The sequence below is a fragment of the Chelonia mydas genome, chromosome 10 (assembly GCF_015237465.2).
Source record: "Chelonia mydas isolate rCheMyd1 chromosome 10, rCheMyd1.pri.v2, whole genome shotgun sequence".
Classification (NCBI taxonomy): Eukaryota; Metazoa; Chordata; order Testudines; family Cheloniidae; genus Chelonia; species Chelonia mydas.
The window spans coordinates 11150562-11438919 of record NC_051250.2 but is presented as its reverse complement, the minus strand read 5'-3'; the positions used below and the strand labels follow the sequence as shown (position 1 = coordinate 11438919).

The 288358-nt window shown below is 45.8% G+C and overlaps 4 protein-coding genes and 1 long non-coding RNA gene across 16 annotated transcripts; 2 read left to right on the top strand and 3 right to left on the bottom strand.

Annotated features, from left to right (window-relative positions):
• The first annotated feature begins 79872 nt into the window (after window positions 1–79872).
• Window positions 79873–100376, top strand: LFNG (LFNG O-fucosylpeptide 3-beta-N-acetylglucosaminyltransferase). Its single transcript, XM_037910922.2, has 8 exons — window positions 79873–80465; window positions 93157–93205; window positions 95089–95188; window positions 95605–95758; window positions 96122–96207; window positions 96666–96831; window positions 97491–97576; window positions 98034–100376. The coding sequence occupies exons 1-8, from the start codon at window positions 80037–80039 to the stop codon at window positions 98098–98100; spliced, it is 1137 nt and encodes a 378-aa protein (XP_037766850.1). The 5' UTR covers window positions 79873–80036; the 3' UTR covers window positions 98101–100376.
• Window positions 100377–113867: 13491 nt separating this feature from the next.
• TTYH3 (tweety family member 3) lies at window positions 113868–213444 on the bottom strand. Of its 4 annotated transcripts, XM_037910070.2 has the most exons (15): window positions 213037–213444; window positions 165700–165869; window positions 156478–156589; window positions 155409–155629; window positions 154376–154471; window positions 150705–150777; window positions 150264–150339; window positions 140993–141048; window positions 139918–140010; window positions 139697–139789; window positions 138767–138903; window positions 134629–134805; window positions 133422–133497; window positions 131167–131268; window positions 125493–125583 (listed from the first exon to the last, which is right to left on the bottom strand). In XM_037910070.2, exons 1-14 carry the CDS (start codon window positions 213157–213159, stop codon window positions 131188–131190), a joined length of 1584 nt encoding a protein of 527 aa, XP_037765998.1. In that variant the 5' UTR covers window positions 213160–213444; the 3' UTR covers window positions 125493–125583; window positions 131167–131187. The 4 variants fall into 4 exon arrangements, with proteins under 4 accessions (XP_043379620.1, XP_037765999.1, XP_037765998.1 ...); XM_043523685.1 differs by lacking the exons at window positions 125493–125583; window positions 131167–131268 and adding an exon at window positions 113868–114068; XM_037910071.2 differs by lacking the exon at window positions 131167–131268 and having other exon boundaries at window positions 119225–125583; window positions 213037–213442.
• An 11419-nt stretch (window positions 213445–224863) lies between these two features.
• Window positions 224864–268181, bottom strand: IQCE (IQ motif containing E). Of its 5 annotated transcripts, none has more exons than XM_043523684.1 (23): window positions 267928–268180; window positions 264641–264688; window positions 263816–263858; window positions 262349–262489; window positions 261729–261863; window positions 260845–260915; window positions 259979–260092; window positions 259149–259196; window positions 257673–257743; window positions 257377–257458; window positions 256853–256902; window positions 252866–253029; window positions 251460–251515; window positions 250876–251084; window positions 249685–249789; window positions 247220–247322; window positions 244701–244796; window positions 242943–242966; window positions 238688–238798; window positions 237497–237627; window positions 232276–232343; window positions 231555–231665; window positions 224864–228755 (listed from the first exon to the last, which is right to left on the bottom strand). In XM_043523684.1, the coding sequence occupies exons 1-23, from the start codon at window positions 267967–267969 to the stop codon at window positions 228628–228630; spliced, it is 2151 nt and encodes a 716-aa protein (XP_043379619.1). In that variant the 5' UTR covers window positions 267970–268180; the 3' UTR covers window positions 224864–228627. The 5 variants fall into 5 exon arrangements, 3 of the variants coding, with proteins under 3 accessions (XP_043379619.1, XP_037766775.1, XP_037766776.1); XM_037910847.2 differs by having other exon boundaries at window positions 232276–232397; window positions 267928–268178; XM_037910848.2 differs by having other exon boundaries at window positions 232276–232397; window positions 257386–257458; window positions 267928–268177.
• Window positions 268182–270582: 2401 nt separating this feature from the next.
• Window positions 270583–288134, top strand: BRAT1 (BRCA1 associated ATM activator 1). 5 transcript variants are annotated; one of them, XM_007065344.4, is made up of 14 exons: window positions 270583–270719; window positions 271431–271575; window positions 272043–272197; window positions 276261–276408; window positions 277443–277815; window positions 277931–278050; window positions 278986–279077; window positions 279422–279540; window positions 280206–280392; window positions 280838–280911; window positions 281572–281674; window positions 282897–282995; window positions 284045–284223; window positions 284396–288134. In XM_007065344.4, the coding sequence occupies exons 2-14, from the start codon at window positions 271449–271451 to the stop codon at window positions 285119–285121; spliced, it is 2502 nt and encodes an 833-aa protein (XP_007065406.2). In that variant the 5' UTR covers window positions 270583–270719; window positions 271431–271448; the 3' UTR covers window positions 285122–288134. The 5 variants fall into 5 exon arrangements, with proteins under 5 accessions (XP_007065406.2, XP_043379577.1, XP_037766492.1 ...); XM_043523642.1 differs by having other exon boundaries at window positions 270586–270711; window positions 271428–271575; XM_037910564.2 differs by having other exon boundaries at window positions 270588–270719; window positions 276264–276408.
• Window positions 276594–286924, bottom strand: LOC122461932. The gene is made up of 2 exons (XR_006284196.1): window positions 286791–286924; window positions 276594–279564 (listed from the first exon to the last, which is right to left on the bottom strand). It is a non-coding gene; the product is annotated as an uncharacterized LOC122461932 (long non-coding RNA).
• Window positions 288135–288358: the final 224 nt, after the last annotated feature.

The window sequence follows — 288358 nt, the reverse complement described above, 5'->3', positions numbered from 1 at the left end:
TCATCCAGCTGTGGTCTGGTGATGTCTGTCTCTTGGGCTGCAGTATCCGGGCTTCAGGCATGACTGTCTCTCACCCAGCATGATGCAAAGGAATCGTGGCAATCTGTGACCCAGGACATTCTGTAAGATGAGCTCTCGATTGGAAAGGCGAGGTTAATAAGAGATCGGCATTTCAGGAAAACAAAACAACCAAAAGTTAATGTTCTCCATAAGAAGGGGCCAGCTTCTCCCAAACATTTCTGGCCAATGGCTGTGTCAAGGTTCCTCCCCCACTCTGAACTCTAGGGTACAGATGTGGGGACCTGCATGAAAAACCTCCTAAGCTTATCTTTACCAGCTTAGGTCAAAACTTCCCCAAGGTACAAAATATTCCACCCTTTGTCCTTGGATTGGCCGCTACCACCACCAAACAAATACTGGTTACTGGGGAAGAGCTGTTTGGACACGTCTTTCCCCCCAAAATACTTCCCAAAACCTTGCACCCCACTTTCTGGACCAGGTTTGGTAAAAAGCCTCACCAATTTGCCTAGGTGACTACAGACCCAGACCCTTGGATCCTAAGAACAATGAACAATCCTCCCAACACTTGCACCCCCCCTTTCCTGGGAAATGTTGGATAAAAAGCCTCACCAATTTGCATAGGTGACCACAGACCCAAACCCTTGGATCTGAGAACAATGAAAAAGCATTCAGTTTTCTTACAAGAAGACTTTTAATAAAAATAGAAGTAATTAGAAATAAGAAATCCCCCCTGTAAAATCAGGATGGTAGATACCTTACAGGGTAATTAGATTCAAAACATAGAAAACCCCTCTAGGCAAAACCTTAAGTTACAAAAAAGATACACAGACAGAAATAGTTATTCTATTCAGCTCAATTCTTTTCTCAGCCATTTAAAGAAATCATAATCTAACACGTACCTAGCTAGATTACTTACTAAAAGTTCTAAGACTCCATTCCTGGTCTATCCCCGGCAAAGACAGAATATAGACAGACCCACAGACCCTTTGTTTCTCTCCCTTCTCCCAGCTTTTGAAAGTATCTTGTCTCCTCATTGGTCATTTTGGTCAGGTGCCAGCGAGGTTACCTTTAGCTTCTTAACCCTTTACAGGTGAGAGGAGATTTCCTCTGGCCAGGAGGGATTTTAAAGGGATTTACCCTTCCCTTTATATTTATGACAGGCTGCAAAGAAAGCGGGCTGGTGACAATCTGCGAGGGATTCAGTCTACATATCACATACAGCTATGTCCAGGGATCCAGTGACCGCACAGCTGCAGTCTGTAGTGTAGATGGGTTGCTATCAGGGCATGTCCAAGGCTTTAGCCTGGTTACCCAACCCAGTTACGTCACAGTTAGCTCCTGTCTACATAATACCATGTTGTAATAAGGTCGGGAGACAACTAAGTTACCTCTCTGGTGTAGATGGCTTTTGGAAGGGCAGATTCATAAGGGGAGCTTAAGTAACAAAGCAGATACTGCAGAGGGTTCTAGATGGTGGAAAATAAAGGCAGGATGTTAAACTCCTCAGCTCCCCTCCCCACCAACGTGAGTCTCCCTCCATCCCATGCAGCCCTGTCCAGCTCTGTTTCCAGAGGAATAGTCAGATTCTGGAGCAGTGCATTGGTGTCAGGGAGCAGGGAGTATTTATCTGGGTTTGTTCTCATTGAATAACTTAAAAGTAAAACCTCCAAGGGCTTCCACAAATGCACACACCGAACTGACAACAGCATCCATTTGCACATGGAAAAACCTGCATTTACACACACACAAATGTTGTCAGTCCTTTTTTTATTGGAAGCCTTTGACGTACACTCCAAAGCTGGTTTCCATTTCTGCCATGTGGACTCTTCTTTTGCTGATTCCAGGTCTTTCTCTCCCTCTTTCTCTCCAGGTTGCAGACATTCATGTCGATTTGATAAGGGCAGTGGTCAAGTTAGCAACTTTTGGCCAGATTAGAATTAATTTAGATTCACACGGGGAAAAAAATCACCCTCCCAAGAAAACCACCACGTTGGAAGGATTCCAAACTTCTGCTCAGAAGAGGCCTAAGACTGAAATAGCCAGGGTGGGTCGCGACAGGATTATTTAGCCTGGAAGGGCCAGATTTTCAAAAGAACTCAGCGCCCTGCATCTTCCAGGGAAAGCAATACGAGCGTCTGGGTAATGAGCACTTTTGAAAATGGAGCCCTAGATTCCTTGCGGCAGGGACAATGTCTCATCATCAAGCATCACATTGACAGCCATGGCACTCTTGCTGTGTGAGGGCCCAAGGTTTGGGGGGAGAGGGATGTGTCTCAATTTGGGCACCCAAAAATGGAAGCACCCAACATATTAAGCGACTTTTGCAAATTTGGCCCGAGGCAGCAAAGCATCCAGTATACATTCATTACTGGGTGGGATTTCCAGTCCCAGCTTGCATGACTTTTGGTGCAGACATCTGGCAAAGGCAATGAGCAGAGTGTGGAATGTAATGAGTTCTGCAGAGGAGAGGTGCTGCTCCCTGCCTGCAGCCCCCAGGGCAGGGAGGCAGTATTTTGTTTATAAACAGAGGCAGGGTGATTAAGGTAAGAAAGGCCTGGTAATTAAATTAAATTAAGGATCTGGAAGTCGTTAGATGAGCCTGAAAGCATTGCCAGGCACTCTAGTTCCTAGATCTGTAAAACAGGCATCACTCTGCACAGGGGTGTTGAAGAGAGACCTCAGGGGATTAGTAGTATTAGCATAGAAGAAATACAGCCAAGGTTACATTCAGAAGGGAGGGAGCTGTGAGGGGGATAGGAGAAAAGAGGGGGCCAAAAAGACCTAGAGAAGGGAGAGCAGTGGTATAGAGAAGTTTCCACTCTACCTGTGGTACTTATGTGGCCCTGCCACCCTTGTATCTGAGTGCCTCACAATGTCTAACCTATTTCTCCTCACAGCTCCTCTGTGAGGTAGAGCCGTGCTGTTATCCCCATTGTACAGATGGGGCACTGAGGCACTTAGTAGGATTTTCAAAAGTGCCTAGAAGATCAGGTGCTTTGTAAACCCCACTAGCTGCCTGAAAACCTTTGAAACTCTGTCGCTAAGACATTGGCCTATGGTCATACAGGAAGTCCCTGGGGGAATTAAGGAAATGAACCCAGGTCTCTCAGGGCTAGCACCCTATCCACCAGACCAGGCGATCTCTCTGCTGCATGCTGAAAAAAAAGAGGACTCTGATAGATGGAAGCAAAACCAAGAAGGCCAAGTCTCGGCAACTCCAGCAATTGGTCCCAGGCGATTGGGAAACGTGTCATGGTTGACAGCACAGGAGCTGACTTTCCAAAGTGCTGGGGGGTGCTTGACCCCCGGCTCTGCCCCAGGCCTTGCCCCCACTCCACCCCTTCCCCGAAGGCCCCATCCCACCCTACATCTTCCCACCCAGTTCCGCCCCCTCCCCTGAGCGCGCCGCATCCTGGCTCCTCCCGCCTTCCCCCAGAGCCTCCTGCCTGCATGCCACGAAACAGCTGATCGCAGCGGGTGGGAGATGTTGGGAGGGAGTGGGAGATGCTATTCGGCAGGGCCCGACAGCAGGTGGGAGGCACTAGGGGGATGGGGGAGCTGATGGGGGGCTGCTGATGGGTGCTCAGCATCCACCATTTTTTCCCCGTGGGTGCTCCAGCCTCGGAGCACCCACAGAGTTGGCGCCTATGGTTGACAGCATGAAAAGCAGCACAGAGGTCAGGAAGGATGAAGGAATAGAGGACATCAATCGGGTGAGAGGAGATCACTTAACTCCCATGGGCTGGCAGGTTCTGCCCCATGCTGGGTGTAGGGCAATGGCTGCTGTGCAATTTTACGTTTTAACTGAAAACTGTTTTGTTTTTTCGGGTTTTTTTCTGAGTTTGAGAAAAGGAAGGAATGAGAAGTATGTATATGCATATGTATAAGCTCTGATACATATGCGTATCAGATGTGTTTATGCCTCAAATTCTTGGGGTTTCAGCTGTATCCAGGCCAATTCCAGAACAAAGCACAGAAATTGCAGCCACAGAGTCCATAAAGTCGACGATTATTGTCCTGATCTGTATTATTCACTGGGCACCATCTGTGTGCTGAGCACTGTTCAGCATATGCCAGAAAATGTCGTCCCTGAGCCAATGCACATAGGATGTGCAGCCCTGGCTAAGAGGGCTCAGCTATTTTACGTATGAAGCGGATAGTTATTGAGCACATGTTTATACCTAGGAGTGGAGGTGCTGACGACAACAGAAGTTTTACCTGACTGAGGACTGGAAGATTTGACTCTCTGATTTTCTTTCATGAGGAAGAGCTGCCCTGAGCTCCCGTGCCTGTTTATTTTCCTTTCCTGCCCACAGTGGCCCTGATGTAGCTCAGAAGGCTTAAGCGCTTCTCCTGCTGTAAAGGGCAGGAGTAAATTGACCTTTAGTCCCTCTTCGGGAGCAGCACATGGCTTCAGCAGCTCTAGCTCTGGGGATGTTTGTGGCTGCAGGCGGTGGAAAAACAGATACAGCTAAAGAGTGGGCAAAAGATAATCCTTTAACACCTTTCAAGCTTTGCCTATGGGAGTGTCCCCCTGGCCTCTGCATACTTCAGCCGCAGAGGTTATGGGGCTGATTCAGCGCTTGAGGTGGTAGAAATCCATGCCTTGAGCTCTGATGGGGCCCAGTTCAATCCCTTGGTGCCAGGCCAGCCAAGATGGCAACTCTTCCAGGGCAAACTCAGGACTAGGAAGGAGGGAATTCCTGGCCCCTGCAAATGATGCTCCTCCTTCTTTGGAGTGCGGGCAGCGGGGAACTGAGTGGTGTCAGCATCCTGAAAGAGGTGCCGAATCCTCAGCAGACTCAGTCCCACGGTGCTTTTTGTCTTCTGCTGTGCTGCGTCAGCAACGTGCCAATGGACATCGGGAGCTGAGCAAAGCACCGCGTGGGCAGGGAGGCCGTACAAACATGCTGACTCGGGCCAGTGGTGCCCGAGGAATGAGAACCCTGCAAAGTGAGTCCTGCTTGTCACGCTTGCCGAGGCCAAGTGTGTCTTATCCCGTGGGTGGAGGGGAGACAGTCGGGTCCGAGGTAAGCTGGCTGGTGGCCAACATACCTCCAGTCACTGTGCAAACAGGCAGAGTTTGTCCAGGCAGCACTTGGTTCTGAGGCATGGGTGTACCAGGGCTTCAGGAGCGTGGTCAAGCTCTGATTTTAGCCACTGGTGTTAGTGTGCTGGAATGTCGAATGGCGTATTGGGTATGCAGGCGGCGCTGCAGGGATCAGTGGGCTCAGGCCTGCACTCTCTGATGGAGCCGGCCATGCAAGTGGCCATTTGGGCCTTGCCAGTGCAGTGGGTGTGTATAAAGATCTGCTCTGGGGATTATTCTGGAGAAGTTCCATGACCTGTGCTATACAGGAAGTCAGACTAGAGGAACACAATGGTCCTTCCTCCTGGCCTTAGAATCTATGAAAGAGCCAACCTCTGCCTTGAATTCCTGTCCTCCAGTTCATCCCAGCTTCCATCCTATTCACACTCCTGAAGGGAGGTCTTTACTGGTCAGATGTCAGGGTCTGCACTCCATCCTCCTCCTCCTTTGCCTTTGTTGTGTTTGACACTCTTGATCAATCCCTCCTACTCAACAGCTTGTCCTCTGCTGGCTGGTGCCACACAGTCCTTCCCTGGTGGGCCTACTTCTCCGGCCATTCCTTTTCTTTCTCTCCACCCGACCGCTGGGTGATCTCATCCACTCGCACTATTTTAACGACCACCTCTACGTCGGCACCTCTCAAACCTACCTCTCCGCTCGGGCGCTCTCGTTCTCCGTCCTGACCCATATCCCAGCCTGTCTCTCCACCATCTCCTTCTGGATGCTTAAAAACAAAGTGGCCAAAGCAGAACTCACAGATGCTCCCCAGCCTCTCATTCTCAAATCCCACCATTCTCTCCATCTCCCAGGCCTATAACCTGCGAGCTGGCTTGAACTCGTCCCTCTCTCCTGCTCCTCACATTCAGGCTGTGCCCTGATCTTACCACTGCTTCCTGCACAATGTGTCTCAGATCCAACCTTTTCTCTGGGTCAACTCAAGCTAAAACTCTCACCCAGGCCCTTATCTCACTGTATTAAGGCATCCTGCACTCTGGGGTATCTGGATTCTTCTCGGTCAGGGACACTGTAGCCCTCTGATCTAGCACGTACCCTTCCAGAGATTTGAGTCTGTAATATCCTCCTAACGGAGGAATGTTTTGGCCCTTTGTACTGGGTCTGACACAGCTGGAGATTTGGTGGCCCAGCCAGCAAGCTGAGAGGGATTCCCAGCACCCCAGAAATGAGTCTGTTTTCTCTTGAGAACACGTTTAGGTGAGTGAGTAGCATAGCAGCGAAGTGTTCAGAAATCCACTGCTGTTGATGTACGAGACGCACACTTAGCGTTGGGGTGACTGGAGATCCAGCATCAGGGACCAGGGACACAGAGGGAAAGAAGTAATTCCCTGGAGGCCTGACTGAAGGGGATGGGGATTAGGTTCAGGCTTTCCCCTGCATCACTTCCCAATTAGTCTCCCCTCTCCTTTTTCTCTTCTTCAAAGCAGTAAGTGTCATTAAACTGTAAGCGGTATTAAAGCTGGGCTGAGCGCTGCAGGATCGTTTCTCATCTGATCCTCCCACTCAGTCACACACACTGCAATAGTTTTTTGCTGCTTTGTCATGGCTGTTAAATGTACAAAGGCCCCTGAGTAACGTGATCTTCTTAGGCTGATGCCCACTGAGGCCCCTGCACCCAGGGGCCTTTTGAAAGCAGGAATGTTGCCGGGCATGACCAAGTTTGTCTCATTGATGGTCCTGCACTCTCATCCTCAGACCCCGTATCTGGAGGAGTTACAATGCATGAAGAATTGGATCCGCCTGTGGGGCTGCCAGCTTCCCAGTGCCACTGTGCCCTGCAAGAAGCCTGCCACTAGCAATCCCAGTGGCTCCAAAGGAGGGAAATAGACACAGTTATTAAGTTGTGAATGATAGTTGCTATTACTAGAAATCAGCCTAAATCAAATCCCTGGCTATAAACACCCTCAAACTTCAGTGAGGTTCAGCATATGGATCTGAATTTGGTTGGTAGCTGCTATAACCAAGGCGAAACCAAAAGTCTGATCACACTTTGGGGTATTTGAAACCCAGTTTAGAGAAACAGATTTGGCAGTGCCATTGCAGCTGAATTAATACAGCCCCCTAACAGCACTGGTCTGCCTGTCATAGCAAGGCAACTGACTCAGCGTGCAACCTCTGATGTTGGAAACTGAAATATCATCTCAGCTAATGAAACAGGCTCAGTGCTACTGAATGACGAGAGGGGAAGTGGGTAAGATGCTGACTCTGTTGGTGACACCGATGGCTATACCTATGGATTAGCCCAAACCAGGGGGGTTGGCTCCTTGTTCCAAATCCCCATCCCCAACACACAACACTGTCCCCTGCAGGGAAGGATTCCAGCTGTTGTTTTAAAAGCTGCCTGCTGGAGACACCCCTGTCTAGATTAAAAGCAGCCCAGCGGCGCTGCCCTCTGATCGGAGGTGGCTCCATGGGATTCTGGCGGCTTTGTAATTCGAAACAGTGGGATTAGCATTGACTGTGTGGCCGATGGCTCCAGCCGTTCAAGGGAGTGGGCTCATGCTGCAGGCACAGGCTGACATTCCACGTCTGTCCGTGAGCCTGGGTCCAGTGAGAAAGGACATTTGGTGAAGAGACTGATACAGTGAGTCCAGGTGCAAAAGGCTTAGGCCTGAGGACCCCACAGCCCCATGGCACCTGCTAGTAGCTTGGCTGCTACCCTTACACCTTCTGGACTGAAGCAAAGAATGGGGAGTTCTGCTTCCTAAACCCACACATCTCCTGTGTGTGAGATGGAAATGTACCAGAATACAGTGGAGCTCTGTTCAGTGACCTGGGAACAGACGATACCCTAGCATTTCACCGAATACCCTGTGCCCATTGTCCAACTCCCCCTACAGCAATCCCAGGTTGGGTTTCTCTCACACTTACTTCTACAATAGGCTGAAACTCTATTCCTAGAGGGTAGAAGCTTGATGGAATTTGCAGTGGCAGATGGCAGGGAGAGAAAGCCAGAGAGTGAGTTGCCTGAAGGCATTGGGAACATAATACCCAGGGAGGGAGCAGAGAACAAAGAGCCAAAGGTGATTGGCTTGCAACACTTTTGGAGACAACAATGCACATTCCCCTTCCTTTGTTCTCCATAGACTCAAAGGCACAGAGCAACCTTGTACCTTATCAAAATGGCTTTCTTTCTTTCTTTCTTTCTTTCTTTCTTTCTTTCTTTCTTTCTTTCTTTCTTTCTTTCTTTCTTTCTTTCTTTCTTTCTTTCTTTTTCTCCCCTCTTAGACCATCCATAGCCTCTCCCTCAATGCACCTGGTCCCAAGCCCAAGGGAGAATCTCTCTCTTCTTTTTAAAAAGAAAAGGAGTATTTGTGGCACCTTAGAGACTAACCAATTTATTTGAGCATAAGCTTTCGTGAGCTACAGCTCACTTCATTGGAGCTGTAGCTCACAAAAGCTTATGCTCAAATAAATTGGTTAGTCGCTAAGGTGCCACAAGTACTCCTTTTCTTTTTGTGAATACAGACTAACACGGCTGTTACTCTGAAACCTCTCTTCTTTTTGAATCATTATTCCCTGTCCTTCCACCTACATTCATAGTGTTTGAAATGGTGGTGGTAGCTTTTCTTTGGAGCTGGGGTCTAGGCACCTAATTACCATTATTACCAGCAGGAGAGTGGGGTAGGGGGAGAGAAAACCTTTTGAAGTGATAAACACCCATTTTTTCATGGTCTGTGTGTATAAAACATCCTCACTGCATTTTCCACTTTATGCATCCGATGAAGTGAGCTGTAGCTCACGAAAGCTTATGCTCAAATAAATTGGTTAGTCTCTAAGGTGCCACAAGTCCTCCTTTTCTTTTTGCAAATACAGCGCTGCAGCTGCGCTACTGTAGTGCTTAGTGAAGAGTGCTTCTCCCGTCGGCATAGATACTCCACCTCCCCGAGAGGCAGTAGCTATATCCCTGGGAGAAGTTTTCCCATCGACATAGCTCTCTCCACACTGGGAGTTCGGTTTTCCACACCCCCGAGCGACTTAGTTATGCCGACATAAGTTCATAGTGTGGACTAGGGCTTAGATTGTGCCATTGCTTAAAGTGATGCTTAAACCGAGTTTGGACAACGTCCACATAAAGGAACTGCAAGGACCAATTGGGCTTTTGGCAGGGAAAAGCTCTATGATAGGGAAACTGCTGTTTCAACACGAGTCTGGTTTGCGAAAACATCGGAGAAATTTTTGCTTTTGTTCCAGTGATGAACGTAAACAAAGGTCAAAACCTCAAGAGTTGTCGCGACATGGAATTATCCTCCAGCCAGTTCTATTGAAGATTCCATCCCATGGGTCTCAATTTGTTACTCTCAGTCTCTCCCCTTTGTTTTGACTTTCAGGAGCACAATGGACCCTTCTTCTTATGGAATTTTATTTTCACCAAACATCGTCACCAGCAATGGAGCTTCTCCATAGCCACATTGATTTTTGTCACCTAGCTTTCCTTGGATCGATTTGTACAGTCTTGTAACGATTCAGCAAGGACTTTTCTATTAGTCATTGCAGAACAGCTGCATATTCACTGGATAAGCATCAAATGCACAAAATTGGAGGCTCCCGAGCTTGCACTAGATTCGGTCCCCATGAGTGCCACTGTGTGCTTGGGTATCCAGAGTGGCTGCACGTGTATCAAGACCGCTCTTCCTAGGTCACTGTGACTGTTTCCCCACTTTAGGACATAACAGAAGATTCTTTCAACAACATTTCCTTTGAAAAATAATCCATCTAGCTCTGTTTTTGGAAACTGCTCCATATTCTGCACAGGAAGAAGTTAATTACTGTCCAGGGGGTGAGGGCGTGTGTTCTCAAATTTTTTAAATGTTTAATTTTCTTGAAAGAAAAACCATCTCTGATCTCTGTCGGATCCTCTCCCTGTTTACACAGAGGGTTTCTATTAGCAGGGCCAGCAACACATCCCCTGTGGCCTCATCCGTTCCTTTCCTCCTTCCCTCAAAACAGGAACCTCTCCCAAGGGCTGTGTGTCCTACCCCATTATGAGTCCCTCTGCTGGGAGGCTGATCTGCAACTCACTCTAGTGTGTGGTGGCCCAGTCTGGAGATAGCCCCAGTTTCATCACACCTGGGTGGCTGGGACTGGAGAGGGTTCTCCTCCTGGACCCTAATTTGAGTCCTGGATTCATGCCTGCTGTATATAACCTTTCCTTCCCGCTGCACACACAGAGAATGGGAAGAGAAAGGGGAGAGATGGAGCTGAAACAGAGCAAATGAAGGCAGAGGAGGGGAGAGAGATGTGAATATGTCTTGCTAACATCTGCTGAGTTCAGCCATGTAGGTTCTGACATTGACAAATTAAATATCTTTGTTTACCCCCTTCCTTTTCCTCTTCCCCTAATATCTTTCCTTCCTCTCACATGATGCTCATTATGTGGGCTCTGAAAGACTATAACGTGCGGGTAGCGCTGAGCAATGTTAGCAGTACTGAGGGGTAGCCCAGGAAAAATTCACTCCAGTCACAGCCTCTTCCAGCAGGGGGCACTGGAGAAAATGTTGTCAAGGCCACGGCTGTGGGGAGAATTGCAGTGAGCTCAGTCCCCGCCAGCACCAGTGGGAGGCGCTGTTGGGAATAGTGCAGGGTCACTGACTGTGAGCTATTTTAGTCTCCTTTCCTCCCAGCAGGAGATGTTCTAGGGAGGGCTGGTATGGGTAAACTGGGTATAGGGCAGCGCATAGATGTTCCACTCCCATTTTGCCCAGCAGGAGGCACTTTGGGGCATGGTCCAACAATGCCAGGTGTGGGGGAGCTCAGGGTACTCCAGTCCCAATGGCTCCCAACAGGGGGTCACTGTAGGGAGTGCTGGCTGTTGGGTGTCTACAGCTTTTTCAGTTCTAGCTTCCCCTAACAGGAGTCACCACCGGGAATGGCCTAAGAGTGCTGGTTATTGGGGAGCTCTTCTATTCCCAGCAGGAAACTGTACAGGACTGCTGGCTGGCGGGGTGGAGGTCAGATTAGTGGGAGTCCCAGCTGCTCCAGTCCCAGTTCCTCACATCATGGGGGGATGTAGGAGAGCTCAGCCCACTGCGGGACAGTACCAAATGTTCGTGGCTGGGGTCTTTGAGCAAGCTGGAAAGGTACGTGAGAAGATGTTTCTCTTTGGCATAATAGCCAGGAATATCTGCATGTATTAGGCTATGAGCGCATGCTGACCCATATCCCTTTAAAGGTTAGTGTGGAGAGGTTGATTTCCTTTTGTTATTGCTGCTTATCTCTCCCCTACTGGAGCTGCTATCAGGGGACTATTGGGTGGCTTAATTTCAGGGATGAAAGGAGGTTAATGAGGCTGATCATCATCACCATAATCCCCTCTTGATTTTGAAAATTATTATTATAAGGAAGTAGGGCCTGAAAGGAAGTGCCCCAGAGCAGTTCGGCTGGTCCAGCTCCAAGCCATCTGACGCCTTGGCTTTCCTTAGCCCTGCATGATATATGTGCATACGTGTGTGTGACAGAGAGGGCACCGTCTCTGCTCCCACCACATCAACGGCAGTTTGTCTTTGCCTGTCTATATGCAAAAGGCAACTCTTCCCACACTTTCTTCTCCACACCACCTTGCTCTCTTTCTTCACTAATTATTATTCAGCTAGTGATTGATTTCTTCTTCTTTTTCTCTCCGTCTTGCCCCTACTCCCCCTCACCTCTCTGCTCTGTTACCCCCCCCCCCCCAGTTATTTTTAAGCAGCTCTTTTAGGACTCGGGCTCACAGTCACACTGCCAAGCTGCACCCCGTCCCTTGAGCGAGAGAACATTCAGCATCGCGTTTCCCAGTGAAAGAAGAAATTGCTGGGTTTTGTGGTGTTTCTCGTGGGGCTTACCGATCCCTCCTCCCTTTCTGGTTTGTGCTAGACTGAGCCACAGGAACAGCATTCCAGGACATTTACCTGCGCTGAGAAAAGCCCAGAGAGGGGAGGTGTCAACTTAGGGGGCCCAGTGTTTGAAGCTCCTGGAGTTTGCAGGATGTTCTGGGGATTCTAATAATCTGTTAGCCCTAGTCTTTGTGGGGCCCATGTAACGTGTGTAGGTAGAGGTTGGCGCTAAGTGGTGGCTGGGGGGAGCTCACCCTTGGGGAGGGGGAATCAAGATACTTGTCACTGTGGGTGGAGATGGAGGGGATCAGTAGGTGGCATGGAAGACTGAATCCTAGTTCAGTCACTAAGGACGGATGGAGGGTTTCAGCTCCTACCTGGATCGTGGGTTGGGCCCAGAAGTGACCTTTCAAGGCGGCGGGGTCATAACGAAAGAGGTCATGATAGATGCATGCTGGGAGGAGAGGATGAGAGGTCAGGTTCCTTCCAGTGCTGCCTCACACCTCTCGTCACCCTGACTCCTAGCTAGCAAGCTCTCCCAGAGCGCTCTGCGCCGCCTGGCTGGCATGGCCATAGCTCACGTGTGAGGAACATCCTGGTGCAAAGATGACTAGCAGGCCTCTGCCCCTGCATGGCAGACCAGGCTGCGGAGGGAGAAATGGGCACGTTCAGTGAGAGTGAACAAAAGGGGCCGTGCTGGAGGGGAGATGAGCAAGAAGGGGCAACTGCTGGACCATTAGGGAAGTGAACGGGAGCCGTAGGGCTCCCAGGCTGCTCTGTGCCAGAGTACACGCACTCCTGTCCACCCTGAGAGCTGTCACAGACCCCAAGGCGGAGGGGGTGTTCGAGGAGCTACAAGCGCATCTCAGCCGGGTCAGGACTCCTCACAGCTTTACTTCGGCAGCGGGGGCAGCAGGAATGTCAAGTCTGATGGATCGTGCTGCTGGAGTTGCACCAGAATGACTCTATTTTTGAAAAATGTCCCTGTGGAGTGTTCCTCTCCCCCGCTGCCCCTCCAGGCCCAAAGACAACTTCTGATCAGCTGAGAAGATCTGTACTTGTGATATTTCTCTTGCTGTCTCGTTTTATCTCTCCGCTGGGAAAATCGCTGGCAAGAAAGTTAGCCAAATATGTGTGTGTTTTCTCTCCCCTGTCTCTTCAGCAAGCTTGAGCCAAAATATGCATCTTTCTTTCCCCTCCCCGCCAGGCTGAGTGCGTGGTACAGAGGTTGATAATGTGAACTGAAAAAGCCAGACCATGATATCCTCATTCAGGCAAGACTCCCACACTAGTGGTAGGTTTACCTGGGTAAGGAGAGCAAGAAAACACACACACACACACACCCCTTGCATCCTGCAGCAGTGGGAGGTTTAGGGATAGAATTGGGCAGATCAGTAGCAATTAGTGATTTATAAAATCCAGAGTTTCTTAAACGTCCTTTAATCTGAATGTCCTAGGGACGATGCTGGCCGGAGGGTAGGATCCTGTGGTAGGCGGGAGGAAGAGGGCAGGAATAATGTGCTGGCTTTAGACAGGCATCCTCTCTGTCCCCAACAAGCGGGATGCCAAGCAGGAAAGGGCGGGCCCAGCCCTGAGCCTGATGCTGGAACAGAGCGGAAAGGAAAGGGCCAGGAACAGGAAGGGCAGTGCAGAGCGCACTTCGAGGGCTCACACAAGGCAGACGCCCTCAGAAGGTCGACCCCGGCATGGGGAGGAGACGCCTGACACTGAGCACTCCTTGGAGAGGTTTTGCCTCTCCTTCTCCCTTCTGATCCAGGGCAGGATGAAGCAAGGGGCAGAGGAGTCAGGGGTGATGAGACTGCATTGAATCAGGCCCAAGATAAACAATGCTCTGCCGCCATCCCTCCTGCCCTTTGGAGAAAACATCGGGCCTGTTTTCCAAGCAAACAGGGACACTATGGAAGCTCTTTTCCCCTGGCCCTGTTCCAGCAGAGAGATTGCACCCTGGCTGGAACAGACATTAACCCCAGAGAGTCCAGATTCAGAAGACAGAGTGAAACAAACTCCAGAGGCTGGTGTTCGCTCCCTGCTGGGTCAAGCAGGTTTCTCCCAGAAGCGCTGGGAATTGCTTGCACTTTGTAGAGCAGCATGATAAGGATTTGTCTGGCAAGCAGCTTTGGAGTCCTCACATCGACACTCCCTGCATGAAAAGCAACTATTCACGTGCCACTCCCAGGCTGCGTGTCATGTAAAGAGGTCTGTGAGACTGTGATGAGGATCCCTATGTCTGCACCCCAGCCTTCAGCTTTTGGTATATTCCTACATGCTGCACTGAGCCCAGCAAATCAGGAGAATGATGCCACGTGGAGTGTTTGCCATGCCGCATGCCCTGCCACTCTCCAACTGGCATAATCTGCATTGCAAAACCCAGATGTCTGCAGCATCCTGCTACCTGAGGATCCAGACTGCAGGCAATCCAGAGTGTAGCCAAACAGAGAAGCTCCTGTGGGTCACACCAAACATCTGCACCGAGCCCCATGGTCTCAGTAAGGAGCCATGCACTGATTATCTAGAACAGGGGTTCTCAGACTTCATTGCACTATGACCCCCTTCTGACAACAAAGTCACTACATTACCCGTGGGGGGGCAGACTGCAGCCCGAGCCCCGCCATTCCAGGTGGGAGGAAAGGGGGCCGCAGCCGGAGCCCCGCCACCCTGGGTGATGATGGAGCTTGGGCTTCAGCCTGGGCTCCCAGCAAATCTAATGCTGGCCCTGGGGTCCCAACCCACTTTGGGGTCCCGATCCACAGTTTGAGAACCGCTGATCTAGAAAGCGTACAGAGGGATTTCCTGTGGGGAAAAGCTGTGTTGCTGTGTAGCCTAATCTTTGCATGAGGATGCAGCTTGCTGGACAGATTAGGAAACAAAGACAAAGGTGCAGCTGGCATCTGTTGCAAATGGAAATGGGCAAAGATTCTCAAGACAGGAATGTGTTTCTGTCTTTCACAGACACAGGACAGAACACAGCATGTCCCCTAAGCAGACACGCTGTCTTCCTCTGCCTTCCCACACATGCACCCACCCACCTAAGCAGGTCAGTCCTGTTCGATGGAGCGCATGCCTTCCCTATGACTCAGGTGCATATGGATCTCTTAGACAGACCGGATACAGCACTCCGATACATGAACCCAGGCATGCAGTTCTTTCTGTGAAACGCAGTGTATGTGGGGCCTGGAATGAAAGACTCGCTCCTCAGCAGCTGTAAGCCTGGTAGCCTTTGGTTCTTTCTTTCTTTTGGCAATTGTCCTGTGAGATTCCCTTTCCTCCCCCGACTCTTATTCCCCAAGCCCTTTTCATGCTCTGTGACCTTACGAAGTATAAACCCTTGGCAGATTCTCCCCTCACTGAATGGGAGACACCCACAGCTTCCTCCTACCCCAAAATAATTAGTTGGCCTTCTGGTCATTTCAGGGCTTTACTGTGCTGAAGTTTGTGATTCCTCCCTTTCCCTTCTTCCACCCCAGGAACCTCCCACCCTTCATCCCATTGCTATGGAGCACTCTCCAGAGGCAGTCTAATGAAATTCATCCATTTTTGCACTTGGGAGCCATACCAGCTGGGGCACGTGCAGACATCTGACTGATATGGTGGCAGACCCAAGGAAGCCCACAACGGGATGGCTTCTCGCTTGAGGGGCAGCTCAGTATAAATATTTAACAGTTATTGTAAATATTTAACTTCTCAAACATGAGTCAGTATGGAAAAAATAGACCCTGTCAGGGAATCTAACCCCAGCTTGTCTCTGAGGTGCTTTGGAGAGCTAACCACCCCGCAAATTCCCAAGCTTTGGGTCTGCAAGGTGGAGAGGAGGCAAATTAGCTCTTCTTTAGATAGGTTTCAGAGTAACAGCCGTGTTAGTCTGTATTCGCAAAAAGAAAAGGAGTACTTGTGGCACCTTAGAGACTAATCAATTTATTTGAGCATGAGCTTTCGTGAGCTACAGCTCACTTCATCGGATGCGAACTGTGGAAACTGTTTCCACAGTTCGCATCCGATGAAGTGAGCTGTAGCTCACGAAAGCTCATGCTCAAATAAATTGGTTAGTCTCTAAGGTGCCACAAGTACTCCTTTTCTTCTTTAGATAGTAAGTGCTTCCAGGCAAGACCTATCTTTTACTCTATTTGTATAGCGACCACCATAACAGGACCCTGATTGTAGCTGGGACTTCCAGGCACTAGCCTAAAATAGATAATAATAATCTGAACTTCACATGAGTAAAAAACATCAGCTCCCCAGCTAAAAGGGAAACTTGTCTCGCTGAAGTTTATAGAGGCCCTGTGGTTAGCCTACTGCATGGTTTTAGCCTTGTGCATTCCTAGGTTGAGAGAACTCTGCTGTGAAGATATGCGTTGGTGAGTCCTTAAGGATGTGCACAAACACTACAAACGGGGGAGAATGCTGCTTTCCCTTGCTGTTGAAGCTGATTTACGCTGGTGTATGTGAGAGCAGAATTTGGCCTAATGAGTGCCTCTGAGCAAACCGAGGGCAGATTCACCCCTGGCGTAAACGGAGTTTAACAGAGCTGCTCCTGTTTGCTCCAACAATGAATTTGGGCCACAGTCTATACATGAGACATTTCAATCATTTAAAAACATTTCCACTCCCCCTGGGCCTCTGAAGAATGTAGACCTGCCTCATGCTGCTTACTCCCCTGCATGCAGGTCTAACCTGTAGATTCACCTGCCCATATAATTTCCTACACTTCTGTATACAACTACACACTTACTGGAGGAAGATACTGTATGTGCAAATATGCTGAAAAGCCCTTTGTCGGATACTTACTGTACCATCTGCCCAGCTGTATGAGCACTCCATAGTTCCCTAACTTTTTTTGCTGAGCCCCGTTTCTCTGTGGGAGTCACATAACACCCCCGCCCCCAGCTCCTGCTTATCCAGGGCAGAAAGTGACACCCAAGGGGATGGGTGGGCCAGGACCCAGCTGGCTCAATCTCTGGAGAAACCCATGGCAGCACAGTGCAGAGTGGACCAGGGTTTTTCTCTCCCTTCCCTCCTGCCCAGACCCTCTCGCTCCTGTAGGCTCTGGAGGGTTTAAAATATGCAGGACTTTGGCTAGCTGGGTGTCTGGGCCTGGGCAGGGCAGCATCCCTGAGAGTGCTCAGGAGACCCCAGTGATCAGGGAGGGGATGAGGGAGGAAAACAGCAGGCTGTTGTCAGGACAGGGGTGTGCTCCCTGACCCCCAAACACTGAGGACCCCCTGCACAGGCTCCCTGCTGCTGCCCTGCCCTGGCCATCCACAGCCCCATCCCCCACCTCGCCACCCCTAATAACCTCATCATGCCCTGCCGGGGGGTGGGGGGTGCACACCACAGTTGGAAAACCAAAGCCATAGAGTTATGCTGCAGAACGATGGCAGGAATCCACCACTGGTTCGGTTCCAAAGGTGTGTTTTTCAGCGGAGTCAACCATGTAAAGTAAGATGTAGAAATGTTGCTGTCTGGGTGGACACTCCTGTTCTAATAATAGTTGAGACAAATGTTTACATGTGGACCTATTTTAGCACTTGGGCTGCACAGGGGAACGTGGGACACATCACTGGGGGTTTTCAATATAAACGTGAAAGTGAATAATGCCATCTTAGACTAAATGCAACAGTGATTCCTAGTGATGGAGGTTGAGTAGTTACAAGTCCTTCATGAAGGCAGAAATGAAAGATACTACCTAGGCTCCATAAGTGATCTGCTTTGGTAGGGCTGTGATGATGCCTTTGACATAAGACATTCTTCCCCATTCAGAAGGCAATTTCCCCCTTTGGCCTAATTAGGCAAAAGGATCTCGATTCATGGGTAGTTCAAGACACAGCAGCTGTTGCAGGTGCTCTAAAAGGTGGTTTCCTGCTCCATGTGTTCTCTAAATATTTACCTTTGGTGTGTTATGAAGTAGTTAGGGCATCTTCCGAAGTGGGTTTACTCGAGCATCACCACAGAAATGAGAGAATCTGGCTAACGAACATCTCTTTACTTGAGTTTCTCCCGAGGGCCAGGCCTCCAACTCCTGTGGGAACCAGATGTTTCTCAAAGCACTTTGGAAATGTCCAGTGAGTGACAAAGATTGCACTTTGAAAGCCAGGACCTGCATCTGTCCTCATTCACACCAGTTTTACGGCAGCATAAGCCCTAATGGCACTACTCCTAATGGAGTTACTCTTAATTTGCCCCAACGTAAGGGGGAGCAGAATGGCTCATTTGCTGTATCCCCATCTGTACATTTCATCTCGTGTGCCTTTACACTGTAAACTCTTCAGCGCAGGGATAGTCTCTCTTCTGTGTTCGTATAGCGCCCTACACGGCCGAGCTTCTGTCCCATTTGAGGCCTTCCATAATGTGAATATGTAATAATTATAATCAGGCTCCTGGGGCATTGTCTTAACAATGAAATAAAGGTGTGTTCTGAACTCGAGTTACCTAACTCGAGGGAATGTCCCAGGGCCCACAAGGCAGTTTGTAGCTTTCACACGAGTTAGCGAGCGAAGTTAAAGGCTATGGAGGAGACTGTTACAGACTGCCTTCTTTTCATTGGGGTTTTACCTCACGCTAGTGAACCTGAATTAAAAATACATCTTTTTTTCCCCAGGGAAGACAAGACCACTGAGATAAATATAAATCCACTGCCGTGGCTGAGAATCTGCCCCCTGCTCTCTCACATTAATCTCCTGTCTATCGCAGGTACGTGTATGGCCACTGTTGCCATAGCATCTGAGCGCCTCATAAGCTTTAACACAGTTATCTTCACAACCCCACAGTGAGGCAGGGAAGTATTATTATCCTCACTTTGTAGATGGGGAAGTGAGGCACAGAGAGGTGCTGGGACTTAACTAAGGTCACACAAGGAATCAGTAGCAGAGCAGGGATGTGAACCCAGGTTTCCTAAGTCTGAAGTTACGGCTCTATTGACTGGACCATCATTCCCCTTCCTTTTTCAATCAGCGAGCCCAGCAGATTTCTGTGTATTTAATTTAACCCTCCCTTTGGAAACTTCTGTCAGTTCCTCAGGCTGCCGAACACTGCATTCAGCCAGAGACATCTGAAGAAAATGCATGGGTCCAATTCACCCATTATTCCAGGGCTCCTCCACCATTGTGTTACTCCCTGGTTGCTCCATCACTGAGTTACACCACCAAGTTACTGAAATCAACAGTTACCTTGGCGTAAAGCTGGAGCACCGCAATGCTGCGTCTCGCCCATTCTTGTAAAATGACCCAGATCATGCCTCCCTGCAACAGTTTCCTGCCCACAGAGTGAGCCACCTGCACCTGGAATAGCTTTGGAGGCTCTGGGGTGACTCAGGGGCTTGCAGCGCCTTCCCTAGTGGCTTGATGGTGATTTTTACAGGAAAAGGGGCTCGTCTACAGGCTCGTAGCACAAACCGAGCGAATCCCCCACATGTTGCAGCCGGGAGATTAATTGGAGCCTGTTCCCAGGATGGTAATGATTGAAAAGAAGAGGTTTCTTTGTTGGATTTGGGAAGAAGCTGCCCCTGAACTCCCTTTTTATTGGGCTCTGGCCTTTTTCATCTTTCTTTCTTGCTTGCTTGCTTGCTTTCTTGCTTCAGCTGTCTGCTCAACAGAAGCCTCCTCTGAACAGTAATGTCCCCAACCCCACAGCACCATCTGCTCACCAAAGCTAGGTATTTCCTCTCTCCCCCTATGTTAAAGCTCTGGACCCTGGGTTCTATTGTGACATTTCACCCCCTCTCATTCCTTTGCCTTAACATGCCTACTACCTCCCTCCTCCCCCAACAAAATGAATGAGGAGAGAGGTTTTCCCTGGTTCTGTAAAGAAATGTTAAAGTGTGTCCAGAGACAAAAGCTGTCCCCTTTGCAACCTACCAGCTGCCTCTGGCACAAAGAGGAGAAGGGGGAGGTGGGGCCTGCATGGTCATGGGGGGCACTTTGTGACCTGAAAGGAAAAACCTGGAGAAAGAAACAGAATAAATATCCCCTCCTTCTTAACAAGAGGGGACAGAATCAAACGCTTTTGTTAAGCGAGGGGCTGTCCCCACACCAGTTAACACGGCTTCTTCACCCCATCCTGACGTCAGACTTTAACTCACTCCACACCGTGTCTTTCTATCCATGGGCAGAAAATTCAATTAGTCTCAAGCAAGTGCCTTCCTAAAGGGCACAGAAAATGAAAATAATGGGAAGAAATCCGCTTTCATCCTGTACAGAAAGGGACTTTAGGGGGGAAATACAGATTAAGGAGATAAAGAGACAGGTTTAGGGCTTTCCAAAAAGGTCTTTCTTTCTTTCTTCTCTTCTCTGATCTGTGGCTTGCTGAGGGCCCAACTCTGTTCTTACTTACACTGGCATAACCTGATCAAAATCACTGAGTAAGGAGAATAGGGGATCAGCAAGTGTGTTTTGCTGTGAATAGCAGTCAAAATTGGCCCTGTGTTCTTAACTGTGCATATGGATCCCCTGCCCATCTGTGTGATCTGTACCAGGTGTGCACACTAGGCTCGCTTCAGTGTTTTTCCAGCGCTCAGGCTTCTATAATCACAGCACAATTAGTGTTAATTGGCTGTGACATAAGAACCAAGGTTTTCCTAGGTGGTGCCTTTCTGGGGACTCACTAAAAGCAAGAGCTTGATGCTGCAAACTCTTACACACATGACCAGCCCTTGCTCATGCAAATAGGGCCTTTGACTTCACTCCCAAGTGCAAAGGCTACTGGCATGAGTAATCCAACTGTTGTGTGATTATGGTAGAGAATCACAGAGTTGCTTTCTTCTAGCACTGGACAAGGAGCTTTATTTGCATAGAATCTCTCTCTGCTTCTCTGACTAGAACCTCCCTCCTGCCTGGATTTAAACAAACAGTACACCTATCCTCACAATGCTCCAAATGAGTGAATGTGCTTTCCTGTATCATCACTCTCTTTTCTTCAGGGACTAGAAAACAGAGCAAAGTCCTACTGATGCCCTGATAAAGAGAGTGGGACTCCAAAAAAGCTTGCCCATGTTACTGTTATGTAGACTAATCAAGGGATAGCCCACTACAACCTCTTCTGGTTCTTTATTCGCTGTCCACAGCCCTAACAGAGTTACCGCAACTCCATCTTGCAACATTGTGAAATACAAACGTGAATAGAGATGCAGAGACAGATGATGAGAGCCATAGAACATTGGAAGTGGCCATCTTGCCCCCTAGTTCTCAATTTTCTTCACCCAGAACCCCCAAATCACCCCAGTCTCATAATTCTTTTGCAGCCACAAAGGATGATGGGGTTAAGTTTGCAGCAAGAAACCATGGTCCTTAGGCTCCTGGTGCTGGTGCTGGAGGCAGGGTAGTGAGTCAGGGGCTTGGTGAAGGGCTGGTGGGCAAGCTTGAGGTGTTAGGTTTGGTGAATGGCATTTGATGGAAGAAATGGCTGGGATTTCTAGTCTCTCCCAGGTCAATGTAGGATTGCTCTTTGGTGTGCATCTTCTAGTGCTTTAGCTATTCTAGTTTTTAAATGTCCCAAGCAATGGTTCTTCCTGCACTCTCCCTGTATTATACAGAAACAGTTAGAGATGTGTGTGTGTATATATATTTGCCTGTCCTATTGACTGGTAGAGATCATTATAATGGATGAACTCTGGATGATATAGCTGTGTTCTATGGGGACAGAGCAGAGCTGTGTCACATGCCTCTTTCTAGGAAACTAGAAATTCTCCTTTTGGAGGACCTCACATGGGTGGTTCATGCATTTTGCACATAAGAGCAGGTGCAGAACATTGCATATACATTCAGCAGCTGGATCCAGACCAGCTCAGTGTTGCATGTGTGTCCCATGGGATGTATAAACATCGAATGTATGTCTCGTGGTGCGCTACAGAGTTGTGTTGCATTGAGGAGCTCACAAATGGTTACAGAGCAATGTCTCCCTAAAGGATAGATGCCTGCTCACACCATAAGGACCATCTTTTTGTTCTGTGTTTGTATAGCACCTAGCACGATGGGGTCCTGGTCTATGTCTGGGGCTCCTGGACACTACTGCAATACAAATAAAATAATACAGAGCCGTGTTGCATGTATCGTACATGACAGGGTGGACACTGAGCAGCACTTCATGTGCAGAGACTAGATGGGTACAGAGCAGTCCTGTGTGCCTATATGAGGGGTATAGGCAGGGCAGCACAGCTTGGTGTGGGCCCAGCCAGGACGGTGTGGAGTGGTGAGACCACAGGAAGGGACTGCTACCTCCTCTGTGGATGATCTGTCAGCTGATTATCAAGAATGGTAAAACAGTCAAATATTTTCCTCTGATCACACTTCCTGCCTCCTGATTGCATAGGCTTTTTAATCTCTGCTTCATCTCCAGCTCTTTCCAGGGCTCTGGAGGTTGCTTTTCAGCAGAGGACTTTCTGGTTTGATCATTGTTTCAGGATTCCTCTCCCAGGACACTCTGTCCCCAGGTCGTTTGTCTTCCAGTCTTCAAATTAATTTTCTTCCCCCAGCAAGAGCACCCTGGGCCACGCCTCAGCCCCCCCTCTACCACCGAGCTTGTGCCTACAATGCTGCGTGTCAGAGATAAGAACTAATCTGTGTTTATGGGCTCTTGCAGGCTGGAGTCTGTGTGTGGAAATCAGCTCTGTTCAAACAGTTGTGGGGGGAGAAAGCGCAGCACACGGTTTCAGCTGTTGTTGGATGTGTTTCACGGGCCTGATCCTGCGAGTTGCTGAGTATTCTCAGCACCGGCGGAATTCCTTGAGACTTGAGCACTTGGCAGCAGCCTCAGGACAGGAAAAGAATCCACAAACAAAATTAAAGTTAATTGAAAATATAAAAGGGAGGGAAAAATCTGACTGCCCCTGATTCCAGCAACTGTCTATTTTCTCTCTCCTTAGGTGGATGCTGGAGACTGGTGTCTTGTGTCTTACCTAAACAACTAGTGGGATATTTATTTTTTCCTCTTCCTTCCCGTTTTTCTCATATTTATCTCTCTTGTAACCTTCCTGTCACTTTCCTTCTGCCTGGTCAGATAACTAATGTGTTTGCTGCATGTTTCACTGAGTGTACTGCATAGAGGACAGCGAGTTATAAAACAGGGCTGTTTGCAACACACTTAGCTATGGTGTCTTATTAGTGCATCTGTGTGTTTGCAGCGCATTGACTTGTCCCCTCTGGCATGTCTTTCAGCTAAACCTTACCGTGATGCCAAGGCTTAAGATCATGTAGGATAGGATGGGGAGTAGACAGAGCCATGAAGCAACAGGGAGGAAGGGAAAAGAAAGACAGGAAAAGAGAGAATGAGGAAATTGGGGAGTGGGGACACGGAAGAAGGCGAGGGAGATTGTTTTTGTCTCTTGAGGTTTTTCCCCACCAAGTCCCGCAGTCTTGGTCCAGTGTGGCTGAAACATCTGCTGCTGAGAGGGGAATAGTAAACCAGTTGTTGTGCAAATACAATAAAACGGGATGTCTCTCTGTCCCTGGAAGTCTTGCCAAGCTGCACATAGCCATCTCCCATCAGCGCTGGTTAATCAGTGACTATTTGGTTGGTAGCCCTGAGTGCCTGCTAGCTGCTTTCATCTCAGGGCCATGGGGAGAGGACCGAGGACAACATTTTCTTCAGCAACTTCCCAGCTGACATCTGTGCTTTACCCAGGCAATGTGCTGGGGGCATCTTTGTGGCTTTCAGGATAATACAGCTGCCCGCCCCCATTCCACATGCAGACGCTCTTGGTGATGGGGGTCGTCACTGAGTCTCCCATCTTACGACAGCGCCATGAGCAGACAGGAAAGCGCATCACCTTGTCAGCGGCGCAAGTGGCTTCTGTAATGGGGAACAAAGAGGCTGTTTGCTTGGGAAGTTTATCTTGCAAAGGAGGTGAGCGCCAGCCTCCTACTTCCCCTTCCTGCCCCTGATCATTTCCACAAGGATGGGATTCTGCATCTCTCCTTCTTCCACATGGAAAACCAGGCGCACCCTCCCAAGACACCCTGATGGGTAGTCCAAACACACACACACACACACACTCCTGGATCTGTCTCTCCCTCTCCCCCTCCCATTTCGTAGATTTTATGCAGAGCTGGGTTTCGGCTTGAATCGCTGTCATGCACCCAAGGATATGGAACAAAAGGATCCCCCATTAACTAGGAGGCTGCTGAGGCCTAGGAGGGGAGCACTTATCTAAGCGCCTCCTTTGCTAACAGAGGATCACATTTAGCATTTTTCTCCCTCCAGCCCCCCCAAACTGTGCCCACATCTCACTCCGTTGTTACCCAACCTGACCTTGAGAGGGAGGGAGTAGGTGTAGCAAGGGTTTTGGTCTAACTCCTACTCAGACTGAAGGACAGTGCTGAGTGCTTGGCCTCCCTGGGACCCACACACAGTCTCCTCTAGGCACTGCAGCCTTGCAGGCCCAGCCCTGCGCTGCCAAGCCTAGGAAGAGAAGCCTGTGGGGCAACAGGCTAATGGTTAAAGACATTGTTAGAGGATTTGGTGGAGCTAGTGCGCTAGCCTTTCTCCTCTGGAGATGTGGGTTCAGATACTACTTGGGCCACCCGGTAGAGGAGTTGCTGATCGCAGCTGAGCTCCCAGGAGACATTTTTCCACATTACAAACCCAACGACAGTGGCAGCCTCCCCTCAAGAGGGGCCCCGGGCTGGAACAGCTGGGCTGGGTCAGGTCAGAATAGCCTTGCTTTGGCAAAGCCATGTTGGAGTCCAGGCCTGGAAGAACAGGGGGAGGGGGTCTTGTGTCAGTTTATCGAAACCTCACCCCTCTGCACAGTCCAAAATGTGCTAGCTACTGTTTTGCTCTAGGTCATTTTGACCCTGGGTCCTCGTAAGAGTCTTTCTAGTCCCAAGACGGGAATCCCTCACTATAATTTACTCAGTTATAGGAGTACTTGTGGCACCTTAGAGACTAACAAATTTATTAGTCTCTAAGGTGCCACAAGTCCTCCTGTTCTTTTTGTGGATACAGACTAACATGGCTGCTACTCTGAAATCAGTTATAGGGCATTTTATTTCTCTACGCTAGGTGCTTATGTGGCTCACATAACTAACACTGGAGTCCGTCCCAAGTCTTGGTGGATTTATCTTTAAAACACCTCCACAGTGCACAAAAGTATTATTATTATTCCCACTTTACAGATGGGGAACCTATGCACAGAGCAATTAAATGACTGGCCCATTGTCACAGTGCAGCACCGGCCCTTCAAGAGGGCAGCAGGTCGGTGACCACCTCATGCCCCATAAGACTGAAGAGGCATAAGACTTGGGCCCTAGAGGGAAGGAAAGCGGGAGAGTCAGGTGCAGCTGAAGGCTGCCTGAGAGTCCAAGAGCTAGGAAGCAGCAAGGAAGTGCTGGCAGGAGTTGCTTAGGACTGGAGAGAGCTCCAGGAAACCCAGTAGAAAGAGCTGAGTTTGGATGGGAGCTTAATGAAGGTGTTAGTGAGAACTGAGCAAAGCAGGGGATTCCACATGTGCAGAAGGCTCAGGTAGTGGCCCCTTGGAAAAGGGAAAATCCAGCTGTATTGGGAGTAGCTGAGCCTTGAAGCAAAAGGGCTACTGAAGGAGAGTGGATCCCCTGAGCAGGGGTAGGACTCACAGGCAGGGAGGTCCAGAATACTGCATGAGGAGGAGCCATACAGACCTGAGTGAAGGGCTCCAAGGAGACTGGTCACTCTCTGTCTGGCAGGGGGGCCTGGAGAGTGGGGTCCTGGATCAGGGACAAAAGGAACAGGGAACAAAATGCTGCTATTGACTCCGGGTGGGTGACTTGGAGGTGATGTCCCGGGAAAAGGGAATGGAAAATGCTGCTGTATTTGCATATGCTTGTTGTGGGAGCTAGAGAATGGTTTTACTGCAAGGCTTTGGGGGAGTGACTGCACTGATGTATATCAGTAAAGAATGCCCAGAGGTGGGCTTTGTATTGGACACTGAGAATCTATGTTCCTTTCATGGGTGGAAGAAAGGGGAAACTGAGGCAGGCACATCTGTTGTGTCATGGTCTGAGGTAGGAGCGTGCCCTATGACACCATGGTTGCACCATCAAAGCTAGGAATTGAAGGCAGATCTCCTGAGTCCCAGGCCAGCATCTTAACGACAAGACCATCTGTCCTCCTCTCTCTTCACCTGGCACTTTATTTTTTTTGGCTGGAAAGGCCCATACACCTTTGGGAAAAATTGAATTTGTGCATCTGTATTGATAGCTTCACCCAATCTCTGTCCATCGAATTCACTGCGTGACCCTCCTTGTGGAACTCTACTGGTGGACAGTACATTTGCCTAACTCCTTTGTACTCCATTTTATCAATCCAAGTAGGTACCAATATGCACAATCTAGGGTGTTGAGGTATGTGGGTGGGACAAAGAGTTAAGCATATTACGTCCTTTATGTTTTTTATTATTATTGTTATATCGTAGCATCTAGCAGCCCTAGTCATGGCTCAAGCCCCATTGTGCTAGGTGCTGTACAAACACAGAACAAAAAGACGGTCTCTGCCTCAAAGAGCTTAAAATCTAAGTCTAAGACAAGAGACTTAGAGATGGGGGACTATCAAGAAACAATGAGACAATATTGGCCAGCAAGGATATTGGCCAGGCAAAGATGAACTTGCTCTGGAAGGAGAAAGGAAATCAATGGACGGATTCCTCTTCTCCTGAAGGGTGTGAAACAGTATAGGGAGAACAGCAAGATGGGGAGCTGGAGAATTTTATGTTCTCTGCATACTCACAGAAAAGTTAAATACAAATATAAAATACTCTTTTGGCACTGCAACATAATGCTACTTTTATTCTTAGCCTCCAATATGATAACACACAGTAACTAAAATCAGAGAGAGACAAAGCAGGCTGCTCCATAAAGCAGAGAAGTACAATTCACCCCACCTTGCTCTCTGCTGGCTCTCTGCAGACAAACTGATCACACACTTCCCTACAGAGTCTCCTAGCCTGCAAGCAGCACCAGGACCTCCCCACCCCATACACACATTACACACACACACTGTTAAAGTGACAGCTTGCAATTCCCACACAGTCCTCAATATACCACAGAGAGGAAAAGAAATCGCTCCACTGTGCAGTCCATTTTCACACTGCCTCTGAAAGCCTCAGGACAGCGCTGGCTTTCCAGACACATCGAATGGCTTCTCTTCTCTTCTCCTTCCCCCTTTCCCCTTCTCTCTCTCTCTCTCTCTCTCTCCTTTTACCATTCCTCTCTTCCTTCTCTCTTCATCTTTTCCTTCTGCCTTGTCCCATTTCCCTCCCATCACAGACTCTGTGCCCTCCCCCTGCCACTAGGGGCTAGCACTCTCCTTGCCCTCTTGTCCGCGCTGCAAGGGTTTCCCTGAGAGGCTCCCGCGCTGCGCCTGTACGTTGACTTGCTGAGGCCACAAGGGCAAGCTCCTCTCCCCTCAAGCGGATGGATCAGATACGCATCATTCCGGCTCGCATTCCTCTGCTGCTCTCTCCGGGGACCCCCAGGTTGCAGTAGCAGATGGTAGCTGCAGGGGCCCGGTGACCTGGTAAACTGCCATCGGTCACTGCCTTCGAAACCCAGTGAACGCAGAGATCTGTGTTTATTTGTCTAACACAGTAGAATCGGCTCATTTTCTCTAGGCCTGCTCCATTGGCAGGACTCAGTACAGAGGCGTTCATACTTCTATGTCTAGATCATGCAGCTTATTCCCAGGGCAGGGAGCCTCTGTTCCACAGCCAGACTTTCCCTGGCCTGGGAACATTCTGTGAAGTTCAGCAAGGAAATGGGCTTCACAGGTTCATGGTAGCTACGGACACCCCATCTGTGACCTCCTTCTCCTCCAACCTCTGCCACACACACACAGCAGGGATTAAAGGAGGCTGCACATGGCTGTGTATGGGAATGGACTGGAAATGCCCTCTTTCTCCTGAGCGTGCTGTTGATATGTTCCAATGGACACCAGTATATAGGGGACTGCTGTCACAAAACTGCGATATGGCATTTACCTTCTCCCCCCATCTCTCTTTCCCTCTCCCACCCACCAAACTGCATCTCAACCATAAAGGAGGACGTAGCGTCTATAGGCAGATAATCAAAAGGCATTTGTCAAATATTCCAGTAAAATGGACGTGTGGGAAACAAGAATGAACCCGTGGTCCTGCTGTGAAACCCTCCAGTGCTAGGTAAAGCACTTGTAGGAACGTAGAGTTGCTCTGTGATATGTAACAATAAGGAGGAGGTCACAGAACTAAACATTGCATTGTGTCTTAAAAGGGAATGGATAATATAGCTAATAAGAATTTTTCATTATTCATGCTAAATAAGGGCTATCAAATCTCATGGTTCAGGGTTTCATCTGAATTTTCCAGCCCCTTCAATGTTCAGAATGGCACAGAGGCATTATGGGGTTATTTTCCTTCCTCTGAAAGATGCTAAGGCAGGAATGTACTAGACCTGATGGACTCACTGTTTGGTCTACTATGACAGCTCCTATGTCCTAATTAGAGCTGGGTGAAGTTTTTCAAATGGAAGCTTTTTTCGCTGAAGAATACAAATTAGAGTCAACCGAAACTCTTTGAGACTTTGTGTTGAATTCACCAGATGGTTTCAGTCGGAGGGGAAAATAGTCCCAAAAAACCGAAACATTTGTGTCAGCGTTTTGAAACGAAACACTTCGATTTTTCGAGTCGAAATGACTCTGCCTTTTGAAATTTGCTTCCGTTTCATTAAAGTTGTTTAACAGGATTAAAAAAAGGTAAAAAGAAAATGAAACATTTTGTTTTGGGGCGAACAAAATAGTTTGTTGGCCCCAAAACTACATTTTTTTTTCAACGTTTTTCAGTTTGCAAAAAAAAGGTCAACTATTTTGTTTCGGATCCACCCCAGGTGAATTGTGTATGGTTGTTCTGTTCAGCTGGGGAAATGAAAAAGCAATTATCTGCACAGCTCTAGTCCTAATATAAATGCCCTAATTCCGGCAAGATGTGGTAACTGGCGATTCCTTCCACAGGCTCCCCTGGCTTGTTACATCCCTCAGTTGACTCGTATCATTAGATTTAGTGTTAGTGCGATAGCAGGGCTTAGAGTCCCATTGTGATCTGCATGCACAGGCCCTATCCCAAAGAGCTCACAATTTAAATAGACAAGACAGACAAAGTGTGGGAGACACTTGGGTATATGCTGTACGGGCAGCTAGATCCTCTGCTAGCACAACTCAAGACAACACCACTGAAGGCAATAGAGCGACATCCATTTGTGCAAGCTGGGGATCTGGCCCAGGGACTTTGCTCTAGGAGTAGATTTCACATAGATCCTGGGCACTGGCTGAAGAAACTGCAGTTTTGAGGAAGAAGGAAAATGGGACACATTCTGGAGCAGGGGAGGCATTGGCATGGGTTCATGGGTCAGTCATATCATTGCCCAGAGATATCATTGAACCCAGGGAGCCAAACCTGAGTGGGGCTGCAACTCCATGTGCCAGGTTGCAATGGCACTCTCTCAAATTTGGCCCAGCTGTCCCTCCATCATGACGGAGGGGTGCCTGGCCAAACCTGAGTGGTGCTCTGACCCTGTGCGCCAGGTCACAACCTCCAGAGCGGGACAGGAGCCACCGCTACAGAGTGAGTGCAGGGAAGGTTTGCTCTCCAGTCCCTTCCCCCACCCCTGTGGGGCCTCCCTTCCACAGTGGGCCAGGATTAGGGATGAGGGTGGAGGGAGCTGCTGGGAGTGATGGGTGCTCCCTGGACTACAACACAACCTCGTGTGGAAGAAGAGCGTAGCTTAGTGCCCCCTTTGAACAGGGAGGCTACATCCATCCCTGTTCTGGAGGGTGTTTTGCAATCCTTGCCTGCTGCATGGAGAGACCTAGGCTGAATTTGGAACATGGCACCAGCATGACGAAGATTGTGCGAAGGGGAGTGATTTTTCCATTGGAGCTGAAATGCTCTCATAGTTGCAAGACAGAGGAGCTCAGTGTCTCAGTTTGTTGCTTAATTAATGATAAGGTTTATAGGGTTTTCTTTAAAATAAATAAACAAATAAATTCCCCCTCCCTCAGCCTCCCCTGGGCTAGTGTGGTTCTGCAGGCCTGCTGCTTTCCTTCCTCCATCCCCCTCCCCCACAGGACACTCTAGCTGGCCGCCCTCCTCTGCAGGCAGATGTGGGCTTCCCCAGGGCCCTAGCCCACATATCAGCATTGTCTGCTGTGGGAAAGGCCAAACCTGCTGCAGCTAGGGCCTGACAATGTTTACAGCTTACAGGAGGAAATATATCCAGTGTCACAGTCAGTTCTGTTAGCTTCAGAACAATGGCCCTGCCAGTGCACCACAGCTCCTCGGGAGCTGCACCTTCAACGGATATGAGAAGCACGTCGTCCCCTTGCTCTGTCTTTCATAGGTAGGAAGCAGCCGAGTAAATAAACAGCAGCTGCTTGTGGATTGGATATAATTGGATCTCGATGGTCATTTCGCATTCTCAGGGTGGCTCATTATGGCATCCAGGTGGGTAGAACTGTGGCCAAGTGCTCACTGAATATAGAGACTTGGGGACAAACCCAGTGTGAGTCTGAAGTATCTATGGTGGCTGCAATGGAGTTACTCTGGAGTGACCCCAATGTTACTCAGATCAGGACCTGGCCCTCAGGTTTCTTCTAACAGAGCCATCCCACCAGGTTAGTAGTGGCGTAGAACAAAATCTATTATTTTTTTGACAGAGATGGGCCAGACCTACAAAACTGAGACCTGGGTCTTGAATACCCCAAAGTTCAAGAGTGTTTGAGTCCTGGGCTTGAGTTCAGCCCATTGTAGGCAAAGGGCTTGCTAGGAATTTCAGCTCTGGATCTGGAGTCAGAGACTGCCCTGCTCCCCCAAACTGTGTTGGTTTTCCCATCTGGGTGCTTTGGTTCAGGCCTATCTCTAGTTTGCTAGGACTCAAGGTTTCCCATTGCACCTGGTTTCAGGTAGTTAGCCACTGGGAGTGCCGTGACTGCATATTGCAATGCAGTAGCCTTTGTGTGGTTAGCAATGGCCCATGCTGTACATAGCATTGGACGTTAGGATCTATTTTGTAGAGACAATTTATTATCTGATAAAGCCCTCCTTTATTGGGGGAATGGACTCTAAGATACGCTAGGTATTTTAGACCCTACACAGTGCTTTAGCAGTTCAAGCCCAGAGTTTAGCATCATCAGCTCCTGAGTTCTAATTCTACCACTGTCTATGGCATTGCCCAAGTCATTTATTTCATAGGGTCTCCAACGCTTTTCAAAAAGTGCTGTGTGATCTTCAACTTCTTCATGCCCAGCCACCAGCACAGGGTGAGCGTATCACCAAAGGTCAAGTGCAGCACCTCCCTGACTGCTGTGCCAGCACTGGGTACCAGCCTAATCCCACTATGGAGCTTGGACACATAAGGCAATCACGTCGTCCTAAGCGAACTGCAGCAACATGGATTAAAATGGGTTTTAGGGTGGGGATTAGAACCAGTTAATTTGGTGATGGGATTGCACAGTAGCATTTGCTAATGTCCAGTAATCCTAGGTCTCACTCTAATGTGGCTCCAGGAGGTGCAGTGGGTGAACATACAATGCTGCCTCTTGAGGCCTGGGCTCCGGTCCCAGGTGAAAGGAGTTTGGTGGTCTCTATCAAGCCCTGCTCAGTAGATGTTTATCCCCATCACCATACAGGTTGGTGCCTCCCTTTCAAATGTAGAAGAATTCCCCAGTCTCACTTTCCAAATTACTTAGACACCTACAGAAAGGGGATTCCCCTAAATATGAACAAAGAAAGGCGATTTTCCATCCCACATGCCAGCACTCTCCCTGGGCCTGTACAGAGCCAGCTGTCTCCCAATTCCTCTGCATCTGATCATTCTCCTGTTCCTTCCCCATACCAAGGGGCACCTGGCCCCCACCATGGAGCTGCATACAGGGCTCTACTGCTGCTGACAGAGCCCTTCCTGGCAAGAGCATGAAGCTGTTCCCCTGACAAGGGCAATGAATCACCCTCTCATTCCAACAGGCTCCCTCTCCATAACACACCTGCCACGCTTTAGTCTGGCCTTCCCCTTGACAAGTTTTTCTCCCTCCCTTTGATAGTGGCTCTTTTCAGCCTCTGTGAAAGGAGCCTATTGGTAGCATGATGGATTGCACCTTATTTCAATATCAATGCGGGGGGACAGACTCTGTGTGGAAGGCCTGAGGCAGCCTGTTTAGCCAAGGTTTGTTAACAGGATCGCCCCCCCACCCTCAGCCCCCCTTCACCACCACCTCTTCCTTTGCACAGAGAAGATGGGAACACAGGGCTGTGACTGATTCCATCTTCTGGAAACCACTTTTCTAACGGCAGGTCAGGGAACAGAAGGGGTGTGTGGGTGTGTGGAGCTGGGGGGGGGGGGCGGGAACTGGGCCTCTTAACAAGATTTACTGAGGATTGTCCAAACTGAGTGCAGGCAGAATGTTAACATCAAGGCCTTGTCTGTGGAGTGTTAAGTCCAAAGGACCCCCACTGTTGCTATGGTTTCTCCTTTTCCTCCGCTGCTTTAAAAAAAAAGAGAAAGATAATCCTTTCTTTTCTCTTAGCCTTTCATCCTTCCCCTTCCAAGTCAGTTGCTTTTAGTTCTCTGTCAAATGCAGCAATCTCTAAAGGAGCCAGAGAGTGCCATAAATTCAGCCCTCTCTGCGTTATCCCACTTAGCCCGCCACCCCATTTACCTGGGGCCTTAGTTACTGCACATTGTCCATGGTTTATGGTCCTCAAACTAGGACAGTTCTCAAGAGTGTCCTCCCCCCCTCCCCCCCCCCCCCCCCACCGTGTCCCTGAGCTGGTGAATGAGGCCAGGAAGAGGGGAATCTTACCATGCAAGCTTCCTCCTGCTATACTGTATATGCGGTCTTCATGCTGTCTCCATGCCAACCTCACTGGAAGGAGATGCATGCTTTCAACGAGACAGAATGGCGGCACATCAAACACGACATTAACATACAGGCATGAGAGTGTAACACCGGTCAGTGTGAATTGCGTGTCCTATTCTGTGCTGATCCGCAGACAATTTGAGTCTGTTTCAGCCCCCAGCTACAGAGTTGGGCTGTCTAGCTCTAGCTGCTCTGAATGCTGGAGCCCCTGACTTCACTCCCAGCTGTGTCAGCCAAGATGATGGTCACCACAAGAGCAAGGTGAGAGAAGCTAACCAGTGCTAGGATAAGCAGCACCAGCAAGGCATTGAATTCTCTGACCTGTAAGTCTGAGGCCTGCAGCCACATTAGGACAGCAGCAGCCATGAGCCAAGAGGCAGAAAATCACATCCTCACATTCCATCTAAATTATATCAAAACAATGTAATATGGAGCAGTTAAGAAGGCACCCCTCCTAATAGTACCCACCATCACCAGATAAGCAAGGAATCTCTTAAAATGTTTAAAGAAAACTTCCTTTGATAGCATTCTGTCTGGCAAGGAATCACTTATCAACAGTTTCAGAGTAACAGCCGTGTTAGTCTGTATTCGCAAAAAGAAAAGGAGTACTTGTGGCACCTTAGAGACTAACCAATTTATTTGCGCATAAGCTTTTCCGATAAGCATCCGATGAAGTGAGCTGTAGCTCACGAAAGCTTATGCTCAAATAAATTGGTTAGTCTCTAAGGTGCCACAAGTACTCCTTTTCTTTTTATCAACAGTTATGGGTGTGAAAGATCTATTTCTTTGGTTTTTTACCTTTATGGTCCCTACTTCTCTATTGTTTATCTGTCTGGTTTCTGTCTGGTTTTTTATTGTTTCTGTCTGTTACATAGCTAATTTTGCAAGGTGTAAATCAACTAAGGTGGTGGGGTATGACTGGGTAAAGAATTGTTAGGATTGATCAAAGAATTATTTTGTAAGACTTTAGTAAAATGATTGGTTAAGGTACAGCTAAGCAGGACTCAAGTTTCACTATATAAACTGGGGTCCAAAAGGAAGTTCTTTGGAACCAACTTCAGGGGACAGCCCCAGGATCAGAGCTGCTTGACCTCAACACCCTATCAGCCACACTGTGCAGAAGTTGGAGTCTCCAGATGACCTGATCCTAACTGGCCATCAGGAAACGTTTCTCTGCCTTATTGGGAGTGGTGAGCATTATATGCTTAGCGTGTGCTTTCTTTTTTGGTAACTGTTAATAAATAGAGGTTAAGGATATTACTGTGTAAGACTCTTTCACTGGTAAAAGGCCCCGCAAACCTGCAGAAGAATATGCCTGGAGCCTAAGAACTGAGTATGGGTGGGTACTTAAATTAACCAGATTATACCCTGAGCCCTAGGGAGCTGGGTACAGGTAGGTGCCTTTCATCCGGAGCCCCAGGAACTAGGAAAGGGTGGGGGTGCCTAAATCAACCGGAAAAAGAAAAGGAGTACTTGTGGCACCTTAGAGACTAACCAATTTTTTTGAGCATAAGCTTTCGTGAGCTACAGCTCACTTCAGTTACGCCTTGAGCCCTAGGAACTGTGTAAAGGTGAATGCCCTATAGTGTGCAGGTAACAGACCATTGCACAAATGTACAAGTCCATCACAGAGCTGGCTCAGCCTGGGACAGCTGCAGAATCCATCTCAGTGGTGCCAATGTCATAGACTCACCATCTTCTTGGTTCACCTGGCAGTAGCACTAGACCTGCTGACCTATCGTCTCACCAGCTTGCCCTAGGCTACAGACAACACAAACACTACAATTTCAGCACCTCTCTCCTGTACCTGGAGGGTACTGGCAGCATGATCTCCGAAAAATCAATGCTACCAACTCCAGCATCTCACTCCCTCAGCAGGGGCTGTCGGCAGAATCGGATCAGAGCCTGAACCAAAAGAACTGAGAACCCCACTGAGTGAAATAATGAAGAGTGTTACTAATTCTGCAGCTACCCATTCCTGGCCTGTAGGACAAACCCCCTTGAGCCACTCAGTCTGACAGTACCTCAAGGGGCATTTTGAATCATGTCTATATCTCTGGAAAACTTAATGAAACCACAAAGCCCAGGAGACTCTTTGTCTCCTCCCTCTCCCCCAACAAGATTTAATTCAGTTTCATGTCACTGGTGAGAGGAAAAGGCAAACAGAGGGAGAGAGAAAGCAGCACAAACTGTAAAAACAGTGAAGGAATCCTCAGGCTCTCAAGAGAGCACAAGAATGGAAATGAGGTTCTAAATTAGGGAAGCACCAAGGGAAAAGTCCCTGTCCCGCCCCCGTCCCGTCTCCCCCCTCCCAAGGCTGAGAAGTGAGTCCCTCCAGACAAGGTCAAGATGATCTGAAAATGCTGAGCTGCCAGCTGGCCCTTCTTCATCTGCAATACCTCAAGTTTCTCCCACTAGGGATCCTGTTTTATACTGTATCTCCCATCTCATCTGCCAGCTAGCCTAGTTTTCTCCTTAGGATTCTGGGCCAAAGGCTGCTCTCAGGTACACTGGGGTAAATCTCCAATAAACCCACTTATGTCTATTCACTCTATTGCCTTAAGCAGATTTCAGTGGAGTTGCTCCAAATTTACACCAGAGTAACTGAGATCAGGATCTGGCTGATAAAACCTTGCCTGTAGAATCTCACTGTACGAGGGATTTTTTTTTTGTGGCACCAGCACTGGGTTTTGATGCCCGTGAGCATGGTATGGCTGATTTAATCCTATTGAGCTCCTTGGTGTTCCATCCCACGGCACTGAAAGGTCAAACCCACACAACATGGGCTCTCCTCATTCCTGCTTACCAAGGGAGGTAATCCTAACTCACCACCATGGCTGAATCTTCAGGTTTAAGCCCAGTTAGAAGTGAGCCAGCTTGGCTTTCTGGGCCCATTGCTCTTTTCTTTCACACCGGTGGCTTCAGTGGAGTTACTCCTAACCAATGTCAGAGAAGAACTGGCCTCATTGCTCCCTATGGTGGAGGCAGAGCACAGCCAACCAGGCAGGTTACATTTTGCCGTTGTGCCCGGGAGCTCACAGTGACTGCACACAGCCCTTTATATTGGTACCTGTTTTAGGTGTGCCTCGTCAGCACCGGTTGTGCCAGCTCCTGGTATGACCTGCCCGGTAGCTCTCTGTGGCTGTATGTTCCCGAGCGCTCCAGGTTCGAGCCATCAGAATTATGCAGCACTGCAGTGTTCCATCACTGTTAAAAAGCACAATGGCCTGAGTGGCGTAGGAAGTCCCCACAGTCTGAGAGCAAGACTTGACTTCTGTTCTGCTTAGTAGCAATGCTCCCATGCTCACAAGTGTGCGTACAGGTTAGAAGAGGGGATGGGAGCCAGGAAAACTGGGTTCTATTCCTGGCTATAATACTGACTTTCCATGTGACCCTGAGCAAGCAACTTAACAGCCTTGAGTCTTGATCACCCACGGGGATAATCATCGTTGAGCTGTTTGTCATCTCCAAGCCAGTGGCTTTTGATTCTGTGGCAAACACAGAGCTCTCTCGCCGGAGGGTGCCATAAATTCAGCCCCTTGCTGCGTTATCCCACGACCCTCTCTATCCCATCCGACTGGGCGCCTTTGCTACAGCACATCTTACCTGGCTTATGGCTCTCAGACTAGGACAGGTCCCAAGAGTCCAGGGCCTGAGCAGCAGAGGGCCAGGGCTGTAACCGCAAGCCTTCAGAAAGGCTAGATCTTTTGGTACCTTCCTAAATCAGATCCTCAGTTGAAAGTCCCCCTGTAATGGCAGGATGCAATAATGATTAGGGTCAAGCGGAGTTTTCCTTTAAAAGCTTCATCTGTCGTAGGTATCTATATGGCCACCATCACCATAGTGTCTGAGCACCTCACAATCTTTAATGTAGCTATCTTCATGTAGCAGGGCAGTGCTACAGCCCATATAAGGAGCTCAGGTACAGCGACATTGTTACTGGCCCAAGATCACACAGGGAGTCTGCAGCTGCCAGCAGAATGGGGAACAACTGAGCCCAGGAGCCCCAAACCCCAGGCTAGCGTCCTAACCGCTGACCAGCCTGCTAGCCCTCCTGCCGGGCTGTGACCAGACATGGTGTGAGGGGCTGCAGCGCAGAGTGGAACGTGGCTCCTCACCCTGGTGTGTTTCCTTGGGGCTGATGAGGTGAAGGCTTTGCTTAGATTGTGTTTGGATTCAGCTTCAAGGTTGGGATTGAGCAAATGTTTGACGATCTGCCAAACTCTTATTTATTATGAAGGAGAGCACTCCGACACCCATTATAAAGCAGAGCCTTGGGGCCGCTGGTGTGAAGGAGAGCAGCTGGGTTAGCAAGGCATTGCACCACTGGGGGAGGAGAGGTTTCTGTGGGTGGGGTCCCTGTGGCGGGCTGTTCATGCCCTGGGGTTACTCTTTATTGCAGTGTCTGACAGACACTGGCAGGTAGAGGCTGGATCAGCACTGTCTGAAACACAAACAGCACTTCTCCTCTTCAGAAAGGGGAGCTGCAGGGCAGGGATGGGTGAACATGCTGGAGTTTTTCTGACAGCTGTATTTCCTGTGCTTGTGCCAGGTCCCCCACCTCAGTGTTGTTGGCAGCCCCAGACCCCTCCATGCAATCGCTAGGCTAGAGTATCTCTGCCGCTGTGCTCAGGATGAAGAGCTGGTGTTTGAATAAAATCTTGGGCACTGCCAGAGATGTACATCCTACCTTGATGTGCAGGCCACGCAAGGCCAAGGGAGTTTGCTTCAAGGAGCTGGGATCCCCAGCACTCTGTCCTGTTTAAGCCACAGTCCATAAGATTAGTTGAATGGATTCCACTGGGCACAGGTAATTTAACTGAGGCCAAACAAATTTATGCCACATGCATACTTTCAAATAAAGAGATTACAAGTCCAATTCTGCATTGTCCTGGTGCAACATAAAGGGGGCTTAGAGGGACAGGTTCTCTCCCTCTTGGAATGCCCCATCTGTAGACACCCTACCAGGGAAACTGGTCTTATGTATTTAGTCTAAATGTAATCCTTTTTCTGTTTAACCCAGGCCCCTAAACCATGTTTCATCCCAGCTCAGTTTGCATGTACAGCAAAACTGTGTTGCACTATATTGTACTAAGCACTTGAAGGACTTCTAGCAAATTCTGGCACTACGCAAAAACCAAGAAAATAATGACAGAACTGAAGCATCTCGTAGAGAATTCTGTAATATTTTCCTGGACACTTTTGTGGCATGAAGGTTGTGGTTAATTAAACAGCTCTCTCCATGGCAACAAGGCTGGAATATGAGTGCTTATTTTCATTTACAGTGGAAGCCGTAGTTTTAAGATTAACTGTGAATCAACCCCCTTGCCCCCCGGCCCCACACACAAAATTTCTGTGGTATTTTCTACAGCAGGAGAGTGAAGAAAAAGTCTCTTGTCATTCCAGCTGCCTATTAGTATTCAAACTCCTTCTCTGTTTTTATTCAGCTGCGTTTCAAACCAGGCATCAAACAAGCCTCAGACTATTATGTGATGAAAGCTTTTCCTGTGAAGAAAGATCCTGCTTGGATCTGCCTTGTGTTTTCCAGTACATCTCCCTAATGAGGCGTACAGACAAGTTAAAACAGGCGAATTTCAACAGGGCCCAGGAGGAGGATGCTGGAGGATTCACCATCCGGCCAACCTGCTGTCTTCCCCTGCCCCTAACAGCACTGACTGAATCCTGAGATGATCATTTCATTTCCACTGATCAAATTAGTGGCACCATCACCTATTTGTACCTGCCTGGCTCACGCCCACCGGGCTCTGTTGTAAAGGTGGGCAGAAGGGATTTCACACAGCTGGGGCTGAGGCTGGGGGTCGGGTGGGGAAGGTGCCAGGAGTAGAGAAAAGGGGGTATTGCTAAGCCTGAGGCTGAGGGAGTGGTATCAACAGTGCTCTCGCTGAGGGTGGCGGGCAGCTCGCATTGCTGCTAATGCTGGTTAAAAGGAGCTTAGAGGAGAGAGCTGGGTTCCATTCCTGACTGTGCCGTCTACACGCTATGGGCCTGCTCCCTTCCCCAATCTATGTACAGAGGTCACCCAGGGATCTGCACACGGGGCAGGGGCTCAGACACCTATACTGCACGGTGCCTCTTCCTGGGATGAGCATGGGGTGGGAATTTTGCCCGTGTAAGGACTGCAGGATTTGTCTCTATAGGCACAGGAGGGTACAGTATGGTTAGTATTGGGATGTAGTGCAAAGCCCAGCCCTGTACACAGAGCAGTGTTCTGAGGTCCATGCTTTCATTTAAAAGCAAACCACATTGTCTCTAGTCCTTATGGTTGTAAAGAGAACCTTGCAAACATGCCATGAATGCAAACCAATGCAGTGATGTCTGCCTGAGTCTGCAGACAGCCTGAAACAATAGCTCTCAGATAAGTGCAAACTGCCCCATTAGTCTCAAATGGGTGTTAATCCTGAAACCTAAAGATGTTACTCAACATGGCAACATTGTTAACTACTTCACTGCTGATCATTTTCGCAGAAACACCCAGCTAGTCTGTTTATGCCACAATTCCAGATTGCCTCCTATTACTCCAGAAACTCCAGCTGCCCCTACCCAGCTGCCAAACCTTCCAGCTTCCCCCAGAACAACTTCTCCAGTGTAGCGGTGTGCTGCCAATACAAACATCTATGGCACTGAAAACTGAAACCATGGGGCCAGCACAAAACAAATTGCATGTAACCTCACAATAAATAAGCCAGGGGGCGCTGTGCTGAGTGTGTGATTCATTTTCACCTCTAATTAATTAAACACATCCATTTTCAAAATTCAGATGAAGGTATTGTGGCAATTCCAGTCAGCCCAGAAGCTGGGGCCCCACCAAAGCAGTCAGCTACAACTTGGCAGGGAGTAGACAGGGCCTTGACAACAAGATGTAGTCACTAAAACCCAGCAGAACAGGTGAGTTTGCAGCAGAAAGGAGAGGGTGGGACCTGACAGCCCTTAGATGGGAGGTTGTTCCAGGCATGAAGACTGGCAATGGAAGCAAAAGGAGCTCTAGGGAGAGGGCTGGGGCAGAGCTGGAGGTGGCAGATGGAAAACAGAGCCCGGGGCAGGGTTATGAGATGCCTTGGAGAGCAGAACGGACTCCCAGCAGGTCACTTAGCACGCAGTTTCTGGAAGCACTTGCTTACACTGGGTGTCCAGCCTGAGACTCCCTGGGGCCTGATTCTGAGCACTCACAGCTCCCATTAACTTTGACTGAGTTTGGGGGACTCAGCACCTTTGACACTCAGACCCCCAGTGTGTCAACCTGGGCACCCAGAAACTGTGGCACTCCAGCTCAGTGGCCACTCGTTGAACACGTTGGCCTTGCCCCCTCTGGGCCACAGTGTCCATGCCCTTGAGTAAGGCTCTCGTGAGGCACCGTGATATCAGTAATGGAAGGTGTGCGTGGGCAGAGGAAGCTCCCTGGAGCTTCAGGATAAGAGACTCCTGACCTTTGAATGTTACGCCCAGCAGCCCCAGATCCCAGGGCCCCATTTCTCAGTGATTGCTCCTCTTCCTTCTTCCATGGAGATCTCGGCTCTGTGTTTCCACTTGAGAGGTTAAAGTCTGAATCGGCCAGGCAAGAGCTGGGGAGGGGGACAGCCCACAGAGAATACATCCCATTGTTTTATCTTGAATGCAGGCCATGTGTTCCACTAATACCCTATTCACTGCCAACAAGCCCACCACAAGCTGCATATTCAGTTTTAGATTAGTGCAGCTATCAGGACACATTTAGATATGGACGATTTCCTCTGCAGTCACCGCAGTAGGGGAACAGACTGTGGGAAAACACTTCCCTGGAACTAGCCCTTTTCTTGCCCAGCTTTGCCCAATCCCGGAGCCAGTGCCGTTTGCTAATCGGATTCCCACAACACCAAGCTAGATAGAAGGGAGATCATGTGACTCTCCAGGAGGCACATGTCTGCTGGAGAACTGTGTGGGAACCAGCAGCATGGAAGGAGCCAGCAGAAAGGGTGAGATTTTTCAGGGTTCAGTAGTCAAGGCCTTTTCAAACAGGACACTGAGCCTGACAGGCTCACATCCCACCTGTAAGATCTCCTGGAGTGAGACTTGGGACTGCAAAGGCCTTGGAGGGCCTGTATTATCTGGTGAAAAGGAATTTAGAGGGGAAAGAAGTGAAAGGGACAGAGTAATAGAGCTACTAAAGAGGGCTGCCTGGTTGACTACGGGGCTGCATAATGGGATTAAAAGCTTTTCACCTGTAGGTTGCTGGTTTGAATTCAAACCAGCTCAGGAGCAGTCAGAAGTTTCATGAGTTGTGACATGAGTTGGGGGTCCCAGCTGTACGTGTCCCCTGCCCCTAAATGAAACACACTGGCCCTTCTGGCACAAAAGAAAAAAACCGAAACCTTCTTGCCTACCACAGTCAATAATGACAGCACATATAATTAACTAGTCCTCATTATACCCTCATCAGACAGGCACTTTAGTGGTATTACACTCACTTTGCTGAAGGGGGGGGGCGGGACTGAGACACAGCAAGGTTAAGTGTCTTGCTCAAATCTATTCAGCTCATCGGTGGCACAGCGAACATTCAATCTCAGGAGTTATGGTTCCAAGTCACATAATCAGTCCACAAGACCCTGCTGTCTTTTGCTGCATCTACAAGGGCTAATGGATATGTATGCTTAGTACGCACCAGATACATCTTTGGTAATATATGCTTGGGATGGTAATATATGCGTGTTGAACAGTAAGCTAGCCCCAACCTTAACTATTGTGAACCAGTAATATCAGTTTGATAGGACACAGCTACTTGCTATGTACTGAAGATCTGCTTTGCAGGAGAATAGTTGTTTGCTACTTCAGGCTGTATAAAGTAACACTGCCATGCTGTTAGTCTCTAAGGTGCCACAAGTACTCCTTTTCTCTTTCTGCTGTTCAGTGTTCATCTCAGGTAAGGGAGCTTCTAGGGCTGCAGGTAAAGAGACGATCCTGGTGAATGTAGATTTACAAGTGAAACTAACCAATCCTGCAAACCCTTGCTCCCAGGAGTAGCTTCTACTCATGCAAGTAGCACCGATGAAGTCAATGGGCTTGATTTCCCCATGCCTTACTTTGTATTATCATTTCCACCTGTGCAACGTAGCGGTAACATGCGATGGCATCAGAACAGTAGTATTTTATGCAGGTGTAAATGGCTCCATAAGGGACAAGGCCATGGAGAATCAAACCCAGTGGGATGGCAGGATCTGGCCCTGTAAGAGGAGAGGGAGTCCCTTGCAGTGGTTTGTACGGGTCACTCATCGTGTGCGGTGACAGAAGCACAGGGACACAAGGAGAGAGAGGCAGCTCCTTTGTATCACAGGGAGACATTCCATCAAGCTGGGATTTTCACATAGCCCTTCAAATTCTTTGCTGGCCCAGATAGAGTCCCCTCTGTCCCCCAGGCAGCAGGCAGGCAGCTGATATGTTCAGTGTGTGTTTGTGTCTGGCAGGTGCTTGTCGGAGAGACTGCGGATGTGAAAGGTCACAGAGACAAACTCCGATCCAGAGTGTGGGTCCTTGGGGAAATCAGATGAGGCCAAATCAGCGCCCAGCGCCCCCACGCCAGACTTCATTGTTTCCAACTCTCACTAATTGGAGCAGAGCTGCTGGCTGTACTCTCTAGCATAGGGGGGTGACCCTGAACAATAGGCAGAGATGGTAACAAGCAGACAGATTGGGCTGGACACCACAGCAGCAGAGAAATTACCACAACACTCAGGCTCATCTCCTCCCCCAGCAGATCTGAAACTCCTGGTGTCATAATCCTAGTTGCATTTCCAGGTTCTACGATGCAGCTATGCATGGGAGGGGAAATAGCTCCCTTTCCAATTCATCAGGACTTGGCGGGTCTCAAGGTGCCCAGAATGCTAACTGATTTGCCATGTATGGTTGCAGCAGGGCCTCCCACCTCTCACTCACCCCAGCTGTGTCCAAATTCAGACGTTAAAGGGCGCTGTGCCATGTACTGGCTCTCTTTGAGCGAGTGCCTCCCGACGGGCTTCACAGCTGCTTATGAATTGCACACAGACGCTATGGGCACTATTAATGGGACGTTCTAAATGACTTTTCCTGCCGTTCAAGTGAAGGGGCCTGTTTCTGGAGCTGGAGGCGGAAGGTTCTGGTCCTGCCTCCCTCACACCATTTGCTGATTTTGCTGCAGAATTTCTGAATAAAGGCCTGGACAGAAGGAGCTGCACCAGCTCTCAGAAATCACGCTATGAGGGGGAGTAGGAGTGAGTCAGCTTTATTTTTTAGTGGGCCACCACCAAAGTGAAATCCCACGTTACAATGCCCCTTTCCCACTTTCCTCCATCTCCTGCTGTACTGTATTAGCTGTAGATCCTTTTCCCCTCTTGAACAATTGGGCTCCTGTATCATGGCCCAGTGGTTCCGTCAGACGAATGGATAATAATGAGAGTCACTAATAATGATGCCTTGCAGGGCCATAGCACCTTCAATCTGAAGAGCCCACAATGGGCTTAGCCTCACGCTGAGTTAGGGGATTAGCATTCCCCACATTTTATAAGTGGGGAAACCGAGGCACAGAGCGGTTAAGTGACTGGCCCACGGTTATGCTGGAAGTCTGTGGCACAACCATGAATATAAGGCAGGTCTCTTTCCTCCCAGGCCTTAACAAGGCCCTCCTTCCTCTCTGGGCATGATATTAAGGATGGCTGTGAAGCCACATGCAGAGAGCAGTGGCAGTGAAGAGGTTAATGTGCACGTGGTGGGGAAGGGAGCGTTCCCATGAACTGGGTCCCGGGTTTCTTCAGCCCCCTTAGCAAATCAGAGCATCTGGTCTTAGGACTCATTGCTGTTTAAGCAGCCCTTCCCCCAACCCGCTGGTACTGTACACAGGAGCCTGGGAACCCTGTGCATCTGCCCCGAGCAGATGGGCTCATCCTCCTTCCATGTGGCATGATGCGGGGAGGCTCTGGTGGTGCGTTTTAACTGACGCTGAACTAAGGCCTTTGTTAAGAGATTCCACAGGAGACGCTGCTGGGCCTGACCTGGGAGAGGTGGGGAGGCCTCAAACCCCCATTTTAAAAGGACCTTTCAAAGGATATTTTTAAAAGCCCTTTGGGCACCGCGCTGCCCCAGTGGGGTGAGCTCCCTTCTCAGCCCTGCTGCCAGCTGCTCCAGCCACTGCATATTCATGCATCTGACTTATCATGCTTGTGCTTGTCACAGTCCCTTTTCCGTGTGGTTAACAGTCTTGTAAATCACAGCTATGGTGTCTGGAAATGCTCAGATCCTGTGACTCTGGCTACAAAGAGCTGAGATCCTGGCTCTGAAGTGCTGGACATGCCCAGCAGGTTCTAGATAAAACCCTGTCATCGGAGGGGGCAGGGCACCCCTCAGACTCCTCTGGAGATGCTGGCCCCTCCCCCTCAGGTTCCTCTGGAGAGCCCAATCCTGTCATCTGATTCCTCTGAGAAAAGCCTGTTCCCCGTGAGCTCACTCCCTTGGGCATGTCTTAGACACACGGAACTGCCTGCTCCCTTGGCCGTGTGAGTATGGTCCGTGCATGTGGACAAAGGTCTCCGATGTGATGCTGCAGAAAGATTTATGGCATGCTGGTTCATTGCTGGAAGTGGAACTGGAGCTGAACTCATCGGATCTCAGCCAGGGTGACTCCTGGATGTTAAGGAAGGAGTCTCTTTGCTGTAAAGGGAGGCTCCTTGGCTGGTAGCCTCTAGAAAGGCAGTATGTCACAGCAAGGCATCACCATGATGTTCCTATTCACTGCAGCATTAATCAAGCATGTGTTTACTATACATTGCATGGTGTTCTTAAGTGTCTTTACCCCGGACCGGACCAGACCAGACAACATTACCCTGCAAAACCTCTGAGTTCATCTCTGTCTTTTGTGCGGAGCCTTGCTATGAGACACTAAAGAGCCGATAAAGCCTTGTGCCTCTGGGAACAGGCGACAGGGGATGGATCACTTGACGATTACCTGTTCTGTTCATTCCCTCTGAAGCACCTGGCATTGGCCACTGTCAGAAGACAGGCTACTGGGCTAGATGGACCTTTGGTCTGACCCAATATGGCCGTTCTTATGTTATGTTCAATCACGTGCCGTTTCATGCCCCATTACTCAAGACTCCCCCAGCATTCTAATGAAGATGACACACTGGCTGGCTCCCTAGGTAGCAGGTAGTTCAGCCCCTCATGGAAAACAAGATGTAAAAATTACCTTTCATGGGCTGCAGCCTCCCACCCCCACGTAGCTCTTAGATACAGCTGACTCTTGCTCATTTGTAAGAAGCATTTCCAGCATGCAAAGGAAACAAACAAGGTCCCATTTGCACGTCGCCTTTCATCAGCATGCTCCCTCATGCCCCTTCATTGGCTTTTTTCCCCGGGATTGCTCACAGTTCCCAGCATACATTCCTCTTGCCCAATACCTCCCAGGGGATTGGAACACACCAGTGCTCTGGGCCAGCTCCCTTCTGCATCCAGTCTAATTAAGAACTGACCGGTCCCATTGTCCCAGCATTCCAGAGCCTTGTACAGCAGCTCTCCCAAAGGCGACTTGACAAAGGAGCCGGTGTAATTTGCAAGAGGCCCTCTGGCTGATTAACAATAACATGGCAGCACTTTCAGCTTTGATGGGGTTGGGGTACAAGGGAGAATTCCAGGCCAACACAAAGAATTTGCGACAAAAGGTGCAAATTCATTCCCAGCATCCTCCCCAGAGTTGAACCTCAGTCAAGCAGGAAGGGCTAGCTGTCTCTTGAAGCTGGAGAATAAGCTATTTTCTTATCTTCCTCTAGAGAGAGATTCAAGCTTCCTTATTTATCCAGATCTGGGCTTTCAATTGCTAACAAAATAGCTGTGAGCCTCCTCCCCGGCAGCTGCAACGTAATTATTATTACCAGAGATTTAAGCAAATCCCCACTGTCTCTGTGCAGAGTAAACCACTCTCTCACCAATTCTCCTTGTGAGAACGGGCAGCTCTGTGACAAGCTAAGTTTTGCTTTTTCCATGTCCCCGTTGCATTGTCTTACTTACAGTTGGTGCATTATAGTGGCGGGCACCAGGCCATGATGCTAACCTTCTTTCTTTTTCTCCACCTATTGTGAATATGCTTTTAAAAAAAATCCTAAACATCATTGAGTCTGAATTTAGTGGTCATAAAGGGTGTCAGATTGGCAGACCTGGAGACCTGCTGCCCTCTCTCTACACAAGGGGGACATCAGCCAGACAAGTCTCCCCTATATATGAGCACACCAATGTGCTTCACACCTGATCTGGGGGGGGCCTGGAGGGCTGAGACAGAAGCTCCTCTTCCATGTGCTGAGCAAATGTCATGGTTTGCCAATGTGGACACTTGTCCGCTAGAAACAAAGGCGAAGAGGAAACTCACTTCATGTACCCCACTGCACAGCCACCAAATGCTTCTTTGGGTCCATTTGTCATTTCAGTTCAGTTCGACAATCCAAAATGTTTCCACCTGGGTCAATGGCACCCAGAATGGAATGTTTCATTTTTATTTTTCCCAATGGAAAATTGAAACATTTTGGTGAAATCCAAATTTCCACCCCCCCCCAGAAAACTTCAATTTTTTAGAAACTATTTTCCATCAAAAAACCATTTTGGTGGAAATTCCTGACCAGCTCTCCTCGTTAGCAATCTTTAGCCACCCAGTTCCACCCTCTGCCTCTTCCTTTTTCCTGGCATTTCCCTCTGCTTGTGGTTAAACACATTCCGTGCCATTGCTCATTCTGGAGCTGTGATACAGGGAAATACTCAGCCCTTTTCCTTTGTGTCTGCAGTGTGTTTCCTTTGTGTTTCCTTTGTGTTCCCACTGGGAACCTGATCTTCCTCCCGCTGGCCTCCCCGGTGCCAGTCCCTGCATCTCTCCCTCATATCCAGCCCGCCTCCCTTTCATGTCAAGCACTTTTGTCCAAACTCCTTTCTTGCTTTGAGTTTCTCTCTGTTTAGGAAACAGCTTCTTCGTTGGGTCCCTTTCCCAAGTGTGAAGAAAGTTCACTGGAATCAGTGGTTCTGCCAATAACCCTTCCTCATCAGCTCTCCTTGCTTCCAGTGTGAATAGCTTTAGCAGGCATTACAGTAGGAACAGCTATCATCCTCCACTTGCAGTGTGTTTTTTCCTCCTTGGCTCTATTATATCCCACAGGGAGGACATTGCTAGCCCAGTCCCTCCTCTGAAAGTCTGTTTGCCGGAAGATGGGATCCGTTTTCCAGATGTGTTGGAGGGAAGTGGCTTTATCCAGGGACCTGCCCATTGGGCGCGTATACATATCTCTGCCAAGGAGCCTTTTTCTTGCACTGAGGATGTGTCAGGACAGCCGCTGGCCCAGTTTGCATGAGTCAGGACCAGCTCCCAAACCCCTGTGTCAGGTCTACATCTGCCCTGTGACCACGCACTCACACGCTTCCCAAGGCAAGTTGGCAGCTGTGAGCAGGAGGCACTTCTGAGCCTAAAAGAGCAGCTTCGTATGGAGCAGAACCACAAGCTTCTTCCAGTCTCTTCCCCTGCAATGTTCCAGAATAGGGTAGAAGTGCAGATTGATCTATCCCCTTCTACTAGCATAGGAATGACGGCCCCAGAGATGGGATTGCAGACCCTCTAAGCCATGATAACTCATTCGGAGCTATCACTCCGGGAAGACAATAGTGCCAGGAGAGAAGTCCCATCGGGAACCTGCTCCCTCCCCAAAGTGTGTGTGCTCCCAGTTTCCCCACTAAGCCTGCATGTGGCTCAAAATGCTTAATTCACCAAATTCCCACCCTGGGTCCTGTACTGACAGAAGAGTGTTCCTGGGTGTGAGGTGCATGTGCGCGGGGAGACTATCCGATCACTCTTGAAGATACAGCAACACTCCAGCTTGGCCTGAATAAATGAGAGGAGAGTAGTGTGAACCGTAACAAGGGTAAGTGCAATTGGAAAGGAGAACCATGGTGGTAAGAACAGCATGGGGAACTCATTGGCTAACAGCTGTGATGCAGAAACAGCTCTGGGAGAAAGGCTGATGGGAAAAGAAAGCTGGGTGTTCAGTGTGATTCTGTGGCTAAAAAGGCAAATGCAGTCTGGGGACATATAAACAGGTTCCTCATATGCAAGGAAGTAACTTTCCCCTCTTACACAGAACCAGTTAGGCCACAGACAGAGAACTGCATATACTCTGGGGCGCTGGGTTGCAGAGGGGAGAAGCTGGGGAAGATGCCAAGAACAGCCAGGATGGCAAAAGGTTTGGTGAGTGTAGGCTATGCAGAACGATTAAGGCTCTGATCATCCAGATACTTGAACACATGTTTAACTGTAAACACATGGATAGTCCCGCGAAAGTCAAGCTAAGCATGTGCTTAAATGCTGGGCTGGATCAGGGCCAATGGGAAATAAATATGTGACTGACACCCTGGGAGGCAGGACCCTGAGAGAGCCATATCCTTCCCTTTATGGGGTTAGTAGTGCCACTGTCAGCAGTAGAGTTCCTGGCCTCCCAGGCCCGTGGTAGCCCAAAGGGTGAAATGTTGTCCCCCAGGCGTTCTCTTCCCCCTTACGAAACTCTGCTGGGCTAAGCATCCTCAAACCCAACATTGGCTTGTGGAGTATCATTACTTCCCTTTTTATAAGCAAACCTAGACAGAATGTGTCTACGGCAGACTCACTCTTGGTGCGTGCATGCGCTGGATGTGCGTGTATATGTTTGCATGTGGCATTGTGTACGTGCATGCATAGGTGCTGAGGGTGCTGCCGCACCCCCTGGCTGGAAGTGGTTCTCATTTTATACAAGATTTACAATTTGGTTCAATGGCTCTCAACACCCCCACTATACAAATTGTTCCATGCATGTGTACATAACTGTTTGAATCTGTGTGTCTACTTATACGGAAAAGCAAGCAGGAAGAAGCAGATGTTGGTACATCTCTATGTTTATAGTGTGTGGGGGGAGAGCGACAGTCCATCTGGGTTAAAGGAAGAGAGTTATCTCTGGCAAAGTAAAGATGCTGATGCCATTCTCCATTGTCCTAACCATCCAATCAAAACCTGTACCTACATTCCCACAGCTGCCGTACAATGGAGACACAGCAAGTTTCTCTGGGGATAAAACCTAATCTGAGAGATACTGAGACTGGGAAAGCTCTTCCTAAAAAAGCCACAGTGAAAAGTCACCGGGTGCCCTGCGCCAGCCGATACCCGATATACTTGCCTGAGGTATTATTCCTGTCAGGCAGGCATTGTCTGCGCTGGCTCCCCTGAATGTTACACTTGTTTCCAAATGCCAGGGGAGGACAATGGGGCGGGGAAAGGTTGGGAGGACGCAAGGCCCTGGTAAGCTCTGTCTCTCCAGACCTGAAAGTCAGCATCAAAGGAGAAAAGTAAAATGCCGGTGAGGGGGGAGGAAGGGGTGAGGCGAGGAAGTGCGGAGAGGAAAAAACTTGTGGTTGTGACATGCCACAGTGAAACTGGGTCACAGCTCTAGCGACACTCAGAAGGGACACGGTGTTCTTTGGGGTGGCCGTGGTGTACGTCTTCCCCACCAGCTGTTTGACCCCAGCTGTAGGCTAGGTGGGCTACCCTGTCTGCATGTAAGGGAAGGGGAAATACATGAGTGCGGTTATCAGCGGCTGCCAAAAGAGGAAGAACAAGTCTGCATTCACTTCTCTTTGCTGCTACCGCCTTTCAGAGCTGCCTTATGCCTGCTTGCTATTGCCCTGTTTAAAGGCACCCGGTTCTGGCTTTGAACCCCCCCTTATTCAGGTCTGGTTTGGGACCTGAGGCTGCTGATGTGTCTTTGTGACTCCTGGGATGTTCCTGGAGGAGCTCAATGCAGGCCAACCCCCCCAGAGGTCCTTGTGCAGACAGCCTGCCGTTGCCCCCTTCCTTTTGTAAGTCACAGAATACAGCCGATTTGCACACTGGGCATGGCAGTGAAAGGGTTAATCCACCTACAGTCCCATTTCTCCAGCACTGCTGTACTTCTGTTTCTGTTTTGTTTGGTAGGCGGGCCCTGCAAATACATGCATTTAGGGAGTGACAACAAGAATTTTTGCTATAAACTGAGGACTTATCAGTTGAAGGTGACAGAGGAGAAGAAAGGCCTGGGTGACTTAATGACTTATCAGTATTAGCTGATCATAGGATAACTATGAGCTGCCCATGTGATGCAACTGCGAAAAAGGCTAAAGCAATCCTCGGATGCATCAGGCAAGGTATTTCCAGTAGCAATAGGGAAGTGTTAGTCCCATTGTACAAAGCACTGGTGAGACCTCATCTGGAATACTGTGTGCAATTCTGGTCTCCCATGTTTAAGAAAATGAATCCAAACTGGAACAGGTGCAGAGAAGGGCTACTAGGAGGATCCAATGAATGGAAGATCTACCTTATGAGAGGAGACTCAAGAAGCTTGGCTTGTCTAGCCTAACCAAAAGAAGGCTAAGGGGAGATTGCTCTCTATGAATACATCAGAGAGATAAATACTAGGGAGGGAGAGGAGTTATTTAAGTTAAGTGCCAATGTGGGCACAAGAACAAATGGCTAAAAACTGGCCATCAACAAGTTTAGGTTTGAAATTAGACAAAGGTTTGTATCAGAGGAGTGAAGGTCTGGAACAGCCTTCCAAGGGGAGCAGTGGGGACAAAAAAAAACCTAGCTGCCTTCAAGACTGAGCGGGATAAGTTTATGGAGGGAATGGTATGATGGGACTGCCTGCAATGACATGTAGCCAGTCTGCAACTGCGAGCAGCAAACATCTCCAACGACCGCTGATGGGATGCTAAAAGGGAAGGGCTCTGAGTTACTACAGAGAATTATTTCCCAGGTATTTGCCTGGTGGGTTTTGCTCACATGCTCAGGGTTTAACTGATCACCATATCTGGGGTCGGGAAGGAATTTTCCCATGGGTCAGATTGGCAGAGACCGGGGGAGCGGGGGAGGCTCCGTCTTCTGCAGCATGAGACACGGGTCATTTGCAGGTTTAAACTAGTGTAAATGGTGGAGTCTCTGTAATTTGAAGTCTTTAAACCATGATTTGAGAACTTCAGTAACTCAGCCAAAGGCTGGGGGTCTATTACAGGAGTGGGTGGGTGAGGTTCTGTGGCTTGCGATGTACAGGAGGTCAGACTAGATGATCACATTCTGACCTTAAAGTCTCCTCGCTCTTCTTAGTGAGGAGTGACTCCCCCTGAAGGTACAATGCAGTGTATACAAAATCATGTATAGTGGTGCCTCTCTTTGGGATGGTCGTGGATGATCACCCACAGCTAATGGGCTGAAATGTGTAACTCTGGGTGCATAACAGGTTGGAACTGAGAAGGCAGGGATTTGTAATGGTGTGCTCGGTCAGGAATGATCCCCTGGACTAGCTAACAGCCTAGGAGTGCAGAGAGGGCTCTCTGTGGGTGTAGGCATGACAGGCCGAATCTGCAAGAAGAGGAGCATTTCTAAATGGAATAAGAAGGCAGATGATAGCAATACACAGGAGACATCTTAGATAAGGCATCCTCACAGGGCTCAGCAATGGGCTACAAGATTAGACCAGTGGCTTGAGAGTAATGAGTCACAGCAGGTTTCTTTGGATCTGCTACTGAGCAAACATTCTTCACCCAGCAGCCAGAGAGGAAATAAAGGGCAGCTCGCCACAGGGACTCAGAAAGGGTTTACAGGATTCTCCACAGGCACAGGTTTACCTTCTATCTCCCTCTCCTGACTTCCTGCCAACCTCAGTTTACCAACCCTACCCAGGCATAGTGCATGTGGAGCTGTCAGTTCTGCTTCCCTCATAATGCCTGGACATAAGCAGGGGAAAATCTGCTTTTCCTTCTCAGTCCTCCTATTCCAGTCTAGTCCTTGCTCAGGGGATTGCTTTAACCCTTACACCTCTCGTACATCTTGGTTTCTCTTCTGTTCACTCCTTCCTTAGTCCCTAGGGAGGGATCTGTGATTAGCTAAATGAGTCATGTGGACTGGTGACTCATTTGGCTGGTCAGTCTCTCTCTTGAGTCCTCTCATGGACGGACAGATGGTTCTTCCTGTTCCCATGATCCCTGGAGCTTGTATAGTTCCAGCAGGAGCCTGCCATGTGGAACTTTATCAGAGGCTTTCTGGAAATCCAAACAAACACTTTAACGTGTGCAGCTACTATCAGCTGTGCATCTGCTTCAAACAGCCTTGGAGAATCCAGTCCTCCTCACCTTCCTCTCCTCCGTCCAAGTGGAGAAAAGCAAGTCAGCTCCATGTGTCCATTCACACATGGTCCTTTTTACCCTTGCTCTTCTCCCAGTGCTTCCTGGGAAGCAGTGCTGAGCCCGTGACCAGTTCAGCTCAGCCCTTTGCAACAGCATTCAGAAGAAGCAAGAACTAAGGATTTTCTACTAGCTACAGGGCCTGATTCAAAGCTCACTGGAGTCAATGCTGGTCTTTCCACTGATTTCAAGGGCTTTTAAATAACCACTGGGAAAAGTAGCATTCAGTGGAGGGCTCTAGCGATCCATCTAGCACAAGAGGAGGACGAGCAGCAAAGGGTTAATGAAATAGAGGAACAAATCTGATCACGCGGCAATCCGCACAAACAATCATGATGCACACAGTCGCCTCCTGCATCGGATTCCTCTTTCTGCAGCTCACTGAAAAAACACATCTCACAGGAAAATGAATGAGTCTTGGGAAGCTCAATCTGGTTTTCAGGCATGTGATCCAAGAGGGATGATGAGTCTAATATAACTGCAAGGAAAAGAGATGGCTGTTCTCTTTTGGCTTCATAAGGGGAACTTCTGAAAGGATGCCAAATGCAGAGTAGCAAACCCCAGGACAAACGCGCTCGGGATGTACTTACCCCATGGAATTCTCTATGGTAGGGAGACTGCCAGTCAGGTAATGGTGGTGGCATTCCAGGATGCTTCCTTAGAAGGGGACCATGATGAATCACTCTTGTGGCTAGAGTGGACTGTGATAGAAAACCCGTGGACTGTGCTGCGACTACTCAACCAGGCAATTGTAGAGCTAAGTGCTGAAACAGCATTGCTGAGCCAAGCATTGGCCGTTACGTTGCTGCTGTTGATGGAAGACTTCCGGCAAAGAAGTGACAACCCCAAAAAGCTTGTCTGTTGCCAAATGCTTCAGTAACAATCACACAGAAAACTTTGACCCTTCTTGCAAGATCGTTAACATTTATTTTGGCCATCTTATTGGATTTTGTACTTGGGACTTCCGTGTTTACTAATGGCAGTGGAGGTTCAAATGGCCAAAGCGGTAACTCAGAGGACTATGGGACAATAGTGTATTTAGCCTTGAATTTGTGCTTCACACAGAGATTTATGGATGCTTCTTGACTTAGCAGAGCAAGAGCAGTCTGAACATACAACTGCTGCTGATCAGACAACAAGGGCAGAATGCATCCTAACTGCCAACCTTAGATGAATCCAAAATAAATAGAAAACCTGATTCTCTAGAATATCAGGAACCCAAACAAACCATCTGACCCAAACTCATTTGGCTTTAGAATGGATTGGAGACCATCCCACTAGTGAGCCTTGCAGTCCTCAATGACATTTAGCATAGCAGAAAATGTGATCTCACCATATGTTGTGGGTCATACTTAAATCCACAGCCAACATGGCAGCTTGTCTTTCTCAAATTCATTCTGACTATGGTCCATGTTCAGTACTGATATTCATTCAAGAGAAATGGCTGTTTTGAATGGCTTCAAATGCACATTCCCAAGGGTTGAGACCCTCGGTGGCTGTCAATCAGCATCGCTGTACTAAAGTCAGCAGAGCTACAGTTTGACATCAGCTAAGGCTCTGGCTTGTGCTTTCTAAAAGTATAATGTATAAGGGCCTCTATTAATACCGTGTAGCCAAAGCCTGTTTCCATTAAATGGGTTGCTCAACACGGTGTAAGGTCCGTATGCAAACTATAAGAATTTACAAGTCAGGGCCACTCACATTTTGGAACCCAAGAAACAGCCTGCACCACCCAATACTTAAAAAAAAAAAGATCAAATCAGCCATAAAGCAAAAAGGTTAACACTGATTTCAGTGTAATTACATCAGGGATGAATCTGGCGCCCTCTGTTCATATCAAATATAAATATTGGGCTAATAAGACCTTCACTGCCTGCACATTGCTGAAAAAACAGGACACAGCTTCTGAAGTAGCTGGGTGTAAGTGTAACTTGGTCTTCTAGCTATGTTTGGAAAGTCTTCCTACAATATTTCTGCTGTGATGACCTCACTGCTCTTATCAGCCTGCCCTTTTAGAGCTTCCTCTGTCACTGCTATCTGCCCTTATTTCTTCATGTGTTGGGTAATCACCATAAGCCTCTCTACATTTCTAGAATTCTTGTTTATCTCCTGAACATGTCTCTGGATCTGGAGAGGGCTCATGGCTTCCTATACCCAGTGTTTTGTTCCTCCCTTCACCTGTAACACAGAGTACTAAACTCTTTATAGAGGCTCAACAACCCAATAGCAAAAGCAATTTTTGTTTTAATGCTTTTCTTCCCCGGGTCCCTATTGCCCTGTCATCTGTGAAATAGCAGCCTGGTCTAAATAGCTTTGATATTCCTGTGTTACTTCTCCCCAACGTCCATCCCCTTTGGGAAGCCTTTTTTTTCCCCCAGACCTGGTCTCCCAAGATGGTATGGTCTAGTGTTTCTGCTTCACACAGGGTATTCTCTGCTCAGGAGGCTCTGTGAAAGCTGGAATATTTTGAATGTCTCTGACTTTGTTCCCATACCAGCTGCTATTGTTTCTAGGCAAGAATAAACATGGATCCCAAAGGGACACCGAGGGGAAATGAAAATCTCTCCCCCCTCCCCCTATCAGCCCCCCGATTGACCTCCTTTCCAAAAATAATCCCACATGGTTCCCTCACAAAGCAAATTCTTCCTGGATTATATTTTAATATCTGCAAAGCCTCAAGTTTAAAACAAAAACAAATGTGAAACCAGCTTATGAGTGTCCTTGAAGTGAAAAGAGGAGAAACACCCTCTGTTGCCCTTGAGAGATTGTGCAGGAACCACATGAATGGATTGGATGGCCAGAGTTAACAGGCGTGCGTTCCGCAGACACCAGAAGGGACTGAGACATCAGCAGTTTAAACTGCGAGGACTGGAATGAGGGGCAGCACACGGACAGAGTATGATGACAGCCATCTTGGGAAGGTTTATCGTCGCTGTTCCTCTATGTTTCTTATTTCTACCTGCTGCTAGCTTGTGCCATTGTGACGGGTCTGCCTGGGGAAGGGTAGACAACACTTGCGAGTGTCTGAAAGTATCCAGAGCTGCTTGTCCTGTCAACCCTTGCGAGTTGTAAATTGACCGTCATCATCCATTGCAGGAGGTGGTGTGGACCGGAACCAGTGGTTTCCCATCTTTTCTATAGCGGGGACCCTCCTCCCATCTAGCTGGGATCTAGACAGGATCCCCCTCCTAGTTAGCAGTAGGGGAAGGGAATGTGACTCTGACCTCCTGTCACCTGTCTGGGACTGCTCTTGGGTTTGCAACCCCCAGGCTGAAAATCCTTCATCTAAACTATTCCAATTCTTTCTTCACACACAGCTCTCCTGCCCAGTCTCCTGACATGAATCTGCCAAGCAGGTATGACTGTGTGTTTTAAGCACAAATCCCTCATGTAAATGCCAAGTATTATTTGGGTGAAATCAAGAAGGAAGTAGACGGGCCGGGTTTCTCTGCTGCCCTGTTCTCCTGAGTTCTTTGCTGTGAATTCCACACTGATGTTCTTTCTTTCTCTTGTCCAAGGACAATAAGGGGCTTTAACCCAAAGGGAGCTCAGAATACAGGGAGAATGGGAAAGGCGATGGCTGCCGGCCCTGCTTTTACCTGCAGTTTGTCTTTTTGCCTTTGCTACAGTTTGTGTTTTACGGGACTCTATTCCATACATCCACCTACTGTGGTAAATAGCCACCCGCCCAGGCATGTGCTCACAACTGATGGGCTCAGGCAGCATGTTGTGATGTCTTGCTGTGTTTTTCTCGTTTGCAAGCGGACAAGTGCTGTTACAGAAGGGAAGCCGTGGGAGGATAATGGTATGCTATGATTTCCTCCTGCCTCTTGGCTGCCAGTTTGAATCCAGCCCAGGACAGTAGTGAACAAAGGCTGTTCCTCTCTAATGGCTCTATAGGTCCCTGTGTGAAAGAAGTTGGCTGCCGCTGTCCTGATTCTAGTGGGCAGGTGTCCACATCACCTTCATGGTTCACGGGTTGGCAGTTTCAGAAAAGAGGCCAGTGACTGAGGGTGTGTCTCCGTGGGGAAATTGACCGGAGTAGCTATTGTGGGATAGCTCCCTGCGTGGACACTCTACTCCAGAACAATTAGTGCACTTCCAAAGTGAGCTGTAGCTCACAAAAGCTTATGCTGAAATAAATGTGTTAGTCTCCAAGGTGCCACAAGTACTCCTTTTCTATTCTGGGATAATAATAGCTCTGATACGACACTTTTCAGCTGCAGATCTCAAAGCACTTTACAAAGGAGATCAGTATCAGAAGGTGACTTTTATTCAGGAGCAGAGTACCCACCCTTTTATTCTGGAATAGCTATTCCCCCCGTGTAGACAAAGCCTCAAAGGAAATAGGAAAAAATTATCCTCTCATCCCTAGCAGCTTTCCCTCTGGCTAAGGATTCAAGCACACAGTGTGGGGAGACTGGCATTGCAGCTGATGGGCCTGGGTAAAGAGGATACTGTATACTCTGTGGATAAAGAGAGAAGAACTTTATTATCAGGAGCTCTCAGTCCAGCCCCTTTCACAAGCACTAAATCCTTTTCCTTCTTACCTTTTTTGGCATATGTAGCCCTGATCAATGGGATTTGAAAGGCAGAATGTTTCTCCCCGTTCCCATTTTATGACCACATTTTTTTAACAGTAGCCACTGATTTGGGGTTTGTCCGAGTCTGGGACATCTTGTAGTTAAGGCGATGGACTGGGTAACAGAAGAGCTAGGTTGAATTCCCAGCTCTGCCACAGACACCCTATGTGACCCTGAGAAAGACACTTAATCTCTCTATGCCTCAGGTCCCCATCTATGCGATGAAGACAATGATACTTCCTTTCTCCCTCTCTTTGTCTGTCTGGTTATAACAGAGTGCTCAGCCTTGAGGCTCAGGCCTGAATCCCAGGGCATCGGTTACAGCCCTTAGGCCTGCTAAAACTGGGAGCTGTCATCGCAGGGCATATGACTAGGAGCTCCAGCTGGCCTACAGGAAGCCAGGTATAAGGCTTCCTGCCTCTTAGGCTTGGACAGGAGGCAAGAGAGACCCAGGATTAAGAGATCCTTGGTGCTGGTCTCTCCATATTAGCCAGGAAGGGTGTGGGTCCTCTCCTCACCCAGCTGGGAAAGCCTTGGGTGATTAGACCCCAGTATTTCGAGTTTGTTTGCCCTTGTTTGCAAACAGTGGTGCAAGTAGAAATCATTTCTTGCCAGTACTGCACTCATGGGAGGGACACAAGGGAGGGCACGTGACCTCCCCACGTGACCCTCCATGTAATTCCTCTCTGCCCCGCCCCCAGCCCGGGGCCCCCACGCTCTCCCCGTCCCCTCCGACACCCCCCTTACCTCTCTAAAATTTTACAACTGCATCTGTTAAACAGAGAGCTGCAGTTGTAAAATGATGCTTTGGGCCCCTGGTGCCACCTGTACTCCAGGTGTCATTGAGGGTCCAGCAGCACCCCAAATTGAAAACTTTGTAAATGAAAGAAGGAAAGGAAGGACAATCACCCCACTTTCCCTTAACACACTAAGTTTCTGCCAGTTTGCCTTTATCTAAGTATTGCTCTCCACCAGGCACTAGGAAAGCAAAGATGCTGCACCATCTGGGTTTGATGGAAAAGAGGCATAGAACTGTGTGTGCCATGGACATCTTGATAGAACTACAGCCCACATTGTTTTATTATTTTCCTCAGCATGACATGGAGGAGGGGCAATCAAAATCAGCCTGTCAGAACATGCATGAGAACTGTCTCTGGACAGATAAGCAATTGATCAAAATCACATTCTCTGATCTCTTGGGGCCAGATCCTGTCCCCATTGAGATCAAAAGGAGTTTTGCTATTGAATTCAATCGGAACAGGCTTTGACATTTGGAGAGGAAAGAACAAAACACTCAAGCAAGGGCTATGTTGCTTATACCACAGGTATCAAAGGTTGCTGACTCATGTGAGAAAGTCAGCAGACATCTGATCTTTGTCCATTGCAAGGGAGAAATCAGCAATCAATGAGGCTAGAACAGTCTCTGTACCATATCCAACTCATAAGTCCATCTGCAAAGGATCAAGGAAATATGAAGGCTCCAGATTACCTTAAAGTCCTCAGTCCCTTAGTTAGAATGCTCCCATTAGTATATGTTCATAGACCAGAGGCTGGAGCAGGAAAGAGTCCAGAGCAGGAAAGAGGCAAAATGGAGATGTTTCCAGGCCAGGGCCTTTTAGCTGCTGCCAAGTGCCAAGTAAAGGGAAATCTCTTCTTACTGTGAAAGAGATGTTTGGAGTCACAAGGGCAAATTACATGTCCCTCACCCCCACCCATATTCTAGTTAGAACATTCACAAAAAGTCAATTAAGTGTAGACAGGCATTTTCCAGGGGCCATTGTGAGCTAAGTGTTCCTTAATGGGCCATTCAACTTGACTTGTCCCTTTATGAGCTGGCTAAATACCTTGTGGGCATTACCACAGGAGCAAACATGTAGTAAACACAGCTAATATTCATAACTTCAGATACCAAGATGAATATATGCATGCATAGAAATAGCATAATCACGAGTACCAGCTATTTCACCTACATGCCTATTCCCAAAAGAGATTCTGAAAAATTACACCACGTACCTGAGACCCTGTGTGCCAGCACCATACCCCCTGGAGTTTTGTTATCTGTTATGTAACAACAGAGATGGAGCCAGTGACATGACTCTGTTTAGCTTAAAAGGGCAAGGTTAATTTTTAGCTGTTCGGGTGTGACTGCGCCTTTAATCAGTGAGAGCAGACTGGCTGGCACACATTCAGGTTAATGGGCTTCAGTGTTCCTTTGCAGTTAACTTTTGAATGTTCATAGACCTGGTATGTGCTGAGGTGGTTTAAAGCAAAACACAGGTTTTTAGGTTTGCAAATCTGTGAACATCTGTCTCTTTGAGATTTTATTGTTATTATTATTATTATTTTTTGCTGGTCATAATATGAGAGGGTATCCTCTCTGCCCTCTGCTCATGAGGTTATGTATGTGTCTTGTAGCACTCTTCTGAACACCGGTTGGAAGGAATTTTTTTTCAGTAAGTGTGGACTAATTAGAAGGCATGTAATTTTTTCAGGTTCATACTGATTAACACAAAAAACAATTAGGGCTGTTAAACTTTCTTCAAATTCCATAGAAAATTAAGTTCAGCTATATTTCCGAGTACAGTGATGAAATGGGTGTTTGTACATACAAACATCAACCTGCTTAACTATTCACTTTCCCCCAAAATATGTAGCATTTCAGTCTGTTTATATGGAATATGGGAGTTGGGTGAGGAGCCATTTCAGCATATGTATGACTTATTAAAAGACAAATTTTAAGTAGAACTGTATCCTAAACTGCATTATGATATTGTACCCAAACATTGCATTTCAGTGGGAGATTCAACTTCCTTTATAGGATCAGAACAGACTCCTGAAACTCTTACCACAAAAGTGGTCCATAGTCATGCGAATAGTGCCATTGTCTTCAATGGGACTGATCAAATGATTCAGGGTTTACAGGATTAGGTTCCAAGTTTGTAAATTGTTCTAGATGAAATTGACAATGCCTGAGCTGTCAGATCAGAAGGAGTGTCATTCGAATAAAGGGAGGCAGATGTGTGATAAGTCTTAGCTCCATTGCTAAGATGAGGGACATATTTTCAGCAAAGTCCTTGACAGATTCCTGAGGCAGCTGGTTTAAGGCCGTCAGTGTCCGGCATTATAATCTTCACTTATATTTCTCTCACCCACAAAGCTGGAAAATGAGGCTTTTTTTTTCTTTGTTTTGTTGCTCCAGTTCCAGTTAGCAAAATGCATGTTAGACTAATTTGGCTGCAAAGAAGAATTCTATGTACACTAGGGGCAACACCTGATTCCTGTCAGGCTGCAGAACTGGGCTGACATCAGAATCCAAACATCCTCTGGTCAGTACAAGCAGAGGCATTCCTAGAAATGATTTGGACTTGATGTGATGCAGTATGAATGTCACGGATAATTCAGACCAGTGGGGAGAAACAGACTCAAAAACACTGTTTAAACACCTTCTGCTCTGCCCGCCCCACCCCTCCCCGCCCCACACTTGAGGATTCCTGACCAATTTAACAGCACAATACATATGCTAACAAACTTAAACAAAGCCTTTGTTTAAGTTTGTTAGCATATGCATTGTGCTGTTAAAACCATATAAAGAATGAATTCCCTCCCTAGCCATGTTCTGCACCTTTAAGGAGCAGAGGGCAGCCGCAGCCCCACCCCACCCCTGGAAGGGGGGGCACTATCCCCAAGTCTTTCTGGTACCCCGTGCCCCCTAAAAATCTCTTGCCGGTACTGCATACTGTAGAGTACCACCCTACTGTCACTACTGTTTGCAAATAAAGCCAGCCCTGGGGAAAGAGTCTTGGCCTGAATGGGTGTTGGGAGCTTTAGTCTATCTTCCCGGGCCAACAGGCTGGCCCACTGGCTTCCGCTTATCTGATTAGATTAGAATCTGTTTGGGTCGAGACTGTATCTTTCCATGTGTATGTACAGAACCTGGCACAATGGGGTCCCGATCTCAGTTGGACCCGCTAAGTGCTGAAGTGATTTCAACAATACTAGTCCCCAGGGAGCATGCAGAAACATAGCCACCTCAAATCAGTGACCATGGTTTGACATTTTGGCCTAGGAATCTGCAGGTACAAGAGACAATATTCAAGCCCATTTCTTCCAGAGTGTTCCTTCAGCTACTCTTCAAAAAGCATCCATTTTCTGAAGGAATTTTCTGAAAGTTCATCTTGTTGCTGTGTGGATTTGTTCTGAGTTGTGTGTGTTTGGGGCTCAAACTATCCCCTTCCCCAAGGGGCTCTTCCATGCTGAGTTAGCTACCATGAGGACATAGGCGCCGACTTCCCCTCTGCCCGGTGGATGCTTGACACCCTCTGCCCCTGGCCTCGCCTCTTCCTGCCCCGGCACCACCCTCACCCCTCTCCCATTCTACCCCTTCCCCAAAGTCCCCGCCCCACCTCGCCTTTTCCCACCCAGCCCCGCCCCCTTCCTGTCCCCATTCCACCCCCTTTCCCCAAGTCCCCGCCCCTGCCCTGCCACTTCGCCTCCTCCCCTGAGCGCGTCACTCCCCCTCTCTTCCAGAAAGTCCTAAGCGCCGCCAAACAGCTGTTAGGCGGCAGGGGGGCGGGAAACACTGCGAGGGAGGGGGAGGATCAGGGATGCGGCACACTCAGGGGGGAGAAGGAGGCGAGGAGGGGGGAGATTGGCTGCCAGTGGGTGTGGAGCAGCCGCTAATTTTTCCCTGTGGGTGCTCCAGCGCCAGAGCACCCACAGAGTCAGCGCCTATGTGTGAGGACATTCCGTAGCTCTGGTGGATTTGAATGGAGAGAAGGACTTGTCATAAAAGACACCGACTGCCCAAGGGCTTTAAACAAATACAGTTTTAATGGTTTCAGAGTGGTAGCTGTGTTAGTCTGAATCAGCAAAAAGAACAAGGAGTCCTTGTAGCACCTTAGAGATTAACAACTTTATTTGGGCATAAGCTTTCGTGGGCTAAACCCACTTCATCAGATGCATGCAGTGGAAAATACAGTAGGAAGATATATATATATACAGAGAACATGAAAAAATGGGGGTTGCTGTACCAACTCTAATGAGAGTAATCAATTAAGGTGGGCTATTATCAGCAGGAGAAAAAAAACTTTTGTAGTGATAATCAGGATGGCCCATTTCAAACAGTGGACAAGAAAGTGTGAGTAACAGTAAGAGAAAAAATAGCATGGGGAAATAGTTTCTAGTTTGTGTAATGACCCATCCACTCCCAGACTTTATTCAAGCCTAAATTAATGGTGTCCAGTTTGCAAATTAATTCCAGTTCTGCAGTTTCTCATTGGAGTCTGTTTTTGAAGTTTTTTTGTTAAAGAATTGTGACTTTTAGGTCTGAAATTGAGTGACCAGGGAGGTTGAAGTGTTCTCCAATTGGTTTTTGAATGTTATAATTCTTGACGTCTGATTTGTGTCCATTTATTCTTTTACGTAGAGACTGTCCAGTTTGGCCAATGTACACGGCAGAGGGGCATTGCTGGCACATGATGGCATATATCACATTGGTAGATGGGCAGGTGAACGAGCCTCTGATATTGTGGCTGATGTGATTAGGTCCTATGATGGTGTCCCCTGAATAGCTATGTGGACAGAGTTGGCAACGGGCTTTGTTACAAGGATAGGTTCCTGGGTTAGTGTTTTTGCTGTGGGGTATGTGGTTGCTGGTGAGTATTTGCTTCAGGTTGGGGGGTTGTCTGTCCACTTATCAAGAATTATAACATTCAAAAACCAGTTGGAGAACACTTCAACCTCCCTGGACATTGCATAAACTAAAAACTATTTCCCCATGCTAATTTTTCCACTACTGTTACTCACACTTTCTTGTCAACTGAAATGGGCCATCCTGATTATCACTACAAACTTTTTTTTTTCTCCTGCTGATAATAGCCCACCTTACTTGATTACTCTTGTTAGAGTTGGTATGGCAACTCCCATTTTTTCATGTTCTCTTTATATATATATATATATATATATATATATATATATATACATATATATATATATATATATATCTTCCTACTGTATTTTCCACTGCACGCATCTGATGAAGTGGGTTTAGCCCACGAAAGCTTATGCCCAAATAAATTTGTTAGTCTCTAATGTGCCACAAGTACTCCTCATTCTTTTTACAGTTTTAATGGAGTTTCACAATTGGAACTGAGTACATCTCAACTAGCCAGATCCATGAGCAGCTGTGTTATAATATGTTTCTGTTGAGAAACTATTTCAGTGCATGCCAATATCACAAGAGCAGATAGTGACTTACAACCATTCAATTTGCATTTCTAACGAATTTTTTTTAAAAAAGAGACAGGCAGCAGTACTTTTTCACCCTGGAGCCTTTCTTTGGAATAAATCCCTTTATAATGCAAACAGCATATTTGTGAGTAGACTTGCCTTAAGGAATGGGTGTGCTCATTTTAATGACTGTAAGGACTTGCTCACCCTTGCTACAGTACAAATGTGGCAGGGAATTTGCCATCACCTGCACTCACACATAGCCAGAAATGAATGTTTTTTCTTACGATTTCCCCAAGGTCATATCCACTGTATTCACTAATGATCATATACACTCAAACATGATCTGTGTTTTGCCTTCCTCTCTCTCTGATAAATGCAAGTTCAGCTTCCAGCAAAGTGATACTTAACACACTTCCTACCAGTTCAGTTTCCAGGAAGACTTCCACCTGGTGTAGCAGCTCTCAGTGACCCATCGGAGTCTTGGTTTGAATCTTCTTGGCTGTGTTGGCTGTAGGGTTGCCAACCATCCAGGATTGCTCTGGAGTCTCCAGGGATTATAGATTAATCTTTAATTAGAGAATATGCCTTGTGATGAAACCTCCAGGAATACCTCCAACCAAAATTGGCAACCCTACTTGGCTGGTAGGCTGCACACACAGCTGGAACTGTAATTGGCTAAAATGGAGTGTCTGACCACAGGGTAAGTTCCTTTAATGGCCTCAATTATCCAGTCAAGAGACAATAATAAGCAACATGGATATGCCCACTGACATGCACTCACCCATCTGATCTTGCTTTTATCACCCTTCTTCCAAAGTATACAAACATTCACTGCTGCAGCCAAGTGCTGCAAAATAGGAACATATGCCCTTCCCCCCACCTGTAGGCTCCCTTAGGCCCAGCCTGCGACTTTATCCTCTGATCTGTTCTGCGTTGCTAGTTTCAAATGGATAACCTGTTCTTCACCTCCTGTCCTAAACTGCCTCATGATTAGGGTGAGCAGATGTCCCGATTTTATGGGGACAGTCCTGATATTTGGGGCTTTTTCTTATATAGGCTCCAATTACCTCACATCCCCTGTCCTGATTTTTCACACTTTCTATCTAGTCACCCTACTCATAACATTGCTGTGTGGTGCGAAGCCGTTGCTGGGTTTCACTCCAGAGGTGGCTGCTCTTTAGTGATGGGCAAAGTGAGTCCTATATACCATATTCCAGAATGTCAGTGGCCCTTGTGGGAGGTTAGGTGGGAAGGAAGGAGCCATCCCCCCCTTCAAAACTTGTGCAAGGGCCACACATGTCACCCCAAAGGAGAAGGAGGAGCCAGCCACAGGTGATACCTCACTAGGTTGCTGAGGGAAGAATTATGCCGCCTATATAGCATGTGCAATCAGTCTGTAAAGTGCATCCAGGTGAAAGGTGCCAGCCAAGCACATATATTATGGAGGTGTCAGTAGCGCCACTGTAGTTAAGGTTGCACTGAGGTTTGCATTTAGAGCAGCACCACAATCCTGCTGTGTCGCACTTTACTGATTGAGCTTAGTCCCTAGACTTGGCACAATAACGCTGCCTAGGAGAAGAGCTGGCTCTGCACCAGGGGAGATTGCCACAAGGGAGAACCACACAGCAGTTAGTTTTGTTAGGGCAAGGCTAATCTAAAGATTGCCTGTGTGCACCATTGGGAACACTGGCACATGGAAAAGTAGCGGGTTACATGCATGCAAGAGGCACCGAACTGGGAGTGGTAAATCAAGTTTCTCTGGCATAGGCAAGGCAGGCAACTTCTTGCCAACCACAGTAATCCTGGGGGATCATGTAGGGTGAGCTATAAACCCCATGGAAGGAATTCTTTGCTACTGTTGCCACCCTATTTGCCTTTATAAAGAGATACCTTGTAGTGTTGCTGGGTTTCACTCCAAAGATGGCTGCACTTCGATGATGGGCAAATTGATTCCTCTATACTAGCTGGTTTTTCTGTGCTAGATAACCACACAGACTGGATGCAGGCTTACTGGGGGCCATGGATATTTGGGGGAAGAAGACAGATCTGTCCTTAGGAAGGATAGGGAGGAAAGACAGAGAGTCAAGACAGTTGGGGAGGGATAGTTCAGTGGTTTGAGCATTAGCCTGCTAAACCTAGAGTTGTGAGTTCAATCCTTCAGGGGGCTGTCCAGGTTCCTTCCCCACTCTGCACTCTAGGGTACAGATGTGGGGGACCTGCATGAAAGACCCCCTAAGCTTATTCTTACCAGCTTAGGTTAAAAACTTCCCCGAGGTACAAACTTTGCCTTGTCCTTGAACCCTATGCTGCCACCACCAAGCACGTTAAACAAAGAACAGGGAAAGACCCCACTTGGAGACATCTTCCCCCAAAATATCCCCCCAAGCCCTACACCCCCTTTCCTGGGGAAGGCTTGATAAAAATCCTCACCAATCTGTACAGACCCAAACCCTTGGATCTTAAGAACAATGAAAAAGCAATCAGGTTCTTAAAAGAAGAATTTTATTGAAGAAAAGGTAAAAGAATCACCTCTGTAAAATCAGGATGGTAAATACCTTACAGGGTAATCAGATTCAAAACATAGAGAATCCCTCTAGGCAAAACCTTTAGTTACACAAAGACACAGAAACAGGAACATACATTCCATCCAGCACAGTTTATTTTGCCAGCCATTAAACAAAAGGAAATCTAACGCATTTCTAGCTAGATTACTTACTAACTAACAAGTTTCAGAGTAGCAGCCGTGTTAGTCTGTATCCGCAAAAAGAAAAGGAGTACTTGTGGCCCCTTAGAGACTAACAAATTTATTTGAGCATAAGCTTTCGTGAGCTACAGCTCACTTCATCGGATGCAAACTGTATTTTCCACTGAATGCATCCGATGAAGTGAGCTGTAGCTCACAAAAGCTTATGCTCAAATAAATTTGTTAGTCTCTAGGGTGCCACAAGTCTTCCTTTTCTTTTTACTAACTAACAGAAGTTCTGAGACTGCATTCCTGATCTGTTCCTGGCAAAAGCATCACACAGACAGACAGACCCTTTGTTCCTCCCCCTCCAGATTTGAAAGTATCTTGTCTCCTCATTGGTCATTTTGGTCAGGTGCCAGCGAGGTTATCTTAGCTTCTTAACCCTTTACAGGTGAAAGGGTTTTTCCTCTGGCCGGGAGCGATTTTATAGCACTGTGGACAGACAGGTGGTTACCCTTCCCTTTATTTTTATGACAGGGGCCATTTAGGGATCTGGGGCAAAAATTGGGGATTAGTCCTGCTTTAAGCAGGGAGTTGGACTAGATGACTTCGTGAGGTCCCTTCCAACCCTGATATTCTATGAATAGGAAACCCTGCTTTTGACACCACTCTGCGTGGAGGAGACAAGTGGCTTCTGTAAACTTCCCAAGAAGATCCTGTGCTTCCACCACAAAAGCAGGAGTGTACACATAGTCAGCGGCATTGCACTGAGTTTGGGAGGACACAGTTCCCCAGTGGTACTGATAAGAAAACCATGTTCTCCTGCAGGGGAGAGGTTGTTAACGCCATCCCTTGCCTTGTACTTTTCCTTGTCAGCCGCAGTCTCTTTTCACCCTCTGTAGATTGGGGCTTTGGCCATAGAGGGTGAAATCTGGCTAAAACTCCCACTGATTCCAACGGAGATAGGATTTCACCCACAGGGCCAAATTTCCTCTGGGTGTAAATTGGCACGGAGGTCGATGGAGCTCCACATATACATCCCATAGGGTACAGAAGCAATTGTGCTTACAGACTACTCCCAGAGCGCCTGGGGACTGTGCTGAGGAAACGCTGGTGCCTGCAGGCTCCAGCTCATCCATCTTCTTACCCTGAGCTCTTTAAAAAAGAAGCACACGCACACTCCAAACACGATGGAGTCCAATGCAGCGAAGGTCGAAGTGTCCATGTGCATTAATCTAATGAAGCTGTTTTACAGGAATACCTGCAAGAGGAAGAATATAGTTAAACTTCCAGTTTCCCTAGAAGGTAAGACAAAAATGATGAGCAATTAGAGGAACAGATCCCTTAAACTAAGCCACTTCCTGCACTTCCCTCCTTACCCCATTTCCATGGGGTGATGGAGCCATTGTACCTGCTATCTGCTACAGATCAGCATCTGCTAATCATGGACTAAGGTGAAGAATTAAACAGGTTTCAACTGTGTGTTTCCCCCACCATGGTCATCGGGACAGCTGGAAGAAGATGTCTGATTTCTTTCAACTGTTTCTGGTTAGAGGGAGCATGTCTCCTTTTAGCCTCTCCCATTCATAGGCGCTGACTCCATGGGTGCTCCAGGGCTGGAGCACACATGGAGGAAAATTAGTGGGTGCTCTGCACCCACCGGCAGCCAAGCTCCCCTCGCCCCACCTCCTCCTCCTCCCCCCTGAGCGCACCGCGTCCCCGCTCCTCCACCTACTTCCCAGCCACCGCCAAACAGCTGTTTGGCAGCATAGCAAGCTCTGGGAAGGGTGGGGAGGAGCAGGAACGCAGCGCTCTCAGTGGAGGAGGCAGGGAAGAGGCAGGGCTGGGGCGGGGATTTGGGGAAGGAGTTGGAATAGGGGCAGAGTTGGGGCAGGAATTTTGGGGAAGGTGTTGGAATGGGGGCGGGGCAGGGGTGGGAAAGGGCAGGGCAGGGGCAGGGCCTCATGGAAGGGGTGGAGTGGGAGCGAAGCTGGGGTCTAATGGCAGGTCAAGCACCCAGGGAAAAGCGAGGAAGTCAGCACCTATGCTCCCATTCCTTCTGTTCCTTCTGCAAGGGTTAAGAACTGTCTTGGCACCTCTAACCTCTGCTCTCTCCCACTGTGGCTAAACAGCTTCCATACCACGAAAGTCTAGCATGCTGAAAGGTGCTGTCCCTATCTAGCCAGCTACCTGCCTCAGAGAGTGCCTTGCAGACCAGGTTGGGAGGCTGATGCAGTGTCCCTCTCTCTCTGGTGAGGTGACAAGATTCTGTTCTCAAAAAAAGAAGATGAAGTGAGCTGTAGCTCACGAAAGCTTATGCTCAAATAAACTGGTTAGTCTCTAAGGTGCCACAAGTACTCCTTTTCTTTTTGCGAATACAGACTAACACGGCTGTTACTCTGAAAGATTCTGTTCTCGACTCCTCGTTCTACGAGCTCATTCTATTTTCTGGTGTCACTGTCAGCTTTGAATTTCCAGTTACATTTGAAAATCATGGCTCCAGCCCAGTGCACTGAATGATTTCAGCCAAGCAATTAACAGCAGTGAACGGGGAGCAATTAGCATTCCACGTTGGAATTCATGCATTGTGCCTCTCATTGTATATTGTTGCCTTAAAAGGGGGCCAGCTTGTTGCTAGCGGAGGGAGAGCCCCTACTCACAGAGCAGGGCTGACATTTGTACTGTGTTAGTCATGCTACATGTCAACATTTTTGTGAGCTTTCCAAAAACAGAAATTCTAATGGGCTGTTTTAATCTTGTCTTCCACCCCCCAACTCCCACCCCCTTCACAAAGCAATATCAGCCTCTCTTCTACTCCAGTAAAGAGCTGCCTGAAATCATGCAAAGTCTGAGCAGGTAGATGCCTGTTTAAACTAACACCCGATGAAAAACGAAGTTACTATATGCCCCTTTGGAAGGGGAATGGGGAAGGGGCAGGAAAATTCTGTGGTTTGCAGTCGAGAAGGCTCTTGCTGGGACCACAAGGGAACGGCAGGGGAAAGCTCTGAGCAAATGTCACCTCACCAATTCACCGAGTGAATTCACCTATTTTCAGTCCTTTGACAAATCACAAACTGCCCAGCTGGGAACTTGGAAGCCTGGAAGAAGCCGAGAACCATGGGAGCCAGAGAAAAGCCAGTTATCCCAGGGGCCTGGGAGAAGCCAACATTTAGACGTAGCTTGTCAAGAGCATAATGAAGCCTCAGTGACATACACGTTGATCCCACTTTGAATGAGAAGTTCCTGCTCGAGCGGCACTCGCAACTGTAGAGGCTAGGACTGCCATGGACGTACCCAGCATCCCTACCTGATCGCAGCGCAAAGAGCGGGGACTTTAGAGTGACAACTCAGGAACTCTTGGGCAATCTGGAGTAGAGACCTAGGATTTTCTCAGCTCCCTGCAGCTGTACTGAGCATAAGGAGCAGGCTGGAGGTGCATGTCCCTGTGGGACAGCACTAAGGGGAGAGACACTGAGGCTTATTTCAAAGAGGGAAGAGCTGGGAGTGAGATTCCCATTTTTCTTTCAGCCAAGTTCATTCCTGTGCCAGCACTAGGCCTGGCACGAGGACTGCAGGGTGACAGTGTGCGCCTCCTCTATTCAGGAGCTGCCAGGGCAGAGGCTTAGGTGTCCCTAACTTCTATCTCCCACTACCATAGCCCTTATGGGGCTTGTGGTGCAGAACTACCCCAGCCATGCCTCAGCTCACTCCTCCCTCTGGCAGTATGCCCCTGTCTTGCCCAGAGTGTTCCCTGCATCAGGGACTTCTGTAGGGGTGGTGTGTCAGTCCCCTGGGCCAGTGCTGTTCACCAGAGGGAGGGTGGGACTGAATCTGCATGACTTCTATATTGTGTGTCCATGGACTTCTAACCTCCATTCCACACATGCAACCCCAGTGAAATCAAGGCTGAGGTCAGAACATGACCTGTCTGTCTTCTTGGCCTCCTCTTTCTCCTGGAAAGGTTTGAAGGGGCAAAAGTATTTAAAGCATTTAAAGGTTTCAGAGTAGCAGCCGTGTTAGTCTGTATCCGCAAAAAGAAAAGGAGAACTTGTGGCACCTTAGAGACTAACAAATTTATTTGAGTATAAGCTTTCGTGGGTATTTTCCACTGAATGCATCTGATGAAGTGAGCTGTAGTTCACGAAAGCTTATGCTCAGATAAATTTGTTAGACTCTAAGGTGCCACAGGTCCTCCTTTTCTTTTTAAAGCATTTAAGGAGACTCTGGCTTCAGCTCCAGGTCGCTGCAGGGCAGGAGGCTGGAGGTCAGTAGGAGGCGGACACCGGCCTCTCTCTGCCAAGAGCTGCAGGCAAGTGGCAGAGAAGAGGGCAGGGCAGGTGCCCAGGGGAGTGGGTGAATGAGGCCAAAGAGAGAGAGCAGCACTGGTTCATGGAGAGCTCTGGAAAGCAGAAGGGTAATTCTGAATTAGCTCTGGAGATGGAGAGGAAGCCACTGAAAGTGACGAAGGCTGGAGATGCTGCGAGCTGCATTTGGAAACCACATGCAGAAGCTGTGCCCATTCATTACACAGAGATACTGGAAGTGACTGTACCGGGAAAGCATCTCCAGTGACCAGAGCCATTAAATAACCACAGCACACAGCCTGACTCAGTGACTGCACGTGGTGGCTGTAGCAAGGAACAAAGTGAATACCCACAACAGGAACTGCACGGAGTGCAGAACCAACTCTGCCTTCAGTCGCATGCCCAGAAATGAGGGCAGAAGCTGGCCTAGCAACTGCATCATAGGTGAATCTACAGGAACATCTGGGTCTTAAAGGAACAGGTGCTGGGGCCCTACAACGTCCTTGCCTGTGGTTGTTAAGGGAATTATTATGGCAGGATCCTTGGGACCCAGGCCCAGGGATGGAATGGAGTCCTCCACGTGGCAGTGAGCAGCAGGCAGCATGAGCACAGATGAGCCCGTCTGGCTGGCCACCTGCTCTCTGGGCAGGACCCAGGAAGGACCTTGGGGGCCATAGTGCCCCCCTCCCGCCTTGAGTTCATGTCACATCCTGACAGAAGGGGGAGGGAGAGGGCAGGCAGCCATGGGGCATCTGTGACTCCCACTCAGCCAGCACATGTGGGTGAAGTACGGGGGGGTGAAGTGTGGAGCGTCCAGGGCCAATAGTCTGCTTCCACCTGTGGTGTCACAGCAACTCCACCTGCTTCCACTTCACCCCTCCCTTATGTCCTGGTCCTGCCCTTCCTGGGCCCATTTGTCCAGGACTCAGGGCTAAGCACTGGCATCAGAAACCTACCCGACGCCATTTCTTCCTAATGCCACCTCTGCCTTGTCTGCAATGGGCGGGGGAACTCATTCCCTGCAGGTTCCCAACCTTAACACTTGCATCCAAAAGTGTGGCATCACCACAACAGGTTGGTATCCATGCTCCAGCACATGCCACCAAATCCTTTAACCCTCTGCGGACTGGTGAAGGTCACCTGGGAACCAGCTGCTTCCTTAGATGTTTATTGTGGAGATGAGCAAGGGTGCAATGAGAGGGAGGAGAAAGGAGTTTGGTCATAGACAGGTGCAGCAGGCTGAGAGGAACAAGAGCCAACATGCCCAAGCTCCCTGCTGGGACCCCTGCCCCCAGCCTGCCTGACCCAGCCTCCCTGTTCCCTTCTCCTGACTCAGCTCTGGAAAAGTAGTAGGGAGGGGAAGAGGTCCGGAGGAAGACCAGGAAGAACTGGAATCCAGGCCTCCCCATTTAGGGAAGTCAGCACTGAATGGAATATCAGGCCATCAAAAGTGAAAGTCTCCCGACTCCCATCACTGGTTAGAAGGCCGATTACTCTCATGACAATAAGGCCATCCTCCACTCTCAGTGCCATAAACTGTGATGTCATCATGCAGCACTTTTGCCCTGCCTTGTACGCCAGCAAATCCATGGCCTAAATGCAGTGCACAAGCAGAGTTTGTGCCCCTACAGCTCTCTGGGGATCTCTAGTTGGCCTCATTAGTAAATAATTTCAGCAGTTAGTAATAGCAGCGTTTCAATCTGAAATATTCAAAACCTTGGGCAAGCATTAATTAGGCTGTTCCGCTGGACATTTGTAATTACACTTGATTTACAGATCAGTAAACTGAGGCACAGACTGGCTGGGCGAGTTGGGCATGGTCAGTGGAAGATCTGGGCATCCCTCATTCACAGTGCTGTGCTTTAACCCTAGACCTTTGAAATAGCAGGACAATGTCAGCACTGTGCTGTATGGGATCCTAGGAATTGCTCTAACAGTTCAGATCAACAGTCCACCCAGCCCAGGAGCCTGACTCTGGATGGGCCAGTTCCGGGGGCTGTAGAGGGAAGCGTAAACCCCTATAATGGACAAGTAGGCACTAGTAAAAGCCCATTGGGGAAGTTCTTTTCTTAACATTCTGCAGTTACTTATCAGTGTATGTCCTAAAGCATGGACATTTTAATCCCTTCTCGACATTTACCCTCTTCGGGTAACTGCAGATAGTCATGTTATTCAGAAAGGTGGGATTTTCAAAGGAGCTTAAGGGAGTTAGGTGTCCAAGTCCCTCTGAAATCCAATGAGATTTGGGTGCCTAACTCTCAGAAGCTCCTTTGAAAATCCCAGCCTCAATCTCTAATCCCATTCTGAAACGTACTAAGATCTTGGTCTCGGTAATGTCTTGTGGCAGTGAGTCCCACAAGTCCATTAAGCTTTGTGAAATTAACAATTTTCTTTTAATGGCTTAAAATGTGTGTTGCCTTTTAATTTCACTCTGTCATGGCAATGCTGTGGCCCAGAAGACTCCACCCCCAAAACATGCCCAGCCTCACTTATCTGCTGTCATCTGGGATAAAAAACTATTGCCAGTGACATGCAATCTGCATGCAGTCTGATGTCTCTCAGTCCTCCAGTCCCATCCTCTCCCAATAGGTATCGCTGCAGGGAATGGTATAGGAAAGCTGGCTCTGTCTAACCCCAGCCTTTTTCGGTGTAGAGAATGCTGAATGCTGAATGAGTGCTGTGTGGAGGGCCATGGATACTCCAGTTCCAGCCTCTCCCAGCAAGAGTCACTGTTGGGAACGGTATAAATGCACAATCCGTGAAAGCTGGATTCGTGATGCCCGTATTGTTCTTGCAGGTGGCTTCCCCTTCCCCCTTCTTTTTTAGCTTGAATTATATTTTTAAAATTAAAAATGAGTTTCACCAAGAAAGGAAAGCAGACGCACACACACACACACATACACACACACACACACTTCTTGTGCTGGCAAAGACCTTGAGCAGCAATCTTGGCCTTGTCTCAGAGAGAGCTGGAGAGCAGCCTTTAATCAGTTGGAGATGTTCTAACACCTTCTTTTCTTCCCCTTTCACCCTATTTAACTTCCCTCCCGCGCCAAAATCAGGCTGAATAGTGAGCATGAGAAACCAGGCCGAGCAGGGATGGCCCTGTGCCCCTCGCTTTCTTTTGGGATCAGCGTTTTGGCGGGACCATTTGTGTTCCCTGAGCCAATCTCCCTCTGCAACAATGAGGGCTCTAATCTCAGGGCAAGGGGGTTGTAAACGTCTCCACACAGAGAAGAATGCGGAGGGGAGTGGGAGGCGGAGAGAAATCATCCCCTCCCACCCCTGCCACCACCAAAGAAAAAAAATTCTTAGACCTGAAGGAGTCACCACGAAATTCCATTCAACTGACAGAAAAGAAATCAAATCCTTTTAAAGAGAGCCCACTTTCACCACAAGAATGCTCCCTGGGCCTTTTGTCCTGCTGCTTTGCTTTCTTACAGTGCTGAGGAAACTGCTCCAATACATTAACCAGTTTAACTTGCTTGTGACCCCCTCGGCCCAACACACAATGAGACTCTTCTGCTTTTTTCCCAACTCCTTTTCAGTAGCTAAATCTCCTGCTGTTCCTCCTCTCGCTGTGTCTTTTGCTCAACCTTTCTCAGGCTTCGTCTTCAGCCTGATGAAATAATAACGCTTTGCATTTCTACAGCGCCTTCCTCCTGGGATCTCAAAGCACTTTATGACAGGTTTCAGAGTAGCAGCCGTGTTAGTCTGTATTCGCAAAAAGAAAAGGAGGAGTAGTGGCAGCTTAGAGACGAACAAATTTATTTGAGCATAAGCTTTCGTGAGCTACAGCTCCCTTCATCGGATGCATCTGACGAAGTGAGCTGTAGCTCACGAAAGCTTATGCTCAAATAAATTTGTTCGTCTCTAAGGTGCCACAAGTCCTCCTTTTCTTAAAGCACTTTATGTTGATCTCGCCGCATAAAACCCCTGTGGGGTAAGCGTTACCAGCCCCATTAGACGGATGTGTAAAGCTGAGGCCAGCAGGGCCTGAACCCAATTGAGGCCAATGCGACTTGCCCGAGGTCACACATCACATCACGGACAAAGCTGGAAACAGAACCCAGGAGTCCTGACTGTGCTACAGCAAGAAAGCGGCGATGAGAAGTCAACTAAAATCAAGAGTGGAGAGCACAGAAGGGTAAATATGGTGCCACCATTTTTCTAACAGTAATTAATGCAAAGTCTCTTGTGCTATGAGAAGAAGAAAAAGATCAGTACCCAAGGAGGAAGAAGGATACACCTGAAACTGCATCTCAGTGCTACCTTGTACTCCCCTCCTCTGGTTGATGTATCCACCTGTTGTTTCTTGTCTTATACTTAGATTGTAACCGCTCCAGGGCAGCGGACAACTTTTTATGTGTTAGTGTCTAGGCCAGTGAGGCCAGGGCCTCCAAGTGTTGTTGCAGACAAAAATAATAATTAATAATAGAGCGACTAATGTATTCAAGAGGGAGCTTTGAAGCTATGATCAGCGAAGCATGCAAGTTGTTCAGCGTATACACGCCAAGCCCAGCATTTCTCTCTGATGATCTGTTCCAGGGGTTCTCAACCTGCGGGTCAGGATCCCTCAGGGAGTCACATGGTTCTTACATGGGGGGTCACGAGCTGTCAGCCTCCACCCCAAACCCCTCTTTGCCTCCAGCATTTATAATGGTGTTAAATATATAAAAAGTGTTTTTAATTTATAAGGAAGGGTCGCACTCTGAGGCTTGCTATGTGAAAGGCGTCACCAGTACAAAAGTTTGAGAACCACCGATTCTATTCACTTTTTACTCTTATGAGTTTATTTGCAATTTTTTTAAATAGTACTGGGAGACTGCAACTCATCCCTCAGGAGCACAACTAATTGCAAAAGCCACCTGCTCAGCAGTCCTGTAGGACAGAGGTCCACAAACTTTGTGAGACAGAGCAGCACTGTCAAGATGTATTTGTCTTGAGAGGCCTATAGAAAGGGATCGTTGTTTGGATTCAACAGCAGTTAAAAGCCAGACATGGGCCTGCGCAATCAAATATTGGAGCTGGAGTTTAATGTCCCCAAAGCGGGAGGGAATTCAGCCCCAGCTGCTCTGATCCATCTAACTCACTCTAGGGGTCAGTCACAAATGGGGATCCAAACGGAACAAGAGTTGGGTGGGTTTGAGACAGGGATTTGGTTCAGCCATCTCAAATATAAACCTGGTTTCAGAGTAGCAGCCGTGTTAGTCTGTATTCGCAAAAAGAAAAGGAGTACTTGTGACACCTTAGAGACTAACCAATTTATTTGAGCATAAGTATGATGAAGTGAGCTGTAGCTCACGAAAGCTTATGCTCAAATAAATTGGTTAGTCTCTAAGGTGCCACAAGTACTCCTTTTCTTTTTGCAAATATAAACCTGCAGCTCATCAGTTCTGTTCTTGCCCTGCAGTTTTAGGGCAAGAGTGGGCATGCGTTCTGGGGGCTGCATTCTGGCAGCCCAACTTTAGGAGGCAGCCGAGAATTTCCAGCTCAGAGTGCCTCTCTTTGTTAGAGTTGCCAAGCCTGACAGTGCAGGAGACCCAGGATGTAAATGGCATCATGCTTGCAAGAACCCAGAAGAAGAAATGCTGACATCATACAGCCCAAATTCCCCTCTCATCCCCAAGAGGTGGTTCCCCTAGATCAGGGCTGGGACACATATGTGGGGCAGTGAGGGGGGGTGTGAAACTTGCAGTCCTGCTCCCTGTGCTGGACCTGTTTTGAGTATATAGAGGAGAGTCCAGTCTCCAGGGCTGTCTATCTAGCACGTTTTCCCGGTCAGGACAAGGCAAAAGAAAGGGGCACTATAGCTGTCGGTGCAAGACAAATAAGCAATACTCCTTTCTTCTCCCTTAAGGCATGTATTTAGCTGGCATCTTAGCAATGCTAGCCTCTCCCTGGTTACCCAGGGATCACCAAAGAATACGTGGAGACAGGTTAATGCCATTGAATGCCAAACTCCATGGTGGCTGCACAGACATGAACAGGGCAGGAAAGAATTAACTTAGAGCTTATCACCAACACCAGTCTCCTGATTCCAAGGTCTGGATGGTACCATGTTGATCTTGAGATGGGACCAAGCAGGTGCAGAAGGTGGTGGGAGGAGAAGAATCTCCCAGAGGCTGTTCCATCGGCTAGACGTTCCTGAGCCGAGCTGGGGAAACAGGTCCCCTGCCGCAGGCTTGTCTACTGTGTGTGAGGACGGAATCAGAAGAGAGATGCCTGAAAAGGAAGTCTGTGGACATGCAGCTGGAGTTCAACATATTCCCCAGGGAGGGAGGGAACAAGGAAAAAGAAAGCCAGGCATCTCCTCTGCCAGGCAGTTGGCATCAGCTGGCTGACCACTAACCTTCAGTGGAAAGGTTCTATTCTGAATACAGCTGAAACCCCCAGCTATTCCCCTGCAGCAAACAGGGATGGGGACTCCAGTAATCAGTTTACATGGTGCCCTGAAGACTGGGAGCCTTGTCTGGATTTTGCAGTGTTGAAACTCCACAGACTCCTGACACATCGTTCTGAGCCCAGCAGCAGACAGACTCGTTATTGTTGCTGTCATTGTGCAGCGACTGCTGGCATGGACGGCAGGCTGGCAGCCGTGCAGCAGCTGGCCTGCCAGGAACATGAACATCTGTCTGCAGCGCTGATCCCCAGCCACTTCCGAGACCTCGAGAATGGATGAGCAGCTGGCTGAGGAGAAAGTACATTTCCTCCCGTTTGGCTCCTTTAGAAAGGGGCTCTGTCTTTATTCAGGATCTCGCCTATGGTGCTTTTCAGCAGCCTCTTGACGGGAGGTTTCTGTGCAATCAGCTCAGAGACCCAAAAAATTCATCAAAACCCCAAGCTGCAGAAATAATGTTTAGTCATGAGTTTGGGATTCGGTAACTCTATTTGTTTGGTTTGATGTCTATTAAAATAAGGCTTCTTTGAGGGTTTCTTTGATGGCTCCCTCCTCAGACTCTCTCAGTGCCATACAAAACAAACCCATGTCTAAAGGCTTCCTGTGCATCCCCTACACCAGGAACATGATTAAAGGGTTGACCAGAGCAATGTATCTCATAAATATGGGAAAATGCAAACAGTCCTGCTTGCCTTGGAAAATATTCTCCCTGCCTTCGTCTCTGTTGGTATCAGTAGCATTGTTTATACAGCATCAGAGCTGAACATGGCATCTGACAGTAGTAAAACAGTGAACGGGACAAGGAGCCATTCCCCAAAGAGCTGTAGTCCATTATTATTTGTATTATGGTAGTGCCTACAGACCCCAGGCAAACTTAGTCCCCTTGTGCTAGGCTCAGTGGAAATACACTGAGAAATAATCCCATGTACCCAGCCAACATCCTAGTCACTGGACCGCCCTGCCTATCTACCCAGGAACAGATTCCAGTAATAGTTCCAGGGAGGATTATGATAGCTAAACACCAGTAGCACTACTTTGCACTTACATGGCACTTTTCATCCATAGATCTCAAAGAGCTTCACAAAGAAGGATCAGCACCGTTGTCCAGATGGGGAACTGAAAGCACATAGCTGCATTGGGGAATATGTTTGCTAAAATGTCCCACCATCTCAGCTTCACTGTGTATGCAGAGTCCCAGGTGGCAGCTGGTGTTCTAAGCACCAGGTTATCTATCCTTGCTTAGAGCAGGAGAACATCACATGGTTAAAATGCCAGTGGGCACCATCTATGCTAGCTCTCCTACAGTAAAGTGGAGCTGAGGCAGTGGGGAATCACAGCAAATATCCTAGTACAGGCAGGACCCATAGAGGTTAACTTGTGATTTTTCCCAGGCTCCCAGAGACAAGAATGGGAACAAATCCCAAATCTCCTGATTCTCAGTTTGATCAATATGAGATAAGTGATGTTTGGGGGATAGGGGGGGTTAGTACTACCAGCCTTAGAAGAGGCTGGTGAGAAACTTTACAGTATGAATTGAGTATGTGATCTGGGTGGTCCACTTCATGGTAACCTCTTGAATACAGTTGTGAGAAAATCCCACTGTGCCCAATCCTACTTTGGTCTCTGCTAATCAGTGTCCCTGTGCATTGACTGTTCTGCCTGCCATAATAAATCAGGCAGAAATTGAAAAGTGGGGGAAATAGAAACCAAAGAGGTAATTCAATTTATAACAAGGTTGTTCCCTGTTTGGTTTGGTCACACTACACAGCCATGTAGAAGTCCCAGATCAACACACAGCTTCAGAATCCCAGGGTCTGGGGCCAGCAATAGCTGGACAGAAGCCAGGGCAGGCAACACTGACAACTCCTGCACAAGAAAGCAGAGAACAGTTTCACAAAGATACGGGAGAGCTTCCATTCCGTTAAAGATATTGCCGTGAGTGAGTGCAGGAGGATGGTGCGTCTGGGATATGGAGGGACTGAATAGGGCTGTACAGACACTATTCAACATCACCACAGAGATCATGAGGATGAAGGCAACTTTGTGAAATAACAGCAAGTATTAGAGGCAAGGGGGAAAGAATCACTGGAGGCTAGGGACAGCTGAAAGTGGGGTGGCAAGGGGATTGCTCAGACAGAGACAGTTTGGTAAAGACTGCATTGGTGTAGAGAAGTAGAGAAGGCAATTTCTTCACTGCCTACCCTGAGATGCCTCAACAGAATAATGAAAAGGAGGACTTGTGGCACCTTAGAGACTAACCAATTTATCTGAGCATAAGCTTTCGTGAGCTACAGCTCACTTCATCGGATGCACCGATGAAGCTCACGAAAGCTTATGCTCAAATAAATTGGTTAGTCTCTAAGGTGCCACAAGTCCTCCTTTTCTTTTTCCGAATACAGACTAACACGGCTGTTACTCTGAAACCTGTCAACAGAATAATGTGTCTAGAAACTTTCAGAAATGCCCCCTATGATAATATTACACAATTCTTGAGCTGAGCTCAGAAAGCGAAGTCGATTGGGCAATACAGCTGACTCCGTGACCATTAGAGATGAGTTCCAGCAGCAACATTTGAATCTGGACTTCAAAAGCGCTACATTTCAAAGGTATTCAGATCAGGAGTTTGGTTTAGTCCATTTAAAGAGAGAATCCATTTGCAAAATAGAGACTAACCAATTTATTTGAGCATGAGCTCACAAAAAGCTCACGTAGCTCACGAAAGCTCATGCTCAAATAAATTGGTTAGTCTCTAAGGTGCCACAAGTACTCCTTTTCTTTTTGCGAATACAGACTAACACGGCTGTTACTCTGAAACATTTGCAAACTGTAGATCTGGCTCCAAGTTTACATTTATAAAACCTCCAACATTGGGGGGGTGCTCAAATTTGGGGATTTGGCACATGCTCACTGCTACGTTACTATTATTTCCACACCAAGAAGTGTGCTAGCACCATTACAGAACACATAGAAAGACATGGCCTACACCCCACCCTAAGGCCCTGATCCTGCCATCGGATCTGCTGTGGTACGGATGTGACACGCAGGGAGGGGATGGGGTGGGGAAGAACAAGGTTTACAGTAAGAGGATCACAGGGTGACTTAGGTTAGATGTTTGCATACCTTGAGGCTACAATTTAAAGTCGTTTATTGATACTACTATTATTATTATGCTTATTATTTGGCTCACTTCTTGGGGGCGTATCACACTCTTTGCATCAGGTGACACGCGTGTGCAAGCACTGTGCATCGGACTGGAGGTTTTGGGCCATGCCCACGAAATACTCTGCCTTCAAACGGCATGGCCAGGAGGGAAACAGCTCTTCCAACAACCTTCCCCTCCAGCTCAGCACCTCGGCGCTGCTCTGTAAGCGCCTGCTAAGCGCAGCTCCCGCTTTGTCTCCAGGGAGACTGTCAGGGCCCAGCCTCTCAGCCCGCCCGATGCACACGGGAGAACTCGGCCAGGGCTGGGCGAGCACCGCGGCGTCCGCTCCCAGCCCCCTGCGGCGCGCCCACGTGGGAGACAGGCCGCCGCGGAGGAACGAGCGGAGCCCGCCCCTTTAGGGGCGCGGCCTGGGAGAGCCCCGCCCCAGGGAGCCCGGCACCGGGGCTCGGCCTGGGGGCGTGGGGAGAGGAGTTTTTAAATCGCGGCTGCCGCCGAGCTGCGGGCGGACTGGAGCGGTCGCTGCTGCGGGCCGGGGCTGGCGGGACGCGGCACCTGCCAGGCGTTAGCGCGGCGCCGGCTGATCTTGGAAGTCTCCAGCCGCGGCCTCTGGCCGAGTCGCGTCGGTCCCGCTGCGAGCGGGCTGGGCAAGATGCTGAAGAGCTGCGGAAGGAAACTGCTCTGGTTCCTGGTCGGGTGCACGTTCACCTGCCTCTTGGTCCTGATGGCGGATCAGCAGAAGCGGCAGGTGGGGGGCCTGGGAGGAGCAGGGGGCCGGCGGGCTTTGCGGAGCTCGGCGAGCCCGGCCCCGGCCCGCCAGCCGCAGCGGCAGGGGGGCGAGCCCGGCTCGGCCCCCCGAGAAGTGAAGAGCTTCACCGATTACTTCAGCAAGCTGAGCCGGGGCCGGCGGGAGGCGCAGGAAGCCGGCAGCCTGGCCCCGCGCCGGGAGGGGACCCCCGGGCCGGCCCTGGAGGACATCACGGCCCAAGACGTCTTCATCGCGGTGAAGACCACCAAGAAGTTCCACCAGGCCAGGCTGGAGCTGCTGCTGGACACCTGGATCTCCCGGAACAGAGACTTGGTGAGCGGGGGGACGGGGCCAGTGGGGCGCGGGGACTTGCAGCCTGCCTGCGGCCGGGGCTTGCTCGGCAGCCTTCGGCAGGTGAGCTGCCCGGCCTGGGAGCAGCAGGGAGCCGAGCCAGGCCGCCCTGGGAAGCACGAATGAGCTGGCTAGTGTCTGCACGCCCAAGCGCCTCCAGCCAGAGCCTCCCGCCCTTGGCCCGGGGAAGGGAAATTGAGGCACATTCCAGCAATGATTTTCTCTCCCCCCGCCCCCCCCCCCCGCTCTTGATCTCTATTGACAAACCTGGGGGGGAGGGGGGGCTTTGGGAGGATGTCACACCCACACACACACACCCTCCGCAGCCCGGGCTGCCAGGGAGTTAACGTGAAGCAGAAGTTTCACCTCTTTTCAGCAGGGGTCCTCTGCTTCCCCCAGCTGGAGGATTCAGGTGCATCCGTGTCCCTGCACAGCTGAGGGGCACAGTCCGCTCTGAAACGCGTTCCTGCCTTGGGCCTGGGCCGCACGCACTCCGGAGCCTTTTGGTTAAAGTGCCTCTGAAGCGTAGCCGCTCTGGTCTCTCAGCAGCAGGGATCTTTAACGAGACCCCTGTGTTCAGGGCTCAGGTGCCTCTCTATTCCTCCCGCTCTCGCGGCCTCCACCCCCAGGAGACTGGGGATGAGGAGCATGAAATGCAATTTGTGTCGCTGGCCTGGACTTGTCAGATGTAAAACAGGGGCTGAAGTCCAGAGCTCCTTAGCATAAAGAAAAGGGGAGAGGACTGAGAGTTCTCAGGGTTGTTTAGAGACTGCTGGGGAGGGGGACCCTGCAAACATCAAGCCCCTTTTCTTTGCCGGGAGCAGCCATGGCTACGCTGTCAGCTCACTATTTAAAGAAGGAATTAAGCTGCATTTTCAGAGAAGTGTCACCTACACTAAAAGCCTGTGCCCAAGGATATCTCAGCAACTGCTTTAGCAGTATGCCTGGAGGGGAAGTAGCATTTCTGTTTCAGAGGGCACATCTGGTCCATACCTCAATATAGAGCCTAAGCAGTAATAATAAAGCCTTACGGCACCTTTTCACCTGTAGATCTCAAAGCCCTTTACCATTGTGACTCACATTGTCCCGGTTTTGCAGTTAAGGAAAGTAACACACAAAGTTGCAATAGCAGAGCCAGCATCTATAGACTGTAGCACCTTGGCTCTGATGCCTAAGGAGATGTCTTTCCCCTTGTGGTATCCTCTCAGAAGCCAGGCATGTACTTAGCTACTTCAGCGCAAGGCCAACTCTGAATTACAACATCGTTTGCAGGGTACTGGGTAGATTTCTGGTACCCAGATACTACAGTGGTGGGTGTACACAAAATGCACAGACAGAGGGAGAGACCAGCAGACCCCAGGTTCTGGGGCTGAGAAAGCCATGGAATAGCAGTCAGTTTGGGTGGGAATTTTGGTAACCAGAAATAGTGTGGGATTTCATAGAGTTTAAGATTAGATGACTAATAATGGTCTCTTCTAGTCTCGCCACCAGTATGTACTGGCTGAGAGAATTCACCACCAGCCTGATCTGTTCTCCGTCTCCCCCAAAGCCCCCTGTATTCGTGTGAGCGATTGTCTCTCACTCTCCACCAGTGTCTTATCCATTATTCTAGGACTTAAGAGAAAAAAAAAAAAGTAAATCTACTTGTTTCCTTAGGAAACTTGCTTTTGCCATTTGCTCTCCTTACTCGGGAATTATTTTGATCATCAAACAGCTTCCCAAGCAGATTATGCCTGTTCTTAACAGAATGAGACTTTCCCATTTTCTCTCCCCAATTCATCCCCTTCCATCTTCACCAATTTCCTTATGGGCTCTCTCTGGGCCTGCCGTGCGGTGAGGTGGACTCATGTTTCTCACTCAGGAATAATATGTAAAAGATCTCTGCAGCAGACTTAGGACATCGCTTCCATTGACCTGCTCCTTTACTTACGAGATCTCAGAGGCCTGGCAGTGGCTCTGCCGTTTCTCCCTGCCATGGTTGGTTAGTGGAAACTCTTAGCTGATCTTTTATTTCTACAGCCTCTGAGCAGGGGGAGGGGTTGGGGGGCTGGAGGTGGATAAATGCCCTGAGCACCTACAGATGATCCTGGGAATGGCTGTTCTCTTTTTCTCATAGACTCTGGCTTTCTTCTGGGTTTTTGTTTTGTTTCGTTTGTCCGTTTGGATTCCCAGAGTCCTGAGTCTCAGCTCTCACGCTGTCCCCCTGGGCAAGCTAACAAAGCCTCTTTTCTCCCAAGCGCAGAGAAAAGGCTTCACAGGCTCTTGTGTGGTGCTTTCCATGGGAACCGGGGAGCTGAAGCTTGCAGTGTCCAGGTCAGGTTGCCTAGAGATGAGGGCCAGGAAGCCAGGGGGGTGCAGCTCAGAGAGGTGCCCAGCTGACAAGCTGCTGAGTGATGCTCTTGTATAGCACTTGAGGGACAAGCCTTGGAGAGAGTTGAAGTTACTGAAAACTCCTGCAGGAGGAAGGACAGCAAGCTGGCGGGAATGTGTCCCAGTCTTTCCACGCTGGCCTGGCTGCTGTAACCAGGAAACTGACCCTCCATTTCAACAGGCCTGACAGTTTTTGTTGCCCTTTCCAGAGAGACTGCGGGGAAGTGAATCTGTCTCTTGCCCGCACAGTTTCCTCTCTGAGACAGTCTCCTACCAAGAAGCCTCGTAACAGCAACTTTGGGGCACCGTGGCTTCCCCAACCGTTAGACTGTAAGCGAAAGGAAAAGAGAAACTATCTGTGCACCTTAGAGTGTAGCGTCTGGGGGGGCCCTGCTCTCATGTGCCCCCCTAGAGGTGTGGGTGATATAGTGGTGAGCTCCTGCCCTCTGGTAACTGCTGAGCTTTTGCTGGAAGCTTCTCCCTGTGAGAGAGCTGGCTGAAGCTCAGTGCTTCATACGAACAATGCTCTGGGTTAGTAAAGGGGGTTTTCGGCTGAGGAGTTGCCTGTGCTAAAAGTGTGGCTCTCAGTCTGAGTCAGGCCTCTCTTCTCTGGGTCCCAGACCAGCTCTCTTTTGTTTTGCCAACAGCCTCTCAGCATTCATGCTACTCTGCACCCTGGCTGCAGGGCAGGAGTGGAAATTCTTAGCCCAGAATCCCCTTTGGCTAATAAACACATCTAGTTCTTCCGAAGCAGAGAACAACCCTCCCTGTCTGTCCCCACCCTTTCCCCTTCTGAGTCAAAATCTGAACCGTCCGCTTCATAGTTACACTCAGGGCCATGTTTGTTTTTAAATGAACGGCTAAAGGGTTAAGTAAAATAGTGCATTGAGGAGAAGGGGTTAAATCTGCCAGGTGGTTCCAGTTTGGAGAGATGATAGGAAGGGGGAATTGCTATTGTGTTGTCTTCTTGGATACTTTTTGTTCAACATACAATAGCCTCAGTTTCCTGTGTTCGGTCTAATCCCAGATATTGCAATGATATCATGTGGTAGGACTCCCCCCTCCCCTCCCTTCCTCCTTTTATCTGAGCAGAGTGGATAAGCCTTGGCTTCACCCCTGCCCCCAAATCCTGCACCTACTCCTGTGCTTCAAATGAGCTAGCCCAGACAGGCTGTTTTTTGGAGAGAGGTTGTTCCTCCCTGCCAGCACCTTTTGAAGAGAGTTTGCAGCTGTGGCTGACTCAGCACTTGAATACCTCACATGCTGCAGAGTGGTCTGGGGAATGTTTGCACTTTAAAAAAAAAAAAAAAAAAAAAAAAAAGCCCCAATGTTGTGAAAAAATCATAAATGCAAGTTCATCCAGCCCCCCCAATTCCTGCTGAGGCTGAGGAGTTGCAGTGACAGGACCGCACAAGAACCGCGCTCCTTGTCCCAGGGTACAGGGCCCCGAGCGAACATTCTCCAAGCAGCTTGGTGGGCTTGCTCCCAGGAGATGCATGGAAGGAGCTACATGATTAACTCTGTTGCAAGGATATTCTCATTTCCAGAAGACTGGCAGAAAATTGCAGGTGCTGATACCTATTCTAGCTAGTTTACTCAAGAGGAATGTGTTTACCTTCCAGAGAGCACAGGCAGTTCCCAAATTTTCCTAGCACCTTGGCCAGAATCCCTGTCCTCGGGGGTAACGGCCTGCTGGGGTGTGCTGACATGCTCCCAGTGGGCCTTACGCATTCATGTGTACACAGCAAGTATAGTGTTTACACTCCAAACACAGGTGTGGGCTCTGTCCAACCCAGCAGGTGGAACTGGGCTGTCAGAGCTCTGCCAAGCCAGTTCTGGCCTCTCCACTGCAGCTCCCATCCAGAGGGGAGTGACAGCTCCTCTCTCTTCAAACCTGGGCAGGTTAAAGACAAACACACATGGGGCCTGAATCTGGGAGGTGCTAAGCCCCCTGCAATGCCAGCTGAAGTCTGCAGGAGCTGAAGATGCTCATTCTTTCTCAGGCTGAGGCCCATATGAAAGCAGATCTCCCAGGCAGGGGGATATTATATGGGAGATGGTGTTTGTTTTAAATGGAGGGCAGGGTTATCCTTGGACACCGATGAACTGGGGGCATGTATTGCTGTTAATTGCATGTCCCAAGCAATGAGGTATTTCTTCTCAGGCTTCAATAAAAGCACTTGAAATATAAGTCTGTGAAAGACACGTGCAGAGCGTGAGGCGGGGGGGGGGGGAGTGGGGAAGAGGGGTGGGTCCCTAATTGCACAAGGAGCTCATTGTTCAAAGGGGGATTATTAAAAATAATAGCATTTGAAATTACAGAGAAGAGGACTCTTCCTGTTACTGAAAAGCGAAGGAGCGAGAGTGAGCTCCGCTCCTGTTTGTGAATGCCTTGTAACCTCAGGCTTCTGTCGGTTAAAAGGATCAGGTTCTGAAATTAGGGGTCTCTGTGCCAGCCACAGCCCCCGCAGCAGGGGAAAGCCACAGCTCAGACAGCTAGGCAAGAAAGGGGCCAGGACCATCAAACTAATCCTTGAAATGAGCTGGTGACTTTCTCCCCAACTGCCTTTTTTGGGTTTAGTTTTGTACTTGCTGTTTGGCCCATCAGAGCTTGAGCTGTGTGTGTTTGCAGTAAACGTGCTGCAGGGGACAAAAGCCAGGCAGGAGCCTGTTCCAGCTGCTAATTCTCTCCTCTTCCTCCCCTGAGTAGTGACTTTTCCAGCTGGAGGATACAGCAATGAACTGGAACCATCCAGGGTTGCAACCTGACAGATTGGCACAGGTGCCTCCCCCTAAAACATCCTGCGGCCAGCGAGGGCAATCTACTTTTAGACACTGCCCTCCAGGTTAAAGTCATTGCGTCCTTTCTTGTAGGAGAGCATGGTGCTTTAGACACAACACTGGCTGGCAAGCCTCCAAGGACTGTATAATCTCAGCCTGGGCCCCAGAAGCTGTAAGCCCCTGAGCTCTCCTTGGGTTCAGTGGAAGCTGAAGGTGCTCAGCACCTTGCAAGGTCAGGCCAAACATCACGCATGATGGTGGGGAAATGACACCAGTACCAAGAAAGGGCAGGATGCAATTTATGCAATGGATGGTCATGAGATCCTTTGTGCAACATGCCTCACGTTGGTTCCTGTTTTGATGCAATTGGTGCAGGAGTGGGTGAGGAGAGGGTCAGCAGTAAGACACAGCCGTTTGTCTCCTGAGAGCGTATCATCCCTGAAGGTATTTCTGTTCCATTTTAATATGAAACAAAATTGAGACTCGCTCTTGGAAAAAGGACAAGAGAAGAGAGGGTCAGGACCAATTTTCTAGGTTGCTAGGTGGGTGGAATAGGAGCCTTATGGCTGGATCCTGCCACCCACACTATTCGTCACCAAATAAGATCAGCCAGGGAGCTGTGAGCAACTGCGGGCTGAGCTAGGGTTTCAGTGCAAATAAGTGGAAGTGAGTCACTAAGAAAAGAGAAATGAAGGAAAACCCTTTTTTCCCCATGTGACAGTCTGGACTGGCAGTGTCTCTCCTTCCCCCATGCAGGGAGCTGGGCCAGGCTGGGCAGGACATGCTGTGAAGCCACAGAAGGATAGGAGAGCACCCTGTGCTGGGAGCGGAGTTCCTCTAGCAAATCCCTGTGGTACAGAACGGGGCGGGGGCGGCGCATGCCAGTGGCCTGGTGTCTGTCTCCGAGCCCCGTTATGCAGCAGTTTAAGGAACCTGGCAGGGTAAAGTGCATTGTCCCAGCCTTATTCTTTGGTGGCTGCTATTGTTGGAGAAGGATTTGGCATCCTGTGTTTCTTTAAATTGCAGCTTTTAGAACAATGGGGCTTCCTGTGTGTCCCGAGTCAGGGTCCCTGGCCAGACAATGCAGCCACTGAGCAAGCAGAGACAAAGCCCTTTCTTTCATCAATTTAAGGGGAGTAAGCGTGGGACGTAACTCCTTGCACTCCTAAAGCAGAAGCAGCCCAGAGAGAGCCCCTGAATAAGAGGGGAAGGGAAAGCATTCACAGAGCCCAGAGTATCTCTGCCTGCTAGTAGCAGGCTGGCCTGTGCTTTGGTCCTCCATACATGTATGTAACTGAATCCCAGATCTAGGGAGGTGCAACTCACGATTGAGCTGAGGCCTACAGGGCCTGATTGACCTCCCATTTATACCACTGTCAATGTGGAGTACCTTTGCTCAGGTCCAGCATGCACTGAAGTCAGGGGAGTTACACTGGGGGGAGAGGGGAATCCGGCTCAGAGCTGATAGATGCACTGTGTACACGTGCACAGGCTAAACAGTGCATCTGCTAATCCTCGCATCTTATGGCTTACACAGAAAATCAGCAGTCTCCCCACCTATCACCAAAGATTTCTTTGCAGACCTAGTGAGCTCCCTCTGGCTAGGAAACTGTGGCTTTCACACAATACACTGCTGCTGTGTATTTTCTGGGATCTCCATGAAGGCTCTTCGAGTGTTAAATGAGACTGCCCAATGAACGAAGACCACGTTGGGAGGCACTGTCCTGGCTTTTCATTGCATCCATCTCCTGGCAGCTTCGAAATACATGTTGGGTCTCAAATTGTCAGTGGGAATGTGCAAGGTTCTGAGGCTGTGGTTTAGCAAGAGAGCTTCAGCTGTGCGTATGCTGACTCTGTTCCTGTGAGGGTGACCAGAGCATCACAGCTGGAGGCTTGGGTATCTGGGACATGCAGAGAAAGAATAGAAAAGCTTTCAATCTAAGCGAGCAGTTGAGTGTAGTGGGCATGGTTCTACCTGTGCCCAGCCTCCAACCTCCCTGCCCCAGGCTCCTCTATTCCAATGAAGAGCCCAGCAGCCACAAGGAGCAGAGGATCTAAATCGAAGGGGAGAGTGTTAAGGATGGGGCGCTGCATACATTGAATATCTAACTACATAGCAGATCTGAGACTAAACTGCCTTAAAGAGAAGACAGGTTTCAGAGTAGCAGCCGTGTTAGTCTGTATCCGCAAAAAGAAAAGGAGTAAGTGTGGCACCTTAGAGACTAACAAATGTATTTGAGCATAGGCTTTCGTGAGCTACAGCTCACTTCATCGGATGCATTCGGTGGGGAGATTTATATACGTAGAGAACATGAAACAATGGGTGTTACCATACACACTGTAACCAGAGTGATCACTTAAGGTGAGCTATTACCGGGGGGGGGGGGGGGGGGGGGCACCTTTTGTAGTGATAATCAAGGTGGGCCATTTCCAGCAGTCTCTCGTTGGAGTCTGTTTTTGAAGTTTTTTTGTTGAAGTATTGCGACTTTTAGGTCTGTAATCGAGTGACCAGAGAGATTGAAGTGTTCTCTGACTGGTTTTTGAATGTTATAATTCTTGACATCTGATTTGTGTCCATTTATTCTTTTACGTAGAGACTCTCCAGTTTGACCAATGTACACGGCAGAGGGGCATTGCTGGCACATGATGGCATATATCACATTGGTAGATGTGCAGGTGAAAGAGCCTCTGATAGTGTGGCTGATGTGATTAGGCCCTATGATGGTGTCCCCTGAATAGACTCCAAAGAGAGACTGCTGAATTGGAATTAATTTGCAAACTGGATACAATTAACTTAGGCTTGAATAGAAACTGGGAGTGGATGGGTCATTACACAAAGTAGAACTATTTCCCCATGTTTACCATCCCACCCCCACCCCCACTGTTCCACAGATGTTCTTGTCAACTGCTGGAAATGGCCCACCTTGATTACTACAAAAGGTTGTGTCCCCGCCCCCCGCCGCTGGTAATAGCTCACCTTAAGTGATCACTCTGGTTACAGTGCGTATGGTAACACCCATTGTTTCATGTTCTCTATGTATATAAATCTCCCCACTGTATTTTCCACTGCATGCATCCGATGAAGTGAGCTGTAGCTCACAAAAGCTTATGCTCAAATAAATTGGTTAGTCTCTAAGGTGCCACACGTACTCCTTTTCCTTTTTTTTTGTTTTTTTTTTTTTTTTTTTAAAAAGAGAAGAGACTCTCCAGGCCCAAGGAGGATGGCTTTTTTGTAATCCTGGCAGTGAACACCCTCCTTTCCCCCCCCTTTCTCCCCCCCCCCCTTCTTTTCCCCTTTTCCTCTCTCCTGTTCTGTTTCCTCCCTTCCATTCTCCCCAGACATCTTTCCTCCCAGCTGACCTGCATATAGAGTCCTATGCCCTATAGTGGATCCTGGAAACCTGCCCAGGGGGAGGGAGGTCACAGGAATGGGAGATCTCATCTACAAGAAACATAGACAAGCTAATTAAAAAAGAGAGCGAGGCTGTCACTGTTTTGGTTTTAATTGAACCTTCTGGCTGGGTTCCCGCTTTGCGGAGAGCGGAGATGCAGGCAGGGGCTGGGAGGTAGTGAACCTGCAAAGACGAGAGAGTCCCTCCGAGGTATCACGTAGGGCAGGGTGCAGGCTCTACCCGTCCTGCCCAGGCAGCAGGGAGACAGGTGGTCAGGCTGGAGTTTCCTTCCAAGGGCTCCTCCAGTTCCCTGCCTGCCAGGAGGAGTGGCAGAGTGCTTCTCTGAGAGCCCGGGAGGTAGTTGCATTGTCTCCTGTGTGTGGGAGGGGCAGCATCATCAGAATAAAAACTTTCGATGCTGGCTAATAATAAACAAACATCCACTCTGGTCTATTTATAGCGGCCGAGCTGGAGGATTAGTTTAGGGGTTATTTTTGGAGCAGCCGAAGACACAGTTGCTGGAGACAGCGTTCCTGATCTAATCACGCAAACATTTTCCTCTATATTAAATCCCCCGTGGGCATCCTGAAAGCGTTCTGGTCTCCCGCCCCAGCCTGCGGGGCCCCCTTTGACACATTCCAAAGAGATTGATTAAATGAATACCGGGCGGAGGGGAAGGCAAGTGCTGGGGGAAGGTGGACACCATGACTGAGACCAAACAAATTCATCTCAGAATGCAGTCCTCGGGGTTGGGGGCTTTATAAACTCCCTCAATCAGGAGAAGGCCCCAGTCCCAGTCGGGGGGTGTGTGTGTCTCTTGCATGCCCTCTCCCCCCAAGGCCAGGTAACTGGCTGGTGCCGCCACATCCAGCACGGGGAGTATAAAGCAGGGGAAAAGCGCTGACCAGGCCAGTGGACGCCCCTCTGCCCCAAGGGCCGGGCAGGTGCTGGGGGACATCAGACCCTGCACTGGCTAAAAGACCATGTAAAAAGCCCAGAGCAAAATGGAGCCTTGGGGCCAGGGAGAGGAGGAACATCCCTGTGGACCCTTGATACCTCAGAAGGGAGCAGTCTCCTTTGTGGCAGGGGAAGATCAAGTCATACTGTCCCATTCCCCAGCCCCGAACCTAGCATGGTCCTGACACTGACAGCTAGGTGATGCCTATACCCTGCCCTCCATGATGCTCCCTTCAACTTACTGCCCCATGCCTGTTAGCCTATGTTATGGGCGGGACATTTCTCCATGGCCCCTGTAACTGAGCAGCTAACACCTTGAACCTGAGAGTCAAGCCTCCTTATTTTGCTTTGCGTAACAAACTCTTCTTAGGTGTTGTAATGCCATCCAGCCCTTTGTTTGAGGTTCCCCCGCAGCAATTGACTTGATGCCCCCCATGCGGGTTTCCCCTTTCTCAGTGAAGGAGCAGAGCCCATGTGTACTCTTGGGGCCCCCCACCCTGTCTCAGATGCTGTCTGTCCAAGACGTCTTGTGCCTTTCCTGGAATCACTGGCACATATGCAATTGCGCAATGGCTACACGCTCTCATGGGTAGTTTGGCTTTCACGCCTCAGATCAGCTCTATTCTCTTATACCAAAAAGGCCACTTGTAACCTCCCCCCCAATGGACCCAGGGCCCAGCCACCCCTTCCATTCAGGAGCTCTGCACTGTCTGCTCTTCCCAGCCACTTCCCTACCCCGGGGGACCTGAACAAACAAACTTGGCTTCCCTCCCTCTCCCCCGAGTTAACCAGCCCAGCTGTATGTTAATGGGGGAGCAAACACATTGCTGCTTAACTCTCCTGGACTGAGTAAAGTCAGGCAGACTCATTCAAGCTATTGTCACCCACTCGAGAACAAAAAAAGCCAGCGGGGCTGGACTGCCTGATGGGTGGCAACGAATTTCCAGTTCACTCGTAATTCATCATTCCCAGGCCTCTGCCTTCCCCCCCTTCAATTTCTCTTTGTCTTTTTTCCTTTGCGCTTTTGTGCGTGTCTGGTTTTTATAGCGCTTGGCAGCTGGTTGTGGTTTCTTCTCTCTCTCTGGCTTTGTTTGCTACACGCTGATTGATTGAGATTGCTTTCTCACCCTTCCCTTCCCTCCCCCTCCATTGTCCCTCCCCACATTTCTCCCCCAAAAGTCCAGGGTAAACCACTAGGATGTTCCCCTGGAGCCAGCCAACATATGCTGAGAATTAGCTGTGTAAATAAGGGAGTGCGGCCAGGCAGGTGGCTCAGGTAATTGGGGGAGGGTGTGTGTGTGTGTGGAGTCGGCAGTTGAAGGCGATTCAGTTACCTAGGAAGCTGGCTGAGTGCAGGGGGAGGAGGTGCGCCCCACTGTGCACACACGAGCACACAGACAGGTGCAGGGAGCTGCATTGATCAAGGCTGACACCCCGGCCCCAGCAAGCTGGGCGAAGCCAGGCTCGTGCCAGAGCTAAGCAGCTGCTGCCACCTGACCTCCTGCTCAATAAACAAAAGCTATGAGACGGGGCGTGGAGGCCACAGAAGGGGGGTGTGCTAGCTCAGGGTGCCAGGACAGAGCCAACTGGATGCATGCTGTTGACACAGGTGTGGGATGAAGCCGGGAGGCCGCCTCCGCACACCACGGGCAAGCAGTGCAAACACACCTGCTTATAGCCAGGCAAAGGCCGGTCACACAGTGTTTAGCAGAGCCAGGTGGGCTGAGCAGGGCAAGCCTTTGGAAAGACAAAGTTCCACGCCTGAACCTCAGGGCCTGAGCCAGCACTGAAGGCAGTGACAGCACCCCACTGGCTTCAGTGGGAGCACAAGCGGCTCCTTAGCATGCTGTCTCTCTAAGCGAAACCGCAGCTCAGCTGCATCTCATTACACATGGCTGTAGGTCGCTCCATTCCGCCCCACATTCCTCTCCGCCCCACATTCGTCTCCACCCCACATAAAGCTGGTGCAATCCCACTGCCCAGCGCTGGTGGTCATTCACAGCACATGCTGCAGCTTAACAGCAAGATCGTGGAAAACGCAATACAGTTAAAGAAACGAAGGCCACCGCATTGCAAGCGGCTGCCTCCGCTGTGTTCTTAGGTTGTGCCCCTTGCCTTGTGGCTTTGTGTTAAAGGCCCATATTGTTACACACTTGGGCCCTGGCAGTGAAATGACGTTCCAGAGATCTGGGCAGACACACACAGTGAAACCCAAGTAACTGTGACTGCAGCTCAAACTGGGGGGGGGCAACTCCACCACAGAGGAGGCTGGGAAACATGCGGTACAGACACTGTTTCCATTTTCTCTCCACTCTGGGAAGGGAAGCTTTAACCCTTTGCTTCCCTGTCAGGCCTTCTGTACTGTTTATTTTTTTATGGGGGGTGGGCAGAGATGGGGATTAAAATGAAGACACTTGGTTCCCTGCAGAGGATTGCGCAATGCAGGGGCGCATCTCACCCAGCTACTTTAAGGGGAAACACCTGCTTTCAGGATGAAACCTTAGGCACCTTTCCCTCTTGTCAGGGAGGAGTTTGCGGTGTGTGTTCCAGTGAGATCCTTCAGATCCTACCGTTTTCCAAAATGTCTTTCAGTCCAGCGATCCCAGCTCGGAGCCCTGGTGCCCTCCCTCTTCCAATGAGTGTGTTGAATGTTATCCTAGCTCTGTGATGGCCTGTAATCAATATGTTCATTAGGCTCAGATTTGTAACCCAATCACTTCCTTAAAGAGAAGCAGAGTCGGGCTGGAGCCACAGAGCTCAGAGCTGGCCTCCCAATTGCCTCCAAGTTCAGGGGTGCTTGGATCTAGGGTTAAGGTTTGGGCCTTAAGAAGAAATGAGTGACAAGCACCCAATCCCTCTAACCCCCTGATTGATATTGAATGGTTTAGCCTCTAGTGCAGCTGAGACAGAACCATTACAAAAAGTTTGACCAACACCCCCTTCCAGCAGGCCTTGATAGTGCTGAAGTCACTTTCTGCCCTTTCCTACCCCAGAATTAGGACTGTCGGGCAATAGCCATGGTCAATAGCAGGCCCTTTTCCTTCAGCAGCACCTGCTGCCTGGAAATCTTTGGAAACTGGAATGTAGCAGAAGTAGGTTCCCCCAGGGGAAAGGCACAAAGCAGCATGCCCTTGGTCATGTCAATTCTAATGACGTGTTATCATCTCTTTCAGACCTTCATCTTCACCGATGGGGAGGATGAGGAACTGAAGAAACGTACAGGTGAGTCAACCAATCCCATTCTGGTCTCCTTTCTGGCTGGCGCGAACCTGGTAGAAGTTTAGGCAGCTCAGTGGGCTCTTTGAATCCAGCAGTAAGTGCAAGATGCACACGTCATTTCTCTCTGAGCCTGGAGTAGTTTGGCCTCCCAGGTTCCTTCCCTCCCTCCTGCTCCATGATTTCAGGAACGAGGGGACTAAACCATCTGGGGGGAGCTTTAGACGGTAGAGAACTTTTCTTAAATCGTTAAAAAGGGCCAACTTTTGCGCTTGGGCTGGAATTTTCAGAGGCGCCCACAGCTGGCACCAGTTTTTTGAAACAGCATTTAGGCAAAAAACAGGCAGCCAGATTTTCAAGCCCGCTGAGCAGTTTGGGCGCTGACCTGTTCTGAAAAAGCTGGCCCCGTGCGTCACAAAAGGAGCTGGTGGGTGCTGGGCACTTGTGGCTGTCTGGCCCTCTGTTACGTCAGTGCGACACCACTGAAATCATTGGCCGCCCCCTTTACTAACTCACACCACCTTGACTGTGCCCTTTGGCCTGGTCTTACTCCAAGCAAGGACTCAGGAGGTGGCTTTCAAGGCCGGGGCAGAAATTGAATGTGGCGGTGGCGCCCCCTTGAGGATCTCAGGGTGCGGAAAACACTGCTCTGAGAACGAGGCAGCTTGTTACAGTGGTTGCCTTTGGGGAAAATGCCCAGCTGAGATTCCCCTGTCAGCGATAATGGAGGTCACAGCGCCACAGTCCCTTCCCCCACCTGCCCTTGGTAAAGCAGTCAGTGCAGCCATCTGCCCTGCAGCGGTTTGATCCCGTGTCTCCCTTCTGAGGCAGGGGAGAGTAAAAGGTGCCTTTCTAGGGATTTTTCCCATCCCAGCGCTGTGATTAACGAACCCAAGTAGCTTTCAACAGAGAGCGGGAAAGGGACTTACTTAGTGAGTGTTTATTCAGCAGCCCCTCCCCTCGAGTCTGGGGCAGGCCTTCCCTATTCTTCTGATGTAAATGATTCCCTTTCAGGCCCTGAATCAATTCCCTTTGAGATGGCCCAGCACATAACAGGTGGCCGGTGCTGGGAAAATGCAGCATGAATAGGCCAGGATTCTGGCTAACAGACCCCAGCAGAGGGGCTAGAGGATCCAGTTCACAGGCTCCACCCGCCCCCCTTCCGGAGACTGAGCGCGCAGCCCTGCAATGCAGGGATAGGGTGGCCAAATGTGTGCTTAGCACGGGTAGTGCTGAGATGGGGCCGATCCCTTCTTCTTCTTCTCATGACTCGGCAACATCCCTTCGTAGGAACTCTTAAGCCCACTTTATCTCACGCACCCTTGGCAACAATTCCCTGGGAGCTCCAGGCTTTGTCCCCTAGGATGCTCTCTGCTGTATACTTTAGATACAGGTCATGCCAAGCCTTTTATAAGGATATTCAGTCCCAGTACGGAACACTGCAGTGTCTTGGCCTAGGCCTGTGAAATATGGTTGTATTCTTTTCATTAGGATCCGAGCTTCCTGGCCTTAGGTTAGGAGGGTCTTGGCCTTCGTGGGCCAGCAGCAGAGAGGATAACAGGATTGTCGGCATCTTTCTGGCCTGTCTTCATTCTACCCGACCCTCCCCTTTTATGTGCGAGGAAAGTAGCTGCCCCTGCTGCTGTCTGTGAACCTTGCACTCAGTGAGGGGGCAGCCCTGGGCTACAAGCAGCCGCTGTTGGGTGCAAAAGAGCAAGGGTTCTTCAAATCACCAAACCGGTGGCAATGTCCCCCGCTGCTTCCTGGGCAGCTTTGGGTGGTGGACAAGCAGTTTCATTCGTTCAAGCAGATTGACTGTGTTGCTGGAGAGAGAGAGGCTCACCGGACTGATTGTCCCTCTTCTCTCCCCGACCCTCTTCTCACCACAGCCAATGTCATCAACACCAACTGTTCCGCCGCTCACAGCCGCCAGGCTTTGTCTTGCAAGATGGCCGTGGAGTACGACAAGTTCATCGAGTCTGGGAGAAAGTAAGAAGGAAATTAATGTCCAGAGAAAGAGAGTGAGCGAGCAATTGCGTGTGGGGTGTGTCTATATGCATGACAGTTTGTACACACGTGAGACCGCATGTGTGGCCAGGTGAAAGTGCTGGGAATGCAGGGAAGGACTCAAACTGCAGAGCCTTCTGGTGACCAGCTACAATGTGGCTGCCTGATTCTTTCAGTTTCCACGGACAGGTCTTGCCCCAGTATGGGCTAGGGACTGGTGCAGGGGGTTAGGAGTGGCTTCCGCTTGCGAGGCCTTGATTAAATCACTCAAACTCGCTGCACCTCGTTTTCCCTGTGCCGAATGGGAATAATAGCTGCCTGGCATTGTAAAGCGCTCTGCTGGAAGGAGCTCTGGGAGTGCTATTACCGGACTAACTGGGTTGCTTCTGTTGCTCCAGGTGGTTTTGCCATGTGGATGATGATAACTATGTGAATGTGCGGACCCTGGTGAAGTTGCTGTCTGGCTACCCCCACACACAGGACATCTACATTGGCAAACCTAGTCTGGACCGACCCATTCAAGCCACAGAGAGGATCAGTGAGAACAAGATGGTAAGAGAGCAGGACAGTGGGTTTACTAGGGCTAACACGAGGCAAAAGTCCAGCGGCCAACTGAGCCCAAAGAGGGGGGTTTCCAGCTTTCACTGAGCTGGTGATATGTTGAAAAATGTCATCGTTTCAGAATGGAGATGGACTTTAACAGGGACACAACTCTCCCAACTTCTCAGCACCAGGCTTAGCTGTGCATCCTGTGTGCGGATGGAGGTTTGGGTCAGCTTAACCAACCCGGGGAGCAGTTGAGACAATTGGGAGAATTCTCTTTGTATTGCCTAAATTAGTAAGAAGTTCATGAGGAGACAGGGAAAAGAAGTGGTCTTAAACCTCACTGTTTTGCTTTCCTTTTTTTTTTTGCAGCATCCTGTTCATTTCTGGTTTGCCACTGGGGGAGCAGGTTTCTGTATTAGCCGCGGGCTGGCGCTGAAGATGAGCCCATGGGCGAGGTAAGGGTATTAACACTTGGCACTGATGTTTCATAAGACTTCTAGAAAGTCCTGGATTACTCTGTGAAGGTCAGGATGGGGGAGGACACAGGAGATCAAAGATCACTGGTGACTCGAAATTCAACTGCATCCTGAAGTCCAACTCTTTGTGGACTTTGATTCCATCCCAATATCTAGAGGACTGAGGCTCCACCAACACTGGCCTCGTAGCCGTGTTTGAAGAGACCCCCAAAGAAACTAGGAGGGAGATTAAATTGCTCTAGTCCTAAAGACATTTGTCTCTGTAAGCCAGGGTTGAGGTCATTTGATAGGGCAGAGGCTGAATTCCTCCCACCCTCACCCTATCAGGAGGTAGGGCAGGTCTCCAACTCAGGGTTGGGACCCATTGGCGCAGCGTGGAGGAAAGTTAACTCGGTGCCTGGCAAACTCACGCACGTGCTCCCTTCTGTCTCCTACAGTGGGGGTCATTTCATGAGCACTGCAGAGAAGATCCGCCTGCCAGATGACTGCACCATCGGGTACATCATAGAGTCCGTGCTAGGAGTGAAGCTTATCCGGAGTAATCTCTTCCACTCCCACCTGGAGAACCTCCATCAGGTGCCCAAGACAGAGATTCACAAACAGGTAAACCTGGCCACATCCAAGAAGCACTTGGAGTTAGTGCAGAGGCCAGGGAAGGGCCACATATTTCTTGTGTGCAGATCCTAGAGCCCTGGCAATGATCACAGATAGAACAGGGAAGCAGGGTTATTTCTGTTCTCACCTGTTCCTCCATGAGCACAGAACCAGGATAGCTGTGTGCAATGAGCAGCAGGCCTCTTACCCCAGTGCACGATGGGCCAGGAAGGCCAGGAACGTAGGAAATTATCTTGAGAACCTGGGATTGAACCCAAAATGACACCACCTCAGCAGGAAGGAAGCTCCAAACCCCTTGGCGTTATCTCTGATAGAGGTCTCCTTTGGGGGTTTAATCTAGTGCTGTAGATGAGCAAGCAACCGAGCTACTGTATCTCATCCCAGTGTCTGAGTGCCTTGCAATCTTTCATGTATTTGCCCTCCTACCATGCCTGTGAGGCAGGGCAAGGCTGTTATCCCTATTGTACAGATAGGGCACAGAGAGATTCAGTGACTTGCCCGAGGTCACACAGAAAGTCTGTGGCAGAGCATGATCTGGAACCCAGGTCTCCAAGGTCCCAGCTAGTGCCCTAATCACTGGACCATACTGCCCCTCTGTCAAGAGCAGCATCTTGCCCGAGCAACACCTTCACCTTTGTGCTCTCCAGGTGACATTGAGCTATGGCATGTTTGAAAACAAGAGGAATTCCATCCACATGAAGGGAGCTTTCTCCGCTGATGAGGATCCATCCAGGTGAGCTGCGGCTCCCCCCCCCCCCCCCCCCCCGCCCCCACATTCATGTGCAACCAGACGTGTTCCTCCTTTTACCCCCGTACAACGAGGAAGCCTGGGCTTTAAAGCCAGGCAAAGAGCAGTTGAAATGACCCTCAGGCAATCAGGAGGTGGAATTACAGCACTTATAGACGTACCTGAGCTAGCTGTAACCTGCCTGCGTAGGATCCTGGGTCCATACTCACATGGCCACCACCCATGCTGCTGAAGCTTCACTGCAGTTGTCACTCAAGCTAGCTTTGCTCTAGTTCGGGTTTGTCTACACCTGCTGCAGTCCCACTTCTGAGCTGCAGTGTAGACAGACCCTCAAAGACCGAGCCTTTGCACGGCTGCTGCGTGCAGCAACTGGAAAGAGGTGTCAGTGTTGTGAGCAGGTCTTGGCTCGGGTGCTGATCGCTGGTGTTTCCCTCTCTTGCAGGTTCCGCTCCATTCACTGCCTGCTGTACCCCGACACGCCATGGTGCCCCCTGAATGTGGTGTACTAGGAGACGCATGTCCCCGTCAACCTTGTCCCAAGTTTCCCTGGTATCCGAAGGGCTTGTGGGACCCGTATGTGTGCATGTGATTTCCCTGCTGCGAGGCGAATGGTTATTATTGCTGTGATGATGCACAGTGTGTGCGGTTTATAGGCTGCTGTGCGGCCCCTCATCTCCCCTGCAACTGGAGAGAGCAGATTTTTGTGGTGCTGTCTGCCTCCTCCTCTGACAGGTCGGGGGTAGGTGGGAAAGGCTAGGCCCTGAGCACTTACACATGTGGCCCAGGGGCCAGGCTGGCTTGTGAAGGGTAAGTGTCCTGAACACCAGCCTGCGTGGCTCTACGTGTTGCTTTGCAGTGTTTGCAATTCTCATAGAATGTATGGGGAGTAAGTGTGTGCCCTGGGCCAGCTCTTTACTGCCATGGCTTTCTTTTTCTGCTGGAATTTTACTTTTAAATGTTCTCTCTATCCCATTCTGCCCAACCCTCACTCCCGTCTCTTCCTGCTTCCCATAAACCCAACCTGCTTTATTCTACTACCTCCCCACCCCATTCACTTGCCTCCCCCAACCCTTCATCCTTCGGCTCCGGATACTGTTTCAGATGAAGGTTCATTGATAATAGTTGTGGCAGGAGGTGGGGTTAATTCCACCCCTCTGCCCCCCTTTCTTGCCTCCCTCCAATGCTGGCTGTATTTTGGGGGGAGCAGGGGAAGTTTGCTGGCTCCAGGGGCAGTTCTCTGGACACATTGGAGCTGAGTCCAGGAAGTGCCCTGGAGAAATTTTGTACTTTGTCGTGTTTAGAGCTGGACTCTCAGAATCCCAGCTCATGGTAGCACTGAAGGGAGACAGGCTGGGGGGAGAGGAGCAAGGAGAGGGGTTGGTGGTGGAAGCCGAGAATCATTGTTAACTCTGTTCACTGGAGTTCCCTATGCCTCGCTGAAATATTTTCAGTACTATAAAGCTATGCAGTATTTATATAGGATAATTTAAAACATTTATAAAGGGGGGGGGGTTGCAAAGAGATGCATACATGCTGTGTCCATGTTTATGCTTTATTTATATGGAGACATAACGTCTCCCTTCAGTGCAAAGTCTCTGCCCACTTACCCTTGCCTTTGGAGCATCTTCGTGGAGGGGAAAAAGTGCTACACGTGTTTTGTCCCTAACACTCGTGTCTACCAGGGCCAATTATTCACACATGTAGAATGCACTGTCTGTACCAATAAATAATCTAGGTTCAGTGGAGCGAAAACATTTAGGCCGGGTCTGTCCGGGGGTATTAGATGCTGATGCAGAGGGTGAATAAAGAGCATTGGGAGGATTGCAACTAAGGGTCCAATGCAGGTCTCCCACTGGTGCAATTCCACTGGCTACAATGGAGTTAGTCCCGTCGCTATTGTGAGATCAGCATTAGCCCCTGAGCTTGTCTTTGCTATTGGTCCCATTCACCACTGAGCTCAAGAAACACCCCTTTTTCCCAAGCACCATTTCTGGGCTGGCCCAGCAGCTAGGGGCCTGTTGGAACTCAAGATAGATGCTGGATCATGGTTGCTGGCCCGCTGGACGCAGTGGGAGTCAGAAGCCTGAATCCCTGTGAGGATCTGGGCTTAAGTGCTGTGGAAGCTTTATACTCAGCATCTGGGAAAAGGAGCGCATTGCTCTGCTCAGCAGTGCCCCCTCTGGTCGATGGAGGATCAGCAGCTGAAGGGAGACAACTGTAGTTCACTGCATAACCTGCTCCAACAGACAGTTGCTCATGGCTGTGCAAATCCTCTGCTCCTGCACGAACATTGACCTAAGCCTTCCTCACCCAGGGGGTGAGAGCTAGTTGTTCTCTGCATGGATAAGTGGGCAGAGGCAGAACTGTATGTTTCCAATGAGAGGCTGCGTGAAAATGGCCCATAATGGGTGTGTCTGTAAATATCTTATTGCGACAGTAATTTTTTTTTACTGTGCTGTTTTTTTTTTTAATGGAGAATGATGTAGGGTTGAAATTTTTTTATACATTTTCTGTGGATCGGAAAAAACAAAACAAAAACCTTCTGAGAATCTGTTTGAAAATGAAATTGAAATGTCTTGTAACGATCACTTACCTTAATTTATGTGTTCCAGTATCTGGAACGTCACTCTCTGCTTTTCATAACTAGTATGTGTTTAAAAGAAATAGATTGGAAAAGAAATGACACATGTTCTCAGGGAATTAAACCTGATAGTTACCATGGAAATCCTGTGGTAGCCATCATTCTTTGCTTTCAATAAAGCAGCTTATTTGCTGATCACTGGCACATGGTTATTGTCTCTAGTTTGAACTGCATCCTGGGTATTTGGCATCACTCCCTTTCAAAGACATACTGCAAACCATTTCCTGCTTAAATGTCCTTGAGGGCAGCTAGGGCTGAAGGTTTTGCAGCCCATACCCCTCCGACACGATAGACCAACAACAAACTCCCAACAAGGCTCTTCCGTGAACATGCCCCACTGGCTGCAGTAGCTAACCTGAGCCAGCGTCGCATTCTCTCCACCCTGGACCCACATCCAACGCTCAAGAAGATGCTTGTCTAATAAAGCCCTCTTCGAAAAGTCTGCACCTGCAGTGACTGCAAAAAATACAGGGAGATTCCTACGCAGCCAAACTCCCATTATCGCTCAGGGGGCAGGTTTGCTTGTCCCTTTTCCCCACGAGTGACAGGTTGTCCAGCCAGTCCTGTTTCAGCATTCAGCCCTCTGGTCTCTCATGCCTATGGAGAACCTGGTTGGGCTGTGAAGGAGTAGGACCACACTCACTGAACCGTAGCTCCTCCAAACTGCAAGGGATAGGATACTGCAGCATGAGCACAGCTGAGGCTCGATCACAGTGCCTCAGAAAGGGGAAGGAAGACTGTTCTCAAAAAGTGTCTGTGGGGAGCTGGCAAGGGGAAGAGGGGAGGCGGGTTGGTTGACACGTAAGGAAGCAGTGGCATGGGATCCTGCATGCCATACTTTGCAAAGTCTAGCGCTAGTCTTACATCTAAGAGCCACAAAACTAGGCCAGGCCGCAGGGGTATGCTCAGGAATTTAAATTTGACTGCTTTTGCGGAGGCATATTCTGGGCCCTTGCTGTGGCCCCAGGGCCGGGAAGCTCTCTCTGCTCAGTGCCTGCCATGGCCCTGGGGTCAGAGGAGTTCTGTGCCCCCACCAATTATTGGGAAGGCCCTGTTTCCCCTCCTCCCCCACCTCCATGCACGTTCCTGCCAGTCTGTGTACCACGGGCAGGCAGGCACAGCCCTACAACCTTTTTTGGTAGGGGCCTTGCTGCAGAGCTGCTAACCCCTGGTACTTCACCCTAATGAACAAGGACAGGCGGCAAGCTCCTGCTCTCTGGGAACACTCACTTGGATTCACCAATAACCCCGGAGCCCACATCACGTTGGCTAACAACCCCCTGTTTAAAAAGCTCTCTAGAGCTTCTGAGCTGTACTGTCCCCCCCCCATCCCCCAGCTTGGTTCCAGCTGTGACGTCTCACACACACACACATCCCAGTAGTAAGAAACAATCATTTGTTAACCCTGGGCACAGAGTGAAACTTCACCACACCCGCCCTGCCCCCAAACCTCAGACCGGCTTGTGAGGCAAGCGTCAAACTTTTCATCTGACACAGTCAATTCCCCCTCGTTAAGCCGCACACTTCAGTTTCACTTGAATTTCTCGCTTATTCTGGGGTGTATTTTTAACCTGCAAACCGAACAGGAAGTTAGCATGTGTCAAAGCAAAAACAAACAAACAAAAAGCACTCAGGCGGCTGGTGCTGGGTGTGCTTTGGCACTTGCAATTCTGTGCCCGCTGCTCCGTTAGCACACGTCCCACCATCCTGCCTTCCGAGCAATGAGTCACCCAGCACCAACTCAAGCGGGCACAGCACTACCCACCCACAGGGAGGAAAAAGGTCAGTGAAACAGACTTCAGAAGCTCTATCGGAACATGAATCACATTTGAGCGCTTCAAAATGATTCCCCCCAGGGCTGGTGCAGCAAGGCCTTCCTCAGCAGTTCACCAGTTCCAGGCTCCGGAAAGGCACATGTCAGCCTTAGGAAACTATACCAGGCTACATTTGCATGCGTATTTTCCTATGGCTCGCTCTGTTGTGGTTTCATCAGGGCCTTCGCTTTCCAGCCTCGACACATAAGAACATTGGCCCAGACGCCGCTGGGAACCTAAAGTGCAGTAGCTCACACAAAAGGCTTGTAACGTCTCAGTGACCCAAACCAGTACTGAGGTGGTTGGCGGCACCTTCAGCAGTGCGGTTTGGGCATTTGTCATCTGAAAAAAATTTTTCATTGGCTGCGGGGGGAAATACAGCCTTTGGAATCAATCTAGCAAGCCAGATTCAACAGCCCAGCATACCAGCGGCTCAGCTCAGGGCTACATACTGCAGACGCTACAGTGCACTCCTACCCAAACCTGCTTAGGTGTAAATTTCAATCAGCTAGAAATAGCAATCAAAAGAGCAAGAACGAGCAATTTAATATGCTTAAAAAAAAACCTCTGGCGGAGCCTGCCAGTGCCATTTATACATGCCACACTCACTGTGCCAGTCATTAACTTAACTCTGAATGGGCTGTCCTCAACTTCTGGCACACCACTCTTGGCCGCTTTCTTTTCTCCACGCTGCTGCTATTACAAAGCATGTCTCCATCGGTGTACACGGGGCAGAGGTGTCACCTCTCCAGGGCTGTGTTTAAGGCTTCAGGGACTGTGTGCAGTGAGACTAGACTTAACGTTGCATCTTGCGGGGGGGGAGGGGCACCTAAATGGCTGGCTTAGACAGGCCTCAGCTCTGCAGTCTCCCCAGTCATGTCCCTGTGTAACTGCTGTGTAAAGGCTCCCAAACTGAGCCCGCAAAAGCCCCCCCCCCATTAGGGAGCTAACAGCTGTACGAATGGTGTCTTGAGAACTATCTGCAGAGCACAGTCAAGGACCAGAGACTCCTACACAGCGCAGTGCCAGCCTCCTGCCCAGACACCAAAGCCCAGTGAAGTTGGAGGAAAGGAGAAAGCGGCATTTAGCAACAAGTAATACGATTTGGCAATGTGTGTGTGGCGGGGGAGGCTATGTCAGGCCAAGCGGCAGACATGCTGGTTTGCAGGGATTAGTGTGTACCGTGCAGTATGCGCCTTCATCGCTAAATGCCCCGGGGGCAAAGACGTGCTGTAGGCTTTGCTTTGCATAACCCCTGTGTTGAAGGTTTACTTGGCGAGCAGTCAGAAAATAAGGCAAAGCAACTCCCACTGGTACCTGGGATGGTGCATCACGCTGATTACAAAGCTCAGAGTCCTTTCATATCAGTCCCCTGGCAGGATAAAGCGTTGCAAGGCATAGTGCAGTGTGAAAAGATTGGCAAAAGCAGGATGGGCGCACGCACGGGGGGGTTGGGGGGGGGGAGCAGAGCTTTAAAAATGCAGGAAAATCCCTTAGCAATCCACCCGTCTCCTAACCCACACGTCTTCACCCTATACCTGCACATTCATAGCTGCACAATGCACAGACATACACATGTTCATATGTCCACACAGACATGCCATTCATGCACAGCCACGAAAATCTGTTCAGTTCCCAAGCTCCTGCCCCAGGCTGTCTGCATGCATACAGACAAAAGCCTGCAGTTTCAAAATACTTCACTTGTGTGCCTGCCCCAACCACTTTCATCTGGTCCCCTGTTCTCTTCTGCAGGACATCCTGTTTATGCTAACTGGCTCAACAGAGACAGAAAGATTTTGTTCCTGATAATGTGTACCTTTTGGACACATGTGTTTGGGGGTGGGTGGCTGGGAACATGGCTAAAAAAAGCTCCATTCTGTCGGCATGCCTGCTATTAGGCCACTGCTGTGTCCGATCAACTGTATGGCGCCATAACTGCACCAGGACTTCCTCATTCACTCAGTGGCTGAGCTCAGACTGAGAGCACTGTGGTTATAGTGAGGCATTTAGAATGGGCTTTATGGGCAGCCGATGACTCGGGAGTTCCTCCCCTTGGGCCTGAGGTCCCATCCCTCCCCCTCCCTTTCTCCCCCCAGGAGCCTAGAGCACCCCCATCATGGCCCCCAGCACCGGGTGGCACGGGCGCAGTGCCTCCAGCCCTGGTGTGCCGGGCAGCATGGCACCAGTGCCAGCCAGTGAGTCCCTGCAGGAGGCAGGCCACCCAGCCCCAGCCAGCCTGGGCCAGGGCAAAGTGCCGGGAAATGCAGGAGAGGCCCTGGGAGGGAAGGGGGGGAGTGTGTGTGTGGATGGGGGCATACCAGGCTGTTTGTGGAGGCACAACTTCCCCCAGCCGACGATACCCGCTGCCCATGCTGAGGGTGGAAATAACAACGTTAGCACAGGAAAGCTTAGTAACGAAGGAAACTGGGCAAATAAATTATCAGATTAATTTTGTCTCTTTTTATTTGCAGTTAGAGGTTTAATAGTCTTCACCCCCTACTTTTGGTAAATAATTCCTTTCTGGTACATTGCTCACATGTTTATTGTGCATATTTGATATCTGAGCTGTGCTCATTATCTTTGACTGGGGACTTGCTGTCCTTCCCTGATGGGATGAGTGTAACTCTTGGTTACATTGACTTTCTGGTGCAAATATTTGCAAGTACAAGAAAAAAAATCATTTAGTACAACTATTCTCACACGTTTACTTAGAAATTCCTGTTTCCACAGCCATTCTGGCCCATAAACTTGGGCCCTAGAATCTTCTTGGGAAACTAATACAAAACGGCCCACGCAGTGAAAGCAAATTCATTTTCAAAGGCACACCTGTTTGTGTGGCGCTGCTGGGGGTATTCTCTCATCTCCAGTGAAGAGGGAGCCCTTTACAGTGAGCTACTTCATTTAGCTGCTTCCAAGGCAATCCCTGGTGCTATGGAAACCAGAACACAGGCAACCCAGTCCATCAAAGTACCTATTCAAATCCAATGAAGTAGGACGGTCATGAGCACCTGAACAGACACTCATTATTCTCCACCTTTGTGCTTCATGGGAAGGGAGACAAGAGCATACGTATATGCACTGTGCAAAGCTTCCACACCACCCTCCACCACACCTCCACATCCATACAGGTGCCACTAAACTCATTTCAGTTGCAACCTAAGGGAGATTTGACTTCAGACCTGGGGTTGTTAACGATACTTCAGTGATTGAGGAGTGGAGCAGAGAGGAAATCCGTCCAATAACACTGCTGCCTTTCTCAAGGTAAGTAGGCAGTTACTCAGACCTTTTGAGCCCTCTCTGTGTTGGGCACGGAGACGGGGACGGGGAGGTTGGACCGTGAACTCATTGCTGAGTCTTCAAGCAGGAATGAGAGGGCTGCTAGGAACAGTAAACTGAGAACAGTCTGCATTATGTTTTGCACTGAACAGCAATCAGATTACTTGCAACATTACTGGACCAGCCCTGTATCCAAAGATGAAAGCCCAGCCACAGCCCCACTGAGCCCCTCACTTGGTACTCTCTCTCCCCTGAAGGCACTCCCCAAAGCCCTGCAGACAGGGTCTCATGGATCCCACAGTTCCCCTTCCCTCCCACCTCACACACACATTTTAGCCTAGTGCCTTTGAAGGGCTCCTTTTGTTCAGTTCAAGGGGGACTGGAAGGAAGGCTTGTCAATGCTGCCTTTTAAACAAGTCGGGGGGATGACTAGCCATGCAAGGCTTTCCTCTCCCTCTCAGCCACTGCTGGCACACAGAGCAAGGGGGCTTGGCTAATGAATCAAACCCAGGCTTTCCCATGGCTGCACAGAGCACACATTCCCACCAGCCTCTCCAACTTCCTCTTTCATGTTCCCCCCTCCCTCATTCCTTTTAGGTGGGAACAACTTCCCCCCTTGAATTTTAAGAGTACCCTGACATTCACTGGAACAACAGAATTCCTTCCTGCATCCGGTGGGTTCCCAGCACCCATCCAGGGTGGGTTGACCTCATCGCCACAGCAGGAAGGTTTTAGTTCTTGCTGCCATTTGGCAAGCAGAGAGTGGGGGATGAGAAAAGGAGCTGAATGCAGCATCTTAAAACAGCTGGAAACATTCCCCATTGTTCTGTTAAAGGAGAACAAATAACCCCCCCACACACAAACTCAAACCGGAGACACTTTATACAACCATCCCATTCTCCCCACCCACCCCATCCCACAGAAACCGACAAGGGGCCGGGAAGGGCAGCGCCTCCACTGTGAATGCAGCATGGATTTTTGACTTGGGAACACTGTTCAGTTTGTGCATGTCCGCACCAGGTTGGTTTTATTCACACATCACTGTCCCCATAGAGAGTGAGCAAAAAAAAGAAAGCTCCCCTACCAGCCCTGGCCAAGTAGCAACGGGGAGACATTGTGAGCAGGAGCGTTGCCATGGTGATACTTCTCCTCAGAGAATGGGGTGCTTGGGAGGGGGGGGCTCTTTCTCTTCTTTCACAGAGGGCTTTTTTTTTTTTACCGTGTCCCCCACAGTCCTGTGTAAAGGAGACACTGGGCTGTTACGAAGAGCAGGGTGGGGGGACAACGGGGCCAAATCCAGCTCTTTTTAACCATCTCCTCGCGCCTCCTTCCTGGAACCTGCACAGCGATGGGCAGTTCTTGGGCTTGGCAACAGGGGGACATTGACCGGTGTCATTAGCGGGGTGCAGTTAGCCTGGTATAACGCCCCCGTGACCATTCCTAGGCTGAAACATGAGGGCCTTGTTCCCTTGTAAGCGCATGGTGCTTTGGAAGTGATATAAGCTAAACTTCGGGTTGCCAGGTGTCTGGTTTTCAACCGAGGGACCCTGGTGGCACCGGTCAGCACCAAGCTACCGACTGGCCATTAAAAGTCCAGTCAGCGGCACAGTGGAGGCCTGGGGCTAAGGTAGGTTCCCTGCCTGCCCTAGCTCCATGCAGCTCCCAGAAGCTATCACCAGGTCCCTGCGGCCCCTAGGCAGTGGGGCAGCCAGGGAGGCTCCGTGCACTGCCCCCGCCCCCAGCACCAGCTCCCATTGGCTGAGAATTGAGACCAATGGAATTTGCAGGGGGCGGCACCTGCAGGCGCAAAGGCAGCATGCACCACGCAGAGCCATCTGGCCCCCATGCACCTAGAGGCAACAGGGACCTGGCAGCCACTTCCTTGGAACCGCAGTAAGTGCCACCAGGACCCCACACCTTCCCTGCATCCCAACCTCCTGCACCCCAAACCCTATATCCCAGCCCCACCCCTCATCTCCCCACCCCCTACCTCAGCCCGAAGCTCCCTCCCACACCCCAAACCCCTCATCCCCAGCTCCACCCTCACCCCCTCCTGTACCCCAACCCCTATCCCAGCCTAGAGCCCTCTCCTGCACACCTCATCCCCAGCCCCATCCCTCCATTCCAGTCCTGCGCTCTCCCAGGCACAGCCTACTGATGATTACAGCTTGCACTGGTCATTTTGTGAGGTGGGCAAAGATCAAAGTTTCCTCTGGCAATCTGAAGCCTAGACGCGTGCTTCCAAAGTGGGATGGTGGCCTTGCAGTCCAGAACTCCAGCCCATTCACACACCTAACCCCACCCCGGCTAGATTGCCAGCTCCAAGGCAGGCTTGTGGCGGGGGTGGGGGGGGAAGAGGTTACTTTCCTTGTGGCAGGTTCTTTTTGTTCTGCTCTTTGCTACGTGACACTATCTAGTGTCATGGGACACTATCTAGTGTCATGGGATCCTAGCAGGTGCAGTGTGCATTGGGAGGTTGTGTGTACACCGCAGGCAGACCCACGGGGTGGCGTGGGGGGAAAGGAATTTACCAGCACATGTAGACATTTTAAATTGCTATTTGCACTATTGCTCCAGACTCTGGGGGGGCTGCCTGACTACAGCTGATGGCTGAAACCAGAGAAGCGTCACCTCTGATACTAACAGAATGTCCTATATAAACCTTCGCACTGCTGAACAGAGCTGCCTATGAGGACGTGGGCAAGGAAGACCGCGGATTTCAGTGGCATTACAGCTGGGATGACTTTGGTCTTGGGAGCATAACAGAGAATCACTTCTGCATGGATGTGAAGCCCAATCACGGACACCTCTAATAACTGCTCTCCTCTTAGTGTAGTTCTGAACTAAATGCCGAATCTTCTCTCCAGCTTCTTATTTTAGAGACGCTTTCCCCTTTCTGTCTCACACTGCAAAGCCCTTCCTAGCCACCCCGGCCCTAGCACCTCACAGGGCTTAATGATCTTTGACCTTGCTGCATTTATGCTTCCCAAGTGTAAGAACAGTCTAAGTCTTTTGGGAGGGTTTGGCCAATAGCACTGGCACCCCCTGCCATACAGCCGCCACACAGTGTCTCAGGTGCAGCACCTCCCAGAGAGCCCATTACAGGGACGTGAAGCTGGAACTTCCTTCTCCACATTGTCCAGTTGACAGGACAGGGGGCTGGGTGTCCAGTTTCATGGATTCTATTCCTGTGATGGGAGCAAGTCACAAATCCTCTGTGCCTCAGTTGTAGGGTGACCATATTTCCCAAATGGAAAATGGGACATCACGCAGGACTGGCCCAAAGGCACTTCCCTCCCCTTCCTGCTCGCTGCACGAGGCTGGGGCTGGTGTCATTGCTCGCCTGAGCCCTGCCTCTCCCTCTGTGTGTGGCTGGCATCACTGCTCACTTCCCTCTCCCTGCATGTTCCCCTGCACTGCACCCCGCTTTTTTGACAGAAGTGGGCATTTGTCCCATTTGCTCTTGCCAACTGATCAAAAAAGTCAGGAAGGCCAGGACAGGACTTAAAAAAGGGACTGTCCTGGGAAAAACAGGACATATGATCACCCTACTGAGTTGCCCCATCTGCAAAAAAGGATAGTATTTACCCTCCATCCTAGAACAGATTTCTATTTATGACTGAAAGGTGCTATAAGCACTAAGTATATAGTAAGACAGCTGAGAGGCAGCGTGGCCCAGTGGCTGGCACACGGGCCAGCAGTTAGGCCAGGGGGGGTTGCATTCCTAGCTCTCCTGCTGACCTACTGTAATCAAATCCCTTTCCGTGTCGCAGTCACCTGTGCATAACAGGTTCCCAGGCATGTTGTGGGATTGATCAGTGCTGTAAAGCATGTGGCGAGCCACCTATGAAAGGCTCTGTAGTAAAGCTAAGTATTAATCACACCCTAGAGCACAGGAGAAAGTACTTCCTTTATGCTCCTTATTTTGGCATTAACCTTAAGCACCGGCTCCTTTTAACCGCTAGGATTTTGAGACAAACGGCTCCCTGGGAAAAGTTTTCGAGCAGCAGCCCCCACTGCAGCAGACACCAGCTCACACAGGAAAAACGGGCCTGAGCCCAATCAGTGTTCTGCATGGTAAATGTGAATGCAAATCAGCCCATTCAGCAGTCCCTGGCAGGCACAGTATGGGGCATCCTTTGTAAACATATTATTTAGGGAAACACAGGATATTCTGGTGACCTAGAAACCTGTCAGCACAGTTAGGCTTCTCTCTTTTGTTTCTGATTACTGGGTGGCAGGGGAGGATAGCTACATCTTAACTGCAAAACCTCCTTGTGGAAATCACCATCTAGTCAACACTGGGCTTAGCTCAAACGTTCAGCTGCTTTGTTCAGCCTGCACCTACCTCCAGGGGCGGCAGGATTGTAGAAATTTTGGTGGTGCCCAGAACCCCCCCTGCAAACTGCCCACACACACCTGCCTAAGGCTCTGGGAGGGAATTTGGGTGGGGGAGGGGGTCTGGGGTTCAGGCGATTGGAGTGTACGAGGGGGTGGGGATGCAGGCTCTGAGAGGGAGTTTGGATGCAGGGGGTGTGAGGGGTCAGGCTCCGGGAGGGAGTTTGGTGGGGGACGGGGTCTGAGGTGCAGGCTTTGGGATGGAGTTTGGGTGCAGGCTCTGGGCTGGGGCAGGGGAGTGGGGTGCAGGAGGGGTGCAGGCTCTGGAAGGGAATTTGGGTGCAAAAGGGGTGAGAGGTCGGGCTCTGGGAGGGAGTTTGGGTGGGGGAGGGGGTCTGGAGTGCAGGCTCTGGGCAGGAGTGCAGGAGGGGGTGGGTGTGCAGGCTCTGGGAGGGAGTTTGGGGACAAAAGTAGGTGCAGGGGAGGGGGGTGGGAGTGCAAGAGGGAGTTGGGGGGGTGCGGGGTGCAGGCTCTGGGAGGGAGTTCGGGGGAGAGAGGGGATGCGGGGGTGGGGGTGCAGGAGGAAATTTGGGGGTCAAAGGGTGTGTTTGCAGAGGGGGTGTGGGTGCAGGCTCTGGAAGTGGATGTGGGGGTTTGATGCTTACCTGGGGCACCCCCTCCGGCAGGAGCTCCTAGGCAGGGCAGGCCGGGGGGTCTCCTCACCCTGCTGTCTCCTGGCACCGCTCCTGCAGCTTCCAAATTGGCCTCAGGGGTGTTTGGGGCGGGGGCGGCGCGCAGCAGCACGACCCCCTCACACATGTGGAACGAGCCCGCGGGAAGCCGCTCAGCCCCACTGTGCTGTGGGTGGCAGCGGGAGCCCCCAGGCTGTTTTAAATCGCCCGGGGGCGGCAGGTGGGGCCAGAGGAAGCGTGGGGGGAGTGTATGTGTGGTAGGGAGGTGGGAAACTTTGCTGGAGCCAGGCCCCTGGGACAGGAATATTCCTGGTGCCCGGGCCCCACAGGCCCATAGAACGTGCCGCCCATGCCTACCTCTGCCTCCCAGCTCCCGAGACAAATCGGCAACAGTCTCTCCTATGATGGGAGCCCCCGAAGCACCTACCTAACGTCAGGCACCCACAGCTGAAAAGCAGGCTCCCTAAATCCAGCGACAAAACCCAGGCCCAGGTGGCAGGGAAGTGTGAGGACAAGGGAGGCCGGGCTATGGGGGAGCTTGGACAGGGACACTGCAGCAGACATGCCAACTCTCACGCATTAAGTGGGAGAGACGAGATTGCCAAGTAAAACTAAGCCTGACTCATGATCTCGCAATAGAACTCTCAAATGTCAGGATTTTCTTTCCAGGGGCTCCAGCCTGGGAAGTGGGAGGGAGGAACCCACTGCAGCCCCCACAGGCCTGGGGGGGTGGGAGAGGCAGTGTTTGAAAAACCCTAAGCGGAGCAGGGGTGAGGCTGGGAGGGCTGAACTATGGCCAGAGGGCAACAGGAGGGCTGAAGTGAGGAGGGGGAGGGTGATAGGGTGGAGGTCTATATTGATGGTGGGTTCTGAGGCAACGGGGTGAGTGCTGGGAGGGTGAACTGAGGGCGGCAGGCGTTGCTGGGGGCAAGGGACTGAACTGATGGGGTGGTGATGGGGGGGGCAGAGCGACTGAACTGAGGGGGGATTGGTTGGGGAAAAAACTGATAGGGCACTAAGAGACAGGATTAATTGCTGGGTGAGAGAAGGACCGATGTGGGGAAGGGAGAGTTCCCTGCAGCAGGGGCCAAACTCACCTTCTCCAGTACAGGTGGGAGACTGGGTAACACTCATTGTCACATGCACAGCCCCCAAGGACAGGCAGGGGAGGTCAAACATCAAGAGACTGACCAAGCACACACCATACAATCTGCTTTTGAAATCTCATGATTGTTAGGAGTCCAACGCATGATTTTTGATCTCTTGAAGTTGGCAATCCTGCTAGCTGGCCCAGAGGAAAACCAGCAAGCCCCCCACGCCCCTCCTTACTGTTCCATCTTGTACAGGAGATCATTGTGACAAACAGTGGCCCCCCCGAGGAGCTGCATGTATTCTGAATAGGGTACAATCTAACAGAGAGTGATTGATCTGGAAGAGCCCCAGGGCCTAGAAGAGTTCAGACAATTTGTGCGGGAGCTGGAGATTGTGTTGTAACTTTTTCAGAAATGACGGTGGAACCTCGCCCAGCTATTGGGGAGCAGTGTCTGAGGCAGCTGATCCTGCCCTCTAAGGCTGGTTGCAGTGTGTAAAAAACAGGACTCCCTTTCCAACCAAGCAGAAATCTTTGAATCGGAGTAGTGAAAACTCATTGAAAAGGGACACTAGGGGCAGCCCCTGGCCCTGACTCAGGTCCATAGCCCAACAGAAAGCATTCACACCACATGGCTGGCAGTAAGTGCAAGGGGGGGCACAACCGGCCGTGCAGAGGGACTCTTGGGGGTACAGGACTCCGGATGCTACCCTCGCTGAGCTTTGGGGTGCAGGCTGAAGGCAAACTGAGTTTTGTAGAGACTTAAATGGGAACAATTGGGGCTTTTGTCTCTAAACTGGTTTGAGCTGGTGAGGAACGCCCTGCTCTTAATTGGTCCAATCAAAGGAAGACTTCACTGCTGGCCCGGTCCCAGCACAGGGATCCCACACCGGCCACGGGAAATGCAGCGTAAATGCTTGTGTAATTGAAAACAGAGAGCAGATGAAACTGGACACAGCAGAGAAAGTCCCTCTATGGAAAGGGTTTTCACTTCTTTACATCTGAACCTGTAATTAAACAGCCAGGCCCCAGAGCAGCTGCTCTCCCCGCCTCCTAGGATCGCACTCCCTGAAACAGGGGTGTGGCAGGCCCAGCCCACACTCCCCCTCCCTGCTCATGGCAGGGAACAAAGGATGTTGTCCAGCTCCATGGCTAGGTCCCTCTCCAACTCCCCTGTGTCACTCCCATGGCGAACACAGGCAAGGGGGCTGTTCCTCAAGGCAGCAGAGGCTTTCCCTCTCCCTTTGACAGCGAAAGAGGTGACACTTCAGAGTGTCTCTGCCACACTCCACAGCCAGCGCAGTGTGACAACGAGGTGGGGGCAATCTGAATAGTCCTTGTGCAGCTCGGCTGAGAGTTTCATTCTCTCCTGAGGAGACCCAGAGGTTCTCCTTTAGCGCACACAGCCCGTTTGCCTAGCCACTACCTAAGGCCTGGAGGCAAGAATAGGCTGTGGACACGCTGGGCAGGGCACTCTGAGCGGTCATTAGTTGGCGAGCTGAGCTCTAAGCCCTTCCTGGCAGCTGGGATGTAAGTCAAGGTTGTCTAAGCGGAGGAGCTCCTGTGAAAGCTTCCTGGCCAGTCATATTTCATAGTGCAGTGGCCAGCCTGGTGCCTGGCAACTGCTCTCTCATCCCTTAAATCTCTTTCTTGGGCCAGGCCCTCCCGCTTACTGAGTACAGCACTGCACCACTCACTTGCCTTCCTCAGGTCAGCCAGGATCTTGCCCACCCATTTACATCATCCATACAGGGCAGGGACCCCAGCTGTCCTCCAGTATGACATGCCCAGCACCGAGCCCAGGAGCAGCACTTACTGAACCACCACCACGTGGCTTTATAGAGGCCCCTTCTGGCAGAGGGCCTATGGCCAGCCCAGAGGAATCATGCTGGGTGAATGCTGGAGAAGTTATCCGCACGGGGTTTTGCTTTCCTCCAGCTCCTTTGCCAAGGGTCTGAACAGTAACGAATTAAGACACTGGGTGGGGCGGGGCATCCCACTGGTTGCTCAGCAGTGGCTGAACATAGCCCTGCAGTGCAGAAACGGTCGTAGGGAGTGAAGGACTGTTGGCCAGAACCCCATTTTTGGAGGCAGACGACCAAACCAGAGTCAGGGCCAGTTTGTGAATAGGACCGTTCTACAGAGCACAGTGAGACATGTAGTTCTGCTTCCACTCCTGTATACAGTGCCCCAAGCTGGTGTGCCCAGAGAAAGGCTCTTTTGCTGGGGTTCAGGGCTGTCGCTTACCAAACGAGCCAGCTGAGGAGTGACATTGCACCTCTATTGTCTTGGAGTCAGGGCATTTCACTTTACAGATGTGTCTCATTCTCCACTGTGGGACTTCAGCATCACCCTGTGGTCAAACAAAACAGACTTCTCTTCAAGCTTCTGTTTAAAGGTGGTGTAATTGCTGCTCGAAGACCGTCTGGACTCACTAAACTTATCCACCCCTTCTCCCTGGCAGAGCTGCATGGACGGGCCCTGTGCATTCAGGCAGACGATAAAACTGAGTCATGCTCCACATTATGTGTTGGGAGGAACAGGTTGGAGGCCCCTGCTCCACAGAAATAGCATTTTGCCCCTCTGATGAGACATTTGCCAGGGGATGGCTCCTGTCCCTCCTGTTCTGTAAAAGAGACTTACAAGAGCTATATGTAATGGCCCCTGAGCTGGCATGCGACTTAGAACAAGTCACTCCCAAACTTCGTAACATCCACTCGTTCTAGGTTCCCAACTTGAGCCTCTGAGTCCAATTTTCAGAGCACCTGCAACTGCCACTAACTGCAACTGACAAGTGGGGCACACAAGTTTTGAAAATATGGCCCTGTGCTCTCTTCACACTCCCCCCCCCCCAAACCAAAGCGACCACCTCCCTTTGCCAAAAGATACCTAGAATTGCTCCTTCCAGCTGAGCTTCTCCATCTACAAAGCTTTATTCTGACAAATACTTAACCCTCACTGTACGGTTCTCCCAGGGGATTGTCCCTGAGCATAGAGCTGCACTTTGCACATTGTTGCATGAGTAGACAGTGTAGAAGTGTGGATCAAGGATTCGAGCCCTCCCTCCTGGGAAAGGGCAGGGTAGTGCTATTGGATAGGTACAGCCTCGTTAAAGGTCATTGTGCAGGTGGCATTCTCACATTCTGAGCCCTGGTGGGAGACATCAAACTCGGTAAAATATTTACACAGTGAACCACACAGGCTCTTACTCTCGTCAATGATTTCTCCTCACACTTTCCAGTGGAAGCCAGAAACCCACTCACTCTGAGATGAGCTCAGGTTTAATCATCTCGGATTGGGGGGGAGGGGCAGGGGGAGGTAGAGGACACAGGCACTTCATCTCCGGACAAAACAAGTGCTTTCACTAGAGCCCACAATGAGATGAAATGAAGCAAAGCTGGCAGTTGTTGAGGATGGGAAGGAAGCTAGTCCTGCCTAGAGACTAATCCTGCCAGGTTATTTGCAAGGCAACATAGGGAAGCTGGCACTGTACCTGTGTATTGATACAGTCAGGGATGGGTGGCCTTCTGGAAGAGTTGCACTATACAGCCATAGCATACTCATTAATGCTGTCCCAGCTCAACTTGCTCTCCTAATAAGATTATTCCTAGCTGAGATCCAAGTACAAGGATACAGATTTCAATTATATTAAGAAGCAAGAGCTGTAAAAAGAAAGTTCACATCCCTCATCCAGATTCAGACTGACACTAGGAAAAGCAAAACATCTACCCCCACCATGGAAATTATCCTAATTCCAAAGAAGTCTCCAACAGCGGATCAGTGTTCAAGAAAGCCAAATAGCTTGCAAGCCAAGCATAGCGTGTGTGACTGCTGCTTTCTACAGCGAGACACACACCAGCACAGGTCTGCCCAGAGATAGTGTCTTCAGATGTAGGAGTGACCCCCATTACCCTCCAAATCCCGATATTTGTTCAGGGACAAACACCACGAAACAGTCAGACTCCCTCACGACTTACCCCAGGGACTTGTAAAACAGTCTGGTTCAAAAGATTCTGCCTTAATTCTGAAGTCAAAGGATGCGTGGCACATGGAGTGAGTCATTTCTTGAGCATATGGCACCTGTTCCATAGGCTCCTTCATTTCCCTTTATTACAAGGGCTTCATGACAGTCATGTTCTCCTTCCCACACCTTGCCCAGCCATTTCCATTGGCTAGAACTCTTTCCAAACCCAGCTCATACCACCTACCGATGTCAATTGCTAAATCAGTGAATAGCTGGTGTCTAAGACGGAGCAGAAACACAGAAGTCTCCAGCCACAGGAGCTCAGGTTGTGGATGCTTAAGCCTTTCCCCACTGTTTGGGCTACCAAGTTCACCACCCCTTCTCCGGTCTCCAGAAACAGGGAGGCAAGACGGGAATAATTCCTATGGCCCATGTCATGTGCACTGCAAGGTACTGGGCTCCCCTTGAGTAAAATGGTTTAGTGGTGTGACATGTCTGCAGCCTGGGAGTTTGTGCTGCAATTCCTATCAGTTCCCCCAAGGTAAGCAGGGTTAGGCCACATCACTACTTAAACAAGAAGGCTTCACCTTTCCAGGCAGTGGTGTTGATAAGTCAGGTGGCTGTAATCAGCCCTCTGGATCAGTAGTGGACCAGTGCTGCAGAATCAGCATGAGACCTCTGTCTTTTGGGCAAAAGGCAGAACTGTGCTCTGACAATTTGTATGCATTTAAGATGGTGCAACACTACAGATAAGAACAGGGGTAGTAATAAGAGTTGGTCAAAAGTTTTCAATGAGAATTTGCAGAAATTGTATTCAGTGGATTTAAGAAAATGGCTGCTTTCTATGGAATTTTTTTTTGGGGGGGGGGGGGGAAGGAGTTGTTAAAAAACCCCCACAAACATCTGAAAAATTTTAGCCTAAGCCCTGAAGTTCAGTTCAGAAAGGCCTCCGTGGGGTCCCATCAGAGTTGCAATCAGGGTGCCCCATGCTCCCATTCTTCTCTACAGTAAGGGCCAGGTTCCCTAGCTGGCCTCACCACAGCATGTCACCCAGCACAGGGAGCATGGTGCATATCATGGAAGATGTAGTGTAGCCAGGGATCCCAGCCCCTACAGAACAAAGATAAGGCAGCTGAATTACCACTCTCGGGAAACAGCATTTTCAGCCTTCAGTTTTTCCCTCACCAAAAAGCCACTTGAAAGGTTTTGGAAAAAGCAAGGGTTTGGGGTTGTTAAGAAATCTATAGTAGAATTCCCCCACCAGCCCCATCCAGCTCTATTGTTAATAGCATTGTTCTGACCATATTCTAGCTTGGGTAAGGATACCCCACCTACTTCCACTCCCACAGCAACAGCACGGGGACATGGTATTTACTTCCTGCCCTAAACAGCTATTACACCCACCAACATTAGCTGCCCAAAGTGGAACACAGCTGCATGTCAGGTGAGGGGGCAGCGATCCCTGTACATTCCCTTACCTGCTTCACAGGCCTCAGGGCCGTTCATGTCTGCAAAGACTCCTCAGATAATATAGAGGACAGAGAAATGCAAAGCATTGAGTTTATAGGAAAAGAGAAGCCTAATCCAGCCCCTCCTTGAAAGCTTCTGATCAGGCTCCAAGACACCACTGAAGTCAATGGAGTCTTTCCACTGACTTACAGAGGGCCTGAGCCCAAGCCCATTATCTCAACACATCTGTTACAGGCGCCTTGCAGTGCCAGGGACTGACCCTGTTCATCTGATGCACAGGTTGCTCCTGAAGCCCTGTCCTCGCAGGCAGCAGAATACCCAGACCGGAGTCCAGTAAGCTCTCTGCGTCTGGGGGAGATCAGAAGTTGATTATTAACAGCAAGGGGCAGTATGGGGGAAAAAAGGGAGGAGGAGACTAGACAGGAGGAAGGGGAGGTAGCAGTAAGGGTGATCCAGGACATTCTATTGTGCCCTACAGCCAGAATCTCTCCTAGAAGCCCCGTTTCTTTCACCCAGGCAAGAAGCTGAAGAATCAGATCTCAATGTAGGAGACTGCTGCCACCTGGTGATGACATTAAAGTACGGCATGAAAATCTCTCAGCAGATCAGATACACACAATACAGACGTACCACTTAAACTGAACCCAGTCTGATCACATACCTGCTTTCTCAAAGCAAATTCCGCGGCTGTGGGGCTCTTGTGCTAGCATTTGGGTTAGAAATTTTTTTTACTAAATTGTTTCCATTACCAGATTACTCTGCCTTCTCCCTAGTACCATTTGCGATTCCTTCCCTCCTGCACAAGCACTCTGGAGGTCCCCATTTTTCTCCCTTCCCAGTAACCCCATCCTAAGATGCTTGAATTAGTTAGCTGGGATGAATGGCAAGAGCTGGCAGCACTATCATGAGTTTGGCTTTACTGTGGTTTCCTGGATTTAATCTTTTCATGCACGTGACCCTCAATTCACGCAGCAGTCAGGGAGTAGAAGACAGACAGCAGCTAGTAATAAAACCCTCAACGAAGACTGATAGGAATAGACAGAACAGATCAACCAAAACTGCAGTACAGGAAGGAAAAGGATTCATTTTGCTGTTGTGATCAGAGGATGTTACAGATGAACTGCAAAAAACAAAACACACACCACCTATTGGCTACTCTGCAGCCAGGTAAGGAGGGAGACAATTCAACTACAAACTGCCCCAATCAGCTTGCCTTCAGGTGGTGTTTTTATGGAGCAGTTTACAGTCATTTTGTAGTCTTCTGAAGGGGTCTGTGATGGTCTAACATGGGATTTCCCCCCACACTGTATTCATAAATATGGGAATGTGTACAGTCAAGTTTGAACTTCACCAGTAAAGTTAACCCTTTACTTGTTGCGGTTCAAGCACACTACAGCAAAGAACAGTGTGATAGTGAGCTTTTGGAACAATCATAAAATTCAGTCCCCTGACTGACATGTTCAACACATTAGCTGGACAGTTCCCGTAGCATAGTATGAAGATTATTCAAGAGTGTGGTGGGCAGGCACATGAGCGCACCCCCACCCCCAATCACCAGTTTTGCCATTTCGCCTGGGCACGTTACACCTGAATGTGACAAATGGTCAAAGAAAGTGCTGTGCAAGACAGTGACCAGAAATACTCACTAGCAGTTTTCAAAACTCAGTGGATCCAGTATTTTTCCTTCCAAATGCTCAACAGCAGACTCTTCAGGAGAGATTAAAAATTTAAACTGTATTTAAAGGATCACCTTGATTTAGAATTTTCCCTTTACCAGGAGGAAAAAAAACCAAACCTTTAGTTGGGTCTTTCAGCCTCTTCAGAAATGTTATACACCAAATTGCAGAAGAGAGTCCACATTTGGAACCCTGATATAACTCCCTGAGACAGATCCAGGATTTCTAATTGCCATAGTAGCAGATTCAAAACTGTATCCTCCACAAGGCACAAATTCTGAAACACTTGTGCACATGCTTAACTTTACCAGTTAAAACACATGGTAGCATTAGCACAGGGGTTCTAAACTGGGGGTCAGGACCTCTCTGGGGGTCATGAGGTTATTACATGGGGGGGGTCATGAGCTGTCAGCTTCCACCCCAAACCCCACTTTGCCTCCAGCATTTATAATGGTATTAAATTTTTTTTTTTTTTAAAGTGTTTTTATAAGGGGGAAATCACACTCAGAGGCTTGCTATGTGAAAGGGGTCACCAATACAAAAGTTTGAGAACCACTGCATTAGCAGGATCAACACAATGTACAATGTTGTGTATATTTAGCGATGTAGTAACAGGCAAAATGTCAAAATTAAAGCAAGAGATTCTACCAATAAAAGAAGGTTACAAAACAGAACAGTGCTATGTAGTTTCATTTGTTTATTTTAAAACATTAAACCCAAGCTGAATAGAAACCACAAGTTACATTTAGGGTTTGTTTTTGTTTTTGTTTTTTTTAGTATTTTTCAGAACAAAAATTACAGTAAAAAATAGCTACGGTACAATCAATAAAACTACCGAAGAAAAAGGAAAGATACAAAATGGGCTCACTCCTCAGTTTAACCCTCACAATTTAAAAACGTTTTAGGTAAGTGCAGGAATACTTGAAAGGAACTAGCAGGTCCAAAGGTTTAAAAAAAGTATATATTTATATATTATACATATATGTATATAAAGTGGTACGATATACAGCCATTATGGTTAAGAATAAGAACAAAAGAATTACAAAAAGGCCAGTTACATGTTCACCAGTAAGTTTCCGTGCACAGTGTCAAAAACAAATTAAAAACTTCCCTCTTAAAGATGACAGTTAACTAAACCCACTGGGACTTCCCAGCTCACGCTTGCGAACAAGGGACGCGAGGAGCGTGATGCAACAGCTGGGCCACTAGGGTTTGATCCAAAGACGACTGAAGTCAATAGGTGTCTTTCCATTGACTTCAGCTGCCTTTGGATCTTGGGCCTTTGGAGACATCTGCTGGTTGATTCGGAATGGGAACGTGGGAGGGAGAGAGTTTGGAATTTTAAGAGGAGAAATGCGGTACTGAACGCAGAGTGCCTAGAAAGACCCTAATGGTAGGGGTTACCCTCTTTAGAATAAAACTTCACACTTCGCATATTGTCAGGCATATCAGTTTCCATTTCCTTTTGTCCAGGCCCTCAGACTGATGGGCAGTTTCAGAGATCTCAGAAATAATTAAATCATGCCTCTTGTCAATGATCCCCCATTTTTACAATGGGAAGCTGAGGCACAGAGAGGCTAAGTGATTTGCCCACAAAGTCACATAGCTCTTATTCCAGACTGCTGCTTGTTTGCTATGAGTCCCAGCTACCAGCCCTGCGCTTTAACCACTGGCCAACTCTCCCTCTCCACACTTGGTGGAGCCACGCACTGACAGAAGAGGGGCAGCAGGAGGCTCCACTCATCTGTTTGGAAGGTCAGCCTGCTCTCAGAGTTTAGGAACTGATAACATTTAGAATTTTCTGCCTCCCGATGCTATCACGCCAACCGTGTATAGGTCACTCCCCGATGTCAGCTTCTAGTTAAAGAGGGGGAGATTGGGAGTGCAAAGTGAATCTTGGGTAAAATGCAGGGCCGGGTGGGGTGCCCTGCCAAGTCCTCTTTCTCAACGAGCAGCAGAGTCTGTCTTAGTAATTGGAGGGGTAATGTTCCACCTGCCTGTTTGCTGGTGTCCCTGCACAGTTGTGGGACAGTGTGGCTTCTTGGTGCAGTGCAGGCAGTTGGAAGCCTGGCTTCTCTCAATACTCCTTGCTGCAGGCTGCCTCTAGCAAGGAGCTTCGCTCTCTCTGAAATAGAGTCTCCACAGTGCTAGTGCCTCCCACCCACAGTCCCAGCTCTTCCAGGCTGCTCTGGCAGAAATACACCACCCGGGAGAAGGGCTAGAGGGAAGGACTGCTAGGATAGCCAATATGCACTCCCTCCCTCTCGGCTCCTTTTGGATTTCTGGCCATGTTCAGGGAACAGATCCCGGAGTTCCCGGTTGTGGAGCCAATGTCTTCATGCATGACGCTCCAATACTATCCAGGTATATCCTGCCTGGTAATGAAGGACTTTGCAATGCAGGGAAAGAAAGCGCCACAAGGAGGAGAGTTTCCTTCTCCCCCAAAGCTACACTGTCTCTTTCAGCACAATGAGGATCTCCATTATTTCCTTTCATTCAGCCCTCTGCTCCCCAGGTCCTGCCACGTAACCACCATCCTTCTGACAAAAGGATGGGAACCCACCTATCCTTAAATCAGCTTGAAGGGGCCCTGTCAGCAGAGTGACGCTCTCCCTTTCCTCCCTCCAAAAGGGCACTGTGCAGTCTCTGCACTGACTTCAAGCCTTGGCTGCTCCCGGGGTGCAGGGGGGAAGAAACCAGACCCAGGAGTCAGAGGTGGGTTTTATCTACATAAGCATTTGTACATTCTGCTGAGCAAGTGCCTCCATCTGCTGTCCACACCACAGTGCCAAGAATTACAAGCAGAGCACAAGGCCAGCCCATGGAAGTTGTTCTTTCTGAGAAAGCCTGGACTGTGCACATGAACATTATAAGTTCTAAGGGCAACGTCCGTGTGACTCCTCCTCTGGGGCCATTCCAAAACCTCCCCCATGCAAAACAGCCAGTTCAAAGCACTCAAATGGACACCCCTCTGTGCCCAGAGCTGGCTATACAAATGAATACCTTTCACATGGGGAGAACTCAAAGAGGGTGGGGGGGCAATCAAATCCCCTCCCCCCGGGCAGGTTTGGTCACATGATGGATGCTGCGATCTCCATTTGAACCCTTTTATCAGCAAGTAAAATGAATTCAGTTAATAGTACATACAGGATACAAACACTACAGTTATATTCCCAAGACAGCACAAGAAATTCACAGCCAAGTCTTGATTCGATTTCCTTTACAATTACAATGCAGTTCTGAACACTGGACACAAAAAAGAGTCCAACATGCTATTTACATTTCACATTGTGGAGATGTTGGTGTGCTTGAAAGGTTTCAGTTCCAAAAAATCAAAAAAAAAACCCCATCATTTGTACGAGATGGAGTGGAAAGAAACCCAACAAACCAGACAAGCCGATGACTGTTTACACTTTTTTTTTTTTTTTGAAAAAAAAAAAAAAAAGAAAGAAAGATGAAGTGTCTTTGCTGCTATCACCTTTCTAACCACACAGGAGCTGCCTCCCGTTTTGCTGTCAGCAAGGTGCCCGGAGATCAGAGTCTCACGGTTCCCCTGAATTTTGGAGCCATGTACTAATAAGCAACAACGTGGCTAGGTTCTGAGATGATTATGTGCTCTTGAGAAGTCAGCTGGGACACATTCTGAGTGATCTGGCATGGACATTTCACACATTAAAATGCAATACAAATTACAGAAGAGAAAAAAAAAAAGACACTCCAGTTTTACTCACTGTATCTAAGCCTCCTATAACCAGTAGTGCCACTTACAACTCTTTGCCACTAAGCTCCTGCTGTTCACCCTATGGCGGGGGAAGGGGGAAGAGACTCTGGGAGATCTTGAATTTTTGAGAGGTCTACTCCTTGGCGGCCATGCTGTGCCTACATGCATTCAGGGTTTGCGCGCGCACACACACACCCCCACCCACCCCACCCCCCAACCAGACTGGTCATTTAGACTACAGCGATCACTTCACACCCGTACTAATGAGCACATGCTACTGGCTCTGCAGCAGATCCATTTGGACTAACCCCTAGAAGTGCCACACTGTTGCCCAATGAGCCATATAAAAAAATAAATAGAAACATTGCATTAAAATATGCAGTAGGACAGTAGGGCTCTGACTCTTTACAAAAATGCAAAATCCATGTTAATTAAAGGAAGTCCTGGGTGGAACCATACAGTACACACAGTACACCACTCACACAGCAGTCTTGTTCTGCTGGCCACGCAGGGAGTGCAGCGTCCCACAGAATTCTTCCTTAATACACTTTAAAGTCACAGAGCACGGATCTCCAATCAGCAACTGGCTATAGCCTATGAACCCTGTTAGAATTCGTTCTGGACAGTACAACTGATTAAGCTAAGCCTGGGAAGGAAGCAAGTTAAGGCAGTATCCAGCCTGGATACTGCACTGAAAGGTATTGGCTCTTTGTTATTACCAGCATTGGACTGCTGGCTCTGGCATGTTGCATCCTACTTCTCCTAAGGCCCAGTAGGAAAACCCATGTGTTCTTTGTACAGCAAAAGCTGCCGACAGCTGCACCTATTTGACTGAAGTTTATTTCCTGCTTTATGCTCTTCCAACACTTGCCTTAAAGGACTACTGAGAGGCATGCAGCAGATTTTGGGGCAGTTCTTCTAAATCTAAAAACCTCAAGTATTTGAGTCTGTGCAGCCCCTAGCTCACAGACATGGGAAATAGTCCAAATTGACTATGGGAAAATGGGGGTTTCTCTAAAATGTCACAGTATGGTTTCAGTTTTCCCCATTCAATCATACCAGCTGTTATGAGCATCCAACGGTCCAGAGGCTTGTCAGCCAGCAGTGTCACATGCTTGTATACCACCCACCCACACATGCAGCTCTCATACCAGGTTTTAAGGGATCTGTGATGGAACATAACTAGTGTTTACCCTGAGACCTCCTCTCCAAGAAAAACTTGTCAGTGTGCTACTTTCCTTCCTTCCTTCTTCCCCATTCCTCCAAAGGTTGGAGGCTAATCCATTAGTGGCTTCTATTTCCTTGAGATGTCTCAAAATACCCCTTTTCTTGGAGTATGTAAGCTTCCCCTATAGGCAGTATTGGCATCCTAGTTAATCATCCGTGGAATATGCAAAATGTTCCCCGAGTGGTGATAACTCACCCCCTAGTAAAGAGAAAAGGACAAGATCTGGAGAAGTCTGATGAGATCATCCAGAGCAAAGGCAGATTGCTAGGCTGACTGGTCCACATTACGGACATTCACTATACAGAGCAAACTAAAAGATGAGAAAGGAGTTCTCCTTTGATGCAATCAGATATTGTGGTGCTAGATTTGAACCACACTTGTCCTGTGGCCCACCTCAGATTTATGAGATTTTGTACTTTAGTTCTGTTTCTTGCTTAAGTCTCCCTAAGTAACTAGATTAAGACAGCTTGCACAGAAAGGAAAATTCAGAAAGGACTATGCTTTGATCTACTGGAGTATAAAGTTCATATCCATTTATCGCACAGCTGCACATTGGAGTCTTTTCTAGTAAAAAGTGGTTTATGTCCTGTAGAGCACCATTCTTCAACGAAGTACAGAACTGGTGTAGGATGCTGCCCCCTGCAGGTACACTCCATTGCACCTGTGGCCCATGCACAGTGTGCTAGGAGATACTAGGAGTTTATTCACATGTGCCTTGTGTATGGCAGTTAGTGGTTAGCAGTTATGACCAGAAAAAAAAAACCCAACAAAAAAAAAAACACCCCCCGCCCCCCAAACATTCATGTGTTAAGACTTTTGTTTTCTGATCCTGGAGCGCAGAGCCAAGGAGGCTGCAACCTTGCTGCTCTTATGACGAACTTTGGGCTGAGGCCCCAGGATCCTCCTCTAAAGCCAATGCCACGGGACTTGACTTTTCTACTCCAAACATTAATGGAAGAGTCCAGCAGTCTGTCACAAGTAACTCCTTGGACTCCTTCACTGGAGCTTACAATCTCTCTTGCTCTTGCAAGCTGACTGTCCCATGAGACCTAGTGCCAGGCTATTGCCCTAGAGATCTGAAACTATTTAGTGCAAAAAAACCCCTAAGTCTTACAAGTCTTTTCCTGGAAAAAATTGGCACCAAGTGAGTTGCTGGCTCCTGTGTGTTCTGTGTGCACCCAATCTCAAAAAAGCAGCACCCAGAATGCCATCTGTGAGTACAGGGGTTTCCCTGATGGAGCAGAAAGGTCAGGCTCACAGCAATGGGCAGGCAGGGGTGCATCTGAGACAGCTGGCTGGTGCTGAAAACCGCCTACTCCTCAAGAATGCAAAAGCTGGTTATAAAGGGGAAAGGAAAAGCTGATTTAAAGTCACCAGAGGAGAGAGGGGAGCCCAGGTGAGACTCCCAGCTTAAAGTAGGTATTCAGTGACACAGGAAGGGAGCCTCCACACAAGGTATCAGGCAAGAAGACTTCTTTAAAAACACTAGGCGCACGTGACTTTTAAGAGTGTACATTGGCATGGCTTTCCCGATCTGTACAGTATAGTCATGGGCTCGCAGTCTCTGCTTCTTCAGTGCACTGCAGACTGAGCAGCTCCGCTGGATCACCTCACAGAAGTGAAGATCTGCAACGTTCTTCCATCCAGTTCCTCTGTGGAATGGAGAGGGTAGGGGAGACAGAAGTAAAACTATTTGCAAAGGTTTCCTGATAGACTGTTGACAAAGCTGGTCTCAAGTAGGTGAATCCCAGACAAACTGGTGTTCTTCTGCAGGTGCTTGCACACTCTCTCTCTCTCTCTCTCCACGTACAACTAGGTATAGATTTAATTTGAAAGGGGCTTCCATTCAGATTGCCAATGCACAGGTACCAGGTTGGAGGGGTGGTCTGTATTGAGGAAGCAGGAGTTGCGCTGGGTTTGGGACAGGAAAGCAGGGTTGTTCTACACTGACAGCACAGGGTAGCAGCAGTTGGCACGTTTGTTTAGTTTTACTGTGTCTGCGTTATGTTTTTAATGCACACTGCCAGAGTCTGGGCGAGGTTGGTTGGTAGCGAGGTATTTGGCTCTCATGCTGGAGGTGTACTGGAGGAAGACAAAAAAACAACAACAGTAAGTCAGAATGATGTGAACTTTGAATCAAATTATTAGCACCTCCCAGCTCACTTGGGTTGGTGTTAACAGCTTACCAACGAGCCTTGAGCATGGTCCTCTGAGGCTCTGACAAGCAATCTTTCATAGGCCATTACACAGCCAAGTCAGAGTGACTAACGCTTTTACTCCTGTTACAGAAAGAGGCTGGCTGAGGCATTCATGTAAGAACTAGCCGATTTAGTCAAGCTCCTAGCAAGATGGAAACACCAGCGTCAAGAAACAATAGACAATTTAATCCAAGTATTCTGAACGCAAGAGAAGAATGTGGGTGCAATGCCTATATAAAAACCCACCTGTCAGGATTTCAGTGGCTCAGCAGTCAGATTGCCACCTTCAGCCCTGTGGAAGATGGGGAGGTTGGGGGTAAAAAGGCGGGAGGAGGTATGTTTCATGTTCTCAGGAGAACGAAGATGTCAATAGACCATCTGCATCATGACAATAGCAGCTTAGAAGAGGACAGCTGAGGTTATGCACAGGGCAGTCATCTGTCCACAGAAGATAACAATAAGGCTGGAACTAGACTGATATCCACTAACAATAACTGGATGGTTAGTATCAAAACCTGGCTTTGGACAGTTTTCCTACAGCCTGCCAGTAATAAAGACTGATTCTGGGGTGAAGGTGGAAATTCATCATGGCTAGATTGTTTTTAGAAGACCGCTCCAAGGGAATCCAGTAGCTGAATGATATGAACTCATCCAAACCATCTTCAGTTTTGCTAGAACACAGGAATGAAACCCTCAACACTAGGACTTGTACACAGCAGTAAGCATAGAGACTTTGCGCCTTCATGAAGCTCCCGTCATAAACATTGTTACTGTAAACAGGTGGAATTCCATCTTGTGTCATCATGGCATTAATATGCTTTACAGCTGGACAAAAGACACAGATGTCAGCAGGGTTAATTCCTGCTCCCCTCCTGCACTTTCCTTTACAAAGAGCTGCTATGAACTTTGTCTTTACTTCCTGATAATGTTGTTCAAAAACTGATTTTTCAACCTTTAAGCTGTCACTTAAAGTAACAAGTTATATAACTGAGTGTAAAAAATTAAATTCCATTATGATGAATCTTTCCCATTTGACGAGAACACTGTGAAGTGTTCTGTACCTGCACAGCAGAGACCAGAGCACTATGTAAGGTAACAGCATTTTGCCATTATTCTGTCAGTGTCTAGGAATGAATCTGTATCGTAGAAGAGCTCACCACCTCAGAGCAGAGCACAGGGATCCCTAGTTGTATTAGCTTGTAGAGATGTTGATGCTTCATTTGTGTACTCACTGACTGTTCATTTTTAAGTCCCTTCCTGCATCAGAAATGTTTGACCTGAGAGAGGACATGGGTGTTTTGTGGTAACAATGACCCAGCCCAGCACTAGTGTCTAAATGTAGAAGAGTGTGTGTCTGTCTCTCTCTCTCTGGTCTTATCTGTGCTCTCACCATTGAGAGAAGGACTGAAAAGGAGTCTAGCAGTTCTATGGATGATGATCTACACAGGTGTGTAACTATAGTTGCCCCACTACCCCCAAAAATAAGAAGTTTGGGACTTATGTGTTTCTACCAGAGAGTTAAATACAGTAAGCTCAACAAAGTGATTTAGATCAAAGTTCTCCTCTGAGGAACCCTATAAAAGTAGAGTATTTCAGGGACAGCAGGCAGAGCTGGATTTCCCCACTGGCGTCACTCGAAGAAGGAGTCTTTTAAAAGGAGAATTTTTCAGACAGTAGCACTCCATCTGTGTTGGGTGGGTGGGTGAGAAGCAGGGTGTTAGAAGAGAAGTGGATGACTGCATTAATTCAATCCACCAAGGTTCTTAAAGGCAGTGTTTAGATAAAGAATCTAGGAACACATTTTTCACATCCCTTCCTAGAGAGACAATACACGTAGACCTGCAGCCGCCATCTATAGAAGAACTGTTCAATCAAAAGAACAGCAATCTAGTGGGGTGCATTAAATGATGTACCAGATACACCCAGTGGCATGCAGAGGCCAAAAAGATATTGGACCCCTGCTCCCATTTATTCACAATACAGAAGTCTGAATAACACCAAAAAATAGAATAATAATTCAAACTAAAGAGAAAATTGGATAGAAAGTGAAACAGAAGGTATTGTTTTAAATTCTATCCTACCTTAAAACCACCATAAAATGTCTCAAGCTGACAAAAGCCATGGAAGTCAGAGTTAAGGCTGATGTTCTCAGTTCACGTGTACTGCGTCTTAGGTTGTGTCCACATTACAATTTTTAACCAATTTCGTAACCAGTTACTGGCAAGGTTAGCTTGAAATAGGGTTGTGCATCCACATACAACATAGTTAGAACTTGGTAGTAAGGCAGCTAACAGTGTTTTGCTCTTCTGGAGTCAGACACATGAATGTCTTCTTGCAAGCAGCTCATCTCACTGTTCTGGAAGTGCTTACGGAACCCCTAACAACAGAATTGGCTGGTCCTGAGAGTGCATTACCCCACATGCTACAGATACCACTCTGAGGTATTACGCCTGCATTGCACTTCCAAGGGAGCATAGGAAAGAGCTCAGATAGATGCTAACATCAAGGTGGGCTTGTAGATACAGGTGCCCTGTCGGTGATGTCAGGAAAACTGCCAGAGGGACAACCTGAATGGTGTTACCTGTAACCATTAAAGTGACTAAACAGCTAACTGTGTAGAAAGCCACTAAGTGTGGACAGACATTTGGGAAAACAAAAAACAAAGAGACTGTTCACAGCTAAGTCAAAGACAAAGTACCATCCTCAAGCCAGTGTTGGCTGGGATATTGCCTGTCTGTGACACAACCTTAAAGTTATTTCAAGGTAGACTGTTGTATTTAATTTCCTTAAACAAAACAAACAAAAAAAAAAACAAAAAACCCAGCTTTCATAGAAGGTTATAAAATCATGTATTATGGATCCTTCCAGCATCCAGGTGCCTATATACCTACATTTATTCTTTTTAAAGCCACATAAGCAATACAAGTTTTATCATGTATTTTCATAATTTTGTTAGCTATCCTATTGCACCATCATGAACTACCCAGTAGATGGATATTTTGATTGTCCTGGTATCTTGTACTTTGACACACATCACTTACCATCAGTCAACGAGAACTGCTATGGTATGGTGGTATATTTATGTTTTAGCATTTCTGCAAAAAAAAGTGTACTCCCCCACCCTACTCCCTAATGAATCAGACTCCCCCCGCCCCCCCATTATGGGCAAAAAACATTCAGAAACGTTCTCTCAGCACACATTGGCTAAGTAGGTGCCTAACAAATACACTTTGCAGGCACAAAAATTCTGACTTTAAGAGGCCGTATCTGAACGTAAACCAGGTAAACCTTGTGGTCTTTGCAGATCACCAGTACTTCACAGCTATCACACACTACACTGCAAGACTGTACCACGTATATGCACCACTCCCATCCAATATAATCCCTGGAGGCAGCGGAGGAATACAGTACTTCTGTATCGCAAAAATGCTTAACATGCTAAATGCTAAAACCCCATGGCTTATCCTGGTTTAAATCAGCTGCAAATTGAAGCTTCAAGGCTTGAATTTTATTTATTTTAAGGTTTGACCCAAGTATCTTAGACAATTTTGGGCGCAATAAAAAAAACAAAAACAAAAAACGTATCAACTGCCTTTTTTCAGGGCAGGGAGATAGGGCCAGCCAGCGGATCCTGAAATCGCAGAGTTCTAGTTTTTAAAGAGAACTATAGTTAGAAGCACGGCTTAAGATGAGCACAATTTTCGAGATCTTGGGGAGAGTGCAACAACCTTTTATTTTTGCAAAGCCACATATGACTCTTGGCCTGACCCTGGTACACAGAAAAGATTCTAGGCTGAGACTTTGTCAAGTTTCAGTCCAGAGAATATTTTAAGTCCCGAGTCAAATCCCTGTAAAACAAAGTTTACAATAAATAGTGTTGATAGACCCTTAAACACAATGTTGCTAAGAGGGCCACTAGAATACCTGCAGGAATAAGGAAGCAGGAAAGCACCAAGCGTGGATGCCCAAGGAAGGTCTCTGCAAGAGTGCTACAAGAGTGGAGAAAGCTGTGACATTCTGGAGAGCACTAGCATCATGCATTAATTGTTCACGTAGATTTCCATTCACACACTGTCACAGAGTGCACCAAGGCACAACTATATTCCCCCCCACCAATTCAGCCAGCATCTTAGAAATCCCCAAGCACATCACAAAGCAGAGCAGACAAATGGCAAGGCAGCAGACCAAGCAGTGACATGAGACAATGGTATCTAGTGTGAGGTGACAGCAGAGAAGTCCCAGCAGGAATGGCGGATGTGGAAGAGGAGCAGCAGCTTTATGTACAAGTATGTCTGGTGACAGGATGCAAACTGTGGATTGTGCACCATACTAACCCGATTGGAAAGAATCCTGCATTCCAAATGGTGCTAACATTTCCACTTTGTTTCAGTAGTGATTAGAGTTTTCTTTGGACTGATCACAACGTACTTTATCTAGTTACAGTGAGTTGCTCAGGAATTCAGATTACACACCATACTCCTCAACTCGACCAAGTCACACAGTTCATGAGGTACAACTACAAGACCTGGTACCAACCACTTATTCATTCCTACTGTAACTAGTTCTGGTTGCCAACCACTATGGGGAGGGAAGGAATAAGGGCTATCCTGGAGACTGGTTGTAACAGCATATTACTCTGACAACGAAGCAGTGCAAGGAAAGGACTCGCTGGCACGCCATCCACAGCGTATGCAGGAAATTGCGGGAATGCTTTTGGCATACGGAAGTGTTGAAATAAAACTAGGCAGAATCAAGAATTTTAGTGCTTGTGTCTGGCCATCAGGGGAAAGTCGCTTACTTATAGCCCTGAATGCAACGATAAAATGGAAAGCTACATATGTGAGCTTGCAGTACAGCTGCTGGTTCTAACAAGCAAGGTGCAGGAGGAATTGTTTGGTTTTAAGATTCTATGGCAGAACTTAATGAAAGTGGCAGAAAAATCTCTGTTTCTAGCACATGCCATTGTATCAGTGAGCAAAGGAGTAGTGATAAAAGGTTCAAGGGAAGCCAGAGGTGGTAACAGACAGCAAGTCCTTATTAAAGGACAGCTACGTTGATCCACATTATTGTTACCAAGTGGATACCCAAGATGGGAGTAATTCTACCTTGTGCTTTGAGTGTGGAACACTTTTGGTTTGGTGCACTCTCTGGTGCAAGGTGTAGATACTGTTCAACTTGGAATCTGTGGATTAAAGCAGCAGTGACTTTGGCTCCACTCTGAGGTGTGGGTCTCTGGCTGTCAGAATGCATACAAGAAGCCTTGCCATGGTGAAATGTTGATATTGCTCCTTTAGTCAGCACCAGGGCAACCCTGGTTAGCTTCAACCCTTGGCAGGAGGGAATGCGGAGAGGTGCAGGGGGAAGGAATGTGAAGAAATAAGGCACTGGCCTGGGGTAAATAGTGCAGGGATGGAGGGGCAGGTGGGAGTGGAGGAGGGGTTGAGCGAGAAGGACCTTATTTCAGTACCTGTTCCATTTGCGGGCGTGGTTACCAGTACGTCCGTGCACTGTCCGAGGGCTTAAACTGCCAGCTCATATGGCTGCTACTGTCCATGGCAGCCAAATACAACTGTGATGATGCAGGAGAGAGAGAGAGAAAAAGAGAGTGCAGCCTCAACGTGCATGAAAAACACAGTGCAAGCAAGTGACACGCTGTGGTGTGTGCCAGTGATCAGGAGGGCTCTACCACCCTACAGGAATAGCCCTGGGACAAGAAGGAGGAGAACGATGAAAGGAATGACTGGGGGGAAAAAAGAATAGACAAACAATGCAGTAGGTGATTAGCTCTTCTAGGATCATTCTGTCTTGGTTTTTATAATCTGTTCCCACAACCAAAGCGGAGCAGGATACTTCAGTCCTGGCCATGCACTGTCTCTTTACTCTGCTTGTGTGGCTCCTTTTTGCGGATCTGATCGTCCAAACAGGGGAGCATGAACACAGATATTTTTTCTGTGCACCCCCAAACAGCAGGAATCGTTTGCTGATTAAATGGGCTCAGCCTTTTCTTCTGCTCCTGGAATAGCCTCAATTGGTTAATACAGAGACCTGCCTACGAACACTCTGGAGGATCCGCTCTACCCCACTGCCTGCCTAGGTGGGGAGCATAAAGGGATCCATTCCCTTTTCCCTACCCAAGTGGTGCGTGAGCACCCTCAGACAGTCCCTTCCACTATCTGGGATGTACATTCTCCTTCAGAAATACCATTTCCTCCTCTGCTTGGGTTCCTCCTTGTGGTCCAGGCAGGGAAGCTGGGATACACTCTCCATCTCACCTCCCACACTTAGACATAATGGCTTCCCCCACCACCTCCCACAGCCCTTCTCTCTAGCTGCCCCAAATGAAATTCCTTTGAAAAAACCCTTACCAGCATCTCTCCTCAGAAGCAGCTGGAAGTACCAAGATTTAGCTCCACATTCAGGGCCATTAATGCAACCAGCTACTGAAGAACCAGGGAATCCTCTCCTCATGGTTAGAGCTCCTGCAGAAAGAAGCCTCCTTTTTCTGAGGCAGAAGAGCTACAGGGTGGGAAATGCTGTGTGGCAAGACCTTGCCTCAGAGGAATAGGATGAACAGGTCTGTGCAGTGTTAAAGGGACAGTGCATTTGCTGTAACAGAGAATTCCAGCAGTACAGCAGCAGTTTAGGACACCGCACTGAAAGCTGTGGCTGACCTTTCTCTGGAGCCAGCTCCATTGCCAAGAGCAGATAACGCTGTTTAAGCTCAAGTGCTGAATGTCAGGGACCTGGAACAAGTTTTTTTTTTTTCCATTCTAAGCAAGCTTCAAGAAGTTTGGCCAGTCTATGAGAAGTATAAAAACAAGTCCTGGCCTTCCTGTTTGCCACTTTTGCCTCTTCTAAATTTAGAAGAGAGTCTTTTTTCTATGAAGGCCCCACTCAGTGAACTGGGCTTAGCCCCTATGATGTGGGCTTTCATTAATTATAACGGATGGCCTGTTAAGTATGCTACGCTGCATCCTCAGGAACTGTTAGCAGGTTTGTTAGTTAGCATTCTGATGGCCCATGCCAAAAGGTGGTATTGCGGTAATGAGATTACAGCATCTGGAGAGAGAGTGAAACACTCATCTAATTTTTTTTTAAATACATAAATAAAAATCCATATTTTACTCAATAGACTAAAATGGCTCTGAGGCCACTTCAAGCTCCTGATTACCAAAGAACATTCCATGAAAGATTTTTTTCTCCTTAGGAAATTAGATACAAAAATAAGAATTCAAAAGTTGTGAAATGAAAATAAAACCCTTCAAAAATGCAAACTTCATCCTCTTGTTTTCACAGTGCGAGTTAAGGAGAGATTCTGCATTACCTTTGGGTTTACTGGTTCAGCAGTTTATTTTGCAAACTTAAAGGACCAAACCCACAAGTAGTTAGTAACTGTGCGTGAGAGAGACCCACTCACCGAAGTCACACAAAGTTACTCACAAGCTTCAGTGGCGGCAGGATGAGCCCAGAGCGTTATCAGATTTTATTTAATTTGATCTTTTTCATACGTACCATGCCCAAGTAGCATACTGGGCTTTTATTCTCAATAGCAGCTTAGACATGGCCTTGTCTGTTAAATTTTTCATCATTTATGGACCAGATCTTCTGCCTTGAGCTGCACGATCAGCTCCCCCTGAAGTACATAGGAGTGGCATGTGCATAGCCCCAAAGTAGAACTTGGCCTCAGATGCTGAAGCAGAGAGAAGCAGAAAAGACACTTACTGAGGGAGGTGGAGACTCCCGGCCAATCAGAGGCGTGTTCTCACAGCGGGGGTTCTGGAAGTTTGCATTCTGGCTCCTATGAAAGGGAAATATACATGGTGATAGAGGGACACATGGCACATTCTCCAGCATAGACACTTTGGAACAGACACAGGATAACCCACAATGCAGGGCACTATTACCTCCCAACAGACGCTCTCTGGAAGCATCACAATTCAATTCCCTGGAATGCTTTCCCTACATGCCAAATGCCTCACTTCTACTTTGATCAATGGGACACTAACATGGGTGCCTGTCCATCTCAGAGTACACTCTCATATTCCATTTACGAAGTACCCATCTCAGTATCTGTGGTGCTTTTTTTTTTTTTTTTTAAATGTAGAGCTAAACGAATCCAGCCTCCCTGCCCAAAAGTTAACAGCCACAATAAACGTGGGAGAACGAAATAGATGAACCAGTCCAACACAGACAGGCGTTGCAGCCAGCCAGCTACTCCCAGGGCAGGAGCGCTGTAGAAGGGTTAACTAAACTCAGACTGCCCTGTCTGAACTAGATGGATCTGGAAAGCAAAGACCTTTGACCTCAACTGCCTAGGGAGGACAGTCTAAAGCTGCTGTGATGTGGATCTCCACCACTTGGGAGGTTTAAAACTTCTCTTGCAAAGCAGTTACTTTTGAATAGTCCTTAAGGGAAAAAAGACTCACCATAGAAACTGGTGACACTTAACTCCACCCCTTCCATAGGCAACACTGTAAATCCTCAAACACAAGGCAACTCGATATTTTCTAGTCATCTACCTCGTGACATGCATCCGACGGAGTGAGTATTCACCCATGAAAGCTTATGCTCCAATATGTCTGTTAGTCTATAAGGTGCCACAGGACTCTTTGCCGCTTTTACAGATCCAGACTAACACGGCTACCCCTCTGATACTGGATACCTCGTGTAGTTATTTCTGTTAGAGAACAGAAACACTTGCCAATGCTGCAAGTAAAAAGGTCACTAAGATCAAGCGATATAAACAGAACCTTTTATCACTCTTCCTCTCAGGCTTATCACACTGCTGTTAGTGAGCTTGTTCATTTCCCAGTGCAGCTGCTGCAGAAAGTTCTTTAGCTAGGCTGTGCAATGGACACCTGCAACTAAAGTACAGCAAAGCATTTTGGACAGAGATAGCTACAACATGGCTCCTCTCCTCGCTACTCACATGTACTCCGTGACAGGAGCATTGCTGACTGTGTGTGCTGCCGCTGGAATGCTGGTCTCACTGCCATAGCTACTCCCACAGCTATAGAGGCTGGGCATGTGCACCCTGTACAGATTATCGTGGGTTTGTCTGTTCCCTTGAGCTGCAGATTCCTCCTCCCCATCATCATCCGAGCTCCTGTAGGAAAGAAAGTTTATCCTAATAGCCTAGAATTATGTTAGTGGGGCCTGCAAGAAACCAGAGCACATGGTAATCCCAGTAACCTTCTAATCCTCCTCCACACATCCCCCCACCCCCCGCCCAACAGCCAGTCAGCGTGTGCCTCAATATGGTAGCATAGATACAGACCCGAGCAAGCATCTCCTCCCCAACCAATAGAGTGATTCAGGCCTCCCACAAACACCATCTGGACTTTCTCAGAGTGCAATGTTTTCCATATCATCCCAAAGTCCTTCCCACAGGGCTTGGCAGTCAACACAATGCCATAGCTCCCCCAACCATATGAACTGGAGTGTGGACACACCCAAGAACACTCGGCGCTTGTTTAAATGGGGCACTGCTTGCAGTATGAACCTTATACCTGGTCTCCCTCATACACCATGCTGAAGTTGAACTTTGCCGTGTACTTCTATTTCTTGAACTGATTTCCAGAGGTCTTCCATGTGACATACCATAAGATAAGGAAGTGGATTCTGCAGCTCTATACCATGAACTCCCACTGAAGACAACGAGAACTCCACTCAGAGTGGCCACAAAAAAGGTCCCTTTCTACTTCAGTGTATATGACAAAAAACTTTTGGAAGCCAGTGCAGCAGGGCTTAGCTACTGTGGGATTAAGGCATTTTTGCCTAGGCTATTCCTTTCCTAAAGACCAGAGCCCTTGCTACCTTAAACATACATCAAAATCAGATTTATTTGGACTATTGTTCTCTTGGGGTCAATGTTATACCTATACCTTTGAGGTTATAAAAGGTAAATCTCATCCTACACTTTGTAGGAATGGAAGGATTGATTTTATGAGAAACGAACTTTATGAACTGAGTTAGTTCTTTTTCAAAGGAGAACCGTACATCAAACTCTATGTAACAATGGTACCACTTTATTCAACTGATCTCCCCTTTGTGTGCAACAGTTATATATTTGTTAAAATCTGCAAATGTATTTTTGCTATTTTTACTCTTAAGCCCTGCAGAGCCCGCCAGCTACGAGAGGGGCATCTAAATTTTATTCCTTCCTAGATAACAAAATTGTCTAGTAACTGGAACAATCTGTTCCAATCTCTGTTATCAGTGGGTTTGCACAGATGGAAGAGTTTGCCCTGCGGAACTTTCAAAACTAGCAATGATGCTCACGAAAAAACTCCTCAAAACAATGACTAAAAAAACCAAAACCAACCAATAAGAACCCAGATTGAGTTTGCAGTTGAGAGAAAAGTTTGTTATCAGGACACATTTAATACGCAATCAATGAGAAACAAATCACTTCTCCGAGCACTGCTACACAGGAAACCTTCAGCTGAAGGCCAGCTGGTGGTCAAGCAGAATACGCAAGGAAAAAAAAAAAAAAAACAGACTAGTAAATCTTGCATGATATTCCACCTTCAGAACTATTCTCTACCTGCTGTTCTAGGATTCCAAAGAAACTACATCTGCTGCCTTCTCCTTTAAGCTGTCTGAACCCAACATACCTTGTTTTTCCCTGGTGCAGTATTCCTTAGCCAACTTGATTCCTCTCCCCTCCTTGACATGTATTCCCACCCCTATCCAAATCAGGAGCAGACAGCATGCGCCTCCTGTGAGGAGGTCATGAAATGATAATACCTATTTCTTACACAGCACTTTTCATCAGATTTCAACGTGCTTTACAAGAGAGAGGTCAGTACCATTCTCCTCATTTTACAGATGCATGAATCTCAGATTCTGAGCCACACAGTATAGCTCATTATTATTAGGCCACTGGAGTTGGTTTCAGAACACTGTGTTTTTCAGAGGCATAGGTGAACACTCGGTTACTCCTCAAACCGAGGCATGTAATTCTGGACTAAGCAGGTGACAGCAACAGAGCTGGTTTATAAGTCTGAAGAGACTGACACCAAAACCCCCATATGCCTGGAATGTAGATCTTAATCCTTAAAATATTGTTCTAAATATTTACAGAAATCAAACCATACTGCTAGAGACAACTTGAGATTTTGTTGACTATAATCGACAATCTAGGATTGTTTTTAGGGGGGGGGGGGGAAAAAAAGTGTGAGAAGAAAAACACTAGGCAGTCTCAAATCCAGACACCACATTTCCCACCAGCTGAACGCATTATGTTAACACTGGCAAGCCTGAACAGACTGCAAGTCAGCGTGGACTCCTGTACAGCCTACACCTCCCCTTCAGTTTGGAAGGGCAGATGCAGGTATCATTGCCCATCACTTGACTAGGGTGGCATGGACATTTTTGGGCCATTGCAATACTGCATCACTGTTGTGCAAATTAACCTAATTCCTGCCCCTCCCATTCCCCTTCATGATATTCTCAGTATAGGGATATTGGATAGTACACTGAACAAGTCAATTTCTGATAGGAAACATTCCACACTGGCAGGGAGCTGAACAAAACCGGATGATGTCTCCAACGTCTAGGATTAAAAGACCAGTTATCGCATGTCTTGTCAGTTGCCCTTAGTGTCAGTACCACAAGGTGACAGTAAAGTTTTACTAAAGGAGGCAGACACTGAATTTTATCCATAAGAGAAGCCACTCCCTGAACTGGGTGCAGAAAGTACAGGTCCCAGCTTGATATGTAGACCTGCTGTTTGCTGATGCTCATGGAAAGAGCATCAAGACCTCCAGTTGTTTTCTGGAGACACTGATATATTTCCAAGTACTTTTTTTTTTTTTGCGCGCAGGATGGGCAGCCCTCACCATCCCAGGAAGGTCTTCCTGTTGCATTTGAATGCCTCCAGTTCTGTACACTGAGCCTAGGACACTCTTAAAATCACCCAAATCATATTGAGAATACGAACGTTTGTTAAACACCACAGGGTACTTTTCAAACAAATGAAAGCTAAAAAGCCAGTGCAACACGGTATACAGCAACCAATGCGATAACTGGCCCTGTGACAGATGGACCAATAAATCCTAGTCTCATAGGAACATAAGACTGGCCATACTGGGTCAGACCAAAGGGCCATCTAGCCCAGTATCCTGTCTTCCGATGGTGGTCAATGTCAGGTGCCCCAGAGAATGAACAGAACAGGTAATCAAATGATCCATCCTGTCGACCATTCCCAGCTTCTCATAGAATCATAGAATATCAGGGTTGGAAAGGACCTCAGGAGGTCATCTAGTCCAACCCCCTGCTCAAAGCAGGACCAATCCCCAATTTTTGCCCCATCCCTGGCTAATAGCCATTGATGGACCCATCCTCCATGAATTTATCTAGTTCTTTTTTGAACCCTGTTATAGTCTTGACCTTCACAACATCTTCTGGCAAAGAGTTCCACAGGTTGACTGTGCATCTCACCTTCAGTTACCACCACTACATATCCATTAGAAATAGCAACAGGTCTCCGATTCCTTCAGTGCCACAAAATAATAGATGTACTTTCTATTTGGTCATCTCTCATTACTGCTGGGGCCATATCCTGCTCACATTAGTCACGCAGTTAAGTCCCATTGACTTCAATATAATTGAAGGAGTAAGGCAAGCAGGACCTGATCCTCACCACTTCAGGTCTCTCTCCCAATACTAGGAAAACACCCCTCCCACCTCCCAGTAAATGATGCACTGACAGACAATAGGTATTGTACAGTTCAAGTATTGCTGTCCTCTGCCATCCTAGAGCTATACCATTAATCTCCAACTAAAGACTAATCGTCTCACTCTGCACACCATCAAAACTCTCTATGATGCCTCTATACAGAGTTACATAGTAATAAGGTTCTGATTTAAACTGACCAAGTTAAGGCTAACACCCTCCTCCCTTTGGGCCTACATTTCATAACATCTTATCCCTCATGCTCTTAGAGCACACATGGTAAGGAGTTCTACATGCTGACGGGCATAACTCCAGTTGCCAGCTTTCATTAGGAAACAGCTCTATAACCCAACAGTGTGAGCTGACTGTATCTAATCCCACTACATACCTTTTTTGCTGCCAAGTGTGTGGGACGCTGCACACAATGGAACTGAACATAAGAGCCGTGACAAACGAGAAGAGAACCAGGTAAATGAGCCCTTCCACTCCATCATAGCAGAAGCCTGTCAGAGCCTGGACATAATCCTAAAGGGAGAAATTAAGCAGAGCCTCTTGGTTCACCATAAAAAGTAACACTGCAATTTCCATATTCCAAAAATCCCATCACCTGGATTCTAGCTCACCACTTAAAAACGGAGCCATTTTCCACAACGTACTTTGCTTGGTTTCATTTGACTCAGGGCTTGTTTTGAAAAGCTAACAAACCCCCTTGTTTTTACGCAGGGCTCAATTCAGGAACAGATGTACATTGTATTCTCAGCCATACATACAAAAAACGAAGATCAAGAAAAGTCTGCCTGTTCCATAGTTTCACTATTACTCATGAAATCAGCAGCTGACAATTTCCAATTCTGCAGCTCTTCTACCCAGTGCCCCACTACACATGTGCACAGCTAGATCTGGACTATAAATTTAACTGTACATCTTGGCAAAGCAGCAATTCACTCACCAACATGGGGATCCTGTATAGCGCTTTGTAGCGGTGGAGCATGTGAAAGGCATTGGACCCAGAACTGTATCAAGCTTAGAGTTAAGCTCCATGAAGCCTCAGTGATGCAATTTGTAGAAGCACAAAAGTTCACCAACTAATTCCCTACACTAATCTGCCATATTATATTAAAAAAAAAAACACACCCCAAAACAGATTCTCTGCCCTCTCTAGAAGCGGAGCAGCAAAGCCAGACAAAAGTATCTACTGTATTTTGATGCTCCAGAGAGCTTTGTACTCTGACCCTCAAAGAGCTCAGCACTCTGGGGCTCTGTATCTGCACAGAAAGTGAATATTTGTCAGCTCCAGACACTGATTTTCCATACTCACCAAATGAAGACTACGACAGTCTACCAGTGCAGTCAGGTGTTGCAAATTGATCTCGGTGGAGTTTAGAACCTCCTGTATCCGAGTAAGGTACTCCTGTAAGCAACAAGCTAGAGATTAATAGAACAAAAGGGCTTTGCAAGAGCTTATTTAGGGCCTCATGTTGAGGGGACACATCCTTTACTCGTCCAGTGCTTTCAGAAGGTAAGTTCAAGACGTTTTACCTTGGAGGTGGGGTACTCTCTGATGGCTGACCTGAGCAGCTCCAACACATCATCCTGCATTTCCACCAGGGCTTTGTGACTTCCTGATAGCTTCTATTCAAAATGAACATGAACATGGTCAGTCTTGAGGGGCAAGCCAGGCTATGCGCAACAGAGGAATTTAGGAACTGCCATTGCCAAGTACGGAGATATCATCTACGTGACAGATAATCCAGGGTAAACTAGCAGCATCTCACAGCTGTAACGACACTCCACATAACCCACTTCAGCTGTAAAAGCACAGGATGGAATCAGCTTTCTAGTCTGTACTTTTTCTAGTCTCCTCAAATATAGGAATACAGACAGGGTCAGATTAGTGGGCAAGGAAGTAATTCCACTCAAGCTCCACCTACAATCCCAAGCTCCTCCCACACATAGCAGCTGGATTTTTCCTGTACAAAATTATCAGCAGTGAAATAATGAACAAAAAATGTAAAAGTAAGCATTAACACCCCACTAAAATGCACAAGGCAAGTTCACACTCCTCAGCAGCACGCCCAAAAGCGTACCTGATGGCATGATGCCACATTTTAAGGAGATTTTGGGCAGGCAGAACGTAGTTACTGAAACTGCATTTTTATCTATCAGCAAGATTAACATCTCTGCTCTTAGGAAAAATGTGCCACTTAAGCAAAAAGTAAAACTCTGGTCCCGACCACATCTCATCTGAGCAGCAGCACCTCCAACAACACTGTGTGCACCGGACTTAAGAAACATGAGCCTCTTATTGCACCAGTACCACATCTCATAGCCCCTGGAAGGGTTCCCAGTCAAGTACTGTCCAAATCCAACCCTGCTTCCCTTTGGAGATCACAGCCAGAGATGGCACAACGACAGGCCACCAGCTAGAACCACCATCAGATCTGAAAGGCCTTTCCTTTTACCAAAGAAGGGGGTGACTCAGCTTGGTCTAAACATCAGGGCTTTTCCCATCTAACAATCTCGTAACCCTGTCTTGGACCGATTTGTCTTTTTAAATCCAGCCCCACTGAAATGCAGCTTGCGGCAACAGAAGGGCGTGAGCTGAGATACTCACCTGCTGAAAGGGGTTTGGATATCCAGCATTACAGGCAAGGTAATAGCGTAGAGTATCTATCAAGACAAAGACAAATAACAGAAATCAGGCTATATTTATTTTCCCCCCACTTTGAGCCTTCTTATGCTTGCTGCAAGGGAAGATTTAATTCTAAGAGCATTAGTAGCGACATGCTGTGTGAGAGGCAAAGTGTGAGCGGACCCACTTTCTTCCCTCCTCTGTGGTGTTATGGAGCATGGAAGACACTGAAGAAGGGAAGTTGGCTACATTCTGCAATAAAGGAAAACCTTACTAAAAGCTGACCCTCTTGCATTTTTTTTTCCCCCCAATAAATGGTGAGAGACTTTCCCACCTATGCAGGAAAGTGAGCCATGAGAACAGAACCACCAATGCTGTGCAAAATCAAATCAGCTACCATACTCAGTGGCACTCAGACAGCACACTGGGCTGGAGTCTGAGATGAGATTTGATTTCTATGATCCTACATTGAGAGAGAGAGAGAATTACACGGACATGGAAGAGTGTGCGCACACCAGTGCTTATGCTACACATCTGCTGTAAGCAGAGCTACCTGAATATATAGTTTAACATGAGAAAAAGGAAGGAAGGAAGGAGACATCTTTGCAACATGGATTTACCCTGCCTCACTTGAAGGAGCAGCTGGTTTTTAAACAGTACTCTGGGGGGGAAGAGAGGAAGAGAGACAGCCTGGAATGTGCCTGAGGAAGAAATGGAGGTGGAGCTGCTGAATGGAAGACTTCTAGCATAAATTAGAGATGAATCATACTCTCCCTTACCAGTATATGCAGACTGCATTAAAACACAGCTTTTAACATGCATTGTTTCTTTCACACCTTTCTCCTTGCTTGCTCAGAAAGGTGTTTTCTGCACACAGCCAGAGTTCACTGCAGGTTTAACCCACAGGAAAGCTCCTCCTGCAGTCGAGCATACCAGGGTACTGGAAATAGAGGTGGTTCTTGTGAACAAGGCAATATCAGACTTCCTCATAGCACCCCAAACAACACTGAAACTTGCCCTGTGCTAAACTCAGCCTCTAAAAGTCATGCCCTGCCAGCTAACCCCATTACAGTGGCCACTACCAGCTGCGAAATACATTTAGCCCTATACACTGACAGGTCAGCCTGTCAAATGCACAGAAATGTACCTGAAAAAGAAGGATCAGGACTAAACCTGATGCCCACGTAGACCTCTACAAGGGCTTATCAGTTTGAGGGAATGAAGAAATTAGCACATGCAAGTTACACATCCCAGACTCCATTAAGCCATCCTTGATGAGGCCAGAGGGGATTTTTGTAAGTAACCATTTATCTTTCCACAACTCCCATCCCTTCAGACTCATTTTTAACCCGTTTGCAGATTTCAGTTCCTCTCCAGCATTCATTTTGCCAACCTCTCTTGCCTCTTCCCAGAATGGAAGTCAGTTTAGAATCGCCATGCATAAAACAGACGACGCCTCCCTCCCACACAGAAAAATAATAATCAGGGCATTCCGCAGATTGATCTTTTTCCTACACACTACGAAGACCCATTGAGAGAGAAGTGACTTTTCCAACTACTCTTCACTGTGGGGCTCAAAAGAAAGAACAGAGAAAGTAAAAGCCACGTGAGGGAGCCAACAAGTAAGGAGAGCAGGCCTGCTCCTGCCGCACTTACCATCAATATTGCATGCACCTTTCATTGTGCCTGTATGCACACTGGGACTGAGCGATACAACACAACTTGTCAGCTCCTGCATGCTGGCAATGGAACCTGACAGCTGTTATTTATAATTCATTAGCCTACTTTGGGACTGCTTCCACCAGCTGCTCCACCTCTCCCCACTGAATTTTGCTCTGGGACGACTTATCTACAACTCAGCAGAGCCATTAAACAGCAATTGGCAAAAACTGGGCAAATAATAGGATAGTGTGCACTACTGAATGGATCATACCACGAGTGGACTGTGCGCACACTTTGAATCAGAAGGGATTGCTTATTCCAGGACTACATTAGCAAATAGACCTTCCCAGAGCAAGAATATCATACATAGTCCATAGTACCCCCAAGTCGGAAAAAACAGCACAGTGACTGCAAGATGGAACAGCACCAAGTTGCACAGGACCCTCCCCACCAAGCCCAAGAAGCTTCACCTGGCAAACAGTCCAAAAGCTTCCTGGTCATATTTTGGACACTGTGGGCATGGCATCAAAGTTGACTGGCTTCAGTTCATGTGGTTACCAGTGCTCTGCTCAGAAATGAATCTCTTCCCCATCCACCCCAATCTCTGGATTATGGCATCCTAACTACTAGCTCTTGTTTTAGTAGTAAGGCATTAGAATCTATTGACTTACCCTTTTTATGAGAGATTTCTAAACAGCCAGTCATTTGTCTGGCAAACATTGAAGGAGTAGATTCTTTTACTGCACTGAGCACAGCTCTGCTGCAGGGAAGCCTGCCGAGAAGTCAGTTGCAGCTCCCAGTGCAAGTCTGAGTACCTTCTCTAAACTACGACTCTTGCATAAAATCCCTAAATCACCCCACACTAGCCAAGGACAGATATTAAAGTGCTCTGCTCCTGCCACACGCCCTTCTTAGCCCCCCACTACACCACCGCCCCCACCAAGCAACCCCTTATGCTGGAGATGGGTTAGCACATGGGTGTCTGATGTGGAAGGTGACTAAATTACCCCTGTTGGCGCTCAGCTAGGTTCAACCGTGTTGTAGGTTGAAACTGAGGTGTGAACGCCCCTTCATTTAAGATTGCTGTAAGGGACAGATAAGGGGCCTAAAATAAGGCTGAATGAACATAGGCAGCGGGTAGAATGGGCCAGGGGAGGCTAAGCCTCCCCTGTGGCACAGCCGCTGACTCTCTGCCTTTCAGAGCACAGATGCCTGGGTCATGGTGGCTCCCCCACTGGTAAGCAGCAGGTGGCAATTAGGGGTATCTGGGGGCAGCGAATGTTCCCCCCTTGAGTTTTTGTACTTGTTCAAGTTGGGTGGGGTGAGCGCTTGGCTCAGGGGAGAGGTGGAGAGCACAAGCAGAGGTCTCGGGGGGGGGGGAAGAGGGGTGTGGAGGAGAGGAGGGATGAGAGCGGCAGGCAGTGGGGGCCTAGGGGCAGGGACAGAGCTATGGTCTGGACACCTGGGGAGCTTCCAGCACTAGGGCCAGCCTCCCCAAATGCGGGAGGCATGCATTGCCCATGCGAATGAAGTCTGCCCAGAAACTAGCATCATGTGGGCAGAGGGTTCCACTGGATATTTTTCTGAGAGCAAGCATGTACACACAGACACACAGGTTGACAGAAGCTTGAGCATGTAAGCTGAGAAACTGCTCCTTTTGTTCTTGGTTTCTCCTGCATTCAGAGAAGCTGGACTTGGTCTATTCCTTATAAACAACCAAGACTGCATCCAAAAAAAAAACCAGACTCCATCATCAATTTTCACTCCCAACTGGAACACCCCCAGTTTGACTAGTTGCTCTGGTCCAAAAGGCGTAACAGCGACAAAGTTTTTATACACAAGGGGAATTCTCCCTTAACATCTATCCAGAATACACTCCTCCAATTCTGTCAGCTGCCATAAGCACATGGATGGCAACTTCATCAGCTCTCAAAAGTCATCTTTCCACCCCTTCAGAGGAGATGTCAGTTTAGTTTTATCCTTTCAGTCTGAGAGCCTACAGGCCAATCCTTAAAGTCTGGAGGTGGTTTTTGAAACTGGCCTTTAAGCAGTCTCCAAGAGAAGGGTCATACTTGCAGCTGCTTGTGCCTGCTGCTGCTGGCAGCAATCCTCCTGACCCACTTTCTATGGGAAAAGGAAGATAAAGAGCAAAAATAAGGCAAGGGAACAATTTGATAAAAACATCAATTTGAAATCCTCCCTAGAAAGGAAATTGAAACAGGCTACCAGCAACAAAGTCAGTTTCATCTGCTAGAATCTGCTTCTCACTTCTGCATACATAGCCTTACAGTTCATAGTTTTATAACGTGATGGTACTGAAGCCCAGCAGAATTGCAATATAGCCTCTGAGTATGTATCTTAAAACCAGAGGGAATCCTGTACGCTAGGATGGAGAGAGAACAAGCAGCATGGACCGTTTACAAAGGTCACTTTATTTTATATTTTAAAAATAGAATCAGATCGTGGCCTAACTGGCTTGCCATAAACCTGCAACTCTTTGGCCATTCCTCCTATTTACCTGACTGGTCTCTCTCTCTGCATTTCACATACTGTGCTCAGAAGAGATCATAGTAACAAGAAGATGCACCGTCTCCATACTGCTTAGTTACCACTGAAACTTCCACAGTTCCCAGTGATAATTAAAATGGGAGAAAAGTAGCTTTCTTCCCAGGGTATCCATACTGCCCAAGTGGTATTGTCACATTAGACAGTAAGTGGGAGTTTCCTTAGAACTAGGGATGGACAGGAAAGGGAGTTTTTGCATGGTATCTATACAGCTTTTCAATAGAAGATTTCAACCTCACGCAACTGAAAAAGAAAAAAAAGAAAAAAGGCAAGCAGAAGTCAAACTTTTGGCTAGAAAAGACTAAGTTAACCATCAGATTGACTGATGTTTGACTTGCTAATTTAAGGGAAAGTCAGTGAAACGACAAAGTGGAACCTGGGTTCTAAACTTGGTGAATTTAGTATGGGCGGGGGGGGGTTCATTCAGTCTGGTTTCTGTGCTGAGATAGTCAATAACAGGCCATCTAGGACAGTAATTTTTGCAACATGAACATCTGTCCACTAGTAACTGATGAAAGCCAAATTCACTTCACACTGACGGCTGAACAGCGAGAAAAAAAAACACTAACAGCTTTCAGACACTGCCCAACTTGACTGGATTTGAGGTGAAAAGCTCCATTACCCACTCCTTAAGCAATACAGTCCCTCAGATAAGCTAGTCTGTTCCAGATGCAGCGTGCCAGTAAGAGATAATCTGGAGAGAGGTCTTTTTGGCTAAACATATTACACCTTTTTATTTATGTGATCGAATAAATCATTTGGTAGTAACACAGTATCAGAGACATGGAATGAGGCTAGAAGATGGCCTCCTGCTTTGAAAATAAACATGTTGGCTGCACCATGGCTTTTTGTTTTTTTAAAACTAGCAAAAAGAGGTGATTATCTAGTCAGTGTTCAGTTCCATTGGCTCTCTCAATTAATGAATACCAGATAAGCCAGACACACACTGCCTCACACAAAATGATTAAGTTTCTCTCCTCTTCTAGGAGATTTGTTTTAAGAATTCTGGTCCATTTTCTATAGCAGTAAATAAATAAACAGTCTTCTCTTTAGCTCAAGAGTGGTGACAATAGTGATGCGCTTAATCAGATTATTTCCAGTGCCATTAGTTCTGCTTAGATCTGAAAACTGATGAAAATACTAACAAAAGCAGTTTTAGTCCTGCTGCCCAGCTTCTCCAGGAAAATGCCCCCTTCTCCTAGAAAGCTCCTATAATTTTCACACAAGTTATTGCATCAAATAAATGAACCTAGGTCACACAGCTACATGGGAAACCTTGGACTGACTGCCAGGTCAGCAGAGCTGGGAGGCAGCCTTCTTAGCCCTCTGAAGGAAAGAAAAAAAAAGGGGGGGGTGGGGGGGGGGTGACCTGGCATTACCAAGACTCTGCTTAATTTGGATGTGGCACTGACAGTTCCAGGAAAGGAGCCTCATCCAGACATCAGCCAAAGAGACGGTATTTCAAGGGCAAATGCCTGTAAGGGTGATAAAACCCACCAGGACCTAGAGTTTCTTTCTTCCTTGAACCAACAAATAGGGTACAAATACTGAAGACAAGTAAACAAAATAAGGGATATTATTAACTTAACCTTTCTGTTGGAAAAACATTTCCCTAGCATGGTTAGGAGTAATGCAGAACACGACTATAGCTGAAGGATTAGTACAAAGAAAGCCTCCTGGAAGAACAGAGGCTTTTCCTAGTTAGTGTTCTTTGCACTAACATTTTGTTTTCACTGCTTCTTTTGTGTAGTTAGCTAGTCTCCCCACCATTAAAAAAAAATCTGACTATTCTGAATAAACTGTAAGAAAGATTTCTATTTCCAAGTATTACACTCTGTTAGAGGTGTCAGAATCTATTTCATGGAACTTCGGGAGATGAATTAAACCTTCCATTAAAGTTTGGTGTCACATGGATGCATTAGCGCAGTTATGATGTAACATGTCTTTCATACCTGTCATTACTAAAAATGTTTTATAGGTTATATTTCTGATATCACACTTATAATCCTGCAGCAGGCATTTCGTGAGTCCAAAAATTCTCAAAAGACAAACACAGAAGTTAAAAGCAGACATACATACATGTATATTTGCATTCCTTTGCCTGGATATTAGAGGCAATGATTAGTGTCTTCCTCATTGCATTGTTTATTTTTAAGAAAAGTACTAGAGGAAAAAATAAGCAGAGTCCTGCTTTAAGTTGATGGTGTGCCTTAAATTACTGTTTTTAGATGCACCCTTGCTGGTCCTTGAGTGGACCTCAGAGATCCCAGCCCTGGGCCCTACAGGATTATCCTTCTGGCTCAAGTGCACATCACACACTTGATAATGAGGAGAAGGGCCATCTGCCTAGCACCCCTGAAATAGGTATAGGAAATGCAGTTGCAGTAACTCATAGGAAGAGACAACTTGAATCACTCAAATTTAGTCTCTTGTGTTCAGCCATCTCCCCCATGCAGTCCAATGTGATGGAATGCTCAGGAATTAAGCCATTAAAACCAACTCACTGCTTAAAAGGGAGAGGGAGTTCATGAACAAATTAAATCACCTCCCATGACCCAATATAAAACAGGCCACACTGCTAATTGGAACTACAGGCTTTGTCATGAGGTTGTTATTCCCTTCAGTGTCCCACTTAGACTCATCTACTAGCCTGATGGAGCCTTCAGAACTGCTATGCTAAACTTATACTTGGTTGTGCCTGCAGAAAAGATAACCATTTCATTGAAGGGTCTGCTGCCCCTATTGAGGAAAAGCAGCAGCTTCAATCAGCAGCAGGAGTCTGTTACCTCCAAAGCAATTATTCTGTTTGGGAAAATTAACGGGCTCCAACCAGGCAAGGCCAAGTGAAGGAGGAACATAGTACATACAAGGTGCCTCCTGAGCGTGAGTTCCTTTGGTTTTTCAGGGTTATCTTCACTGTTATCAATGAGCTATTTAACTGGTTCCTGCTACTGTACCCATGCTGTAACTGCATACAGCTGAATCAGTGAACAGTCAGGAATAGAGGTTTCCCCCGTCTACCCATTTGTCACCTTTAGTGAAAATGAAGAGCAGCTGCCTAGTATCTAAAGTCAGCCTTGGTCATCTTGTCAATTAAGAGATATTCTCATTTCGCACAGGCCTGGATCACTGTGCAAAGAAATGAAATAAGGCAATGAGTTCACTGCCATTACCGGGCTCCTGTAGTTAAGACCTCTATAAACAAAGGAGCTGGAATCCCTTCCTTCCTTCCCCAGACTGTTTGATCAATAAGGCATTCCAAGATTGAGACGGAGGGTGAGAATACTAACAGACTGTTTCACAGAGAATTTTACCTCCTTCCACAAACATTTCTTGTTTCCAATCTCTGAACCTCCAGCCATCTGCAGAGTAATGTTTTTAATTCCCTATCAGTTTTACAGTACACTATTAATATCAGATACACACACAGCAGCAACACAGCCAAAAGGCTGGGATTTGGGGCTTTATACTTATGAAACTTCTTTAAAACATTTCATAACACAGAATTAAAGCAGCATTGTTTTTAACATCTCCCTTTATGGCCAATACCCTAATTGCTCCCTAGAATTATGTTGGACCATAAAACAGAGCTGGACTCTGAGCATAAGATAGATGTGTAAAAATAGTTAACCTTACCCTATGCTGCTTTGATAATTATCTCACCCAGCCCTAAAGATCGTTGTTCTTTAGGTTGCTATCCGAATCACATACCAACTGAATAGCCAGCCACTGCTCTCCAGAGGCTCATACAGCAAATGGTTCCTCTACCTATTACTGAATCACAGTTTGAGCAGCAGTTTTACAATGTGGACTTTTAGCTACTGGGGCTCAAATTGGAGGCACCACTCATTTTACTATGCTCCTCCATCTAGATTGAGAGTGACAAAACCAAAAGCCATTAAAGCACAGCTTGTGTAAAGTGCTCCATTATCCCTTTGTCATGAGGGTGTCATGGTGTGCAGCTGCTGAGTGTAATAAAAGAGGCATGAGCTCTTGCTTCCCATGGCTAGGAGGTATTTATGCAATGACCCCAAGGGAGGAAAACCTTGATTTCAGTGACTAATCATGTGTTTTCAGGAAGATCTGCAGAATGTATATGGAGGCAGGGCTGAGAAGGTCGAAGGCAACATTTTCTATTTACCTGGCTGAACCCTTATATTTTAAAAGCAGATGAGAATTAAAGACAAGGAAAGCTGTATAAATACATTAGCTTGTAAAACTAGGCTGCCAGCTGGACTATGTGTTTTATAGAACCCACACAAAGTCTTGCAAGGAGTCCACCGCTTTATGTAAACATCACTTTTGCTAGAGAGCATAACTATCCAAATGATCAAAATATTGAAGGAATACGATTTTCATATTTCAGCTTGCAACCTGGCATCTCTGGTAAATCCTTTCACACAAGTGTAATCGCTCCTAATACAGGATAAGTACACAAATTGGAATGATTCTGGTATAACAATCAGCACTGGAAAGTGAACAAAACTGGTGCTTAAGTGGTCCAAGGTAAACACTATTCTGGGGGATGACTGAAATTCACACTACTTTCTGCAATGTTGTTTTGGCCCGTTTGGCTGCTGAATTGAATATGAGAGGGTCCAGTTTACATTCACAACCAGAAGAAATAGAATCTCAGATAGATAAGATTAGATTAGACAGATAAAATAAAAACTTGGATGCTAGGAAGTACAGAAACAGCCAACAGAAGTCTAAACCCCAAATTTTCTGCGTATCTGAATTTCCATTCACAGCTAAAAAGAATTAAGACGTGGGATGAAAAAGGAGAGGTCACTGAATAGGCCTCTGTCTGAGAGAATTCTTGGGGGGAGCGGGGGGGGGGGGGGGGGGGGGAAGGGGAGAAGTGTCCTGTAGGGTCTTGGCTTTTCAGATCTTTGTGTCTGCTTTCCCCAGCATTTTATCTCCATTTCTAATACCAGTCTCAGGTACTAGTCCACCAGCATTACCCTCAGTGCCAGCTTCTGCTGCTATGCGGCGTATCTGAGCTGGTCACAACCCTAGTACTTACCAGTACTGAGCACTGCATGATCCTCCACCACTTTAGAGATGTAGGCATCAGGGTTAACGCAGAAGTCACTGGAGCCCTGGAGAGAAGAAAAAGGAAAGTCAACTACACCATACAAAGGTTCAGCCATATCTATGTCAGGGAATCCTCCATTACAGGCTCTCAAGTTTGGGAATATTCCAGAAGTCATCCATCTCACCAACCTCCCCTAAAAGCAGTTTCTACAGATCTATTGCCCAGCCTTGCAGCAGAGTGGAGTTGGGATACTAGCTAGCAAACTGCACTATGGAGGTATAGTTTCTGAACCTGTTTCACATGTTATTTACTAGGACAGCTACTGAAAACCAGAAGTCCTGTAAAGACACAAGCACTGGGAGTCATTTATTCATGTGCCTGATGAATCTGCAGTGTAGGGTGTGGGAAGGTTGAACCAGAGCCACTTACCACTGCAACAGCCAGCTCCAGACCCAAGGATCCCCAACTGACAATTAGAGCAAGCACCCCTAGAAGACATACCCTGCAGAAGGAAAAAAAAAAGACAGATAAGATGGCTGATGTATTGGCTCCAATTCAAACACCCAGATGCTTTAAACAGGGGCTTCTTGGAGTTCAAAAGTAATAACCAACCAGTCTTCATTTGTGTAATTAGCAATGTGAGAGAGACAGTCATAGCGTCTTGTATGCAAATCCTATTTGGAATACAGAAACTTGCATACCAGCATGCATTACTTACACTAAGAATGAAGCAGTCCAGGTCAGTAGTAACCAAAAGCAGTTAATCTAAGAGGTTGTTTAGTGGCCTGCATCATTTGATTGGAAACCTACCCCCACAAGCCTGTATCCAGTTCCTAGCAGGACACTGATTGACAGCCTCAGCAAGGCAATCAAGGATTGAATGGGCATGGAGACGAGAAGTGGCCCTTAGAAGCACATTGGCAAGGAGATGTTTGTATTCCTGCCATCTGTGCTGGACCTATTCTGTGGCGAGAAGACTGCGGTTTTAAATATTGCTAATCTGGCATCTCATGAGAACAAGGATGTACGAGTGTTTGAATTTACAAAGTCGAGGGGATACAAGGAAGGGAGGCATATCCAGAGTTACACACTAAAGGGCATGACTGGATCCCACAAAAAGCTCCCCCCCCCCCCCCCCCAATTACTGGTCTTGACACCTGCTAGTGGAAACAATAAGGATATGGGGAAGAGACTAGATTTACCTGGAAAGTTACTCTGTTTTAGATCACACCCCCTTCCCCAGCTATGCTATTAGATTTGCAAATCCACCTCTGATCTACCCAGGTACCACCCTTCACCTAACCTACCTATTCAGGCCCTTTTGCAGCACCATAGGTTTCCAAAGAGTAGTGGGAAAAAAAGACAACAGGACTTTTTGATCTAAACAGTGAAAATTCCAATAAGGTTTCTGAAATAAGTTGGGCTGTCAGCATTCAGATACTACCGGGCAGCTTTCCAGCATGGTGCCTGTGGACGGCAACATGCAAGTCCCCTCAAAGGGAGTTTTGAGATTCATTCCTTAGATATGGTCCTGACGTTCCATCCCCAAACAAAACCATGCAGCTAGTGGACTCTACACCATCAATTAATTTCTAGTCTTCCTGGTGTCAAGTACTCAGGGAAGCAAAGGAAATAAGATCCAACTTATCAGCCCGCAGCTCAGTCAGAAGAGAGTTAACACATCTATTACACGCTAGATTCAGATTCCTTGGCCAAAAGGGACCACTGTGATTCTCTAGTCTGACACACTGTGTAACACAGGCCCTAGAACTTCCCTAAAATAAATTGCTCTTGAACTAGAGCATCTCTCTTTTAGAAAAACATCCAACCTTGATTCTAAATTTGTCCGTGATGAAGACTCCAGCAGGACCCTGGGTAAATTGTTCCAATGGTTAATTACTCTCTCACTGTTAAAAGTTTACACCTTATTTCCAAACTGAATTTGTCTAGCTTCAGCTTCCAGCCATTGGATTGTGTTATACCTTTCTCTGATAGACTGAAGAGCTCAAATATTTGTTCTCTACACATAGGTATGTATAGACCGTAATTAACCCCTTAATCATCTCTTTGGTAAGATACAAAGCCTCTAGCAAGAGAGACTTTCACATCTCCAAAAACCAACCCATCAATTCTCCCCAGTTTAAGAGAGACCCAGATTCCCAACTAATGTGCTTCGTCTTTTGGGCCAGAATGGACTAGTTGAGATCCTAGCAGAATTATATTCCAATAGATGGAGGAGGAGCAGGAGACGCTAAATGTACATTAACAGTACCGTTATAATCTGGGGAAGAGGGTGGATGAAGATGAAAGGTGGCATTAGTAATCATGAACTAGTCTACCAGTTATCCCAAATTCTAGGTCTCTGGGATTAACACAGTCCGAGTGTACAAGAAGTCAGAGTATGATGGCTGTTTCATAAAAAAGGAAAAAAGCTGTTCATGATTTTGAGATATTTACATTTACAAAATATGGCAATGAATGTCAATGTAAATTAAATACTGAGTGCATTAGGATCACCTGAATAGTAAACCAGGGAAGGGCTATATTAGTTTATTGTACTGACATCATACCCTCATTAATGGCTAGAAGAGCCAAAATAGTTTATTGCATTTTGCAATTCATCAAATCATAACAAAATCAAGGGAATTGCATATAAAAAAAATCCCACTTTTCGAAAAATTTTGCTTTAATTATATATTGCATTATATTAGTAAGTGTGTGGCTTATTTCATAGAAGAAGTGAAGGCTCAGCAATACACAGCCTCTGGACAGCATTCTGCTATTCAGTCTGAGTCTTGCTCCACTTCTGGGCAGAGTGGTTGTGAAAATTATCAGGTTTGTATATTAACAAGGTTCCGCTGTATTGTGACATATGGATAGGGTGGTGGTGTACACTTTGCCATGTTCAGCCAATCAGTTCACTATAGAGCATTTGGGGTTTTAATGTAAATGAAGGGGATTGGGCCAGTAACTGTTTGACTAGAAGATCTACAACTGGCATTTCACCATCTTGCTTGGCTGTAAAACATGGGTTCTTTATTCTGTGAACTTCCTTTGGGAAATGCCTTAATTTGAGACTCTGCCTAATAAAGAATGAGTTTCTAATTTGAACTGCGGGTTTACCATCTGTGCATACATTTGCAATTTTGTCCCTTATAACGTACCAGGTATGTAATAATCTGGCAGGTAACTAAAGGCTGAATATACATTGCAATTACCATCATGCTTGGGCATTGTGATAAACATGGCCAAGGGGCCATCATGGTATCAAATTTTCATAACGTTTACAAATACAGTGTGATCCTAGCCAAATATGCAAGATGAAAACCATGTCAGAAGATGGCCGGGGGAATACGGTTATATTTTAACAGGATGTTCCAGCATGGTGGAAATATCTGCAATGTACATGTGAATAAAGTTGATCCACATGACTAGTTCTACTCTGACAAACACACAAAACTCTTGCTTCGCAGCAGTTTCAGTGGCCTTCACAGTGAACAGTTTCATGTCTGCTGAAGTGTCACAGCATTGGCCAGAGGAAAGGTAATATGACAATCAGGCATACTACCAGGACACGTGTGAAGGTGGAAGGCTGGAGACTGCATGCACAGTATCAATCACCAGGTTTAAACCCCACCCCAACATCCGGAGCATCAGTGGATTCTTCCTTTTAAAAGGCCATTTTAATCTCGAGATGGTCTTCAATTGGGGTGACAGTACCATGCATCGCAGCTTTCCGTGAGCCAGAAAGAGGTTACTGGTACTAACTGTTGGAATCAAGGTACTCTCAGGAATAAGCTCCTTGTCTTTTGGACACTAAAGCTGGATGTTAAAACAGATACAATAGAGTTCTTCTGCCAAAAAAAAAAAAAAAAAAAAATCTTCCTGGGAATGTATCCCAGATGTTGTCCTAATCCTGTCAGTTTAGAGAGGCTCTGCAGAGCATAGCTCTTAAGCATGCAATCAGCCATCATTGCACTCTACAAATACTACTCAGCAGCCCATGAATGGATCCGACGGCACAGTCCGAAGGACTCAACTAGCTATTGTTAATCCTCTGCCTGCCTTTCCTCAAGCACTGTCTCAGTGTCAGGACTTACCCAATGAGAATAGCCTTGGAATTTCTAATTAGTCCAAAGAGCACCAGCAAACAGATCAGGACATGGAACAGAAGTAGGCCCAGGTATCCCAGCCACCTGGAATATATAGAAACACAGATAGTCTGAAGACAAAAACTGGTGTCTAGAGAATAGGCGAGCATTTCTTGAGAGAGAAACTTGGCTCTCCCCTCCGCCCAGTCAAGCCTAGCAAATAAAATTCACTACTAATTACTAATGAACTGTACTACTCAGATCACTCTACAGTGTCCTCAGCTGGCTAGCTCTGCTACATAGGCATGAGAACATGTTTGCAAGAGTGACCAAAACATTAAGATGGTCAGTAACTTACTTCAAACTTAAAAGGGTAACTGGTCTATGCAGCTGGACGCTATATAGAAAGAGCGAATACAACAATAGTCCAGGAAGTTTAGTTTGATCTATGTCTGCCTGAAGAATAATAAGAGCACTTCTGGACAGAGGGGACTCCTGAAGTATCTCTGAGCACCAACTATCTATTCATTTCTCTCCCAAATAGCGATGGTCAATTCTGCACATCTCCAGCAGCTGCTGTGTAACAAGGCCTCTGTATCATGAATGCATTATAGTGTGTGGCAGGCCTTCATCTATAGAAAGTCCAGACAGCGAGGCAGAAAAGTGAAAAAGCTAACCCCATGCCAGCACCAGAGAGTGTGAGCAACATAACTTAATAGACTTTACCTGCTCAAAGTAACACTTCATCTGGTGATTAAGTCAAGTCACATCTGTTCTAACATGTTTTTACCAAGACTCAACACATTTTTGCTCAGGAAAACAATCCCAGTGAAGACAGACCTAAAACCCATGCTGGTGTGCAACAAATCTATAGATCAAGTTGCTGGAAAAAATCTTCACATGTTGATCTGACCTGAAAGACCAAGCTTTAGCATCCATCATGGCCCAACACACATACACACACACACACACACACACCCCCACACCCACCCCTCTCTCTTATGGATGTCACATCAGTGGTAGAGGCCAACATGTTGCCCACCTGTACCAGTCATATAGATCAATCTGAACAGCCAGTTCCTCTAATGACAGTTCCTCATTCTTCCAGAAAGGGATCTCTGTTGTTTGCCTGATCAAGTCATCCAAGAGGCCCTGGAGTTTCTGGATGACGTGCAGGTAATCAGTCTGTTTCATGAACATCTCCTCAAGGATCAGCAGGTTCGGTTCCACTGTTTGGTTCAGGGCCACGGCAGTGTCCAACACCTGTGGACCAGACAGAAGAACAAGGTAAAAAAACATTAACAAGGGAGTCTGCCAGTCTAGGAAGACTACCAGGGAGGGTGGAGATCGGGATTATCACTGCCAACAAGCGAGGAACAATTTCCAGATTACTGCACCAAGGCTCTTCCAGACTCGTAAGTTACCTGTGAAGATAAATGGTCCAATGAGGGAGTCATATCTTCTGATTCATTTGGCACTGAAGATGGAGGTAAGCCACCACAAGTACCACCATAAACCTAGCAAAGAGATTCACCAGGGCTGGGCAGGCAAGAGAAGCAGCTTATTTTCCTGCTTTTAATCAGGCTCCTTTGCTTTACTTTTGGGATGGATTGTAAAGCAGAGGCTTCCTTTTAAGCCACAAGTCAGTGTGCACTGGAAGCCGACTGTGGTGTTGGGATAACATTAGGCAGACCACAGCTGCAGAGGAGTAACAAAATGAAAGCCCCTAGAGAGAGCACACCTTAAGCACAATACTGCAAACCACCATATTTATTAACAGTGCCATTTACTACAGAGCTACTGTTCTCTGCTTTTGGCCTGGCACCTCTTCTGCAGGCGGAGGAGTGCTAATGAGAAGCTGTTTTTAACCACACACAATCGTGAGAGAACACTTCATTTAATATGTTTATTTTGCTTTGATATTTTTAAAAGCAATAGAGACTGAATAAATTATCCCCCTAATAATGGAAATTGTGACAAACATCACTCTATTCAGAGACTAACAAAAGAGGGACAGAGACACAGATGGAAACATATCTCTCTCTCACACACACACACACCCCCACACACACCTCAATTCCTTGCTACAGTCAGTCCTTCCCTGTACTTACCCGGGCTTGGACCCCAGCCACCGTGCGGTTTGCATGTCGCAGTGAGTATGTCAGCCGGTGGATGCCGTCACTGGTCTCCCCATTTCCATAGAAGCCAACAGCGATGCCAGCGCTGTGGAGAGAAGAGCAAGGAAGGGCTGGTTTACAGCAAGAGTTTATCTATGCAAGTTACTGCCGCTTCTTCCAGCGCTCCTACCCTCTCACTAGGATTTCCCTCAGGGGAACAGCGTGCCTTCAGCTCTGGGGTAATGACATTATCCCTATTCACTAGGACAGATGGAAAGATATACAGAACCGATTTGGTGAACCTAAAAATTAGATTTGATATGCTACACATGTAACCGTGGGCTCTGTTCAGTGCCTCTAGGCTGAGTGACATGCACCCTTTTGTTAGGAGTAGGAAAAGAGTAGTTAATGGCCCAGTTAGGAGAGTTAGTTGCAAGGCAAACAGAATTCAAACCTCACCATGGGCTATCCAGATTATATAAAAATAAAAAAAAAAAAAAAAAAAAATCCATCAACTAGCCAAGTTCTCCCCCAAGAATTATCCTGAGGTACTGTTTTGCATTGCTAAATAGGTGCTGCATTCCACCCTACATGCAGGAGAAGCCATCCACACCCACTGTTGGAAAGCCTTACTTAGGCCATGTCTATACGTAGAGCACTGCAGCGCATCTGGTGAATACGCTCTATACCAACAGGCCAGAGCTCTCCCGTCAGCATAAAGGAAACCCACCTCTGTGAGCGGCAGAAGACATAACAGAGGAGCTTCTCCTGCCAGTGTAGCACTATGCACATGAGCACTTATGCCGATATACCTCATGTTGGTCAGGCGGGTGGCTTATTTGCACCCCCGAGCAACATAAGTTATCCTGACATAGGCCGTATTGTAGACAGTCTTACTGTTGTAGAGAGCCCATGTCTCAGGCATCTGTGCACTAACTACTTTGCTCCAGACCCATCTTATTAGACCCCCTTTCCCCCCCCCCATTCTGAAATAAAAACTGCATCAGCATCTACTTTGACCAGTCCTCCCACTAGAAACCTTGATGCTGTGAGGATTATGGTATTAAGATAGCAGAGACTTGTAACCACAGAGACACAAATTTAGAAAAACTAAAAAGTTGATTTTCAAAGCAAGAGAATTTAGTTTGAGATTGTTCCGACTCTGACTGATGTCTAAGGGCTCTGGTCAGACAGACCCATTTTCCAGTCAAAACCATGATTGGTTCTTTTGGAATCCATTAACCAAAAGGAGGCAGAGCATGTAACCAAGGAACAGGAACAGCAATGGAAATGGGACAGGTATCTCCTCCAAGTAGGCGACACCTCCTTGCTTCCATCAGGCAATCACACCAGAGACTTTCAGTGATCTCCCTTTCCATTCCTCCCTCACCCAAAATCCATCTACCCAGTTCTGTCCCCAATGGGGGGGAGATGATGGAGAAGAGGTATGGAGTTAACCTAGACAACAGGTTGCCTAAATTAAGGCAATTCTTGGTGTTGTTTTTTTTTTTTAAACTTCTTGTTCCCATTTCAGATTTTGGGTCTTCACACAAAGATGGGAAAGATTCCTGGTGCTATGCTGGCCCTCAAGATGCCACGTTTACTTGTTTCATTGGGTGTTTTTAGGTCTCTAGCTAGTATTCAAGCTGAACACCTAATTTCTCTGCACCAACTTTCTGCCAATCCCTGGGTTACAGCCACTGCCCTGGAGGTTTGATGGCAGTGTAGGAAGGAAGAACTCCAACAAAAGCCTTCAGAACCAGTCAGTTGGTGTTGCTCCTACATTCAGCAGAGAGGTCACCGAAGGACACTAAGCACACCCTCCTCCTTCCAGCAGCTACCTTTTTAGAAAATGACATCAAACATCCTGAACAGTAGGTAGCCCAGAATGGGTTTGTGTGGGGAGATAATGGACTTTTGCACGTGAATCTGTCCTGGCAAGTATGCTAAGCTGTCTTCCAAACTGCTAGTTCAGATAAATTCCTCCTTTGCTGCAGAAAAAATAGCCTCCTCTCTCTAGTCTTACCATGTTAAAAAGGACCAACAGGACACTGTAGCTAGTCCTGACTGCATCACTACTTGGTTCTCACACATGCAGAAAACAGAAGCAGAGAAGCTGCACAGAGTTTGTGTCAGTCCCATGGATTTTCCCAGCAATCAGGGCCTTCATAAATTATGAAGGGCTTGGCCTGTAAAAACCTCAGTTGAGGAGTTTTCCACAAAGGGAGTAGATGACCTACATCCTGATTGCTTCAGGAAGAGGCAGAAGGCATACAATTCTAATGACATTTACAGTCCTAGTACAGGAAAGAGATTCAATTGAACACTTTTCCACAGAAGCAAGTTCATCATGTAAACGGAATTGGTAATTATACAGAGAAAACCCTCCAGATTCCTCCCCTGCTGGAATTTCTATCTTTGACACTAGCTATAACTCCAGGATGAGTGTTAGTTATGGGCAAAGGGAATTAGAAGCTGACAGTCCAGGACTGTGGCCTGCATGAGAAGAAGCTTGGAGCCATGTCACTGCACTATGCACATCAGCCCCCCGCCAACCCCATGCTTACTAGCCAAAGAAAGTAGCTGCAGACTGGGGGGGGGAGGGGGGGGCAGGCAGGACAGGACTGAGCAGATTGCACCGTCCCCAAGAACTGAGACAAAGTCCGCTGATTGTTTTGTTGTCTAAATTGAGTCCATTCTAAGGAATGGAGCAGCACAGATTTGATCCCTACAGTTTTTGTAGTACCACTATTCTGCAGCGAACTACAGCTGCATTAGAGTCACTCCTCCAGAACAGACTTGATCAGTGCAGGAGTCAGCTGCCTGGTTCTCAATATTCTCTGCACAGCAGCAGTGTTTTAATCAAAACAGAACAGAAACAGCACCCTTGCGCAGTAGCAGATACTTTACTTAATAATGGGGCACAGCCAGGTGCCTAAGCCAATTTTACTGTATCATGTTCAGTTTATAACTACTGACTGACTCTAGGCAGTCTAGCAGCAAGCCGCGCAAGAGACAGACATACGCTACGCCGTCAGAGGGTTCCCGAGCTGCGGCACTAGAGCTGCTGCAGTGGTTAATCTCTCACTTCCCTGACAAAGGAGGCAGATGTTCACGGAAGTGCCCTTCTCCCACCAAGAGACAGCAACTTCCCTGGGAAGGAAATCTATTAAGACATTCAATATCAGGAGTGAGGATAAAGGAAATTCAAATTAAAGATACCACTGAAGTTTGCAAGTCAACATGTGCATCGTACATCCACTGTGGGCTAAAGACAGTATTAATTACATCACCAAGAAGATGTATTTAATATTGTTCTTTGTCAATAAGAACCACTGAAATACAGAAGTTCTTTTTACAGAAGCAAGTTTCACAACATGTCTGTTCCCTTTCCTACCACAATGGGGGGAAGGAAGCTCAGTGCCTGCAAGGGTTGCTGTGCTCTGGTCCCAGCTGTGAGAGAGAATGAGCTGTCACAGGTCAGGGGAAGGCAGCTGGAGATTAGAGAGAAAGTAATGGGGATGCTGCTGTGGAATCCTAGGAAAAAAAGATCTGTTTTAGTAAATATTCTTACCTAGATTATATAAACAAACACTAATGTAATAAACTGCTAAAAAAGTACACTGTGCATATCATAGCGGTGGCTCCTGTCCTGCGGGGCTGGCTGGGGAGACTGCCTGCTCCAAGTGTGGTGACCTCTGATCACAGGGTCACTCACTCAAATTTGGCCCCACTCGCAGCCTGTCATTGTGACAGAGGGGTGGCTGGGCCAAACCTGAGAGTGTATGACCTCTGCAGCAAGGAGCAGAATCCAGCCAGCCCTGCAGGACAGAGGTGTAGGAGTCACCACTGCGGGAGGTCTGATTTCGGGTGCCCATCTAAAGCAGCCTCTAAGAGTCTCAACACAGGTGCAGTGTTGAGAACTCCAAGTAAAATCTGAAGCTGTGGATGCTCCACACTCCAAAAACTGGGCTCAAGGCAATTCAGCTTGGGCACCCAAAAATGGTGAAACAAAATTAGAAACCACTTTTGAAAATCTGTGTCTTAGCAAGCATTTGCCTGAAGTTTTGTAGGAGCAGTGTGAGAGAGAGACACACACCCCCCCGACCGACTGGCCACTGGGCTGTGTAAATGGAGGCACTATTTGCCATCTGCTGGAAAATTTATTTTCTTTGTATTACAACGTAAAATATTTGTTCCATTACGCAAACCAGATATGCATTGGAGAACACAGGAAGGTTCTGAAAAGGTATATTCTGTGTTTGAGTGTAAGCAGACCCGCCAATCTCAGAGCACTGTGCTCTAGGGCTCAATACTCCCACACCTCACAGTGCGAAGGAGACATGCTTTGCACCACTCAACATGACTCCTCCAGGCAACGACAGGCTCAGTGTGACTCAGGGGCACAGCTACAATGAGATAGTCACATTAGAGCCCATGGAGGTTATGGGAGCCCAATCTGCAGAGGCCACTCTGCCTTAGTCACTACTGTAGTTATGCCAGTCTACCTTTCGGCAGACAGGGCAGGAAGTGGCCCCCAGCCAGCCAGGTTCCCATGGAAGCACTCCTGCGCCTACCTCAACCACACCCCACACCAGCGTGAGCTGCTTGTAGTGATGCTCAGACCACACCTGCCACCCTATGCCTGTCCCCACAGGCCCTTGCTCTGGATTCAGACTGTGGCCATTGCTTCAACAGTGAGGAGCTCATCCAAAAAGATGGAGGGGCTGCACAAGGGGCAGGGGGACCCAGGTACTGCTGTGGTGGACATGTGCAGCCCTGAGCAGAGTTAACCTCTTTATTCTGTTACAAAGTGCTTCGCCTAAGTAGGCTAGATTCACAGGTGCACTCTAGCTCCTATGCAACTCTGACAATGATTTTCCATTGTCAACCTAGCATATTTAGCCAGTTAAACTGGGTTTATGGAGTGGCCCAAAAGTAGCTAGAGCATAGCAGTGATCCTTGCCTCATTAGGGTAGGATCAAACCCTATCCGAACAGCGTGCCTTAGAGAGGTTAAAGATATTGGTGAGAGCCAGCTCTTTATCTAGGTCAAGTAAAATTTCTAGAATATGTAAGCAGACAACCCATAGTAATGTAAAATGGATTAAATATCACGATCTTTGAAAAGTGCTGAGGAGGTGGTGGTTTAAAAAAAAAATTTAATACACCTTGGCAGTATGGATCCTCGTGTTTGGTTTCGTGACACAGAGACCACATTTATGACACCACTTGTTTGCATTTAGTGCCCAGCCACATTATTTGTGAACGCAAAGCAAATGCTGTTTGTGCTCAAATGGCAAGTGTTTCATGGGCAAAACTGTGGTGCAGGTATGAAGATTTGGGGTTTGAGCGCCCATTGAATTACTCCCCTACCTTTTACAGCGGTAATGCCATTCAGTTAGTTCCAGTAGAGCTGCACCAACTTGAAACTGGAGGAACAATGACGACGCAAGCTCTAGGGCTTTTTGACCTACTACACGTGTGCTTTGGACATGCTTTGCTATTTAGTTAGAAGTTCGGAGCATAAAAGACGAGTTACGTGTGTTTTAGGTTGATACTATATGTGTATTTACTAAAGTATTAAGTCTCAATTGCTGTTGCACAGATTTTTCCATTGGACAAAATTTACTGGTAAAGTATAATTTAGCTTTTGAATATGGGTGCTTTATTTTACAAAAACATCCACACAAGATAGATTTTGGGTACATGGACAAGGACACAACTACCAACTTGAGATCATGTCTGCAGAGCTCCTGCACCATAAAATTGAGCACTAGCTCACTGAACAGTGAGATTTTTGTATAAATGTGTAAAGAGAACTTGTGTTTAAACAGCCTGCATATTGTGTTGGGGTATTTATGGAGAAGACAGTTATGTTCTGATTTCCATGTTGATAAAGGTAAGTTACATTTTAGGATTTCAGAACTGGGAAGGGGGCCCCTAATCAATTTTTGCATCAGGTCCCTCAATACGCCCCTGGTGTGTCTCATTCTGATTTCCTATCCAGGAGGAAAAGTACTGTAACACTAGGCCTTCAGGGTGGGGTGCAGGGCTTGAAGTGAGAGAAACACTCACGCCCCCAATGTGAAAGACTGATCACCAGGTCGCTTCTGAATATTTAAGAAGTGACAAAGGCAGGCTCATGGAGCAACTGGCCCTCTGGGAAGAAAAATACTACACAGATGAGCCAGTCTAGCGATGTTTTTTGGAGTGCTTATACAGTCCAGAGTTAGCTAATTCTTACGTAGGAGGACAGCTATCAGCCACAACTGTGTTCTCTTTATTTGAAAGGAGATTCAACGATTAGACATTGTGAACCTTTCACGGTCTGAACAGCCAAGCTATAAATCATCTTTGCACTAAAGTGGTAGCATCCACTCCTCACATCAATAGTCCACATTGGCCAGCTTTGCTAAAGGAGAAGACTCTCTCTGTCACCATCCTAGAACAAACCAGAGCCAGAGGTTGATTATATATTCTTTCTCCAGCTGCTGGAAGACAGACATCTGGAGTAGTCTAATTCCCAGTCACCCTAACATACACTGGCAGATGCCAGTCTGCCACCCTTAGTTCTTCCGAGTCCTGTGGTAGAATATATACCCAGTCAACTAGTCTGGATAGCAGCACAAGCTAATCTGTGGCATCTATACCCTTAAGGTGCAGAGAAAGCAAAGGGTTGTCCATATTGTTTGTGTTCCTTAGCCAGCCATAAACTCTCTTGTACTCCCATCTCTAGCAGCAGGTCATCTGAAAAAACAGGCAACTTACCAGAGCTGCAGGTTGCAAAGCCAGGGTCCGCTGTCTTTGCGAGAGAGAAAGCAGCATTTGGACAGCACTTTCAATTACCACCAGTGATTATGAACTACTGCTTCATGAGCTAGCCAGTTATCAATTCGGGGAGGTGGAAGAAGAGGGGCAAATGTAAAATGAAGAGGCTAGCAAGAATTTTCCTGGAGGAGGAAGGAAAAGTATTGCTTGGACAAATCAAACCTTGGCTGTAATGACACGCCTCCCAATTCATGCTTGGCAAAAAAAAAAAAAAAAAAAAACCAACCAACTAAACTATCAAGCATTGAAGCAGCTGGTTGAGATTTCAGGAATTCAGAAGATATTCTCTCTAGAGTACTGATCATACACCCAACACTAAAAAATGGTGTTTGAAAGTAATTTTGGTGCAAAGCCTTAACCTTTTACCTGCCTACTTTGGAAGGCATGAAACCCACAACATTTCCCATCTCCCCCTTTCTACAGTTTAAAAACCTCACTACTGCAGATGCCTTGGACACAAAAACACTGCATAACAATAGCTACCAAGAGCCTGAAGCGGCACAATTATAAATAGCATCAGTTAGAGCTCCTGTAAGAAAAGGTTAGGAACACAGCACTTTCAAATCAATTGGGAATGGATGTTCATGCAGCTAAAGCTCCTGGGTCCATGAACAAGCAAGGTGATGGGGAGTTTAGATTTATTCTCTGAAAATTATTCTCCCCCCCCAGCTTTCCACTCAATACATCTCTATTTCCCTAGAAAGGCACAGTTGCTCTCTGAACAGAAGCCACTGTATGCCAAGATGCCAGCCCTTCTCAAACATTGTGAATCTCAGCCTTTAAAGGTGACTCCATCCCCAGTTTTCTATGCTCACAACAGAACACACTGCTCTGCTTCACTGTGCTTTCTCCAGCACTTCAGAGGGTTTCTATTCTCTTTGGCCTGTGCCTGGAAAGAGCAAATGTGAACATGTACAGAGTACAAGCTAATCCCTCCTCAGGCAACTAAGCCCCTTATCCACAGAATACAGCCCGTCCACCGTGCAAACCTGAATACTGCAGTCCGAACAGCCACCTACTCACCAGAGAAAGAGGGGGAAGAAACAAAGACAATCCCTTCCCCATTTCTCTCCCTTTACTTTCCTCAGAGGTGAAGAATTCCCTGTCAGTTCAAACACTGGAAGGAGGAGAACTATAAACCAAAGCCAAAGCCCAAGCCCCCTAATGATTCTCCCAGGCTTCTAGCTTTTTACAGTGCTGATTCACTAAAACTGCACCTGATCAGTGTGTTCAGGACAGCGTAAGTGAAAATTAAGGCCTGATCTGACTGACATGGTAGTTTTGCATAGTCAAAGAATGCATGATCTTATCCCAAGTACTCTCAGAATACTTTAAGAGTTAGAAACAAGGATGACACATGCTCATCTGATACTGTAGAGTTGCATGGTATTTCTAACCATAAGCCATCATGACCACACCTGGGAGATCACCTCCACAGCAGGACTAGTTTTGGGAGTATGCACTATGGCCACTGGAGACACTTATAGGCCCAAGTGCTGTCAAGGAAGGGCAGGGATTGATCCACGCGCAGAGGTACGTACTCCCAGTTTGCAGGCTGCCGTGTATTGTTTTTGCCACACTGTCGAAATAAAGCCCTGGGTTGTTTCAGAAATTAACTGAGTTTTCTATTTCCTAACTCCTGCCACTAATTTTTTTTGGAAGGGGGGGTTTCTTGTCTGCACTAACCCAAAAACAGAATCCAATAGGACTGTATTTTCTTCCCCCACCCCCTTTTCCACTTGCTGCCATTCTCCCTCACCTCCTTCAAATGTTTTGGCATTAAAACATTAGTGGCCAACACTAGCAACATCACTAGTGACCCTTAAGGTAGTGCATCAGTCTTACCAAAGGGATAAAAATGGAGTGATCAGGACTGCAAGCACTGGATACTATTTACAAAGGAAGAAGAGAAAGATCCATGCTTTTTTTTTTTTTTTTTAAACCCTAAATCCACCTACCCAATGTATTGGTTATTTCCTTAGGAAAACCTGCTTCCACTGTAAATTCCTGACTAGGCCTGATAATTATGTGAACTGCATCCATCTTAATTAGGTGATAAGCCTCTCAGGACAGAGTCTTTGTTAACTGCTAGTAAATGGCAAATACCCTGCTGCTCTTCTGGCACTTTATAGTCATCATATGACTCAAACCATTATGCAGTAAGGTGTGGAATAGCAATCAGAAAAGTCTATGCTGGATTTTAAAGTTAGGAGTACACTAAAAGAGAGGAGGCTGTTTCCAACAATACCCTGTCTCCAATATATTGAGTCACGGAGTCAGTAGCTGATGCTCAGCATATGTATGGTGTGGGAGGGATGCAGTGGAGGAAGTGGCAGTGACAAAATAGGCAACATTAATTTACCCTGCAGACAAAATGTAAACTCACCTGCAGACAAGGGTCGCGATGATCACACACCAAGCAGTGCAGCAGCAATCTGCATTTAAGTGCTCTTCACTTTTCCGATGGCGGCAGCACAGCCAGAACGAGTAGAACAGGAGGAAGAGGAGATCCAGAGCAAGGCAGGACAGAGCAACACCACCAAACAGCAACAAGGCCTGAGGAAGACAAAATAAATAAATAAAAATTCCAGTTACATCAGAGGCACCTCCATAGCATAAACACATGTCAGACACAGATGACTTATCTGAGTCCCAGGGATTCTTCACTCATGGCATAGGTCACAGAATCCAGCCCGGACACAAGACTTTATGAAACTAAGCTTATTCATTAAACAGATACATTCACAAGAGGATGTGCGGAGTAAGTCACAAACAACGGATGCACTATTGTCTTCCTGAGTCTGCAAGTCACATGAATGAGTCAAGATTTGTCTTTAATCCAGAACAGAGATCAGTACTAGGGCAGCTGGTTGAACTGTACAGCTAGGAGTATAAGAGTTTGTTTCCATTTCTGCAGGTCTCTTCATCTTCACGAATAAAATATTCCCTCCAAAATAAATGGTAGAGCAACACTAAGACTAGAAATCCAAGTACACGAGTGGGTTTGAATCAGAGGGTGGAATTTATTATCCACACTTGAAAGAGACTCTCTGCTTTTAAAAATCAATCCCCAGAGCAGCAATATCTTGGAGGCTCAAGCTGGGCCTGTATGCTTCCACATACTGTACGTAGACAAAAAACGATCATCTAGATAATACCAATGGAGATCGGAATATACAATAAATTTGAAATGCTCACTATCAGAACTAGTATGTGTCTACTTCAATTCATGTCTATGGTTTCCTTCAAATGATACCCAACTAGAAACACGAGTGCAGTGTTAACTCCAAATTTCTCATCAGAATCTCAGTGAAACTAGATTCGTTAACAAAAAACAAATGCTCCATTCAGAACATCCTATCAAATCCACAGTAATGTAGTAAAAGGGATACTTCTGCTGATTGCATTTAATAGTCACCAACAACCAGATTCTACCCAGAAAGCAAATAAAATTTAAAAATGGCTTTAATATCTGGAATGGGGCCCAAGGATTTAGTGCTGACCCAATCGTCTTAGTAGTCTGCAGTTTAGATACAGATCTGTACCAACCATGGACAAAACAAAGGATTTTTTTTATCAATGTCATCTCCCCGATCTCTCCCGCCCCTTCCCCCCCCCCCCCCCCCCACACCCTTCTTCTCTCACTACAATCCCACATTACAAAAGAGGTATTTGATTTAAAAAATAATAAAAAAAAAACAAAAAAAAAGACACACCTGTAACTCCTACCTGGTCAGACAACTGAGCTGAGGAACGTTGCAGCTACATGAAATGTGGTTCTAAGCAAAGGCTGTTACACCATGGACAAAATGCCAAGGTAACCGCCTCTTAGAGGGAGGGTTTATAGATTTGTATTTTCCTTCCCACCCCCTTTCTTTCTGTCTTATAGCTATCCCCAGCTCCGTTAGTGTCCTGGGAAGTCTTGCAAGCTGCACAGTTCACTGTACTTCCAATCAAGCATGTGTCAGCCTTGACAGAACTTGATACCTGTCAACCATACATCATGAGATCTGCATCAGTTTATAGCCTGCCTGTTGGACCGCAAGTTGCCTACACGGCAGCATAGTATAGCCAAGGCTTTGACAATATATCCACAGCATTTACCAGAAGACAACTACTACAGATGATTAACACATACCTAACAAGACCACATAGAAAGATACACATATCATACCAAGAATCATACACACAGCTGAAACTATTAAAATGGGGGTGGGGAGGACAGAAGGGAGAGTTCTGTTCCCTTCACTAGATCATAACACTTGGGGTGTGTGCTGTTAAGAGAGTTTCTGAACAGAGAGGGGTATTCAACAAGGCAACTGTATTCAGCTGTATTCCCGCTTCCCAAGGCCTGCCATCTACCAGCACACAGTACTAAACTAAATGCACCCGCCAGACTGAGATTCCTTTACAAACACCTTACGTATGGTCCCAGGCAAACTGCACAAGGGAAGAAAAAAAATTCCCCCTTCAATGGATACGCTCAGAGAAGCATTACTGCCTGAAACAGGAGCCTCACTAATAATCCATCCCTTTCCTAACACACCATATAGTCTTTCTTCAATGGTGAAGGTTTCATGCTGCAGCTCAGCATGCAGAGACATCATCTTCCCCCCATAACAAGCGACAGGAACCAAACAAAAAAGCCAGGATTGTGAAGTAAAGTTTTAATTTGTTTCTCTGTAAATATTCAGCTGAATGGGACTTGTCTGTATCTAGGAGCATGCCAAGGTTCTGTGTTCATTTCACAAGGAGCAAGTGTTTGTTTTCAGCCAATGGACATACAAGACTGGAGTAACTAATCCTTCCAACAAATCAATTTAGGACCCAGAGAGAGGCTGGCAGTGAAAGACTAGCCAGTGCTTGCTTGCCAGGATTAAACTACTAGTATTTCAAGAGGGACTGCAAGGCTGGATAAATCCCTTACTCCCTTTATCCTGCAACACTAAGTCTGGGAGACCCTGATATTCAAGGCCCCATTATTCTGAGTAAATTTAAAATTATGCACTTCGCTTTTCACCATGGAGAGCACAGATTCCCCAAGCTATCAGAGCCATTATAGTAAATGATGCAGGAACCATACTTATCTGGAGACAGCCTGAAGGGGCAACATCTTAATCACTGTAACGACACTTCTGGCAGAAGCCAAAATCGAGCAGTCTTTGACTGCGAGTGTAAATCCAAGTAGTATCAGCCAGATTGGCAGATGTAGCTACACTGTAGCAGCAATCTTTCAAAATAAAAACAGTAGTAGTGCCTATGGAAGCAGTGGTTGTGCAGCACTGGGAGCATAGAAACAACCCCCCAATGACACTGATTTCAGAGAGATTCAATGCCCTGGAACTGCCATCCTTTGAGGCTGGAGTGGACAGCCGGCTGTACTTCCCACAGGCTTGCTAGACAGTCAGATTCCTGGTGGTTTTTAATTTATTTATGTATTGTGGTGTTCCAAACACCCATTTAATGCAGGAATCAGACACAAGCGGGGAAAGCTGCGTCACTTGTGCAGATTGCTGGTATTGATAGTCACATTAACAAAACAAACAAGCATCCAGATCCCAATGCCGAGAAAGGAAGTCCCAGAGCAAGAGAAAGGGCACAGTGGGAACAGATGGCCACTCCAGGGATGGCTAGCACTATCTGGGCACTTGCAAGATCATCCACATCATCCTAGTTGAAAGGACCATCACTGTGAAGGGAGAGGGTAGTTCAGTTTCCAGAACAGTGCACTTCTTGACCTCTACTAAGATCACATCAACAGGGGAGGTAATTAGTGCCAAGGGTAACTGGTTTTATTGATGTGCACCCCTATCCTTTGGAAAGAGCGGAGATCACCAACTCATTGTTCTTAGGCCACAGATTTCCCAACTGTGATCCACGGATCATTAGCGGTCCACAGAGAGATAGCTGGTCATGTGGTTTTGGTTCTCCTTTTTCCTAGCTACTAAGATAGCAACAAAAAACCCCTACAAATACACTAAATAAATACTTTCCTAATAGCAACATTTCCATATAAGGAGTTGCTGTTACAGCCACTAAGTCATCTGACCATCATGCATGGGAGGGGAAGTGATCTGTGTAACAGCATATGGACAAGAGATCTACAAGATAATGAAAGAAACCAAGATGATCCTACCTGTAAGAGAGCTTGGGAAGCACTCACCTGGGCCACTAAACAGCTTCAACATAGTAACTTTCAGTCACTACAGAGCTAACCAGAATTTAAACTTGCGACCTGGAAAAGAAAAGCTCCCCATCTAGTCAGTCAAAGCCAATCCAGTGCCCAAAGATCATTTTAGGGATTGGCAGAGTATACTGAAATCAAGAGATACTTCCCTCTGAAAGACTGTAACTGGGGGTAGGATGACGCAGGTGCAAGGGTTAACATTTCCCTTCAGTTCGCAGTTACATGTTCCCCACTTTTGATTTTACAGCACTATAGGGCAGGATTTTATTTGCTGAAAAAAAAAAAAAACCCACACATTTTTACTGAGTGAACAAAACTTGTTCAAAGACTGCTGCTGCAGACAGGAGGAAGGAGGTCTGGAAGGTTGGTTTTGAGCACACAATTTCTTATTTCAAGTCTTATTAGGGTACATTAACTTCATTTTCTGGTGCCAGTTCTATTCATTGGCACAGCAGCCAGGTTTTGCCAGTAAACAGATTAAAATAATTTCCCGGGGAATACACCACTATTTTAGTAAAACATGGAGCTTCCATTAAACTTTTCTGAAGGAGGACACTAAGCCTTCACATATCCTTGAAAAACAGCATGAAGTACTTACTGGAAGAGCTAACTTTCCCTCATCACAATCTATTGATCCATGAGAGAGCCAGTCATTTTCACTACCACAGTAAAATATAGTGCTAGTTAGTTATATGGCCTCAACACCAAGCCAAGAGAGATGCCCTTGATTTTCCCATTGGACTTGTCAAAGCCCAAACCAAACACACCCACTTACTCTACACTTCAGGAACACTTACAGCAGTGGATGAAGTGTAATGCAGGTGTACAACAGTTAGTGAGAAGCTATCCAGTCTACAGTGACATTTGGTACAGGCTAAACTACAGAGACAGGACTCCAATGAGCAAACTTCCGAGTTAAGTGCTGTGATAAGAATTTGGCTGCAATATAACTGTGTTGCATCTTCCACCAGTGAGCTAAAAAATTGCTTCTGCTTAAAATTCAACTATTTCAGTCCACTGGACAGTTAGTTTAAAATCCATAAGTGTCTACAGTTTGAGAGGATCCCAACAGTACAGTTAGTTTAATCACTCCTGGACTGTGAACTATTTATAGTTTACTTTATAATTAGCCTTTGCCAGAAGAAAGCTTTCCCTGCAATCTGTGACTAAATCTAGAAGGAACATTACACACAGCAACTTGAGATATAAAATAAAAGCAGGAGGGGTTAAAGGAGTGTGGGAAGAGAAAGATGCTCACCCAGAAGAGCAAATGAAGCAAACTGGTCCACTGCCAATAGAGCACTCATATCTATTTATTCCAGTGAGTGATGTCAGTAAGGAGTGTGGGGAAGGGAGACACGACATCGTGAGGATATAAAGTAGTCCCAGAGCTATTTCCTCCACTTTGGCTTCTGGCACAAAGAGGGCCAGCACACATCTCTCATTCAGAAGCCCAGTAAGGAGTCCTATTTCTCCTATCCACTGCAAACGCTGCCCATCGCCTTTCAGTACTGACAGTTTCTTAAAGCTGGTAACGCGAAGGAAGCAGCTGACCTTCCAGCTCTTCCCCAGACCATGGGATAGTTTCTCTTAATTCACTTCAGTAGGTTTAATGCATTGGAATTAGTCTGCTTTAAGCGTGCAGCTTTCATTAATTCAGATTAATTTTCCTGAGTGGATGCATATAGATAAGCTCTGAGACTGCAGTTAGAGTTTGACTAAGCATCCATCACTGCCCCTCCCGCTGCCACTTTGGCCCCCATTTTGCAATGGATACGTTCAGCACTGGAGGCCTGTATTCCAGTTTGGTCAGTGTACATGAAACAAACTGCTGCAGCTAACGGTACGTGGGCTCCAGAAGTTGACTAGTCAAAGGTCTTACCAGATCGTTGTAGAATGCCAGGGCTGCAATAATAAAGGGTGACGCAAGTAAGGCTGGACCCCTTAATTACCACAGGTCACATGGGGGCAAGGTCTAGAATTCATTCCAGTGGCCCCCAGTAAAAAAAACAATGTTAGCTAAGAAGAACCCAAACCACCTAGTACAAAGGATTAATTTAACATGAAGCTGGTATTTTCTCTAACTGCAAATTCAAACCCAAGCCATACGAATCAGCAATGGAATACCGGTGTTCCAATGGGTTAACATTAAACTACAACACATTCTCTCCCTCAGTTGTTACCACACTCTAATCTCCATTTTACAGAAAGGAAACACTCCCTTACTATGGGGGGGGGGGGTAATCCCTCTAAATTGGTTGTTGTTCTCCTGTTTCTCTGTAATGACGGCTGAAAGCCTCTACACAGTATGGAAAGAATAAGACTCTCTCCAAATTCAGCTTCTATTGACAGGTCCCCACAGACTAAAATCTTTATTAAATGAGGCTTAGCTCAGAACTGGCAGCTTGTCAAATGAGCATTCTTGCTGAAAAGGTGGATTTCCTTTCTGGGGCTTGTGTTAGATTTCTGGAAGGGAATTTGCAAAAAAGATGCATCAGTGTTTAAGCAGTTATTTGTATTCCACTTTTGCAGGATTGGGACAAAGATTGTCAGGGGAATGGGCCCTCACCTTCAGAAGCTACCCCTTTCCCATATTCCCTATGGTACAGATCAGACCAGATTGGTAACATTGTTTGGGGACAACCTGCATCTATCTGCAATACTGAAGATAAAGGGACTTCCCACTGGCAAGGGGATAGCCCAGAGCAGTGGTTCTCAAAGCCGGTCTGCCGCTTGTTCAGGGAAAGCCCCGGCGGGCCGGACTGGTTTGTTTACCTTCTGCGTCCGCAGGTTCAGCTGATCGCGGCTCCCACTGGCTGCGGTTTGCCGCTCCAGGCCAGTGGGGGCTGCAGGAAGTGGCGCAGGCCAAGGGATGTGCTGGCCGCCCTTCCCGCCGCCAGCATTGTCCTGAAGTGGCGAACCGCGGCCAGTGGGAGCCGCGATCGGCCGAACCTGTGGACGTGGCAGGTAAACAAACCAGTCTGGCCCACGAGGGGCTTTCCCTGAACAAGCAGCGGACTGGCTTTGAGAACCTCTGGCCTAGAGGACCCCAATGGGTCTCTTCCATCACTAGCATCTATGGTTCTTAGTTCCCTACCTCAACTACTACAGGTTTACACCATTTCTGACACTGCAAGTATACAATGGATTAGCACATCTATTCCTGGCCCACAATGGTTCCTCCATTTGAAGTTTTATCTCCTTGGACAGACAGTTCTACTTTCTGTTAAAAAGTAGAAATCAAAACCTCCTCCTCACTAAGTAGTTTGCCAGCCAACTAGAAACTGGAAAGCAGTTGTGATAAACTAGGAGAATGTGTGTTTATTAATATGGGACAGGTTCCTGTGTGATTGTTTATGAGTTACTTGCTATGGAGTTAGATCAAGAGGGACAGGTAAAGAAACCAAGAACAAAAAGTGAAACAAAGGCCCAGATAAAGAACACCCCTGCAAAAGGCAAATACCGTTTATAGCCATGGAGAGGAGACTTCACAGGCCCAGACCAGGTGATATGCTGAGAAGAGAGATCAAAGGGAGCATTAAACCCTTAAGCTTGGTCTATGCTACCAATTTATGTTGGTATAACTACATCGCTCAGCTTTTGATTTCCCACACCCTTGAGCGACGTAGTTATACTGACCTAACTCCAGGTGCAGACAGCGCTATGCTGACAGACAGGCTATTCCCATTGACACAGGGAGGTGGAGTAACTACCCTGATGGGAGATGCTCTCCCATCAGCATAGATGGCATCTTCACCAAGCGCTGCAGTGGTGCAGCTGTGCCGCTGCAGTGCTGTAAGTGTAGACAAGCCCTTAGAAAACTTCAAAGGCCCTAGAGAGGGAGGAAATTTTGGTGAGTAGGGGAGATTGCCCAGGGTGTCAGTGAAAGAGCTCACAAGCAGACACAGACTGGGAGAAATAGGAGCTGAGAGCAGGCAGGTTCTCTAAGCAGGCCTAGGCACCTAGCCCAGGAGCAGCTAAGAGCCATGTGGTTAGGTCTGTTACACCTTTAACCCACATCTCTGAAAGCTGTATTCCTGCTGTTAATAACACTGTGACAGAAGGATTTGTGGTGCCTATTAACTACTAGTCTCAACTCCCAGGGAAAAAAGTCAACCACAGGGCTTAAATGCCAACTGGACCTGCTGAAAGTCAGGGTTGTACACAGTGGGCTGTAACCCAAGTCTTGGTGTAAGGGTGTGCAAGTTGAGAGACTGAGGCCAGACACCTATGGGGGTGCACGCAGGAAGACCTGCAACAAGGACAATAGTGCACTTAGTCCAGTTAAAAGAAAAGTATTAGTGTCCTCACAAGTCAGACAAAGGTAGTGCAACCTCCACTGCCAACGTTTCCCCCACATACACAGGTCTGCTAATGAGTTCAACTCGCTATTCCAGGCCTACATCTCTCAAAGGCAAGACCCAGTGGTGCCAAGCTGCCTGTTGTGTACATAAAACACTATAATGTACCAAGTCATTTTTACCCAAGCACATGACCCCAACACTAGGAGGTCTTAAATATCTTAAAGGAAGGAAAAATTACTTCCAGGTGGAGTCAGTGGCTTAATCCCCACTCCTCTCCTGCCCCAGCAACCAACCCCTTCCCTGTTAGCCTCTTCATTCTAAACAGACCCATTTAAAAGGGAATTTTAAAAAGGCACCCCAATTTCTACCAGTTTCATCCCAGCCCTTAGGTCACTGAGGGGAGGGAGGGTACCACACACATCCAGTGTCTGCACATTCCTAGAACTAGCTCTGTACCAAAGGCAGAATTTGAAGCCAAGACTCCAGATGTAAGAAATCAATGCTTTAACTCGCTCTGCCAGCTCTCACATACAAGTCCAGATACATATGGAATTTCATTTTGAGCTAGCCACTGATTCAGCCCTTTACCTCTTAATTTGGTAGACTCCTCTGAGCATCTACTAGGCCCATGGACTCCGCACATAAAAGAAGAGAGTAGTTCAGGAGTGGAAATAAGTAATAAATCTCCGTGTGTGCCAGGAGTTACCACCACCTACTCTCACTGAAGGAGGTTTGGCTCATGACATTAGTGTTCCTGGTTACTAGTGTGAAAACACTCAGCCCTTCTGGCCAGTTAGCAAAGTCATGCATATTGGAGCAAGGGACAAGGTGAAATGCAGAGATTTAATAGCCTGTTCCATCCTGCATTGGCAGGGATTGTTCCCTACACCCCTCTAGAAGCTCTAGCTGCCTGTCACTACACACAGAATGGTGTCACTAGGGAGACCACCTGCCATTCCAACTACAGGGCAGGCACTGCTGAAATCTGAAGGAAGTGGATATAGCACTTTGTATGTAAGGAATACCTATGGGACAGGTCCAGACGCTAATGGAGGCTAAAAAAGAGAGTTAATCTATTCTCCCTCCTGCAGAGTCTGTTTTTGCCCTCACGGAGTATGGGACCCTCTTAGAAACCCTCTTCGACCTGAGCATGCACCACACTGCATAACTTCAAGGGCACTCTGCTATGGCATAACTTGCATCCAGCAGAGATGGCTAGATGCAGCGCTCCATAATTGCGGTCATCCCTGCTCCTTTGGTCAGCCCAGAGTCTTTTTCCCATGGACCTCTGCATACAAAGGGCCCACATCCTTGCCAGTATGAAGGCAAAAGTTCAGGATCAGAGCAGTGTGTTCCCCTGCATTGTGGCCAACCAAATGATTAAAAGACAACGACTTTAGCTGGAACAGTGTTTAAAACTACTCACTGAGCCCCAGCATAGATGGGGCCTTTAAGAGAGGGCTCTCCCCAAAGTGGGCGGAGGTGGAAAAGTCAGATTTTTCCCCAATAGAAACAGCCTGTGACGGTCACTATCTGAAAGTCAAATATGAAGGACTGGAGGACAGCTTTGAACAAAAAACAAAACAAAAAAAACAAAACAAGGAAGGAGCAAGGGCAGCCAGCCAGATCTATATGGGTCAGAAACAAAACAAGCTTTATCCAGTCACGGAAAATTAGCTGAACGGAAATCCATCAATGAAGAAGATATTTTTCCATAAGTGTGACAGCTGTAGATAATACAGCTCAGCTGGTTTCCCTTTAAATACAATTAGGCTGCATTTTGAATATCTTTAAGGATTCAGTACCATATGCAGTATTTGAAAAGCTCTGCTATGGAAAGAAGCCACTTTACAATGCTTCTTAAATATATGCATGCACTTGCATACATAATTAGTGCATGTGCACATGTATGTCTTTTCTTCCAATGTACCTTGTTCTCTCTGCTAATGGCATCTCCACCTAAAAACAAACATTTCTCAACACTGAGTACCTCACTATTTGGAGGCTTATCAAGAGAAACTGAAAGGGAAGTGGTTTGAATAGATCTCTTCCTGTAACTAACGCAAAAGAAAAAAGCTTCCATAGAAGAGTGATGGAAACTATACAACTCTCCTCTTCACAACAGAGTTTTGGTTGTGCAGATTTTGTTGTTGTTGAAGTGCAGGTCTACTCTAAAGAACAATTAAAAAAAAAAAAAAAAACTATCACACTTTGGGTTTTGAAGTTTGCCACCATTAATGGTGTTCGGGTTTACAAGGGAAAAGGCACATTCTAGTTACCAGTCCTGCAAACTCACCTCTTTACGTAAGAGTCAAGCTGTTTCCCTTCTTTCCCATCGCCTCCCCTAAAAAGCTTTGCCAGGACAAATCATACCCTTTGCGATATCTCTCACCCCTTGCCTTCAAACAATTTTGCGCAGCTGTAACAATGCTGTTGATTAGGCACAAGGGGGAAAAAGAATCCAGCTCACTTCCCTAGCTCATATGGTTCAGCAGGGTTAATGGGAATTAAAAAACAGTAAGATACATTTTGCTCCTAAACTAAGCAGATGATTTCATGTAGGGAGCAGATCTGCCAAACAGAGTGGTATTACTTTTACCCAATCACTTTTCAGACTACAACCATGCTTTATATGGCAAGACTAAAGAGATTAAGTATCTACATGGGGAACAAATATTTAATAATGCAGAAAGGTATAACAATCCAATGGCTGAAAGTTGAAGCTAGACAAATTCAGTCTGGAAATAAGCATACATTAAACAGTAATAAGCCATTGGAACAATTTACCAAGAGTCATGGTGGATTCTCCATCGCTGACAATTTTTATATCAAGATCAGCTGTTTTTCTAAAATATAAAGGAGTACTTGTGGCACCTTAGAGACTAACCAATTTATTTGAGCATAAGCTTTCGTGAGCTACAGCTCACTTCATTGGATGCATTCAGTGGAAAATACAGAAGATGTGGTGCCACAAGTACTCCTTTTCTTTTTGCGAATACAGACTAACACGGCTGTTACTCTGAAACCTTTCTAAAATATATGATCCAGGAATTACTTTGGGGATGTTCTATGGACAGGAGGTCAGACTAGATCACCACAGTGATCCCTGCTCAGTTTGGCTTTGACTTTCAGAAGTTTGCACGAGCAGAAAAAGGATGCCATCAAAGAAGATGTTCATTACTCTCTGCAACTGTTACTATTTGCAAAACATAGCAAACATCTGGGTATATTCAAAGAAGTTGTGACTTGACACAAGGAATAATAATTCTTGCCATCAGAGTGGAATCAGAAGTAATACATAGCAGATGCTGGTGGAGCATCAAACTTATTCACATGACAGATAGGAAATGGGAAGAGTCCAGGGCTAGAGAAATGTGGGAATATGATGTGCCCTTGGAACGTGAGATCTATGCTGTGCCAATAGGGTTTATGGGGTCCTTAGATCATTTCTAGAAAAGTTTCACCTCTGAAATGCTGACATACAATACTGCTGTGAGGAACCATTTGAAGAAATTCATCTTAAATCTGCTTAGGTTTCTAAATCTAAATCTGCTAGAGGTCCACTGCTGTCTACTTTCTGATCAGGGATAACTTTCACAACATTAAAGCCGTTTATACGATGCTGTGTAATTTGAGGGGTATTCAGAAGTCAAACACCAAGACATCAATGTAGTAAGGTTAGTTGAGTAGAAAGGCAACTTAATTGGAATGTGGGAATAAATTCAACAACATTCTCTCATGGCATTAGCACGTCAAAGAGGCAATCCCCAAAATGGCAATCACCAGGGTACCAAAATATGCCCCCTCCCCCCCCCCCCCCCTCCACACAGAGGGTACATTAAAGCTCTCTCTCAAGAATAGAGAAGATTGTACTATAAGAGCTGATATTATGGCAGTCTTCAGGGATTAAATCAGAAAAAGTAATCTCTACCTCTACCCACTTAGATCCCAAAAAAAGACGCTCTGCAGAGTCTATTATGATGATCTTCATAAAGCACTCTGAGTAGGGTGACCAGATGTCCCGATTTTATAGGGACAGTCCCGATTTTTGGGTCTTTTTCTTATATAGGCTCCTATTATCTCCCACCCCCTGTCCCAATTTTTCACATTTGCTGTCTGGTCACCCTAACTCTGAAGGATAATCATTTTTATCAGTGATATTGTTAAGAGTTTGAAAGTTACCACAACTAGGCTTCAGAGCCAACACACCATTAAGATGAATGGGGCAATTCATAGCACTCACAACTATTGTCTCAGGCTGTCACTATTGTTTACATTTGGTTCATGTTTTGCAGATTATCCTTGCAACCAAAAGGCAAGAGACTTTTTAAAATGAAAGTTTAGGAGTAGTCTACACTTGGGATTTGCCCCAACTGCAGTCCTCCGTGGCCAGCCACAGGTATGGCTGCAAACCCTTGGTGTAGTGAAGCACACTTACTGTTTGCACAGGGGGTATAACATGGGTTTCTAACCCCACCAAAACAAATAAATTGCTCTACCAGTCTACATTGCACAAGTGCAACCTGCTAGCTACACTGATGGGGGACCTTCCACAGATGAAACAAATAAAATAAATAATCAATCAATCCACTGCAAGCCAGCCCACTTGACCCTTTCTTTTAAGATAAGCTATTTAAGGCCAATGTTAATGTATGAGGGTAGCTACTCTGGAGGAAGATGGCAGGTTTTAAACAGAAAACAGAAGAGAAAAAGCAATAGTTCTCTGATGAAATTTTAAACTATGAACGGGAGGACTGGAGAGGTGAGGAGAGATAATACAGACCCCTGATCTGTCTACTGACTATATGGAATGTAAGTGACCCAGCATGAACGAATAGCATAGCAGGCTGTTAAAATGTTTAGATGCAGTATATCTGTAACAATCAAGAGCCGCACTCTTCACTTGAGATGGGCACAAATCCTCAACTTCCCCTTCAAAAGCATTTGAATCTGTATAGGAAGGAATTTTCCTCCTTGCCTTCTGGCATGGGATATTTTGGGGGGGAGAGAAGAAGGGGGAAGCACAAAAGAAAAGTAAAGCTTGTTTAGGTGCAGTAAAGAAAAACTCTTCTCATCTGCTCTCCCCCTTAGGGAGTGGGGCCGAAGAAGAGGGAGGAAGACAGCTCACAAAAGGATAGGTCTACACTACACACTGAGCTCCAAGACAAGGCAACTGATATTTAGTGTTAAGGAGCCTTCGAATCAAGAAGCAAAACAAAAAAGCCTTTACCACTTAGAGCCTGTAACACACAGGAAGCAGCAAGATCAAAACTATTAAAGCCAGCCAAGACCCACCACGGTCACAGCTGGAGCCTGTGTTTCTGCACCACTGACAAGACTGGAAGCCTCATTAACCACTTCTTTGTCTCAGTACAGCAGACTCCTGGTACAGGGTCCTCACCAATTGCTGGAAATGACTAAGGCCTCCAGCAAGCTACGCTAAAGGGAAATATAGTTTTAAATAGAGACACCTTCCTTCACTTAGCACCACAGAACTGTAGATGTCTTCTCGGCAACCAGAGGGAGTTAGACAGTATGTCCCTGAGAAGAGCATTCTGGCAAGTGGTAAGCACTCATGATGAGTCACTGCTTCTTCTGTCCAGTTGTCATGATAATTAGAGGGGACCATATGCTTTTAAAGTCTTAAGTATCATTCATAAGAGAAGAATACATAGGCACTGAAGTGATACTTCTAGGTCAAACCATATAGCAGCAGCTTAAGAGCAGTTGCAGGGTAAGAAGGGTGCCACAAGGCTGCTGGGGGGAGGGGAAAAGGGGGAAGGGCGCAATCTGCTTTGTAGAATAATCATCCAACAATGAAAGTGTCTCTCCTTAGTCCCTCCATTTTAAAAGTGACGTTGATCTCCCTTCATTTCGAAGCAAAACTATTAATTTATGTTACAGCTCATCTACCCATGAAGTTGGAAACTGTCAATGCCAATGGGCCTAAATATTATAGCCACCAGTTTTGTGTCAGTCTTCAGGCATGTGTATTCCTCCCATTGCACAATTCCTCTGCTCTGCATGCTGAGTTCTGGGGAGCCTGCAGGCTCCCGGACTATCTCACAGAACAAGTTTCTTCCCGAAGTGAACTAAATAGACTAAACAACTCATTAGCTAGTCTGCAGTGTTATTTGTGCTAGCAATCAGAAACATCTGAAGGACAGGTAGACTAGAAAAAAAACCAAACAAATCACCCACCCAGCCACCCTCTAAGGATGCCTCCAGCCTGCTCAGGACACCACCGTCACTGGAATCGTTCCTGCATAGATGGTTCAGAACAATTATTTACATGCACTAAGTTTCCAGTTCTGTTTCACAGGAAGGGATTTCCTGGCATCTGTTTAGAGGTTCCACCTACACTGGCCTCATAGCAGTGTTTGAAGAGACACTCCATCTAAAGCGTTTTACAATGTGGTCTGACAAGGCTAGCGTGAATGGAGCCAAATCCCATTTAAAAAAAAGGCAGTTTCTAATATTTTAACATCCATCCACTGCAGCCAGTCAAACTTTATCATAACACAGTTCAGCAGAAACCAAGTTTAGACACTGTTCTTAAAACACAGCTGAGACCAGAGAAGACTGGGACACACTGCTGTTCCAATAACCTCCCTGGAGCTCAGAAGGTGAAGAAAGCTGGTGATTAGCCTGCCATTTAGAGTCAGATTTTAACTTAACTGTGCACAGCAGCGGGTTGCAAGCAGAGACAAAGCATGTCCTTTCTCTTCCCACCCACCCACTCCTATTTCATATCACAAAGGGAATGCAGCAGTACAACGATTAAGCTTAAGTAGCTTAGAGATGAGCCTCTGAAATGTACAGACATGGCCTTCGGTGTACAGAACTTTTTCCAGGCAGACCTGAAGCTGGGGGAGGGAGAAGGAGATGCAAAAAGAAAACAAAAAACCAAAACCCACCAAGCTTATAGGGAGAATGCACTTCAACATTAAACACTGCAAATCAGGGAGGAGAAAGCACTAAGCAGCATGCATGCAGCGGGAAAGGGGACTAGAAAATTAGCTTGAGAAAAATATGCATTTAGTAAAGTGCCACTAGTCTGCATGGATGCTGAATTTTCAATTTTACTACACACTCTCCAAGAGGCTAAAATGGTACAGGTGGCCAGATTTCACAAGACAAGGGCAAGCTGTGCCTCTCTATTTCACAAAGCCACAGCTTCTTAAGAAGTCTGCACTGTGTATACTACATGCCTGGGGCACAGACATACATGCAGAGCAGCAAAGGTCTCATGTCAAATTTCTCTGGATTCTCCTCTTATAGCAGTGCCCTGAATTCTGCCCACCTGAGGGCTACACTGGCAGTTTTTCAGAAGCCCTTGTGTTGCACTGAATTGCATGAAACTCCGACTGCAAATGGCAGCAATGAATCAGGAGAGACTAGGTCCCATCATACACAGATGCAAGCAGCCCAGATATCAGTGGGGCAACTGTCCAGTAAACTGGGATTGACATGGTTTCCGCCTTGACTGCAGAAGACTTCTTTCCGCCATTGAGTCTCTCCCTCAGTCTTATATGGACTCAGTTGTGTATATCTATTATTCTTACTCCCCGCCTCCCACAGGGAAAGAGGTAGCAAATACAGCAGAACCTCAGAGTTATGGACACCTCGGGAATGGCGGTTGTCTGAAGCATTTGTAACTCTGAACAAAACAGCTCTGGCTCCAGCAGTCCAAACTCCGGGCCAGGTTCCAGAGGCAGCTCCCTTCCCAGGCAGGGCAAGCTTGTCTCCTTCCCAACTGGGGGTGGGTGGATATATATATATATATATATATACATACATACACACACACATATACACACACACAGAGTGTATGAGAGTGTGTAAAAACAGCACCCATGGCTTACAGGAAAGCAGTGTAGATCCCAGTGCTGCTCCTGCCTGCAAATCGCAGCCTCTTCAACTCCTAGCTGTAAGTGGGTGCCATGAGCATGGAGGTGGGAACAGGCCACCCAAATGTGCCTACCTTTAAAATGCAATAAAGGCACAGAACAGTATTTGCTTCCCCCACTGCCTAAATTGGTTACTTCTATTTTCACATGGCGTCTGGTTGACCGGTCACTCTGGAACTCTGGTGTTTGCATCTTTGAGGTTCTACTCTAAGTTAATGCTTCGGACTGATAAAACTAGGCACAGAGTTATTCAATGGGCCATATTGCCTTGATGCTGTGCTGCTGATTGGCTGATGAATTTCACAGCTGCACAAAAACACGAAAACCTAATGAGGTGGGAGGTTGGCAGCGTGCATGAGAGCTCGCATCTCAATCCTTCCTCCACTACATGCCCACAAGCAAAGCATGACACCACTATTGCTTCGGCACTCTGGATAATCACAATATTGATCTCTTCCCCACCCAGAGGTCAGGGGAAAAAAAAACAACAATCGCAGCAGGCAGTGCCTTTGCACAAAAGGCAGAAACAATTGAATCGTATCAGCCTAACTAGCCTGTTTTAGACAAGCACACAGCATCATCCTGTTCTCTTCTGTTCCCTTCCCTGCCTCACCTCTTGGGTAAGGGGGGAGAAGAGAATACAGTATGTGGGTCTGCAGAGGACGACGACAACAGAACAGAGGAGAGCCAGCCCACCTGCTTCCTCACAACAATGCCAAAGGCTGCTCAAGACACCCGTCCTTCAATCAGTGGGCCAAGTCAGATCTATTATACTATTTACAATGTTGACATTGTAAGAATGCTACCTGAAAATGAGTCAGTTTAGGTCAAATCAATTGTAAAGCAGAAACTCAAGCACTGAGCCCCTGAAAAGAAAGGTTGCTGGGCAGCACTATTATCCATGTAGATTTCTCTCTCCACTAACCCAGAAAGGGAGCACAGCAATCACAGAATAGCAAGGAATAGCTCTGTTCTAGATTCCCAGACTGCAGTGACATTTGAGTCAGAGCAGAAGTTTTTCCAAAAGCCACCAAGCATCGTGTTCTCCCAGATTCAAGTGGAAGCAGGGCTTGTAGAATTGGCATACTGTGTTATGTTACTTGATCCAGTGGTTTGACCACTACAGCCACACAAAAACTGAAACAAAACGTGTTACGATCTGGAGGCAAGGCAGCGGACCAATTCCAGAGAGCCCAAATGTAGGGACATTTACCAGGTCTAACAGGCAAAAACCCACCACTTCACTAAAGCTTTCCTCCAGTACCGTCCACCTACCAACACCAGTATTAGTCATTTCTCATCACTTTCCAACTAAGGGAGAAGACCTGACTGAGGTAAATTGCTGCAACTGTGAAAAAACAAAGGAGATGGAGATAAAAATATGCTGAATGACTGCTTTCTATGACTAATAGACACCACGGTGACAGGTACCTTAGGAGCGCTAGTTCTAGGGTGGTGCCTAATTGGCATAAAGTGGAGCAGATTGCAAACAAACAAAGACTACAGACACCAGCATGTAAGGATACCCCCTGCCCGAGATCTGAAACCAAAATGGAATGATCTTTCCACAGGCTACATCACATATGGTCCTGGCCCAGTCTGTGGAACTCCTTGAGTCATTTGGGTCCTGAATACCTGGAGAAACCTGCCCATCATTATGGAGTTGAAAGGTAGATGAAGAAGTGGTTGTTCTCTAATCTGTATGGGGAAAGAGGTCCTCTAAACTAGCAGTTACCAAACATCTGCAGAAAGTGTAAGTGGTCTGGTCACACAGTGCTGGCTCTCATCCTCGTTCTCAGCTAAGAGCTGATTGAAGGGGAGATTTCCACCCACTTTTCTTTAAAAAAAGAAAGTGAACAAAGTAATCACACTAAAAATACCTCCACTGGTACATTTGATAGAAGCAATTGAGACTGTGTGGGGAAAACATATGCCCCACTCTGAAGATGGGTATTATGAATGCAAGGTAGTGCTACACATCTAATGCTGGCTAAGTATCAAGATACTGTCTTCTCATCTTCCACCAGGCTACAAGTAATCTAAGAGCATATGTGGAGGGACACACACAAGGGACTGCTGGTTTTAAAAACTACAACAGTACTTTCAATGAATGGCCATTACATGTTGTAAAAATCCATTAACACACTGTCACCACCTTTGCCTCTCCATCTGCTCCTGACCAGGACAAATGGGTATGAGGAGGAGCCAGTTTCTCTTCCCTTCTGCCATTATTCATACAGCTGTGACTTTGTGCTAAGTCTGCATGCAGTCCTAGGACTGCAGTGCCCCTCCCCGAAGCAATGGGTGAAACAGAGATCTGAAGATGCAAAAGTTCTACAGTGCCACAGCTTGTAATGAACCAATTCAAAGCAAGTCTCTTACAAAAAATGGGCAAGGTATTGAAACAAGGGGTCTCCCTCTCTCTCTCACACACCCTCCCCCACCCCTCTAAATGCGACTGTCACTAGAGCTGCATGCACTATGTGAACTCTACTAGGCAAGCAAGGCAAAAAGGGAGTGACAATGGAAATATAACTCTTTTCAAGTGTTACTGTACAAACAGATCTGAAAAGACATTGAAGACAGTGAAACTTAGTGCAGACACAATAAAGCGGACAGGTGAAAATTAGAAGCATTTGTCATCACTCAAAAGCAGCAGCTATAGTTGGCATACTCAGAATCACTGGATAGATAAAGTTTGCAGCAGTAACTTACAAGGCTATTTCAAGCTCCTCAAAGCGCAAAAAAAAAAAAAAAAAAAAGCTGAAGTGCAGTTTTAAGAAGTCGTGTCTCTACCACTGATGCTGCGTTTAGCTTTCAGTGTTAGAAACAACCCTTGAATGCTCTTCCAGGGGTCTTATGCTGGCATAGACATTTCCCCACCACCACCAGAATCATAGGAATGTGACAGTGGACAGGCACTAGCGATTAAGTATGCTGTTGTGTAGACCTGCTCCTAGCAGGCTTGGACACAGTGGCTAACATCAGTTGTCTGTCTATTCCAGTGCTCCCCCTATTGCTACTGCCAATACATTTGCAGACCCAGCATCACCAGGAGCACCCTGGAGAAATTTCAGCACAGAGGCCAGTGTAGACATTCCCAGAGATAAAGTGGGAACTAAGAACAGAAAATAAAAAGGGAAGAACGACATGGGCCACATTCATCATGAGATACTCTTCATATGAGGGTCTGACTCAGCTCTCAGTGGAGCCCATTGCTCCTTACCATTTGTATAGTGTTTGATATCAAAGCACTTTTCTTTTTTTGGATGTTTATATAGTACTATTTGATCCGTCAGTTAATGCCACACATCCATGAGAGTGGTTGGCTAGACAGCAGCAAGAGAAGTTAGAACAAACTTCAACTCAGAGACTAAGTACATTATTGCTGACTCAGTATTTCTAGCCCCTAGGAGCAAAGGGGGCAAGCTTTAATCCTCAAGAACAGCAGTTAGGAAAAGGTGCCCCTTAATATCTAAAACCAAGTGAACATCTGCAGTAGTCAGAAAGCTGTATTCAGCTCAGAGGAATGCATCCACTGCAATTTGTGGGTTGACCCACTGCTGTTACTCAGGTTACTAGGTTAGCAGCAAGTAAAAATCCATAACTGATCAAACAGTTCAAAACTCCATAAGCGATGGAGATTATACAGGCTCTGCTCTCAAGAATATTGCATGGTAATAGCACTCTATAGCGTTTCCTCTCAAAAAGCTGTGGTGGGTCAAGCTGGTTCTTACTAAGTTGTGTACAAGGTCTTCAACCAGGTTCAATCAAGTTAGGATAATTAGGATCTTGAGAGTGGTCTTTTCACTACATCTTTTAACCAGGACAAATTAATTTGAGTGCAGGGTTTTCTCCACCAGCCAGAAGACTCGGGTGGTTTTTTTGTACCAGTTGCACAGCTCAGCCATGTGAAAACACCAAATCAACACATTGTCTATGGCCATATGTGGCCAGCATCTCTGATGTTGGGATCTTCGTGGCTCAGACAAGAAGGCCAAAACTACTTACTCCATCTACTGGATCATGGTGTTTAAGCAAGGCTTCTCCCTTCCCCCGGTGTATTGTTTGACTCCTTAATCATCTCGTCACAACATAGAAATGATTTCCAAACAAACATAGGAGAGCTTATCACCTTGTGAGCACTATTGTAGTATAACTAGCTATACGAGTAGCCTTTCTAAACTCACACTTAACAAAAGGAAAAATCCATCAGGGTATTTATTCCTATATTAGTCCACAGAACTCCTCTATTGAGACAAAAATCTTTCTGCCCACGTTAACGAGGCGGGACTTCAAAGATGAAATGCTATTCTCAACTCCTGCCTACATTCTGGAAGGCGTTTTCTATCTCACAGCTACTGTCTCCCAAAATACCTCATACTGGTGAGGTCGGAGCAATTGGGAGGGATGGCACAGGTGCCAAGTAATCTGTTGTTTTGGCAGAGATACTTCAAATGGTATTGCGTCAATAGTTTTTAAATCAGCAACTCCCAATGAGAAAATTGTTAAGCAGGGAGTCTAGTGCTGAGCAGCACCTGCAGTTTATGAGAGAAGTCTTCTCATGTGACAGTGCACTACCACACCCACCACTTGTTACCAGGTACAACTGAGGCACTCTTACCCCTACCCACAGAATCAGGCTGCAGTTCTTTCACTGGCAATAGGGAGGAGTCATTCACATTCAGACATGCTCATCCCTGCGCTCACCCACACTCCTCTTTCCCATAAGCTACTTTCAGATAGAACTTCAGATCAAACTCAGAAGAGCCACATCCCAGCTATTTCTATTGACCTAGCAAAGAAGGGAGAGTATTGGGCACTGCAATGCACAAGTGTGTAGGAAATCCAAGTGATCCATAACGTCTACAGCTTTAGCTATACCACGCTCTCTCTGAGCATCTAGTTTAACTCTCTCCCACCTGGTATTGTCAGAGATGGAAAATCCTTTCACCCAGATATTCTGTAGCTTTTAAGCTAGATTAATCTATTTTCATTTCACCCAGTGGTCTAACAATATTGTAATATTTAAAAACACTGTTGACCTCAATCTTTTTGTTAAGAGTTTACTCCACTTGCTTCGCCACACGTGGCATGTACATTAAACCACAACTGCCTGAACTGCTATTTTGCTTTTCCAAATATGTTTCCCTGTTCACAGCCCAGAAGTAGGCTACAAACCATTATATTAAAAAAAGTTAACTATTCTATAACCCATTAGAGAAATAATGGACAAAATTTACTGGGTTGATATTGGCATGAGGGCCACGCAAACAAATACAGTTAAAAGAATGAGTGCCCACTTAGGACAAAAATGGTCATGTACCATCCCATTCATTGCACCACAGTTCTGGCTGGTCAATTGCTAATAAAAAAATGTCAGCAAGTTTTATGAATGAGCCCTATCGAAAAGCTGCACATGGGCCATATATAAGCGAGTCTGACAAGGGCCTGATACTGAGGAGAATTACTTGTAAAACATTGACAAATATAATGTATTACTTCTACCCCACTGTTAACCACCATCTACAATCCTTTAGTTATTCTGCAGAGAACCAGCCAAACTTACAGTTCAGGTTGTACTCTGCAGTGAAGACATTCCCCTGAGAAACAGATGCTGCATCCAAAGAAACTACCAAAACAAATGGTGAAGGATTTTATTCTCCACAGAATCCATCTGAGGCATCTTTGAAAGTGTTAGCCTGTTACTGGATTAGCATCGCAAGGGATGCTCTTATCTGCACAGCTTCAAGCTAAGTGTTTCCCTCTGAAATTATAATCAAGTGCCATAGTTCTGCTGTCTTGTACATTTTCATGCCCTTATTGAATAGAAAAGCTGGGGCTGCTTGAAAAGTTAATTTGCTATTTACACCAGTAAATTGCTGAAGGGTTTTATTGGAGTCCAAAATGGGCTGGCTGCAGAGACTGAAGTTGGTGCTAGCAGTGCTTGCAACAAGAGGTAGCACTCTTTCTACCGTAGCTTTAACCGAAACAAAGAAATATGAAAATGCTCCCTTGTTTATGCTCTGTTTTGACAAACTACTTCTTATACCACAGAGAAGTTGGATTTTCTAGGCATTCTTCCTCTTGTTTGGGTGGGCAGAGAAGTTCACCTTTTTTCATTTAAAGAAAGACAGTACAGACACAGAATTTTGGTTTTAAACCCAATAAACTGTATGGCTGATCGTTGAAAATTTTTGATTGAGAGAATTTTCTTTTTTTGGTACAGTTTGGATGGTTCACTTTGCTTGTAAAAGTGCATAGCTAAGAAACTTACTATTGCCAATTTCTTTTGCAAGCTGAGTAGTTCTGAGTATTGGGGAAGTAGAGCCTTTTCCAAAACGTTAAAGTCGATGAAAACAAATCTACAATGGGGTTGCATGGCTCATAAACCAGGGAATAGTATTACCGCATAGATCCAAAACCTCTGCTCCATGTGTGTACATTAAAACGGTCCTTTAAAACAATCCTATTCCATTTCTCTACAATAGATTAGTATTTTCCCAGTTCACAGTCTATGTACTCTAGTCCATGCTAGACAGGACACAAGTCAGAAAACTTGATGCTATGCATAGGCTACTGAGGATTCCAGTTCAGTTAGCTCCCTAGCTAGCTGTCTCATCCATTGAGCTGCACTTGAGTAAGGTTGTATTGTTTAAAAACAAGTAATATATTAGTGCTGACAAACTATTAAGATACACTGGACCACTTATGATCATGAAATTGGTTTAAGTACAATATAAAGATGCTACAGATTTCTCCACACCCTTAGATAATGGTACCCGAGTAATAGCACGTGACAAGAATCCCGTAACTCATACACACAAGGTGGCCCAGTTCATGCTGAATGAAAACTGAATTATTCTTTCCTGATTCTCTTGTGCTTAACTGTACAATCTCAACAATTCTCTTTATGGAATTCTTGTGTGTCTGTGTGTATCAGTCGCAGTGTGGCGCTTTACGGGAGTGTTTTTGGAAGACCAGGTCGATACCTTGAACAGTTTCCCCTGAGGTATTTTTAGCAGCATCTCAGGTTTTTTACCCCTCAACTCTCAGGGGATGTCACTGGCATGATACACTGATTTAGAATTGTCCTGGTTCATGGTCAGGGGTGCTAGGATACAAATGTCACTTCCATAGTACCCTCTCTCAAACAAAACCTAGCATTGGGCTGAGCTAATCCTCCACTAAAGAGCACATCTTAGGGATGTTCATTATAATTGGGAAGTAAGAGGACATTCCTATGCAACAAATGGAAGAGAATGATGGGGCCACCTCCTCAGTGCTCTTAATTATGAGTTTGTCTAGTAACCTGGCTGTGAACTTGTATGTTTGTGGGGGATTGTTACAACATTAGGGCTCTGAACCTATTGGGACTCATTTTGGTCTTGTCTGTAAATGACCAACCAGGGTTACTGAACAGCCTTTGAAGACAAGGGCTGTAGCACATCCCCATAACATGGTTTTCACCTGTCTATACAGGAAAGGCCCTGCAATGTGCAGACCATGTTATGTCTCCCATTACTCTACATTTGCTTGTGCAGATAAGCCCTAAAACGGAGGATATGAAGACATTCTGGAGCAGGGGGAGGGGAAAGAAACTCTGCTTTCTGAGGAGTTAATTACTAGTGAGAGGCATAGTTTAGTGGCCTGATCACAGGGCTGGGAACTTGTGACTTCTAATCCTAGCTCTGACACTTAATATCTTTTGACATAAGGGAAACCAAGGCACAAAGCCTCTAGATCAGTACAGTGAGGGAATTATTGTATACAATGAACTCTGACAGTGAAGTCCTAAACATTTACTTTGGTAGCTATGACCTGGCATGAGTAGGGTTTCTCACTTAATCAGTGGCAAACTGATAAATCTCATCTCTTCCTTGAGAAAGAGAGGGGTGTATAGTGGAACAAGGAGATGTGCTTTATGTAACTTTCTCATGACAGGTGGGGCTTTAATGTTTGACTGGAGGAAGCTCTGGGTGAAGTGTCAAATGCCCCTTTGGAGTGGTTTATCTTTGAATCAATAGGCAAAAATGTAGAAAACATACTGGTAATATGAAAAAGCTTCCTGACCAATTTCTGCCTTTACAAAACAAAGTGGTTTTAATTTTTAACTATCATGAAAAACCACACTTCTGGGCTTGGCATGTACACTACTTGTTTCCTACTATTTGTGGCTCTCTTTTCTGAGCTCAGAAGTGCAGCTGAAGTGGTAAAATCAGTAGAACAAACCATTACACTACCAATGACAGGCGCTTTAGTTTCTGGTTACTTGTTGAGGTTTGTGTGTATGGACTAGAGAGTTCCTTTTGGACAAGGAGTACTCCTGGTAAGAAGCAAGGATCAGTGTGCTCCTTTGTATTGCTGTATCTCATTCCTCTGAATGGCCACACTTGGAGCATCCTTGTCATTTATAACATGTAAACACCACAGTGGTAGCTCTTGAGAACAGTTCTCTTCTCCCTGTCTTGTATTATTAAATAGTCTCATGAAAAACCAGCATCTCTACAAAGAGCTCTGTGTTGCTCCTCCTTCCTTCTGTATGTGGTGCTTAAAGTCTTGACGACCATAAGGGACACCAGCACTGGTGGAGCAACCCATGAACTGTGGAAGCTCATCTTTTGCTCTGCTGGGATGTTCTGAAAGTATACATACGAATTCTTTATTTGAACTGTTCTTAACACAACTGTCTGAGCAGTTGCCAGATTTGTACACTCCTAAGTAAACCTGCGTGTAAGAGGATACGCTCACCCATCATGCGTGCTTTGTGGGTATATGCATATGCAGATCAGTGGGGGTTACTAAAGCTTCTGAAGTGAGAAGATCGTATACAACAGTGGCTCCCTCATGCCTTCAGATTGTGGGTTTATTCTGTGTATATGTTGGGCCACTCCTATATTTGATGCATCTCTTATTCTTCATGATCCATTCTCTCAGAACTAGACCACCTGCCCTGCTCTGTTACTCTCCTGATCTCCGTACTAACACAGTCACTGTGCTCCAAACAACTTGTTTTAGGCCCTCTTCCCATCTCTGTATGGCTGCCCTCACTATATGGTAAGCGCCTCCTTGCTGGAGCCTGTATCTCGCACCCCCATCCCTGCACCAGCCCAGAGCTTCCTCCTGTACTAAACTCCCTCCCAGAGCCTGCACCCCCCACAGCTGAGAATGTTACACTGATTTGTGACAATCCCTGAAGGATTTTGGAACTACAAACCACAAATGACATTAAGTAAAAAACTCATGAAATGTCCAGTGGATTCTAGGAGATTAGGTGCAATGTGAACATACGACTCCTGCACCCAAACTCCCTCCCAGAGCTTACACCCCAGCCCCCTACCCCAGGCTCAGCCCAGAGCCCTCTCCCACACTCTGAACCCCTTGGCCCCAGCCCAGAGCCTGCACCCCCTCCAACACCCCAGCTTGGTGAAAGCGAGTGAGGGTGGAGGAGAGCAAGTGATGGAGAGAGGGGGAATGGGACGGGGCCTTAGAGAAGGGGTGGGGTAGATCCTGGGTTGATTTTAAATTCAAAACGTGATCTTGTGCATTTTAAAAAAAAATAAATAAAGGATTGGAGACCACTGCACTAGACCGTACAGGAAAATCTTAATTCTAGCATTTTCTGAATGTTTGGTTTGCAATCCTAATGTGGTCTAGGTGTAATTTTTACATATGTATTTGTGAGACCCACTGCTTCAAGGACATACACCAAGCAACATGCAAGATAGCACTGGATGCATCTATATCCAAAGAGCTACTTAAAAAAAAAAACACACAAACAAAACACACAGCTGGAAGATATCTTATCTAAGAACTGTCCTTGGTATCCAGGTATGGGGAGGGAACATCTCCCACAAGCCTCTGTCCTCAACACTGGGGACTTGGTCTCTAGAATAGTTACCATTTCCACTTTGCATTTCACTGAGAAATTGAAGCTACATACTGAGCACAGATTTAAACAGGCTTTCCCTGCATTTCTATACAACTATTTCCCCCCCCCCCCCCCCAACACTGCTCAGACCTAGTTCACACTTCACCTTACTTGAGCATTTTGAGAAATGCTCAAATCAGAACCGGGCGGGGGGGGGGGGGGGGAGGGGGACGGGACGACTTTCCTCCTACCAGATCGCAGCCTCACAGTTAAGATTAGCTAGCTTGAAACACTGTCCCTAACACTTCTGGGGTTTTTAAACTGAAGATAAAAGTGTCAGTGCTTCAGGACGGGAGACTATTTCAGACAGCAAGAGGAGAAGCATTACCCACTAGTGCAGAATAAGAAGGTTCAATAAGAGGAAATGAACCCATTCTATTTAGGCTGTGGAAAGCAGAATGCTACAAGTTCATGTGCCATAAAGCCCTTGAAAAGTCATGTGACTCCTGTTTGCTCCAGCTGGTTACAGCACTCCAAGTTCTCATGCTCAGCACCAACTATACAGACGATCAACAGTTCTGAAGACAAGCCAAATCCTGGATAGAGGGAACAGCCTTAATTCTTCTATCTTGTGGTGTCCACCTAACTTTCCATCCACCACAGCTGGGATCGACATGGTCATGCTACATTCACACCCTGACTTGCCACTCTGTCGTATTTTTGCAGTAATATGATGTTCACAGCACAACTATGAAGGAGTACAACCAAGTCACCAGTTAAACACAAATTTGCTTCAGATGTCAGGAGCAAGAGTGCAGCTAGGCATATCCTGCTTGAGAGAGTGAAATCCTTCACCATTCGTGCTGAGCAGGAATAAATTTGGCAAGGTAAAGCAAAGCCTGCACCCTGAAGATGGACACAAATACAATTAAATAGGGCTTATATCATCATCATCTAGTCTCTCTGCTCCTTCTCCCACGTTGGCACAAGAATATTGGTGGGGCGGAAGGTGGGAGCAGAGGTTGAAAGTAGTTGGCACTTAAATCTCACACTGGAAGATATTTTAATTTTGGGGGGCTGGGGAAGAGAAAGCTGAATACAAAGATGGCGGGGGGAGGGGGGAAACAGAAAAACCTTAAGGCTACAGCAGAGCTTTTAAAAAAAAGTCTCACCGCAATCCATTCCCTAGTCAAGATGCCTTAGAGGCTATGGCTACACTACAGAACTTGCAGAAGCACCACTGCTAGTGTAGATGCTCTAAGCCCCTGGGAGACAGTTCTCCCCTGGACTTAGCTACCACTGCTTGCAAGGGCTGGAGTAATTATGTCAGCAGGAAATACTCTCCCACCTCTCCATCCACACCGGCGCTTAGATCAGTGTAACTTAAATCAGTCAGGCAGGTGGCTTATTCACCCCCGACTGACTATACATATAAACGTAACCTAATGCGTGTACATAGCCCTAGTGAGGCATGGTACAACCGGGGGGGGGGGGGGGGGTGAGCAGAAAGTAGTCCCTCTACTGATACATCAGTCATGAGCCTGTGATAAGGCTCAGCGTAGCACTAACACTGACAGTATTTGCCTGGAATACCCCACCCCGTCAGCAGGTGTTCACCCATTTGGGAAGATTTCAGTGAGTCTAACAGCTAACAGCCAACTGTTTACACCATCTGAACACAGGAGGCAGTAGAAGCCATTCTCTATCAAGAGGATTGAAAGCACAGGCTGAGCAGCCTTGGGGTAGGATCCCCAAAAGCAACGAAACAAAAGGTTTTGAGTTGAACATTTGTATCTTCTTGTTTATTTGGTTTTAAAAAAAAAAAAAAAAAAAAAAACATAACAAGGCCAGTGTGCGTTGACAGAATAGGTTTGGAAAGGCACCTGCTCACAAGAACACACTGCACAAGACTGCAAGGTGCACAGCACATTTCATTAATGTCACCCCAATAGCTCCCTGGTATGCAAAACCTGACAGAAGACAGTCGGCAATAGTTACATATGTGAAGCAGTCTCATTAGTCTTGATGAGCCAACAAGAAAAAAAAAGACTGAACAATTCAGCTATTTACAGTTGCAAGAGCAACCAATAGGTCATTTTTGTAATGAGGACTACAAAACAGGACTGAATTCTGTTCTCTCACATTACAGCAGCACCCGGACAAGCAAACCAAGATCCAAACAACCCAAGAAAAAAGGCAAACCAAGTCTGAGAACATATTCACAAACTGTCTTTTCACACACAGTTCTGCAGAGATAGTTATACCCAACAACTCCAGTAAGTGTGTTTTAATACAACCAACACTTCGAGCTCAATTTGTTCCTCTTTAGAGTGAGTCCCCAACAGAAAACCTAAATTAGCTAAACACATGGTAAGATCCTGGTGAATACAAGGCCATAAAAAGCTGTACAACCTTCTATTCAGAGACTATTCTGAATGTCTGTCACTCTGTATTTACCCTCCCTACTTCTACAGTAGAGAGGATATTTCCATGCAAATAGGATCCTTATTTCTTAAAATCATCATCTGCTCCTTCATCCTTAAGTAGGCATCAAACCTGTTTATGGCAATGATTTAGGTCATGGAAGTTGTTAGGCTTTCATGAGATTCATTCCTGAATGTAACACGGAAAAAAAAAAGAAAAAAGTTTGGTTTCAGGTATATATTTGAGGTTATCCCAATGTAAAGTGGAGGTGAACAACTGTGTCCAAGGGCAGAATTTGCACCACGGCCCCCGTTTTCCCTGAAGCATCAGAAGGGGTCTCTGTTTTCATGCTTCTGCTCATACTACTGTAAACTTACTGAGTCTTCTAGGGTTGAGTGGTACCGCCCGCCATTTTCTAGGGCTCTTGAAAACACTTTAGTTTCAAGTACAGCAAGATGAAATCTGCTTAGTCCAAAGATCAGGGTGTGGAAAGTGACAAGTCCAAAAACCATATAACCACTCCATCCCTTTATTCTCCTGTTTGTAGATTAGTGTGCTTTATTGGAGCTATGATTCAGAAAGAGCAGAAGCAAGAGAAAGAGTTTCAGATATGACTAACTCTGAAACGCATGACTAACCCAGCTTGAACTAGCAGAGCTAAGTACGTGCCTGGCATACGTAACTCTGCTTGGAAACCTATTTGCAAGAGAGACAGAAGTTAGGAGGCTCTCTCAGTGCCTGTTGGAAATAAAGCACACCACAGCCAAGATGCTACATAAAATAATCTTAGATCCCATTCCTTGGAAGCAGTTGAGAAAGCCTACAAAACCCTTTCCTACCTACTCAAGTACTGCTTAATGACATTTGAGGGGCTTTTAATACACACACACACACACACACACACACTCCTCTTCCACAGTACAGCAAAAATGTCTATATTCAGTTGTTAGCTTCAGTTCTGTTTGCTGATCAGGGAAATATCTCAGCACCACTAGTCATGTTGTGCTATAGATTTAGCCCCTACAAATCTGCAACATAAGGTGGTCTGATGGTATGGTTTGCTAGGGTATTTCCCAGATAAATCCTGTCCAGGGAAACTGTGCTAGAATCCCAAGAGCCACCACCATTTTTAAATATGGTTGCAATCAGCACAGTTCTTGGCTCAGTAAGGACCAGATTTTTAGTAGAGACATCACCAATTTCAGGAAATATAGCTTCCTACAGAGGTGTAAGAGACACAGAGTTGTTGAGCACTTCAGGAGACACAGGGAAGAGGTCCAGGAGACATGTGGGTACAGCACAAAGTGTCAAGTGCCCCTCCAGCAGCCGGCTGCTGGAGGGAAGAGGAAGGGGCGGGGCCAGAGATAGGAGAGAAGAGGCAGGACCAGAGCCTCTTCCAGCCACACTGCCTGGGACACTGGCCAGTGCAGCGCAGCAGCTGACTGGGAGAGCATCTGGCTGCAAGAGCAGCAGGCTGCACCCTCACCCAGGCTCAGCTTCTGGGGACAGCAGCTGAGTGAGCTGGAGCCCCCCCGGCATGCTCAGAGTCAGCTCCTGTCCCCAGAAGTCGAGCCAGGGCAGGGAGTGAGCTGCTGCTGCTCCCTCCCCAGCCAGCTACTACTGTGCAAAGAGCATGTGGGGCAGGGCAGGGATGACTCCTGCTTGCTCAGCTACTGTCCAGGAAGCCAAGCCTGGATGGAGGAAACCCGCTGCCTCAGTAGCCAGGCATTCTTCCAGGCAGCATCCAGGAGTGGCTCCAGGGCCTGCCTGGTAGGGAGAACAGCTGACCATGCTGGGGGAGCCAAAACAGTAGGAGGACATAGCCCCCCACCTCCAAAGTAACATGGGGTGGGGAGGAGTCACATGTCCTCCCCTTTAGCTGGTGCCCTGCAGGGCACCAGTCATCTTCCACAGGCACCCAAATTTAAAGGTCTTGCCACACACAACAAAATTAAAGCTAAATATCTGTTTTGTTTTAATGTGCTCTAATGCACTTAGTTATGAAGTGCAAGTTCATTACACCAGCAAAAAGAAAAAACCAGGCTCTCTCTCTCTCTCTAGTGAATGCCAAGAAACAAGGGACCAATATCAGAACCAGCCAATTGATAATTGTGTGCATCCCTAACATTGGAAAACCATGCAAGGCTAGCCACCTACTTTGGGGCCATGGTTACATTATACCAAGGTTCTCCCTCTCCACCATTAAAAATGTTTTACAAGAGTGCTTGATATTCAGTAGATTGTCAAACATGTCAAGAATTGTTATGCTGTTCAACAAGGGCAGGATTCTGAAGGGGACAAATCTCAGAGGACAGTTACAAAAAAAAGTTAACTAGATACATTACAATAAAGGAGATACAGATAAGGCCAGTACATTCCTGAAGAGGCATTTTTATGACAGCTTGCAAAACATGGGAAAGTCACTCTGACATTCCAGTTTTATTTGAGCCTGGTTAACCAATATCCTTACCAGTGTTTTATTATCTATTTATTTCACCAACTGGGTATTGTCAGGAAGACGGACTGAAAGACACCCATTTTAATTTAGAAATTGGGTTTCAAGTGATAGTCCAAGACTATACTTGGAGGATGGCTTCTGTCACTTGTCCTGAACAAGACTGGGGCGTAGTCAATGTTGATTGAAAACAGATTCAATGCTGTCCTCTGAATGATCTATTACCACTGCTTGGATTGGTTTTGTAATTCTCTGCTGCACTGGGAAAGTTTCAAAAATGGGTTAACCAACAGGGGGAGGGAGAGAAAGATACCATGGCTCACAAGAGCCCATTACATGGGTATAACAGCAGTAGTGCAGAAGCAGCACTGCAAATAAGGTTTTCTTGGGGGCTAAAAGATTGTCTGCTCTAGGAATTCTCTACAGGTAGCTGTATTTCACTGGATGCAAGAATGTGCAGGCCAACACAGATGAGGAAAAAAGAGTTGGGGAGACCAAATGTTTCCTCATGTATGGATCTGGCAAGTAATTCTCTGGGTAAGAATTTCATATTGGCAGGAGGGAGAAAGGAAGAGAAAAAATATAATTCAAATCAGTAGCAAGTTCACCATTCTGCTTCTCCCAGCATCCAACAGCTGAAGCCCTCACAGCCCCAGGAGAGAAGTCTGGCAGGCAATGCAGAGGCTAAAGCGAAGCAGGATGAATACAAAGCAGCAGAGCCAGAGCAAGTGTCCAACCTTGTTATTTACGCCCCAGTAGAACGCTCCCAGCATTCTGTACAGGCTCACACTGCAGCTCTAGAGCTGCACTCCAGAATGCACACATTGGGAGCATATCCGTCCATCCTGGTGCAGCAGACATCCATTCAGCAACTGCCTCGACAGCAAGGGGATGGGACATATTTTAGATTAATATTGAGGATAAGCCCAAGACTGTGAAAGAGTTTAATATGCTTTTCCTAAGAGCCTAAGTTTGAAATATATTTTTCCTTTAACTTGCGGAAGGACAAGATAGAAAAGCTCAAACCAGCAGTTAAGAGTTTCATTGGCAAGCCTGTTAAAATACTATGCCTGCAGTGATCAACCATCACTTTTGATATTCCAATCTCTCTCTCATGCCCACCATGAATTCTATCCACAGTGGTCTTTTCTGGATGAAAGGTGATCACTTTAACCCTTTAAAATTGTGGTGTTCAGGCTATTCACTACAGTTAGTAGGATTGAGTCCACTTTGTCAAGTTATTGGAGTCGCCACACGTGCACTAAAATCTTAGACCTAGATCAGTCTAGGAGTGCTCCACAGAGAATTCTCAGTTTTAGACACTGAAAGAAAATGTAACCTCCCATAGCTGTGAATTACTCAGACTTCTGAATTAGTGGTAGTCCAACAAGAGATTGCAGAAGTGGGCAGCCTTATTATATTAATAAATGATGGACTGGTCAGAGGAAACAAATCTTTGGCCAAGGTCCTGCAGCCTTTTTTAAAACAAAACAAAACACACTCTTATCCAAGTTGACACTCTACTAAATCAGGAACAAAACAAAAACAAAAACAGTTCTCACTATCTGTGCTCTCGTTGCTTTCCACTCTGCTTGGGCAAAGACACATGGGACTAAATAACCAAGTTGACCAGTGTAATAGAACTAAAAAGTTTCAGGGGAACGTCAACATTCTAACAACTGATTTTTGTTCACACATTTCCATCCATAATGAGTTTTGTAGTGTCTCCGCACCACCTATTCCCAGACTTCACAATAGATTTCCTGCTCTTAGGGCATGAATAGGCCTATTTATCAGATTTGTCTAAATAGAACAGTGACCAGATATCACTTTGGTATTGTCCACACAGCTGATCTTCCTAACATTTCCCACAGATCCTTCTCTAATCAAAGTAGCATTAGTAGAGAGGCTGCCAATGCTAGTTTAGAGGGCAGTCAGAACAGTCCCATTGTTTTGCATTTGCTTCCTCTATAGGGAAAGGAATCAAGTGGCTACCATCTGTACTGTAACTGGATGAGAAGTTAAAAATCCAGCCAGCCACTCTTCCACCTCAGAGTAAAACACTCACTTTTAAAGTCAATGAGGACAACACAACACCTTTTCTACACTAAGTTGTTACTCCCATTGTTGGGAACCTTCTTATAGAGGGCAACTAAAAGTTATAGCTATAACTGTCAGCACCAGACTTGGCAGATGATTTTTACTCTAAGTAGGAAAAGAATGTTAAAGGCCCTACTTGGGTTTATATTTGAGGACTAGCTGATTGCAATCCCATAAAAAGACATGTTTGAAGGCACTCCACCCTTTGCTCTCTTTCTGCTACTACTCAGTGTCAGGAGGCAAGAGGTCAGAGGTCAGTCACCAACCACTCCCAGTCTCTTCCTTAGTTTCTATACACAGCGACAATTATTTACTTTTAAAGCTAAGTCAAATCTGATTAAAAGCCTGGATCAAACCTTCAGTGATTTACTGTACAGACAGTGTTCCTAGACATTGGCACACATGCTGTGCTGTTTAATTTGAACCACCACACACAAATATTTATACGCATGCTCTTTTCGGGGGAGCAAAGAGCCAAAGGATTTCCCTAATGGTCTTCAAGTTATCATTGTAGCTCTCACCCTTAATAATCAGGGTGCTGAAAGGACACTACAGGAGGAGAGTCCGGGGAAAAAACAGATGCCAACAGCAAGATATGTTCCCCATCACACTCTGGTTGACATGCCCTAGACACTGTCACTCAGACCACTGACAGTCAGATCAAACGTGGCAGGGGAATGCCAACATCTTTTATGCAGCTGAATACAAATGCGTTGTGAAGCTGTTGTTACAAAACACATACCAGCAGCCTTTGAATACAGAGCAGCAGAAGCAGCTAAAAACTGTGTAACAGGCACTCCAGAATGCTGACTTTGCTACTTTCATTCATTTGATACCCTTCCCCCACCCAACTCTAACAATTTCAGTTCAGCTTGAGGCTCACAGAGAACGGGCAGAAATTGAAAACAGATTTCTCCTAAAGCACAGCTTGAGTTTCATGAATTCTATTACTCTCAACTTTCTCAGCATTTCCTGGCAGCAGTACAAGGGGGAGGGAAGAGCAGGAGGCCAGTCATATCCCACCCTTCCTCTGACTGAGCCTGCCTGCAAAAGCAATATACACCAAAATCCTCTTGCCATATGTGATGTTGCACCCCATAATGCTTTATAGAAATATGCTTATGAGTGTAAATATGACATAACTGGAATATATTTTCTACTAGATATGCCATGTAACATATCTTTGCAAAGGTTATGTTCTACTGCTTGTATTCATCCCAGTCATATGCATGTATCATTTTAATATCTGAAGTTATGAGCGTTGGCTTTAGGCTTGTATTTAAAATGTTTGTTGTAAGAAGCACATAAGGCAGATTTGGTCAACAGATTGAAGGGGTTATTCAAGTAATTGGGAGTACTTCGCTAACAATGGACCTTGGGAGACGCCAATCCACATCTAAGCTTTCCTGGGAACGTTCAAACTAACATGTAAACAGTGGCATAGGCCTGCAAAAAGCTGAATCATTCATAGACATGTGACTTGCCCATGTGACTCCAAAACTCCATCTTGTAGTGGTGATTCTACACAGGGGGAAAGAGGGGTTTCCACCCACAAGAGAGAGACTATATAAGCTCCTGGAATTCCCTCCATTTTGTCTTCAGCAGGCTCAAGAAATAGCCTCTCCACCCTAAAGAGATGCCTGAAAAACTGGAACAAAGGACAATAACTACAGGGGTGTGAGTGATTGCTAGACCCAGAATAGGAGGAAGTCTAGTCTGTAAAAGAAGGTTATTGGAACATCTCTGAGGGTGAGATTTACCTGCATTTAGTTTCTTACTGTATTAGGCTTAGACTTGTGTGTTTTATTTTATTTTGCTTGGTAACTTACTTTGTTCTGTCTGTTATTACTTGGAACCACCTAAATCCTACTTTTTAATATTTAATAAAATCACTTTTTACTTGTTAACTAACCCAGAGCAAATAATTAATCCCTCGTGGAGCAAACAGCTGTGCATCTCTCTATCAATGTTATAGAGGGTGAACAATTTATGAATTTACCCTGTATAAGCTTTATACAGAGAGTGAAAAGAAAAGGAGTACTTGTGGCACCTTAGAGACTAACCAATTTATTTGAGCATAAGCTTTCGTGAGCTACTGCTCAAATAAATTGGTTAGTCTCTAAGGTGCCACAAGTACTCCTTTTCTTTTTGCGAATACAGACTAACATGGCTGTTACTCTGAAACCTGTCTTTATACAGAGTAAAACTGATTTGGCTCCCATTGGGAACTGGATATCTGGGTGTTGGAGCAGGAGCACTGCTTAAGCTGTTTTCAGTTAAGCCTGCAGCTTTTGGGGGACGTGATTCATACCGGGGCCTGTGTTTGTAGCAGGCTAGTGTGTCTGGCACAACCAGGCAGGGTATTGAAGTCCCAAGCTGCCAGGGAAAACGGGTTTAGAGGTAGTCTCAGCACATCAGGTGGCAGTCCCAAGGGGGTTTCTGTGACCCAACCAATCAGACCATAGTCACATTCACCCACAAGAATGTCAGTCTGTCTTTAAAGATGAAGGATTCTGAAGGGGGGTGGGGGGGAGAAGGCAAGGAAGGAGGGGAAAAGAAAGTTTTATAGTTCCTTATGAACTGCAAGCTAGTTGAATGCAAACAGAGGACAGGCCAGCAGTTCCAATCTGCATTACTTCTACAGACCTCAGTCAGTGAAAGCATGTGGTTCAAACATCAGCACTTTACTATCTGCTCAGCCAAGATGCAAATACCCATTAATATCAGCAAGCCGCTTTTGTTTACCAGGGCACTCAACCTTCTAGGAAACCGTACCAGAATTCCATGTATAGCAGCTAGTGCCTACACACTAACCTACCAAGGAACTAGGGGTGAGGAGAAGCCACTAACACCATGATGACCAAAGCACACATCCAAATAAGAGGAAGACAGTAGGAAAAATCATTAAAGGGAGGGAAGGAAGAGGTTGAGGCAACAGTGGTATACAAGTGTGCTTGCATGCACACACGGTTGGGAAATGCTGCTTTATACTTTCAACCAGATGGTATATTTAAATCATAACCCCATGCCCCACTATTAGATGTGCTTTTAGTTTGTAATTTACTAAAATCATGAATCTTCAAGGGGCAGACAGAGAATTAGCTAATCTAAACAAGTCAGTCTGGGATCATTCATGAATGTACAAGTGCAACTATGTGTTCACAGTTTTAGCATAACCACTTTTATGGTTTTGGTGCTTCTTTCTCTCACATACATACACTCTGTCTGAACAAGCATCACATTGTACATGTAGGCCAACAAGTGTTCAGGTGAACCTCTCCCATGAGGAAGCACTATTAAGAGAAGTTGAATTGCTTCAACTTAAAACTTCAGTATAAAATTCAACTTCAACTCTAACTTTGAATGGAAGGCTTGCTTGTTAAAGGTCTATGCAGTATGCATGACCAGCAGCATTTTGGAGGCCAAAAGGAGTGCTCCGTGCACACAGCAGGGACAAATGAACATCAATATTAGTCCATCCCATAAGAATGACTTATACACTAACTGAATGAAACTTCCATACCACATTTCTAGAAGATGAGAAATTAGATGTGCACTCCTAGGCATGATTTGGTAACCCAGGAAGAAGTATTATTCCTCATCCCTGGTCTCCATGCCTCACCAAAGGACCCGCTCCAACATAAACTTGAGGAATATCCCCTATTGCACCAGCTTGGGCAATCTGCATAACATTCGTATTTGGGATCATATCAATAACTGCTACTCAGATTATTCAACTGGAGTTGACAGTTGTCTAATTTGAATGAGATGTTGATTCATGTGAACCTATAAATCATTGCAATACTAAGTATTGGACATCGTTAACCGGATTCAGTGTTCTGTGATGGGGCACTTACCTTAAAGAACCCTTAAAGCCTCTTCATTGTTTTCAAAACATGAAAATCATGTTTCTTTGAAAGAAAAAAAAAAAAAAATCAAGCTAGCAGCTCTGACTTGTTATAGCTGATGAACACAGATAATGTGCCATTTGCATCAGTGTCAGCACCACTCAAACGTCCCACTGCATAATCACAAAAAGATCTTATTGTAATGTATCCGTGGTATCCAACTGGTTTCATATCACTGTATCCCAACACTTAAATAAAAGTAGAAATTGGAGCAAGAATCTTAACTGGGCTTCTTAGAGTTCAGTATTTAAAACATGAAAGTTAACAAGGTATAAGTTTTTGGCAGCAAGAGTATCCTTGCAGCTTTAAGCACAAGTTAGCAGAGGTTTTCTTGTGGGCGGGAAGGCAGTTAGGTCACCAGACCCTGGTTGAAAAGGGCTGGGCATACTGAGGTCCCATAAGACTGAGTACTTGTTCTGAGCTGGACTGGTAACTGCAAGGAAGCCCGTTAAATGAGTTGGTTGCAGGACTGTTCCTGCTAGCATCTACGTGAGGGTGAACTCTGGTAAGCGTATTAGCAGACATGTTGCTTCTTTTAATGGTTAAAAATTCTCTGTAATGCTATTTACCTTAAAAATAAAGTAGTCTTGCACAAGCAGCACGTGGGGTATCTTGTAATGGAAGGAACTACACCTGGTGACCATCTCTGAAGAGAAAACAGGCAGTGTCCTTGGGCAACTTGTGTGTGCTGTGAAGGACAGTGAAGGCAGGGAACTGTATAGCCTGGAAACACTCCAGTCAGAAGGGAGAGAGGCACAGGTCTACTTCCAGAAAGGCAACAGCTGGGAAGCTGGAAGCCTGAGAGCGGGTGCCTTTGTTGGGCCACTGAGGGGGAACTACATCTGCAGTTGCCCTCAACTGTGACACTCCCCATCTATCACAGTGCTGAAGTGACTTCTCTTCTGGTCCTGTGTGGAGCACTAGTACCTTGTGCACTCTGCAGTGTGGAAACTGAAGACAGGAAGTCACCAACCCCAAGATCTTATGCAGAAATAGTAATAAGATGTGTCCAATAAGAGGACATCAAACACTGAGTGAAATCTGACTTAAGGGGAAGCCAATTTTTAGTCAAACTGAGTTTCGCTCATATGTCAAACTCAGGGCTAAACCAATTGCTGGATATTTAATAACCTCTCCCTCTCTCTTCAGTGAAGGACAGAGAGCCTCCAGTTCACACATGGGTCTTCTATAAGGAGAACTTCAGAAAGATGGGGAAGGCAAGACAAGATTCCACATTCCTGATATTTCCAGAGTAGTTAAAAACCCAATCCGAAGCTCAGATGTTTGGATATCCAAGGAGCCAAAACCTGCACAAACCCAGGCACACTGTGCCAAGCTCCTCCCCATTTCAAATCACCGTTACTAGAAAACCCACCCAAGCTGCAGGACTGGAGATTGCAACTTCCACTTAATACTAGAATACCCAACAGGAAAACAAGAATGGGGGCAGGGGACCTAGCAGCTATCAAGAGCTCATTCTTATGCCCTTTGTAGAAATTAGTCACCCACACAATCCTCCTCAGCCATAACTGATTGTATCTCAATCTAAGGAGCACCAATAGGTTTCTCAGCCAACATTACTAAACTCTTGGCCTTCAAGTCTATCTTCCTTCCCCACTAGCCATAGCCATTTGTAATTTCTGATGGACTCCAGGACTGGAATGACATACAGCACACTACTGCAAGCTCCACCACAACACAGGCAGCACAAGACAGTAATTCAGGAAATTACCTTTTGCACACAGGTAATGAAAAGGAAGCTACTAGACTTAATCCTCTATGTTTACAATATTCAAAAGGAAATCTATGACCCCAAGCATTAGTAAGAAGGGACAAGGAAGCAAGAAATTAATCCTTGTACACAGCTCCTTAACACACATTTCAAAGCTGTGGATTAATTAGGGCAAAGCCACCTAGATTCCCACCCTTAATCTCCAGTGTCATGTCTAGTGGGATATATTCTTCTGGGTGAGAATTTCTCACTCTCTCAGCATGCAAAAGTCAGTCTATTAAAAAACGCCACATAAGCTTCTGCTTGAAACTGTGCTGATTTATTGGCTCAAAGTTAGCATTTAAACAAGGGCTTTGCATAAGACATAAGGCGAGAAAATGCCATCCACAGAAAGGCAAAGCAGCAAAAGATGAAGAGCAGAATCAGTTCTGCTTGCCATCCACTCATCGTCTGACACCAGAAGTCAGTTTCAAAGCTAGATTCAAGAGTCCTCTGGCAACTTGAAATTGTGTTTGTGAGCTGCACCTAATATAATACTATCCACATACTCAGTTTTTGCCCTGGGAAAGAGGGATAGAAATAAAGCCACCTCGAAACACTGGACTATTTATATCCATCCATACTCCAATCTGAAAACAGAGATGATTTATAGCAATAAGCAACACTGCCCCCCCAACCCCTCCCCAATCAAAAAAATAAAAAAAAAAATAATAATTTAAAAGAGCAGCGCCACACACACACACACACCGCAACAGGCATGATTCCTTCTAGGTATACAGAAAATCAAGTGATGAGTGCACTATGTTCAATTCACCAGGTCAAGCAAATGAAGACCATTTCAGGAACTCTCAGCATTTTGAAGCCCAAATAATTAATATCAACAAGAACACCCTCTTCCAACACTTGACAGCTGTCTGCTTAAGAACTACACCTACACTATAGGCATAACCACCTACTTAAACTCCAGCAAGGAAACAGAACTGGTAAGACAAATGCAAGCAGCTCAGTGCAGAAACACGACCAAAGGATTTATAAATAAAGCATCAGTTTCTTGTGATTTTTTAAAAAAAGATTTAACCCTTAAATTTGACCTAAACCAGATAGATAGGTACAAGGCTGTAAAGCCTGACCAACCATATTCTGCAAGAGTCTCTCCAGTGGGAAAAAAAAAGGGTTTCAGTTTCCAAGCGGCAGCGTCAAAATGCCAATGGCTGATCAGCTGATTAGACTTCTAATGCTTTTAACTTAGGTTTTTATTCCAGCTAAGACCCAGCAGGATACTGTCTAACAGACACATGCTCTGTAAAGATTTCCTAAAACCAGAGCTCAACAGCACTGGCAAGAGAATGTGCATTCTCCAGACTAAAGTTAAAATTAATCCCACATTCTGCCTTGATGAGATGGCCAAGAGTTAGACCTTCCTCTAGCCAAGTAGCCATTTGCATGCACCATGGTCTACTAAAATGATGCATTCTCAGCAACTGTTGTTCTGATTAGCTTACCTCTAATCAGAAGTTTGTTGTTTCCAGCAACAGACAGTTCTCAGGGGACTAACCCAAAATGCAGCAGTGCAGCCTGGATCAGTGAGCAAGCGACCCTGCAGACAGAAAGCTGGCAAGAGTTCACTTTCTCCTGCCTATATACCAGATGTTGCTACAGGGCTAAAGGCACAGCCCACACAAACTCCAACTTGCATGGTTTGCTAGAGAGACTTTTTAAATAAAGTGTTTGCATTTTGGAGTACGTTATGTTGCCACACCATGCTGCCACACCATGCTGCCACTTCCACACCCCTGTCTGAACAAAGAATGACAAGGTCAGGCTGCAATATCCATTTGCTGACGGAGGCATAATAGCTACTCAATTTTAGGCCATGGGAAACTGGGGGAGGCACCACCAATTTGAGAGACCTAAATGCAACTTTAGCTTCACTGGAGAGCAACAATGGACACTCTAAGGTGCCACAAGTACTCCTGCTCTTTTTGCCGATACAGACTAACAGGGCTGCTACTCGGAAACCTCCCACAACCCAGCCTCTCCTGATACTATAGAAAAGAATTAATGCTATCTCAGGCTAGCAGACCTGACCTGGAAAAACAGGCCATTTAGCCTTGAAAGAAACTTCAAGACTAACCCATCCAAAAGAGAAAGATCACCCTCTTACTTTGAGCCAACTGGTAACTGGACCAGAACACATCATCCAACTCCACGTGTTTTGAATTTACAGAAATGCTCCTGGGTTTCAGTATTGGAGTGAGACACCAGGACAGTAGAGGAAGTTCTACAACAATGTCTCTAATCCAAGTTCTTTGGCAGCTTAGTCTGTACTGAGTTTCTCCATCCAAGAAATACTCAATAAAAAATAAAAAATTTATATGTAGGGCAAGGACCTTGTAGAGCCAGAAAGTACCAGATGGAATCAGTCTTGCTGAACTTCCTCCCCAAATCTACACAAAAACCATGCACTAAACTGAAGTCTACAAACCAAAGTGAAGTATTAGTGGAATTTAACGTAGCACCAAGCTAGTCCTTCATCTCCAGAATCATGGTACAGCAAGCTGATCACTAGCCTAACTAGCAGAGTTGAGAGATGGTACTACAACAGAAGAGCTCTGGTAGAGGTGGAGGTGTACCCAAGTAGACCCAGTACCACCATCACTTCAACTCCACCAGTGGCAGAAAGAATGGCATAAACCAGCTACCAATGGTTTAAATCACCATGTCAACTAACCTTGTTCAGAGCAGGTGTAAGTGACATGACCATTCAGATGCCAGAGGCTGCCTGTACTTTGTCTATTCTAGCCCCTTTCCAGAGAGCCGTAATGGTGGAATTTAAGGGGGGCGGGGGGGGGGAACAGTTTAGACAAAGCCTATGATGCTGTAGTTAGATGCCTTTGGAACAAAGTGCTCTAGAGGTGCAAAATAATCTAGTCACAAGTGAAATGGGTCGGGTGTATAAAATAGAGACTCCAGAGGACTTTGCCATTTTGCAGCAATTCAGAGATGTTTTATCAGCTTTCTGCAAGACCTAAATTGAGGTCATGACTAAGGCACACAGACAAAGCTGTGAGTAAGCTTTCATAGCCCTTATTTGTTCATATATAGGCTTAGCAGACTTCTTTAATTAATTGATAAATGCTTAAAAATAAATTTTAATGTTCAAAGTTGTCAGAAATTATAGCGCAGTCAGACAATATTTAACACTAGTAGACATTGAGATTCAAAAAAATTAAAGCTTTATAACTGTTAAAATACACAAATTGTCAACATCTCATGTCAAAAATATAGAAAGTAAATATCCTTAAATCAAATTCTAATTAGTTCTCAAGTAGCATTTTTCTTATGTTGCCTACTTATAAATTTCAATCAATGGAAATATGTCAGTGTGTGCGCGTGTGTGGTGAAAGCCATGTTTGCCAACATTACCAATCAAAATCTAATCCTTCCAAGTCTATTTATAAAACACCACACATCCAAGTGCTTACAAGAGTTAAGAACAGTTATAGTAAAATACATTAACAGCTACTACTGAAACTTCCCTTTTGATGGTATTAGTACCAAGCAGCAGTCACTCCTAGGACAACCCATTAGCAACAAGCTCTGCTGTGTTAAAAAGCCTCTTAGGACTTCAGCTCATCCTTCCATCAGGAATGACATTCCTGAAAGAGGCTTCTGGCAAGCTCTACTCTCAGCACCATAAATTGGGTGGCACAACACTCAGGTCACCTGGGCAAATAAAATTAAGACCTTTTACATTCCTACATTGCTTTAGTCAGGGACAATAGCACAAGCTGCAAAGAAACCTTACTGATCTGGTGGACTGGATCCAAGGGTAATTTGACAGCATTGGTATGACCATCTCCTGGAAATTTAAGACAGTAAAAAGCATAGGAACTTGAGATAGTACTGTGCTTCAAAAGCAACATAGGCTTGGTTCCATTTCCACCTTATGACTTGCCGCAAAATAAGCTTTAAAGGAACATTACAGTATGACTCAGGAGGAGGATACAGCTGAAACAACTGCTTATAACTCAAGATATAACTGTTCTATCCCACTGATCCATGCAAGGGGGAGGGGGTGACCTGGTCTATCTGAGAAAAGGCCCCAGAGCAGCATTTCTCAAATGCTGCCATCAGGGGCTTTTCTTGCAGCCACAGCCTTTTGGGTAATGATGGGGGGGCAGGGAGTAACCCTCCCCCAGGGCCACCAGCAGGGGCTGGTCTCGGTGCCCTCCTGCAGCCACAAACACTGTAGGAGCAGGCAGCCAGCACGAGTCCCCCATGGGGCTGGGGCTTCAGGCTTAAGCCCTGGGGAAGTGGGCAACAGGCTCCAGCTGTGCAGCAGCAGGCTCCATCCCCCAGCCACAGGCTCACCCCCGCACATCAGCCCTGGCCCTCACAGCCTCCTCCAGTCCCCATCTGTGCACTACGGCCTCAGGCTCGCTCTTGGTTCACCTCCCACATCTCCCCTCTCTCCTGCTGCCTCTCATCTAGCCCCCTATCACCTCTTGGCCCCCCATCCAGGGCTTAATTTGTCCCCCAGCTTGCTGGGGCTGAGTAAGTCTGCTGTGAAAAGTGATATTCACAATTATACAAAAATGTCACTTTTCACAGCAGACTTACTAGCTAGCAAGTCTAAAAACAACAACAACAAAACCCACACACACACACACACACCTTCAAAGCACCTTGTGTTTCTATTCTGTTTAGGTCCAGTAATGACTAGAAAACTGTACTTTTTAAAATTCAGTCTGCAAAAAAACCCTACATCAATTATAAGGATTTGGACATGTGCCATTTGTTTTTCCTAAAGTTAAAGTATTTTTGCAAAAATTGTTAGAGTGGCCACCAGCAAGAGTTGGTGGCTGCACTCTGAGGCCACCCAAAAATTTGTTGGGAGAACCCCTGCTCTAGAGAGTGATTTCAGTAGATGCAACCCTCAAAGCAACACATGGAAACCAGAAACATGAAAGCAGAGTCCCTCTACCCTCAGAAACAGAGGGAAACCTCTTCCTTCATCCTAATCTAGTTAGTAGTTGCACAACTACTATCTCCTTTCCTCTTCTCCCCTAGTTACCTACTCAACTCTTTCTATGGAGGGAGACGCAATTTGCTATAACTGATGTGAAGCATTTAAAGCCCCACTTTGGACTTAAGGTAGTAACACCAGAAGAGAAAATGAGAAGCTCTTCAAGAATAACCAACCTAATCCACCCTGGAGGGCCCATTCTCCTCTTCCGACACAGCCTGTTCTAACCTGTCAGTTGAACATATAGTGACAGAAGGTGGGAACGCACGAAAAGCCAACACCACAGGTTGTTTAGAGGCCCTCAACAGCCAACAAAAGGGTATAGCCATACACCCCCCCTTCAGCTGAGACAGACAGACTGACTATGTCACACTGTTGCCATAAGGATCCCTCATGTTCTCAGACAAAAAGGATGTAGTCCCAGTTACTAGAACACAACTGGTCACAGCTATCTCCAGGCAAATAAGCAGAGACAGAGGACAGCACTGTCTTATTACATGCAGAACAGAGCTACCAATTACAAGCTCCACATGTGCACACACAAGGGTCCCAATAGACACAGGAAGGATTCAGACTTCAAAGACAAGCAGAACGGGTTCAACTTAAAACCACACGAGCGTTACACCGGATTCAGCAGACATCAAATAGCTTCCATTGCGCTAAATGGTGTCTTACTCATTACACTAATCATGGAAAGACCTATTTGATCTTGCCAATCCAACTGGGAGAAAGAAAAAAAAAAAGCCATACTACACTTACAAAGCAGAGGCTAAATCAATACTGGTACTATGTTTAATGGCTACTGTAACGTAGCACAGAATGGTGGCATTTCAAAGTTCATGCATTTCCTGTATCCCTGTTTCATCCAAATACGAATACAAGAGAACAGCTTTCAAGATCACCATCTTTATTAGTCAAAAAGAAAAGGAGTACTTGTGGCACCTTAGAGACGAACAAATTTATTTACGCATAAGCTTTCGTGAGAGCTCACGAAAGCTTATGCTTAAATAAATTTGTTAGTCTGTATTCGCAAAAAGAAAAAGGAGTACTTGTGGCACCTTAGAGACTAATACGGCTGCTACTCTGAAACCTGTCTTTATTAGGATATTTTCAGTTCCCCAAAATAGACTTTCTTCAATTAAGAAAGTTCTTCCCCCCTACCCCCAGGACCGATGGAGGAACAGGATGCCGTTTCCTTAAGAAATATTTCCATTCCAATTCTGATTTACTCAGAAGCCCTGTTGGTAAGTGTGTGGATATCAGCTCATGACAAGGGTCTAACTATCTAGTGGCTTGACAATTCTCAGGAGACCAATAAAAGCATATTCTCCTGTCCTAAAAAGATAGGAGAGCAAACGGATAGAGTGCACCTATGAAGTCTCCAGCATTACCGTCAGTTCCAGTTAGCTCAGTAGAGTGCAATCAAGGACACTGATAGAACTACAAGCTGCTACACTGCATGCTTACATTTAATATAGGAAAAACTACCTTTCTAGGTATTGAAAGCCAGGGGGCAGGGGAAAATGCACCGTCACCATATGCTCAGAGAATTTTTTTTGTGTGCAAATTCCAAGAACCAGTTTAAACAGAAGTGCCTATATTTTAAGTACTTAAAGTGCATGAAGAATGGAGCACGTTAAGTTACTTGTGTTGTATTTAGCAGGGGAAAAAAAAAAAAAAAGAGAGATAAGTCTCCGTGAACTGTAAATGGAGCAAAAAGGATATTCAAATTCATACTTAAAATACTGACAAAACAAGCATTCAAACCAGGAGGCCTTCAGAACAATTTATAGAGGAAGGAAGTGATTGCAATGTTACTTTGACCATCAGGTTACACTTTCTAGTTTTATTGTATTATATTATGCTTTGCACACATGCACACAAATCCTTGACATGTCTTTCCATTTCCAGAATCAGAGCACCTTCATTACAGAGTCAGCAACAGGATGGAACATTGCTACTATCTTTACATTTGTTCATGGAGCTGCAGAGGTTATGCGCTATACATAAACAACACTGAAATAGGCAGGGTTGACATTCAAAACACACACAACTTACACCCTCGATTTCTGGTTTGACTAGAGTTAAAATAGCCATACAGCAATGGCAAAAACAAGTCCTTAACTAGCACACACTTTTTGCAACTGTGCAAGGCAGGAACAACAGGAGGCTTACCAACCCCAAGTCTTCACTGTAACAGTAAGTCGCAACAGAACGACTGTGAGAGAGTATTTTATAATGTATACACAGAGCACACCGTACTTGAAATAGTACTTCTATTTTAAACTATTAAAAACACAAGCATATCAGATATATATTCAGTGACTGACTACTGTGTTTCTTTCATAATTCAAGAACAGTTTTCCCCATCCTACACTTTTGTTTCTCCTCTTCAATACCTCACTCTCCTTGTTTCACTACAGGAGGCAACTACCTCAGTCCACAGAAGCAAGCTAAAACCATTGGACAAATGTAGTTTTGGGGTTTGTTTTAAAAAAAAAAAAAAAAAAAAAAAAAAAAAAAAAAACACAACACACACCACTGCACATCTTGATTTCTCCTCAAACCAAGGAAATTCAGATGAGTTAAGACGAGAAAGACCAAGGTTGAAGATCAGAGGACAATTTTGCTCTCAGATTCATAGAGATTTTTGTAGTCACCTACCCACTTTTTTTATTATTAATTATTAAATAAAGAGAGATCCAAGAACAGTCTTTGCTATAATCAATTCTGCAATCTGAAGCTACTTAAAAACAAAGATACTATAGGAATCTTTTAGCTAGCAGTATCTCTTTACAGTATGTAAGCACTGCTCAGATGCCTTCCCATTTATGCATTATGGTATTGTGGTGCCCTACAGAACTAAGTATATTCAGTGAAGCAAAATGGTGTTTTCAAAGCCAAAGAGCGTGGCACAACGAGGCAGTAGAATCACTGCAGCTCCAGTCTAAGATGGCAGCAGAGAACACAGATGTTAGAATACACAGATCCACTCCACCATCATTCTAATTAGACAGCAAGTCACCCAAATACAGGTTAAGCAACATAAAGGACACAAGTATTCTGCCAGTGTCTCCTCACACACTTGGTCCTATGTAGCTACTACTCCTTCTGACTACCAAGCATTTTAGCTGGCTTCAGAAAAAGACACTGAACATTTCACTGAGTCCCAACAAAGGCAGGGTGCTGAGCTATCTGAACCACCACTCCAATCCTATGTACGATGGGATATTTTGTACTAAGTGGCAGCAGAGCGGCTAGGAAAGCCAAGTACTTATTCAGCCACAGGACAGAAGGCAGCGCTTGTGCCTCACCTGGGCAGCTCAGCCTGTGGCAGCGTTACCTTTTCCAGCCCGAAGAGCCACATCCCTATTTGGTTGCTGGGCCCAAGGGGCTGGTGTTTTACCCTCCCCCAGAGGAAGGAGGGCTTCGGATGCTCTCAAAGGAGCTCAGGGTTTGTGCTATTGTTCCAGGGGCTAAATAATTTCCTGCCTCTCTCCTGGTGGGGGGGGGGGGGAGAGAGGAAGAAAGAGAGAAAATACTGAAAACATGTATTATAGACTACAGTCAGAGAGGGCAACCTGCCCTATGGCTGATCTACCCTGTGGGAGGGGAGGGGCAGGGCAGGGCAGGGCAGGGCAGACTCTCCCCCCCCCGGGGTGGATCTACCCCGTGGGAGGGGCAGGGCACACACACACACCCCCGGTGGATCTACCCCGTGAGAGGGGGGCGCAGCGCACGCCAAGCCGGGGGGCGTGGGAGGAGAAACTGACGAGACCCTGCCCCCTCAGGCGGCCCCTCACCTGCTGATACTCGGCGTCCTCCGGGCGGAAGTCGGCGCTGGCGGCCTCCCAGCGCAGGCTGACGTGCGGCAGGCGGTGCAGGAGACTCACCCACCAGGGCGGCGAGTAGCTGACCCCCGCCATGCCCGGCCCGGCCCTGCCGACCGCTCCCTCCGAGACCCGAGCCGCGGCCCCCGCCTCACCCGCAGCCGCCGCCTGGGGCTGCCATGGGCGGGAAGGAAGCGCCGCCGGCTCCGCTCTCTCGCGCTGGCTCCCCCGAATCAGGCGGCCGGGCCCGCGCTGCTCCCGGGCGGCGCCCTCCCCCGCATGGCGGTGCCGGTGCCGGCTCCGGCTCGGCCCAGGTGAGCGGCTCCCTCCCGAGCGAGCTCCGCGCCGCCAGCCCGGCCGCTCGCTCTTTGTTCGCGGAGCCGCCCCCGCCCCCCCGCCTGGCCCCGCCCTCCCGCTTCCTTCCCATTGGTGCCGCCCGCCGCCGGCCACGCCCCCCGGCGCCCTCCCTGAAACGAGCGTGCGGGGTCTCAGCCCGGGGAGGGAGTCTTCGACCCAGGCCTGGGTCACCGACACGGCAGCGCACCGTCATCGCGTCAGGTCACTGCACCACCACGCCAGGTCATCGCAGTGCCACTGCACCATCGCCAGCACGCCAGCGCACCATCACACCACGTCATTGCAGTGCCACCGCACCATCATGCCACTCCACTGCACCATCGCCGCCACCACCACGCCACCGCACCATCACGCCACTTCACTGCACCATCGCCACCACCACGGCAGCGCACCATCACACCACGTCATTGCAGTGCCACCGCACCATCACGCCACTCCACTGCACCATCGCCACCACGCCAGCGCACCATCACGCCACTTCACTGCACCATCGCCACCACCACGGCAGCGCACCATCACACCACGTCATTGCAGTGCCACCGCACCATCACGCCACTGCACTGCACCATCGCCACCACGCCAGCGCACCATCACGCCACTTCACTGCACCATCGCCACCACCACGCCAGCGCACCATTACACCACGTCATTGCAGTGCCACCGCACCATCACGCCACTCCACTGCACCGTCGCCACCACGCCAGCGCACCATCACGCCACTTCACTGCACCATCGCCACCACCACAGCAGCGCACCATCACACCACGTCATTGCAGTGCCACCGCACCATCACGCCACTCCACTGCACCATCGCCACCACGCCAGCGCACCATCACGCCACTTCACTGCACCATCACGCCACGTCATTGCAGTGCCACCGCACCATCATGCCACTCCACTGCACCATCGCCGCCACCACCACGCCACCGCACCATCACGCCACTTCACTGCACCATCGCCACCACCACGGCAGCGCACCATCACACCACGTCATTGCAGTGCCACCGCACCATCACGCCACTCCACTGCACCATCGCCACCACGCCAGCGCACCATCACGCCACTTCACTGCACCATCGCCACCACCACGGCAGCGCACCATCACACCACGTCATTGCAGTGCCACCGCACCATCACGCCACTGCACTGCACCATCGCCACCACGCCAGCGCACCATCACGCCACTTCACTGCACCATCGCCACCACCACGCCAGCGCACCATTACACCACGTCATTGCAGTGCCACCGCACCATCACGCCACTCCACTGCACCGTCGCCACCACGCCAGCGCACCATCACGCCACTTCACTGCACCATCGCCACCACCACAGCAGCGCACCATCACACCACGTCATTGCAGTGCCACCGCACCATCACGCCACTCCACTGCACCATCGCCACCACGCCAGCGCACCATCACGCCACTTCACTGCACCATCGCTATCACCACGGCAGCGCACCATCACACCACGTCATTGCAGTGCCACTGCACCACTGCACCATCACGCCAGTGCACTGCACCGCACCGCACCATTGCCACCACGCCAGCGCACCATCACACCCCGTCATTGCAGTGCCGCTGCACCGCGCCGTCGCCACCACACCAGCGCACCATCACACCACGTCATTGCAGTGTCACTGCACCACTGCACCATCGCGCCACTGCACCACTGCACCATCGCGCCACTGCACTGCGCCGCACCGCACCATCGCCACCACGCCAGCGCACCATCACACCACGTCATTGCAGTGCCACCGCACCATCACGGCACTCCATTGCACCATCGCCACCACCACGGCAGCGCACCATCACACCACGTCATTGCAGTGCCGCCGCACCGCTGCACCATCACACCACTCCACTGCACTGCACCGCACCATCGCCACCACGCCACCGCACCATCACACCACATCATTGCAGTGTCGCTGCACCATCACGCCACTCCACTGCACCACCACCGCCGCCACGGCAGCGCACCATCACGCCACGTCATTGCAGTGCCACAACACCACTGCACCATCACGCCACTCCACTGCACCGCCGCCACCACGGCAGCGCACCATCACGCCATGTCATTGCAGTGCCACCACACTGCTGCACCATCACGCCACTCCACTGCACCACCGCCACCACGCCAGCGCACCATCACGCCACGTCATTGCAGTGCCACCACACCATCACGCCAGCGCACCATCACACCACGTCATTGCAGTGCCACCTCACCATCACGCCAGCGCACCATCATGCCACGTCATTGCAGTGCCACCGCACCGCTGCACCATCACGCCACTACACTGCACCATCGCCACCACGCCAGCGCACCATCACACCACACCACTGCACTGCCATTATATGCCAAATACCATCACTATACTCTATCATAACCACTCACTGTTACTCCATATTACTCTGCAGGTGTGCAAGCACCATCACCACCGCGCTTCAGTATGCCTTTCCACATCACCATGCCACCACCATTACATACCTGCTACTTCTCATCCCATCATTACGCTGCCACACAAGGCCGTGTGACATAACTTACTCATGCAATGCTGACATGTCTTTGACCTTGCCTTCTCTCACATATATACATAGCAATATATACTGAAAAAAACCCAACACAACAAACAAACAAAAAAACCTAAACTGCTACCCAAACAAGCTACTCCAGTGCACTAGTTTCTGCCCCAGGGAAGAGGATGAGAGAACAAACGACATGTCACAGATGTATAGTTACATTACTTAATGCACTACTGAAAGGCACTCAGATACTACAGTGATGAGCACAGCATAAGGACCCATGTAGAACAACGGGTGTTGCTATGAATCAGCATAAGGCACCATCATACAGTATGGAGAGCAATCATACCACTGTGCAACATTAAGCAATCTCCAGTTCTGGGATTATCACAAACACTCCACACCCATTCCAGAATTTTATTTTCTTCCCCAATGCCTCATCTACAACTTTTTTTTTTTTTAAATCAGTTCCTAAACTTTTTGGATGGTCTACATTACAAAATGTAATGTCAGATTTTGAGAGATATTTAGGCACCTAAATGTACCTATCTGCATCTTTAAAGATCCCACTAGATACCTATCTGTCTCTTTAGGCACCTAAATACCTTTAAAAATTTGGTCCCAAGCACTCTGGGGAAGAGGTTGTCGTGTAGTATATGTTTGTACAGCCCCTAGCACAATGGGGCTCAACCTAGTTGACGTCTTTAGTCATTAGGGCTAGGTAAATATTGGAATAATAAAATCATCTAATGATAGTTAAACCCCTGATCAGCATGATATCAGCTTAATTTGCTTCTTCACAATCATATTTGTACACAATAACCTTTTGTATTACAGACAAGTCTAAAGAACAAATGTTTAAAAAGAGGAAGGATGGGGGGACAGTACGATTTCCAGAATTTGTGCAATAATCCTAGAAAGTGACAGAGAAAGCAAAAAAAATGGAAAGTTAACTCCAAAATTACAAATATATCTTTTGACTAGCAGGTTATTTAACAGTGATATCTGAACGTAGAGAAGCCATCCTCTGCATCTCTTCCCACATCTTTCCTCCTACTCTCAATCTCTCCTCCCCTGCCCCCAAAATCAAACCTGCAGAGTGCAGCTGATGCCTAAATCCACCTCATTTTACTTCCATCTGGAGCTGAGCTCTCTGCACTGAGGGAAACTAAATGATGCCTACTCAGTTTCATTCTCTGTGCTAGGAGAGCTGTTCTTAAAACTCAGCAGGAGCTAGAGTTGAACTGACTGTGCGCTGGTCATGTTCTAGCAGAAGAAGCAACACCAAAGTGCTCAGTCCTCCTACCCTTCTTGAGCAAGGAACAAAAACACAATCTAAACTGGTTGTGTTGATTTCTCACCTGCAGTGTTGGAATCAATAGGCTTTTCCTCAAAATAATCAATTTGAATGTATGTCAAAATTAGGGCTAAACTCTGACAGAGTCTCTAAACAGACTATTTGTATGTCAAGTTCTTTGCCCCAGGTATGAAATTACAGATCCTCTGTCTTTCTCCATTTCACTAGTCAATAGGAAAACAATATTAGAATAATTAAATGGTCCTCAGAAGACAGAGAAGTTAGTAGTCAGATAGCACAGGAATTGGATTCATGCCCAGTATCTGAATCAGTGTTGTTCAATATATTTATTAATGGTTTGAAGGGGAAAGTGGATAAACAGTTGATGAAGATTACTGACAATACAGAACTATTTTGTTTAGGAAAAACTAAGGAGAATCATGAATAACCTCAAATGGATCTAAGTACATTATGGAACCGGGCAGCACAATGAAAGATGATTTTAAACTTCCATAACTGTAATGTAATTAATATTGGGCCAAATAATCTAAACTTGTGTGTGCTGAGGGGTTATAAATTTGCAGGAGTGCCTGAGGAAAGAGAACCAGGAACATATGTGAGAAATTCAAAATTAAAGAGGATTGGATAATTGTGATCTTTAACAACAAGCTACCTAAGCTTGTTAAAGGGTAACCAAATCTCATGGTAATTGCTTGCGAGGGTCAGTAAAGAATGTCCTTCTCCCTTAAACACACATGTTGTACAGCATTCCACATTCATGTAGGTATATTATCTAGAGGAGGGAATATTCTCCTCTGAAGCACCAAAACATTGAGTCTTAGTTAAAGACAGAAGCAGAATAGTGAGCTTGATGGAGTAATACTCTGATCCACTTTGGCAAATATGTTCAGCATTTATACTTTTTCAAATTTAATACAGAGCTTTTAGTGAGCAGCAGGTAAAGTATGTCAGACATAATACAGACAAATAAAGTCAACAGTTTTGTTTATTCCAAATTGAACAAGGAGTTAATAGCACACATCTTGTGGCATACAAAAATGCACCAATATGGAACAATGAAGACAAGAACTCCAAGGGTGTAATTAAATTCAGACGGCGTTTTAATGTTGACTTTAATGGAGGGTCAGGATTACACCCCAAGTATTTAGAAATAGGCAAGTCTAAAAAAGTATTAAGTCCCCATCCTACGTGTTTATTAGAGGTATTTATATGCCCCCCCCTTACTGTAGTATCTGAGCACCTCACAATCTTTAATGTCTTTCTCCTCACACCACCCCTGTGAGGTAAAGTAGTACCATCAGCCCCATTTTCCAGATGGGGAATAGAGACACAGAAAGACTTGCCCAGAGGAAGTCTGTAGCAGAGCAAGGACTTGAACCTGCTGGGTCTCTTAAGTCCTCTCCTGAAAACATGTAAACATCTTAACTTTTGAAATTCATACCCACTTTTCTATCCTCCAAACCCATTCAAGAGTGGTTTGGTTTTTTTTAATATTCATAGATTCCAAGACCAACATGGGCCATTTTGCTAATCTTGTCTGACTTGCTGTGAAACACAGGCCATAAAACTTCCTCAAAAATTAATTTCTACAGCATATTCAGTCATTCGGGTTCCCATTGTCTTTCCAGATCTTCCATTGGTATGGGTGGGTTTCAGTTGGTCCTTTAACAACCCATTCATACTACCCCAGCCAGTTATGTGACACGAACACCTCATGTCTTCTGCTCTGCCCCAAGAGCAGCTTTTTAACCTTCTAGCACCACTAGGTAGCAAGCTGTAGTCAAGTAAGTCACTGCCATGCATATAATTCATGAAAATATTATAGAAGATTCCCACTGTGTGACATCTTTTCCCCATTGAGACAGAACGAAGCAGGGTCACTTTAACCAGTCACCCGGGGAAGTTCAAACTCACAGTTGTTATCATTGGATGCCCAAACCAATTTCTCATCCTCTTGGTAGCTGTCCTACTAGGCACTTTCAAGATTCTTACAGCAGAGTTTTCACAACACAGGAAACAGCAGTTTCACACGCTGCCTTAGGTCTTCAGATGACACTAGCAGCGTGCACATAACATGCTCTAGATCAAAAGGAATTATTGTGAGGAAGTTCTATGGCCTGTGTTTTACAACATGTCAGACTAGATGATCACAGTGATCTCTTCTAGCTTCAGAATCTATGAATCCAAACAAACTTCTGGCATTCTTTAGGTCCTGATCCAAAGCCTATTGAAGTTAATAAAAAGACGCAAATTACATGGGCTTTGGACTGGGCCCTTAATTTGATTTGGTGGACAATCAGTACATAAATCAGACCCTTGCGTTAAATAAACCCCTAAATATTTAAGTACGAATGGACTCTATTATGCATAACACAACAGATCATGTGTTGTGCTCTCAGATCATGTGTTGTGCTCTTACCAGAGCCATTCCGACATTGTGATTTACCTAAGGTCTGCAACCTGAGTAAGCTGGAGGGTCCTTTCACATTCTCTAACAAACAAAAATTAAACAACACTATTTTTAGCTTCAAAAAGTAAGAAGCAGAGTGTATCCTTTTGGGAAATGTACTGAAAACTAAGTAAATTATCTGACTAGCTTCAGGACCTTGCAGTAAATAGGGATGATAAATAACAAGCAGCCAGCGCTCTCAAGCAGGAACAATGGAAATCACAATTTCACTGGCCTCATTACAAAGATTGTGTTGTTTTCTATGGAAATTAAAACTTGTAAAAAATGTTTGCTGTTTTTCATTATAAAGGAATGTTCCCATATGTAAGTGAATTCTTACTATAGAGGCATGTGGTCTATTGTTACTGCAGGAGCTCTCAAACTTTTCTACAGCGCAGACCAAATTTTAACACAGAGATCAGCTCATGGACCACCTGCCTCCCATTTGTAATCACATGAACCACGCATTCTCAGCTGTGACTGTAGAACAGCCTTGTGGCAACACCCTCATGAACTGATTACACGAGAGAGTGAAAGTAACACGTTTTAAGTATAAGTTATTGCAATTTAGCAGCTGGAAAAAAATAAAACAGCCAGCACTATGTGACCAGCCAGTTTTTCATGAGCCACCAGTAAGCGTTCCACAGACCAGTTTGAGAATCACTGGTCTATTTAAACAATTTTAGAATTAGGAGCCTTTGTGACATAAGCCAAGCTACAAAAATCTGTAAATAGCTTAGTTTTCTCTATTTGAAAATGAGTATAATACCTACAACTTTATCCTCTAAATACTAGCGGATGAGTATGGACCATGACCTCCTTTATTTTCAGGGAGAGATTTTATCATGTTATCCAAAAGCAATTTAGGATTTTACAGTGTCTGCACCAGCATAACTTATATAGATATGGAAAGCAAAAGACAAAAATGGGCTCTTTGAAAAACTAGGATAAAATGTTAGTTTCTGTAAATGTTTTGAAATATATAGTTGATTTTAATGTCTTTTTACGGAGGAGGGGCTGTCTGCATAGACAAAAACAGTTTCAAGGAATCCTTATAATAAATGGTAAGCAGATTTTAAAACACAGAGGATTCAGGGCTAGACATACAGTAGCATTGCTAAAAAGGAGTAAATATGAGCTATAAAAGCCCAGACCCTTTGGCCCTTTTGTAAGAAAAGCTCCCATTTTCCTGCACAAGGACTGCAGGATACTGGTCAAAGTGTTTTGCTTAATTTTTTGTTTTGTTTAAGTGCCATCAAGGAGGAGGCAGATATTATTTTGGATTCACATGTTCTAAGCTTTTTCACCTTCAGTTCAACAAGCTGCAATTGACAATACTAGGACAAGAAGCTGACAGAGCTCACTGTGAAAGCTGGAAATATCCTCATGCAGGTAACCAGTGGCAAGGTATTTATGTCTCATAATTATAAGCTGAAATGCTCTTGGTTGGAATCCGTCCTACAGATGTTCCTGCTTCAACAGGCTCATGGACAGGAAAAAAATCTCTTCTGCATCCACTGTGCTTTCAGTCTGTCAGCAATCAATTGAACATAGAGCCCTCAAAACAACATTGAGACCTAGTTTGACAGCACTGCTGTAAATCATTCCAAAGTGTTTCAGTCTGTTTGAATTACAACAAGCTGAATACAATTAAGTAAGAGTATAAATGACAGAATAACAATAGTATCATCTCGGGGCACCTCATGAGGGTCAAAGTGATATACAAGCTGGAGCTCCTGCAGGCTGAAGAATGGTATTGAACATGCCTTGCCTGCAGTTGTATGCTACAGGAGAGAACTGGACATGAAGCTATTGGAACGAGGGCTAGGTTAAAGGGAACAAAAAGAGGTATCAATGCTTTGAAGATGCCTCACAAAATCAATAACAGGTGTAAGGGAAAATATAATGCAGAGAAAAAGATGCACTCTTTAATCTAGGACAGTCGCTCTCAACCTTTCCAGACTACCCCTTTTGGGAAGCTGATTTGTCTTGCGTACCCCCAAGTTTCACCTCAATTAAAAACTACTTGCTGACAAAATCAGGCTTAAAAATACAAAAGTGTCACAGCACACAATTACTCAAAAATGGCTCACTTTCTCATTTTTACCATATAATTATAAAATAAATCAATTGGAATATAAATATTGTACTTACATTTCAGTGTATAGTTTATAGAGCATTGTCTGTAATATGAGATTTTAATTTGTACTGACTTCGCTAGTGCTTTTTATGTAGCCTGTTGTAAAAGTAGGCAAATATCTAGATGAGTTGATGTATCCCCTGGAAGACCTCTGCGTATCCCCAGGAGTATGTGTACCCCTGGTTGAGAACCACTGATCTAGGAAGTAGCGGTCAAGTATAGTATTTAATACTAGGTATATTTTCTATTGTAGAGGAGCTACGGTATATTCTGTGACTGAAAGCAGAAAGGACTCTGATCTCTTAGATATTTTGCATCTCTTACATAAGCCTATTTAGGTAATTCTTGCTTACATGAAGACTGATGGCTTTCAGGCCCCCATTGATTAGATTTTAGTGGCCTTGTCCCTCCCCATTTTTTTTTAAAAAAGGGTATTTCTCCCACTATCACCAAAACAAATGAACAGAATAACCACTGTAGCAAGATATATTTAGGAATAGAAGATGCAAGTAATTCACCTTTACATAAAAAAATGTTCTCTAATCAGTTGGAGCCAACTTCAAATGCCATCTTCCAAGATGGCAGTCCTGCTGGAAAAAATGGCCCTTCGTTACTAACAATTGGCTAATGTGTAGCAGTAGTAATATATTTTGTAATTCATTAGCTTTGTTCAAGATTCACCAGATACAATCAATCAGTCAATAAAAGGAATGGATCTCCAAAATGAAAGATATTGAAGAGATGGTGAGATTAAGGCCCATTTAAACCTTCAAAATGAGACATGCAACTGGGTGGCCCACTTCAGCCCATGTGATAGCTCGAAAAAAAGCAGATAGACCTAGTAAATGTAAAAGCACTTACTCTTCTTGGACTCTCTGACAGTCAGTCAGTCAAACCATTCATACATTTTTCTTTAGTTATTCAATGTAATTCTTTCTGGTTGTGCTATAGAAGCATATTATGCAACAAGTAGGCCCACACCCCTGGATGTTATGTTTTGAGTTTGGATAATTCAGACTATATCATGCTGTGAAGCCCATACTAGCTCATTGGCTATCAGATCTTGCATGTGGTAGTAAAGATTTTACCCCATATACAGATTTTTTTAAAATGCTGGCTTGTACTGTGACTAATGCTAGGTCATTTTATGACCCTTTTGAGGCTGGGGGCTAAACTACAGGACATCAGTGAGAGGTCAGTATGACATATGTATCTCAGCAGCATTTCTGCAATCCTACTCCATTCATTTTGGGAAATGCTAGGATGCCACCTTCTAGATATGCTATTTTCAGCAAAAAACAGAGACACCCACAGCCCAATTCCTTCTCCCTCATCTCCCAACACAGTTTAAACATCCAGAGATGATGGTGATGAAGGCAGATTAACCACAAATCTTTGCAACCCTGGGATTCTTATTTTTGCCTGCCTTCTAGCAGATTACAGAGCCTACTGCTAAGTGTATTGTTCTGTGCATTTCCACCATTGCCTGGTCTTAAAGCAGAGCGCTCCATGGTTCTGGTGAATCCAGGCCACTTCTGCAGGCATTCTGTGCCAAAAAATAAAAAATTCTGCTCACAATATTTTAAAATTCTGCAAATTTTGTCAAAATACTACATAATCACACCAGTTTCAATTATTTTGGTAATTTATTTCAAAATACCTGTCAGCAAGTATGTCTGTAGCAATACAGACACTCACAAAAATTCCCCCAGAAGTAGGGAGTTAAAGAAACCCCTATGACAACTTAGTTCCTGTTCTCTGCCCCCTCCCTGGCCCCGATCCCACCCAGGGGGCCAGACACCCACAATCCAGCCAATACACACGAACCACCTACCCCCAGAGCCCAGCCGCAGGGTCCCCTCAGCCCAGTTAACCGCATCCCCTCCCCACAGAGTCCAGCCAAGGACCCCCCAGCCCACATACCCACACCTCCTCCTCTCCAGAGCTCAGCTGTGGCCCCCAAGCCCAGACACCTGCCCCCTCCCTCCTTCCATCCCTCCTAGAGCTCAGCCATAGCCTGCCCCCCCCCCCCCCACCCAGGCACCCAGCTTGTTACCCCTCAGAGCCCAGGGATCCAGAGGGAGAAACAGCCTGATGCTGGGTCTCAGGCTTGTGCAGAGTTTCCTGCACACTGCCATCTCCTTCCCTCAAGGAGTGCAGGGAACCCTTTAATTCCCTCCCCTCCCCCTGGCAGTGTCTTCTTTGTGTGAACTGGGCTCTGCTGGTCCAGCGGCCCCTAGTGGTGGACAGCAGCACTGCAGTCCATTTTTCTGGGGGAAAGGAAATTCTGCATGCATTAAGTTCTGCAAAATTCTGCACTGCACAGTGGTGCAGAATTCCCCTGGGAGTAATCCAGGCCCAGGTTAGTCTTAATCCACCCATAATAGGAAAGGAGACTACTGAGAAGTCAGTCCACTTCTGTCATCATCAAGAACCCAGGAAACCTGTACACTTCATCTTTCTCTGCTTACAGTAAGTGCTTCATGCAGTTGGCATGAAGTTTCTTTTGAGTCTTACACTTGAACTTTATGCCACAACACAGAAAGAGATACAGATGAAACTTCTTGTTGGCTGCACAAAGCAGGAAAATCTGAGGCAGTGGCAGTTTTGGTTGTAACAGTACATTTTCAGGACTCTTCTTTTCAACAGAACACCAGAAACAAATATGTGACATATGAATCTATCATCTCCGTCAATTCCACTTGTGCTTTGGACAGAGTTAAAGAATGTCTTTCATCCTTAATTCCCCTCCTCCCCCTACCTACTTAGGTGAGGACATTAGGAGTATAGTTAACACAAACTCTATCCCACTCTTATCTTCACTTTTCCACTACTCCATCTCCTCATTTGTCCTGTGGAACATAAAAAAAGAGGGTCTAGGCACACCTGGTGCAGCAAGACAACCTCTGGCAAAGGGTTGAACAATGACCCAAATGAAAATATAGTGACCACATCTTTAATGCAGTATAAGTCAGGGTAATAACACAATCAGAGGCAATTTCTGATGCAATTATTCATGAACAATTAATTTATAAACAAACTTTATTTATAAAGTTCAATAATTAGAGGATAATATATAGTAATTGATTTTAAATCCAAAAGATCTCAGTATAAATTATGTACAACATTTTCACAATTCTAAATAAAATATTAAAAAGATCATAAAATATATTGTCTCTTCCTAGTGTTCCAAGGTTAATACATTTACATTTAATCTACATTAAAAACTGATTTTTGTCTGGAATTCTTTTTTTAATTCTATGCAGAACACAATAAACATATCAGGCGTGGATGCCACATTTAAAATGTATTAACAAGCATAGGCACTTCAGGACCAAGAAGAGAATGGAGGAGATGTAGTCTCAAGAAAGTTGTATTCTGACTAAACACACGCAAATGCACTCACACACACACACATACACACACACTGATGCCCATTTTAAATCTATTGGAAGACAAAATGGACAACACTGGCACAGAGAGCACTTCTACAAGAGCAAAATGGAAAATTTGCAATTAGATTAGATAGGTTATAATGGAGTTTAATTTTCATTCAGGCCTTGAAGCCCTTACGAGGTTATCAGTGCCTTCTGCAGCGAACATTTATTTCTCAGAACCTGAATGAGTTTTTATAGGAGCTGTGTCTAGACAGGTCCGAGCTACGCTGATTTTCATTTCCTGATCTCCATGGTGGGTTTAGGGGGAGAAAGAGGATGTAGTGCTGTGATCTACTTTGAGAGTATTCCTTCTTTCAAGCCTCGTCTCAGCTTTTTGTTACTGACACTCAGAGACAGATAGGAATAAAATAAAGCTCGCAACGTTAGTCAGTATTTATATATTGCTTTCAATGTATTCCTTTCATAAATAAAATAAAGCAACATTAAAAGCTACTAATATTGTAGGTTTTTCCCTTCTGCCCATATCAGGTCAGGGCTATGATATAAAATGAGTGCAGTTACTTTCCAAATTAAGAGGTGAGCAGGAGTGCAGTACTCAAGGGAACATCGTTTTTTTGACAGCTCAGATTTCAAACTTTGAATTAGTTTCCCTCCAGACACATTTTGATTTGTCCCACCCCACACAAAGTTGTGTCCCCTTTACCCCGAACTCACTCTGTGCCTCAGAGAGATATTCCCTCTACTCTATCCTGGAACTTGTCTGCTGATGCTATTACTGACCACAAATATCCTTTTTAAAACGATTCACTGCTTAGTGAAAATGAAAGCCTCTCTGCTCTGTATCTGGTTCCTAATGCTTTGTTAATAGCTCTTTATTACTGCCTACTATTTTAAGAGAGTATTCTATCCATTATATTCACCATCCAAGTATTTCCACACAGAGTAGAGGCTGGGAAGCCATTCTGGTCCAGTCTTGGCCCTAGCACATGCCATGTACCACACACTATCCCCTTAACCTGTCAGAGCCCTGAGCTCTTTCTAGTCTCTAGAGGCATATCCATGACACTTAACCACAGTTTAAGACCTAAAATTTTAGACATAAGCAACTTTTACAGACCTACCACCATTTTAACTAACTGACAACCTCTCTCATAGTTTACGTGACTGTTTCAGAAAAGAAGGAAAACGTCTTCTTTCAGCTTTGGCCAAGAGAATTGTTTTTCTCCCCTCTCCCTCCCCCCCATGATAATCACGTGACTGCAGTAACAGCGGAATACCCTATCCAATGGGAGTGTAAATGACATTCCACAGACTACATTGGGTATGGAGAGCTCCCAACAACTGCCTCTGGAAATAGTGGAGACAACATTTCCACTGATGGAATTAAATGAAATCAGCTGCATTGTGCTGCAGCCATCCAGTTTCCTCTTTGGCTGCAAGTACTGGCACGAACTATGATAAACCTCAGATAAAGCACAGTCTCAGTCCCCCGATTACAATGAAGAACTGACTTATTAGTATTCAGCATAACAATGCTGACTGACTTTTAATTTAAAAAAAAGAGAAGGAGGGAGAGAATGTGATAAAAATCTTATACCTAGAAGTGTAGTTTGGGTGTACAAGGGACTCAAGAACTTCTTGATGACATCCTTAGCAAGCAGCTGCTAAATGCAGTGCTAGCCCTCTACTCAGGAGAATGGGCGGACTCCTTAAGAATCCTATTGAGTTACTGAACATATTTACAGAATTGAAACATGCTATTGCCTTCTGATGTATGCGACATCTATTTGCACTCCTGCTCAATCAACACTGAATGAAGGAACATTTAAAAGTATATTTTCTTTAGTTACAGTCAGCATTAGAATGCAATATTCCTTTTCACTCCCCACAAATTGCACTTGTGTTTAAGCAGTCCTGCGAGTTATTGACAGCTCACTTCTCTGCCACTATGGAGGAAAGATGGGACAAGGTTAGGTAGCGGACTGAGAATCAAAAGAGCAACAGATTTCCCGTGTGGCCTTGGGTAGGTCACTTAACCACTCTGTGCCACAATTTCTTGATAATAATCTTTACCTTCTTCACAGGGGTGCAAAATTCATTAATGTTTATAATTCATGTTGAGAACCTCAGATAGAAGATGACATATTGGGGGAAAAATAATATCAGATTTTAAAATACAGTAGTGTTTGGCAGATTGATCCATCTGTATAGATGACATTTCAGACATTGAAAAGTACAGTAAGCTAAAACAGAACACATAACAGTTATTTCCTCTGTGAAATATTTTCACATATTAAAGATAACCCTGCATAATCCACTGATGGGTCTGCTTTGCTCCACTTACATATCATAAACACGAAGGCATCCCTCACACACCACTCCCCATCATTATGCATTCTCTCCATGGATACCATTATAGTAAATGCAATGGTTTACATGGTTACATATTTCACATACAGTACAGTACACAATCTGTACTAGAAAATACATACTTGGTAAATGCAATAATTTAAGTTCAACTGCCGACACACATATGGCATAATACACTTATGACAGAGAGAGCTTTCTAAAAGCCTTAAACTAAGTTCTGCACATAATGGATATATTTAGCACAAAAAATTAAAATTAAGTAGCTATTCAATAGAGCGGATCTTATGGCATGGTTTCACTTAGCACACACAAGCTGATGGTCACAAACATGCATTCGGAACACGGTGCATGCATCCTTTTGCCCAATGTGTGCAGTTCCTTCCTCTATCTATCTTCATCTCTTGTACCCACATCTACTCTACATTAAAGTCAATGAGACTACTCACAAGAGTAAAAACTGGTCAAGTAAGAGTTGCAGGATTGAGCCTCTAGATTGTAAACTCTTTAGGGAAAGGACCTTCTCTTCTTTCCTGACTGTGAAGCATTATACACATCAACAGCACTGTAAAGATCCTGCTGATGCACAACTATTGAACAGGTTTCAGAGTAACAGCCGTGTTAGTCTGTATTCGCAAAAAGAAAAGGAGTACTTGTGGCACCTTAGAGACTAACCAATTTATTTGAGCATAAGCTTTGCTCAAATAAATTGGTTAGTCTCTAAGGTGCCACAAGTACTCCTTTTCTTTTTGCGAACTATTGAAAAGTTTAACTCCCCCACTCTCAAAATAATAAGAACAGGAAAGAAATACAGTAATGAGGTTAGAGAGACACAGTCAGTAGAGAGGTTATATAAAACAGAATGATTTTTCATGGCTGAAAAACAATGGCTTTAAGGTGACATTGCCCCTTTTAACCCACTACTTGCTTTATCTTGCCAGAAAGAAGAAAACATTTTCTTTCGTTTGTGAGCCAGGCCTGTAAAAGGGAATGAGAAGAACCCCCCGCGAACCTAGAAGTGGGAGTAATTTTTCTTCACCAGCAGCGATGGAGAGACTACACTATCATCCGAATCGTCTGAGTGAGCCTCATCCGAATGCGGAGAGAGTGTGGGCTGCAACTGGTTCTGCGAGGACATGACTGAAAAAACCACAAAGGAGACAGGAGCATCAATAAACATCATTGACAAAACCAGGCCCTTGTGGGAAGTGTAATACCTCTGGGCCATTAGGTTACCACAGTGACTTATGGTTAAGAATAATTCTGTTCCCTCTTTTTCCTGCATACAACTATTACCTTTCCCCTTTCCTGAAAGAGCATGGCAAGCATTAAACTGACATACTGACCATGCCTGATTTGTCTTATTGTCACAAAATCTTCTCAAGTGGTTACACACCATAAAATAAAGCAATTTGAGACCGAAGTCATCTCACATCATAAAAACAGTTATTTATTAGCAGGCTAGCAAAGGAAAAATTGACCCAAGCAAGATCAAGTTAAGTGGAAATGTCATGGAGAGGGCTTCAGACAGTCATGCATAAAGAAATGGGAGACAGGTGGCTGAGGACAATGATTGATGACTCAATATGCATTATAAAGTACCATACATAAATATGTTCGTATAGTATGTAAATATTAACAACAAAAAACTTTCACCAGACTATGTTTTATCTTTAAAAAAAAAATTTTTTTTGGATGAATGGAGGAAGGTCCTGCACTTAACTTGATGGTATTTTTCTGCTGACTCCTGGAAAGAAAGAAAAGTACTAAGAATGTTGAGGAGGGGGAGGGGTGCAAGAGGCATGCACACAGAGCGTGTGGAACGGGGGACCGTGGCTGGGGGGAAGAAGACACACAGAGCCCCTGTGAGAGGGGGCTGGGGGATCGGACAATTCACTGAAATAGAGGGGGATGGGAGGATGGTACACAGGGACTTTGTGGGGGGGTGGGGGGGAGGGGGACTGGAGGAAAGCAAGGATCCTCTGGTATGTGCAGTGTGTTCAGCCGACAGAAGCTATGAAATGTGCACCCCCACCCCCAGTTAAAGGCACCTATGTACATTGTGTGTGGATTGCTGCTGAAAAGATGAGGGAAGATTTTTAGAAAAATGATTTATGAACTAATAGTACTGAGGATAGGAGCAAATAAAGGGAACTCTTAGAAGCTGACATAGCAATAAAAAGATGTGACTCCCACAATAAACTGCTTGTTTCTAAATGGTCAGTCTTTGTCTCTCTAATAAGACATACCTGGTAACTTTGCTGGTACATACTATCTTGCTCTTTTTCGGCTCTTTGGGGCAAGAACTCTAAGTCTGCGTTTGTACAGAACTTAGCCCAATAAGGTCCTTATTCTGAATGGGGTCTTTGGGCAGTATTGCAATACAAATAAATAATAATCACCGCTAAGCAGCTTGAGTTAGCTTAGTTGTGTTCCGAGAGTCCATTATATACTACTACAGAGGTGGGAATAGATACCACTCTAGTTAAATCATGAAAGCAGAAATGCAGAGCTTCACCCTGAGATGGAGAAGGAAGTTATAAGCCAATGAGTTTCACATATTCTGGTTGTCACCCATATCTGCCCAACTTTATAGGAAGGAACAAATGTGACTGAACAAGTAGGATCTTATTGAATACATTTAAAAATCAGTCTCCAAAGACTGTTTGCTTATCTTCAGGAAGTTCTGGACTTGAAATAGTTACAGAAGTCACATGAAGTGAAGGCCTGGAATAAAATACCACTTATTTTAGCATTTTCCACACAGTGGAGTTTTACCTCTCTATTTATAGCTCAATCTAGTTTTACAAAGGGAAGGTTAAGAGGTGACTTCATTAAAGTTTATAAACTAAATACCTATTTGGGGAACAAAAATTTGATAACGGGCTCTTTAGCTTACCAGACAAAGGTATAACAGGATCCAATGGTTGGAAGTTAAAGCTAAACCATTTCAGACTAGAAGTAAGGCACACATTATTAACTGCGGGTAATTAGCCATTGTAACAATTTACCAAGGGTTGTGACAAATTCTCCTCATTGGCAATTTTTAAATCAAGACTGGATTTTTTTCGAAAAGATATCCTCTAGTTTAAACAAATTAATTCAGGGAAAGTCATGTGGCTTGTGTTAGAAGATGGTCAGACAAGAGGACCACAGTGGTCTCTTCTGATTTTATAATCTATGAATCCAGTAGAGACTATACAATGAAAGCCAAGATGCCACTAAACCTGGATAATACCTACTGATACTAGCCTATATACAAGTCCTCTTTAACACTTCAACATTCACAACTCATCTGAAAAGAATGCCAAAGGGCAGGGTAACCAAATGACTTCTTGCAAAATGTATTTCCACAGAACACTTACAGCTGATCAAAAATCTAGAGGTCATCAAATGCAAGTTTGAGGTTGGAAGGTATGAGGTGAAGAGCTCATTCAGCAGCTGACTAATTTAAAGCTATCGAGTCCCTTCATAGGTATGATATGACCAGGGTAGAGCATTACTGTAGTGGGGGCCTATTTCACTAGCAGATGGTTAGATCAGGCACGAGCTAAGAGTTAGGGAAGTTGGACTTTTAGTGAATGGAATGGATTCAAATGGTTAACAAATTATAACCAACTGCAGGGTTGTCAGAGTCACTCATCAAGATGATATTTATGACAGAGCATTCTCCTTCATTCAGTAGTTAGTTGTATGTGCATTTTGGGAGGATTTGGTTATGCTATCTATAAATGACCATGCCTAAAGGCAAAGTGTCCAAAGAGACATGTAGTATCAAGCCCGAAAACATCTGTTAGATTTATATTTACGGATATGCTTGCTCTCTCTTCAGTGGCAAGTTAAATATTTTCTAAACTCCAATATTTTCTAACCTGCCACTTTCTTAGGGGCAATGAACAAACACCCCTTTGCCTCCCACCTCTTTCTTTCAATACTCACCAGAAGAGGGCTGCAAGGAGGAAAGTTTGCGTTCCCTTGATCTCCTCTCTCTCCCTTCAGCAGTAAGTTCTTCCACAACTTCTTCACTGGTCACTTCACTGTCTTCATCATCTGGAATAATTCAGCAGTCAGAAACGTCATGACTGCATAGTGATGGTGCTTTATTATTATTAATTATTTGTATTATAGTAGCACTAGTTAGCCAGATTTTCTAGAGCTAAAGTTTTTTTTATTTACCTGGTCTCCCTTGTACTTGGAGACAGCTGAAAAGACATTACCACATTTATTTGGCTGACTGGGGATGCTTGGCTGACAGGGGATGCTTCTTTATTATCAGATAACTCTATTCCCTTTAAGCAAGAAAGGTGAAATCCTCCCAACTTCTCCATGGTTGAAGCCTAAAATGTCATGGAAACTCCCAAAGTACATCTACATGGTAGGGGTGAGCTGGAAGCAGACAGGCTGCACAGAGGAACACCATATCCTATTGGATACTACCCTTTTACCCCTAGAGGCAGCCACTCCAACTCAAGGTTGTGACAAATAGGCACGGCAGTATGTGGGGAACTTGCAAACACACTGTCTGGGTATCTATTTTGTGGCTACAGGATTTCAATCTCCAAGACTACAAATCTTTCACTAGACCTAAAGTTCTCTTTAAAATTGTGAGAGTGCCCATTCATAGCCCACATACTTCTGAACAAGAGGGAAATGAGATTACCAGGAGAGGTTGATGTGAAGGCTGAAGGGAAAGGTTTCCTGAGTGCTGGTGAGATTTGTTTCTTCTTCCTATTGGAAACAGCAGGGAATGTTCTTTCACTTGAAACTCTGGAGACAGAGGGCCTGCAAAAGATGCACTACATTAGCATGAAACAGGGATCACTAATCCACCTGCAGAGATGCAGGCAGGAAACCTGAGACAGAAACAGTCGAAATAAATAAATAAATAAAACTATGACGACTCACAGAGGTGATAACATGTAAACCAGATGAGATTTCACAGGTGGACTTTATGTTACAACCACCTCCTTGTTTCATCTCCCAAGGAACAATGTTGGGCAGCGTGGATGATGTATATCTGCTCTGTATTACTTTATTTCTCTACGGTTGTCTGATTGCTTTATATGCTCTATGACAGTCCGATTGCTGTAAGAATGCTTCCTGACTATATGATGCAAAATAAACAAGGGGCTTTTAGAAAAAACAAGCAGAAAACAAAACCATGACTAGAGGAAAATATACCTAAAGGAGAACTCAAGGACGTTAAGGCCATTGCAGAGAAACTAAATGAATTCTTTGCATCGGTCTTCATGGCTGAGGATGTGAGGGATATTCCCAACCCTTAGACATTCTTTTTAGGTGACAAATCTGAGGAACTGTCCCAGATCGAGGTGTCATTAGAGGATGTTTTGGAACAAACTGATAAATTAAACAGTAATAAATTACCAGGACCAGATAGTATTCATCCAAGAATTCTGAAGGAACTCAAATGTGAAATTGCAGAACTACTAACGGTGGTTTGTAACCTATCATTTAAATCAGCTTCTGTACCAAATGACCGGAGGATAGCTAATGTGACGCCAATTTTTTAAAAGGCCTCCAGAAGTGATCCTGGCAATTATGGGCCAGTCAGCCTGACTTCAGTACTGGGCAAACTGGTTGAAACTATAGTAAAGAGTAGAATTGTCAGACACATAGATGAACTTAATTTGTTGGGGAATAGTCAACATACTTTTTGTAAATGGAAATCATGCCTCACCAATCTACTACAATTCTTTGAGGGGTTCAACAAGCATGGGGCAAAGGAGATCCAATGGATATAGTGTACTTAGATTTTCAGAAAGCCTTTGACAAGGTCTCTCACCAAAGACTATTAAGAAAATTAAGCTGTCATGGGATAAGAGGGAGGGTCCTCTCATGGATCCGTAACTGGTTAACAAACAGGAAACAAAAGGTAGGAATAAATGGTCAATTTTCAGAATGGAGAGAGGAAAACAGTGTGTCCCCTAGGGGTCTGTACTGGGAGCAGTACTAGTCAACATATTCATAAATGATCTGGAAAAAGGGGGAAACAGTGGCAAAATTTGCAGATGATACAAAACTACTCAAGATAGTTAAGTCCAAAGCAAACTGCAAAGAGCTACAAAGGAATCTCACAAAACTGGGTGACTGGGCAACAACATGGCAGATGAAATTCATTGTTGATAAATGCAAAGTAATGCACATTGGAAAGCATAATCCCAACTATATATATAAAATCATGGGGTCTAAATTAGCTGTTACCACTCAAGAAAGATCTTGGAGTCATTGTGGATAGTTCTCTGAAAACATCCACTTGTGCAGCAGCAGTCAAAAAAGCAAACAGAATGTTGGGAATCATTAAGACAGGGATAGATAAGGAGACAGAAAATATCATATTGCCTCTATATAAATCCATGGCACGCACACATCTTGAATACTGCGAGTAGATGTGGTCACCCCATCTCAAAAAAGATATATTGGATTTGGAAAAGGGCAACAAAAATGATTAGGGGTATGGAACAGCTTCCGTATGAGGAACTATTAATAAGATTGGGACTTTTCAGCTTGGAAGAGAGACAACTAAGGGGAGATATGATAGAAGTCTATAAAATCATGACTGGTGTGGAGAAAGTAAATAAGGAAGTGTTATTTACTCCTGCTCATTACACAAGAGCAAGGGGTCACCAAATGACATTAATAGGCAGCTTGTTTAAAACAAACAGAACGAAGTATTTCTTTACACAATGCACAGTCAACATGTGGAACTCTTTGCCAGAGGATGTTGTGAAGGCCAAGACTATAACAGGGTTCAAAAAAGAACTAGATAAATTCATGGAGGCTAGGTTCATCAATGGCTATTAGCCACGATGGGCAGGAATGGTGTCCTTAGCCACTGTTTGCCAGAAGCTGGGAATGGGTGTCAGGGGATGGATCACTTGATGATTACCTGTTCTGTTCATTCCCTCTGGGGCACCTGGCATTGGCCACTGTCAGCAGACAGGATACTGGGTTATATTGACGTTTGGTCTGACCCAGTGTAGCCGTTCTTATTTTCTTCAAGAAAACACTTAATGAGTCTTTAAGAAAAATGATGTCTGGGCTATTAACTGGTCCATGGACCATGGCTCCAATAAAGTTAAAAGACTGATTCTGCCAGGGCTGGGGACCTAAGATCAAAAGAATATTAAAATGGTTAAAAGTTCCTCATACTGGCTTGTCCAGAAGAACGGGCCCAGACACAGAGGGGTTCTGCAGAAGGAGCCTGAAGAAACTGGGTTACCTAGCTAACATCAGGGGGACAGGCCTGCACAGAATCATAGAATTGTAGGACTGAAAGGGACCATGAGAGGTCTTCTAGTCCAGTCCCCTGCATTCAAGGCAGGACTAAGTATTATCTGTGCCATCCCTGATTCTACAGCCTCCCTAGGCAATTTATTCCAATGCTCAACTACCCTGACAGTTAGGAAGTTTTTCCTAATGTCCACCTAAACTGTGTTTGCTGCAATTTAAGCCCATTGCTTCTTGCCCTATCCTCAGAGGTTAACAAGAACAATTTTTCTCCTGCCTCCTTGTAATAATCTTTTATATACTTGAAAATTGTTATGTCCCCTCTCAGTCTTCTCTTCTCCAGACTAAACAAACCCATTTTTTTCAATTTTTCCTCATAAGTCATGTTTTCTAGACCTTTAATCATTTTTGTTGCTCTCCTCTGGACTTTCTACAATTTGTCCACATCTTTCCTGAAATGTGGCACCCAGAACTGGACACAATACTCCAGTTGAGGCCGTATCAGCGCAGAGTACAGAGGGAGAATTACTTCTTATGCCTTGTTTACACTCCTGCTAATACATCCCAGAATGATGTTTGCATTTTTTCCCCAACAGTGTTACACTGTTGACTCATATTTAGCTTGTGATCCACTATGACTTCCAGATCCTTTTCCCAGTATTCCTTCCTAGGCAGTCATTTCCCATTTTGTATGCGTGCATTTAATTGTTCCTTTGTAAGTGGAGTACTTTGCATTTGTTCTGATTTAATTTAATTCTATTTACTGCAGAGCATTTCTCCAGTTTGTCTAGATAATTTTGAACTAGAGTCCGATCCTCCAAAACACTTGTAACCCCTTCCAGCTTGATATCATCTGCAAACTTTATAAGTGTACTCTCTGTGCCATTATCTAAATGACTGATGAAGATATTGAACAGAACCGGACCCAGGACCAACCCATGTGGGCAGAGGTACCAACTTTGTGATTTTCCCGGGGATGCTGAACCCATGCTCTGCTGCAGGCCCCCCCCCCCCCTTCTCCCAAGCCTCCGCCCCGCCTCTTCCCACCCCATCTCTGCCTCTTTCTGCTCCACCTCTTCCTGTCCCATTCTGCTCCCTCCCCGTACCTCTTGTTGACCCCGCTACTCCCCCTCTCCCCCAAAGCCTCCTGTATACTACTAACAGATGATTACCGGCAGGTGGGAGGCACTAGGGGTGAAGGGGAGGAGCCAATCCGCAGGGCTGCCGGTGGGTGCTGAGCATCCACTCTATTTTTTTCTGTGGGTGTTTCAGCCCCAGAGCACCCATGGAGTTGGCAGCTATGACTGTGGGACCGCACTTGATATACCTTCCAGCTTGACTGTTAACCATTCTCTGGGAACAATTTTTCAACCAGTTATGCACCCACTTTATAGTAGCTCCATCTAGGTTGTAGTTCTCTAGTTTGTTAATGAGAAGATCATGCGAGACACTATCAAAAGCCTTACTAAAGTCAAGATATACCACATCTACCACTTCCCCACTATCCACAAGGCTTGTTATCATGTCAAAAAAAAGCTGTTAGGTTGGTTTGCATGTAGACTGTTTATTGTTTTAAAATCCTTGTTCTCTTGCTCTATGCAGTGTTCCCACTATCAAAAATACACCATACAGAGTTTAGAAAAGGCTTTCTGGTCACTCTGCATAGACCATTTGTCACATGCAGCCCCCAGAGTGCAGAGGTGTAGTGGCTGGGGGCTGCCTGTGACAAATAACCCTGTTGAGGAATTAAGGGTTAGTACACAGGGATCTTAGTGTGGGAGAATCATAGGATTCCATCCTGAGATAGAAAAGGAGTACTTGTGGCACCTTAGAGACTAACAAATTTATTTGAGCATAAGCTTTCGTGAGCTTTCGTGAATGCATCCGATGAAGTGAGCTGTAGCTCACGAAAGCTTATGCTCAGATAAATTTGTTAGTCTCTAAGGTGCCACAAGTACTCCTTTTCTTTTTGCGAATACAGACTAACACGGCTGCTACTCTGAATCCTGAGATAGGAGAAAGCTTGGGCTTGGCACCTGAGGGGTGAGCTCTGGCAGTAGTGTGGTTTGTCCTATAACCATAACAGTATCTAAAGCTTGGGGGGGGGGGGGGGGGGGAGGGGAGGGGGGCAGTAAACCAAAGAGAGGAAAAGATTTTCAATACAGTCATTGTACGTCTAAAAAATTAACAAACCAGTGTGTTCCAGCTGAGGAAAGCCACTGGGCTGCACATGAGATTCCATTCTAGCCTTCTCCCCTTAAGATTAGGGCTTTAGACTCTCCGTACACTAGCCCAGCACAGTAGCAGTGAGCACTGATTGATTAGTATACCTTTCACATATGTAACATTTTCTACACTTATTTTTCCCACCTCCAAAGGACAAAAACGATGAGAATACCTGAGGAGATTACAGTTGCAACAAGAACCCTTGCAGAAATAGAAGGATGGGGAATTTTTATTGTATGCCCCTCCTATGCATTTTACTTGTTAACTGTTTATACTGAACATACCTATTGCTCCAAGGGACTCTCTCTTTTGCTACCTTGGAGCCTCTACTACAATTTTACATCGATATAGCCATCCAAATAAGTAAGAATACTGTGTCCTGGTGAAGACTTCTGCTCCTGACTTACCTTTCCTCATGCTGTCCTTTACGTGCTAAGTGAGCCCTGAAAACTGATTGGATGAATGTCACAACCTCTTCTTCCTCCTTGAAGTCAGAAGACAAGCTCAAAGAGCTGGACCCGTGAGACATGTTGGGGCCCTCAGTGTAAAGAGACCAAAGAAAAAAAATCAGCCTTTTAACAAATTCCTTGCCAACATAAACGCACCTTTGACATTTTTATTCTTGATCGTGAATGTGGTGTCCCCTGGCAGTGAGCAAGCATTCACTTCTTTTGGGTTGCAGCCCAGTGGGGTTTTACTAGACTTCTATTGATCCAATGATAATATGTCATCATACAGTTGTTAAACAACGAACGTTGAAACACCTGTATTCAACTACAAAACAGATAAAGTGTAGGTAGCTGAAATGAATGTTAAATTATTTCAGTGGTATTGTGGGCAGGACTCATCCTCAAGCTAAGAGTGTTAAGGCAGTCTCCAAGATGGGTCTGACCTCTGTATAAAGCAGAAGTTTGTCAGTGCCACCAAACTGAGCTGAAGCTGAGCTTAAATATTATAATGTGTAGTGAGATGGAGGGCCTGGCTAGAAAATTCTTCATTCATTTTAGACTGTCCTAGATCTAAACGGCTACTTAGGAAACCAGTACATTTACCGCATCTAAAATGTGTAATCAGTAAGGAAGTAAGCCTGGCACTCAGGGCCAAGTGTGACATGATTTAAGAAATACACGGCAAATCTTCAGCAGAGCATGCTGGATACCAGACTCCAAACCAACCATCATTTTCAACTTCTTGTTTCTAAAGCACGATGAGTAACGTTTGCCTAGTGCTATGACTCCATGAGTGCCTGGGTGCAGTGCAGCTTTTGAAAAGGCTGCATCCTTTACTCTTACCTGATGACAGAACCAGATAAAGAAAGCAAGCAGCTTGGATACAGGTTGCAGCCTACTGCACAGAGATACTATGGCTTTATTTTGCAGGAGGACTATGAAGTAGATGGTAAAAAGGAAAGCCAACAAATGGGCTTAACACATTCTGGAATTTAAATGACACCACAGGCCAAAGTATTAAAAAAACCAACTGGATAAGTTACAGAACTAAACCTGGAAGCCTAGTACTTTGCACCGTAAACTGACTGTAAATAATGGAAAAATTAAGAAGCACATTGTGTCTATGTCCCCACTTGCCCCAACAATTACCTTATTTCCAAGGCTATGCACGGTGGGAGATTTTCGACCGAGTGTGTTACTCAATAACAATGTCTGCCGAGCTAAATGTCCTCTGAAAGCTGCCTGAATCACAACAGCCGCCTAGCAGGGAGAGAGATAAATGGATGTTAACTCCCTTGAAAGATGGCAGCTACAAATTAAAGTTGAGTCCAGAGGGAAAAAGGCATTACAGGAGAGAGAACTATCTTCCCTGTGCAATGACAACTGTTTGATGTGCAGGCATTTCCCCTCTAATCAAGAGGCACCCTTAACCACTTCACATGCGCTGGTCTGCAATCCAAAAGGGTTCCAACCTATAAATGATAAAAGAACTGCACAGACATACAACTCCACAGTAAATTTAACCCGAGAATCTGCACATTATGGACCCTGTCAAATGCAATTAAATTCAAGCTACAAACATAAGCCCATATTTCACAGATACAGCAATGCAGTCATATTCCCATCTGTGGCAGGCTTTGTACCTTGTCAACCCCTTAAGTCAGGGGGCAGGAGGCAACCCCGCCTCTCTGTACCTTCATCCATTTTCTAAACGCCCCCTCCAGTAGTCAGCACAGTGTGGCCCAATGGCCAGGGTCCGTCTATTGCCTCTTCCCAAGAGGGGTAATGCGGCCTAGTGGCCAGAGTCCATTCAATGTGCCCCGAGGGCAGTGCGGCATAATGGCCAGAGTCCACCTAATTCTCCTCCTCTAGTGGGATAGCGCAGCTTAGGAGCCAGAGTCAATACAGCCACCTTTGGAGGCAAAAGAGGGGGCCCAGTGGCTGGTGCCTGGGGGCCGTCACAAGAGGGTGGTGGCCCCCAGTAGAGTGACCCGGCCCACCCAACTCCACTGGGCCCCAACCCAGGGCACTGACAGTGGTGGAGTGGTCTGCCACGGGGTCAATGGGGAATCCTTCCAAAATACGCTGACCTCATAAGGGTGGGAGGTACCACTCCCTGGTAGGTAAGAGCTGTAACGGCTCCTGGGCTGGAGCCCATGCCAAGTGCCCTTCCTCCTCGGCAGTCAGCCCTGACTGAGCAGCTCTGAAGGCTTTTATACCTGACTTTCAGGTGGAGCATGCCCAGCAGAGCCTCAGGGGTGGGGCTTCCTCTGCTAGGAGGGAAGGATTAACCCCCTCTGTACTAGTGCGGGGCCAATCTGCCCCATCACACCATCTTAGATCCCAGCTACCCAGCAGGCTTTGCTGCTTGATAACATCATCAGAAATCAAGTGGAGTCTGGCAAACATTCTGGTGATTATATTAAACAAAACGTTCTTCCTCTCTGCTAAAAGATTTTAATCTGAACTAGGTCCCCAAAGATCAGAAGATATCAAGGGTATAAAGTGACATTTTAAAATCACCATTCTGATAGATGTTATATACAGTTTCACACTGGAAGAGCATGGAAAGAGCTTTGGCACTTGTCATCCTTCTCTTTACTAATCTATTCAAAGCAGATTTTATAAGGCTAAAGAAGAAAATGCATATATTATGTTGTGCTAGCTGAGAAATAGTATACAATCATGCAATTAAGAACTCTATTACAATGAGGGCTGGTCATAAATTTTCTATCAACCCTGTCAAAACAGTTGAGTTTTCTACAAAAAATTTTTTGGGAGAAATGTCTGCTTTCTATGGAAAACTGTTGATTGTTTTGTCAAAAATCTAAGCACCTGTTAAACAAACTACTTCAGTTCAGCTATTCAGTTATGTTGCCTCATGGGAGCTTTATTTTAGTTTCCTCCAACGCCCAGTGTCCTTTATGAGCTGGGCTATCCAGCTGGACTACATCTCCCATGATGCACCCTACCCAGGGACTCGGGTGATACACTGCCCTTCCCTCACCATGAGGGGTGACTGTGGGTGCATCATCCAGACAACAGGAACCGGGTAGGAAGTAGCTCAGGGAGACTAGTTGTGGTATCAAATGGGGTCAGCGTGTTTTGGGCGGATTCCCCACTGACAGGCATACTTGCCACTCACAGGGGCCCTGAGCTGGGATCTGGTGGAGAAGGGAGGGCCCGGGTCCACCTACCCAGCTGCCACCCACCCTGGGGTGATGGCTCACTCCCCTGAGGCCATGCAGCCCCACAGAAAGGACAGTTATGCTGACTCAGGCCACTAGGCCATACAGCCCTGAGAGAGGGTGACCTTACTGACTCTTGCTGCTAGGCCATACCACCTTGCTGAGCCAGGCAGCCACAGTGACTCTGAGCACTAGGTGATGTACCCCGGCCGAACCAGGGAGTCATATTGACATAGGCCATTAGGTCCCAGAGCTCTGTGGGAAGGGGTTGTCACCCTGACTCTGGCCATTGGGCCACACAACCTTGAGAGAGAGAGAGCGGCCACAATGATTTTTACTGCTAGGCCACACTGACGTTTCACTCCATATTCTTTACGAAAATATGCTTATGATATGAATAGGACATAACGTAGATGTACTTTATGCAAGATGGGTCTTGTAAGATATCATTGGAATGGTTATAATTTACTGAATGTGATTATCTAATTTGTATTCCTGTATCATTTCTTTAGCTGAAGTTAGGAATATTGACTATGTATCTGTATTTCAACTATGCTACTTTGGGCGATGTCCACAGCTAACACTTCAGGTACAACTTTGGAAAAGCCAGACAGGGCGGATGGCATATCAGTGAGGACAATGGACTGTGAAAAGGCTTGGCCTTCCTGCGGACTTTCAATACTGCTACTGACTCATGGATGCTGTGATACTATAGAGTCAGGCGGTCTTGACACCTGATACTAAATATTACCTGGGACTTCTTGTAACTTTCCACTGGAAAGGAAGTGGGGCGGGGTCAAGTTTTGGAAACAAAGATTCCCACCTTATATAAATCCTATTTAAGGGTCGGGAGGAAGGCAAACGTGGTTCCTCCTCTCCATGGCCTGTCTGCCCAAGAAGAAAGACTGCTAAAGCCACCTGAAGGGAAGGCTGGGGGGAGTCCAGACTGAGACGGGGTCCAGTCTGAAAAGAAATATAACTGGAACTCTGAATCACAGAAACTTTGCAACCAGCCTAAAATAACATTTAGGATAAGAAATTACATTTTGTAACCTGTTTCTTAAGTATATTGAGCTTAGCTTGCATACTTTGTTTTATTTGCTCAGTAATCTGCTTTGTTCTGTCTATTATCTCTTATATTCACTTAAAATTCACCTTTTGTAGTTAATGAACTTATTGCTTGATTATAATATAACCCAGTTTATGTCATTTCTAAGTGGGGCAGGGGGGACAGGAACACAAAGAAGTTGTGCCTATCTCCCTCCACATTGAGGGAGGGGGCGAATTTCATAAAACTTTTGGGTTTGTACCCCTTAAAGGGAGTGGGCACATGAGTGCTGGGGGAGCCCTCTCACACAGAGCTGACTTCAGTCTGTATCTGCAGTGAGGTGTGGCCCTACCTGTGTGTGTGTGTGTGTGTGTGTGTGTGTGTTGCAAGAAGCCGGAGAGCCTAATCCAGCAAAGCAGTAAAAGGAAACTCAGCAGGGGATGGATGCTCAGTTAAACCCCAGCACATCAGGTGATACCCCAAAGGGCCCAAACTCGTAACACAGGGTGACCAGACAGCAAGTGTGAAAAATAGGGACAGGGGATGGAGGGGTAATAGAAGCCTATATAAGAAAAAGCCCCAAATATTGGGACTGTCCCTATAAAATCAGGCCATCTGGTCACCCTACCGTCACACACACTACCCCAAGACAAGGGGTGGTCGTAAGGATGCAACCACGGGGAAAGTAATTACCCCGCCCCACGAGGGGACGGGGCACACTTGCCTCGCGACAGGCACTTCTTAATGAGGGCAGTTTCCATGTCAAATGTCTACATCCAGCCTTTCTGAAGACAAAAAGGTTGCAAGAATTATTTTATTATAATGGGAAAACTCTTCTCCATCTCACCTGCAGTTCCTTATACTCAAAAATTCCAGAACCATTTTTGCTCCCATTTTCCAAAAGGATGCATCTTTTGGCAGAGACCATGTACCGAAAATTTGAACTCAAAAGGAGAAAGTTTAGGTAAGTCATGAACAACTGAAAACAGGATGTCACAAGGTAAACTGTCACACAACCTGAACTATTAGTTTAGCAATCACTAGTGCTCCTGCTGGAATATTGAATCTCATAATAAAATCGCTTTAAAAATTACATAACTATTTGTTTATACTTTTTTATTACAAAGTGAACCTGAATTGTCATTTTATTGGTGCGACACACACTCACCTGATCCAGAGCAATTTCTTCTTTCTGAAATGGAGAAAACTTTTAAATTAATATCATAAGGATTTATGGCTTTTATTTAATAAAGATTACTCCAAAAGGTCTCATATTTTCTTACAGTTACTACAAAGGCATCCCAAAACAACTGAAAAGCCCAGTTTTTCTTCCCTGGGGAAGCTTTCTGGAATTGGATTTTTTGGGGGATTGTTTATTCTTTAGCTTGATAGCAGATTTGTTATGTTCCCCTATTTCTAACCCCTGAAATCATGCATATAGAGATGCATCATTTGCTTTGTTTGTTCATAAAACAAAATTTAATATAAGCTGTTCTTTTAATTTGTCACCTTATCCTAGCTGGATGAAGCTCAGGCTAAGGAATTTCCAGGTTTGCAGTGATGGTTTAAGTGGCACAGAATCATCCCTCTGAACCATACTGAGTTACAAAGACCACTCATTTTAGCTCCACATATACCGACAGTTTTATCCTACGTGAACCTGGACTGGCCTCACCATTTACTTCTGCAAATTACTGATCTCAGAAACGCTAAGCCATGGAATGGATTTCCCCAAAACTTTTTATATTACCTTTCAAAATAATTTAAAACCTCTTTATTTCATGCACCTTACTTTATTATTTTTCATTGCATCATTTATTTTGCTTCTGTCTCACATATTCTAAAAGTCAGGTTCTCACATTTGGGCCCTGACTGGTTGTGCTATGGAAAGAATGTCTTAATTCCACTTCTTTCCCTGTCCTCAACATCTCAGCACTGGTTTCCAACTCTGGCACTTAAATACAAGTTCTGAAAAATCTGTAATGTCTTGCATTTCTGTTTTACCTCATTTACGGTACTCAGAGCTGGCTGGAAAATAGGTTTTCTTTCTGAGAAAAATTTTGATGAAAATTAAAAAAAAAATCCAAGTTATCCATTGAAAATTTGAAAGAAAAATCAAAATCTAATATTTAAATTCTGAAATGTCACCAGGGTGCCTGATGGGAGTTGTAGTTTGGGTTCCTCATGCTCCCTTTCTCCTCTATAGGCTGGGATCTCTGGTAAGACTACATCTCCCATGAGAAATCTCTTGGTGAGGGAGGCCATATACTGGGAGAATCACATGGCTGTGATGAGTCATGGGAGAAGTCAAGCTGGAGAGCCCAGCCCAGAGGAGGATGGGAACATGAGGCAACTTAACTACAATTCCCAAGGAACAGTGCAGCAGCATTTTAGAATCAAAATAGTTCAGTTTTTAGCCAAAAAATTAAAAATATTCAGTTTCTGCTTGTTTTTTTTTTTGACAAAACTATCAAAATTTTCAACAGAAAGCAGACACTTATCATGAAAAAAGTCATTTTAATCAAAAACCCAGTTTTCCGTTAAAGTACAGTTTCAGTGGAAATGTTTTGACCAGCTCTAGTACTCAGTACTCCTTTATCCTAGTCTTGGCTACTACAGACACCTTTCCCATTAATTCAGTAAGTCATGCCTGCTCATAGCAAAATTCACATTCGCTGTTAGAATGCCAGCAGAGCTTCCAGCAAACAGGATGACAGAAATTAAAAGAACTATCCTTAATCAATGGCCCTGAAGAAACGAGAAATATCCAGGGGAAGAAGGAAAGTCAGACATTTAGTTATGACTGCATCGGTGCTCTGATTCCTGATGCTCATCAGCAGACTACTCAATATCCTGAAATGAAGGTGAGGTAGCAGGATATTAAAAAAAAAACCCAATCCTCTCTGTCCATTTATAAGAATTTCACCTTGTTTCTGTATGCCTTCCACTGGCTCTGGATGAGTTTGGCTGCTTGCTCCTTCCTGTCGTCTTCTTTGCCCTCTTGAAAGCAGGCAAATGAAGGCTGTGAAGGCAAAACACTTGACTGTAGTATACATACTAAATGGGATTGCTGGTATGTGATTTTTTCTGGAGCTGTAAGACAGCAAGGACTGGAAAGAGAGAGGGAGATCAACAGGAGAAGAAATCATTTCCTCACATGATATAGGGAAGTTGGAGAAGAAAATCTTATTTTAAAATATATCTGCATTTGTTACGTTCAGCTCATCATTTAGAAAATTCTTAATGCGAAATACATTCCTCACTTGCCTCAACTGTGAACTGGATCTGAAATTAGAGTTTTTTATTTAAATATCTAAAGGTGTACTACTGTATGTATTTCTTAGGTACCCATTCCCAGAGTGGCAGTTACTCTCTTGTTGAAAAATGACATAACTTGTAATACTAACAGCTTGAGAACCTATGCCAAAGGACCTGATTTTGCAGTCGTTTCACGGCAAAACTTGCACTAATTTCCACTGAAGTTTTGCAAGTGTAAGAACCGCACGATTGGTCCCATACTCATTTGTTTCAACTTACTGATGGGATGGCCATCCTGAAACACCAACAAGGGGAGTCCAATGTAAATGAACACAATCCTGTTCCTCTTTATACTTTTAACAAATCAACAACTTGGAAAGCAAAGGAAAAGTAAGGATAAAAACAAAGAACCTCCTACTTCTCATAAAACTGACCCAGACAGAATGGCATCTTATGTCAAAAACAACATCCTCTTATGCAAGCAGGCACTCTTATTCATATTATGTTGTTGTCCATGTTGTGGTGTCTATTTTTCATTACACAGTGATCAAAACCACCTTCAGATCCCTTCATATACTAACGAACTGTAACCAAGGAAGGTTATTACTTACTTGAAACTCCCTATCACCACAGTCTTTTGCATACTGCGTGTAATGGTTCAGTTTGCTGAAGACAAATACTGCATAATTCATCACAGCATCCTGGAAGTAGGAACTAGCACCAAAAAGTCCATTTTTGGATTATAGACTAAAAAAAGCTAATCCTAATGGGAAAAGGTGCATACTTTTGGCAATATAGACAACAGACTAATAAAAAGAGATATGCGGTTCAAGGGGCTAAGTGGCCAGGTATTGAATCTGAGACCAATTCATGCAATGTCTACAAATTAATAAAAAGTCATAGCCTTTGGATCTCCGGGAAAATACATGCAATACCAAACAAAGAAAAAAAGCATCAATACAATACACTAGCTTTATTTAGGAAATCTTCGCACAACTGTGCAAACTGCATGATGATAAAAATTAGTAATCACACAGAAACAAAAGCTGTCAAAGCACAAGCCTTCTAACAGATACGAATATCAGTTTTGGTATCTTAGTAGTTTCTGTTCATGCACCCGAGGATTTTATTTTTAAATTTGTTGAGTATTATTAAAAATCCAGATGCATGGAAGAGAATCATGAGAAGGCTCTGCAATGTATTTCTCTTTGGTGGTGTGAAACAACGTCCAATGCAAACTGAATGTACTACTCTATATTCTTAACCTAAAAGTATCTGCTTGAAGTGTTTTTAGCCCTACAGTTCTTTTTTCTGATTAAAAAATAATCTTTTCAACATATGAGCTCTTGTAATACTGCACTGAGCAAGCAAGGACCAGCTTTACATTTAGGGTAGACAATCACCATGAAGCGTAGGGACAAATTTTGGGGTAATTAACCACTGGAACAATTTACCAATGTAGTGCATTATCCATCTTTAAATCAAGATTTGATATCTTTCTAAAAGATATGCCCAGAAATTATAGATTTGATGCAGAAACTACTGGGTGAAATTCTACAGCCTATGTTACGCAAGAGTTACAATCTATGAATCGATTAAATAAAGCCCACTCATCACACACCCAGAGGGCCAAAGTCTACAATCCTTACTCCAGCGGAACTCATAATGAATTCAATGGGAATTTTGCTTGTGTAAGAAGCTGGGACCAGGCTGACAATGGTATTTAAGCATCTAAAAATGCAGATGGACACCTTAGGCACTTTTATATATCCACTAAGTGAGTTAGGTGCCTAACTCAAGAGCTTTTGTAAATCCCATGAGGTACCTATCCACATCTTTAGGTGCTTAAATACCTTTGTCAATCTGGTCCACAGTGAAGACTGCAGGATTTGGCCCATAAAGTACAACTGTTTCTGAAAGGATTAGCGACAAAAGGGACTGCATGCTGACATTCTTCCCTTGAGGACACATATGCAAATGAAAGGCACATCTAGGGAAATTATAATTTACAGATGAAATTGGTTTAAACAAGCAACAACCTTCCTTGGTTACAGTTTAAGTTAGTATATAAAGGGATCTGAAGAAATCACAGTTGCATCATGGACCCGACTATCTATCAACCAGAAAGATTTCAGCTGCCCAATTTGTAAGGGTATAAATGGGATGCAAGAAAGAATGAGGTTATACCTTGTTTGGCGTTTCCATGGTATCATCTGCAGTTTGTCTCTTGTCTTCATGTAGTTCCACCTCCAGTTCTCTCACTTTCTGTGTAAGACTCTGGATTTCCTCCCTATAGTTAGGAGTGCATAGTTATTTATAGCCAGAACTTTTCTGCTGTACAGGAGCACACAATGCATGTCTCCATAGTGACAGATATGGAAAATGAACTCACAAAGAGAGATGTCATAGTACTAAGTTCAAATGAACAGTGACCAAGGTCACAGTGATACTTTTGATGCTATTTTTTATGCCTCTGCACCTGACCCAATAATTCAGTGACTGGCAGATTGTGGCAAAATTGTGTTTTTTACTTTGGCTTGATGTTAGTTTCTGATCAATGTAACAGGAACACATTTTTTGCCACGATTGTCTCTCTAATGATCGCTGCTCAGTTCTAAATACTGTAACACCCCTAGTGGATGGGAAACCAAAGTTAGGAGTCAGGATGGAAGGGTACAGTAGAGGATCTAGAGCTCTCTCCTCATAAGCAAAGAGAAGAACAAGAAAAGGTCATCCAGCCTCATGCACCAGCTTTTCATAGTTTACTTTAATCTACGGTCATCAATTAATTGCAGTTAACTCATGCGATTAACTAAAAAAAAAAAAAATTGTGATTAACCACTCTGTTAAACAATAGAATACCAAATGAAATTTATTAAATATTTTTGAATGTTTTTTTACATTTTCAAATATATTGATTTCTATTATAGCACAGAATACAAAGTGTACAGTGCTCATTTTATATTATTATTTTTATTACAAATATTTGCACTGTAAAAATTATAAACAAAAGAAATAGTATTTTTCAATTCACCTCGTACATGTACTGTAGTGCAATCTCTTTATCATGAAAGTGTAACTTACAAATGTAGATTTTTTTTGCTACATAACAGCACTCAAAAACAAAACAATGTAAAACTTCAGAGCCTACAAGTCCACTCAGTCCTACTTCTTGTTCAGCCAATCACTGAGACAAACAAGTTTGTTTATATTTATGGGAGATACTGCTGTCTGTTTCTTATTTACAATGTCACCTTAAAGTGAGATCAGGTGTTCGCATGGCACTTTTGTAGCCGGCGTTGCAAGGTATTTACGTGCCAGACATGCTAAACATTCGTATGCCCCTTCATGCTTCGGCCACCATTCTAGAGGACATGCTTCCATGCTGATGATGCTCATTAAAAAAATAATGCGTTAATTAAATTTGTGACTGAACTCCTTGGGGGAGAATTGTATGTCCCCTACTCTGTTTTACCCACATTCTGCCATCTATTTCATGTTATAGCAGTTTCGGATGATGACCCAGCACATGTTTGTTTTAAGAACACTTCCACAGCAGATTTGACAAAACGCAAAGAAGGTACCAATGTGAGATTTCTAAAAATAGCTACAGCACTCGACCCAAGGTTTAAGCATCTGAAGTGCCATCCAAACTCTGAGAAGGATGAGGTGTGGAGTATGCTTTTGGAAATCTTAAAAGAGCAACATTCTGATGCAGAAATTACAGAACCTGAACCACCAAAAAAGAAAATCAACCTTCTGCTAGTGACATCTGACTCAGATAATGAAAATGAACATGCGTCTGCTTTGGATCGGTATCAAGCAGAATCTGTCCTCTGGAATGGTGGTTGAAGCATGGAGAGACATATGACTCTTTAGTGCATCTGGCATGTATCTTGCGACACCGGCTACAACAGTGCCATGCAAATGCCTGTTCTCACTCTCAGGTGACACTGTGAAAAAGAAACGGGCAGCATTATCTCCTGCAAATTTTAACCAAACTTGTTTGTCTGAATGATTGGCTGAACAAGAAGTAGGATTGAGTGGACTTGTAGAATCTAAAGTTTTACATTGTTTTATTTTTGAATGCAGTTATTTGTTTGTACATAATTCTACATTTGTAAATTCAATGTTCATGATAAAGAGATTGCACTACAGTACTTGTATGAAGTAAATTGCAAAATACTATTTCTTTTGTTTTTTACAGTGCAAATATTTTTAATCAAAGATACAAAGTGAGCACTGTACACTTTGTAATTGAAATCAATGTATTTGAAAATGTAGAAAACATCCAAAAATATTTAAATAGTTTTCTATTATTGTTTAACAACGCGATTAAAAGCATGATTAATTTTTTTTAACCGCTTGACAGCCCAACTTTAATCCTACATTTCAGCTCTTCCACCATACTCCTCAGTCCCCCATCCCTCCAGACACAGAGATGTCATTCATACTTCAAATCGTCTTCCCCCAAAACTTATTCCAAGATTATCATCATTTAGCCCAAACAGTTCTGCCCAGATACCTCATTTACTCATCGTTCCCCACATTTCTTTTGACATTCTTCATATTTTGAACCACTTAGTATGAGAACTATGTCATACTCAACTTTATCAGTTCCTTTCAAAATTGGAATATGCCTATCAAGGTACCTCAAAGTCTCCTCTTTTTCACTCTTTTCTTTCTCCATCTCCTGCAGCTTTTGCAGCTCCCTCTCCAATTCAGTCTTTGCTTGCTGTAATTGCTTCACCTCTGAACTGTATAAGAATAGGGAATTAAGCACTAAGGCAATGTTTATATAATTTGCATTTCAGTGCATTAGAGGAATTATTTGCTGCTTACACTTCTAATGTTGAATAAAATCTGTTTGTCTAAATTGAACAGGAATTTTATATTTTAAATAAGTATATATTTGCCCTTATAACCATACACTATGATATACATGGTTTAGATGAAAAAGGACTTTTTGCATGCTTTTGATATTAGGTCTTTGTCCATGTGCATCTTTGCACTGAAAGATCATATTAAAATACAAGCTGCTCTGTGCACACATCTAAGCACCTGGTAAAGTTAAGCTGTCTCTCCATGCACTGAGAAACACAACTACTGTAAGCAATAGCAAAGGAATTCAGCTGCTCAGTTGGAGGGTGAATGCCATAGTATAGAAGAAAATGAGAGGTATATTTCAGAGGAGAAAATAGTGGATTAGGTCAAAACTTCTGTTGCAAAATTCTCACAGCAAAACTGAAAAAGGTTCACAAAATGATTTAAAGAAGCAACTATGAAATTTTAGTGTTCTTCAAATGTCATCTTGCCAAAAATGTCATTAGCCTTTAAAATTCTTCCGTAACAAGCAGAAGTTTCCATTTTTGATGGCCAGTCTTGCCATTCATAGCAACTTTTTACAAAGCTGATTTGACAAAGAGTAGATTTTTAAACCTTTTTTGCAAATCCAGCCAAACCCCTCCCAAAACCTCAAATGTTTCAGATTTCTTTAAAATGTGAGAAACTTTTTACATAGCTCCTCTCATGATACAATGTGAAACACTTCACACCTATGAAAAGACTGTCACAGAGGGCTTGTCTACACTTATCGGAGGATCAAAGCTGCGGCGATAGATGCATCGGAGGTCAATTTACTGTGTCTAGTGAAACCCACTAAATAGACCACCAATCGCTCTCCCGTCGACGTCGCGTAGTGTGGACCCCGCGGTAAGTAGATCTAAGCTACGTCGATTTGAGGTTCACTATTCACGTAACTCAAATTGCGTAGCTTAGATTGACTTTTCTTTAGTGTAGACAAGGCCAGAGACTGTAACATCCCAGACAATAGTCAGACTTACTATTTACTGGCCAGTTGATTTTGAAGTGCACTCCTATCACCTTTCAGTTTCTTCACCAACCCTCGGAGACGCTCACATTCTTCAAGGGGATCAGGTTCTTGAGTGGCTGGCTGATCCAGCTGTACAGAAGCTGAAGGTGGCAGAGCAGGCAGTGGTGATGTATCATTAGCTGATGACTGCAATCTGTTGTTCTCCATCTCATGTACTTCCTAGAGGTTCGGGGAGGGGAAATTGAAAATTTTCTCTTTCTGCTTCTATAAGATATGGGGAGGAGGGGGACAGAAGGAGGAAGATACTCATCTGGTATAAACTGACTTCAATGGAGCCATACTGATTTACACCAGATGAGGATCTGGCCCAGGCTAGGAAAGAGGAAAGGAAAGCAGGATCAAAGGGAGATTAATCTTAAAGCCGCAGCTATACAAGATGAGTATGACACAGCAGAAAAGGGAACAGTATAGACAGCTGTTCAGATGTATAAGAGCTGATACTTGGAAGGATAAGGCATCATGAACACAGATCAGTGACTTTATGTTTTCTGTTGTACCACTGATAAGGCAGGCTGTATTATTTCTGTCACTCACTTTTTCCAGTTCTGAAATCCGTCTCACCAGCCTCTGTCTGCTCCACTCATTGTAATCTAAAGAAGGTAACAAGGTTTTAAACAAGAAGCTGGATTGGTAAGACACAAATCCCTAGAAAAAGGAAGCTTGTGTCCATTCAGAAGGTCCACCTCATTGTAGGAGACTGAAAACCAGCTTTAGAGAGGTTTACTTGAAAGACAGAATGGTCTAGAAATGTTTGACATCCTACTCAAACCATTTCAGGCTTCAAATTAGACTATTTAAACCAGTACAGTACATTTTTGGATGATGGAAAACAAGGCTTTACGGGGAATGTCTTGTTCCTCCAGGCTCTCTGAATGGATAAAAGCATGGGTGTCAAACACATGGCCCCAGGACACTTTCCTCCAGTCTGTAATTCGCTCTGATTTAACAAAGGGGTCTGACCTACAGGTGCGTGCTGTAGCTCAAAGAGGCTGGAGTAACTGGAATTGAGGAGGGAACTCATGCCTGATTGAGTCCCCCACACCAGAGCTCTGGGTCACCCTCTTCCCTGATTCCTGCTGCCACATAGCCCACAATGCTCCTCACTCCCCCTTCAGAGAACAGCACCCAGAGGGGAAATGCCACAAGGGTGGGGAAGGGAAAAAGAGAATGAGGAAGACTCCTCAAAGGCAGTGGGGGATTGGGTTGTGGGTAAGCAAAAGAGAGAAAACTGACAAATGGGGATGGGGTATGCGTGTGAACTGACTGTGGTGGGAATGCATAAAAGGGTAAATTAGGGTTTGTCTACACATACAGAGGTGCAGCTGTACCGCTGTAGCACTTAGTGAATATACTACCTATGCCAACAGGAGAGCTTCTCCCATTGATGTAGGTACTCCACCTCCCAAGAGGCGGTAGCTATGTCGACAGAAGAAGCCCTCACGTCAACATAGCGCTGTCTACACCGGGGTTAGGTTGGTATAACTGTCACTCAGGGCTATGAATTTTTCACACCCCTGAGCAACGTAGTTAAACCAACATAAGTCTGTAGTGTAGACCAACCTTAGTGACCAGTAGAAGGACGGTTTCACAAAGGCATTTACTTTTTCAAAACAGAATGTAATTGTCTTCCAGTACAATCTGTAACTTTGCCAGCTACAGAGACACATTCTTCAGTCAGATGAGACAGCAAAATGTGCCCCTTGCTAGTGACTCCTGGCCCACAGACCCTAACTGAAAAGGTAGTTCAGTCCACTCAAGGAGCCAGTTTGATGCTCCTGAAATAATGGTTACAGACTGATTGCTGCCCATTTTCAGGTAACACATTTGCAATGCCTCTAGGAGGTGTATCCATACTGCCATGTAGTCTATGAACTGTGCCTCTCTCCTCCTTTCTGTGTACTGTGAAGCCTAGTTCCCTACCCTAACTTTTCAACACATACTTTTTGTTTTGCTGGAAGCAGGGGAACTGCTCAGCACTTGGTCTAGATCTGCTTTCAGGCTCTTATTTTCATCCTGTAGCTCCTTGATGTTCTTGGATAATCGCAGAACAGCAGCATTCAGCACCTTCAGCTGTTTCTGGGATTCTCTGTTCTCTGGAATGGATCTGTGCTTGGAAAAGGGGACAAGAGCAGGGGTTTAGACACAGACACAGCACACAGAGGCAATAACTACAAATGAGAAATCCCCGCACACTCAATAAACAAGCAAATTGGGGTTAGGAGAGGGAAGGGTGAATTTGGGAAGAAAAAGCAATGCATTACAAGTAATTTCTAAGTAAGAAGCTATATTTTCAGATATGTTAGTGCCACATTCAGTTATCAGATGCTCTTTCCCCTTTGAAGGAAGTCCCCTGCCGAGCTTATCTCTCCACTTATAAAGATACACTGGAATCAACACTACATAAGAAACAGACTTGGAGAATGCAGGTAACAGAGTGTGGTGGGAACACCAGGAAACAGACAAGTCAAAGACTACAACGTGTTCAAAGCCTCCAGAACTAGATGATGTTGCTTCAGTTTTTCTTTTTAATTATTCTACTGGAAGTACTGAAGGTAACTCAACTTCCATTAGAAGTGGTTGTAAAGATTGTTCCTACGACAGGATTCCTGATGACCTGGAACAAACTACTCTGTACTGCTATGGGAGAGACCCAGGTTATAGAGCAACCTTGCCCAGCAAACAATGCTGAGAGGCTTAACAAATTGACCAAGCCCTGCCATGGCCAAATGCCAGTCACAATGGCCAATAGATAAAACAGTTTGTGAAGAAGCCACACATCTCTGCGCTCTGGAACACAGTCACAATGGCAGCCTACTGGAGAAGGGGAAGACAGTCATGGATATGGCATAACCAGTATGAAAAACTGGGCCCAAGTCACTCTTAAAAGGTCTACGAAGAGAAACAAAGTGAAAACAAACAACCAAACAAGGAAGGGTTTTTTATAGGACTGCCCCAGAGAGAAAAATGGGGAGATGACAGAAATGGTACCTGCATCACTCAATGCCCATTATTTCAGGCAGCTGTCAAGATAAAATAAACAATCACAGAGTGGCAGATTGCGTGGAATGGACCATACTGAGGAGCTGAAGGTTTTTTAACTTTGGCAGCAAAGGGACATCATACCCTCTGATGCCAGAGCAATTTAGTTATTTTTGGAGAAATTAAAGGATAATTGCCTAGTCCTTTTTATGCACCCTGCTCAACAAAGTCAACATGTACTTTAAAGGTTTATTTTGAATACACATAGTTCTAAAAGGCAAAGGTATTAAAATTCAGAAAAGGAGAGACTAGACACACTATAACTTGAGTCTGGAACCATCCAGGCAGGCACCTTGTACCATAGTTCTGACCTTCAGCATCGTTTGCTATTCCAGTCCTTGGGCTTGTGAGTAAAGACTGCCAGTCATGCAATTGGCAGAGACTGTCCTCACCATCATTTTTTTTTTTTGAGTTATGTACAAATGAGGACGAGAAGGAGAACTGATGACTCATTTTCACCTATAACTTAAATTGAATTCGATAGCCTTTAGCACTGAAAGGCTACTTCATTAACTCATTGCATGCCTGAGCCAAAAGAAATGAAATATTTTTAATAGTAACAAACTAAATTCCAGTTTTTAATCCACCACAAATGACAGAACAGGGGAACAGAAGGAATATACAGTATTACCCATCCACAGTTCTGGTGGAATTGCATTGATTTTAAACAGTTATGCCAAGGATTAAAATGGCCCATTGTGTTTCAGACAGGAAAGCACAAGCACACTCTGAAGTACTGAGATATTATCTTCCATGCTCAGCAGATCATCATCCTTCCTGTCTAACCAGTACTCTGCCTTCATCTTTCAGGTGGCTGGACTAACACTGCCTTGCACATCTACACTTACTTTGCTCTCTGAATGTAATTTTACTCTCATGTTACTCATATTCATGATACAGATTAAATTAAAATCATATTACACTAGATACTTTGAAAGCAACCTTGAGCATTGCCATATTGCTAACTTCATCCTACTGCACAGACCTTTCTCTATTGTCTTCATGGTAGCTTCCATCACTGCTCCAGAATCTTTATCTTCATGTCTATAATCTCCATGGATATCATCTGGATAATTTTTAATTTAGAATTTAAAACTATTTTAGGAATACAGATTCCTCCAAAATATCTCCTTCATCCCTCCCCGAATATTCCTCTCCAATATGCCCATTTTGGAGAAACACTCCTGTAGCCAAGGAGTGGACATCACTTTGGGTAGGGGCCAGAAGGGTATTAGGTGCTCACATCCCCCACTCACAAGCTAATTTGTTGTCTTGATTTTTCCTTTTAATTTTTAATAATGAGACTAACAACACTATCTATATTTAGGTAAAATGGAAGCAGTCATTGTGCAAGCTTCCTCAACACCATTTAGCAATTAGCCTCAAGCATGACCTACAACCCCCCACTATTCTAATCTTATTCTAACCCTGCTATTATAATCCTGATGATTATATGATTATAATCCAGTTCTGCTGATTCTTAGTTTAGAGGGCAGGTATATCATACTGGTACTTTTATATATTGTAATTAGAGGTGTGCCTGAGCTGCAAAGTTGGGATTTGGATCTGAATTTTCCCCAAATGCCTGGCCCAGAACTTTGGTTCAGATCAATCGCTAATTTTAATACTGTAATATTTCTAATGAATCATTCTCCAACTCCCTGTGTGCCTTTGGTTAGGCAGGTGACACACTGTAACGTTATTAACATTTTATATTTTGCCTTTGTGTTTTGTTTTTAGACTCACTACAGTATGTTTTGCTCAGCATGCATCTCCTCTTGATCCCTGGTCCATCAGGGACAAGCATTAGTAAACTGGCCTAAGGGCATGTCTACACTTCAATCAGGAGGTGTGACCGTAGACCATGTAAGCATATCTGAGCTACCTTTGATCTATGTGCCTGTCCTAGATCAAAGCTAGCTCAAGTGACAATAGCAGCGTATCTGCAGCAGCTGTGGCAGCGGCACAGACTAGCTTCCTGACCCTGGGTACAGACTTGAGTGGCTAGCCCGTGTTCATGCCCACGCTAGCTTGTGCTCATGCTGCCGCGGCTTCACAGCTATTGTTACTCAAGTTAGCTTTGATCTAGCTAAAGCAAAGCTAGCTTGGGTATGCCTACATGAGCAGCAATCACACAACCAGACATGTCTGCAGAGACACTGCTCGATGTCTCACTCCCACGACATCCTAACACCTCCGAACCGCTACCACTATTCAGTCTCAAACATACAGCGGACCAATGCCTCTGCACTATAGGATTATTTTCACACCAAAGCACTTTCTTTATTTGCAGCACACATTCTAGAGCAGTCTACAGAAGTAACTTAAATGTGCATAAATCAAATATCCAACAATCTCTATACATGTAGTGTTGCCAGGAGAAGCAGTTCAATTTTCAGGGTAAGGAAATGGATTTCCTTTTAAGGGGAATAAATGCTAGAAATTCTTTTTTGAGCTTTCAATTGCTCTGCTTTAAATGTTTTGCTTTGTTTTCAAACAGCGTTAATATTTGGTTTCCCTGTAAATTAAAATATATTTCTTTGTTCTGTTTGACAATGACAGTGTTCTTTTGATTTAGTGTCTCTTCAGGGGAATCCTGTTTTGGTGATACAGGATGGGAATTTAAAACTCTAATTTAGGTAGACGCCTTATGTTTTCCTCATTAAAAGCCCATCAATTCAGAGTGACAGATCTACTGTGGAAGCAACATGGGTGTGACATGCGCGCTGTGAAGTCAACAGAGGTAGCGTGGAAAAGCAAATCCACCAGTATCTAAATTATGAGACAAACAACAATTTACATACAATTGTTTTCCATCACTTAGTATAGTATACAAAGTATATATCAAAAACATATACATGCACATGTCCCAAAAGAAATAAACGTACTTTTTCCCCACATCCTCAGATTTTGCCAGCAGAGTTTGGAGACGATGAATCTGAAGTACAAAAGATAGATTGCCTTTATGGACCTACATAGCTGGCACAGAAAAGACTTAGCTGTTGGAAAGCTCAGAATTCTAACCTATTAAGCAGTGTCTGGTAAGTGAAAATAAAAGTAAGATCCTTGTGGCATTAGCACAGGTAACAATGTCATAGCCAAAAATGAGAGTATGGTCCTACTGGCACTAATATGGATGCTGTGCTTAGAGCTGTATACTGTATTAGTTTCATTACTTGCCTCGTTTAATTAAAAATAGGTTTTCTGCTTTACACCAAGGCTTTTTACAAGTACATGTAGTTGGTGCTTTTATATATATATATATATACACACACACACACACATCTACTTGACTTTCACACACAGGCAGGTGCAGCTGGGCTGTAAGAAACAAGTGAAAAACTGTTCAAGGTTTCTACCTAGCTTATATAATTGAACCTCTCCTCCCTGTTTACACGGGCAGGGGCCTCACCAGATGTACCTCCTCATAGTAGGTCTCCATAGCAATCCTCATCTCTTCCAAATTAGTGGTCTTCACATGTGTCTGGAATTTACTGAAAATGGAAGAATACAACAGTAACATCAGGAGACCTGATAACGAAGGAATGACCATTAATGGTTTAAAATATCTGGGAAGGGTATGGCGAGAGTCACATGTGGTTATGACTTAATTCATCTTTCCCAAGGAGTCAGAGAATCTAACTCCATAAGAAAATGGATGTCCAATTCCCTTGTCCAATACATTTCCTTGCCCCAAAAGAGCCATACTTGATAGTGTTGTCTTTCTCTTTGCATTGCTGTTCCAGCTTGAGAATCTTCTGCTTCAGTCCATTGATTACCTACCGAAAGGAAAGAACACAGCTCATCAGTTCTAGAGAAATCTCATAATCTCCAGTCAGCATTCTTGTTTCCCAGGAATCCCACTTCATCTTTCTAAATCCATCTAATCAGAAATATTTAGCCATATATATAACAGGACAAAACAAACTGTAAGCATTACCGCTATCCTTAGAGGGAGAGAGTTAAACCAGATGCCTAATAAACAGCTAGGTTAAATATAACCACATTAAGAGCTGAGTGCAAACACTACTAAAACATAAGTATACAGTCATAGAAATGTAAAGTTGGAAAGGACCTGAAGAGGTCATCTAGTCCATCTCCCTGTGCTGAGGCAGGACCAAATATAACTAGACCACCCTGATAGGTGTTTGTCTTACCTGTTCTTAAAAACCTCCAATGATGGGGATTCCATAACCTCCCTTGGTAACCTATTCTAGTGCTTAACTATCCTTATAGTTAGGAAGTTTTTCTTAACTTCTAACCTAAATCTCCCTTCCTGCAGATTAAGCCCTCTACTTCTTGTCCTACCTTCAGTGGACATGAAGAATAATTAATCACCATCCTCTTTCTAACAGCGCATATTTGAAGACTGTTATCAGGTCACCTCTCAGTTTTCTTTTCTCAAGACTAAACATGTCCAATTTTTTTAACCTTTCCTCAAAGGTCAAGTTGTCTAAACCTTTTATTATTTTTGTTGCTCTCCTCTAGACTGTCTCCAGTTTGTCCACATCCTTCCTAATGTGTGGCACCAAAAATGGGATCCAATACTCCAGCTGAGGTCCACCAATGCTGAATAGAGTAGAACAATTACCATCCATGTCTTACACACAACTCTCCAGTTTATACACCCCAGAATGATCTTCGCCTTTTTGGCAATTGCATCACATTGTTGGCTCATCTTCAATTTGTGATCCCCTATAACCACCAGGTCTTTTTTGCAGAACTGCCGCTTGGCCAGTTATGTTCCATTTTGAAGTTGTGCATTTGACTTTTCCTTCCTAAACGTAGCACTGTGCATTTGTCTTTACTGAATTTCGTGTAGCATGTAGTCACTAAATAAAAACATAAACTTTGATAATTGTATCCATTCGCTATTAAGGGGTGTGGGAAAAGAAGTGGAGAGTGCAAATATACATCTACTCTCCAAAATTCAGGGCTATGAATAAGCTGATGTACTGATGCAAACACTTTTATCCTGAGGATGAGAAAAGGCGCTTTGAATTGCTGTTAATTCTAGACCTTTGTTACAGGTCTTCTATCTGGCAATAATGAAGACATCACTAATATGATTGCCTAATTAAACTGTATGGTCTCCTCCTGTATCTTGGATATTTTTCTATCAGTAAGGGTTCAGCTGGAAAGGAGAAAAATCATAGATGAAGGTGCAGGTGAAGAAACAATTACCCATTTAGTATTGTTCTTCTCCGCCAAAGTCTGGGCAAAATCAGAGCCCTGCAACAGAAGACAACAAAATCAACTTAGTTTTGTTAAATTCTTCTTCAGCTTCCTCCCTGCAGATTTTCCTCCTAGCCTCCAGCCCAGGAACATGTTCTTACACTTATCTAAGGATTTTCTGTGCCATCAATCACAATAGTGACTAAGTGTTTCTCTTCTGGGCTCACTGGTCTTACAATAGGGTTTTCCTTCTGCTCTACAGGTGAGGAGTCAGGACCATATCTGCCATTCACTGTGCACAGGGCTTGGCTCCCCACCATCAGATAAATAACTCAGTAACTGGGCTTAAATTTGCATTAGAAATGACAATTATCTTCTCCTAAATAAACCCATCTATAAAATATGACATATAAGTTGTCCTTTAATTGAATTTCGTGCTTCCAGTTAATGGATAGGTTGGAACGGCAAACTTGGATACACAGAACAGAAATCATCTGGTATCGGCTGTATCTCTGTCTTAGGTAAGCTCCCCATTACTACAATTGAGATATTCAGAATAGAGAAATGACGGGCGCAGGGGCAGGCCTGATTTAGTATTACCTCCTGTGCTCCTCTACCACACTTACCTTGAAAGTTCTTAGAAACCATATTCAAGTTGGAGCCATCATGTTACAGACTTTTCATGTCTGAGACATGAGTTTCCCTTACTGACTCTGAACAGGCTGACCTTTCAGTTTGACACTAAAAATTCAAAACCACCACTTTCACTATCTTGCACCAATACTGTAAACTAACATCCTGCTATCAGCTACGCTACTGGGAAAGGTTACAAGACTCACCCTGGAAGGATCCAACAGCTGCTCAATTTGTCGATCCTTCCTGTTATTCTCCTCCTCCAGTCGTCGGATCTTTGTTTTCATCCGATCCGCCTCGCTTTTCTGAGCCTGTATTGTCTAAAGTGGAACAAAAAAATCACAGGTTCATCTACAAATTCTGCCCAAGTTCTACAGGCAGAAGAAAGTCAGAGGCACGTTGTAAGCTTTTACAATTAACTCACTCTTGGACACCAAGGGCAACCCAATTAAAATAGCCAGCACTAATGATGAAGGAAAAGCAAGAAGAGGACCATTACATTGGATTAGGACTGATTAAGAGGGAAAGTTGCAGGGTACGGAGAGGAGGGGAAAAAAAGAGACTTCAATGGCAGGGCAACTTTACTGGAGCCACTGGAACAGCCAAGATGATTGTCTACCGGTACTTCCATCTCAGCTGCTCCCTGTAACCAAGAGCCTGGCTCAGCTTTGCCCAGGAGTCAAGCCCAACACCCATCCTGATGTACACATAGACCCAACTGGCTGACTTTTAATCATTAAAAGAATAATCAGGGGCTGTTATGGAAATTCAAGTGGCAAAGGAACTAATCCCAATCAACTTTTTCAAAGTCCAGGTAGGGCTTTGTTCAGTGTTTTGGGTATACTTCATGGCTTCCCACATGTAGAAGAACTGACTGTCACACCATCAGGAAAATGAAATCTCTTTAAATAGGCATGGTTTCAGTACAGTCCTTACACCACTGAAGTGAAGAAGCTCGGTGGCTCTTCCAGGTATAGGCACCAGACCCTGCTGATCTGGTCAGGGCTGGGTACCCACAGACGGATGAGGCAGCACATAGGACTTTTCTATTCAAGCAGCAAAGCAAGTGTACCTTCTTCAGCTCAATAATCTCATCATACATATCTTCCTTTTCTTTGTAGTCGGGTGTTCCAGGGATGTAGCCTGCAGAAAGAAAGACACAAAATAAGGAAAACTCTTGACAAAAGGAAATCTGAAACAAGCATTTATTTTTCTGAATGACAATCTCATAGATAATAAATAATGCTTAAAGAGCATGAATTTGAAATTAGTCAATTAAAAAAATATATTGAAAACAGAGTGTTTCAGCTGCTGCAGCTGCATCTGAAACCACTGCCAGATTTGGGGGCAATTTTTTCGTTAAAAAATAAAACATATAACCCCAAACCTCTCTCCCCCCAACTGCTGTATGAAAGAGTCACACAAAAACAAGACAAACTAATGGACCATATAATGGAAAATACTGAAACCAACAACTTGCAAAGCTCTCTCAAAAGCCACACAATACTTTGGAAAAAAATAGAAAAATGCGTACTTCTCTAGCCTCGTAAGTTATAGGAATCTTAGGAGTTACTTTTAACAAAATTTTCAGACAGAAGTGTGATTTTTAAATGTATAATTTATTGTTAAAGGGAGAAAAAGCAATATTCAAGTGTGTGTGTTCCTTTTGATTTTCTCATACAATTGAACTGATTTTTACATAGTAACATAATGTATCACAAACACTTTACAGAGAGAAGTAACAAAGAGAGTCAATACTTTACACAGAGTTCCAGGTAGGCGGATGTCTTATGTACTTAAGTAGCTAGAAATAAGGAGAGCCGGCACCATGTGACCAGCCAGCTCACAGAGACCACATTTTGAGAGTTTGTTCTACAGGTTAGAATTAGAGGAACGGTTGCCTTACCAAAGCAAGGACCTTAAACAAAACAATGTTGCCATAGTTTCTGAACTCACCATTGCTAGAAGAACGAGCATGCTTTGGCTTTTTCATGCCTAGAGCTTCCTTTAGATATTCTGGAGTGCTGCTGGAAAGGTTAGTCCGTGCCTGCGTCACATCAAAGTCTGATTTCAGGGGCTGGCTCATACCAGCTAGTAATGAGAAAAAAACCCAGATAACTATACATTCAATTCACCCTGAGTGAATGAAACAGCAAAGCCCAGAACAGCTCTGGCTGCCACTACAAACCCCCACCAGAAACAAGTACATCCAAAAACTGTCAAGAATTATGTAAGTCAAATTCACTCCTAACAAACGAACCAGACACCAACAAAGTAAATTTCAGCTAGGCTTCTAATCAAGGAAAAATTTCTGTTTGGAGGCATCCCAGAGCCTACAGGTACTCAACACTGAAGAGAAAGTTATGCAAATATTGATCAACCAACAAAAATGGTCTTAGGCAAACTTTTAAATGTAAAATGTAAACATTTTAAATGTGGACCAAATGCAACCCTGGAGTAAACAAAATTAACTTATACTGGACTGAATGGAAGCTGCACCCACTTAAAAAAGGACTGCATTATAAACCCCTATGAAATTTCACTTGCAGATGTGGATGGAATTTCTACAGTGATACCTTGCTTCAGAGATCCTAGCCACATCTGCCTTGGTGTTTTAACCATTGGGTTCTCCTTCAGGGACCTCCCTGTTCCCTTCAAGGACCTCCAAACCGCAGCCTTTTTAGGATACAGGTATGTGCTGGAGATATATGGAGATTCTAAGGCAAGAGAAAATATTTCAGTGATGCAAAATACCTACCATAGCATTATTACAGTTGCTGTCACAAAACAATTTTCTCCTTCTTGAACATAATCCCTGATACAGTCTTCCGAATTATCAAAATACATTTTATAACACCTTAAATGCTTAGCTCCTAAAAATAACAACGAAAGGCAGGTGGAACATAGCCACATCAAAATAAGAAAAAAGTCCACCTTCCAGAAATAGTTGTTACAAAGATGAGTAAGTTTAGAAAGAGAGGAATAGTCACATGACTTAATATATACAGACATATTTGTGTGTACACTTTAAACACTTCTATGCACCCATAAGAAATATACACACACCACCTAAATTCATACATTGAAATGATCTATTAAAAATCGAGTATACATATATGCACTACCTACACAAAAGATACTGTACGGCTCAACAGAAGAGAGCACTTTTATGTGTGCCAGTTTGCCACAGCCTTTATGACATCAATAAAAGCATAGTCAAAAGTGATGTCACAAAGGCCATGACAGAAATAAAAGTGCTATTTTTAAGACAAATTGATCATATAGTCATAGGTAGTTCAGAAAGAGGAGGGTGTTTGTAGGTACAAAGAAAGGGAAGCACCTAATCAAAACCTAGCAAGTTAGAAAAAGTCCACTGTTTAGAAATACTATATACTATTTATAAAACACATAAACATCAGGTATGAAATACAGATTCCAGGAAGATAAATTGAATATTAGACAGTTTACTGTGAATGGACTTAAAAAATAAATAAAAGGCTTTATCTGCAGTTTATAGACATTAAGGATTCCATGACAACAGGGGACAATTTCCTTAACCACGGAATTATAGTGCTAAATGAAAAATGGAATGGCTTAAACCCTCCTGCAGCCTCCATGACTCATATAATCTGCAACCCACTAGCTCCACTGGATGTTAGGATGCACTGCTTCAGTACTTCTAGACCCCAAAACTTTGGATTTCTTTCTGCCCAGGAACAGCAAAGGACACAGCATTTCTCCAAGGAAATAAAAGGCAAACTGTGATTTTATCTGCAAACTGCTTGCCACCACAAGGGAAAAGTGCATTACTATTCAGTTAGTACCCAGGACAAGAATGCCCGGAAAACTGTAAACTCCAATCCAACTCCTAGAAAAATCAGATGTCTCTTGTTATAGGATATAACACTCAGATGAGAAGGCTCCACATTCAATAGAGAATCACAGATGTTCTTATTTTGTGCATCTCTTCAAGGTGTTGTGTCCCATGGAGATAATCTCATTCAGGACAAAGAAGACAGAAGAAAAAATTTGGTAACACTTACTTGGTGACTTTGGGGGTTTATGAGACGTTTTCTTCTTCTGTTTCTGGAAGAAAAATAAAAATAGGCTTTCTGTATTCAAACTCTCCTACTCCTAAAACACCTCAGCAAGTAATCTGAAAAACAGAAACTACAGCTACTTCTAATGGGGAATCAGCAGAGATCTAATAAAACAATATTAACTCTTCTAAGAAACAAGACTGTAGTGCATGACTACATGTAGAACAAAAGGGATTCAGCATAGCTATCCCAACTGGTCTAGTTTTACCAAGTCCAAATGCTACTGCAGCACGCTATAGCAAATGAATGAAAGTACAGTAAGTGCGCGCCGAAACAAAACAACACACCACAATTAAAGTGCTGCCCCACAATAGTGCATGCTACAAAGCCAAAGCTACCTATTTTTCCTCATTTATTGAACAACTCTGTGAGGTTTACCTGTCCTCTTAAATATGGGAATCAGCAAGTCTTTAGAGGTGCAGGACTATTACAGGGCAGAGAATGGGGCTTACAATTCCCTAAAAGATGGAAGAACCATTACTTGTTCAATTCAACTAGAGCATACTAGACATGGTATTGAGAAATTCACTGAATGTCATTTGCAAAGTGTCTCAGACCAAGCATGAGAATTTTGAAAGCCCAGTAACGTTTGGAATTACTGGAGCCCCCATATGTCAAATTCTTTGTTAGAACAATATAGTTAGCTCTACTTTCTAAAGTATCTATCAATAATCAGTAGACATAACCGGGATATGCTGTGTGGGACGCACGCAGATTCTAAGAAGTTTTTTAAGTGTTTACTAAAAGCACATTGCTGACAAAACTCACCATCTCTGTGTCAGATTCGTAGGTTACAGCAGACAGACTGTCATCTCCCTGGGGAGTAGATATGTACAGTATAACTTTTTCTGCACTCTAGATGGTTGGTTAATATATAGATCACCAGAACTTAAATAATACCCCACGAAGCTTTTTTATAACAATCACTTCAGTAAATTCAACTGTGTACTCTTTCACTGCGTTACAAAGAGATAATGTAGTTGGGAAAAATTTCTGCAAGATCTGACCCTAAAATGTTGAAAATCTGGGCTACAGCAACCTGGACTGCTTATTCACAATATCAGACAGTATCAGTAGGTGTAGAATGAAAAATCACTGCAGAGTGCTAGATCAATTTCAGAAAAGGTAGTAACGTAAGAATTACATATAAAGCAAATGAAAAATGTCCATGGAAACCCTAACATTTTCCTAAACTTGTAATAAAAATCTCACTTCTCATTAAACAACATTTCTATTATTATTTTTAAATCATCACTATCTTTTCTTTGACAGCTTGTGACAATGCTGGGTGGGATGGCCAGAGCAGTTGGCAGGAAGGCCAACTTCATATCTGCATGCCCCCTTTTCAGTGCCTTTAGTCTAATAAAAGAGTATGATGTACCTGTAAGCCTCCCTCTCTCAAGTAACTCTGCATTTAATAAGTAGTAACTATTTTTCAGTGTTCGTTAATATTCTAGAGGCAATATGACCAGAGATGCTTATATGAACCTTAACATTCTCCCATTTACAGGCTCTCCAAAGAGTACTGGGTGGCTAATTAGTCCAGTATTAATACCTTAGCACAAATACGCTGCTTCACATTTTCAATTGCAACATTAAGCAACCCTCACAACAGCCCTGAGGCAAGTATTACCACCCTCATTTTAAAGACAAGGAACCAGAAGCATAGAAAGGTTCAGTGATTTGACCAGGGTTAGACAGTGGGTCAGTGAAAGACTCAGCATTGGAATTCAGAGAGAAAGGACTGTCCAGTGGTTAAGGCACTTATGAGACCCTTGTTCAATTCCCTACTCTGCCACAGATTTCCTGTGTGATCTTAGGCAAGTCACTTAGCCCCTGTGCCTCAGTTTCCCTTCTGTAAAATGAGGATAACAGCACTTCCCTACCTCGCTGGGTGTTGCGAGGATAAACACATGAGACACTAAGGTGATGGGGGCCATAAAAGTATCTAAAATGGGTAGATGGATAGGTTTCCCATGTTTATCCCGTCAGATCACAATACCTGAAAATAGCTAATGGTTTAACATGGCACCAATACAGAAGAGTACTATCTCTTCATACTGAGCCAACGGATGATCTTTGCCTACTTGTCATACATGAGAATATCCAGGACAGAACGGAAGTTTGGAAAATTTCAATTTCATGAGATTTTCATGTTATGTCGCCCTTGCTGTAAGGACCATGCAATTAATTTCCACTTGCTGCTGGCTTCGCTGGCACTTACAGACACAGCTCTGTTCCTAGGCAAGATCCAGGTCTAGCTCATTGTGAGAAGCAGCAGAAGAGATAAAGCAGATTTTAAAGCACTGGCTCACAGGAAAGAAGGCAGCATAGAAAATATTAAGAACAGATAAAGCAGCTTTTTGGCTTGGCTGAGTGCAGGTAGGCATACATTTCATACACTATGCCATACAGTTTTTAATTTCCTGGCTCAATGTTCCTAGCAGCATACTGACAGGTTATTTTTGTTATTCTTGGAGCATTTTATCACACTGCTGGATATCACTATGCAACTCCATCAGCTATGTTAAAAGTTAGACAGGGAACAGCAGCAATGGGGACAGATAAACAACAGAGGGGGAGAAGCAAAACTAACTAATGTGCATATACATCTTCAACAAATAGAATCTTCCACTCCTGAAAACCTGCATCTGCTTCTCTCCTTGAAGAGGTTATACAAAAGGGACAGATAGAAGGACTGTGCCAGACAGTAATAGAACAGTATGGCTTTCAGCATAGGAACCCAAGAAGTCTAAAGCAATGGAGGTGACAGGGAAGTAATTTTACAGATGAGGACACTAAAGCACAAACAGGTGAAGAGTCCTTCCCAAGGTCAAAGAGTGAGGTGGTGGCAACAAGGGCATTAGCACCCAGGAGCCCTTACACCCAGTCCTAGAAAGAGTTGTACCACATATTTGTGCGTCCAACACATCTTACACACAACATTTTGACTGAACTGCCACAGGTTTCAAAACCTTCTTACATGGCATCTTCACAACATGCGCAAACCTCACTACAGTGTGAGGAGGTATCTACACTGAGCTGCTGAGAAATATTGTATCAAGAGAAGTCAAACCATATCCCGTATCTCAGTGCATGACACTGTTGCCACATCCATTTAGAAAAAAAACTTTAACCCTGTCTCTTGTCAGCAGGGAAGGAAGAGCGCAATATCAAGGGAGTCTTCTCAGGAGGTGCTCAGAAACTATGATGATGGGTGCCAAAATAGGAACTGAGCTAGATAGCTCCTCATCACACTCCTTGATGTCAACGCCCCTTGGTGTCACCACAGCACGCACAATCCCAGGCACATCATATTAAAAATGCATAGTGAGGTGTCATCAGGATGCCCCACCTTTTGTGCTACTGGAGAGAAGGTTGTACTTGCCCCAGGGACACTAGGGTAGTGGGCATCCCAGTCCTACCCTTCAACTCCCACAGCCTCTCCACACCACACATCTGCCTCGGTCCCACTGTCCTCCATCCCCATCAGTCTTGGTCCTGTCCCTGGTCCCAATGTCCCCCTCCCCATCTGCCCTGGTCCCAGTCCCCATGTCCCCTGCCCTGGTCCCTCTACCTCCTCCCCATCTCCTCTTGTCCCAGTCCCACTGTCCCCCAACCCCATCTGCCCTGACCTCGCTGTCCCCTGTCCTGCTCCCACTGCCCCCTCCCCATCTTCCTTGGTCCCGGTCCCACTGCCCCCCTTCCCATCTTCCCTGGTCCCACCGCCCGCTCCCCATCTCCCCCAGTCCCACTGCCCCCATTCCCATCTTCCTGGTCCTGATCCCACTGCCCCCTTCCCCATCTCCCTCGGTCCCAATCCCGGTCTGTCCCCCCTCCCCATCTCCCCTGGTCCCACCGCCCCCACCCCATCTCCCTCGGTCCCAGTCCATCTCCCCCGGTCCCGGTCCCACTGCCCCCTTCCCCATCTCCCTCGGTCCCAGTCCAAGTCTGTCCCCTCCCCATCTCCCCCGGTCCCGGTCCCACCGCCCCCGGTTCCGGCCCCTCTTCCAACCGCTCCCATTCGATTCCCGCGGTCCTGTTCCCGTGCTCACCAGCTCCCGCTCCGTGGCCGCCTCGCTGGTCGCTAGGGACATGGCGCGAGCGGAGCTCAGGGAGCGGCCGGGTCGCAGGAGCCGCTTCGGGGGAGCGGGCTCGGCAGGTGCATGTCACCAGGCGGGCGGGAGGACAGGGCGGCCTGAGGGGCAGCGTCCGCCGGGCCCGGCCTGGATCGAGCCCCCTCCGCTCAGAACTTCCGGGTTTCCGAGACCATGGCAACCAGCCGCGGCGGCCGCGCCAATACCCGGATGAACAGGGCACGGGACGCCCGGGCCAAGAGTCTCTGCGCCCGGCGTTTGGGGAAGCGGCTTCGTCACGGGGCTGGGACAACCAAGTGTTTGCTCGGAGTTGGGAGACCACCGAGCAGGGGAGCCCCCGCAGGAAGGGGCTGGGGAAGCCCTACTGATGGGGTTACCCAGGCGAGGGCCAGATACCCACACAAGGGCCCCACGCACAGCGGCTGGCCTGGCACCCAACATGAGGGACCCTCCCCAATAGGGCCATGGTCAGATGCTGATGATCTGATCCCCATGGGGGTCTGGTTCTCAAGGCCCCCCGCGGCACCAGACGCTGGCGCTCAAGGCCATGTACAGATGGCACCTGCACGTCTTCACGTAATCTGGCCAATGGCACAAAGTCTGGTCTTTTTCTTAAAGCCCCAGGTCCAGATGTCAAAGGATTAAATATGAATCTCAGCCCCCCACCAACTCCCTGGACAAGTCAGTCAGCTGCTCTGTGCCTCCTTTCTCTGTCTGTAAAAAGGAGTTAATACCTCATTCCTGTGCGTGTGAAACCTAATTCATTAATGTTTGTAAGGTGCTTTCAGATCCTCTGGTGGAAGGCATCAGAGAAGTGAAAAGTATTATTGATATGGTTTCTATTATTCACCATTATATATTTTTTTCTTTCAAGGGTCGCATCTTGCTGCAATTGACACACAGATGATTGTGTCCACACTCCAAAATTTCCTAGTTACTACCTACCATCAGTTCTACCACTAGAAGTGCTCGTGTAGACTGCACTCGTGCAGCCACCAATGTGTATTTTTCCGCCTTGGTGTCTAACCCTACCCAGAGAAGTTCCAAATGACCTTGTGGTAAAAAAGCCAACATGTTACTCATTTATGCCAGTGCTGTTATGTTGATACCAGTGGTGGAACTGAACTAGTAGTAGCAACAGTGGACAAATTTTTGGGGAAAGGGTTATTGTAGACATATCCATACGTATCTTTAATTTGCAAGGCCCAAGCACAGGACCTGTTGTGGGACAATGACAAGGGACACAAGAAAGCTAGCCTCGCTGCATTTAAATTACTACAACATTTAAATTACTCTTCTATAACTGGTTTCCAGATTCCACATTTCTAGTATCAGAGGGGTAGCCATGTTAGTCTGGATCTGTAAAAGCAGCAAAGCCACATTTCTAGTGTTGATAATTTACACCCCCAAGCTTGCGTGGGGATAGCGTTCTCTCTCATCATGAAGGATAGCTGAGAGGCATAATCCCACACAATGCACTCAAGATGGGGCTCTATCTCATTTATTAAAGTAAGAATAATACAGTGAACACCAGCAAACCCTAAACCCAATAAAAAGAGCATTAACACTTACCTGATGTCATTAAAAATCATATTGGGATGACAGACACCAAAGGGACTTTTTAGATATCTATGTGGAGCAATAGTGCCATCAAGTGGTCCTTCAGAAGTCCTTTCAGAAAAAGACACAGACTTCTAAATTCAGATCAAGTGGGAACTGTCCTTCCAGCTCACCTCTCACGGATTTCAGAGTGGTAGCCGTGTTAGTCTGTATCAGCAAAAACAATGAGGAGTCCTTGTGGAGTCAGCCTTACCATTTTTGGCCAGGCCTTTAGTTTTCCATTCCCCAAATATAACTGCCTCCTGTCCACCAGGGCCAGCCTGATGATTTGGGGAGGTGGGATTAATGAGATGATTCTTGAGATACATCCCAAATGTAACTGATTTCTCTCTATAAAGAATTGTGTATCTTTAGGTCCCCTCTACCTCTGGAGCTTCCTGCTGTACAAGTGGAGCTTAACTGTTTGTGAAGAATGCTATGCATAGCGGCCAACAAGTAGGCGTGGGCTACACACAGTTTTTGAATAGATTTAACTATTTCAGTTAGAAGCGTGATAGTCTAACAATATAAATAAATGGATACAAACCCTAGTGTGGACACAGTTATATCAGTATAAGCTGCCTCATACCAATATAGGTTATATCCTTATGGGGTATTCCTACAGTCCCCACTGGGGCTCATCTTGACTAGGAACATCAGGGGAAGAACTTGCCTCATCTCCTCTAGGATTTTACCTTGCAATAACTGGAGATAGCTCTTGCAATAGAAATCCCCCTCCCCTTTTATTCAGTGAAGCCAAAGATAAAGTGGCAGCGTACAGGCACTCTGACATTGATTTAAACCTCACAGAGCAACATAGCTTGCTGCTACTGATGCAAAATTGCTATGATCACTCTCAAACCAGTAAAGCGTGTCCACACAGGGGTCTGCGTCTGCACCACTTTAGTTAACACCAGTGCACGTTTGTGCACAGAAATGCCACGGGAGTCCAGTCCAGCCCAGCCCAGGCCCCCGCTGTGGGTATAAGTTTATCCCCAGACGCCCCCCTTCAGCCGTCCTCCAAGCCCCGCCCCCATGGTCCCGTAGCTCCGCCCCTTGGCTATTCCGCGACTGCGCTGTTTTACGGCAGTAGGTGGGAGGCGTGGTTGGCGGCCGGTCTGACGCGGGGAGCCGGCGCTGTCTGGGCTGAGGTGGGTGCCGCGGCCCGGCTCCAGGATCCGTCAGCCCGGGTGCTGGCGGGAGGAGACCTGGCCGCTCCCGCAGCGGCCAAGTGGGGGTGGGCCGGGCGCTCCCCCGTGCTGCAGTGGGAGGGCGGCGGGAGCGGGGCCCGGTGGCGCGCCGGGCGGGGTGGTGCTGGCCCCCCCCGGATGTGGCGGGAGCCCTGGGGCGGCAGGTTTCCTCTCCCCCTGTGCCTGGAGCGAGAGCGCGGACAGCGGGGCCGGGAGCCCGCGGATCAAGGGTGGGTAGAGGGCTCACCCGCTCACTGAGAGCTGAAAGGGTCTGTGCCCCGGGTCCTCAGCGGTATTTATTTGGGATCCCTTTGAGGCTCGGGGCCTGTATCCTTACATCAGCCTGGCTCCTGAAAGAGCGTGAGTCAAATAGAAAGCCTGATTCAATGTTTGTAAAGCACTTTGAGGCTGAAAGCAGCAGAATAAATTCTGCTGATGAGATTCAGTTGCAGGTTTTCAGATAAAAGAAAAGGAGGACTTGGGGCACCTTAGAGACTAACAAATTTATTTGAGGATAAACTTTTGTGAGCTACAGCTCACTTCATCGGATGCAAAGCACTCTTAGATTTTACAGCGAAGTGTGTCTACCTTGTACTTCCTTACTTGACTTTCAGTGTTCCTTGTTATGGAGATGCACTTCCACTGAGTTTGTTTCTCACATTCTTTTACCAGAAGAAAACCAGACACACTATGGACAGGGAATGTTCTCAGCTCCTGCCTTCTGTTTGTGCAGTTCTAGCAGACTCAAGGCAACTTGTTGCAGATGACACTTTTCTTGAGAAATTTCTGGACTGGTTTAAGACCCTGACTGAAACAGGTAATTTTGGCTCTCTGGATTTGGCCTATGCCTCTTGGCAGTCAGAGGGATCATCACAGATTTTGTTTAAGGAGAATTAATATTGTACATACTACTTGATTGTACCTATTGGCTTTAAATAAAATGGTAGGTTGTCTGAAGGTGATAGAAGCTTCCCTCAATATAGAGGGTGCTGTCTGGACACTTTCATACTGTAACGAGAACACACAAAAGCTTTACAAGTGAAGTTTTGTTTCACTTCTTGTAAGTGGCTGAGATTCTTGCTCTAATAACATATTTATTAAGGTCTGTAAAAGAGCTGGTGCTTTAAACGCTTCTGAATCCTTGTCCAACTGACAACTAAGTGGGTACGCTTCGCTCTTGTTGGCTTTTAGATGAACCTGCTAGAACTGGAATACAAAATAAAGAGATGTCCTAGAAATGATAGTCAATTGTTGCTCCACCTTCCATGGATGTTTCTTCCCCAGAATCTAGCCTGCTGCTGTTACAGGAGAATCCATGCTTGACAGAGCTCATCACTTGTGTGCTGAAACTGAAGGATCCAAGTTCTAGCACTCTTTCCTTTATTCTGAGATTAACAGGGATATTTGCAGCCTCTGAAAGCTGCTTCCAGTATTTACAGGTAAGTTAAGGCTTAAGCAACTAATCAGACACACTTCCACTGCTCAGCTTTTGTCGACCTCACCTGAGTAAAACATAACCGTAGTTATGTAGGGTTATTTTCTAGTAAGAACATTCCAATCCTGAAGTCATTCAAACATTGATTTCTGATGTTAGATTCACTCTATGGTATTGTCAGAGCAGACAGAAGGCAGTAAAAGCTGCTACTTGCTCATCCTTGCATGTAACAGGGTATGTATGCAGAACATAGCTGTCAAATGCTTGGGAGAGGGGAAGAGAAATTACACGTCTCAGCCCCAAAACTGATATAGAATGACCGTCTCACATTTGTTAGCCTCTTTTGAGGCATGTGACAATATGTAAACTGTTTTCAAAGAGTTGTGTGTGCATGCTCCTATGCAGGTACTATCTTAAGTGGGTTTTAACTTCACATTTCCTGAATTCTGGTGTTATCCCATCATTCAAAATTAATCAGTTAATTTACATGGCTTAGTGTCAGAACTCTGCTTTACAATATACAACCAAAACACACTTATAAAAATTACACGTGACCTTTTAGCACAAAGTATTGCATCCCTCGTGAGCTCACTATTTTGGACCTCAGGATGATGGATAAAAATGAATTAATCACTCACTGAAAGTTGGTGGTTGCCTATAGACCAGTGATCATGACTTGCTTACAGACAACCCTAACAAGTGATAGCTCTTTTGAGGAAGCCCATAAATATAATTTTCCAAGGCTGAGAAAAATTGAGCAAAATTGACTGGGAGGAAAACTTAGACAGAAAAATGTGAATGAAAATTGGGAAATCTTTTTAAGAAGAGTTTAAGATGGCCAGAAAACCATGATTCCTCATTCAAGAAAGAGGACAACTTTGTCTAAAAGCCTATACTGCTTCAGTGGTGAAGTAAAGGCAGCAATTAGAAATAAAAAGGCAATATATTAAAAAAGGGGAAATAGTAATCAATATAAATGAAAAGTTACGAAGTGTAGGAAATTGATAAGAGAAGCTAAAGACTTTAGAGGAAACTCAATGGTTGGCAGGGCTAAGAACAATAAGGAGGAAGTATATATTTTTAAAGTATATTAGGAACAAAAGATATCCAAGCAATGGTATAGGCCCATTTCTAGATGAGATGGTAAAATTTTTAATGATGCACAAAAGACAGAAGTGTTCAATAAATATTTCTGTTATGTATTTGGAAAGAATCAGCATTATGTACTCGTATCATATGAAGATGAAGTACTTTCCAGATCATTAGCAACTGAGGAGGATGTTAGACAACATCTACAAGGCATACACATTTTTAAATCTGCAGGCCTAAATAACTTGCCTGCAGAGTCCTAAAAGTGTTGGCTGAGCAGATCTGTGACATGTTGGTATTGATTTTCATAAATCTTGGAATAGTGGGAAAATCCAAAAGATTGGAAGAGTGCTTTTTTAAAAAAAAAAAAAAAAAAAAAAAAGGCAAGTGGAATGACCTGGGTAGCATTAGGCTAGTTAAGCTGACATGAATTCCAGGCAAAATAATGGAAAAGCTAATAATGGAATTTGATAAAAAAATCAAACGTTAGGAATATAACTAGTATAAGTAAACCTAGTTTTATGGAAAACAGGTCTTGTTAAATGAATCTGATTTAATTCTTCTGCAATTAAAAGTCTGGTTGACAAGGTAACTGTGTAGATGTAATATACTTAGACTTTAAGGCATTTGACTTCTACCACATGACGTTGTTTACAAATTAGCACTATACCATATAAAAAGGCGCACACTAAATGGATTTACTGGCTAACTGACAGATCTCAAAAAGTAGTTTTCAATGGGGCATCATCACATGGGAGTGTTTCTAGTAGGGTTCCATAGGGATCTGTACTAGATCTGATACTGTTCAATGCTTTCAGTGATCTGGAAGTAAATATAAAAAATTGCTGGTCAAACTTACAAATGGCAAAGATAGGTGGAGTGGTAATAACCCATTCATTAAGACAAAATGGGTTTTAATACAGCTGGGGACAAGGAATGCAAGCCATATCTACAAAATGGGGGGCTGTATCTTGAAAAGCAGTGACTCTGAAAAGGATTTAGGGCTGAAAGGACAAGCAACTGAACATGAGCTCCCAGTGTGATGCTGTGGCAAAAGGACTAATGTGATCCAGGGCTGTATAAATAGGGAAGTAAGGAGGTGATTTTACCCCTCTATACACTCTTAGTGAGACAAATACTACAATACTACATCCAGTCCTGGTGTCCACATTTTTTAAAAAGTGGTTTAAAAATTAAAAGAGGGCATAGAAGAGAACCGCAAAAATTATTCAAAGAACAGGAGAAAATGCTTTACAGGTTAGAGACTGAAAGAGTTCAATCTCTTTAGCTTATCAAAAAGAAGTCTGAAGGTGACTTGATTACAGTATTTAAGTGCTGTCACGGGAAGAAAGAACTGTGTACTAAAGGGCTTTTTAATCTAGCAGAGAAATGCATAACAAGAACCAATGGCTGGAAACTGAACCAAAATAGATTAAATTAGACATACATTTAATCACACTCTGTTAACAACTGGAGCAAACTACAAAATAGGGGAAGTAATGAATTCTCAATCTCTTGATGACTTTGGATCAAAACTGGATGCCTTTCTGGAAGATATGCTTTAGCCAGACAGAAGTTATTGGCCTTAATACAGGGGTAACAGGGTGAAATTTAGTGGTCTGTGATATACAAGAGGTCAGACTAACCAGGCTCCGGGACGCTTTTCTCAAACTGGGTGCATTGTGGAAGGAGGAAAATAAACCACTTAAAGCCATGGTATACACCAGTATCTCTCCTTCAATCTACACTACATTAACAGTGTTCTAAACATGTTTTGGGCAGGGGGTTAATTTGTGAGAACTTTATCTTAGAGAATACATGCTTCAGACAAAGCAGCTAGTACATGCCAAATTGATCAGCAAACATTAATATATTAAGCCAGACTTACAAACCCACTAAACCATGGGAATTCTGACTTAATGCAGTCACCACTTTCTTGTCTCTGGCATATGATGTACTTCGAATAATAGCACACAATAATAATAATTTATGTCCGTGTTTTTCATAGAATATCAGGGTTGGAAGGGACCTCAGGTGGTCATCTAGTCCAACCCCCTGCTCAAAGCAGGACCGATCCCCAATTAAATCATCCTAGCCAGGGCTTTGTCAAGCCTGACCTTAAAAACTTCTAAGGAAGGAGATTCCACCACCTCCCTAGGTAATTCATTCCAGTGTTTCACCATCTTCCTAGTGAAAAAGTTTTTCCTAATATCCAGCCTAAATCTCCCCCACTGCAACTTGAGACCATTACTCCTTGTTCTGTCATCTGCTACCACTGAGAACAGTCTAGAGCCATCCTCTTTGGAACCCCCTTTCAGGTAGTTGAAAGCAGCTATCAAATTCCCCCTCATTCTTCTCTTCTGTAGACTAAACATCCCCAGTTCCCTCAGCCTCTCCTCATAACTCATGTGTTCCAGTCCCCTAATCATTTTTTTCATCTTTAAAGTGCGTTGTAGTGTGTGGCCTTCTAACAGCATCCTACTGCAGTGGCTGGATAATAGTACCTCCCGAGAAAGATCCTTTTAATTTAAATTGCAATAATGGAACGTAGTTTTTCCTGTGGGTAGGATAGGGTAGGGACCCAGCAGTCTCAGTGTGCCTCAAATATGAAGGAAATACATTTTTTAAATTCCCTTGTTTTGTATGATGGCATATGAATTTAAAGTATGCCCTAAAGTCTGATAGAGGCCTACAGGGAAGAGAACACCTGGCTAGGAAACAACGTCATGGGGCTGTCATAGCCTTAGAATTTTTCCTAAAGTTCTAAAAATCTCATTCAGATAGTTAACACTTCTCTCACTCCTGGGTTAAGCATGTGACAAGTGTTTTCCCTTTGCATAGCACCTTTTATTAAGTGTTTTAATTAGGTAGGGTTTTACTGCGGTAGCTATTATCAAATTGATTTACACAACTAACCTACAAGCCCCCAAAACTCTGCTTGCTGCATAGTTTACTTGTGTTCTCTCCTCTTGACTCAGCAGAGGGAGCTGTTGATCAGTCTCTTTGGAGAGGTGGGGCCTCTCAGCACTGCTCTGTGGGAAGAGGCATCTGTGCGAAGCGGCTGGGTCCAGGGTGTGCACAGCATGGTGCAGCACCAGAGCGCCCTCCATTTTTTGTGCAACTGTGGTGAGCGCTGTTTCTTGCCAGTATTCTTTAACGTCTTAAATCCTTAAGTGTGCCTTGGCTATTGTAATCTGTCACTTAAGTGTTAAATGAGCAGAATCGTCCTAGGATATTATGTTTAGATGTCATTATTTTACTTCGAGAAAAATAAAATGAGGAAACGACGACAGAAGGGACTTAAGCTGTTGTAAAAGTTAATTGTATTGCTTTATTTTTGTTACACTTACATATGTATTAAGGTTCCTCAATATAAAAAAAATAAATAGCATCCATGTTGGAGGGAGAAACACACACTTACCCAATAGGCAAGATAAAAATAGTGCATTGGAAAGCCACCAAAATTCTTATTTGCAGTCTATTAGAAATAGTTCAGGATTATTGTACTCTAGGGAAATTAACCCAGGTTTCATTGCCACAGATTTTTAATTGGGCTTGCAGATTTTACAAAATGTGAGCAGTCCTATTTGTGTTTTAAATTCAAGTAATCCACTAGTCTTAATAATTAATGGGTAGTAACTTGACAGTCTTTATTTGATACCTATTTAACATATACAGAGCATCTTAACTCAGGTCAATCTAACAGCCTCCTCCAGCTGTCCGCTCCCACACCCTGAAGATTCTATTCACACCCTATTCATTCTCTTTAAACCACAGTTTAAACACATCCTGAATGACATAAATTTGGCTGGCATAAGTGGTAGTGTGCCCAGCACTATGTCGGCGGGAGATCATAAGCTGCCTATCACAGCACCTATAATCTTACAGTTGGGAAAACAGAAATTTTACAATGCCAGCCATTGTCATTTTTTTCCTTTTTTCCCCCCTATGGCCAATGATGGATAGACTGACTTTTCTCAGTCTGTTCATATGTAACATTAAGTTTGTGTTTTCATTTTAACTTTACATTTTAATTTGTGTGAGGTACTCAGAAGTAGGATGACACGTGATTGGATTGCAATGACGTCTCCAGGTTACAACAAAACTCTTGTTTCTTTAAGTGTCATGGCTTTGTTGTTGTTGTTTTTCCTTTGACATAGGAGCCATAGATGTGATCTTCACTCTGCAGGGAGACCCCAGCCTGTTTGTGGCTTCAGCTGCCAATCAGCTTTTAGTGCACATGCTCACCTTCTCTCTACAATCATTCCAGACTAAACTTGTAAGTATAAAGGACTGTGATTGGCCAGTATGTGCGCAAAAGCTTGTAGTGCACATTGAAGAGTCCCTTAAATCCAACTCTGCCTCTCGTATCAACCAATCCTTGAAGCTGCTAACTAGTGTGTTTGGATGCTGTCATGATCTGTGGACTGAAGTACTTTGGTCACAACTATCACAGCCAATTGTATATCTCTTGGAGGAGGAGCCAGTCCATGCCGGGCACTCACTGGTGGACCTTTTCCTTAGCATGACAAGGTAAAAACCTGTTTGGAACTTGGATTCATGCAATACTGACCAAAATGTTACAAGATATGTGGTGGTCTTTTCCAAGGTGTGTACACAAAAATATGTTAACACTTCTTTCTTTCAGGTCTCCTGTGTTTAGCTGCCCTGAATGTAGCCTGTGGACATCAGTGACATGTGCTCTGGAGCACTTAAACCCAGCTCAAGTTGGTCATTTGGCAGTGGGAATACTGAAGCTTCAGGAATGGTATGAATTGTTGGTATCAAACTTTAAAAAGCTTTCTTATAATCTTGGAATATTATTCTGCAAATCTTTTTTCATAAGTTGTCAAGTTCCTTTCTGATTGTCAGTGTTCTTCTGTATGAGGAGGGAAACTTTGTGGTGCAACTCACTGCCATTGTAAGGTTGGTACAGAAAAGCGTGTCCAGGAGCTGCAGATGCTGATGGTCTGACAGTCCAGTTCCAAACATGAGGAACAGGAGAAACAAATGCCCTGTACATGCTTTCAAATCCCACCTACAGTCAGCCAGCCTCTAGGTTCGGAATGGCAAACTTTTTTGTTTTTGCTCTCTAGTGCCAAAGTTAATGTTCAGAGTAGGCATTATCTTGAGTGCAAGTCAAACAACACTTCCCTCTATTTCCTTCCCCTTCCCATATGCTGTCTAATAGAAGTACACTTACTGCTTGCCAGCAGAAATCACCATAGTTGCTCTTGGGACTTCTACCTAAACCAGCAATGTGAGGAGCAATTAATTTAGGCTACTGTAAATAGGAGAGTATTACTGGGTGCACATGATCCAATGTTGCAGGTTAAGTAATGCCTACACTCTGAGTATGTAACGTTGTGTCGATGGGAAGAAGATCACTCAGGATTCTGTCCCTTTACGGTCCCCTTCTCCCTTGGAAAACTTCACACCAAAACCAGTTAGCTTTACTGCAGTGAGGTTGTTTGAAAACCACAAGGACTTTTCTCCTTCCTCTCCTGGCTTAGCGCAGGAAGCTTGGGACAGAGCTTGAATCCCCACATAGCAACGTGTTACTCTCCCACCAGCCCCATCCTGATTTAAGGCTGAAAGAATCTACTCTCGTGAATTGTTATTTATTAACTAATCAGAATTTGGGGGCAGATACTCAGGGAGAATGAAGAGTTGTCTGTTCACCGCTACTTCTTCCTTTTGAAGCCCACAGGCAGTAAGGATCCAAGCTCTAAGTGTTCTGCTTCAACCAATGGACTGTGTTCTGAAAGCAGCCTCCCAACCCTTGGAATACCCAGGTATAATAGTTATAGACAAGTGAAGGATAAACAACCAATCTGCCTTTAAAGGACAAGACTGTATTCAGAAGGAATGGGGGTATGAGTTGTATCTTTAATGGGGGGGAGAGAGTGAACAATTGAAGTAACAACTGTTGTGTGAGAGCGAGACTAAAGTCAAGAAGCAGTGTTTGTGATATAGCTGCCAGAGTGTACAGTATCCTGCTGAGGGAGGGGTCTTATTTTTCAGTGAAAGATGGCACTAAATCCATTCCTTCCTTTACTTAAAACTCTTTTGCCATCTCTATTTCAAACCCATTGCTGTCCTCTACTAACCTCAGTTCTCTCCTCCTTTCCATCTCCAGGTTTGCTGAACAGGTCTGTGAATGATCCTGCTACTGTTGAAACTCTTCTGTCCTGCAGATCCTCTTGTGCTAGTCTCCTGTGTCAGACATTGGCTCATCTGGAGGAGCTGCAGTACCTGGTAGTGGTCTGGGGAGAGGGATACCTGGGGAAGGAATGGGTTACTTGAAAGATTTAATTAAGATAGATTTTCACAATAGGGCCTGCAACCAAATAGAACACGGAGAAAGGTTGGCAGTGGGGACTTTCCATTGGTGCCATATCTAGTCAAAGAAGAAATCTGCTACCCTCTTCTCCCATCTTGCTTTTACCTCACTCGCAGAACAGGCATATTTAAGCTTTAAAAGAAGGCTGCACTTGGCTTATGCATTGCAACTATAATAGTGGATTTGAGGCTACTGTCCACCACATGTCAGTGATGGCAGAGAGATGATCTTCGTCCTCTTTCACTCACCCATACCAAGTTTGCCATCTAGCACTGCAGAAATTTTTATTCATAAGTTTCCTCTCAGATTCTGACATCTCACCTATTGTAAACCCTGTTAAACTGCTTTCTCTAGTACTAACAGTAACCCTCCATCTTTTATGCAATAGCTTTTTGGGGTGTGAGTTATGAATAGATTCCCTCCATCAGACTTGTGATACCATAGGGATGATACCACATTAGAATGAAACAGGTTTCTGCCCATCCTTTCCAACTTCTTTTGTAATATAAAAATATGTACACTACATATACAAACACATGCATGAGGTATTTGCTAGAAACTTATCTGCTTTCTCTCTCAGACCTGCTTGCCCGTGGATTTGCCCCATATACCTTTGCTACAGTCTGTAGTGACAGTACTGCAATTCTGTATTGGCCTTGCGACTCCAGCAACCTGTCTGGGAACCAAGATCAGTAGAATCCTGATTGGCTGCTTCAGAGTTCAGCGGTCAGCATTTGACATCCTGGGAGCGCTCTCTCACTGGGAAAGTGAGTGTTTTCCACGTTTTATGCTTCAGTGTATTTACTTATTTCTGGAACTTGTAGCCATTCTGGATTTGTAGCAGAGCAAAGTGTCCTGTACCCATTTTCCCCTCTCAGCCTCTGGGTCTGGGTTCACCATTTTGAAGTATAAGAACAATCCAGTTCCCAAGTTTGTTCAGTTCTGGGCTTCAGACCATACATCAGCTTCACCAATGAATTTTCATTACTGTTGGTAAGTTAGAGCAATTAGTGATGAAAGCAGTTTTTATAGGTAGGCCATTTCTCTTCTCCCCTGCTTTCAGATACAATGTATTTTGCTGTTTAGTGGTTACACTTGGTTTTCTCCCCTACAGATAGTTCTATAATAAATATATTGGTATTTCAAGAGTTGATTCGTTTTTTTTTTTCTGATTAGTATTGATCGTTGGCTATCACTTTTCCTGTGTTTCAGGCCACAGTGTATTCATGGGAAGTGTATCTGACATCCTCCTTGCATACCTGAAGAGTCCAGATACCAGTCCTACCGTAAGTACAGAAAACAAATCACAGAAGTGATAGCCTACTAAAACAGTAATTCTAGTCTCCTTAGGATGCAGTTCTGAGAAACCGTTTGACACCACAAACAACTGTACTGGAACATCTTAAGAGGCCCCTGTCTCAGCTCTGAGTGACAGAGGAAGTGGCTCAAGAAATGTGGTTAAGCGATTATACAACTGACTGTGTTCAATATCCTTGAAAGGAAACAGTAGTGATTGTACCCAAGAGTACTTCCCTCAGTCTTGGGATTTCTAGTACTTGGTGCTGGGTTTGCCAGTGTTTTTGGTATTACATTATTGCATTGCTGAGATGACTGAGACTCTGGTGATGCTGAGACTGAGATGCTGATGACTGAGTCCGCTGGTTGAGACTCTGGAAAATTAGAAGCTGGTATTAAGAGTAGACACGTTCCAGGAGCCTGCTAGGAAAACAAGCAGGCACCATTGGATTCTTGATCTAGGCAATGTTTACCAGCAGCCTAGTTCTTGATAACAAAGGATGCTGGGTTGTTATCCCTAGCAGTTTGGCTGCAATTGAGAAGACTAAGCAAATATTATCCAGTGTAAGTGCGCAAAAAAAAAAAAAAAGCCTCCTCGTGAAGTAAATATTAGAAGGGCAACCTCCCTCTGATTGTTTGTCGTGTTCTAGGTTCTGAAGAAGTCATTTCAAGCAACACTCAAATGGCTGGTGAGTTTGTCAGAAGCACCCAGCTCCAGGGATCACTGGGAACAGATTGAGCAGTTTCTCCGAGGTAAGGAAACTGTTGGGGTAAAATCCAACTAATGGCAAAGTATTACGGCAGTATTGGACAAATAGTTTCAACAGAGAAGTAGCTCTTATAGAATTGTTACTCTGCCTCTTTCACAATCCCTATATTAGGTGCACATATACTTGCATATAACACAACTGTTGGAGCAGTGTCCAGTAAGATGTGCTGGGGATCTCTGAAGGAAGCAGTAAAAAATGTTGCATATGATAATTTAAAGGATGCTAATGTTTAACCAAAAAAAATTGCTACTCCAGTACAGACCCGTGTACGCGTGGATGTCGGGAGTCAAGCCGTCATGACCACAGGTTAAGGGGGCCATGCTGAAAAAAGTGTCTGATTCACTTAGAAAAAAAGCCATTATTTTCTGCTCTTTCTGGATCGCATTTTTTTTCTTATGAAGTCTGTCATTCGCTGCAGATGAAACGCGTTCATGGCCGATTCACCAGCTGATCGGCTTTCTCCAGAAATCGATACCAGTGCTATGCCATGATGCTTTTTAAAACGACTTATAAACCCCTTGTTGGCTTGGAATGGTTCATTCCCCGTTAAATTTCCAGATTTTGTCGCTTGGGCTTGAAGAATTGGCCCACTTAGCGGCATTCCTTTCAGCCTTTCCTGAGCAAATCACATGCGCATGGCTTTGTCTATTGTGCGTTTTGCTGAATAGTGCACGTTTTTGCTTAAGTCCCACAGCAGAATCAATATTTTGTACAAAGCCATTCAGTTTAGATTCGTTTTTTAGCCATCCTCTGAGAGTAGATTCGGCAATCCCAATATCTTTTGAAACTTTGGCCTGGGTTTCTCCGCTATTTATGCGATCTATTGCAGCTAGCTTTTCTTCTACAGTGTAGGAACGCTGACGCTTGCCCTCTGCCATTATGTAGTGTATATATTACTATATAACTGCTACATATTATCTCTCTCTCTAGCGTGACAATGACTAAGTGTGCGTGATATGTCTTTATCAATATCGGTAAAGACCTACAATCTGTTTCCGCTTCACACTTCCTGTCGATTTCTATGTCACTAAGTTAGTGAGAAAATCTGTAGTGCTACATAGCAAGTTCCTGTACCACGTGTTAAATAGGTAGCACTGGGAGGCCCAGCGCTACCACGCTTTAAGTGGATTCGCGTGTAAACGGGTCTGTACTGTACTGACTTGTTCCTTTCCTGTTGATCTAAACCTCTTGCTTGCCACGTGCAGATCTGTTTCTGGTGCTGCAGAAGCGTTTGTGCAGCCCGTACTGGGAAGTACGGGACTCCGCCCTGGAATTTCTCATCCATCTGGTTAAGCATCTGAGAGGTAAGATTTGAGGTTTATCACCATATCCAAGCATTTACTACCAACCCTCCCCCCCCCCCCCCCAAAAAAAAACAAAAAAAACAAAAAACCTTAGCCTGCAAACTAACCTACTTGCAAAAACAAACCCACCCAACACTTTTGAGTGACCTATGCCATGAGAAACCCTGACAAGTCATCCAGTAGGTTTATCCTACTGGGCTCCAAGTGCTGAGTCCTCCTGAAGTTCCAGACGTATAGTAGTTTTAAGGAATCTGACTAGGAGGCAGTGAGACAATGAGATATGTAGGGAGACAGTGGAATGGATAAGGTTTCACTGAGCAGGTAGTGGGGAAGGATTTGGGGAGCTTGCACAAGAGCACACACCTGCATGGTGCAGAACCCAGCTCTGCAGGGGCTTTCTGCCCACTGCAGATTCACCCTCCATTCCCCCCTTACACGGCAGAGGCCCAGCTCTGAGGCCAGGGTAGTTAACCCCACAGTAGCTCAGTTCCTGTTTGATGGCAGAGAGGAGAGAGTGAATTTCTTTTCCCTACTTCTGTCCCCAAACCAAAGTGGAACTCTCCAGTGCACAACCCAGCTGCTTGTCCCAGCACACAGCCTCTGGCTTTGGGTCTTGAGCACTCACACCTGTTTCATGGGACCTGCAGACCCCTCACTAGCACTGTCAGTTATTCAGCGTGTGTTGGGTAGGTTCTTCAAAACCATCAGAGCTAGACATTTATTTAAAAATGAAAGCCTAAATTCAGCAAGCTGAGAGTAAATACCCCCTTGCCAGGGAGAGGTTCATTTGCATGCACACCAATGGCAAGTAGATTTTCCGAGCTCTAACAATTTGGGGGGGGTTGGGGTATGACTGGAATTCAACAAGCTTGTGGTGGTGCATCTGTACTCTTATCAGCAGTTGCCTGGTCTCCATAGCAGCTCAATTCATTCTGCAGGCAGCAGACATCTTAGTAAGATGAGGGGCTGTTTGCATTGGAAGCCGTTTGGCTGGATAGAGGAATGAAGCCTTTTCTTTTTTTTTTTTTTGGACTGCTGTATATTTACAGAGAAGGAGGGATTCAGGCAAGTTCTCTTCTCTTCGGAGGTGCCCAAGCTCACAGAGGATCTTCTTGAGGACCCAGAGAGTTACGTGCGAGCAAGTGCTGTGACAGCCATGGGACAGCTGTCCTTCCTTACCCATCTCATCTCAAAGAAGCCTGGCATAGAAAATGGAAATGACAAAGAGGTAAGGGAGGGGGAAGATAACCCTTGTTTAACCCATAGCAGAATCTAATAGAACTTCCCATGAGCAAATAAGAGATTTTGCAGCCATTAACTAAGATGCTGAAGCATTAGAGAGAAACTGGAGTGTTTTGAACTCCTTAGCCAAGAGTTTCCATTTCTTTTCTTTCTCTTAGAAAAGCATTGTAGCACAACTTCAAGAAATCTTATCAACAGACTCAGAGGGCTTCCCTAGAAGAGCTGTGATCAGTGTTTTCATTGACTGGCTGAGAGAAGGCCACACAGACGTACTGAAAGACACTGAGCAGTTTGTCTCCAGTGTGCTCCAAGCTGTGAACACCGACTTAGACTGGGAAGTCAAAGCTGGTGGTTTGGAACTGGCTGAAGTTTTCTCTGCCCAGACGCTTGGACGACTTGGCCTTGCTGCATGCCCATATGCTGCTGTCTTATCCTCTGCCACCCGCTCCACTCATCTAAGTGAGTCTCTGCAGATATTCTGCCAGGTGAAACTGTTTGAGTTCCTGTTTGGTGCTTTGTGTGACTGTGACAGGCCAGTGGCTCAGAAAGCCTGCAGTATCCTCATTGCCTTGAAAGCTGAGCTCTGTGATGAGAGCAGCCAGAAGGAGGGGACAAGTGCAGGCTTGTCTACAGAAGCACATGGCATTGCTTGGTTAGAAGAGACTCTGAGGAGATGGAGTTCCTGTCCCAGAGGTGATGCTGATGAGGCTGGCTCCCAAGACCCAAACGGTGTGCTGCTGGTTTTGAGAACTGTGGACTTGGAACAGCTGCACAGGTCTCTGAACAGAAGTAGTGACCACATTGAGAAGAGCCCTCAGTCCCTCTTGCAGGACATCCTGGCCACTGTGGGGACCTTGGAGGAGAATGAAGCTGACTGCTATTAAAGTCAGTGGCAGGTTCTTGCTCAGATAGGAAGCCATTCCAAACAGGTATCTGGCTGCAAGAGAAGTTATTTGCTACCAAAGAGTAGAAACCAGGCCTTGCAAAAGGGGAAACTGTTATAGAAAGGCCCAGGAGGAGGACTCTGTCTTGGACTGGTCTGAACAGTGAGGACGACAACCTGGCTGGCTGTCAAACGGGTTAGACAGTCGTTAGGGGCATGTTGTCCTTGCTAGCTGTGGCCCAGAATGCAAGGAATTTGAATGAGAGAGTATTTAAGAGGTGCAGCAGGGAACTATAACACAACGTATTTTAACAAGTGATTGTTAAATACAGGGTCCGTATGAATTCAGACTCTGTAGTCACTGCCCAAACTTTTTTTTAAACATCCGAAAAAGCATCTGTTTCATTTTAATATACCCTCACATAAAGTCATAAAGAAAATTACCCCCCAAAACCACAACTTTTTAAAAACTGATGTAAAGTACTGGTGTAAACAAGGTAAAGAAATTGATTTAACCCTTTTTTAGAGCCTGGTTGGTTAAACTTGCTGAAAGCTAGTTCAAGTAGACTGGTTTTAAAAGGGATCTATCCATTTTTGCTTTGTCTACACTACCACTCTAAAATCAGAGTCCCTGTTATAGCGAAGGGCCTAGAGGCAGAGGAGAACATTTAGGGAAGAGTCATCATGACATCAGTGTTTTGAATGTTTCCTGTAACTATGGCAGGAGATCAATTAAAAATTGTATTGGCAAAAAAATTTCTGACCTCTTCCTGCACAGATTCCTAGGGAGAAGATGAGATGCTAGGTGCAATACACTCGCATTTCAGTGACACTGGGGGCAATTGCAGTTTCTAAGCCTCCAGAGTACGCTAGTTCCCATTTCAGAAAATCTGGAATGACTCCCAGTGGGAGAAGGCAGCTTTGGCAGCTGGATCTTTTCAATAAAATGGCAGTGTCAGACTTCGGTTTGCCTCATCCAAGTCAACAAACCTCCTCAATTAGAAATTGAGCAGCCGTACCCAAAGTGGCAGAGCTGCTTTCTGAGGGCAATTTGACAGCTTTTTGAAAGCAGCTTGGGGGAGATTTGTAGTTTACAACTTCAGCAGCCCAAGAAGCAGCACTGTATTAAAACCTCTCTCTTCTGTAGTGAAACAGCACAGCCATGGCAACAGTGTCAAACTGTACCTAAGTCCCTTGAGCACTGATGTGAAACTAACCTTGCCAAGTAGGTAGGGTAAAGAACACGCCATTCATTTTAGGCTAATGGAGGATACTGAAGCTCTCGTCCAGCTGCAGTGTCTCAAGAGGAGAGGGTTTCAATTCAAATACCATCTCATTCATTCCCTTCTGCCAACAGCTGTGCTAGCCAGTAAAACAGCATCTCAAAGTCTGTCTTTTTGAACAGCTTACTGGCAGCAATGCAGGGAGGTTAGGCATAGGTTTGAATACTTAACTGCTGAGGTTGGAAGTTTACAGCATACCCTTTAATGAATTCAGACAATAAGCTTATCTGCCACGCTGCACACAGCTTTCTACACAAGAGCTCCAGCTCTCTTATGGCAACTGGAAGGAGCAGCCTTTGAGAATATACAAGCCTGTCTGACCTTGGGCTGTATCTGACTGAAGAAAGAAAAAGAATAAAAATAAGACCAAGATGGCCATATCCTTACCCTGCCTGGCACTTGCAGAAGCTGGGAGGGTTAGTGAAGAAGAGTCTGGCTAACTTAAGGAAGCGTAGATTGTTTTTCTCAACCGCTGCAGCCATGTCTGCTCAATGGATTATTATCCAAAGCTAGCACCACACTTTGCAGGGCATTCTCTGACCTGTTTAAAAGGGGAAGAGAGCAGAGTTATTAGATCACAAGCAGTGACACTTTTTAGGTAATGGGAAAGGTGAGTATAATTACCACCTTTTACAGGTGGGGAAGGTTAAGGACTAGAACTCAGGTCTCCTGCCTCCCAGACCACTGGACTCTCCCTGCTTTGCTTCCTCAGTGTGTGTCACCTTTAGCGAGAAGTGCTGGTGATGCTAAGTTCAGGCCCCTGACTGCTTGTAGTCTGAAGCCATCTTACCCAATGCATGATATATATGCCACCAGAGAAAGACACACACAGAGTTTGGAGTGAGGGACAGGGAGGGCTACTTACATGTGCAGTGGGAAGTAGCATCTCATTCATCTTTCCGCCTGCAAGTGGAGGTGACAGGAGGATTAATTTTGGAACTTTCATAAACAGTATTGTACTGAAAAGCTCTCAACCTTCAGCAATTAGACTAAAATCAATACTGACTTTTGCACAGCTTCCATTTCTTCTGCTCTGTTTCGCCCTCCTTTATTGTTCGTTGCATGTGTCTGTTCACTGCCCTCTGTTCTTCAAGACTTGCATTAGTGCTGGGAGGCTGAGACTGGAATTATGTATCCAACAAGAGGGGAAAAGAGCTGAGCAGCGTGAAAATCAGCAGCATGACAGCAAAGTGGCTGGGGGTGGAGAGATCAAGGGAGGTAAAGAGCAGCCAAGAAAACCTTATTTTCCCTGCTGCAGAAAAATTCAGCTAGTGCTTAGGGATGTTATAAATCTTGTTTAAACCAAAACCGTAGCTGCCTGACTTGAGAATGAACACCATGACACAGCCAGCAACTAGTGCATTCCCCACAGTCCTAGGTGCTTGTAAGGGCAGAGAGCCAGCTGAGAGGAACTGAAACTGAGTTCCGCCACAACAGCCTCAGCCACTGGGCTTCTTCCCGCCCCCCCCCCGGTGTTCGGTTTTTAGAGTTAAGTAGAATGTTTTCTTACTGCACCCTTGAAAAGAAAAGCCTGGTTCACATTGCGTCTCTATCTCCAGAATGGCATATCCTAGACTTGTTCCAGCCCCCTGAGGAGTTCTGCCTTTGTTGCTGAAAAATACCTCAGTGCCAACAAAAATCCAACAAGCAAATTTAAAATAGATGAGCCTTCTACCTTGGTCATCTAGTGCTGTCCTATAAGGAAAGAGATCAGTGCCCATGGCCTGATCTGCCTCCTGGCAATGGTTTACCCTTCCCCTGTACAGTGACATCTCCCCAGGACTCACTGATCTCTTGGTGAGTCAGGACTGTAAGCCCAAACCTTTTTTGCAAGGCTGCTAATTTATCGAGCAGATTAAAGATAAGGAACTACTCTTGTCCTGCAGCAAGAGTATCATCCCAATTCCTGAATATATTCTGGTATAACAGAGATTCTCAAACTTTTGTACTGGTGA

What these genes read in the sequence shown, in the direction of transcription:
- LFNG (XM_037910922.2), top strand. Translation starts at nt 80,037, where the DNA reads ATGCTGAAGAGCTGCGGAAGGAAACTGCTCTGGTTCCTGGTCGGGTGC. An exon ending in TCTCCCGGAACAGAGACTTG is followed by an intron (nt 80,466 to 93,156) that starts GTGAGCGGGGGG and finishes CATCTCTTTCAG; the next exon opens with ACCTTCATCTTCACCGATGG. An exon ending in TTCATCGAGTCTGGGAGAAA is followed by an intron (nt 95,189 to 95,604) that starts GTAAGAAGGAAA and finishes CTGTTGCTCCAG; the next exon opens with GTGGTTTTGCCATGTGGATG.
- TTYH3 (XM_043523685.1), bottom strand. Translation starts at nt 213,159, where the DNA reads ATGGCGGGGGTCAGCTACTCGCCGCCCTGGTGGGTGAGTCTCCTGCAC. An exon ending in AGGACGCCGAGTATCAGCAG is followed by an intron (nt 165,870 to 213,036) that starts GTGAGGGGCCGC and finishes TGTCTTCCTCAG; the next exon opens with GCCTTGTTGCTGTTTGGTGG. An exon ending in ATCGCGACCCTTGTCTGCAG is followed by an intron (nt 156,590 to 165,699) that starts GTGAGTTTACAT and finishes TTCTCTCCACAG; the next exon opens with CGCTGGCATCGCTGTTGGCT.
- IQCE (XM_037910847.2), bottom strand. Translation starts at nt 267,969, where the DNA reads ATGTCCCTAGCGACCAGCGAGGCGGCCACGGAGCGGGAGCTG. An exon ending in TCTGAGGATGTGGGGAAAAA is followed by an intron (nt 253,030 to 256,852) that starts GTACGTTTATTT and finishes TTCCAAGCACAG; the next exon opens with ATCCATTCCAGAGAACAGAG. An exon ending in AATCAACTGGCCAGTAAATA is followed by an intron (nt 249,790 to 250,875) that starts GTAAGTCTGACT and finishes ATTCTTATACAG; the next exon opens with TTCAGAGGTGAAGCAATTAC.
- BRAT1 (XM_007065344.4), top strand. Translation starts at nt 271,449, where the DNA reads ATGGACAGGGAATGTTCTCAGCTCCTGCCTTCTGTTTGTGCAGTTCTA. An exon ending in GCTGCTTCCAGTATTTACAG is followed by an intron (nt 272,198 to 276,260) that starts GTAAGTTAAGGC and finishes CTCTTGACTCAG; the next exon opens with CAGAGGGAGCTGTTGATCAG. An exon ending in CCAACCCTTGGAATACCCAG is followed by an intron (nt 279,078 to 279,421) that starts GTATAATAGTTA and finishes TTCCATCTCCAG; the next exon opens with GTTTGCTGAACAGGTCTGTG.